The 282,707-nt window shown below is 41.3% G+C and overlaps 5 protein-coding genes across 7 annotated transcripts; 2 read left to right on the top strand and 3 right to left on the bottom strand.

Moving 5' to 3' along the window:
- The first annotated feature begins 7,329 nt into the window (after positions 1-7,329).
- On the top strand, positions 7,330-30,125 carry si:ch211-286o17.1 (hematopoietic progenitor cell antigen CD34). Its single transcript, XM_034139434.1, has 8 exons — positions 7,330-7,508; positions 18,488-18,595; positions 19,141-19,397; positions 24,876-24,968; positions 26,261-26,381; positions 26,502-26,554; positions 27,420-27,569; positions 28,540-30,125. The coding sequence occupies exons 1-8, from the start codon at positions 7,424-7,426 to the stop codon at positions 28,726-28,728; spliced, it is 1,056 nt and encodes a 351-aa protein (XP_033995325.1). The 5' UTR covers positions 7,330-7,423; the 3' UTR covers positions 28,729-30,125.
- A 20,273-nt stretch (positions 30,126-50,398) lies between these two features.
- im:7151449 (complement decay-accelerating factor) lies at positions 50,399-58,676 on the bottom strand. 2 transcript variants are annotated; one of them, XM_034139142.1, is made up of 13 exons: positions 58,462-58,676; positions 57,041-57,226; positions 56,823-56,922; positions 56,250-56,320; positions 55,796-55,978; positions 54,542-54,607; positions 54,365-54,445; positions 54,093-54,167; positions 51,938-51,976; positions 51,816-51,857; positions 51,674-51,725; positions 50,913-50,988; positions 50,399-50,707 (listed from the first exon to the last, which is right to left on the bottom strand). In XM_034139142.1, exons 1-12 carry the CDS (start codon positions 58,541-58,543, stop codon positions 50,931-50,933), a joined length of 1,035 nt encoding a protein of 344 aa, XP_033995033.1. In that variant the 5' UTR covers positions 58,544-58,676; the 3' UTR covers positions 50,399-50,707; positions 50,913-50,930. The 2 variants fall into 2 exon arrangements, with proteins under 2 accessions (XP_033995033.1, XP_033995034.1); XM_034139143.1 differs by lacking the exon at positions 50,913-50,988.
- A 4,045-nt stretch (positions 58,677-62,721) lies between these two features.
- Positions 62,722-214,330, bottom strand: LOC117489604 (membrane-associated guanylate kinase, WW and PDZ domain-containing protein 3). Its single transcript, XM_034139057.1, has 21 exons — positions 213,428-214,330; positions 115,516-115,632; positions 105,195-105,314; positions 98,227-98,433; positions 94,204-94,372; positions 92,350-92,429; positions 90,559-90,616; positions 89,345-89,451; positions 80,173-80,364; positions 78,839-79,477; positions 76,775-76,806; positions 75,936-76,101; positions 75,763-75,857; positions 74,667-74,874; positions 73,970-74,152; positions 72,807-72,992; positions 72,229-72,325; positions 71,156-71,261; positions 69,723-69,860; positions 67,039-67,177; positions 62,722-65,959 (listed from the first exon to the last, which is right to left on the bottom strand). The coding sequence occupies exons 1-21, from the start codon at positions 213,732-213,734 to the stop codon at positions 64,872-64,874; spliced, it is 4,434 nt and encodes a 1,477-aa protein (XP_033994948.1). The 5' UTR covers positions 213,735-214,330; the 3' UTR covers positions 62,722-64,871.
- A 9,191-nt stretch (positions 214,331-223,521) lies between these two features.
- Positions 223,522-242,598, bottom strand: lrig2 (leucine-rich repeats and immunoglobulin-like domains 2). 2 transcript variants are annotated; one of them, XM_034138824.1, is made up of 18 exons: positions 241,938-242,598; positions 241,370-241,444; positions 240,804-240,938; positions 238,631-238,774; positions 238,315-238,458; positions 237,502-237,645; positions 237,047-237,190; positions 235,493-235,573; positions 232,721-232,792; positions 232,463-232,531; positions 230,653-230,816; positions 229,922-230,233; positions 228,865-229,146; positions 227,400-227,840; positions 227,068-227,220; positions 226,180-226,320; positions 225,258-225,527; positions 223,522-224,162 (listed from the first exon to the last, which is right to left on the bottom strand). In XM_034138824.1, exons 1-18 carry the CDS (start codon positions 242,123-242,125, stop codon positions 223,936-223,938), a joined length of 3,186 nt encoding a protein of 1,061 aa, XP_033994715.1. In that variant the 5' UTR covers positions 242,126-242,598; the 3' UTR covers positions 223,522-223,935. The 2 variants fall into 2 exon arrangements, with proteins under 2 accessions (XP_033994715.1, XP_033994716.1); XM_034138825.1 differs by having other exon boundaries at positions 225,384-225,527.
- Positions 242,599-245,628: 3,030 nt separating this feature from the next.
- LOC117489910 (protein-arginine deiminase type-2-like) lies at positions 245,629-282,332 on the top strand. The gene is made up of 16 exons (XM_034139491.1): positions 245,629-245,943; positions 247,767-247,938; positions 248,410-248,479; positions 248,670-248,731; positions 249,133-249,250; positions 250,216-250,368; positions 258,712-258,899; positions 265,439-265,542; positions 265,777-265,888; positions 277,058-277,165; positions 277,315-277,466; positions 277,550-277,697; positions 278,079-278,172; positions 278,269-278,348; positions 281,094-281,252; positions 281,347-282,332. Exons 1-16 carry the CDS (start codon positions 245,852-245,854, stop codon positions 281,578-281,580), a joined length of 2,046 nt encoding a protein of 681 aa, XP_033995382.1. The 5' UTR covers positions 245,629-245,851; the 3' UTR covers positions 281,581-282,332.
- Positions 282,333-282,707: the final 375 nt, after the last annotated feature.

Here is a 282,707-nt window from a genome sequence, read left to right as displayed (position 1 = left end):
TGTATTTTTATAGAAAATTACACACTTTTCATTTGGCAGAAATTGGGCGATGTGCTTCCAGGTTGGGATAACAGGTATGGTACACAACATGTACCAATGGAACAGTCAATTCATACCTTGTTTATAATAAAGTACAGATATTGGTATAATTAATTCCAGAAGTAACATTGTTTGTGGAAAATGTTTTTTGCAATCATACAAAGGAAAGCTGGTGTTTACAAATGCAGGAAAGGGTATATTTAAACATGCCTAGTCTGGCCAGAGTAGCACATTTGATATCAAAGAAGAGTTGAGCTTGTGAAACAACAAAGAAATATCCTGAAGGACATAAGCTTCCCTTTGAATTTTATGAAAGACAACAGCATGTGATGAGCAGCCCATGGATTGAAGACCGGTTTACACTGGCGTCATACTGTGACAGTATTTGGTGTGGCATGTGAGCAGCATATAGGGGCTCATGAGCACTTGCCATAAGGAGCGCGGGATTTATTATTCATGTTTAACCCTCGGGGCTGTGGGCAAGCAGAGCAGAGGGGGGAGGAGGGGAAGGACTGCATCTCTCCCAACATCCAACCCAAGCTTTACCTGTCAGATCCACGTGGGGGTGGTATCAATGTATCGGAGGGTCCTCTGTACACCTGCCAGGCTATAACCCCTCGTCTTTCCTCTATTCTCTCTTTGCTTGTCAGAGTGCCAATCAGCAGCCAGACATTCCCCCTCACTTGCTTCACACACGCAGAGGAGGATCATCAGGACTGAAACAGCGGAGCGAGCCGCGGGATATCGTCTTGATGGACACCGTGGTTGGATGGTGCCTCACAGGTTTATGGAGCTACTACAGCCATTAGAAAGCCATTATTCTCCTATCAACCCCTGACAGGTGTCACAATATCTCAATCACGCCTTCGCCAATGATTGATGTCACTACATTGTAACGTACAGTAAAATAACAGCGCAACACCCTTTTCTAATTTCTGTGAGATCGCTTGTAGAACTCATCCTCAGCTTCTCCTGCTGTACAGGATATTTCATTCAGTGGAAAATTGACCTTACACACAGACTGTAGATCTTGAAGAATAATTCAAACTGTGGCTCTTACTGTGGAGTGAATACTGAATGGAAAAAAGGCCTTGGATTTTCTATACACCTTCAAGAAGCCAACAGAGGCGCCTTTCAATTTCCTTCAGCTCACGGTAGCGAGTGGTTAAAGGAATATATGTAAATAGAAAAAGGGATGGACACAATAACAGGAATGCTCACGATATGTCTGTCACAAGGCGAGTGTTTAACAAGACAATTAACTATTAGTCAACTATTACTTGTTTAAGATTTCCAAAACTGAGCATTTGTTTGTATTTTTGTATTTTGGACAAAACTATCAGTTGAAGGCATCACAATAATTTGTAAGCCAAATTCTAAGTATTCCCTGGTTTCATACCCTACATTTTAGGACTGTATCCCTTCCTTTGTTATATATGTCCGTAAATGTAATGTCTGTGGGTTTAAGACTACTGGATTAGGGTGGCCGACAAGTGCAAACGCGCTACAAAAAAACGTCCATTGCGAGAATCCCGCTGCACTTTCAAAACAGATTTGCAAATAAAAAAACACTACTTTGACAAAGCACATAGAAATATCTTCAGCAACTTGACAACACATGCGCAGCATTTAGAAAACATGCACCAACTTCACAAACATGCGTCGCTTTTACTAAAATCACTGCCAACACAAAACCCTGTGAATAAAAAAGAAACACTGCAAGAAGCTCAAAACACGAGGGAAACGGGGACACTGAAACGTGAAGCCCACAGCTGGGACCGGAACGCTTGTTGACATTCTGGGATTATAATGTTGGCATACTGTCACTGTTGGCAGAGTGAGATTGTTTCATTATTGTAAGTGTTTTGTCAGTATATTTGAAATGAGGAGGTTAGCTAGCTATCGAGCTTATAGTAGACCTGCAATGAAATAGGAAGGAATACTGCGATCACATTGTAAAAATAAGCCAATAAAACGTACATTTTAGGTAGGTTATTGTGCTAGATTGCATTTTAACTGAACATACACATCTTTTTGTAAACAGTGGATGCTTTTCCTTGGTGGCTTTAAGCTGGGAAGAAATCCAGCATCCACTATCAGTAGGTCCAAATACAAATGTGTGGTACCTTTGTTTTTTTCTTTCCATAATGGACACTCCCATTACCGGACAATCAGGCTTCAAATTCCCTGAAGCACCTCTGGAACGCAGCCTCCAGGCGATGGAGGTCTGCAAGCATCAGTCTCCTGCTGCTTTAATTAAGTGCAGACTGCCTTATCAGAGCGCACACAATCAAGCAGGCTCCGATATGTTTGTTCTTGCCAAGGACAAAAGACAGCTGTCTAAACCAGGAAAGAAATCCCAGATGACTGTATAGAATACATCTCAAGGGACCACAGCTCAGCCTCTATCAGTAACAACTTGTTTCAGGATTTATTGGATGAGCTAAACCATGACGGCATTTTATTTCCCCAATTTGCTGTAGTAATTTCTCTTTTGTCCACTAGCAACGACACTTGCAGACTCTGGTCATAACTGCCTTCATTATTTACCACCCAAGTATAAAAGCTGAATTCTTTATATACACTCCGGTTGAAATGCTTCCAGTTCCACACAAATATACAGCATGAACAATAAATTAAGGATTTAATGATGTGCTGGTGAAGCTAATGTCCAGAAGGTTGATCCGCAACACTCCAGTCTAGTGGTGCCATCTACTGGCCAGAGTTATTATCACAGGCATGAAAGAGAGTTTTTATTTCTTTCACTGTTAATTCATCTGTTTGAGCACACACTGGGAGAGGGAGAAGGATCATGTGACAGGCCTTGAAAATGTGGTGCATGAAGAGGACAAAAAGTGTCTGTTTCCGCCTGAGGGTGGGTGTGGGTGTGTGTGTGTGTGTGTGTGTGTGTGCGTGTGTGTGTAACATCTGCAGAGCCATGTGGTCGTTGAGGTCATGACCTTTGTATACACAGGCTTTAGTCAAGACACAGACCTATTCTGAACCCACACTCTGCCCTTAGAATGTGAAGGACTAACACCGGGGTAGACCTTGACACCAATTTAGTTTTGAGAAGAAGTGACTTCATCTTCCTTTCTTTCCAATTTCTTTTGTCCTCTTCCCGCTCACTGGAGGGCAGAGACCTCGCTGCTCAGCCCACGGACGTAACGGTCAACATTGGCTAGTGTTTGAAATTAAATCCCCTCCCACTACTCCCCCTCCTCCGCCCCTCACTTACCCTCCTTCTCCAGCACTCCTGAAATCACTTCAAGACGGGCTCCCTCCTTTGTAGCCAATCGGTGAGCTTGGTGGGATTTATGGCACCCATTTTCAAAGCGCATTTAAAAGTGTATTCCAACTTGTATGTGTTTTATGAGATTGTGTAGGCTTGCGTATGTGTTTGTACACATAAATAAACCAACATTTAATTAAAAACACCCTCTCAGTAAGAGCTTTCATTAATTAATCTAGCAGTGCATGCCAATTTCTCTCCTCGTTTATTCACTAAATCAAAGCAGAACCATGAATCTCAATAGATATATATTTGTAATTATGAATGGGGGCAAAGAAATGGTCTTCACACAAAAGATCGTCACATTAGACAAGATGCCGTTTTACAACTTCCTGTCCTATGTCCTGCCTGGGGCTCGAATGGTCCGCTGCTGGTGAACTCTTGCTCTCAGACAGAATAAAAGCTAACACTGCGAAACGTATTGAACTATAAACAAAAGTCACTGTCTCTTATACTTACATGTATCAGTAAGGCTATACATTCTGTGAAAACTATCTAAAAGAAGTCCTTTGAGAATATGATCTATGGCATATTCTTCTAATTAGCTCTCTAGGTAGTGAGGAGGATCTGACTTTTAAAGCAGATTCGTCAGCCAAGCCTCAGCGATCATTGGGTGTCCAATTAGCTTAAACTTCCATGACCGCAAAAGAAGTCTTCATAGATAAAACACTTCTGACCTTTTGTCTAAAAGACATCCCAGAAGTAAAATATTACAGTAAGATTCAAGCTATGCTGTTACTTTCATCGGCAGAGTTTGGCTATCTTTACCTCATTATCAGAATCAGAACTGCTTTAGTCGTCCCACAGAGGGGACATTACGTTACAGCAATATATATATATATAGAGATTAAATGAAACACTTAAATAAAAGGCATGCATAATATTAAAATAAGAAAAGTTGTTTTCTGTTCATATTCACAGAAAACACAAGGTGTGCGTGCGTTTTTAAATACACTTTGACAGAAAGAAGAAGACAGCGAGTAATGGAGTTATAACAATTGTTTGGCAAGTGCTCAGGATTTTTGTGGTCTTAAAAGTATAGGGTGGTTCTAAAGGGGACTCCTTGTGAGAAAGTACAAGCACAACACTTTTTTAAATATGGAATGAGGTTTCCTTTATTCTCCTGAGACACTACTCCATACATTTTAGAAATCATTAAAAACACAATACGGTGAGCCTGCACGGAAATGTAAAGCACAATCCTCAAATCTGGTTGAAACGCATTTGCAAGCTAAACGAAAACACACACTGCTGTCAGAGATAATCTACAGCACCGGCAGATATATGATGATTGCAATGTACTGTTACTGAAGAAACACGGCTGCAGCTGAAAGAAAGAAAGAAATGGGGGCTATGTTTTTAAACTGCATAATCTTTAACAGATGTGCAGAACAGTCAATATACTATAAACAAATAAAGCCATATGAAGCAAAGGCCTATAGGCTTTGAATCACAGGATGCCAATAGTAGAAATTAATTCCAGATTTGCTTTCTGTAAGGTTGTTGGAGGAATGCTCGTGCTGTCTGTGTTGGTTTCCTGCTCTGTTACAAGCTATTCAGTGACACCTTATTTGAAACACGTCGTCACAGAGAAGACAGATTACCTTACCTCCGTCTTTTGTTTTCTGTGTATGATATGCGGTAAAGGGAATCTTACTGTACTTGTACACAACTATTCCCAGAGGTGGGTCTGAGTCATTGCAACAACAAGGTTCAATACCTTGTACTCAAGTCCAAAGTCATAGTTGACAAGTCCTTAACTTCGAGTTTCGAGTCCTAAACAAGTCATAATATGCTCTTTACCAATTTGACTGCCCGTTTTGAAGGTTTTTTGTTGTTCATGTAATCAAAATTATCTTTTTTCCGACTGTCATTCAGTAACTTTAGTTTGCCCTGTTTCTCTCCTGCAACGATATTGGATGCCATTGGATTGGTTTAAACGGCATGAATCGTGGAAATCAAGTGTCGATTTGCTGGGACTTGATGACGTGACTTTTGACCAGGATATTAATTGATTTTTGGGATCCTTTTTTATCTTTGAGCTTTGAAGAAGGTTTAAGTAAAGACACAATCCAAGTTGAGACCAAGTCTTTTTCATTTGGTCAAGATGAGTTTAAGGTAATTTAATTAATTAAAGGTGGGGTAGGTAATTTTGGAGAAACCAGCTCGAGTGCGCTAGAATTAGAAAATACTCAACCGGAAAAAATCTGCCACTTCTTTACAGAGCCCCTCCTCCAACACACACGAACGCGCACATGACCAATGAGGGCACGAGATAAGTTTGTGCACAGATGGAAGGCTGACAGGCAGGTAGGCCATCCAGTTATTTTAGCCGGGCCGGCTAAAATGATTGGTCGTGCTTTTTACAGTATTACGGCTTCCACAGATGACATTTTTTTATGGATTTTTTGTCAAAGCACTTAAGATATTCATTGCTATCGGGATGTTAAGAGCTTTCCATGGAATATAACAAAAAGTGTTTCTGAAATAAATGACATACCCCACCTTTAAGTCATGTGACCGGAATAAAAGTGTCTCTTTATTATTTTCTTCAACCACAATGACTGAAATATTCTAGAATGAAAATGCACAATGCCTTGAAATAAGTTATAAAATGTAAAGCAAATGAAAGCACTAGGGACCTTTCTAGAGTGAATTAACGAGAGGTACAAGGTGTTAGAAAGTAAAAATAAACTGCCAGGGTTTGTGTAAAAAATGTGCCTTACTGCCATTAGAGAGGAAGCTGTGAGTCACGAGGACTCAACTAGCCGAAATACTTAACCAGCCAACAGTCTAATGAATGTTTTACTGGGGTGACAAGAATACTGGTGTCCAGCTGTGGCTGCTGTAATGGGCCCGGCGCTGATCATTGAAGTTGGAGTTTTAGCGAAGCTCATCTCGAGTCACAGTGAGGGAGCAATTGCCCACCTCAACGCCCTGCTGTTTGAGCTGAATATTTGGTAGTTGTCTGGAAAGAAGGAAGGGGTCTTACAGGGAGGAAATGGGGTGATGTGGGGGAAGGATGGGGCCAAAACAGGGACAGGAGGAGTATGGGCATTGGGACTGGTATCAAATTACAAGAGCATTTCTAACAAGCATGTACGAAGTGGTCCAGTTTGCTTTTCTCGACTTGCTGTCGTTTCTACACTTTTTCTTTGTCTCGGAGGGTGTGGTGCTTCTTTTTTTTAACAAGTCATTTAGCATACCTTCGCCAGTGGTTCCAGATGTGTGATTTACAGAGAGTATGGGAACAGCTAGCAAAAAGAGCTAACAAAAGTGAAGCAAAGGTCCCCAAATTGCAGGGGGAGGAAGGGGGGCTCTCAGGACTCTGTTGACGTGTGAAAGGTTTAAACGGATCCTGTGGTGTCTTCACTACTGAGATGGCTGGTGTTGATTGATGGCCTGGCTGAGTGGTGGGGGCTTCGGAGCCAGTGAAATGGATTAGTACCATTAGCATAACAGTGGATCACACTTTTGTTTCCAGTATGAAATTCAGCTCCACAGTCTATCTCCATAAGCCTATTAGGGACCAGGGTGTCACCCTTTTGTCAGCGATCACCTTTCATTGTGTGGTGGATTACTGCTCCCATACAAATAGAGTGCACTGCTCAGGCAGACAATGTAACTCAGTGCTAAAAGATGGAGTAATCAGCAATCACCAAAACATATTCTCTACTTACATGTACTCTTAAAATGTTGGACTCAAGCCCTCGAGCCGCTTATTTAAGATATATATATGTATATAAGTGTAAACATTGATAGGTATTCAAAGAATGCTGGGCATAGTTTTTTTAAATACTCAACATCCCAACAGGACCCAGTTCTCCTCCCTCCCTCCATCCGCCTTCAGGGGTGGGGGCACAGAGGAAGGGTTAAAGTAACCAGTGGAAGACGGGGTGTAGGGCTGGGCCTCGGTAAGAGAGGAGAAGGGGGGGGCTATATAAAAACTGACAGAACACAAGTGGTGCTTTATTCACACTGTCCCGCTCTGGGTAAGAGGAAACCCCTAACTGCTCCAGCTCAACCAACTCAACCTTTTTCTCCCTCCCTTTTCGCTCACACCCTTCGGACGTGTGCACGCTTGGGACAAGAATGGCAGCATCATCCGTACAGAAAACAAACAGGCCACTCAAAATGTTGCCGTTTGCATTGCTTCTCATCGCCTCCTTCTTAAATGGTGAGTAGTAAAAACATGCTTCATGAATGAGGGTATACTTCTCTTGCCATCCTTAGGGAGGGGGGGGGGGGCCAGGAGGGGTGGGGTCGGGGGTGGAGGAGTGTTTGAATTGTCTTTGAGTTGAAACCAGGTTTTAACCCTACAACTCTTTTACTCTCTGGAATCTTTTTATGTGCTTAAAACAGATCTATAACTGGTATTCCTTTTTGAAACAGTTTTAAATATACCTCCTCCTTCAAGATGCAGTCAGAAAACATTACTTTGGAGAACCTTAGCAAACAAAGGGAATATTTTAGAGAGGTTTGAAATGTGTGGAGGCATTAAGTATGAAATTATGATAATAGATTTCCAGATCTCTATTCTGAAATTATACATTCACAAAATAGAGCCGTTTATCTCATGAATTTACTTTTTTTAATCTTTTATTATTCCGATTCAAACTATTTTTGAACCTATGGCGCTATGTTTGCTATTTCATTGAGCGGATTCCCACGATCTTGAAGGACTTTGAAAAATGTTTGTATATATATTTAGCTGTGGAACGCGAGATCAGTTGAAGTGTGCGTGAGAAAAGGGTGTGGAGTATGGTCGTTAATGTGCGTTTCGAATGTGGCCGTGCTGATATAGTGGGAGCTTTATTGAGGCATCAGGGACGACTGTGGCTGTTCAACTATGTATAGAGACATGCGGCTCACATGGCTGAGCTCTATATACAGCAAGAAGGGCTCATCTGGAATGGAACAACTCCATCCATCAGCTGTATTAAAACTATCAACAACTTCCTACTATCTCATCTTTCTTAACCAATCAGAAGGGTGGGACAACAATCTAATTCAGGTTTTGTTTCTGATATTGTAATTGTAAGATTTGCTTTTTTTTTCAAAGTGTAGGATATTTAGCCTTACTTGAGTTTTTTTTCAGTAGTTCAACGCAAGAACATTTCAAAAAACGTATACGAGAGTAAACCAAGACCATAAAACAAAGAGCACATTCTTTTTCAAATGTAAAACGTATTGCCTGTACTTGCTTAAGCATTACGATGTAGATATATACAGACTCCTGGCAGGCAAATAACTAGGAGATGTATCATGTGGTGAATACAAATATCTGTGAAACTTTTTAGACGGATGATTGTTCCATCCTTCAATAGCCATTGGACTTGGCTCGGGCCAAGTCCAATCAAAATAGACACAGAGAAAGACCAAGATGTCAAAAGAATTGCGCTGAGAACAAACTAAAGCTTTACTATCATCTGGAGTGCTCTGTGTTGTGGCTGGGAATGAACCCCGCGCTGAATAGCTTAATTCAAACCTCCTGTCTTGTTCATGGGATATAGTTTATGGGAATGAGATAATCAGCAATGAAAGACATCTGCATCGAAAAATTGCCTGGCCATAATTGTAACTTATAGTTTCTGAACCAGAGAAGAAAAAAGCTCTTTACAAACACTACAATGTTTAGCTTTTGAAAATAACCCCGGGTTGCTAAAACATAGCAATGTGTTACAGACCGCAGTTGGACCTTGTGCCTTTCATCAAGACAAATATACAGCAGATATTGGAGAGCAAAAACAAAAGGAGAACAGTAATGTTTAACTCTGTTTCAACTACAGGATAAACCACCTGTCTCCTCTCTGACAGAAATCCCTCTTGCAGTATTATTTTGTAAACCCAGGGGAGGGGAGCGGGGCCGAGTTACGCAAGTAGAGGAAAGATGGGCTTACTGTACAACTTTGCTGTGATGAAGTCAGAGCGGATTCACAGATGTTAGTGAGTGTAACCGTTACCCAGACAACGTGGAGGTGGGTTATTGTAACAGAGGCTAGATGATCAAAGACTCTGGGGGAAACCCTTTGTGAGAATGTTAGGGAGATTTCTTTTAGGAAAGCAGTAAAATGGTTAGGTGAAGCACTGAAGAGGGAGTTAAAGACTCCTTTGTTTTTGATCAGTTTGCAAAAATTACATTTCTAAAACTGCACTTAAACACAATTGTCATAATACAGTTTCAGCTCAGTCTGTGAAGTGGTTTTTAGGAGGCTCTGTAGTTAACAAACCCTGCCCAATTCCTCTGCCAACCCAAGAGCATGTAATTATGTAAATCATTGTTTGTGCTGTACCCATTGAATGGATGCACCAAAGAATCACAGAAACAATGTCAACAACAGACTGTTCTGTCCTCTCATGAAGAAAGTGGCACAGAGCGGGCCAAGTCAAATCCAAATGTCAAGTGAGTCAGTGGTGGCAAGTAGACGCCTGGACACACACCACACACACACATAAGATCCTAGTGTACTTGGGATAGTGTTTTTGATCCACGCCTAATAGGAGGAAAGCTGCTTTTCCACTTAACAGCTCTGTCTTTGATCTTGTTCCAGACTATTTACAATGTGTGTATTCTTATACAATAAGCGTTGACATGCAAAACAAGCTTCTTCATCAAACAACTAGGTGCCGTTATGTGCCAAGGGAACGCATACGGCAAAACGCATAGGATTAATGCAAACGCAATCGTCAAAAAGCTTCCGTCCACACGCAATATACACCGGATAGTGTCTGTTCACAAGAGACAGCTCCGTTTAGATCCAACCGCTGGAAAAGCTGCAGTACATATGCCGAACCTGTACGTGGCACTGTAACTTCCTCCACAAAAGCAGCAACTTCCTCCACAAAAGCAGCGAAGAAGAATGGTTGTCATGGCTGCACTTCTGTTTATTCTCCGCGGTGGGGGCCGAGGGAACCGGGCAGAGTTTTTCGCCGGTCAACGTGTGTTAAAGTTTAAATCTTCCGGACAAAATTATAAAAGTACCGGTCAAAGGTCTTCTCTTTGTTATTTATTGAGCTTTAAAACAAATGAATAACGACGATATAATGATATATAATCATAAAATACACGGAGCCTGTCTCTTTTTCCTCTCTTCTGACAGTGTCTGTCTCATGCAGCAGCTGATCCAGTAATGAGTGACCCGACAGTAAAAATAAACATTTATAACTAGTTTAGGTAGTTTGAGAGGTAATTAAAATAGCTAAGGGTGATGATCTGACTTGAAGTGTGTGTTTTGCTCCTCCCGCTGCATCACAGCGGGAGGAGCTGCGTGTCTCCATCCTGTCAGATTAGACTTCACTCGCGTTTATGTCCATATCGAGATAAAGATAAATAATCTGAATTCAGTGTGCAGTGCACTTTTGCGGGGGTGAGGCAGGTTTGTGGGGGGAGGCAGGGCTATTGCGTCATCATTATCACAAAATGATCGTATAGAGGCGATCACACGGAGCCGTTGGACCCCCCAGAGCGCTCCGTTCCCAGATCTATCCACCTTTGGACCCGTTGTCGTTTGCGGGGTCCGTTTCTATCGTTTCGGTACGGCGTCGTGTGGCAAAAAGGGCTATACGCAAGAGAAATATGCGGATACAACCCGTTTTCGTTCCCGTGGGGCTTGGGCCTTAATCAGGGAATCAGATACATGGAAGGGAAGTCAGAGCCTGAGTATCAGATGGCAACACGTCCTGTAAAAAAACTAAATGAAACTTGTGAGCGAACAAATGTGCACTCCAGTTTGGCGCCTTTCACTACCACCCCTAAATGTGTGTGCAAGTAAGTAAGGTATATTTCTTTGTAAGATATAGTATGCCTGAAAATCTCTCTGGACAAAATCAATGTTGAGCCTCTGAGCTATTGACGCCCAGATCTGCAACAGGATCCCTAACAGTCTACCTGCACACACTCAAACCAGACAGGCTCATTCAAGGTAATGCACGAGGCAGTGAAACTTTGTGGGGCAAATGTGACACGGTGTGTGTGTGTGTGTGTGTGTGTGTGTGTGTGTGTGTGTGTGTGTGTGTGTGTGTGTGTGTGTGTGTGTGTGTGTGTGTGTGTGTGTGTGTGTGTGTGTGTGTGTGTGTGTGTGTGTGTGTGTGTGTGTGTGTGTGTGTGTGTGTGTGTTAGGAGGAGGAGGGGGGGGTGATATAATGCTCCCAATTGAAAGCAGATGTCATGTTTCCTGATTGTGGTCCCTCAGAAACAGGCATCATGCTTTCGATAAGGGGGCTGCCGTGGCCTCAGGGTGGGGTGGGCTGAAAGCTGCAGCTGGGCAGCGTTGGCTGAAGTAAGTGCTGCTTCAACAGGCCTGATTGAAACCATGAGATCCAGTTGCTTTTCAGCCAAGAGGGAAGAATGGGCAGGGTTCTGCTATTAATCGCTGTGACAGGAACGACAGGGGAGGGGGGGGGTGCGCTGTGGGGGGGGTCAAAATAGTGGGGTCAGCGGTCTGTTGTTTCAAAGAGGATAGAGTTGCAGAGCATGTTTAACCCTGAGGGATGTAGCTCCAATGTCACATTCTTCAGCACGCTCTTACCTCGCAAATTTAGATTCTTCAAGATATGACTTCAGATATTTAAATCAGGAAAGTAATTTTATAAGGGAACAATCTAAATGGATGATGCTTTGAGGGAACCCCTTATTGGAAAAAAAATAGTTTTGTTATTTTATTTTTCAAAATATAAACATCTGATTAACTGCTGGAGCTTCGATTGAAAGAAAGTGAACCATATTAAGCTTTTTCTGTCCTTTCTTAGAGTAAGTTTTAACATTAAGAAGATAACATAGGACTATATTGCAGGATAATTATAAGAGGCCAGACAATCTCTAAATAAAACGGGTATTAAAGACTGATTATTTCACTTACTGTTTTGTCGCCACCCTCAGTTCTACTTTGAAAATCCATGTGGAGAGTGCTGGAGGGCTGGGGTGGGGGGGGGGGGGGGGGGGGGTGTGAGCTCTTGGATCAAATGTCTATCCAATAGATGCCAGAGTGACGTCAGGGAACCTCTGCAGAGGTGCTCTGACATTACAAAGTTGAGCCAGGTCCAGAGGCAGCAGCAGAAAGAAAATTACACTTAATGGCCGTTAAATTAGGAACCTTTCGCAATTTCTGAACATTCAATTCCCAGATAAGGTCCAATAAAAGGATTCAAATTATGTGCTGTTCATGCTGCCCCTTCCCACAGACCCCACTCAATCAATACTCTGGAAGAAACTCGTACATAAAGTACACAAAAGGAACATTTGCAGGACATGAAACGCCGAGAGAGGAAAAGAGGAGGCGAAGTGTTCTAAGAGTGTTTATAGAAGATGTCTGGCTAGAGACACACTCAGTCAAAATATTTAGGGAACCTACATTTAGCCTAAAAAGCTGAAAAATAGGTGTTGTCACTAGTCAGAGCTGCAAACTTTATTTATGAATAGAAAAACCATTGATAAATGATATGATATTCGGGTTGGATCGTCATTTTTCAACAGTGATAACTATTGCATACAACATATGGCAGCAACTTTGACAGGGTGGTCCACTAACGTGCGCTGACCATTATATCCTCACCATGCCCCATTACACAGCACAGGATTCTCCCCAACAGAAGCAGAGAGAGCCTGGGGGCCCAAAGGTGGAAGGCCATATTTTTGGGGTTTAACTGGGACTGTGGGCCAAAGCCATGGGAGGGTCTACCCATTCAAAACATCCAACAGCTTGTGCATGTCTCAGATAGAAGACACACGAGAGAGGTTGCACAGTTACAGATGTACAGTGGTTGCAGATGTATGCGCACATTGGGAAGATGGCGTGCAAAGTTGCGCAACATGGGGAAATTACTGTACATATTCATGAAAATCTGTGGTTAATTAAACAATCCCCCTCTTTGAGATTATACTACAATGTTTTAAAACATGTGCCTTTAACTTTTCTCTGGAAACAAACTCAGAACGTTGGTTGAAATAGTTGTATATTTTGGTATCACATAAAAACGTTTAGTTTTAGAAGCATTAAACTTAATGTGAAATACTTTCTGTCCATAAAAGAAGCAAGAAGAAATTCATGTAAAAAGCGGTTTAAGAGGTTATGCTAATAAGACATTTGACATGTGAAAAATGTGTTGTAGCCATGAGAAGCAAGCTGCATAGACTAAACACAGGTGAAGCTTTCGGGGTTCATTGTAGGGAAGTAGTTGTTGCCATATGTCTCTAGGCATGTTGCTTTACATTAAACATTTTGGAGGTGCGAGGACTGAAGCCTACGCCTCACCTCGATGGATGCCTGGGATTAGCTGTGCGTGACTAGGAGAGGGCGCGCAGACTGAGGGAGAGTCGGGAGGGTGGAGGGCGTTGAGCTGCAGGCTTGTCTTCTTCCAAGCCTGCCACATTTTTCCATCCGGAGTCCCAAGAGATGGGGGGGGGCTGTGGGGTGAAGCATTTCAAGACCGCAGCCGTCATTCACAGCAATCTAGTGGGAAAATCTCCAAGAGAGCAATGAAGTCAGGGCCGGGCTGTATGACATATGGAGTCAGGGCCGATTAGGTTTGCCGTGTTTGTGCGCTGATAGCAAGACTCACGAATGATGACTGATTTCTTGGACGCTTTCTGACATTACACACAAAGAAGGAATAGAAGTCAAGTCTGTTTGTTGTGCAAGGGTCAGGGGGGTGTGAGCTGATATGGTACAGTATGTTTCAGTGGAATGGTTTCAGTAGAATCAGTGATTCATCACCTTTAGCTGTGGCTATTGTTGAGTGTGCAAGAGGATGGTAGTGGGGAAGTGAGATGGTGATGGGTTACACTGACAGGAAGTGTGCTGAGCTGGGCAGCAAAAAACACCAAGACACCTCTGTGTTAATAACAACAAAGTTAGAGGTCAAGGCTTCAATTTCATTCAAAAGAAACCAGTAAACTGATTGCAGTTCCCCTTGTCTTCATAAACACTAAAACATCATTAGAAAAGTAGCAGAACGTCATGGTTGTTGTGCAACAAGCCATGAAAAACAAATCTAGAGTTGGACTGAAATTGCCTGAATAAAAGCAAGACTGGAAGCTTTCAAGTCTAGAAGAAAAACAAAACAATAAAAGGGCGGTGACTCAGATCTTACCGCTTCTGCACATGTTGGTCATAAGTGGCAATTATATGCAGCGGTTTCATTCCATCTGAGCTCTGGTGTGTCAGGCAAGTGTCTGTCTGTAATGAGTGATGAATGCTGAGAATGTTTACTGGCTGTGTAGCAACAAAAAGACAAATGGTGTTATTGTGTCTGAAGACAAATAAGGATGTTTTGCTTCATGAAAATGAAGCAGCCCAGTTTTACAAGAGTGCTTGAGATGCCATGACATAATAAGCTAAATACTTGGGAAACGGTGATCTTTTACAGTTTGGATTAGAAAAATCCTATTCTTTCTAAAAATCCTATTCTAACAGGTTATACAAACAGGGAAATTGTGTTCAATAATGCCAGTTTGATTTTGGTTCTCTCCATTTTTAAAGGAAATGTGAATTCATTTCCTCTCACTCACCACAGCATCTCCCCAAAATCCCATCAGAGACTCCCTAAAACCCTAAACTGTAACTGAAAACTAAACATAGCCATCAGCATCGATCTTGAGGCTTTATTATTTTACAACAACACTGACATAGCTTTACTCCCCATGCTGCTACAAATCACCTGATGACAGAAAGTGATCACAGAGCTGAAACAACACATTTCAGCCTCTGCACTCTAACACTCCTGTGTGTCACATTTGTATGGAAAACCCTGATTTATGCAAGACCATGTCACCCATTCTGAACCCCATCCTTTCCGGTAACATAAACAGATAGACCACACAGGGACGGTGAGGGATGGCAGCTGTAGGCTACAGGCTGCAGACTCCAGGTCTAATGGACAGACTTAACAAGGTTAGGGAGTCCTTGACCTGTCGCTGGTCCACACCCACGCTAATGCTCCTAATGGTAAACTGGAGTCGGGGAGGATTGTGGGACGAGGCAACATTCAGACTCCATAGTGAAACCTGACCATGTGTACCACAAAGCTTTCTGGGCCTTTTATTGTGGGCTTGACAAGGGCAAGAAAGTAAAAACTGCCTTAAAGGTCAGTGGCTCTGATGCATTTTCTCATTTATTTGAACCAGTTACAAATTGTAGACTTACTTCCCCTGTTAGACACAGTATGACAGACAGCTGCAGTGGACAGTTGCCGGCACTAAAGCATGCCAAAAGACCTCCTGGGAGATTATACTGCCCCATGTGCTAGCACGGCACACACACTGTTTACTATGTGCTGGTGGCACCTGCCTGTCACAATGATTTATCTGAGGAAGTCAGTGGACTTGTGTCACAGTGCCACCACTGTGTGAATGTGTGTGCCTCAAGTGTGAACATCTCAAGTACTGACTAGAGACAAGCGTAAGGAGACTATAGGGTGTATCAGAGGTATAAAAAAAAAGAAGCTATATTGTACAAGGAAGGCGCAAGAGGATGAAAAACATGCTTTGTTATGGTGTAAAATTGTTTAAATAAGTTGTAATTTAACACAAGAGGCAAGCAGTCAAGGAAATATAATTTGGAAAACACTAAAAATGCTAATCTGTTCTACATTTCAAACTATTAAAATCTGTGTTTCAGTTTACCTCTAATGTACAGTACATGGTGGAAATATCTTACACGGAATGATTATAAATAAACATATTTTAATCCATTTTTTTAAAGTCACTACACAAAGATCTTGATCAGATCAGCTATATTTGCTAGGAAAGTGTGTGCACATAAAAGGAATTTGAAGTGTGCTCTTTTGTTAACATAAAAATACTTGCACAGAAAAAGACACAACGGCTAAAAACCAGGACAGTATTGTAAACAAAGTATGAATGGCAGTAAGATTTATTACAACAGGGGGCAGCAAACTTGGATTAATAACATGAAATCAATCACAAACTCAATCTGGCAGCCAGTGCAGGAAACATGGTAATGAGATCTGCAGAGGTAAGGCATTATGGGAATGTTTTGAGAGTGAGGTAATGTTGTTGTTCATAGACAGAGAGAGGGAAATCTGGGTAAAAGAAAAGCATGCTGGGTATTCTGGTTTGACTCTTGGATCCTACACTTGCAATTTGACCTGTGGAAATCAGAGCGATAAAGACTCAGCTCATTAGCTCAGCGGCTGCAGGGTGTGGTGGCACATTTTAATAATTTGCACAGAGAATGAAAATGTGCCCTGGAAGTTATCCAGCGTATTAAAAACTTTGCAAGTTGAAGTAATTTACAGCTGAGAGAACCTGACTAGAAATACCCTATCACGACTTTGATTTAGTGTTGCAATTTATCAAGGACTCTCACCAGAGTCATACGGATCCCTGACAAATGGAAAATATATATGTATATAAAGGCATATTACATCATTCAAAAAAATTGGAAAAAGTTACGTTTTCAATGGAATCATTACCTGGCACCTTCCAGCGGCACATTCAACTGGAAAACAAGAATACTCAAATTAATATATTTCAGCAACTTATTTAGTTTATCTCATTCTTGCCTACCGTAAATTAAGGCCCCGCTCACACGGGACCGTTTGCGTTTATGCACAGTATGCGTATTCAAAAAAGTCTTCCGTTCACATGCATTTGTTTCATTTAACGTGTCTGTTTAAACGAGGCCGCTGGAAACGCTGTAGTACATATGCTGGGACTGTAAGTGGCGCTGTAACTTCCGCCAAAATACACCAAAAGCCGCGAAGAAGAGCAGCCTGGAGCAGCCCCGCAGCAATGTTGCCATGGCTACCCTTCTGTTTAAGCCCTGAAACTGAAACTGAAAGAAACTGAAAGAAACCGAATCTGTTGTTGCTGATGGTTGTGGTAGAGGAGCTGTATATTTTTGCACTAATATCTGTAGCATGGTCAGTAGCAGTAGCACTAGCAGTAGCTACTGACAGGAGGAAGTCAGTGTGTGTGGCGATTGCTGGTATTCAGCGGGATATAGTCATTTCCTCAGCATATGGATAAATGCAACGGGGAAGTTAACTGAAAGAAACCAAGAAGCACGTCTCTGTGGATATTGCATCGAGAGGACGGCTCAGAAAGAGAGATATTCTCTACAAACACCGGGTGAGATGCACCTTTGTCAATATAATGGATCAATGCATGAAATCTGACTCTGTTTATTTTGTTTAAGGAGTATATTGGGCGTTAACAATTCTGGTTTGCCTTTTATAATATTATTTCATTCAAGAACCCCTTGTGCGTTTAATTAACACAGCTATTTTTGATGGTTGCTACAGCAGTGAGCAGGAGAGGTGCTATTTTTTTTTTTTTTTCGCTATTTTTTCAGGAAATATTCATATAGAGGTGATTACACGGACTCGGTTGACCCCCCAGAGCGTTTCGTTTGCAAATCTATCCACCTTGGGACCCGTTATCGTTTGTGGGGTCAGTTTCTATCGGCCTCGTGTAAATAATAGGGCTATACGCACGCGAAACTATGCAGATACAAGCAGTTTTCTCCTCGTGTAAACGGCGCCTAAGTCACTGTTACCACAGGATCTTTTAAAAAACCTCAGGGTGAGAACGATTCAATTTCAAAGTGACTTCATGATGTGATCCGTGGTTCTGAGCAGATCTGTTATCTACTGCAATAAGATCTTTGACCTAATCTACATCATTACATCATTGTAGAGCCTCGAGGGACTGAAATCTTGATGGGAGCACACCAAAGAGCATGAGCTCATGCATTAGAAGATAATTGATGTTACAATAGCACACTGGTGAAAACTACCAACCACCTAAGCTCTGAGCTAGTACCTCACATAACAACTTTATCATATTATGGCAGCAGAACGTTGAAGTGGAATTACACCTTCTGAGAAGCTGGACTTGAGTAGCTGGTAATACAAAATGGAAAAGTACGCTCACCAGCAGCAGCAAGTGCTCCAAGCGGAGAAATTAGAGCTCACCATTAGACTTGCACCAGTGATAATGAGATCTCACTCTGGAACATGTGAGCTAGCTGTCTGCAAATTACTCACATCCTTTTCCAAGATGTCTGGACTCTGAATTGAAAAAGTCTTGCCACGATTTAAAAGACCAATATGCTACTTGATGTTAAATACAATTGTAAATATGCTACTGTGTTTTTTCAAACAATGTGACATCAAGCTTTCTTTTTGATTTGACAGGAGGAGTCACAGCACAGGATCCAGACGTTGTAACAGGGACGGCGGCGCCTGTGTTATCAATGGAGTTCGTACGAGGAGACAGGGATCCAATGACATCAGAAGCTACTGGTAAGAAACACTGACCATAATTATTCATAGAAATACTGTGTATGTTTTCTCTATAGATTGATTTGTCAGCTCGAAAGAAGAACATTGGAAGAACATCAACCTATTTCGCTTGCACACTATAGAAAAAAATTAAGTCAATAAAAATATAGTTTGACAGTCAATCCATGTGTGTGCTGCTATAAAATCGATTCATTATATCCTTAGACCTTCCTCTGTAAACACAGCCATCAGTCTCTGCCAATAGGCAAACGCTTACCAACACTACAGTTTATGCTTTGATGATGTGTAAAATAAATAAAAAGATAAGAAAGAAATTCTAAAAACATGTTCTAGAACTGTTTTGTCAAAGCCTGATCGATTTAAACCCTTCAAGTTGCGGTCTGGAATATATCAACGTGTACGTTTATTGCAGGCCCCAGGTTGCATGAGTAGTTGGTTGCTTATTAGTTTATTATCATGTTTCACTTATTGTACATCACCTGTACAAAAACCTCTGAAATGCCACGAATCATTAATTAACATCTTAAGTGGATTTATTTTTTCAGAGTCAGGGGATCCACAGGTCCAGGTTTTCCCTAGTCTATCTCCAGTGAGTGAAGCGACTACGCCAGCAGCAGCAACACCGGCAGCTACACCAGAAGCCATCGACAGTAACGACAGCAGCCATGTAGATACAGATAAGTCAACAGACGATACACCGGAGTTTACGGTTGAGGAACATACTGAGACGCCCAAAACTGAGGAACCAGAGACCCCAGCACATGTGCCTGCCAGAGGGGACGGCCCCGACAATGTACCACAGGTAAGACAAAGAAGTCCTTTCAAATCCCTCAGTCTGTCATAAAGTTATTTAGATATTAAGTCCCTGGTTTGTAATATTCACTCTGGATATACAGTATGTACACAGAAACATGTCCTATGATAGTAACCAGTACAATCAAATACTAGTGCTATGTTGTCTATTTAGTCTTCACTATTATTACTTTGACATGATAGGGACACACTTTTTATGTATCACATTTTCAAATGTTTAAATGGCATTAGGGTTTTGGTTTCAATGGTCTGCAAAGGTTAAAATCCCAAAGTTCACGCCAGAGGGAGTTTCTCTCCCACACACTTCCCCCCCTGCCTAAAACGTCTTGATTAGGCGCATTCACACCGCAGTACTTTTCCCACTTTAGTTCCCATATAGTTCCGAAATGTTGCGTTCACACCAAAAAAATCCGGAACTAAAATTAGTTCATGAGAACCTTTTTACCCCCTTTTCCATCCCTGCTAGAGAGCAGGGACTTTCGTGGGAGAAAAAGGTTCCTATTTCTGATTGGCTGGGCGGATTGCAAACTACGCCCCGTAAAACTCCCAAAAAGTTTTTTGAAGCCGCCATTTTATTATCCTCGCATTAGCATTATTAGCATTATTAGCATTAGCATTAGCCCAGCGCACAAACGCAGAGAGACTGTCACTACCCGATAGGGCTGTGCGATTATGGCAAAAATCATAATCACGATTATTTTGGTCAATAATTGATATCACGATTATTAAAAACGATTATCCATTTACTTTGAAAACATCCATTTATTGAAAAATAAAATTGGAACAGTATGTTAACAGTTGATTACCCTGAACTTAAAGTATAATTCAACTGAAAAACCAATAAAAAAAAATATTAAAAAAAATAATAATTACATTTTTTTTTTTTTTTTTATAAAAAATAATAATCGTTTTATTTCGATTACGTTGTTTTCGTAATCGTTGCAAGCCAAAATCGTAATCGAGATTAAAATACGATTAATTGCACAGCCCTACTACCCGATCTGCACCCCTGCCCGATCTGCACTGCGCATGTGCGAGATGGTCCGCCATATTTGACAACTACATACGGCAACTCTAATAGGACACTTATTAGTGTGTGCTGATGTAGAAACTGCATGGTCTTATTTTTATCTTGGTTTTATGGAGATCATTAATAGACATGCACCCCTGCGTACATTTAGAGTAACAATCCTTGGTTTTCTGCTGAACTGTCCGGTCTCCTGCATGAGAGAAACAAGGCCTGGGCAAAGGCTAGGAAATCAGGCTCAGAGGTAGAATGGCTGTGTTTTAGGCAGCTAAGGAATAGCTTCACTTCACATGTCAAAAGTGCTAAGTCGAAGTACTATTTGTCAGTTACCACAGAAAACCTAAATAATCCTAGGAAATTTTGGAAAGCCATAAAATCGATATCCACCGGTGATATCCGTAATGAGCTACCTCCGTGCCTTACCACAGCATCTGGCTCTATATCGGACAGGGCCACCATGTTAAATTGCTTTAATAAGCATGTTGTGTCCTGTGGCTCTCTGTTTGATTCTGTGACTAACTCTGCTTCTGTGAACACCCCAATCCGTGACTCTGAACAATGTGGTCTGGAAAACCCTTTCAATTTTACTCCTTTTACTGTTAATGTTGTTCATGAAGCATTATCTAAGTTAGATCCTAAGAAACCGGCTGGCCCGGACAACGTAGAACCTTTCTTTTTAAAGATAGCTGCAGATTTTATTGCTCTCCACCTCTCACTTCTCTTTTTAACCTCTCCCTCAGCACAAATGCAATTCCAAAAGTATGGAAGTCAGCTTATGTCTTGCCTTTACTAAAAGGAGGGGAGGCAACTATTCTAAATAACTATAGGCCAATCTCGAAATTGTCAGTTCTGGCGAAGATGCTCGAACGCCTAGTGAGTGAACAGGTAAAGGAATTTCTATGTAAAAATGATATCCTGTCTAAACATCAGTCAGGCTTCAGAAAGCAACATAGCACCATCACTGCCACAATGAAAGTGGTGAATGACATTACGAGTATTTTAGTGCATTTGTGCAGCTCTGTTTATTGACCTTTCCAAAGCGTTTGATACCGTCGATCATCGCATCTTAAAGCAGAGGCTACTCAGTATTGGCATATCCAGCCATGCAGTGGGGTGGTTTGTGAACTACCTCTCTGAAAGGTCCCAATGTGTTCACTTTGATGGGCTGTCTTCTGAGTGGTTAAACATTGCTAATGGTGTTCCTCAAGGTTCTGTTTTAGGTCCACTATTATTCTCCATATATATCAACAGTTTAGGTGAAAATGTGGATGAAGCTACTTTACATTTTTATGCGGATGATACCGTGATGTACTGTGCAGGTCCCTCGATTAAGGAGGCTGGCGTTAAATTACAGGTTGTTTTTAACATTATTCAGACTCAGCTCTCTGAACTTAAGCTTCTTTTAAATGTTGATAAAACCAAGGTAATGCTTTTTTCAAAAGCTAAAAAGACACCAGAGCCTGTTTTAGATATTGTTACTATGCAAGGACAAGTACTAGAAGTGGTTACCTGTTATAAATACCTAGGTATCTGGCTTGATGATTGTCTTACTTTTAAACTTCATGTAAATAACCCGCTTAAAAAGCTGAGGGTTAGGCTAGGTTTCTTTTTCAGAAACAAGTCCTGTTTCTCACTTGAGGCCAGGAAAAGGCTAGTCACTGTGACCTTTTTACCTGTGGTGGACTATGGTGACTTGTTGTATATGAATGCACCTGCCCATTGCCTGAACAAGTTAGATGCCGCCTATCACAGCGCACTGATATTAGTCACAAATTGTAAAGCACTTACACATCACTGTACCCTGTATGCCAAGGCAGGTTTGCCATCACTTACTGTACGGAGGCTCAGTCATTGGTACACGTTTATTTATAAAGCTTTGTTGGGTAAACTCCCGTATTATATCTGCTCTCTGATAACACAGAGAGTTGCAAGCAGCTATTGTCTGAGATCGCATGATGTAGTATTGTTAGATGTGCCAAGAGCAAGGACTGTCTTAGGTAAGACAGCTTTTATGTGCGCAGCTCCACTTGCTTGGAACAATCTTCAGCAAGAATTGAAACTGAGCAATCTCATTCCTCTGCATGTTTTTAAAGCTAGGCTAAATGAAATGCTCGTTGATACAATGGGTACTTGTAAATGTCTATAACTATGTAAATGTATCCTGTAAATATAATGTATGATGTCCTTTATTGTTTTATGTTTCATGTGGAACCTATATGCTGCAGGCCTCCCTTGAAAAAGAGATCTATGATCTCAATGGGACCATCTGGTTAAATAAAGGTTTGAAATTAAATTAAATGAAACACTTGACACAGTGGCGTTTGGCAAAGCAGAAAAAGAACACTCAAAAAACCCGACAATATTAATCTGAACGAGAGAGATGAGTTATTGTTATTACAACGTGACTTCACTATTATTTAACAACTCCTTTTATTGGGTTCTTTTATTTTTATTTATTCTTTTATTGTACATTGTCAGAATAAGTGAGAAATGGATTTAACTTCTGTTAGACAGCTATCATACATACTGAAGAAATATTGACTGTGAATGTATGCAATATGTATGGCATTCATAATTTATATCTAATTACATTAATTGTGAATGTCCTTAATTTTATTGCAAATAAAATAAAATAACAAAAAAATGTTGTATAGATATTTGAGACGTTTATGACTCGCGCATGCATGATGCAAATCGGGCAGCCGTCTAGACGTCAAATGTCCTATTTGAGTTGCCATATGGAGTTGTCCAATATGGCGGACCATCTCGCAGCTGGGAGTTCCAGCAGCTTCTACTGAAGCCAGTCCCCAACTCCGGGGACTTCCGGCCGGGAACTTCGGGTGGCAGTATACGCCGTGAAGTTGTTTGCGGCCTGCCAGTAAACCCAAAGCAGAAGAAGAAGAAGTGACGTCAGCGGCTTCATTTGCCTAATCCTCCCCCAGGGACTTATTCCGGTGTGAACGCGATCTGTACTTAGTTCATGAGAACTCTTTAGTTCTCATGAACTAAGTTCTGATTAACCTTAGTGGGAAAAGTACTGCGGCGTGAAAGCGCCTAATGTAGTCCTTTGCGCTTCTATTGGCTAGTGTATGTGATAGGTTAAAGGGGACCTATCATGCAAAATGCACTTTTGTACGTCTTTTATACATGAATATGTGTCCCCGGTGTGTCAGGGAACTCACCAAGTGTCAGAAAACACAACCCTCTCTATTTTCCTCCATACCCAAATCTCTAAAAAAGGGGCTGCAACGGATCTGATAAAAACTGATCCAGATTTGAACACTTCACTGACGTCACAGAAGTGGCGCTACGGCTATTGGGCCAACTCTCCACCTATCAGGGGAATGTGGGGTTGGGCCACGGCCGGCCATTGCCGCTCGAAAGCGCTGGAGACGCTGTAGTACATATGCCAGGCCTGTAAGTGGCGCTGTAGTCTGCCACAAAAGCAGCGAAGAAGACTTCCCGCCCATAGTTACCATGGTTACCCTTCTGTTTATTCTCCGCTGTGGCTTTTCTTTCTCCCTCCCCGAGGCAAGCGTTTGCTCCCGCTGCTTTAATTCAATGCAATCCCTCCCCGTCGAGGCAAGCACTGTAATTCTCTCCGGTTAGTCCACCAGCAGATGACAAACACCCACCTCTCCGCCTCTTCCAAGGAACGAGGGGACCGTGCAGCAGAGTTTCAGTTTCAGTTTCTTTCGCCGGTCAAGATGTCCGTTAAAGTTTAAATCTTCCGGACAAAATTAGAAAAGTGCCGGTCAAAGGTCTTCTTTGTTATTTATTGAGCTTTAAAACAAATGAATAACGACTCTATAGGCCTATAATAATATAATAAAACCATAGACTGTATATATAAATTAAACACGGAGATCTTTTTTTCTCCCCCTCTTGACTTGATCAGAGTACGGCTCCCCTCTCCTGCAGGGGGGCGTGGTCAGCTGCAGCTCACAGAATCAGCCCCGTAGACAGCAAACAGCACATAGAGCGAAATGAGGCATGGCTAAAATGCATGATCTGTTTGGTATTTTGAAAACAGAAACGTATAAATATACCTTATATAGGTATGGCCCTACAATATATCATTTAAATATAGCATGATCGGTCCACTTTAAGGGCCAGGATCTCTAAGGGGTTGACCAATCACAACAGAGCCGGCCAGCGAACCAATCAGAGCAGTCTGGGCTCTGGTTTCCGACAGAGGGTGAAAAGAGGTGCTGCAGTATGAGAAAAATAAAGACCTTTTGAACATTAAAGCTTGTAGACATGTCACAGTAGAGGCACAAAATACAAATATGAACCTGAAAATGTGCAAAGGGCCCCTTTAAGGACTTATGGAAGTCATTTTGGTTGTGTCTCTGTCTGTTTGTATGAAATGTTTTTTTTCTCTTTCAATACTTAGAACAATGCTACATAAATACCATGTATTATTATTTCTATCTGCAGCCGGTGCCCAAGGAAGATGTTGTCTGTGTCAGCAAAGAGGCGGTCGAGGACAAAAACTCTGTCAGTCTAAAACTCAAGGCCGCCTCCAACTGTGTAAGTTCAGAAAGCACCTCCTTCTGTCTGTTTATGTATATATTTATACCTGCTCTTTACAGTAAAGGTGGTCTGTGCAGCAGAAATCTTACAGGGCCGTATGATCTTGGCGGGGTGCAAAATGTTCTTGCACATGCATGCTTCCACACATACCAATAAAGTACACAGAAGAAAGGAAAATAGTCTCTAGCTTGGTTTTGATGCCATTCTGAGTTGGCCATGAGCTTACTGAACATAAGCTCAGTAGGAATCTATTCCTTATTTATGACTGTTTCATCTCCATTTCCCATAAATCAGTGAAGCTGGAGAAAATCCAACATTTTTAACATAGTCTTCTTCTTTTGTCGGGTGGAAAGTCCAAGAGATTTCTTTTGCATGTTAGGCAGGGTATGGATTGAGCTGTGAGGGCAGAGGGAGGGGAGCACCATGGGTGGGCTCAGTGCTGCCGTAGAATATGTGATGTACAGAGGCCTGGCATCGCAGCGTGGAGGTGTTTATGTTCAGAAACACACATTCCTCAATTTCTCAGGATAACAGCCTTGAGTTGTACAGGAATCATGGCACTCATGTCGATGTCTGCAACCACTAGATGTGATTTCAGCTCATGGAGAAAATACATTATTTATCATTTAAACAATGTGTAAACAGCTGAAAACAGAATACACAATAGAGCGGCCCTTGGGTTCTTGGTCATAAACATCAAATATAAGCAGAGAAGTCATATTTGTTTTTAAGATATTGAAAGGACTGAAACGTTGAGTTATCCAATTTGGTATTTCTGATCCGAGACTGAGAAAGGATGATGGGGTTGTAAATAAAGCAGGTGTTGGTGATAACTCAAATCCAGCTGTTTCCTTAAGAAATCCAGCCGTTTCTGAGCTCTCTTTGCACAGAGATCAAATACAGAGCTTCCTATGATAAAGATTTCCAGGAAGAGGTCACTGTGTCCTACCCATAGCTGTGCATCTAACAATCTGATCTTGGATCAATGGCTCCTACAGTGCAGCAGATCCTGATGTTTGGATTGCAGATTATTATCAGGGAAAAGGTTGTGCACAGGGTCGTGATAGCCCTTATCGGATTAAAGACAAAAAAAGATGAGGAAACAGACAAAGAGGGATAAGAGGCGGAGTGGAGGATTCAAGGTGTTATTGTAGGCAGCTATTGAGATTTGGAGAGAGCTTATTATTTGGGATAACTGTTGAATTGTGCAATCTAGAAATTAATCATTTCAAATGTTGAAACGAAAAATGTTTCAATACTAATCAAATTTTATTTTGGTCTCCTCGCAGGAAGACACAAAAAAGAAGATTGAAAGTGTTCTGCAGGAGCTGTGTGGTGAAGACTGTAAGCTAGAGATCTACCAGGAGGACAACACAGACGAAATCATTGTATCTGGGAAATATGTTGAAGGTGAGTGACGTCCTGTGGTAGTGAATATGATACAAAAAGATAAACAAAGTACTCATCATAGAAAAAAAATGTAGTGACAGGAAAACACTAACAAACATATTTTCTTTGTATTATTTGCAGATGACGTTGCAGGCATGGCTGAGAAGTTCAACAATGACAACATCAAAGACATGGTACAGTACCATGTATATTTTGCTATAGAAATCCTATTTATCATGTCCTGATAGTACACTAGTATAGTAGTGGTGTGGCATTGTGAATTATTCAGATCATTCTGGAACTGCAGCGTCATGTATAAGCTGGTATTCAATGTCACATATCCAGCTAACATCACACCATGCAATATAAAGGGCCTTCAAAAAACACAATAACAAAGACATATCCACACGACTCAGCCACCGCAGATTTTCTGGTTGCCTAATAATCAAACTAGACAGGGGAATATACTGGGGAGAAGCAAAAACACTGGCTGAGTGTGAAGACTTAAATCCTCAAGCTGCCAGGCTGTCAGTTTGAGTGACAAACAAAAAGCCCACAAACAGACCATTTGTCAGCTGCAAAGCATTTTCTCTACTACCCTGGGAGCAATCTTGGGTTATGGGTGTGCCCGTCACACCCCTCTGCCTCTTTGCATTCCACATGCACTACATTTCAGTTTTTACTACACTTTAGACAGAATAAACCGTTGGTAATTTAGCAGTGTTTCAGCCAGTCTATAATGCCGTCCGCTCACCGGCATCTTTTTGTTTTGACACTTCTTTGAAGTAAGAGGAAATACTGCCAACTCTCTAGATACATCTTCGTAAACAAAGGCATGGAGTGGGGTTGTTTCCTTTATAGCTTTAAGACACGATAGATAACATTAACCGGATAATAAAAAGATTTCCTCTTGCTGGTATAACAATTACACAATGTACACCGCAACACCTTTTTGTGTATGTCATGTGTTCATGCGTGTCGGATACAGTTTGTACCTAGATAGGTTTCAAGGACTTGTTTGCAGACACAAACACATGACGTTCTTGTTTTTGTCCTCAGACGGATGTGGAGGAGGCTAGTCCTCGTTGGGGGAAGAGCTCTAAGCTGGTTCTGGTTTCCTTGCTGCTGGCTGGCCTGTTGCTGGCTGCTCTGCTGGTAGCCGGTTACTACCTCAAGACCCATCGCAAGAACTCTAAAGGAGTCAGACTGGTGAGTGGATTAATGGAGGTGTCACTGTTAATGCTTTCTGAGCCACAAATCTGTAGTTGTTTATACTTCGGGAATCATTAAAGTTGTCCAAGACATCATTGTTCATCATCTGGTTTAAGTTATTATACCAACCCGACTACCTTTAAAATAAATCCCACGTAGACATGTTCTTTCTATCCTGTATTGCCTTTGGTGCTTAAACTGTGTGGAGAATAACATCATGTGTGGCAATGACGCAATTACCTTTACCGACCTAAGCTTAAATAATTTGGCCACAAGATCCAGTTCACTTAGGAAATTGAACACCGTGACTGTGTACATATGGATTTTAGGTCAAACGTATGGTTATCCTCCGGTCAATTCCTCAAGGGAGGACATGCTTGACTCACATGTCACGTTAACTCAAAGCAGCATTGGTGCTTTATGCTTTTTTCTAATCCAAATCCCATTCCAGGGGGCAACAGATGGTTTTAGTTTTTACTAAAGCTCATGACATCACTTCTCAAAGCGTTTACATATGGGGACACACCCATACAGTATGACTGTTAGGATGAAAGAGATTGCTGAATTTCCTACGCTTGTTGTCTTATTTATTGAATAAGTGTCTGGCAATGGAATTAAATGTTATCCCCAATTTTCTTGCAGAAAGACAAAGCATATCCCCAAACTTTAAAAGGTTCAAGGGTTTGTTTCAGCTAGAACCAAAATGAAACAACAAACATGCATGCACATTGTTAACCACCCAGTAGTAAAACAAATTACCAAAATGCTTCTGAGTGCTCACAGATGAAACCATTAAACTTCATTAACAAAGAATGCATTTGTTAAACGCCCAAAACAACACATTTTCAACAACACCCTTTCTTGCTTTTTTTGGCATGTCTAAGTTGACAGTAAAACTAAACTTGTTGGTTTTAATGTGCATCTTTAACGTGTATAAGCTCTGATGGTCGTGTTTCTCTTTTCCTAGGCTGATACCTTCCAAGTGGATGAGGAGAACCAGGCTAACACCCTGGTGTCAGTGGCCCCTCTACCCCAGGAGCCTGTCGACAAGCCCACCACCAATGGGGAGTCTCCACCAGAAAATGGGACCAACCCCGGACCCACCACTAACGGACACTCTGCCACCCAGACCCCGGTGGCTGACACGGAGATGTGAATCTCGACACCCATGACATCCTGTTCTACCCATCACCCACCAGGACACACTACCCACAAGCCCCTCTGCTGCCTCAGAGACTGTCAACACTGACACAATTCAACAAGAATCCACCAATTACATTCACCTCCCCTCTTCCGCACTGCAAATCTCAAGACAATGATGACAACAATGATGAAGCTCATGACTATGATGACGATATTGACAATGCCTGTAATGTGAAAAGTTAGGGATCACTGGCCTTTGCTGGTGTCAAGAGGAGCCTACATACGCTGTGTTTGGGACTGAGGCTGCTCAGCAGGGAGCTGACTGGGATTTGTTAACTGCCCTGACTTCCATCTAGTTGTACAATCATTGTAGAAAACCCAAATAATGCCAAATATGTGCTGTTGATTCCCAACAAAGAAGGAGCCAATGCTCTATTGTGTTAATGCTCAAATGTGGTGCAATGAAACCAATGAAGCCAGGCAGTTGAATGAAGACCAGCTTTTGTACAGTTTTTAAAAAGGACTGATGCTCACTGCTGGATTGTTGTTTTTTGGATTTGTTCTTTTTCAGGAAATGATGTTTTCTTTTCCTTTCTATTTGCCTCGACCTTGTTAAGACCTTTAAAGTGTGACATGGGCAAAAAAGTGAAAGAAAAAACATAAATGTTCTATTTACTGAAAGTTTTCTATATTTTCTCACAGATTGTCAAACTGAAAAAGTGTTACAAATACAACTGCTATTTTTGTAAAAGGAATTTCTTGTTACCGTTCTTAACCATTCTTTAAGTATTAGCAATGTACAAAATAGATAAATGAGACGGCAAGCATATTCTTTGGTTTTAGTGATGATTAAATAATGCTACAAAGTTATTCATAACATGGAATTGTCAGCAGAAGGCTATTAGTATTTGCTTCAATGCTTTAACTGATAAGCATAATTAACAACATGACGTTTAATTGGTCCAAATTTAATTGGGAACGTTCGGAAAGTACATTTCTATTTTTGTGATATTGTGGTGATTTCATGATGACATTAGTGTACAGTTTTAGTTTTTCTATGACACATCGAAAGTTTACTCTCACTATTGTCTTTCTGAATGAGAAGGAGCAGCAGCATTTTGAAATTCAGAGAAAAAGGGAAAAACACAGAAAAACTAACTTTTAAAGAGTTTTAAAGTTGTGAAACTGATATATGAAACTGCCATTACATTGTGACACAACATAAAGCAGGTTCAGCATTCCCGAGTTAGACTTTATCTCCTTGTTGATATTAAACATCTGTGGTACACATTTTTTAGCTTCTCTATGGAACAACTGGCTGCTTTCGTAATGTACTGCATGTGTAAATAAGCCTGCTTTCTATGTTAGTATTACTTGTGCCTGACTCATAAACTGTGATTGTTGACAATATCTTTGTGGGTCGTCTTAAGTTTGATTCTGTGGAGCTTACTTGATTTTTGAACAGAAACATTTAAATGCATAAAACGATACATACATCAAAATTCCTCAACGCCAGGTCCAGTAAAATACATGTATATAAAATACATTTGTTCACATTATGAAATGTATAGCTCAGGAATGTACAGCATGAACAGTACTTCTGTATATCCAAGATATGTGGTGTCCTATGGTGCAGATACTTGGTATCTGTTGTCTACCATCTAAACATAGACGTATAGAAGAACTACATACTCATTATCCTTAACGACCAGTCAAACAGAATAAGTCCCTGGCTAATTTAATCTATTTACTATTCTAAAAACAATAGACAAACATCCCATCATGCAAAGCAGTAGGCTCCTGGTTGATTTGATAACTAAATTATGATTTATTACGAGCTAACACATTTTTATTTAATCTCCAAAGGAAATGGGCTTGGATTAAAATAGACATTTGAACTTGTCATTCCTAAAATGTAATTGATATGAAGCACAGATCAAAGACTATTATAGAAACACTGGAACAAGAAACCTTTATTTTCTCCCACGAACCAAAGGTTTAATTACGCATGGTTTTACAGTCATAGTTTCCATTGATATGAAAATCAGTCATTTGACTAATGCAGAGAAGTGAATAGCCCGAAGAACTGATGAGTGTAGTTTGAATGTTTATTATGAAAAAACAAACTTGGTATTCAAAACATACCATTAGCCAAATATGTGTCAGTCTAAAGAGCTCAATGTTCATACAACACTCTTTAAGGATTGGCAAATGGTAGTTATATTGTATATATAACGCATATATGGGTTTGCGCTTATGTAATGCTACAAAGTCAGTGACAAAGGAAGCTTTTAATAATACAAATATCAATATCAGAAACATTTAATAAGATCAGTATTAATCTATTTATTATGGGGCTACGTTTTGTCTAGTAGAGTGGCATAAAATATGCAACTTAACATGTAATGTTGTCTTTATTCCATTATCTAGCCTTAATGGGTATGACAGCTGTTTTGGAATGACATGACATTGTTCGCAAACAAATTCAAGGCAATCAAGACTTTCCATTAAGCCTATTGTATTCATTTGAATGCCCTTCATTTGTATCAGTACCTGTATCACCTGGGTATTTTCATAACAGCCTAGAATGCACTGTGATTGGGTGCTTGTTGCTCCTTCCAGTGTACTTAAGACCCTTGACAAGAGATAACTTCACAGACTGGAACATCAACTCAATATGGAGCAAAGTGCACTCAGGCTTCTCATCCTTGCAAGTCTTTTCAAGTTGGACCTCTGTGGGTGGAAGTATGTCGATGTAAAGATGACATGGTCAGAGGCCACACAATACTGCAAAGATCATTATATCTATCCGTCTTCAATCTGCAACCAGGTGCAACATGATCAACTTATGGCGAAACATCAAACTTACATGCGTAAATATGCGTGGATCGTATCCTACCAAGATGTGGACGGAACGTGTACAAAATCGGACCATTCGTATGCAGTTCGAGATAGAACCAATTGTGTGGTACTAACTGAAGAAGGCTGGCTCAAAACGAAATGTGACCGGAAATACCCTTTCTACTGCTATAATGAAGAACTGGTCTTGGTGAAAGAAAACAAGACGTGGGAGGAGGCGATGGAGCACTGTCGCTACCAATACACCGACCTGGTGAGCCTCAACACAGGAGATGATCTGGTTCAAATCCTGCAGACCAGCGCGGAAGCCCAGACAAACCACGTGTGGACCGGAATGCGCTACCTGGCGGGCAGCTGGCTGTGGGTGAACGGGGACAACATGACAAGCCAGGCATGGGGCCAAGAGGGGCCGCCCCAGTGCCCCGCCTGGACTCACCACTGTGGGGCCCTCGCACAAGAGGAACAGCACCTGGACAGCTGGGACTGTGCAGCCAAACTCAACTTTGTCTGCTTTTAAAATACTTGGATATATCTTGATTAGCATGGAAATATAGAAGTTATAGAGATATGTTGGTGCATTATAAGGATATCCTAGTATGTCCCACTCAATTAGAAAAATATAAAGGTAGTCTAATGTAAATGTCAGAAAAAGGCAGCATATTATTATATACCATACTTTTCTTAACCTTTATAAAATGGATTGCTCAAGTTGTCCTTCATATATATATCAGTGCCAGGGAAACTCATTAAGAGATGAAATTGTTGTGATTTGGAAATGTAAACATAATTATATCCATGTTTATTGGTAAACTATTTAACATAAATGATCAAATGGTTTAATTGTGACTCATTACCTGCCTATGACATTTGTTACGTACATTTTTTTCCGAAGACATACTCATTCAATCAATGTCCTTATGATTGGTGCAAATAGATACTAAATATTCATGAAGGCCACCTAGTGTTTTCATGGATAAAAATAGAAATAGTAAAACATCTGCTAATTGGTTCACTGACATGACAACTAATGTTACTTTGGTATACTATCACCAACTAAATATTATCTACATCATACAGTATGCCTTTTCAGCATTGTCATGTAACAATTGAATATCCTTATATAAAACCTGTTTGTGTTCAATCTGTATCTTAACAACATGTTCTAATGCAAGAGTGTTTTGTGACAAAAAGGCAATGACCTATGCACTCCCGATGGCCGTGAAGCAGATTCAGTCACACAACAAAATGTCAAAAAGCCACACGTCCTTCTGGGTGTTGATACTCTGGAGAGGGAATGTGTGTGTGTGAAAGGCCTGACTGTATGTGTAGGTGTGTGTGCACAGCTGATGTAGCAGCAGTAAATTAACCGCTGCTGTCATTCTAGCTGATGTGACCTTTTTCAACCCTTGTTGTTACACCCTGACAGCACATACATGTCTGCTGTTACGGTTCACTTACCGAGCCCACTGGGCTAGAGGCTTCTGCCCAGCTGAGTGGGTGCAAAGGTCAGCGCCTTGTTTGCTGATAGCCGCTCTGCAATGACTCTGAACATGGCTGCATCACTCCATCGCTGAAATCCTGCAACAACAAATAATATCCAAACATATGAAAATGTCAGTGCTTAAAACATCAAATATCACATTTGCCACACAATCAAGGACAATTTATTAGCACTGTTTTACTATAGGCTACCTGCGCACATTTTTTTCCATTAATTTGGTGTGCATATCTTGCTTAATAAAACTTTAACATGTGGACATCATACCACTCTACTAAAACCCCAAACTTGTCACAACATAACAAAATATCAGGTACATCTGTCATACAATCCTAAAAAAAAATGTAAAGCAATGCAATGCAATGTATAACCAGTTGTGAAAAAAGTAATTCAATCTTTAATTTGCAGTTAAAAATGTGCCATGGTAAAAGTACAGACATACTTGATGTACTCAGGCGCTAAAATGAATAGTACTCTTTATCCAGAATAACCCCTTTCAGATTAATAAGAGATCATACAGTATGCTATGCTACACATATTATTGGTTTAATATACCACAACAAATGAGCATTTAAGTCAAGTTGAGTTAACCACTTTATATGGAGAGGATAGTACACAACAACAGTGCACATTTCATAAATGTATCTTTAAAAATGAACCTCCTATAAAACAATTTTCAAATATAGTTGTTGGTTAAAAAGGAGGCTACAATATTCTCATTAAGTAAAAAGTATCTCAATTAGCCTACGAATACAAATTACTTTTCACTGCAGCAGACATGAAAAATAAATAGTCACTACTCACTAACACTTTGACAGCAACCTGGAGAGAATGAGATTTGGGTAGAGCTAAACTTAGTATTAATTGTGTTCCCAGTCAAGAACACCCCAAACTAAACACTGTATCTCCACCTACTGGGAGTCATTCGTAATTTCAACTCATGGTCGCTGTTAAAAAATATCTGATTAATACCAGAGAGGTCTGAATACTCGAAACTGAGCTCACGTGGTGTTGTTTTCGGCCTGGGAAGTTTACAGTATGTGCTTGGTGTTTACCTGCTAAAACAGTGTTGCTAGGCGACTAATGGAACAACATGTTCTCTTGTCAAATACTTTTAAGGTTGTATGCGTTTTAAGCCAAACCAAAGACCAAAAACTTGTACTAAACTAAAATAACACCAGTTTAATCATGTACTTACTTGAGAAGAAGTGTGTGTGTCAAGGTAAGACGGGCACACCTGTCATTAAGGTTCTCTGATCTGAACTCATGAATGATGTATAATTTGACTGGGGGCTCGGTTGATATCCCGCCAAAACGTGACTGACGTAACGTGCCAATTACCGTAAGGGGAAACAGTGAGTTACGTCACTGACCGTAAATTACACTGACACATGCATAGATATATATAAACACACACACACATGTTTATATATATCTATGGACACATGGGTTCTTATTATACATCCGTGGCACTGCGTACGACAAAGCAACAACTCGATGTATGGCTTTGTCGTTGCTACAGCTCCGGAAAAATTAAGAAACCACTCAAAATGTTTCTTAAATCTCAATCTCTACATGTATGGCAGCCATTCCAGTGTCTGTTGAATTCCAACACTGAGAAATGTTGTCAGTAGTTTATGGAATAAAAAAAGCATGTTAATTTTACTTGAAGACATAGCCTACATAAATAGTAAAACCAGAGAAACTGATAATGCTGCAGTGGTCTCTTAATTTGTTCCATAGCTGCATAATTATGCTCTATATGCCATGCAATAATCTATTATGGATCAGAATCAGAAATCAGAATCAGAAACGGGTTTATTGCCAGGTAGGTTCACACATACGAGGAATTTGACTTGATGTCATGATGCATACATTAAATATAAAACAAAAAATCTTTAAGGACACTGTAATAAAATATAGTTAAATAGCAATAAAATAAAGCAGTAATTTACAGTGAAATAGAGTGCAGTGAATTATAGAATATAGAATATGAAATATGAAATAATATATGGCGTCAAAGAAAAATAGAGAAACTAAAATAGCACAATTCCCCCCGAAAACCTGTAGCCATTTATCTCTTCTCACAAGTTGCATTCAGTACAAGTAGGCTAGTAGTAGCATAAATAGGAGTATAATTATTGTAGAAGCCTAGTATGGGACTATATTTAGGCTAAAGTAGGCCTACAACATTATGTAGATATGCTATAAACCACTTCTTCAAATATTTATATAATGTCAATTCAGACAATTTCCCTACCAAATTAAGAACATGGTCATGCAAAAGAGCAGTCAAAAAGCATAAAACTAAACACACACTTATATTACATCCACTTTTCCAATCCAACTGTTTGTGTTACACTGTAAGGTTACACTGCCATCTGCTGCAACAAAAACGAAACTACAATTTAGACGTTTTTTATTTTTTGTCTTGTCACCTCACAAATTGATGCAGGTTCTACGGATTACAAAACACTTGTTATACAATAAAAGTAATCACATTGCCATAATGAATATACAATACAAATATGGCTATGACAATGTCAAGAAGACACCTAACAATCACCAGGGGATATAGTGAGATCAGAAGTAAGAATTGACAACAGTAGATTTATAGAATATACATAGCATAAAATGAACCTTTTGGGCAATGACCGAGCCTATTTAAAATAAAGCAATTACTTCTGGCCTAATATGGGTTGTAAACAGTTCAGAAAAATGGTTCTATCCATGAAGAAGAAGAAGAAGAAGAAGAAGAAGAAGAAGAAGAAGAAGAAGAAGAAAGAAGAAGGACTTCAGTTTCCACTCTACACGCACATGCTTTTATACAGGTACATACAAGTAGGCTACACACAGTTATATTTACAACATGCACATATACAAATACACACAGCTATTATGCACACATGCACATGCATTGAGATAAGGTATAGGCCTACGGATATATTTTATGGGGGGAAATGTAAACAAGTTATCAAAAATGTACACATTTTCCGTAGGCCTATCGGATTTTTTCATTTCTTAATAGACCTTTTTATTCCTCGGGTTGGAACAGGTTCCTATAGGTTGCTTTAGATAGAATATCCTAATGTATTACACTATGTGACTGTCGACAGGCTGTGGCCCTTATACATAGAAATGTTTAGGCTATCTTGTATAAAAAAAAGAATAACAGACTCTCGGCACGACATGTGGAAGCTGCGTCAAATGGAGGTAGTTTACGGTAAAAACGGCGCCCTTTTACCATGTGATTTCAGCGATGTTTGTAAACATGCGTCAACCACATGTGATTTTGACGATGAGGAAATAGTGTCCGGCCAACCAGCGGCCGGGGGTGTATCAGGGGCGGGGTTCCCGTGTTGCGCTATGGAAAATCGTACAAGAGATACACAGTGATAAACGTGCCCTCCGAGATTGATAATAGAGACAATAAGGCTGAAACGGGAACGTAGCAACCTGAGGACCGGGTCTGAGAGGAACCAGCCGGGAAATGGACCTGACCGCCGAGGAACAGAAGGGGAACATGAATGGGATAAAACACGTAAGTCTTTATGTTATTATAGGACGAGAGGAACATAATGCTGCGTATGGTGCGTAGAGAATACCACTATGCTTTTCATAACCACTCAACAACTGGGTGAATAGGTAATAAAACGAGCCTAGAGCAGCTGTCGTAATGGTGTAAAGAATATTGAAAGAAATAAAATAAAAGTCAAGTGTTTGCAGGGAAACAGGACGCGGGGAGTTGTTTATGAAAAAGCCTGATGATACTTTTTTTAATCAAAAGTGTGTTCATCATCGACATGACAACAGGTAAATTCAACTGCGTCAGTGAGAGGGACCGACACATGCAATCCAGAGGGAGCTTCCTCTGCGATGGTGGAACATGCTGCGACGGCGTGACAGCGATGTTGTTTCTGGATCTAAACCTTGCTTCGGGGCTGATTTTAATGATAAAACAAAGGTGTAAACAAAGCGTAAAGTCGGTGGGGATGGCGTGTGAAGGGAGAGCTCGGAATAGGATGCTGCGCAAGAGATGGATAGTGCGTAGCAAGAGATGGATAGTGCGTAATCCTGTTGTGGAAGGAGACGATGTTACGCAGTTCATATTGGCACGATCATTCAACACCTCATTTATAATATGTTATTAGAATGAACGTGTCCTCTTTCTCTTTAATTTTTTTAGAAAGCTGAATAAAGAGACTTTCCAAACATAGTCACATATTGACGCACGGAGGGTTGTGCTGTTGCTTGCGTAATTCCAGAGGAAAACTTAGAGCAACACAATGGTGACGCAGCTTGCTTTATCTTTGAGATGTCAAACAACATTTGCTGCGTCACCGAGATCCCAGGAGGTCCTTTATAGTAATTCAGGCTTTTTATTGCGCACTTGATATGATGAAAACAAGCTCATTTCTCGAACATAGGGGGGGCTATTGAGTAACAAAAACTTTAGGATGTATCATCAGCTGTGAAGGGATGTTGACTTACAGGTATTCGTCATCTATAACCTGAATACTTGCTGTTTTATTTTATTTGTCTATCTAGGGTCTATTTTATGTCATTTTACACAGATGACGAATTATGTAACTACAATAGATGACACAAAGCCTTGAGCTTTCTCTGTTTTGTGAGCTGTTGTTGTTGTGAGAGAACCATTTAGCGGATTTGTCTCCCTTTACTAGATCTTGTAATGCACACCCGCCAAGGCACAATAGGACACTGAAACGCCTGATGGGATGTTGCTGTTGACACCAAAGTAGCTGGCCTCTGGCTCTCGTACATTTCCAGTGACCCCAGTGAGGGAAAGGCCTCCTGCTGCTTACCTGCCAAAAGGGTGCGGGAGATAAAGTGATTCGTCACATCTTAGAGCGGTGAGGTGAAAATGAGGCGCACAGGAGGAGCAAACTCCCTACTGCCAAGCGGATTTGTTTGGTCAATGGGTGAATCAGCAGTCGCTTCTCGCGTTGCTAAACCACTGGCAAGAAAATGGAAAGAGAGAGAAAGCCTGAGAGAGAAGGGGAGGGGAGCTTTATTAAGTGTAGTAAATAGAAACTTGACTCCTGAGGGAATGTCACTATGGTAGTTTTAAAACAACAGGTAAAGATCATGGGAGGAAGTACAAGCTGATCTCTTAAAGAGTGTCAGGGGTGGCCTTACTGCAGCAACAACATCCCTTTTGCTTATTAGCATTATATGAAAACCAAAACTCCTGAATATTTTTTTACTGACTACCATATCCTCTGCAGTTGTGATGTTATCATGCCTTTGGAGGCTGACCAGTAGAACAAGTGACCCACTTTCACAGAGAAGAAAACGTGACCTCAATAGTTATTTTGCCATTCTTTCAGGGAGGGGCGCTGCCTCTAAAGTCAAACAAACAGAGGAGCCCAGTACAAGTGGGCTAAATGTTATGCACTCTACTACTTTATTCAAAGTTCTTGGACACATTTCACAATAAAAACAATCCCTGCTTTATCAGCTGAAGCTATTGCAATTCAGCAGATGTTGTTGAAGCCAAAACTAGATGCAGCAAAAAAGCAAAAGAGGAGGGGCCGCATAAATATACTGACCCATATGTTTACAGCAGGGGGCCAGCATCACCTGTGGCCCACATACAACTTCAGAGGAAATGGTTAGTGACCCACTGCCTTTTAAAAACAAATCCGTCCTTCACACAGATTATAGAATAGGAGGTGGCGCAGAGCCAAGAGATGACGGAGCTAAATTTAAACTCGGAGCGCTGCCGGCCTTGCTCGATGACGATGTATTAATAGACAAGTGTGTGGCAACACTCATTTGCATGTATCGTTAGCAGCTCCCCACCTAACAAGCTGCATAAGTTTATACAAAACGTCTGTAGACTCCTGAAAGGTATTTACTACGTTCTGTAAATATGTCTTAAAGATCTACAGTACATAGGAGATTGGAATAGTGACAATATTATTGGAAACCTGCCTCACCAGACACCTTGATGTGACATTTAACATCTTTATGTACACATTTATCTCTAGTTATTTAACTAATAAAGCTGCACATGTTATCAGCCACACATCTAATATTTCCCAACAGGCAGAGTGGGAGCCAGAAGAGGGTGACAAAATGTAAATCAACCCTTCCATCTGTGGCCTTCCAGTCTATTTCCATCCATCGCGTGGAAGATCGAACAAACAAAGCATCCGGCTCATCTGAACATGTTAAGGCTCCCTCGCCTTCGAAACATTTCGCAATGTGTTGCTCCGAAGAGAAGATGATGCAACGTAGAAGGAGATATATGAGTTATTACAAGATCAAAACACAATTGGTACTTTTAGGACCTTGTGTTTGTAGGCAAAATCAGCAGGATGTGAAGTATGTGCAACCTTTGGCTTTGATTGGTCCAGTCAATTACCGTTTTAAATATATATTGTATAGTACTCTTTCTTTGTGAAAATGTTGAGTGGCGTTATAAAAACACATTACCTCAGGGAGTTTGCCCCCCCGACTCCTGATAAATTAGGACCTGTAATCTGTAAGAGGATTAACCACCTACCCTGTGAAGTAGATAGTCAGGTGACTTGGCGGAAAAAATGCTACGATGCAGAAAGAAGTTTCTGCCCACTCAGTAGTCGGAGGAAAGCGCTTGCAGTTAAAGAGCAAGAAAGCTGTAGACACCTTCTCAAATAGCAGTGTTACACAGGGGGAGTCAGAAAAGCAAAAACAAGGAGAGGACAGACAATGCTGTTATTTCTAGATACTGTCTGTAAGAAGTTATTCTGTAAACTTGCACTGCATTCTTTTGTAATACTGAATAATCTTTATTTAGTGCACGTTGTTAAAACAATGATGAATCATACATGCCCAAATGTGATCATCAGTGGCGGATATATAACCAATCAGTACAGCTGCTGTTGTTTTGTAAGCCAAAACATTAAAGTAGCGGTGAAGAGGATTAGGTCGTGACAGACAGGGAAATTGTCCCCGGAAGACACATGAATGTTCTGGATTAGTTGCTGCGTCACCTTTCCCCATCAACAGGACAACAGTGTCTGAGACGCTGACAAGGCAGATAACAGCAGTCCTTTAATACCAGACCTGCAAATAGAATCCAGTGAGTTTACCACATTAGTTGTCTGTGTGTGTTGTCATTTCAATAAAACATAGGAACAGTAATAGTGACAGCGGTAGTCTTAAATGAGCTCTCTATAGACATTCTGCACTGCATGTCTCAGCAGAGACAACAGGGGTTCATGCTAATGGTCCTTACCTTGGAGCTGCTTTTTTCTGCTTCTTGCACCACAGTCAACCCCGCTAGGACCAGGAACAGGACTGGAGGCCTGGAGGCGGAGCCAGGAGAGGACACTTTATCCTATTGTGCATGACAAAGAAGTCTACAGGGAGCTGCATGGATCTATTTTTCCACAGTATGATTCACAGACAGTTTTTGTTGGAGTTCATCTCTGGTGCCAGTCTGCTGCCGCGTCCTTTCTTACTCTGAGATCTTGATCATCTGATGCACTTATGCAAGGCACTGAGCTGCTGTGTCACTCTGCAGGATCTGACCATGACTCAGTGGTTATCCGGCCAGCAAAGTGTCTGCATTGACGTCTCTGTTTACGCCTGTCTCTCTCTTTGGAAATGACTGTCATCGTTTTCAAAGGATAATATGATCAGCGCAAATAAGCGCCTATATAAATATACTTAAATGTATCAATCTACAGACTTAAACATGATTTATATATTAAAATGTGGTTTCTGCAAATGCCTACAAAAGAGGGTGACGTCACAAACCAACTGCAGATGTTTACATAGGAAAAACAAGTATTAGAGTGTGTGTCTAAGGAATCTGTTTTCTTAATCACATAGCCATGAGGAAAACACATCTGTGCCCGGAAGAGCTGAATTTGTATTGCCTGTGTAAATACAGCCAGAAAAACAAACACAGTTGAGTTTTCTGACTACCTGCCTGTGTTGCATCGTTTGTTATGTTTACATGCTATTACCATACCTTGTCTCATGTACATGTTCCTTTATCTTCATTGGTATATGTTGTTGCAGATGATGGCTCTATATTAAGGATGGTATTGCTTTAAAGCATATTCATCTCTACGAAGCAAAGAAGTGAGAATATTAAGCAGTAAAAGTATAGTAGTATAAATTGAATGACATTCCTTCACACATGGATTTACCATATTGTAACCTACCCAGTAATAGGGTCAGTCACTATTATTGATAGAATAAGATTATTTTTGTTGGTAAAATGCTTCAACATATTGATTGAATTAACTGTAGTAACATTGAAGAGTCTCATGTTTCTTAACCCACCATAATGCAAGTCAAGCAATGAAAGCAATATGTTCAAAAGTTATTATTTAGTAATGTTTTTTCTTCTTTCTAATTGCAGGAAAGGACATGGCCTCAGAATGCAGTTTTTCTTCATCCTCTCCAGGGAACTGGTTTCGGATGGTGTTTTAGAGTGTAAAATATGATCTAGCACCATTTGAAATCGGTGTTCTTGAGAGGGAACCGACTCCAGGGGTGTTTCTCAATCGCGAGTACGCTTGCTTGGTAGCACATGTCTGCCGAGCATCTTGCTTCAGAAGCGAGGCAAGAATACTTCCTGCCATTCGGAAAACACAGGGTGTTTCTCAATCGCGAGTAAAGCTGCTTCAGAGCCACTATTTCAAGCATACTACGTCATCGAGTGCCGCCGAAGTACTGTTCCAATCTCCAGCATACTTGGAAATCTACCGAGCCCGGCGTACTCCGTTTGGAGAAATATCGAGTGTGCACATGAGTAGACTTCGCGGTCTTAAAATCCCCACAATGCTTTGCGCACGGACCAATTTCCCCAAATCTGTGGCGGAAGATGTAAGGCGGGGCCTCTCATATGACGCACACCTGCACACTTGCTAGCGTGTTCCACTCTTTGTTTTCCGAATGTCAGGAAGTATTCTTGACTCGCTTCTGAAGCAAGATGCTCGGCAGACATGTGCTACCAAGCAAGCGTACTCGCAATTGAGAAACACCCAAAGAGTGGAACAGGCTAGTAGCAAGTGTGCAGGTGTGCGTCATATGAGAGGCCCCGCCTTACATCTTCCGCCACAGATTTGGGGAAAAATTGGTCCGTGCGCAAAGCATTGTGGGGATTTTAAGACCGCGGAGTCTACTCATGTGCAGCCTCGATATTTCTCCAAACGGAGTACGCCGGGCTCGGTAGATTTCCAAGTATGCTGGAGATTGGAACAGTACTTCGGCGGCACTCGATGACGTAGTATGCTTGAAATAGTGGCTCTGAAGCAGCTTTACTCGCGATTGAGAAACACCCCAGGAATGACGACAGTGACCACTTCATTCACAAGTTGCATCACTAGGATTTCATTATGGTGGCATTGTTTTCACTCAATATTTTACAAACCATTTTCAGATGTGTTATGCCATCAGTCACGACAATCCGTTTATATGATTATGTGGCCACTGGATAAGTCCTTTATTAGCTTTCGCTCCAATAACCAGAAGAAAAAAGGGTGTTAAATCTCCTGAGCAGCTGTCCGCCCCTCTTACCAAGGCTGACCGTTTTCGTCTGGTGTTCAGAGTTTCCATCATGTCTAGCACCATTTGAAATCGGTTACAATGTAGAAGGACTATCAACAAAGCTTGGCTCCAGCAGTTGCATGATGAATTCCCTAAAAGTACCAGAAGATGGCAGCAATGAGCTACGATCCAAGGCTAGCGTGTGTTTGTTTTTTTTTATTACAGAAGCAGTGAAGGCTTTACCAGATAACTCTGATCCCTGTTCCATTGAGTTCCTTTTTGTTAGTCTGTTGCACTTTTAAATAATTCAGTTTCTTCTATAATCATGTTGCTGTCACTCAGCCGTGCTGCGTGCGAGTTCCAGATACAGTTATCTTGTCCTGTAAGTTTCCTCCAGGAACAGATGGAAGCTGGTAACAAAGAAAAGATATGGTTAATGCTTCAGTAGTTCAGAAGTTGTGAGCCCTTTTCACAGCTGTCAAGTTCTGATATTCCCTTCATACATTTAAATCTAGAAATAGTGCACATTATTTGTTGAATTAACATTTGTTGGCCAAATTTGGTCAAATAAAGAAGTGGTCAAAGTTGTACAGTGTTTTATTTACCTCATTAAATGAGGCCGTTTTGGCTGACTATGTAAATACAAATGTAGCTAATAAACTATTTATGTTTTATATGATTCATGTTTAAGTTTGAGTTTATTTTTGTATTATTTTAATGTCAGCACCTTGTCATCTTTTCTTCGACAGCAACTACTTTAGGTTTTTATTAAACAATTTCCAATTATAACCCATAGAACCCTAGGTCACAGAGGCAATTCTTTTGAGTTTTGGCACTTTATTAGTTATGTAATCTTTTAATACATGCCTGCTTTTACCCATATGGTTAAGGTTAAAAGGCAGGTTGATTGACAAATCAATTATGAATGTACATTTAGTTGCAAGTTTATTTGGTGAATTTAGCTTAAACTAATGCATTCCTGAAATGTATTTTCCCTTCATGTATATTCTAATTTATTTTTAGTGTACATTTTTTAGATAGTTATTGATTCAACCCTCATTTTGGAGTGTGTGGTGCTGTTGAATTGTAAAGCAATGGAATTGCTCTGCCCATTCATATCAACAATGGTAGGTCAAATAACAGAAAACCAGCCAAAATACTATTTCAGTTGATATTCACAGCATTTTGCAGCTCTGTTGTAATAAATATCAGATATGCCATCATGTTTAGCATAATGTGATACTATGTACAAGTAGTAAGGAATTCTTAATGTCTACATAAAATGAGTATCCATAAAATATAACCTACTGTATGCAACCACAGAATCACACAATTTCAGATGAGGAACATTTTCTATTTATCGGCTGATATGGACTTCATTTCTGTAGAGTATCAAAAGAAACTGCAAAGTCTCCTCACACTTTCTCTTCTGACATTTTCTCTAACTAGAGAGTAACAGTGCCCCAAAAAAAGGGTTAACTGCAATTAGCCGTCCACTACAGCTCGAATGACTCCCCACTACCTACTGACCTTCTCAAAAAGAGTGACAAGTGTTGGGGAGCTAAATAGAAAAGTCTTAAAATAAAAAAATTCTAGACTTCACCAGGGTAAAAACCTTCACCCCCATCATGTCTTTATTTTTATCTCTGGTGTCTGCAAGAAGCCAACCTGGCGAATGGGTAAGGATTTATTCTTAGGAGAGTCAGTTGCTATATCAACAATAAACAAGAACATCCATGTCCATTTCCTTGTAACAAATGTGAGTCATACGGCGTGTCTCAAGTTAGCATGACATCAGCAGCGGCATCCATTCGTGATCCACCCAGCTCTGCTTCCACACGCCCTGTCTGCTTCACTGTAATGTGGTAAGTGTGACTGTGTCCATGGTTGCGTAAAGCACGTTCTGTACTATTTTCCCTTGACCTCAGCTGATGTGGGAGGAGGAACAACGATTAAAATGATAGATTGGTTATAGTAGAAACAATAACTGAAGATTTAAAGTGAGATTGTGTGAGTTATGAAAGAAAAAATAGCATGCTTATGAGTTGTATTCATAAGTGTGAATTCAAATGTGTGCAGATACAGCCCTAATCCACCCAAACCAGTGCTTACGGTGGCTAATGTCAGCTAACTTTACATGGATATTAGAGTCAGATCACTGACCTAACTGCTATAAAGGTTGGGGTAGAGTTGATTAAAACCAGATTGTGTCAGTAAATTAAAAAAGGGAGGTGTTCACTGTTATTGTATATGGGCATTCCTGGAAGATAATGTTGCACACGTTTGTAGTTACATAGAGTGACAGAAATGGTTGGATACATTATTAAGTGGGTGTGAATATCAGATTTTCCAAAGTAAAGGAAAATGTTAGAAACAGCTTTTCATAATTCCCAAATGATGGGGTTTCAGATGCTGTGCAACCATCTGGCAAGTAGTTCTATTGAAGTCTACAGTATTAGCCCTTTTATGTTAGGGAGGACATCTTCCTTTTCATATTTGTATTTTTGTGCCTCTACTGTGACATGTTTCCATGCTTTAATGTTCAAAAAGCTCTCTATTTTTCTCACTACCTGGGCTGCAGCACCTCTTTCCACCCTCTGTCTGAAACCAGAGGCCAGTCTGCTCTGATTGGTTATCTGACCAGATCAGTTGTAATTGGTCAACCACCTAGTACCTAGCCCCTTATCTTATCACGTTCAATGTGTAGGAGCGCTAACCAATAGAAGCCCAAGTGTTACATCGTGATGTCATTGTGTAACAGCATTAAACAAAGGAGTCCAATCGAGGGGTTTCAGTCAGGGGTGGTAGAGAAACTCCTTTAAATGTGCTGTCATTTGTTTTTATAGTTGAAGAGGTCACTGTTCAGCAAAGGTTACACCCACTAGTATTACATTTGGACTGCGAAATTCAGAACCGCCCTACTTCACCTCAACACTTACATTTTTGTTGCTGCATGCAGTTATTGTAAGCAACATGTCTACATATTAAGCGTTAGTAAAGGTTCTGTGAAGGGACCGCATAGTTGTTTACTACAGCTGATGTTCATAGACATGTTTACATGTATTTACTAGTGTGGAAGCAGGCTGCTCATGACAATACTTATAATCCATATTGTTGAAGATGCTTACAGTAAGAACAGCTGTATTGAAAGCATGTAAACATTTACATTAACATGACTGCCACACTGATGGTACGTTTAACATCTGTTTCTGGTCTAACCCTGAGGCTTCAGTGGGAACCATTTATGTCTTGTTGGTCTTAATTTTAAAGATCTCCATCTGCCCTACTCATGAGGACAAGGTTAAAGAGGAGCTTCAAGTATTTTACCAACAAGTGTTTTTTTCCTGTTTCATTCTCTTCCCGCCACTGTTAAGTCTGTTGTGCTATGACCACTCTCCCCATACTCACCAAAGTATGACCATTCACTAAATATAGATAAACACTGAAAAAACCGACATACGCCACATTATTTAGGCTGCCAGGCTTATTTTGCAATGCCACAGAGAAGACGAGTTGGCCTGCGTGTGGGTGAGGTGTTATTTCGTTTTCTTGTTTACCACATGTGTAAACTTGAATCACTTCCTGTGTGGTGAGATTCCCCTCTAGCCATAGGGACTCACGCAGGGCTAACAGGGCAGATGTGCCCTAACACTATTAAGCCTCATCATAGTATCCTGATCTTGAAAAGTTAATGTAATGGGAGCCAGTTTAATGTCCAGCTGTAATGGATCATATTTGATTGAAGAATTCCTGAAAGAGCATGATAGATTATTGAAATTGTATTGACTTGATACTCAAAGTGAGCCCTCAATAAGAATCTATGCATGGGTATATACTCACAATATATGTTTCTTTTTCTTTTTTGGTCTAGCTTAAAATATGTTTTAGGAGTTTGGCCGGAGTTCTGCATTTTTTCACAATAAGCTTCCAACTCCCCTCCAGTCTCATCTGGTCTTCATATCCCCTAATACATCCCAGCTTAGCCTATTTTCATGCTCCGAAAAGTATTCCTTCATTAAACCACTTGGAATATTTACGTGTGTGTTTAAGAGTCAAATGGAAAGGCTTACCATGTTGTACAGATGTTTGAACAACTAACAAAAATATGTGTATCTCTGTGTAAACATGCTAAAATAAATGATTCAAAATAGGAGCCAAAAACTCTTGCTAGATATATGCAAATATGTTCTAGCCTGATAAGCTTTTACAACCCTAGAATGGTGCGTTTGATTACTATTTTACTGTACAGCACACAAGTGCTATGGTTAAGATTAAGCTCAGTTAAACGCTTATGCCCTCATCATTTTTGAACAGTGTTATATAATGTTATACTGTATTATTTTATATTTATAAGTACAAAAGGGAACTTCTGTAATATGATCCCCACATAGAGGAAGGACAGAGATCATCCTGTCCTTCAAAAACAGGATAGGGACTCATGGAAACCCAATTAAAGCATAAAAGTGACATATTGCTGTTTAGATTTGAAAGCCTCATAACTCCATTGAAAGGGATTTTCAAAAGTTTTATTCAAGTTCTGAATAGAAAGATTACATAAAAGAAAATGTTACGAAACCCCTTTCAAAGACAGTTGAATACTTTTTTAAATTCCCAAATGTCATTCTAAACAAGGTTCTGTGAACCCAACATTTGGGAGATGTTTTTCAAGTTTTTCTGATAGTGAAGGTACTTTATGTGCCAGGATGGGTGTGGCACTGTGCTTGTGCAGACTTAGCAGAGTTTGAGAGAGAAGGAGGAATTAATGCTTTTGATTTGAGGGAGTGGAAAACTTGCTGAGGCAGGGAGGACACCGGGCATGTTTCCTGATGTCACTCAGGTCTCTTCACATCCTGTGGTAGAGTTCTCATCTAACAAAGGCCTGCTGAAGCTACAGAAGAGGACCAGTAAAGCAGGTTTTGCATGATACTATATGTAAGAACCGTGCACTAACTGGATTAAACACACAATGTTGTTTACTTGTACAACATCACTATAGTTGCAAAGCTGGATCACTGGGCAGAGCCTGTGTGTGTAATGGAAGGGAAACTCCCTTGTGATAGGGTGATTAAGCACTTGGAGAAATTTCACATGTTTGATTCGTAAACAGTTAAGCCATGTGTATCACTAACCCATCTGTGTTGAAAGGATAGAGCTATTAGTATTGTTAATCTTTAGCAGTGACACATCCCTGGCTCTATGTGTGGGGCTGCAGTAGCTCAGTCATAGGGAGTTTGCTTGGGAACCGAAGGGTGCCGGTTCACGTTCTGCTCGGACCAAAAACACGGTGTGTGGACTTGTAGCTGGAGAGGTGACAGTTCACATCCTTACACTGCTGAGTTGTCCTTGAGCAAGGCACCAACACTTCTAACTGCTTTGGAAAAACTAACTCTGACACCTCTCCATAACAGAAATGCATGTTTTTGTATGTACAGTATATGTATGTATTCAGACCTAATATGTATTGTACTGTGTATAATAACAGATACACAGTTTTTGTTAATTGTCCCTTATATAAAGATAAATAAAGGGTCTTCTTATATGGCAATGATGGTCTGGTGGGCCACCACTTTGGTCTAGACTCTAGACTGATGTATATTCTTATATACACATATTGATAAATTGTGATTCATATCAATTCCGACTTCCTGGACCTCCTGAATTTAAGGCTGAAATCTTTGAGTTTATGTGAAAATGCCTCAACTATCTATGAAATTAACTTTTTACCTAGCGCCATCATTTTTTAATTTGTCTCATATTTTTGTGTTTGAACAAATACCGCAAAAACAAATTCAGCAGCATTAGCGTAGTGCTTATCAGTAAATGATTAGCATGGTAACAGGCTAAACTAAGATCAGTTAGCATTTAGTGCAAACCACGACTGTGAAAAACAAAGCCTCACATAGCCAAAGCATTGTTGCAACAAGCCTGTCTGTTGTTTTCAACCTCAAGCCATTTCATTGCAAAAAGTTCATAAAACAGATGGGCACTGTGGTTTGAAGCAAATGTTTGTTCAACTGGAGTAAATTGTGTTTTTTTTTGTGGGGAACTATTTCAGTTGCGGATGTGTCACATTTTGGAGTGTTTACTGAAGCAAGAAAAAAATACCTAGAGTGTCCGTGGTTATATTGATGAAGAAACATGTCATCCAATGCAATACCGTGGTTAACTGGTGTTTTTTTAATAGTTTCAGGCAAAAATGGTTTCACAGAAAAGACATAGAAATACTTGGTTCTGGTTTTCATCCCCCCATGGGATTTGTTGAAAATAGAAATTGTAGAATATCCACACTTATCTCTTAAATCAGAAGACCGATCCAGAGAACATACAAACAGTCAGTAACATCATAATACTTTGTTTCCCCCTTTGTTTGGGGACTGGGTTTGGAGGCTAGTTCATGACTTCCACAAAGACTACCACTGTTGTCGGGGTTTCTCTGAGAAACACTACAAACCCTTCCTGTCTGATAATACACTGTCTGTCCACCCAACGAAGATGAATAACTACCAAGAGGAGGCCATGTCCTGTTTATGATCCCGCTCTTCTTTTTTCCAGAGGATTTCACAAGCTAAAGCTCAATCATATACACTGAAGCACACTGTAAAACAGGACTTAAATAATGTAGTTCTTTTGAAGTAGATACAAGAAAACCTCTCGTTTGATCCCGAAAAGGCCCACTTCAAAGCTCTGGCACTTCAACAGACCAGGGTACAATGAGGCAGTGTAACCACATTTCATAATGGGGACTTTTCTCTGTACTACACCCCCCCCCCCCCCCCCTGCCAGGATATGGTGAAAGACGTGAGCAATGCTCTAACATGCTTGGGAATGTGTTTTTTTAATAGCTTTTCCACTTTACTCCTTCTGGCTTTATATGAGTGATATAATGAACCTCCAAACACTCACACCTGAATACAGGAATATTAGGCTTAGTTGTGAAAATACAAAAATAAAAATAGAAGGAAGGTCATGTTCTCAACACTAAATGACTATCCTTCGATTAAAAAAAACATTAAAAATAGAGATATAATTAAGCTTTCCCGTTTTTCTAAACTTGTAATTTTTTTATATTGTGCCTTGCAATGCAAAAATGACTTCCAAATATTCTATAAGATCTAAGTAACAGGTTCAAGACATATATTTGCCATTTGCTAAGTGTACAAGGGATTTTGAAAATAGAAATCTCTCTGTCAGGTTTGTTTAATATAAAAAAGAGTTGTCATCAATTGCTGCGTTACAATCCCAGCCTTGTCAAATATGAAAGGTTGACAAGCTCTTGAAGGCTTCTGCTCCTTTGGCACAATGAGCCCTTTCACACGCTCAAGGTCAGACATATTTTCATCACTTTCCTGAGAATTTCCCCGTCACACTTAATACGGTAGTTAGTGAAATAGCATTCATTGATGGGAGTTACTCTGTGGGATTCTTCTCTCAAGAAAGAAGGTTTCTGATTATGTTTGCACATGAAGCTTACAAAAAGACCCCAAAACAATGTCAAAGAGAAAGTCAGAGGGCGAAGAATGCAGCTGATTGTATCTTTAACAGTCGCCGTTTCAGTCTGCAATCTGAAGAAACCACATTGTAAGCCTCTTGAATCAACTTTTCTGTCTGTCCTAACAAAAAAGCACATAAATGAATGAATTAAGATTTGCATACACTGCAAACACACACACACACACACACACACACACACACACACACACACACACACACACACACACACACACACACACACACACACACACACACACACACACACACACACACACACACAAAAAGGAAAAATACATTCCCAAGACTTCATTAGACATGGAAGCAATGTTAAGGATTTTATTCCAGTCTATAACATAAATAACATACAAAATAGCAATTTTATAGTGGCATAAAGTATTTACAACTGTTAAAATAAAGCGGCAATACAAAAATCATAAAAAAAGTGCTTTTCAGTGGATTTTGTTTTAAATTATGATACTTTTACAGATTTGAGTATCTGCCATTTGAAGTGCAATATCTTAGTTATCTTTTTTCCCCATTGCCTCTGAGAGGCACTACTACTGTTTTTTTGGCCCATCCCTCCTGGGTAACAGATGCTCTTTAGTAGATAGGCGCGGTTCCATTTGCAGAGCTGAAAAAAAATAAGCAGAAAATTGTTTAGTTTGAGCTACATTCATAGTGGTGCAGAAAATGAAAAGAACACGACATTCAGGCTTGATTTTTCTTCATATGCCCCAATTTAAGAACAATATTTTTAACATTTAAATACGTTTTAAGAGGTATTTTGGTTGGCAATTGCTCTTATAACAGTTAACACACAGGGATACAGGACATACCTTTGTCAGGCTGGCAATCTAAAGATTTTGGAACTGTAATAACTCCGGCTTCAGGTCTTCTCTGGTGTCATATGAGCTATGGTGTCATAAGGAATTTATGTCAGAATTGTTGGATTATGTCATTTTTATGTTAAGATTTTAGTAGTTCACCAAAGGGTGTTTTATTAGGTATTAACTTAGTATTCTGAAATGTTAGTGTTAGTCGTTACAACTTTGAGAGAACAATGATTTATTTGTCAAATAAGCTTTAACCTTGGCTGTTAAGCATGCATGTGTTTATATGAATTGGTCATGTTTAAGGAATGTTAATCTGGCTGTAATCAGGTATTCGCTTTATCTTGATTTTAATTGAATTCATAAGATGTTACAAATCTTTCAGTGCCTTCATCTCTGCATGTTTTTGTTTGTCAAATCAGGCTACATGCATTCCTAACAACTTTGTCACAGAGTCAAAAACTGTTCTTTTTATTGAATTTGATTATTAAAGACATCCTGATTCATAAATCCGGCCTGAAGGGAATCTACTTCCTGATGCTGTGTCCATGTCACAGCCGGTTTTATTAAAGGATTTCCTGTTGACTTCCCTCATTCCTCAGCAGAGGATGCATGCTGTTTGCAGACATATTTGCTAACATTGACCTTTACATTATGTTCTGAGAGTACAACAAGTATATTTAAAGTTAAAAGGAGCAGAAAGTGAAAAGAATAAAAAGCATAATCAAGTAGGAGTCATGCATTATGAGTAAAGCAGTGGATCTCACCCTTTTCTCTTCAGAAGAAACTTGTGTAAAAAGAGCGCCATTATACACACAGCTGTAAAGAAAGAAAACATTAGAATATGCTTTGTATTTCAACTGAAAAATGTAGGTAAATGTTCTCCCGAGGACAAAATATTTACATTACCTAATGAAACGCATATCACACTGATTATAACAGGCATGTGTCCTGAAAAACAAATGCAAAGTTAAATGCAAAGCATACATAAAGTTCAAACATCTTGATTGTAACGAGGCTCAAAAACTCACCAACGTCCTGGTTAGTATCTACAGCCCCATCATGCTTATCTGCAAGTTTACAACAGTTTTATTAGTATGTTAACTATTTCAACTGGCATGAACAACAGCACTCACTCAGGCTGCATCAGATATAAACACACACAAAAAGGTCTGTTGTGTTGCTGCCAGCTCATTCCTCTCAGTGTCTCCATGTTGGATTATTAAAGCAGAGAAAGACCAACACATTAATATAATAGCTGACACAGGGACTGAGGGAGGGATACATGTCTGAATATTAGATGACAGTTATCGTCAGTTAGTAAATTACATTTTGTATTACCCGCCTTACAAACAATAATAATTAGAAGGCGAACTCAGAACCATGAATTAAATTGAGGAATTGCTTTCTGCTGGAGATTTAATTGAGAAGATTAATACCACTATTGTTCGCTGTTGAATATGAGGCTATATCCAACAGATGGTTAGCTTAGTTTAGCATAAAGACGGGAAACATGGGTAAACAGCTAGCATTACAATTCCCTCAAACATCAGAAATGCACTTATTATTATCTCATTAGTTTAATATGTGCAAAGTTTAAAAACACATTTTACAAGGGATTAACTGCTGGATTATATATATTATGTCCGCTGTGAGCAGTCTTCGCTTGTTGCCAGGCAACTGCCCAATACCCAATAAATAGCCTGTTCCATTACCCCCCAATTAAATATCACATTGTTGTTGTGTTTACACTTTGGTTCTTCTGAGTCTTTATTTATTCCCTTAAATTTAACTTGTTAGTTCAAGTTTTTCAGGAAATGTCTAAATGAGTAACTTAAAGTGGACCTATCATGCTATATATGAATAATATATTGTAGGGCCATACCTATATAAAACATGTTTGTGAAGTTTTTTTTTCAAAATACCAAACAGATCATGCATTTTAGCCATGCCTCATTTCGCTCTATTAGCTGTATTCCAGCCCTGTTTTTGCAAGGGCTGATTCTGTGGCAAATGAGCTGCAGCTGACCACGCCCCCCTGCAAAGGAGGGGGGTGAGGCACGAGCGTCATGTTACCATGCTGTTACCATGCTGTTACCATGCCACGGCAACCTCTCATTCCCCTGATAGGTGGAGAGTTGCGGAGCTCCTTGTTTCTGACGTCAGAGATATTTCAAATCTGTATCAGTCTGTATCAGATCCGTTGCAGCCCCGTTTTTAGAGATTTGGGTATGGAGGAAAAGAGAGAGGGTTGTGTTTTCTGACACTTGGTGAGTTCCCTGACACACCAGGGACATATATTCATGTATAAAAGACGTACAAAAGTGCATTTTGCATGATAGGTCCCCTTTAATAGTCAGGGAGATCTTTTTGTGTATGAGAGCAGCACAGAAGTCATTTTATTTTGTATTATGCTGACAAAAATTCAACTGCTTTTAATTTATGACTCATCTAAACAATTTCAGCTTAAAAAATATTTGCAGCATTTCTTTGTTTAAATCCCACAGTACGGTGGCCGACAGGTGCAAACAAATTCCAACGGCCCAAAACACGTCCATCAGGAGAAACGCACTGCAGCTTCAAAAACTATATACAATATAACTATCACGGTCACTGGATATGTACCTAAATAGTTAGTTTTATTGGATTATTTTAACAATGTGATCGCAGGATTCCTTCTGATATTATTTCAAATATTTTGTAAGCTAGCTAGGTAACCTAGCTAACCTAGTCATTCAAAATATACGAGCTACACTAACAGCTGGTTAACTTTATAATCACTTTTTAGTATCCCTGAGCTGAGCTTTTTTTGTTGTTGCTGTGTTTCGTTTATGGCGCGCAATTAGTAAGCTTTGCACATGTTTCGTCAAGTTGATGAATGTTTTTCTAAATCCTGCGCATCTGTCAAGTTGGTGAAGATGTTTCTTTATTTGCATGTTTTGTCACATTTGTGTCTTAACATTTGCATCATTTCTGAAGCTGCAGCCAGTTTCTCTTAATGGAAGTGTTTTCTGCCGTTGTAGCGCGTTTGCACCTGTGGGCCACCATACCACCGTGATGATAAACAAACTAAAAAGACGCACAGTTTATAAGGCTACAAGGAGGGCTCCGGAAGCATCTGCTGCTGGGAGGCACAGTAAAAGCCCAAGCTACAACTTGACAGCTTTTAAAAAAATGGTTCAATACCTTGAGATGAAGACGACGTCATTGATGGTACACTGGTTGTAGCTCTACCTTCAGCTGTCAAATTGTCTCTGCCACCTTTGAACAGAGCGATCACAGCAATTCTTAGTTCTTCTAAAGCTTGGACAGAATACATGTGATTTGTGAAGCTGAGAAGCAATTTCTGAGATGCATGCAGCATGCACATAATCCAATCATGCTGCCAAGTGCTGTGCCTAAAAGGTTTTTAACTTAATTACACGCCCATCGGTTTGTTGGGAGACATATTTCTTTACCTCCTACTGAAGGTGAGACAGCTGCTGTTGTGCTGGTTCTGACAGTTTTATCTCTAAGAGCTGTGGGTGTGGCAGAGGAATCTGTAGAAGTGGAAAATAATAAGTCAAAATGTCTTAACAAATGATAAAATATTGTGAAACTGGATTTCTTGTATGGAGGCGATATTATTTATATACCTTGTGCTGGAGGTTTAGGTGTTGGTGTTACCATTTCTGTTGTAGATATAGCTTTGGCCGTCACTCCTATGAATAGAAAACTGGTGAATTTATCTTGGGTTTTAATCAAATAAAATAAATCAGCAGTTTGGTGGAGGAGCATTTCAGTTGACATGCAGAATGTGAAAAATCTTCCCCTGATCCTCCTAAATCAAAAGGTTGCTCTTTAGTCAATACCTTGTTAAGTTGTTAAGGAGAGTATGAGTGTGACAGTTAGTATTAAAGCAACTGTGAGTGAGCACAGCCATGAATGGTGAATAGAGAGATGTTGTGAAGCTTGAGTACTGCTTCATCAAAGAGCTGGGATCAGAGTGTCTGGAGAGGAGTTGAAGTGATGATGTGTGAACTTGAAAGTGTTCAATACAGAGTGTCGTCAGTGACACCATGGCAACACCTACAGCATGTGCACTGTATTTAATTGAATACAGTATATTACAGATAAACACTCTGTTCATGTTCATTAAAGATTGGAACGTTTTGACCACGCAATACAAGACAACATGTCAAAGCATGCCAGTGGTTTTCCTGAGGAATATTACATTGCAGGCAGAATTTCATTAAGGGGATGTACTACTCGTGAACTGGGTACATATTTCAACTCATAGATATGAAATATGAAACTTCACTTTATTATTTTTTACCTTAGTGTCTCCCCTTAAAAGGGCCATATTTTGCTTTTGGGGGTTCCACCTTTCCTGTAGTGTGTTATATAGGTTTAAGTACATGTAAATGTCTGCAAAGGCTTAAATCCCAAAGTTCCCTCTAGAGGGAGTTTCTCTCACACACACCCTGCCTTAAACGCCTCCATTGGACTCCTTTGTTTTCTATCCAACATAGTGACATCACTATGTAACACTTGCGCTTGTAATGGCTATCGTGCTCCAAATAGGAAACCTGAGATTAAATGACCGTAATAGGGCCCCTTTAAAATAATTATACTATTCTGTTGTACGAAAATGAATAAAACGTTGTCATTGTACAGATGTCCATTACACTCTTTCATGCAAGACTTTGAGTAGGAAAGCATCAATGTTTTAACAGCAGAAATGTCTAAATTCATTCATTACACCATACAAAGACTGGAAATCTATCTACAAATATATTGTATGGTTTGAAAATGGGGGGACCTAATGTAAATAGATTTGTTTAAACAATGGGTTAATACATGCAAAACCACCTGTGTGGTCCACATCCACATGAATGGATTGTCCTTACCTTCACAAGCCGGCGGTGGAGAATCGTATTCACCAGTTTCGCTGCACTGAGTGCTATTTTTCCCAATCAGGGTGTATCCATCTTCACACATGTACTGTATGATTTTTCCATACATTGGTTCATCTCGAGAATCCCATGAGCTTTTGCCATTGGTCAATTTAACAGGTATTTCACATGTTACAACTGAGGAACAAGACAAACAAATGTTTTTCACACATTCTTATTATAAAAATCAAGAGTAAATTCAAATAATGCATATTGTTGTGTATAAACTGTTGTATAAACTGACAAACAATGAGAATTGAGAAAAAGAACAAAGAAGTCAACAACAGGAAGAAGAACTTCATAAAAAAACAACACACTGCTGTCTTTTGTTTTTTGTTGTGGGAAGGACAAAACAATAGTTTATGTTTCTGGTTGCAGCTTCATAAAATACAAAAACAGAGAGACTTACTTTCGCACTTGGCTTTTCCAACCCAACCTATAGCATAGCACTGTTTGTAGCTTGATCCACTGACTTGGAAGCTGTTGAAAGATTAAGGAAATTAAAGCAGGGGCGGTTTATTTAAGGAGGATTTGATAATGTAGAGTTATCATTTTGTATTGCAACAGAAGGGCAATTTCAACTTTGATAGCAAATTCTTACAGAGTTCAGTCAAGAACTAAAAATGAACAAATATCTCAACGTACGCAAATGGAGAGCCAAGTTTCTAATCAGCAAAACCACAACGTAGCACTTCTGGCAACAGCTTTATTTGTCTTTCAAAACTTTCTGGTTATCTTTAGAGACTGTTTCCATTAGCGAATCCACCTTGACTTCAGTCATCTAAGGCTAATTGCCAGCAGCACTTTCTGTACGGCAACTGTACAGCAAAAACACATACTTCGTGGGAAAATGATCAACTACTGATGGCATCCTTTGTGTTGTCACTGTGTTGCAGACACTTGTTTCTCTACCTTTAAATTAATGTATAACTCAGCTAGATAGCAATTACATGGGAAAAATACCTTTCACATTAATACTCACCCTTTGTCACAAATGACTTTTATTACAGCACCAAACAGGGTACCGGCGCTGGTATTAAAGCTCATATTCGGTAGAGAAGTAGGGAGACCACAGTCCTTCTCTGTAATATAAAACAAAACATTAATACTGAACTTTAAGGTCAGGGTATTCACTTCAAAAGGACTAAATAAAGGTTTGATAAGAGTCTCTGTAATTGAATTAAAGAGGACAGGACTTACTCTTGCAGGTGAGATCTGGTTTAGTCCAATTATCATCAACGCAGGTTATAACCCCAGAGCCACTGTCTTTGACAAATCCAAACGCACATTCTAAGGTGACATGAACATCCTTTGGAAAAGTATTCATGAGAAGTGTGTCGTCGGTTAGGACAACATCTCCCCTTGTCTGAGGTTTGGGGCAGTCGGCTAGGGGGGAAAAAGAGACAGAAATTGAACATGAACAGCGACTTCTTTTTGTTTTAAAATCTGGCATGATAATGATCCAGTTCTAGACAATAAAACAGTAGATCTGAAAGCCTTTTATCCAAAAATGTAAATAAATAAAGCTAATATCAGACTTGTCATATAGTCATTTATATTAATGGTAATATGCGGGTGAGAAAATCCCCTATGTGTAAGTTATAAATGATGGTAAATATTATTTTAGTTGCTCACTTTTTATTAGGTCATAAATTCAGCAGTTTAAAGTTAGTCATTAACTAAGAGTCCTTTAGTCTACATGTCAATACTTAAGCTGTTAATTCATGGATTTTTCGTCCAAGAGTATCTCCAAAACCGTGCAATTTCACAGTGCTTTTATGACTGATGTATAAACATTATAAAAAAAGAAAAAGATACAATAATTCAATAACTATTAAAGCCTATGTGAAGGATGTCGTTATAAACGGGTCACTGATACATTTTCGTTTAAGCATCTTCATACTTGATGGAGTTGTGTTATCTTTAACTAAACCACAGAACACATCTAAAATATTCAGGGGAGTGCTCCTAACGGTAGAAGATTTATTTTGTATGATCATTGCCTTTTTCCCCATTTTCTATTTAGAAGCATTGCCTGCTGTATAAAATGTGAATGCGCTATATAAATGACAGAAAACTTTACAGAGAAAAGAAAGTCGTAGAGAAATCATTGCTGAAGTTACAGTTGTACTCACTGAGTGGCCACTTTAGGTGAACATACTCTCCATATTATTTACATTTAGGAAGATCATTACATTCAGTTTTTTTCCAGAAGTTTCTAAATGATGTCCTTCCCATTCCATAACAAAACATGTTGACTCAAATACTAAATCATATATTAAAATGAATTAAAACACTTAAATGGCAGTGTTGACATCCATGGAGAAAATACAAGTTTTAATATTTGTTATTATCTACTGTTAGTTTTTTTTTTTTTACGAATATCAGACATATTTAATGTTACTGGGTACCAGGATATACAGTATACAGTATTTATACATATTTAAAAAAAAGTTGGAATCTATGATTATTATTGGCATAATTATAAAAGAAAATTAGAGTAAGCAATTATCTGTTTTATGTAGAGTTGACCAAAGATCTAGTTTAGCGTATCTTGCTTGAACAAATGACTAATAAATATGATCTCATTAACCAGACTGCAAAGTTGATGTAAAACTAACCTGTTGCCTTCGCGAAGAAGAGGTGGAGTAACAGCAGAACTTTGACTGTTCTCCGTCCACAGGTGTCCAGGAGAACCTCCATGCCGGGCAGCAGAAGCTGACTGAAGATCTGATCCAGGTTCCGTCCCTTGTTGATCCAAATCCCCCTGAGAGGCGATGCAGAGCAGCGAGTCGCTCCGCTGCCAGTTAACTGTGGTCCTCCCCTGAACGCACCACTGGATTACTATCTATTTTTGGCCAAATTAGCAGAATTATAGGAAGTTAGAAAAGAATGGCCTTCACAATAAAAGCACAAAGAAACATTAGGTAAATACATAATAATAAACACATTGATAATTTAAATCAGCCTACCCTTGAATTACAGATATTTGATACACATCATTAACCAATCATAACATTGATGTGTCTATTGTGACAACATTCATACCATTATAAGTAGCTATGTGTATATTTGCACTTAAATATTCAGTGACTAGTTTTTATTTTAGTTTTATATATGTTTTCATAGTTTTTTCTTCTTATCTACATCTTTTGTTGTTTGTATAGCGATTCATCTATCTATCCAGCGTTAACAAGTGTCTTATTTTGAAAGGCAAAAAGGAAGTTTCGCTTTTAAAATAGTAGCTTGTATTCCAGAGGCAGGATAGACAACATTCACAGACAGGTTTCAGGCAGAGTTTTCGGAAAGACATGTCAACAATTTCAATGATATAATCTGAACTACTTTGCTGAGTTTCTTTGTTAATGTGTGTGTTCTTTAACTACGCCGTAAATTACACAACACACATTTCCAGTATGACCACCGGTAAGAGAAACCCTGTAGTCCAACCTCCTGTAAGAAGTGGAAACGTCTCCCAATGTTTTGCAAAGCCAAACAGTGGAACATTGTGGGTGTGTCCTGGAAAAAACGGGGGTAATCCCTCTTCGGGTTCTTTAACAGGGGACGCCCACTAGCCTGTTATATTTTACCCTACTTTTTGATTCAAAATATTACTCAAGTAAAAGTACAAAAGTATTAGCATCAAAATATACTTAAATATCCAAAAGTAAGAGTACTCATGCAGATTGGCCCATTTCAGAATAATTGTATATGATATGTTCTGATTATAATTATTGATGCATTAAAGTGTTATCAAAGCTGGTAAAGGAGAAGTTAGTTTTAATGACTTTGTATACTGCAGGGTAGCTTGTGAATTTACTCCAGGTGTAACTAAAGTCTGATTTAAGGGTCGATTATATTTCACATCATTAATCCAAATCTGCAAAGTAACTAAATAAATGCAGTAGAGTAAAATTCCACGATTTACCTCTGTTTGTTTGGAGTAGAAGTACAATGTAGCAAAAAATGGAAATACTCAAGTAAAGTACAAGTATCTCAAAAGTGTACTTAATTACAGTACTTGAGTATACGTACTTAGTTACTTCCCACCTCTGAAGACAACTATTACAAGAACATGATGACAAATATCATAATAAAATAAATCTGAATATATATGGCCTTGGTAAATAATAATAACAATAACAGTGCTTTAAATTGTATTGGCAATAATAATAATCAAACAAATACACAATAAAAAACAATGAATGTGAAGATTGTGGTTGCTTTCTGCAGTAGTTCATACAGTAGATACAGAGTCACTTTTCTAGCTTTCAGTGTTTGCCATGGTTACATTCCACAATTTCCCCTCAACAACGCGGCTGTGCCTCATCGCCTCATTGCCTCACACACACTCACACTCTGGGTTGAATTCCAAGGAGTTCACTCCACCACCCATTTCCAACCACATACGTTTGTTGATAGGGGCCCTCTTCTTACTCCACCCAGAGTTGCCTAAGAAACACAGACATTACAAAGAAACCTGGCAGCAAAGAGCTAATGAAGTTAAGCAGCCTGCATCTGTTCTCTTCAGTGAGCCAGATTAAACACCAGGATATCTTTGATTATGAGATTACATCACTGAAAAACACGATAATAAAGAAGCTTGTGGTCTCTGGTTGGTTGGGATGGGTATTGCCAGCACAATGCTGCAAAACAAAAACAATATGGCCTTTTCAAACTGTGTGGGGCACCTCACTTCCTTTTAAGGTGCTCAAAAAAACTAGCATTAGTAGATAACGGATGACACCTCCCTTCTTAACAACCAACCCAGAAGAATGCATCTGCTTCTCTTCACATCTGATAATGAGGTTCCCACCCAAACCTGGACATCTGTCAAATGCTGCATAATTCACCTGCCATGTCATCCATTTCAGACTTAATTTGATGTAATAAGTATCAGTAACTTAAGTTTTTGCTCCACTAATACTTCTATTTTCTTCATATACTTCTCTATGATATAACAGATGTTACAAAAATAAGGGCTACCTTACTTTTTGGGAAATAAATACTTCTTTCCCATATTATTCACCTCTCACAAATCTTCATGAACAACAACATAGCTGTGACGTTTAAGTACTTGTTTCCTGCTGCAATAAATGTCATTTTTCACAAGAAAGAGCTCAAATGCTGCATATTCTTACGATATATTTGTTACAATATGCAAAACTCTCTTTAGAAAACATCTTCTTAGAAAAAATCTAACTGCAAGGAAAATGATAAACTGAGTCAATATATTGTATTCACATTTAAATTGAAGTGTTCCTCCTCTCACCATGTACACTCAACACTTCACTGTAAGTTGGTGACATCTAGTGGTGTGTTAGAGGGAAGGCACTGACTAATGAAAGTAGCAGTGGGATAATCATGGTGTAGCAAAACAACCTTTTCTATGCAACCAGAATTTTGTACAAGGCTATCTTTAGCCATAGACATTAGTAATACTACTACGTACTGCTTGAAACATACTAAAAATCTAGTTTGTTGTTTATTAAACAAAAAAACAGGTGAAAAAGTGCGGGTTGTTCAGGATGAAAGCAAATATGAATGTGTGCCTATTCCCACCTTTAATTGATACTAAATCTATATCAACAAATACTTACCCATTTTAGATAAAGGTTGCATAAAACACAAATACATCTCATATTTGTTCGACATTATGCAGCAGAAGGTCATTTTTTCACACATTAACACATTAGGGTTAGTGAAACGTAATGTTTAGATATTCTTCCTAGGGTGCACATCTGAAAAAACTTAGAATCAAATGTCTATGTTTTCTTTTTGGTTCTTTGCAGACAATTGACCACATCCTCTATGCAATAGTATGAATAGAAATCCAGTTCTGCACAGTTCCAGGCATTTTAAAGCAATTTAAGTCAATTAACAACACATGCAATTCAGACCATTCCGTCTACAGCCATTAAGGCTACTCTACTACGGCTGTATAGAGTTCTGAATGATTCAGTGGCTTTCGTTCACACCAGGGTCAAAGTCAAGGACTTGATGGCAGGGTTCTTGGCAGTTATTCACGGATCAAGTGTTTTTTCTATATTGACGAAAATGTTCAAACAAATTACTGCTGTAGATGCCTGAGGCGGAGACGTGCAATTGCAGCATGAATTAGATGGAATACACTGCAGAAGATATGTTAAACTTTAAGGTAAAAAGGTAAAAAATCTATCATACCTATCATAAATCTATCTTTGATGTTAAGGTTTATAGTTTCAAAGTAAATGAGTCAGTCTTAATTTAAATTAATCAAATTATGAGCTAACCTTAGCAAGCTCATTATGTAGAGTCTTTGATTAACTACTTTTAAATGAAAGAGGCCCTTTACGTTTTTTTTGGTTTTCTATTTCCTGTAGTGTGTTACATAGGTTTGTGTGCATGTAAATGGTCTGCACTTACATCGCAAAAAGAGGTGCTGCAGCAGAGGCACTATGAGAGAAATACAATTGAAACCTTACACCAGTTGTTTCTAATTCAGTATGTGTCTTTCATTCATGTGTTCTGCCTTCTTTGCTCTTCTCATTTCAAATAGGGCCCTATTATTCCAGTGTGCTTTTGAAATACTGATATTTAATGGACACGACGCATACGTGGCATATGATGAGTCTTAGCTTTCTCTTGTAATGGAAAAAGCATCTTCGTGCAGTGGAGCTTTCTCTGTCGAGAAGAGCAGTCGGCTACCATGACAACTGGAAATCTGCCATAGAAACAGGAGCTCTGGCCACTTTTTCATATAAAAGGCGGTGTTGTAGGAAGTGCATAAGAAGCAATTTAATCTAAATGTGTGTACAATTATGACAGAAATAGAATAAAATGGTTTTAATTTCAAATGTTTTATAATGAATTGATTAATTTCAGTACAAGAGGTCCAGAAGGTGTTTTCAGTAAAACTTTATTTTTCAGTGCATGAACGGAACACCATGTCAAGGTCATAGTCTATCCTTTTCAATTATTTTTTAAATATGTTCTCTTTTTTTTTTATACATAAAAAAATAATGGAGCGATTTAATATACCTCTATTTTTTTCCCCCTTGAAAGAGCACTCAGCAAGTATTTATAAAGGTGCTGTACAATGTACAAACATTTACATCTACTGTTCCTACAGAATGTAGAAGATACCACAAGGATTGTTTTTCTAATGAAGCGATGCAAGGCCACAGTATGATACAGAGATGAAATAAAGAAAATCAAAGCAGGTATAGGAGAACAACAGACATACAATAAAAAGGGCATTATCTGACTAACCAGTGACCTGCCTGTACCTGACCCTTAGTTGGATTTCAACCAACCACTATTACTATTGCACAAAACTTACCACTGATTGGCTCATATGTGTCCTCAAGCCATTTTAAACCTGACAGCTAACTCTCTTATACAATCATAGGCTCTTATCACAGTCACGCACAAACCGTAACCACCATTTCACCAACATTGACTTTATCACACGTTTGCTACTTTTCTGTGTTCCCTGAGCTCGTCCTCATATGTCTTTATCTTATAAGCAGTTGTGCTGAGAGTATATTTCCTTTCCTCTGACTGACTTTACAGTGTAATCCGACTATTTCTCATTTTCATTGACCCCATGTTGGAACCAATTGTTTATCTCTTCAGCTCAACAACCATTCAAAAACATAGGAAGTTGTGGTCGTTGTATGCCAGTTTTACATCAGCAGCATCTCAGTAAGCCAACACATTACCCTCTAGGCTCCATTTTCCTTCAAGCTTCCCTGTCAGATCATTATACAGCAGGATTGACAAATACATACATTAAAAACCAAAGGTTAAACCATTAGGGACATGACTCTTGCACATTATAATATAAATTGACATGTTGGCCTTAAAGAGAGAATCTTTAAAAAGAATGAAATAGCTTTATAAAATAATAAACATATTACCGATAAGAATAAAATGGCATTGGTCGCAAGTCAACATCACAAATGAGATACAACTCATGGTCATTCTGATATGCTACAAGGGCAGATGCAGTGCAATGGAATTCAATATATATTTAAGTTAGAATCTGCAAAACATGACACATTCAAATATATATGTAGATATAATATTTCACAATGAGACACGTTTGAGCGATTGCGAACATTTGGTACAGCGGTTTGCGCGTTACCTATACATTTCATGAACTACGAGATCCATGGTAATTCCTAGCACTGAAATATATCGGAGGGATGGTGAAAGCTCAAATAACATGGGACAAATCTCTGGATTCTATATCAAAAATGTGGAATGGCTTGGTTACAGCTACATATACACATATTATTCTATCATCTCAATAAATTACACACTGGTTGGTTATCATACACATGGTAAACAAGATCTCAAACCACAAGTTTATGGTCTTTTTAATGATACTGTTCGTAAGGAGGAGAGTCACGTCTGCAATCGTAGAACAGTCTTGAGTCCCCGGTAAAGTGTATGCTTGCTGGATTGTATTCGAAATGTGCCTGGCGTGGTAAATGAGAACTATAAACAAGAAAATCATCCTCAGTGATGTGCAGAACACGTGCAGTAAAACAAACAGAAGGACCGACTGCATGCAATTGAGCAAACGTTTAAGAAAAAGACAGTCAAAATATTCCCGCTATGAGGCCGAGAGCTAAATGAAACCCGAGGTGACAGTCACACTTGGTGTATACTACAGGCGAGAGGCTAGGGCCTATCTCCTTTTCTTTGCATATGGGTCATTGCATTGTAATGGGTAGTCATGGTTCCACAGGAGGCTCCCAGGATTGGCACATATTCACATTTCAAAATGTCGTGTCTGGTGAGGCCCCGAGCATGCCGCACATGCTTAAGTCTCACATCAAAGATGCTGAAGCAGCGGACAAGGCAGAGGGGGAGTTGCTACATGCCAACACGTTATGTCACAGAGTCCAAAGAGAAAATCTGGAACATGGACCAGCAGGTAATAAAAGTGGCACCATGTTGCCCTGTTTTATGGAAGAACTCAGAAAAACAACCTGCTGAGGGTACTGTTAAATATTCTCAAGTCTGGGTGATTCAATATTTATCACAAAGGGTCTTGAAGGACCTCTGCTTCGGTGAGGATTCTGGCTGAGCTGGGCACTTTCCAAGGGCCGGGGATAATGGGTCCCTTTGGGCTCTGCGGGGTCCCTGGAGAACTGTTTATAGAGGCCACAACGTCTTCCCTACTGCTGACTTCTTTGGAGCAAGCGAATGTGTCTTCTCTTCCTTTTGCCTCTCTTGGTGAAACCACGGACCCTTTTCTACTCCACAAATCTTTAAAATGCAACAGTGATTCTCTTTTGTTGACGGTTCCTTTACTTGAATTCTTGTCTTCCATGGATTTTCCATTAGCATCTCTCTGCCCTGAGTCTTTAGATGTACCTTTCTCGCCTTCTCTGACTTTATGAGATGTCCTGCGGTGCTGAAACTCTCCCCCCACTCTTCTTATGAAACTTTCTTGCTCATGGCCAGGCTCGATCCTTTCTCCTCTCCCTTCCATCTCTCGTCTTTGTGAGTATTTTCTGGTCTCAATGGTCCCCCCTTTGCCATTTTTCTTTTCATGATCCAAGCTCTCTCTGCTAGAGGAGCCTTTTAATCTTCTCTGGGCGCATTGTGGATGTTCCGCACGCTGCACTGTTGAAGCCGCTTGCTGTGCAGCTGGAGGAGACTTTCTAGGGCTTGTGGATCGTGTTTTTGTCTGAGACATCCTTTTCCTAGTCAGCGTTTCTTCCTTCGGCTGACTCTCAGTCTTTTTGGGACCGTGATGCTGCTCTTTGGCTTTAGGAAATGTCTCCCCTGTGTTCTTTGGGCTGCTTAGCTCTCTGGGGTCCTTAGGGGGCCTGGTCCTTCTGTAGAAGTTCATATGCTCAGGGGAGGCGGGAGAGAGCCTGTCTGCCTCTTTCTCTGACCTCTCACCACTCTCCTTCACTGAGTCCAAACCCCTGCTGCGGGGCTTGTGGCCTTGGGGGGAGATGCTGCTCCAGCTGTGCGAATGTTTCAGATTGCTGGAGAAGGGAGGGGAAACAAAGTTGGAAGCCCCGGTGGGATATGGAGAGGAGAGGGGTGATGTGTCTGATAAAAACACCTCTCCGGGAGAGCTTACAGGTGAAATGACTTTTTGATCATGTTGACCTGAGAAAAAAAGCACACATTTTACATTAAGACTCATTAAGGGCATACAATAATTTGAATACACACACAAAAAAAGAAATTTAGCAAGAAAGGTTAACAGAAGGAAAAGAGACAAGAATTACCAAGGTAAAAGAGAAGCAGCAAGTAAAAGCAGTGAAGATGTTAGTGTTGATGCTCAGTGTAGTAGCACAGAGTAGAAGAAGCTGTACTACCTGCATCAGGGGCAAGAGAAGAAGAGCCAAAATAAATCAAATGGTTAGAGATTCAATGCATAAATAAAAAAGTCAATAAAGAAAGTACATTTAAGTCGATACGGGCAGTGTTCCAAAATAGGCTCGGGAAACAAACAAAAGGATGGAGTCATTATCATTAGCTAAACGTTAGGAGTATTTATGTATTCAGCATGTATTTAACTACTGTGTCCTTCCCCGTAAACACATTTACAGTAGTAGATACATCCAATCTAGTTGTTAACATACTTTAATTGCGTTAATCTAACGTGCAACATTCTACATTTGGACGGAACCAGGCAAGGTAGTTTTTATGCTAATAGGCAACTTGCTCTCGTCTTAAAGGGGCCCTATTATGCTCATTTTTTGTTTCATTTTTGTATTTTGTGCCTTAACTGTGTGGGAGAAAAACTCCCTCTGGAGCATTTACATGGAAAAAAACATATATTACACTACAGGAAAGGGAAAACCCAAAAAAGCATAATATGGCCCCTTTAACTTTGACAGACAGACAGGACAATGATATCAAGGTCCTTTATAGCTCTCTGTAAAAAGTAAATAAACGTATTTCCCAAGCTATGCCTTTAAGGAGTTTGTAAAGAAAAAACGACAATACCTCTTGGAGAAAATAAAGGATTTTATGCCAGATATAAATTAAATATGTAAATGTAATTAGGTCAACTAAGTACTAAAGTTCCCCTACTATCCTTCACTCTGCCAAAAAAGACAAACTAGCAACAGCTTTCTAGGCCCGAGAGCAGTCTGTATTGACTTGTAAACTAAAAGTTAATTGGTCTCTGTTCTGTATGCTATAACCATCATTGATTTAATGGTGTGTGTAGTACTTACTGCCGTCCTGGGCCAGGCCCGCCCCTGGTCTCAGCAGCAGCACCACTTTGCTTCCTCCAGCCTGGATCAGCTCGATAGCCCGGGTGTGAGAGATGCCGCGTGCCGGCTCCCCGTTAATCTCCACTATCTCATCTCCAACCTGTCAGTAAAAACAGAACAGACAATTACCAAACAGAAACAAATCTGATCGAAACCTAGTTTACTCCGCTGTGCATACATTCCCACTTTCACTCAAACAAACAGAAGAGGTATGCCTTCACAAACACGCTACATATCTAAGTATCTAAATTGCACACACAGCCTTGTAATACCCCGGAGGTATCGCCTATTATTGGAGACAAAATACCTCGTGATAAACAGTGTAAACATGTCATCCTGTTAGGATCTAATCAGTGTTGACATTTGTCTCCACCCTTGGCTAGGCAAAGTTATGCACAGATCACAGCTTGGCAAGCCTGAGATGGATTTCAGCCAGCAGCTTCTCATCTGTTCCCTCACTGCACCGTCTCCCCTCTCATCCTGACAATAACAGAGGGATTACTTCATGGCCATGGGGGGATTTTAATTTAGCCGAACCTCTTTCAGACAGAAAAAAGTACAGGGTCCCTCACAGTGTGAACTTTCCTGGAAATGGACAGCGTCATACATCAGGCTCTCTCATACACTGTTCATAGATACACCATGAGAAACTAATGCACTGTGTATATCCCAGAAAATATATCTTGAATGTATTGTAGTATTTATGACCGAGGAAGTACAATAGTAGTAAGTAGGTTGAAGTGGATGAATGGGTCCAAAAACACTCAGCCTTTCGTCCAGGAGACCACTGGCACTTGTTCACGTAACTTCTGTACTTCAGTGACGCATCTTCTGTAGTTTATTTAAACCTAACATGACTTATTTGTGACTTCAGGGTTGGGAGGGTTCCTATAAAAGTTAATTCAGTTACAATTACTAGTTAAAAAAATAAATGAAATGTTACCTGATTACTTTCTGTTACTTTCAGATGACCTCAATATCAAATACAACACAAATAAATGCAAGAGAAAAAAATGTGTCATCTTAAATTATAGGGTAGGCCTACAGAGTAAAACAGTTTACAAATGCTGTTTAAGTTTAACACATGAATTAAAAGCAAACACAGTATCTTTGTTCAATAAATCAGGTGTCCACTTACTGCATTAAAATATATTTAAAATAAAAAAAGAGTGAAAGTAGTCTAAATGAAAACCTAAAGAACATTTTAGGCATTACATCTACCAGTAATATATTGATCGGTATTTTAAAATGCATTGTGACATTGTAATCCTGTTAGTTATCCCAATGTTTTTTAAATGTAACAGTAATCAGATTTATTTTTGTGTGATTTAGCCGCAAGCCACATTCTTAACCTAAACATAGCCAGCATTTTTGTTTTCCCTTATTGTAACCACCAGAGCGCAGATTGACATGTTTCTAGACATTCGTAGGTAAACACACACAAAATGTGGAATAACTTCCCGTGAGGTATCACATTACCCATATGATCATACGTTGCCTCAGTGAGAAAGACAGACAGACACACACTCAAGGAAACACTAGCTTGAAAAAAATACAAGATAGACATCTATTATAATAAGCAAGAAAAGAATCCAATCAAATCTTAAAATAGAGGCCTAAGACCATCTCTCCACTCTCTCTCTTATTGTGCAGCTTGGAGATCTTGAATTACTTGCTAAATGAAAGCGAAAACAAGTGTAAACACATTTTAGCTGAAAGCACCACAACATTAGACCCTGAACACTGTAACTGGCAGTTGTTGTAACTCTATTCATTAGTTTTATCCATTACATTACATTGCATTTAGCTGACACTTTTATCCAAAGCGACTTACAATCCCTGGTGCATTCAGCACACTGCAACAGAACTAATATTTGTTTTACTGCTCTCCTTCATAAACGAGTAAATGTGCAACATTTTTAATGTAATTCTCAGTATAATAGCTTAGCAAACTGTATAACAATATGAAATGTAGCAAAATGAGCTCCCAAGGAACGCATTAACTTTGATTTAGTCAGTTTCTTTTGCTTCTTGTTGATAAAGTCTCTGTGGATGGTGATACCTGTCTGTCGATCATTCAGTCTGCCTGCCATACACTTTGTCCCACAGCAAGACATCTTAACATTAATATTCATTGTCCAGAAAGAATGAATCTTAATAGTTTTATGACCGTCTGACCTTTACATTTAAATGTTAGAACATTTTATGTGCTTTCCCGTTGTGCAACTATGCACACAAGATATCTCATAATCTGATATGTGAATTTCAATGAAATACTCCAAGCAGATTCATTAACTCTCAGAGATAATGAGCGAGAAAATAATGACCCCATGGCCTTTCTTGTAGCTCATCCCTGAGGGGACTCCGTATGCTGTCAGCCCCTCCACTGTGAAGAGTCTAAGAATAGCGTAATTAGCAATATGTTGTTTTTTCCATCCAACACTGAGTATATGTAGAGTCATTGGTTAACTGGAAAAAATGATATCCAGATAAAGAAATAAAACATTCATAGATATCGTAAAGCATGTTTATTTTTCCAGGTTGTTCCAGCAGTACGAACCAATTCCAGTCCTCATAGGTCAGAGTTGATATAAGGAATTATTATAAAGGAAATATATTTATTATATTATATAGGAAGCACTCACATGGATCCTTCCATCCAGCTGAGCGGCTCCGTCCTCAGCCAGTCTCAGGATGTACAGGCCCATGTTGTACTCTGTTCCCCCCCGCAGGCTAAAGCCAAAGCCCCTGGGACCCCTCTCCAACTCCACTGTCAGGCAACCCTGCACCATTAAACACAACACAAGTCATCAATACACTCAGACAGATAAAGACATGCAATAACATGTACACACTCATGCACATAACATTTCCATGAAACCACATATACTTGCTGGGCTTAATGAATACTTCCTGTGATAAAACAAGTTCAGGGTGCAGTTTCTTTAGATGGAAAACGTCATTGTAAAACATTCTTGTTTAATTATTGCCCTTTTTTTGTTCTTTTGTATCTTTTCAGGCCAAATGGTCCTTCAGATCGGTGATGTCTCATCAGTCTCAGTGAATGTTCTATTGATTTGAGATGTCATTAATGATTCCCTCTTCTCTGAATGGCTTTATTCTTTGTTTATATTGATCGGAAAGTAACGTCATTTGAAACTATAACAAGAGAAGGCAATATAAAGAAATACAAATGTTTAATAGTGCCCCTTAACACTAGAACCGCCAGGGGTCGCTGTATACCTAAAACCGCCAACGGGTAAAATGTACCCGCTATTAGAATGCATTGATTTTCAAGGTACAATGTTTTTTATTCATCATACTAGAACACAGGGTTAACAGTGAGTTTTGATCACACAATGATGAAACTTCTACCAATAGAATCTGTGGACTCTCAGCTTTCATATTATATATTTGCGCAGATAGCATGAAGCATGAAATATCGCTAACGTGAGTTATGTGCATAGTGTCTCTCTATCTATAACTATCTATCTATCTATCTCCAAGAGAGTCAAAGTGCCAACTTCTGGGCAACCCTGACACTTCTTCTCGCTACATTGTGAGCATACACTTTGGGAGCTAACATTATGTATCAAGAGTTACAATTCTGGGTATAAGACACAATTCAATATCATTTACAGAGAATATATGAAAGATGTTCTGGCCTTGTAGCCTGAATGAATAGATAAGGGCTCAAAAATACAAAAAATAGTGTGAGATTCATTGAATGGGAACACAGGAATAGAAAGTATGAAAGTTATAAATGATAAAAGCAAGAGAAATAGTGTCCTTGGCGGAAAAAATATTAAAACCTTTAGAAGAACATAGACGCTTCTAGCATTCACACCTAATGAATGCAGAATCCATGAAGTCAATGTAAGTCAATGTAATGTATCTGGGCAATGTGTCGAAACAAAAAGGAGGTCAAAGCTTTACAGTAGGTGTTGGGAACATTATGTTTTATTGTAAGAAAAAGATAAACATTCATAAATGTTCGAGCTTGCATGCCTATTATTTACAACCTTCAGATATTTGAAAAGAAAACGTATAGTAGAAGAAATAGGAGAGATACTCTTACCTGATTGGGTCCCGTCACACACATCGTTCCCTGCTCACTCAGTGGAAGAGTTTTGTGGTCAGACCAGTTGACAGCCTCCCTTTTCTCTTCCAGGTCCAGGTTATAACTAAAAAAAAACAACAGATATTTCTTCAGTAACACATGTTGTACAAATCTTGCTAAAGGCCACAAACACAAAAAGCCATTATGCAAATCTAAAATGTATTAAATGCTGGATTTTTAAGAGGCACTATTATGCAGATTTTCAGGTTCACATTGTATCTTGTGCCTCTACTGTGACATGTTTACTTGCTTTAATGCTCTTTATATTTCTCATACTGCCTGTGTTGCAGCACCTCTTTTCACCCTCTGTCTGAAACCAGAGCCTTGTCACTATGTAATAAACAACCTACTGTATAGAACACACTACAGGAAAGGGAAAACCCCCAAAAGCATAATAGGGCCTCTTTAAGTAGCAGAGGGCAGTTTTTTCAAATACTGAATATATTGTATTCCACACGTTTGTGTTTATTCAGCTGTTTTCTTTTTTAGAGGAATATTCTCTAGTTGTTTGCTCTGAGGGCACCCCTCCCTCTTCCACATATTATTTCATGTTGAGTGTAAATACAGAGGGTGTTTTATGGTTTATAAGGGCAGCTAGCTATATCATTGTATTAATATTACCAAAACCATAACCATAAACATAAAGGGATTTACTTTTAATCGTATGGGGGGTTCTTGTTGTGTTTATTGTTGTGCTCTTTTGCATAACATCCTCAGGAAAAAAGTGGGGGTTAGAGCAGAAAGTGAGAGGAAAGAGGAGTTGGCCATTACAATGTGGAGAGAAATACATGAATGTGAATTTTAAAGCAGAGATGGTGGGAGTAAAAAAAAACAGCTGACGAAAAACAAGACAAGCTTCATTCCTGGGAGAGCTATGCACAAGGGGGTTATTCTAGTTTGACCGTAATTATTTAGGGTTGGGTCAATATGCAAGAGATGTTTTGAAAGTTTCAAAGGCCCTTTACTCCCGGGGACTGAAAGCTTTGTATTTCCCTTTTCTTGTATGCCTTTATTTTGAGTGAGATTGTTACCGTTCATCCTGTAGTGCTGACCTTTGACCCAGGGTTCTGTGCTGAAGAGCTGGACTCTGCTTAGCTGAACTCGCTCCAGATGGAGGGCCCTTGTATTCTAAAAAAAAACATTTTCAAGTTAAAGAAATCGGTGTGAAAGAGAATATATAATAAAAATGTCTATAACCTTTTTTTAATTGTAATTTTAAGATGAAGAAACAATACTTTCGAATATGGTCAACAACAAGAAGATGCAGCATTCCAAAAAAGAATTATCATCAGACTTAGCTGTCTTACTAAATGTGTTAGTATTACATTAACATGTTTGATTGAATGACCAAGGTTTCTTTTTCATTAATCTAACATTTTCAGATGAATAGGGTTTATTTTTATAAATGTTTGAATACCTCCATTAGAACTAAATCTGTAATACTGACAGTAAACTATTAATATTCTCTAACTAGTTTGATAGCTTTGATTAAATGCCTTCAAAAACGAATTTCCCTGTTGCTGACAATAAAGTAAAAACATTTGAATTGAACCAAATTGATGACAATACCAACATAGTCCTGCAGACATGTGCACCCAGAGATACCCACCGTCCTCAGGAACCACAGTGAGGGTGACCACGTTGCCGGCCTCCTTGATGAGCAGCACGATGTCGTTGTGAGAGAGCTCGATGATGGAGCGCCCGTTGACCGCTGAGATACGATCTCCGACGTGCAGCAGGCCGCAGCGATCCGTGGGACTGCCATCAATGATTCGCCCGATTTTGTGTGGAATGACTGAAATGGTAAATATGAAGAGAAATGACACATTACCACGTAGATGTAGCAGATATTGTGAACAAAGAAAATGTGTCTAGAAAATCAATATAATGGGAGTTTTTATTGTCAAAGCAAAACTGCTTTAGGCTTGTTTAAATCTGGTTGAGGTCTTGAATTGTTCAATGAGTGAGAGTGTTAGTTGTGGAAATGTTTTTATCAGACATGAATATGTTTATTTTTTGTTCATTGTCACATATTTGGTATTTTCAAAGTCCTTCACACTTGGCTTTTTGAGGAAGCTAAATATTCCTGACTCCAACCAAGAATTGACTCGCTTCTGGGCTAAGGGTAACACATAGAAAATTGTTTTTCCTACTGCAGATATATGTGGTTATATATATGATTCTGTATGATGTGGGATACACTCTATAAAGTGAATAACTGGTTACTTTATGTAATATGGCATAGCAATGTCTATGTGAGCTGGAACAAGATCTAATCTGAATTATATATTAAAGTAAAGACAATCAAGATCATTTAGTTTGTTCTATTATTCATTTAAGTCCCAATTGACTTGGTGTACACGTTTTTTACATCAGTATGTATCACCTATGGAAGATGAGCGAATCATGGTTTGTTCTATGCGTTAGGCACTACTATTAAATATACAGCAGCTTATATAAATCCTAGAGATCCTCCTTCTCTGCTACAAATAAAAATACATTATATTTTGCAATGACATCAGCAAACCAGGCATCAATATGTTTTTCTCCTATTGTCTTTGATACCACTGGACTATATAAGGATTATATGATGATACAAATATTGTGGGATCATCCATTTTGCAGTAGTAGCAATTTCCAGAGGGATAAAAAACCTTTTAACTGCTTTTTTTTTTTTTTTTTTACATCTAGACATCTACATTTCCACCAAATATAAGCCTAAAACGTATATTGTAAATGATTGTTGCAGGATTTGAGAATCTAAACACTCACCTCCATGCGGCGGTTTGCTCTTGGAGGTGAGGATGACGAAGCCAAAGCCCTCAGATTCTTTGCGGTGGAGTGTGATGTCAAAAGACTCGTGGTCCAGATCGCAGGGCATTGGCAGGTGAGGTAGTTTCGGAGAACCGTTCACCAGCACTGGAGCCATTTCCAGAGCCTCTTCATCGTTCACATCTGAAATAAAAGGATACAGATGTTATTTGTGTTTTGTGCAACTTTGTATTTGCCTGCATTCCTGAGGGTTTTTATAGAACCGACTGGAGTTTATTGTGTGCTCATGTACAATAAATATGCAGATAAAAGTGGTGTCTTGAAAGTGCGGCGGTGTCATTTACAGAGTGTGGATGTTGAAGCTGGTTGCCAATAACTACCAAAGACAATATCTAAAATTAAAGCTGTGATATTACTTTAGATAAAACAAACAGCATGCCCAGTGCTCAAACAGCTTCATCTTGGACCAGCTATACCCATTTATTAGAAGACAACTTCTGATTAATTATCTTTTTTTAAAACACACATCTTTATTTTAACCACTAAGCAATGCTGTCACTGTCAAAATATAAAGTGAGCCAGAGGATTTTTTTTCCGGATGTCCAACGTGGTGTTAAGAGCAACACATTTATCATGATCTAAATATAACAGTGTCAGGTTTTTAAGTGTATCAGGTGTTGTTCTACTTGTTACCCACCTCTGTATATGACCTTCCTGCGGATAGTCAACATAACTTGACCGTTGCGGGCAGCGTTGGTCATCAGATCCAGCACCTGCTTGTGCGAACGACCTTTCACCATCACACCATCGATGCCAATGAGCTCGTCTCCCGCTCTCAGGCGACCATCCTTCTCTGCTGCTCCGTTGGGCACAATGGCCCCGATGTACACCTGGGGAAACACATTCTGATGGAGGGTTAGTATGAGGGAGAACTGGCCTTTGAGGAAAAATATGATTTATTAATCATTAAGGTGCAGAAGTTGTGAAAATGTAGAGACAAACAAGTGCAATCTTTGACTACACAACGTGTTATTTACACATCTAAAACCTCCACAAGAAAAATAGTTACTCTCAGTATTCTATGTTTCAGTACCACACTGACACTGTCAACTGTTACTGTGTGTGTTAGTGTGAAAGTATTACATCACAGAAAAGGCACATAAGTTGATTTCAAGGGTTTACCAAAGCCAATGGTGAACTATGTCATTATAGTCTGATACTAAGGTGTCCTGTTCCTGCTGCTATTTTGTTTCCTGTTTTTTTTAAATATATGTTTTACTTTTGTCTTGTTTTAGTTCCTGTCTCTGTGTTTTCCCGCCTGTTGGATTGTCAATTTATTTTCACATGCAACCTCTTGAGTTTACCATGCCTTCCCCAGCTGTGTTGTGTCTTTGTGCTTCGTGCTGTGTGTATATGTGCCCATCTTCCCTAGTATCTTCATTGTCAGTTGGTCATCTATTTTTCCCTGGTGTTGTTCGGTCAGTCGCACTTCCTGGTTTTCTGTCTCCATATTATTCTGGATTTCCTCATCTGTCCTAGTGTTCTCATAGTCTTCCCAGTTTGTTCCTTATTTTTTGTATCAGCTTTCATTTAATAAAGCTTGCTTTTTGTTTTATACTTTTATACCTTCTTCCTCTCTTTCATACTGCCTTTGGGTCCTGATTTTCTACCCCCATGACAAAAGGCACTTCAAATCAAATAAATTGGGATGTCCCTTTCCTTATAAAGTAATCTTTCCATAATATAAATCAAAATAGTTAAAACAAACATATGTATTTGTCATATATACTTACTGGCTGTTGTGGACCTTCTCCTCCCAGAACACGGAAGCCAAAGCCGGTTTCAATGTCTCTCTTGAGAAAAACGTCTATGTCTTTGGTGTAAGGCTCTGTGGACAGAGGTATCACAGTTTCAGGTTCAAAAACAACTTCTGAGAACAATTCAAGCTGTGTTTGTCTTCACTTACGTCTGCTCTCCAGCAGGGCTTTGGACTTCAGGTACATCTCCGTGGCCTCTCGTTTGGGGGAGTCGATGGAGCGCAGGGTGCTCGTGTTGGAGTGGTAAGGCAGTGCCTGGGGGGCTGAGTCTGTGAGGCAGTCCAGAGTCTCTGTACTGGCTGTCATTTCCTGCCTCTGAAAATACACACCATCAATACTACATGTTGCTTTCAGCATTGTTATTTTTGGACACATTCATTTTAGAAGTTCATTAGATCACACACCCTTTGTATCCACCAATAAAGGACATCACACTTTGTATTGATAGTCTCAACAGCTCATTATCCCAGACAAGGGGCTGAGCATCTGATAGTGATAGATTACCGAGAGAAATAAAGGTCAATTGACTTCCACTAATTTTTCCTTTCACTTTGTATTCCTACAATTGTGATGAAGGCTTAGCAATGAGATTTTAATGCAATTAAAAATCCATGGGAAAACTAAAGATTTTCCTTGTGGACCCCATTCAGGGGGAAAGGGCAATTTCTTTATCTGAAACTGTTGTATTAATAATACCGCCATATCTAAAGAGGCTCATCCATGCTTCATTACCATTGCAATCCCCTGACAATAGCCCTAAGAATACGAATACTGAAAGGAAGTAATTAAGAGCGTTTTTCAGAGCAAACAAAAGGAGTCGCCCAGAAACATAATCAATATTCAAATTTATTGCTATCATTTAATTCGATGCAACAGAGGCTTACTGGTTAAGCTGAAGGACAAAACGCTTTGAAATTAAATTGGGGGGGATAAGTCCCCAAAGGGGGAAACAATAGTGAGGAAATAGGAAAAGATATATTTTACTCACAGGCTTGAGACTCTTCACAGGGGATGTTTGACCTATGAAGAGACACAGATAGGAATATGGTCAGGAATACAGATATGATTTGGAAAAAACAACAATCACTGAACCACCAGATGGCACTGCCTCTTTGGCTGAGAAACAGCAGCAATGAGCATATAAATAAACCAGTACAAAACTCAAGAGGTGTACTGACTTAAGAATGCTCCATTAAGAAATATGCATCCATGTGCGATTAAACATACATAGGGAATATAAATGTGCTGGAGTGCGGACTTCATAGTGGAAGCCCACTGCAGGGCTGAGAAAGCGGGTGAGCGCATTAGAGATTCATGCATATAATTCAATGACTGATAATTCTCTCCTCTCTCTCTCTGTTCGCTGTACAGTACACCCACACGCTCCATCTCCAGCGCTCAGATTCTTCCCTACAGATCATCTCGTACAGCCCCCCTCCCATCGACTCCCCGCATTAACTGGATTAACAAACACTCCTCTGGAGCCCACAGCCCTGTGGGGGCTCCAGAGGAGGGGACCAACACTTGGCTTGATGAGGGGTTAATGGAGCCTGATGTAAAAGGGGGGAGACACAGCAGCATTTTTCTGCTCCAATGCGAAATTCCCAATCCAGCATCAGATCCATCGAAGGCACATAAAGGACGATATGGCTATGCACACACCTGAAACACACTTTTCTCCTTCCATCCTTCCTATAGGCTTGGACTTTTCTGTGTGTATTGATGCCCACTACACACACACACACACAAGGATCCTAAGCCAAATGCCATTGTCTAATGAGGGTTAAAGCCAGCATTAGCTCTGCAATTGGGCAAGCTAAATACATCTGAGCCCTGTTTGCTTTGACTGTGGGATCATGCAGTGCATTAGGGGAGTAGGCCATGGTGATGGTGGCACAGCAGTGAGGTTGAGAAGTGGGAGAGGAGAGACGAGAGTTGGGGCGTGGCTGCAGGGAGGAGGCCCCTGTCTCTCCAGACATTTAGCCATGGCTCTTTAAGGGGCCATGGATGTAGAGGCATCCAAAAGTCCTCTACGCCCCGCTGATGATCAAAGCCAATCCAGGGTTCATCGATTTAAGCAGTGATTCCCCGGGGCGGCTGAAGATGATGTAGGAGACATCTGAAGGGTGCCTTTACTCCTCCCTCTCTGCTTTAGATTCAGGCACAACCCCACGCTTATGTAATTCCTGCTCTCAGACTTGTAACAGACTGCATTACGCCTGGATGGGTGTCGTCATAAACAGAGCAGAGTTGCGAGGAGACACACAGGAGGAGTGCTCGAGATTTTCCCCAGATGTACATGTACAGTTTGCAAATGCGAAGAGGCTGCATGTGACGGCGATAAATGGGGCTCAGTCAGTCGGATCGAGTCGGATCACGTCTACTCTATTGTGGTGACCTTCTACAGGTTGCAGACGCAGTGGCATCACACAGGTTTCTACAAAGCAGTGTGTTCAGTCAATGCCCCCCCGACCAGCCACTACAACACCTCACCTCCTGTCAGTATCAGCACTCTGAGCTCACCCCACATGGGCCCTGTTGAATTGACAGCAGTAGTATTGACAAGTATTTAAGTACGATTAGGAAAATGTAATTAAAGTATTAGGAGTAAAAGTAAATATTGCAGAAAAAACTCAAAAAATTGTATTTTAAAGCAAAACCAGCACATTTTCACATTAGGAATCTGGAACTGTGAAACATTTTGAACAACAAACGTATTAATTCCAATACAAATTCAGTTAACCCAACACATAGTTTTAGTTATACTTAAATATAAGGTTGGATGGTTTAATATAAACCAAATAATCATATTTTAAAACGTTTTTCTAAGTATTGGGTGTCAAAATCTGAATTTATAAAATAACTAGTAAAATAGATGTTTTGGAGTAAAAAGTACATAATATGCTTCCTAAGTGTTGTAGATGGAGTAAAAGAATAAAGTAGTATAAAATGAAAATACTCCACTTTCTAGAACTGATTGAAAACCATGGCAAATCGCATTCAAAAGCGCATTAAAGCACGAGAATTCATAATTTTTCTTCCAGTGTCTCACCTCCTCGCAGCACTAGCACGTTGACCTCGCTGCCCACCGGTAAGTCTTTGAGGATGTCCACCACTTGGGCGTGGCTCAGCGTTTGGACGTTTTGCCTGTTGATCTCCTTAATCACGTCTCCTTTCTGCAGGCCGCGACACCACTGGGCGTCCAGGATCATCTTCACCTTCTGGCCCAGCGGGCAGTCGGCAATGGCAAACCCGAACCCCCCGGGCCCCTTAATCAGCGGCACGCTCACCAGCTCCGGCTGCAGCAGCCCTGCCACCACCTCCCCGTGCCTCCCGTTGGGCAAGGCCGCCACCACGGGCCGGCCGCTAGCATCCGTGGTGACGTAGTGGAGCTCCTGAGAGGAGCCGTGGAGGACGTCGCCCTTCACGAGCAGCGGCTGCCCGTTGATCAGGGGCACGGCCGTCACCACCTCCCCGCCATGCAGGGCCTGCTGAGGCTGGGTTGCCGGTGGGAGAGGGGGAGGTGGAAGAGGGTCGTCGCTGCTTAGATCCACATCTGGAGGAAGCGGGTAGCCACGGCAAAGAACCATGTCTACATACTGGTTGATGGGAATGGATTGGAACATCTGCACAACCTCTGGATGGGTTTTTCCAAGCACTGACATCCCGTTAATCTCAACAATCACATCACCTAAAAGAGGGGGAGAAAAAGTGATTCACTTTTGGTATTTAATCCAGACATCACGTCTCTACATTTTGATTGGAAAGCACTTATTCTTTCCTTTGTCAGTTGGATCTTTCTTCTAAAATGTCCCTTTCCTCTTCACTGCTCTCTCAGATATGTCATTTTGACAGCTCCCTGTACCTCTTCCCCTTCCTTTTATCTTCAGTCTACCATTCAGTGCTTCTTTATTCCTGTCCCGCCTTCATACACTCTATTGTTGAGCAGACCAGAACAGCACTCTCTGCCACAACTGCGCGGAAGGGAGACGGGTGTAGATTTCCGTCACATCGCACCATTGTACCCATCACACACACACAGAGCTGACAGCTGTTTATGTAGACAGTCGCAAGGCAATGGCAAGATCAGAAACAAAACAACAAAGGCGGCACATGGCTTCCCACCCACCATAATCAGACTGTCTGCTATAAACCTAAACCCTTGACAGAGCTAGAGTTGCTGTTATTGCTTCTTTGTTGAACACATGGGACAGTGTTAGGTTAAGTGAACACTGCAGAGGTAACACCTCCAGGTGCATCATGGTAGCGGTTGGCTGTAAAATCAATTTTTTTCTAATATCACAGAAATTAGAAGCTTTAAACTCATCCATCTTCCGGCCAGCTAAATGAGATTTAAGTGTTTAGGTGTACATCTGCTTTGCTCACCAGAGGCCATCTTGTTGTCGTGGGCAGCAGGGCCGTCGCTAAGCACGTTTTTCACCTGCAGAAACTCATCAGTGCGGTCTCCTCCGATGATGGTGAATCCAAACCCTTGGGGGCTCTTCTTCAGTGCTGTGTGGTACATCTCCCCCTTTAGTTCGCTGGGGTCTGAAGTGAAGCTGAACCCACCTCCCTTACCTGCAAACAAAGAGCACATGTGTGTGTACAATGGCTGTTTGTAAAGAGCGTATGGAGAGGGAGGTGTTAGAAGTGAAACGACAAGCTATATTAAACTATTTAAATCTCCAAACAGCGTTGACATAAAAATGGAGCAACACAGATTAATACATTCATATCCCCCTTGAAAGACAACACAATTCTTCCATGTCTGCATTGAATGTCAATGATGACACACATTATGTGCTGAGGAACAACATAGTAATTAGTCACTTCTAATTAACAGGCATGATGTACATGTCTAAACTAGATAAACCCATCAACAGGGACCTTGTTGTGTATCCCTTGATATGAGCACAGACACACAGATACAATCATATAAATGTGAGCTTAAGATGGTAATTCACTTGCTACCGGTTTTGTGCTTCCACTTTTTACAGAACCATGGAGCAGAACAGTAATTGAATACCTCTGACAGTGTTCTCCTACTGCAGTCAATGATGCAGAAAAAAAGAGGTTTGTCATTGTAGACTTTTTATAACTTGAGTAAGGAACAACTTAAGGTCAGTAGCAACATCAATACGGACCAGCAGCTCGGCTGTGGCATACGCTATACTCTAGATAACCAACTGTCAGGGTCACACTGAATTAAACGGAGCAGCTTCCCTATCTGGCATTACTGCGGTATCAGCACTTTAGATCATGGACACTCCATTTTTCCCTTGCTGCTTGATGGACTCTGGCCTTTACTGCGTTATAGCTTTGAATCAAACACACTAAAACTGAAGCCAGAGGGTGATATATGATGCACATTCTAGCAACTTTGCGTTATTTGAGAGCTTTGGATGTAGCTGGATGTGGCAATTGAATGCAAGAAATATCCTTAAGGTTTTAGAAATGGTGCATATCTTTTTAAAGACGCTACCAGTTTATTTATGTACAACATTGTTTGATTGCAGCAAAACAACCTCAAAGCTCACAGGACAAAATACCATTACTAGTAATACAATAGTTACAGAAAAGCTGGCATTATACTTTAAATTCCTTATTGGCAACAAATCCCATCAAAAGACCAAAACCAATAACGTTTTTATCTGTATACGCACTCACGCTCATATACTGCTATAGAAGCAGAAGATTGCCATTGTTTTTTATATTAAAAGAGAAAGAAAAAATATATCTTTAAACAGCCTGGAAATGTACTTTTTGAAAATATTCCTGAGGAGTAAATAGTGCATTTGTTGTGGACTTTTAGAGTGTGTGTTCATGGAAAGGAAGAACAATGCCAACCAGTGTATTTATGTGGTTTTTTAACAGCTGTTGGACAAGAGTGGAGGAATACAAAAATATAAGCCTTAAACTACATAGACAATGATTGTAATTAAGATCAATTTGTCAATTAAGTCTTGTGAAATGCTCCGGTGAAAGATGGCCGCCTTGTCTTTTGGCTCCTCTCCAACTTTGCCCTTTTTCGTATTCTGTTTGTGTTTATTTACTTTTTGCCGTTTGCTTTTAACATGGTTCGCAACATGCAAGCCGACCGCACTAACTCTGCTATACAATATAGCAGAGAGGAACTTCTTCACATCCGAAACTTCGTGGACAATAACCCACCGACAGACAATGGAGATTCGTCATGGCTACCTGTTGCTGTCCTACCTGAGAGACGCAGGAGGAAGACCAAGCGAGGGTCCCGTGCCGGGCTGCTGGTCAGACTGAGGAAACGAGAAAACCGACCCCCTCTTCCGAGTATTCTTCTGGCTAATGTTCAATCCATTGAAAATAAGCTAGATGAACTCAGAAGTCGGATTGCTTTTCAACGGGACATTAAGAACTGTAACGTGTTAGTTCTCACTGAGACTTGGCTCAACCCCGCTATCCCGGACTCCGCCATTGTTCCTGACGGATTCACTATTTTTCGCGAGGACAGGACAGTTAACTCGGGGAAAAGTAAAGGTGGCGGTGTGTGTGTAATGACTAATAACTGGTGCACAGATGTGAGGATTATTTCTTCGGACTGTTCATTTAGAGCACCTCATGATCACATGCCGGGCTTTTCACCTGCAGAGAGAATTCACATCTGTTGTGATAACAGCAGTGTATATTCCCCCGCTAGCCGACAACAACATGGCACTCGATCAGCTGTTTGGGATTATCGACAAGACCGAGACTTCACGGCCAGAGGCGGCGTTCGTTGTGGCCGGGGATTTTAACACCGCTAACATGAAGAAGGTCCTGCCGAAGTACTACTAACACATCAGCTGCCCGACGCGCGGGGGAAACATACTGGACCATGTTTATTCCCCTTTTCGACATGGATATAAGGCTCTCCCTCGCCCTCCCTTGGGCAAATCAGACCACATCTCACTGCTGCTGCTGCTGCCTGCTTACAAGCAGAAACTTAAACGGGACAGACCGGTAACAAGGACAGTACAGCGATGGAGTGAGGAGTCAGATTCAGCACTGCAGAATTGCTTTGCATCTACGGATTGGAGTGTGTTTGAGGACAATAACATCAACACAAACACGGATACGGTCATCTGCTACATTGGGAAATGCATCGATGACGTGGTACCGAAGGTTTCTGTACAAACATTCCCAAATCAAAAGCCCTGGATAAACGGCGAGGTGCGTGGCAAACTGAAAGCGCGCACTATCGCGCACAGAGCTGGAGATTTGGAGGAGTTCAGGAATTCTAGGTATGAACTCCGGAGAGCTATCAGCAGTGCAAAGAGACAATACAAAGACAAGGTGGAATCTGACTTCAAAGGCTGTAACACCCGGAACATGTGGGCGGGACTAAGAACAATGACAGACTACGAAGGAGCAACGGGGGGTGCTGCGTGCGCATCTCTCCCAGATGAGCTGAACAGTGTTTTTGCTCGCTTCGAGAGCAGCCAGGCGGGGGTGCAGAGAAGGATCAGGAGCCCTGCCCTTTTGTTTTAAATAGGGCAGATGTGTGTAAATCATTTAAAAGGGTTAACCCACACAAGGCTCCTGGACCTGATGGCATCCCTGGCCGTGTTCTCAGGGTGAGTGCAGTTCAGCTGGCAGAGGTGTTCACAGACATCTTCAACAGGTCCCTGCTGCAGTCTGTAGTCTCAACATGTTTTAAACACTCCACCATCGTTCCTGTCCCCAAAAAGACAAAAATCACCAGCCTCAACGACTACCGCCCAGTAGCACTCGCCTCCATCATAATGAAGTGCTTTGAGCGGTTAGTCAAATCATTCATCACCTCCTCCCTCCCTGACTCTCTGGACCCCCTGCAGTTTGCCTACAGAGCAAACAGGTCCACAGACGACGCCATAGCCCTCACCCTCCACACTGCCCTCTCACACCTGGACCAGAGGAACACATATGTGAGAATGCTGTTCATTGATTACAGTTCAGCCTTCAATACCATTGTGCCCTCCAAGCTGGTCATCAAGCTCAGAGACCTCGGGCTCAACAGCGCCCTCTGTGACTGGATCCTGAACTTCCTGACGGGCAGACCCCAGGCAGTGCGGGTGGGAAACATCACATCCTCCACCCTGATCCTCGATTCCTCAACACCGGAGCCCCTCAAGGCTGCATGCTCAGCCCTCTCCTCTACTCCCTGTTCACTCACGACTGCGTGGCCACTCACAGCTCCAACACCATCGTGAAGTTTGCTGACGACACGACCGCCATCGGCCAGATCACAGTCGGCGACGAGACGCCGTACAGAGAGGAGGTGAAAAACCTGACATCTTGGTGCCCGGATAACAACCTCCATCTCAACGTCAGCAGGACAAAGGAGCTGATTGTGGATTACAGGAAGCAGCAGAGAGAGGGTCACGCCCCCATCGCCATCAATGGGACTACGGTGGAGAGAGTCAGCAGCTTCAGGTTCCTCGGTGTCCACATCACTGAGGACCTGACATGGACTCTTCACACTATCACCATCACCAAAAAAGCCACAAACTGTTCTGTCTGCTGCCGTCTGGCAGGTGGTACCGCAGCATCCGGACTAAAACCACCAGATTCAGAGACAGTTTCATACCACAGGCAATAAGACTGCTAAACAATTGAACTGCTGAAACAACATCTGTTAACATTCATCCATAACATTCATCTGCTACTTAGTAATTATTTATCTAATATATCATTCCAATAACTTGCATATAGACTCTTATTGCACTATTTCACTTTTTTAAACTACTTTTCTTTTTGTATTTACTATTTACTGTTTACTTGCACTATATTTTTCTGTTTATCTGTGTTATTGTGTTGCTCTGTTGGAGAAGCCTGTGACACAAGATTTTCATCGGCATAGAGTGGCGAAGTCCCTCCCCTTCCGGTTGAGCCCCATGGGACCTTATTTCGGAAAAGTTATGCATTGAAGTCAATGGAGAGAGAAAGATTATCTTTCGATCCCGTTTGAATTGTGCCACGAATTACACATATGATGTTTGTCAATTTAAAAGATAATTTTGCAAGTCAAAAAAATTAAAATGTGTCGTAAAACTGTGAAGTAACACATTTGTTTGTGTGAAAGGCTCAATGAACTACATCTCTGGTCAACCACACACGTCACCAAGATGGCCGTCACTACTGTCTTGTCAACAAACGATTGACTATCACCACAATGAAACACGTCCTGAAGAATTTCATGCAAAGCCTGCCTTCCTTTGATTCTCTCTGAACTGCCTGGTCGTTTTAATGTTTAATGTCAACCATTTGTGCAGATAGCATGAAGTAGAAAAGATCGCCGATGCTAACGTTAGCGTTAGCATTTCTCCCCCGGAATTAAATGGTGTATTATAGAATGATCACACCGGTGACAGTACTATTCAAAGGGTTCACGAAATATGACTACTACTCTTACTGTTTAACATTTTGGGTTACTTAATGTTACTTCATGTTAAGGCTAATAAAAATGACAAGGCTGTAATGCTAACTAACGTGCTAGCTACTAGCTAGGTAGCTAACTTGATCAAGCCACTCCTGGTCGTTTCATCAGACGGGAAGCAAAAGAACGAGCAAGACCCATTGCTGGTATAATAACAACCTGGTACTAAGCACACAGGCATCTTGTTAAAGTTATCTTATCTTAGCCAGCGCCATATAGATAGATTATATCTATATTGCGCTGATCTTAGGTATCTGAATGGTGGAGGTAAACAATTGTGACATCACTTACGCGACTCTGGGATTTGTAGTCTTTCTAGTTACGTATTTTTCATAGTCTTATATTTCAACAGTTTTACGACAAACTGTGACTTTTTTGACATGGAAATGATTTTTTAAGATTGACAAACATCATATGTGTAATTCATGGCACAATTCAAACGGGATCGAAAGATAAGTTTTCTCTCCCCATTGACTTCAATGCATAACTTTTCCGGAATAAGGTCCCATACCCCGGAAGTAAGTGGGAGGGACTTCGCCACTCTATTGCTACACTGTAGCTATGTTCGTATGACAAAATAAAGAACCTTGAACCTTGAATTCATTGTTGTTGTTTGTAATAAAATTAAGTTTGTTGACAATAAGAAAATGATGGAATATGACCAGTGGTTCTGGTTATGAATCATGCCTGAAAAGGAGCCTAATCAGATGGTCTGTGGTTCGATTCCAACTCCCCACAGTCAACATTGTTGTATTCTTGTGCAAGATACTTTCCCAAAGTAGCTCCCGACTGCAGGTCCAAAAGTGTGTGAGTGTGTATAGCAGCCTCTGCCTCTGTATAAATGTGTGAATGGGTAAATGCTGACTTGTGTTGTAAAAGCGCTAGGAGGGGTCGTAAAGACTGGAAAAGCACTCAATAAACGCAGTACATTTACCTTTGGCTAAATGTATATGTGCCAATTGTATGTGTCTTTTGAGATCTGCAGCTAAAATTGGATCTGAGAAAACGGCATCACTGCATATCTACGGCTCACCTGAGAATAACTGCCCTGTGTCTGTGAATTTAAAGCTGCATATCTTCTTCCAATTCCAACTTTTTATCTCTCTCTGTTGCACAAGGTGATTGGACAGTGCCTATTTCCATATCAAATTTTTGCATTTCTGGAACGAAAGTACTTCACATTTCCCCTCTCATTTCCTTCAGTTGTGGCGTGGGTGAGGAATTTAAACGCAGGCACTCTCATACTATCAAATGGTTCAGCAGTCATAAACATCCAGCGCAGACATGAACGGCTCTGAGTGAGTGTAACTTATCACAGTTGTGTGCACTCCAGATGTCCACACTGTAGCATGGATCAAACAAAGCTCATTTGCATAATCTGCTAGAAAAAACACTAAAAATGGTTTGTTGTTTCTTCTTGCCGCCAGTGAGTGCTAAAATAACCATTCTACTGCGCGTTTGTGTGTGAATAAACAGACAGAGGTAATGGAGGGCGAATGAACTGCGGGAGGAAGTGAGTGTGGCATGTGTGAGTCTGTACTTGTGTGGGAGAGTCCAAGGAAGGTCTCTGTGCCAATGTTTGTGGGCAGACTTTGAAAGCCAGAGGCAGATAAAAACCATCAGATCCACCGCATCAAACAGCCATGCTCTTTGATTAGTGTGACTCAATTGCGTTGTAAATCTCAAGCGACATTATTCAGCATAATTGGGAAGACATCTCTCTTACTACATCAATGGAGCAATAGCTTTAGCTGTATCCAAAAAATGCACCTTGAACATCGGAATTTGAAAACAACTGTCAATGCAAGGCCATCTAACAGGGAAATATCCTGTAAACAAACTATCAGAACAAAGCAACATGTGGGCACAAAGCTTGGTATGCTATCGAGCTAAAACATCACATTGTTGCCATCTTTCAGGCTAGCTTCAGCAACACCTCAAATTATGTAGACCAGAACATTGCTCATTTTCAATGACTAAATAATACTAGTGATGAAAGTGTGAAAAACGGCTTTTTGTTACATGTACAACTAGATAGACCCATCAACAAATACCTGTTTGTGTATCCCTGCTGAGAGGAGCACGAAAACACAGATACAATTAAATACATTTTAGCTTAAAGGTCCCCTATTATACTGTTTTTCATCAATATATTATAGGTGACAGATATAGACAAACATGTCTCTGAAGTGTTTGGCTCTAAATACCAAACAGATCATTGCAGCATCCCATAATCCCCTCTGTTTCAGCCCTGTTTCAAAAGTGCTGATTCTCTGTGTGTTACTTTAGATGAAACTTTAGAGCCACTCCCCACGCCTCTCTGCGAGATATTTGGTTAAAAAGAACACAATGGTGCTCTAGGAGGAGATTCAGGTGATAAGGTGGGCGGGTGTTACCTTGGTTGGTTATTGGCTAATGGTTACACAAGCCAAAAAATCGTTATGACATCATAAAGTGGCCAAAATCTGATCAGCTCATTTTCAGACAGGTTTTTATATAAATGGATCAGGACAAAAAGTGGGAGAATCTTTGTTCCTGAATCTCTTTACACAGAGGGGACACATGTTTATGTATAAAAGACATGAAGAAGTGGATTTTGCATAATAGGTGACCTTTAAGATGCTAGTTCACTTTCTAATGTTTTTGTGGAGCATAAACACAGATACAAGTACATTAGCATTTAAAGCTAACATCTAACAAGCACATCAACCTTATCTTTAGATGCTCATTCACTTGTTAATGTTTCGTGCTTCCACCTTTTACAAAACTATGGAGCTGAACAGTCATATAATTCCTCTATAATCATACTATAATGTCATGTCAAGCTGGTGAAAATAAGGAGTGAATTATTTCGCAACATTTACTGTATGTGTTTCACTCCTTGGGAACCTATCTTGGAGAACTGTAAAAATCTTTATTCTGGCCCGAGGTGTAACCGTCGCCTCATGCCTTGGTTTCATAATGGCAGCCCACTGACAGCTCACTAGGTTGTGTAATCGGTAATCAGGGGCGAGATGGCGGTTTCCTGAGTCCCTACACACCTGAGCAGAGAGATGTCTGATTACGCTTGGCCTCTCTGACGTGCTGTTCCACCAGCTGTTGCCACATGCACCGCTAAAAGCCGGCCTCCTCCCCTGCATTCCCTCTCGCACTCCCTGGAACCCTTCCAGCGCTACACGCCTGTCTGTCTCCACTGCTGCAGCACACTAATCTATTATACATCCATTGTAATGAAAACATACTTAATTCATAATGTTTATTGCAGCAGAAAAATGGCTTGTCAACGTAAAGAACAGACCATTATCGCAGCACTGAGGGAAAAACACGAGTGAACCAGAGTAGAACATGTTCATTTTGATAATCTATTACTGTTTGAGGCTACCCGAAGGTTGACACGTTCAGCTGACCTTGCATGAAATGATGACATTCCGACTGCTTTCTATTCCCGGAAAACAAATTCATCACAGCGCAGCACAGCGACTGAGGTGAAAATGTTGGACTCAAACGCGAAAGTAATTATAGTAGAACTTAATTTTAGATAATTGCCTTATGCTCATGTCCAGAGTGATTAAAAATGAGTATGGAAATAAAATAAAAAGTTACACAGCTGCAATGAAGCCAAAAATACAGCTGTTGTTCTAGAACATCACACATACTAGTGAAGTGAAAACAAGGTTTAAAAATATTAACACAAAAAGGTAAGATGTTTTACATATGCACAGGAACAGAGGGATTTGTCATTTTCATTTGAGATGACTTGAGCTTTACTGGAATTTCCTGCTGCGTTGTTTCTACCCAGAAAGACAATGACAAGTGTGAAAGTCGGAAAGCTGGTGGATTAATTATAGTTATACATGTGCATGCATGTCTGATAAACCTGAGGGAGGTGTCCAAACCCACAACGCAGGGTACAATATGATATCTCGTGATGTTTTTTTAAAAGTCTCTGTTCCATTTATTGGAGCAGATATGTCGCAATTGCAGCAGTTGCAGTTTTTTTATGTGTGTAAAATCAAATTCTGTGTGTCCTTACCTAAACTCCTCTGCAGTAATACAAGTTTTTCATTCTGTCTTTACACTCCAAAGGGAGAGCAAAGGAGAGGGGGACAGCTTTTGTAGAGTTGTTACCTTGGGTAGGTGTTGCTGCAGCTTGTTGGATTGCAGCCGTCTCCTGGCTCAGCTTCTTTTTTGCCTCCAGGACCGGGTTCTCAAACTGGGTTTTCTGGTTGATGTGGCTGCAACAAAAACAGGCTCAGATTTAAGAGACCTGCAAACACACACACTAAATATCTACACACACACCTCTGACCTTTTGAGGTTAGTACACCACTTTTTCACAATTAATTATGCATGCACCTTCCATATAAAGGAATCATGATTTTCCAACACATGGATGCTAACGTTGCACCGTTATAAATACATAGACACAGCACACGTAAAAAAAAAAGGCTGGCTTGCCTCCCTTTTATGTGGGGAAGGTAGTATAGCTTTTAGCGATTGTGTATTGTCGGAAATGAACCCCTAACTGCCAGCAACATCCTGTTCCTCTACTAAAAAGGTAAACAGCCTGTTGTCCCCCTGGCATACAAGGCACAGCATCACAGGGAGCTCATTTCAAGCTAAAACACTGGCAGCCATAAGCCCCATCTTCACGGCATTGACTCTCCTTGTCCAAACAGTAAGAGCTTCTCTCCCATGTCACTCTTTCTACCGAGGAGGGATCCTAGTGCAGTCTGAGCACTAACACAATGCGAGTCCCCATTTTATTTTCATCACAACAGATTGCTACCTCACCTCCCAGCCCCCCTCCCTTCTCCTCCCTTCATGCGTTCTAGTTGCCCCCCACTTCTCTCTATTCCTGGTACAATGACTGTGTTTCACTGATTCTGCTGGGGTGGTGAGGAGGAAAAACACATTTTGCACTCAGACAAATGTACAAACAATATGCACATAGAAGTATACACAGACTCGGCATTCTGCACACACGCTCATTACGCTAACACTGGCAGAGCACAATCAGACTAGTGTTCTCATACAGGTCACTGGGATGTTACCCGCAGAGATTCATTTTGCCACCCACTGCTAAACAATGGGAAAATCTTGATCAGAAACTTCAATCGTTCTCCTCGGCCGAGATGAACAAAACAAGCTGTATGCTTCATACATTTGTTTATTTATTTTTTTAAAGTATTGATTCATGCTGGTCCACTGCTAATGTACACTTAGCAGTGTAATAGGCACTCTGATCCTTCTGGTGAAATGCATTTGTGTGTTATGTGCATCTACGAGGAACAGATGGAGTGCTTGGATATTGCATATATCAATAAGTCGATAAAACTTACTCAACGTAGTATGTGCCATACTGTGGATCGTCAATTTCCTCCCAGCCGTAAGGAAGCTCTGCAGAGAGAAGACAGGGTGTTCAGGCAAAGATGCAAATGGAGTTCACATAAAGATAACAGAAGGAAAGAAAGAAGAAGAGCTGGCACAATGTTTCCAGTCAATCATCTGGGAGTTAACACATTCAACATCGAGGTGATGAACAGCAGTAGTTACCAGTGTATTTCTTTCCCCCTGAATGGGACATTTAGCATAAGGCAGTAGCCATGGAAATCGCGTACAATTATAAAGTAAACATTTCCGTGGTTTTAAGAAGCAGGCTGGCTGGAATGGCTGATGTACGCTATGCCCTGATGAACATATCAGGGCGGCGGGAGAGAAAAAGAGCTCTTCACGCAAGAGCGAGCTTTGGAGTAGCTTTTCAGAAGCAACACACCAACTAGCGTTCTGTCCGCCTGTAAAAAATCCATTAAAACCCGGCTGGAAGGATCCCACTCTTTCAACCGTGGCCACTCTCTGTCTCTGCCTGCACTTAGGCCAACATTAGCATCCTGGGGATACAGGAATTCCTCAAAGTAGACCCCAGCTTTAGGTAAATTAGGTCATAAGGCTGAGGGTTACTGTTGGATGACATGTGGATTCAAAGACAAGTCTTATTTTAGCCCAGTTGGTTGTCTGATTAAAAGTGTAAAGTGATGGATCATGTAATGTGGAGCACATACAATAGAGCAGGGGTCGGAAACCCCTGGCACGCGTGCCAGCATTGGCACGCGGCACCGTAACCAGTGGCACACTAGGAATAAGTGGAATAAGTGTGCAAAATATTTAAATTGTATTTTCGGATCCTGAACGAGACCGCCGCCAGAGCGCGTCTCCCCGTTACCTGCAGAAGGAAGCCATGCACGCAACGCAGCCCCGCTCTCTTTAACTCCAGGTGGCTTTCTGCCGCTTTCCTCCGTGGTGCAGAGCTGATCGCTTCACCATGGAGGAAAGCACAAATTGCAGTACCCATAAGGAGCTGTACAAATGCAGCAGTTTTTGCGTGGCTGTGTCTTTAGTTGAAAGCCCAGTGGCGATCTGCTCATCTCTCATTGAAATAATATGCTACAAAGGGGCGGACTGGAGGGCAAAAGCAACAAGCTTCAGGTTCAATAACCCACTTTAGCTTAAATGACTGGAGAGAGGCGAGCTCTTCTTGGGAGGCCATTGAATTTATTTAGCTGTTCTTCTGTTTCACAAAATACATCACAGACCTCTGTTTTTCTGCTGCCTCGTTTCACTTCAAGAAACATACACACGCTCGCTCACTGTCGCTCTACCATCCACACACACACGCCACACCCCCCTCTCTCTCTCTTAAAGGGACAGCGATCTCATCTCACTCTGCCTGACTCTAATATCATAACATGTGTGTTCTGGAGAATCACAGAACGGACGATCGTCCTTATTATTATGCCGTTTAAACCAATTATTAAAATGTGTTTGTTAAATTCGGCATCATGTAAGTTGTGCTGACAGGTACACACACACACTGCTTCGTGCTTCCCCGCAGCGAGGCTCCCCCCGCCCTCCTGTTGATAGTTCACCAGCGTCAAGCTCCTCAACTCCCCCCCCCCGTTGATAATTCTCGATCGTTGGCACGCCGATAACAATACAAATTTTTAATGGCACTTCATATCAAAAAGGTTGCCGACCCCTGCAATAGAGGTATGCCCTTGTTTAAATACATGTGCAGTGGTTAATGGGATGACTGTATGCTTGAGAACCCCAGCTGAGTAGTGCAGCCTACATACCTCCATCCTCACACTTCTCAGGGGGCTTCGCCTTCTTCGCCAAGCGGGGGTCCAACCACGTGGTCGTCTTTGTATTGTGACTGCGGAGCACAAAAGCAGATAGTAAATATCAGCTATAAAGACCTGTGCCAGCAGAGAAACCGCTGCTGAGGCACAAGAAGCCAATAAAAGAATAGTTAATGACTGAAGAACGACAACCGAGTCCCCTATATGAAATATGCCTTTGTACACAAGAGCCACTGGATTCCTTCTAGAAACATCTGATCCATCGGTTTATGTTCAGCTGTCACATTACCGTGTTTATGGTTACGTGGCCTTTTAAAGAGGGTTAAAAAAACACTTTGAATGAGACACCAGACAAAGTGGTTTATCCTCAAATGTGTTAACACCTGGGGTGTGTAATCAGGAGGAAAATCACAATGGTCTTCTGGTATCTTTACAGACGTGTGGCTTAGAGCCAAATATGAATAAAACACAGGAGCTTGCATGCACACACATGTTCTGTACTGTACTGTAAATACACCTACACATAAAGACTTCTGAGAGAGGCTTGTTTATTGATTGTTCTTAAATCAAAGTATTGATTGGTTTAGAGAAGAGCTTCACACGTATTTATGTTTGGCAAAGTTAACACTTGAAACGATTGCAGCCAATAAATCAGACTATTTACACTGAAGCTCTGAGCTTTACTTACACAATAAGTGAGGGGCCTGGAATATCATTGCAGTTATAAAGGAACATCACTTTATGTACATTTTAGGCTGCTGGATAGATACTGGTTTGATACAAACAGACTCATTATCTGTGTTTCATTATGCTATAACAGGGCTTCTCAAACTCCGGACCAAGGTCCGGATCCGGACCGAACTGCAAATCAATCCGGACCGAACCCTGTGTCCCATTATTAAAAAAAAAAATTATACAAAATAAAAAAATAAAAACTTTCTGATTCTGATGTAAATGAAGGTATATTTTCTTGTGTCTGACGCGTTGTGAGAATGAACGTGCATATATATTTACTTGTGTGCGCGAGCGTGACACGCATTGCAGACCGCAAGTTAACCGCAAGTTTACCTTGACTTTCTAATGCTTCTAATGCCTTTTTTTGCAGAGGTTCAAGGCATTGACTACAGACAAACAGTGCCATTTCTCCCACTAGTTCAAGCCATGTATGTATTGAATGTGTGTGTGTGTATAATTTCTAACATTACAACTTGCACCCAGTAAAATGGCTCACTGATGTGTTTTTAATAGTTTTTTGGCCTTAGAACTGCTGGAAATTCTTGTTTGTATAATCACTTCATTGTTGCATATTGCATAAGTATGAAATATTACCAGATGCATCATTTCACCTAGTTGCATGTTATTAGGTTAAACTACTTTAGGTAAAACTATTGCAGTTTTTTTTAACTGTAACTACAATACATTCAACATTATTGAAAGTAATAATCAATTTTGGTTGATACTTATTTTAATAGATTAACTAAATCATTTGGAGATTGCATTTCTTTTTTATCAGTGACAGGTGTTTCTTCTATTTTGTCAAGCGTTTACATAAAGGAAGGTGCATAATGGCACAAACCTTTCTCTGTATACACTATTGCAGTATATACTGTATTGTAATATCGCATTTCCAGAAACACAACTGGCTTATAATAATAAAAGATACAGAAGTGCTGTGAACCCTCATTATGAAAGAGAATGGAACCGTTAAATGTCTGGCATTATATTATTTATTAAACTTATTGAAATGAATCATTGCTCATTAAATATATCTATGCATTAGAATGGATGTTCATAATTAGTCAGTTCCCTAATTGACCTCTTGACCCGCGTGATGTGTCTTGCACTTACTCTATGAAGTAGACCATGCCGGTCTCGGTGTAAGCCATCTCCCAGTTTAGGGGCAAGGGCTCCAGGCTGTCATCGCGAGGAAGAGAGCTCCATGTACGGAAGTCCATGCTGCTGCTTGACTGGGTGTAGCTGGGCACTGCTTTCCTCCAGTCTGCCCCCTCTTTGAGCTCTGGAGAAAGGAAGAAAAAACAGGCATGAAACAGAGCAGGCAGAGTGGATGGTTAGCCTGCGGGAACACCTCTGCCCCTCTGTGTTCCTGCGAGCTGCAGGGGAGTGGAGGAAGAGCTGCTGTCGCTCACAGGATTTGCATGTGAGAGATAGTGTGTGTGTGTCCGCCAAAGGGCTGTTTTACATTTGCATGTGCACACTGTTAATGCGTATGTGTTTATGTACATTCCCTGTGGGTTGCAATGATAGTGGCAGGGATTCACATTGGAAAGGGCCATTTGAGCCTGAGGCAGTTTCTGTATGATAATACTTAACTGCTGCTCTTCACCTATATATACCACTGCATTAGTGAAACACCATTATTGAGAATCTGCTCTACACTGAACCGGAAACATACAACAAAGGCCGCCCTAATTCATTTAGCATTTCACACCTTCCCTCAGAAGATGGTTATAAAGGGATGAAACACAAGTTCTTTTCATCCCTTTCTTTTATGTGGAGCTAACCTCCTCGCAACAGAGGATGATGCCTAAAGATGTTAGGCACACCACATTTACGGATGTTGCGTTTTGAATGAGATCATTTCACCTGAATTTTAGATTAAATACATAATTTGTACAAAAAAAGCAAACACAGAGCCCCTTCAGCAGGATCTAAAACACGTTCTTCTTTTTCCGCTCTGATCAAAAACACAAAGTTGTGTTTTTATATTTAAAGGGGCACAAGCACACAGTAGATGCACATCTGTTCAAAGAGCCATGTAAACACTTGAAGCAGCCTGAGGGCACAGGCCTGAAGGAGAGCCGGGGACATGAGGTTCACAGCAGGGTGAGGGCCCACTCAACAGGGGGGAGGGGGAGGGGGAGGGAGAGGGGGGAGGGTGATAAGGACAGACAGAGCAAAGATGGGGGGAAAGCTGCAGTCAAGACTTTAGAGCTCACATTTCCCATTAACCTCTTTTTTTATTCACCCATAACTCTGCCCATCTATGGCCGGTCTGAGACTCCTCTGCCACAGCTGTAGCAGAGCAGCCATTTGTGACGGCTTTCTTTCCATAAAAAGAGCTCCTGGATGTCTGGGCATCATTTCCTGTTTGATTTCAATATGACAGAGCAGTTGGGTAAACAGACTTTGGATTTCTGTGAATCCTTTGTACAGCTGAGCAAGCAGTGTTTGAGCCGTGACTGTCAAAACAATGTTTCATTGTGGAAAGAAAAATAAAACGTTCAGTTTGGACGTGCATCGGTGTTAACCTCAATTCTCTCACTATAAAAACCCAGGTATGGCGCACAGTATGTAACCCATTTCTGTTGTGGGGGATGTTCTTGAGCATTAAGGACAGATTTGTTCCTCAGAGAGCTGAGGAGTTGTCCTGATTGATCACACACACACTGTCCGGCTATCTGGATGAGACTTTCTCAAGGTGACCTGTGGTACAGCGTATAAGAGGGGGGGGGGGGAGGCTAGGACAGCATTGGCAGCGAAAGATTTCCCAACATTGTAGCCAGCAGTACATTTGAATATGTGTGTCAATATTGTCACTGTCATTGGAGACCAGCGACGTGCAGTCAGTGGAGGCAGGGGAGGCAGAGCCTCACCTGTCATACTCCAATGTAACGGAAATACAATTAAAGAAAAACTAAATAATAATAATAATAAAATGTCTCCACTGATCTTGTGTAAATGTGATTTCTGTATGATTCCAATCGCATTTTATAGTCAAAATCAGCAAATTTGCCGAGCTCCGCTACGGGAGCGATGAGAAGTGAGGCAGGGACGAGCACTGCCTCACATAAGCCCACAGTAACTTGCTGGAGCGCGGGCACTAATTTAGCGCGGCCACTTATTTTGTGAGCGCGCTCAAGCCATTTACTGTGGGGTGAGGTGAGGCACAGATGAGATCTGCCTCACCTCAGAATGCGTCACCCCACAGAAACTGGCTGGAAAGCGGGCCCAAAGCGCATGCCTGTTCCCATCTCACTGTAGGTCACCAATGTAATGTTTGTAGATCCCTTTATTACATTTATCCTCGCCATCCATAGTCTCTAAATAACTTATTTCACATATATATGATATTTAGGCTTGCTGGTCTCATCGTACAACGGCAATGAAAAAAGCACCAGGAGAGGCAGCCATAACCTCTGCCGCACTGAAGGGGGCGCACGTGAGCCCACAGGTTCTTGTTGCTACTGTTATTCTACCGCAAACAACAAACTAGACTTTTGAAACTACAGGAAGATAAGGAGGACTTTTACAAAACAGTAATAGAGATTGTTGTCCAGAAGGATAGCATGGACTTCTATTCATCTTCAAGTCAAGGTAAGACCACAACTGTAATGAAAATGGGATCTTACTTAGAAAGAACAATCCAATATTTAGATTTTGGGTATCCTTTTGTTGATCGGTCTGTTTAAAATTAATCATAGCATCAGACTAAAAAAGCTTTTGAAAATAACAGAATATTTCGATTAAGGTCAAAATAGGCTATAATATTTGTAAATCTGACTCTTTCTAACCATCTCCCTCGACATTGGAAGTAGGGGAGTTGTGCCACTATATATTTACCTTTTAATATGACTAACAGTCTAAATCCCATAAGAATAGTAGAGTTTACACTAACATCTAATTGTGAAACCACCACAATATTTGCCCTTTCCTTGAGAAAAAATAGTTTGCCAGTAATTTGCTGTTGGTCAACTAATCCGTTAATCGAGTTATCGTTTTGCCTCTATTCCAGAATAATGGAAGGCACCGTTTCTGTAACAAAGAGGGAACTAGGGACACCTACCCCCAGAGCCTAACTTGACTCACAAGTTGCTCAGAGGGGGTCCAGTTATGTTGCTGCAGGTGTGGGCTAATATTTCAAAAATATAAATGGCTCAAATTTCCAAATGGAGAAGAGAGTCAGAGCCTATGTTTTATCTGGGTCAAATAAAATTGCATTTGGATTGGATCTAATTACCTCTGCCTAGAAGGTTACAGTATGATTACCGCTTGTTTTTTTATTGGTCTGTTTGTTAGCAGGATTAGGCCAGGTCTTTATTAAATCTTTTGAAAGGGTGTAGTAGGGGCCAAGGAAGAACCCATTACATTTGGGAGCGGATCCAAAACATGGGGCAGATATACACATCATTTTTGAAAAAGGCCTTGATGGAGGTCTTCTGAGTGCTAGGCATGTTTCTGACTTTCCATTGGCTTCATGTAGATGTTTTTATTTTTCCAGATTAGATCCAAAATGATGGATCTTCTCCACTGATGGCCCTAATATAAAAAAACGATAGGCCTCTGTTGCATTGTTGTGGTGACATAAATGTCTAGTAAAGATATTTATGCATTGCTTGATATCAGTGTTAATTAACCTGTTTTGTTATTTGGTTAAATAGTTCTTACAGGTAAAAAATTTCTGTTGCATGTAAGTTATTTTCAAAGGTTTAAAGAGTTTGCAACAGCCATTACATGTTACTGTGCAACAACTCTCTAACCTGGTCTTTTAAAAGACTAAAGGAATAAAAAAGTAGGTATATAAATAAAATATGATCTGAGTTTGCACATTACTACCACCTTAAGTTACACAAGAATGAGAAGAGGGTGGGAGGAGAGCTTAGGAGAGATGATGAAGCTGCTCCGTAGGGTGTAGCTAGACAAGCTTTTAAAGTCATTTCATGTGACAGATTGAGATGTGCACAGTGCCCATCAAACGGTATACAATCTGTAACAATCCAGTCTTTTTGTTTTACAAGAGACAGTGACAATGACTCTAATGTTTTGTGGCAATTCCACATCCAAATGACAAACAGAGTACAGCGGAATCTCTCAGATTTCAACATGACATTCTATGCTTTGACATTTACTGACCGGGCAATCCGTTGACCAGTGGGGGCCTCTCGTCATCATCTTCCTCCTCGGGTACCGCGCTGTCCTTCCTGTCCATCTTGCTGACAGAGGTGGTTCGTTTCCTCGGGAGATCACCGCCGTAGTCTTCATCAAACAGCACTTGATCCACCAGGTCAGGCTGCACCAGGTTAGGCTCCGCCGGAGGCTTCGGGGTTCCATAATAATTACCTTAAAGAGTGAAGGATGGGAGAGGCAGAGGGAGAATAATTATATAAAAAAATTAATGCAACCAAACAGATAAGGAGCAAAAGGAAAGGCAGCTAGAGTGCAGATTGGCAACATTACTCTCTACAGGTTTATATTTGTATTTTGTGCCTCTACTGTGACATGATTTCATGTTCAAAAAGGTATTTATTTTTCTCATACTGCCTGTGCTGCATCACCTCTTTTCACCCTCTGTCTGAAGGCAAAGCCCAGTCTGCTCTGATTGGTTAGCTGGCTGGATGTGTTGTGATTGGTCAACCGCTTATGGCGCATTTCCACTACAGCGCGGAGCCCCGTTTAAGAGAGCTGTGACGTCAGCGGCCCGTCTTTGGTTGCGTTTCCACTTGGCCTAGTACCGGCTAGCGGGTCATAATTCACAGTTTTTCTGGCCCCATAAAATCGTGGTTCTAGGGCCAGGAACAACCAGGCTGAGTCGGGCTGAGTATGCTAAACTAGAGAGAGAATTGCTGGCAAGGGGGCTACAACTACAACAAGATGAACATATTTGACCGTGATTTAATTGTAATACACGTTTCAAAATGATGCCGAAGTAACAACATACTGATACCGGTTAGTAAAAACCATGAATTAATGCTTTGACAAGTCTGCAGACAGACGGCAGGCGAAAAACCTTTTAAAATGCGTGTTTTCTAAATGGAGATTGGCTAAGCTAACGCAGTATATGCTCCGACCGTCCACACTCACAACAACGGCCTATACAGACATAAATAAAGCAGCGACTGTATTCACCATGACACAGGCAGTCTGTGGTTTATACTTGTTTAACTTTTGTCTAGTTTCTGAACATATATGAGGAGCTGTGAGCTCTGAGTGCTAACAGCTAACGGCTGTGTTGTTTTTCTGGGGTTCTCATTGAAGATGACATCACGGCTCCGCCTACACTGCGTTACTATAGATACTACCCCAGTTCCTAAACTGTAATGGAAATGCGCCATAAACGAGGCCTAGCCATACCGAGCGGGGCCGAGCGAGGCCGTGTAGTGGAAATGCGCCATTAGAGAGTTCCGAAAATCTCCCACTCCTTAGCCTATCATGGACAATGTGTTGGAGCGCTAGCCAATAGAAGCACCAGTGTTACACAGTGATTTCACTACCTTACAGAAACAAACAAAGGAGTCCAATCCAGCCTTTTCAGGCGGGGAGCAATGTGTGGGAGAGAAACTCCCTATGGCAGGAACTTTGAGATGTTAGCCTTTGCAGACCATTTGCATGCACAAAAACCTATACAACACACTACAGGAGAGGGAATACTCCAAAAAAGCATAATACGGAGGGAAAGTGAAGGATGGAAGGAGCAGAGAGAGGAAGAGAAGAAGGAAATATATTAATAATGTTACTATATAGATAAGGAGCCACAGAAAAGGCAACTAGAGTGCAGACCAACATAATGGCTGCAAAGTTGACTTCTCAATTAAATAATCGACAGAAAGATAATAAGCAACTATTTTGAAAACGATTAATCATCATTTTGTAATGTAAAGAAGGCAAATAAACAAATATTTGTGGCCCCTCAAAAATCGAAATGTTCTACTATCTTGCACAGTAGTGCTATTAACTGTACACTCCATCTATGTTTGTTAAGTAAGAGAATGAGACTCACACAGAGAGATCTTGTACCATGCCTAACATTACTCCAATTTACCCGATTTAAATCTGGTTCAATTCTCTAAATGTCACACAACAGCGCTGAAGGTCGAATATTCACAAGTTCCAGAGGTCTGCTCGCTCTGCATGATTTTCACGTCTCTTAACCCCCTGCATTGTTTTCCCTCGATAACTGCACCGCAGGGCGGTCATGACCCATGTAACATTAACATCAGTTCACTTGGAATTTGCAAGCAACTAATTACACTGATCATTGAATACAGCAATTATCTATCTCTCAGCTTGCTTTTTTTAAATGAAGAGAAACCTTGTGTTACAGATTATGAATATTCAGTGGGATAGCAGGGCTCCGTGAAGAGAGGGGATAGAGAGCAAAACTTAGTTAAATGATTTGCTAATTTAGCTCATGGGGCGATCCATCTATGTATGGCTGGTGAGCAGTATGTGGAACTCAATTCAGGCGTAGAAGAAGTAATTATTCAACCTCCATTAGGATTATAAATAATGTGCATACTCATTTATATCCTAACCATTTATAATGGTTATTTGTTTGCTAAATGCTGCTCTGTCAGATGTGTTTACGCAGTAATATCACATACGTTTTCTGCATATCCATTTGTCATGTCAAATATTTATTCGGTTCTTACAATAAGTGATCACCAGATTGAGTCTGCGATTTATAATCAGATTAATTAAAGAATAGGGGGGCATACCGCTGGGACATTTTCTGCAATTTAATTAGCCTCCATAAACTCTATCTTATTTTCATTTGGACGTGGTATTATGAACCTTTTGATGCATGAACATGCTGACATCACAAATACTGTGCTGTAGGAGCAACATTTATCAACTGCAGATCTTTTTATAGCTCGGTACAAAGAGGGGAAGCTGACAACAGTGTGCATGCCAAGAAGAACAGAGGGCTCTGAGGAGCACATCACAGTCATTTTAGCAGCTTTACAGCACGACACAGTAACGCCACAACAGCCTTTTTGATAAGTGAGCCCATCTCCAGCATAGGGCCTCATCTCCTCGGGCGTGCCAGATACAATACCCAGCAACTGGGTTAATGCAGCCATGCTCATCTCCCTGAAAGCAGTGGGAAGGTTGAGGAGGAGAAGGAGGCTGGATGAAAGCCCGCTCCTCCCACCTCGTCGCTCGACTTTCTGTGTTTACTAAGCGACACTCATCCACATTTGTCAAAGATGGCTTCATTAACAGGGGTGGCGCCACGATAGCGGGGAGAGATTGGGTCTGCTGGCTAATCCCCGCCTGTCTCCTGCCGCACGCTGACATTCATCTGCCAGACGCTACGTGCATGATTAATTACTTACAAACATGTCTCTTGGACTCTGATAAATGTGTGTTGCTGATAGAGAGGTGTGTGAAAGCAGCGTGTCGGCGAAGATTTGTGGCACCATTTGCCTTTATAAATGGAGGGAAGCCTCATAAGCTGATGAGCAGGGGAGCTTGTCCGACGTTACTTGTGATCCTCGTGTCACCGGGGTTGATGAGCCAGGAAGAGCGAGCCTCCTCTGTCAAAGTACGTGAGAGAGATTTCATGGTGGTGGAATCAGCAGCCGGTAATGAAAAGGCTCCTGTTGTCAAGGGCAATATGCATAAGCTACACAAGGTCATGAGCACACGTTAATCTTAGCGAGATCACTAACAGACAGCCACACACACACACACTCCTAATGCATGAGTGCTGCACTCCCATCTCACATCCAATTGTATCTGCAAGTCTGTTTCCCTTCCTCGTTCAAATCCCACCCATTATCACAATGGGGATCCTAAAACAACAGATTTGACATGGATCTCAATTTGGCAGAATCTTGCCTTCCCTGATAGCAGATAAGAGATGTCCTTTTCCAGAGAAGAAAACCCTCTATGGGTAGAATTTCATTTTTCTTGGCAGCTGTGCCTCCAGTCTTGCACTTCACTGCACTGGACCATTTAGTTCATGTCTGGCTGAGAGAGTGACCCAACCTGAACCTTATAGAGACTAAGCGGGGACCAAAGGCCCAGAAAAGACTCGCTCTCAGCGCCTGGCGCAGATGGCGGATGTGTCTGCTTGGCAGGCAACCTGAGACCCTCCGGACCAACATGGAGCAGCCAGCATGTACCCTACCAATCATAGAGCAGTCAGGACCCTCATAAATAGACTAACCCTGAGTAGTGTGCTGTGTCCTGACCCCTCATCTGCCTTGTTGTGAGGATGCGGGGCATTAACATGGTCATGGATGGCAGGCTGATTGAGTCAGGAGAGGGTGTTTAAGTTAAACATTAGGTATAAATGCGTTTAATGCCTCCTATGAAATATTTTCTAGGTGGAGAAAAAGCGGTATACATGAACCATTAACGTAATGAGCATCCCGGCAAGTCATTTGGGACTATTAGCGAGAACATTATGATTAGCTGAAGAATCCCATTAGCTCGGTACTTTGAGTACAGCTCACTCACTGTTGGTTAAACTAAAGGTAATTCAACCACCCTCACGACCTATACAAGAGGATGTTTGACCTTGTTTATTTTCCTCTATTCAACGAAAGAGCAAGGCTGCGCTTCAACCGCAAACAAATGGAGTAAATGCCATTCCTCGATCCAATTACTTTCAGCTCCTCTTTGAGTCTACTGTGCTGCTGGGAGATCAGCGCTCTCTGCCACAGAGGCCATGCTTTTGATGACTGGGTTTTAGAGAAAGAGAAGAAGAAGAGGAGGGGGGAAGGTGGCAGTCACTATCAGAGTGTTCAGTGCTTTCTCAGGGATAGTATGCTCAAACTGTCCAACTTTTGAGAAGCTAATCCTCACATCTGAACGCAGCCGAGGCAGCTCAGCTTCCACTGCAGAAGGGGGGTTTTCCTGGAAGCTGAGGGGCTAAGCATGCTTCTATGTCCACTCTCTCCCTCTCACGTTTGCACTCTTCTTCAGTTTGCTCTCCATTTCTCCCTCTCTACCCACGGTCAACCTCAATATGGAGGTGTAAATCCCTCCTGGCCTTGGCTCACAGATGACGGACAGCTCGCGGGTGATTGGCAGCTCCTGAAACATGATCTTAGATGATCTATCTCGACACAAGGACGGGATTTGAGTGTGTGTGCATGTGTGTTGTATGTATTTTCTGCCACTGTGCTACAAGGACAAGAGGTGGGAGGAGGGACTGAGACCTTATCACAGGGATCAGAGCCCGTTGGAAGGCGCATCACAGGAAGGCACTTAACCAATCGTAAGAGCACACTCACAAACTTCACTTGCACAGCTTAGAAGAAGCAACTCTCAGACTTAAGGCGCTTTCTCACCGAATGAGGATTTTACTTTATCTTTTAAATTCTTCATCCTACAGGAAGCACGAGATGCAGCTGAATGGGAGCGAGTGAATGGCGCAGAGAAGGTCCATTCACACGGCCAGAGGTTGCCTCTAAAGTAAAAAAAATCCCTTCCACTTAACAGCAGCCCGGATTTACAGTAAGAAAGAATGAGCTTAAAGAGAAGGGAAGATTACCATGTTATTGCTATAATCATTGCGCAATGTGAGAGAAATCCCCCCTTCCCAATCCCCTCATGACATAAATACACTGCAACAGTCTGACTTTCCAAGACCTTTCAATGCAAGTGCTTATGCTCCATTGTGGTATGAGGTGTTAGAAATGGTAAATACTTTGCTATTCGGCAGTTCGCTAAGCTGAAATATCCCTCCTTGTGTAAACTTCTTACTGCAAGGAACATGACTGGGCTTGTCTTGCTGTAAAATATCCGTTGCCACAGACATGTTTACTGCAGCCAGGTGCAGGGGAACTCAAAAAAGCTCTAACAAAATCAAATGCAATAGTTTTCTTGAAATCAGCCAAAGCTTACTGAATGTGTCTGTGAGAGGAGATGAGGAAGAAGAAGAAGAAGGAGGAGGTTGGTTTTATTGGACTGGAATATAATAAGGTCATGATGAGGTGCTAAAGCTGATCACATGTTCAGACTCTATTATGTGAATATATACTGTATATTGTCAAGAACAGACAAAGACATGCTGACACAAGAAACACAGAGAAGCAAGTCATCTATCAGACACATGCTGATTTTCAGGTATTATATTTGTATATTGTGCCTCTATTATGACATGTTCCCATGCTTTAATGTGCAAATAGTGCAACATGTTTTGAAGGAAGCACGTCTTTCCACCCTCTGTCTGAAACCAGAGCTAATTCTTCCGGTTGGTTAGCAGGCTGGCTCTGTTGATATTGGTCAAATGCTTAAAGATGTCCTGCCCCTTGGCCTACCACGTACAATGTGTTGGAGCGCTAACCAGTATAATTGGGAATGTTACATAGTGATGTCATTATGTTATGGTTGTAAACAAAAAAGGGAAAGGTTGAGGGAGATAAACTTCCTCTGGATTTTTTGGGGATTTTATCCTTTGCAGACCATGTCCATTCACAAACAACTATATAACACACTACAGGAAAGGGAAAATAACAAAAAGCACAATAGGTCCCCTTGACAAAAATATTCACATGTATATTATTATTATAAAATGTAATAAATGTAACTGGCATTAATGAGAATAGGCAGAGCTTGAAAAGTAATACAACAAGTGGAGTCCGTTTTTCGTTTCAATTAGATGTTTTTTAATTACATTAAGAAATCTTCATATGCATACCATATCTGTCATTACCCTCTGGTTATATCTGGTTCCAAAAGGCCGTCTGACAAAACCTTTTCTCTTCTAAGATTTATTTTAATCCTGACAAAAAAAGTTACACCCTTGTCCTGATTTCTACAGTTTTCCCATTTATATTTAAATACAAAGTCTGCATACTACAGTGGCCCCATTGTATTCAAAGTGTTGAGTTACAGAACACAGTTCACCTGAAGGGCTGTGAATATCGCCGCTAATCTGACTGTCACCTCTAACAAGTCTTTAATCATGTTTCACTGATCAATACATTTCGTCCCGCTTGTCACATCTCACTAAGGCAGCCTGTAAGTCATAATGACCGTGAATATCGAGCGTACACTCACTCCATTATAGGGATCCGTCACTGTGAATCGTGTTCACGGGTGCATGCAGGTTTCTCATATTCTCATGACACTGTGGCGATACCTACCATCATAGGTCCCACTCTCCAGTAAAAGTCCACTTTCCTCCAGGATCCTGAAGTCTCCGCAGCTGATAAAGTTGTAGTCCACTCCTGGCACCTCCCCATCTCGAGGAAGCCGCGTGGTGCCTGGGAAAAAAGAGAAATCCATCAAACTAACATGTTTTAGGTAATAGACCTAAGTGCTTCGAGCTGATGACGTTACCTCATGCAATAACCTGAAAGGACAATGGTTTTGTATTTTTGCTTCAGTTGTGCAACACCCTTGAAAGTGAGCTGAGAAAATTGTCATCCAGCTCCAAGTCTTTTGAAAGAAATTATTCCTGTCTTCCAGCATAGCAACAAGATGTGTCTCAAGTGCTGGTTAACCTTTAACATAAAAAGTTTTACTTACTACACAGAACATCTTCCACTGACAGCATCTCACGATTCATGAGATACAAAGGATACAGACTTTAGCATTTTATTTTGTGATGTGTACAAGGCTGCAGCACATTTCAAAAACAAAAAACCCGAAAAGACCTTGGGGTCTTCCTGTGAAAGATGGATAATTGATGAGGGCCTGTGGTATTCACTTAATCCTCTATGAGTAGTAGAGAGGTTATCATTAGGAGGTTATTGATGTAGGCATTAGCTACCGCTGAAATGAAGAAGGATGCATATCCATAATGTTTGGCTTCAACTTTAGCAAAAAAAGTTTTTATTTATTCACCACAAATCTGAGAGAAGCTTCAACTGACAGCATTTCACGACTCATGAGGTACAGAGGATGTACACTTTAGTAGTTGTTTAGGTACCCATATCTGTACAAGGCTGCAGCACATTTGTATTTTTTTGAGCAAAAAACACAAGAAGACCTCGGTGCCATCTTGTGAAATATAGATCATTGATGAGGGCCGTGGGTTTCCATTTAAAGGGGCCCTATTATTCTTTTGGGGGTTTTCCCTTTCCTGTAGTGTGTAGGTTTTGGTGCATGTCTGCAAAGGCTAAAATCCCAACGTTTATCTCGAGAGGGAGTTTTCTCCCCTACCTGCAACTCCTTTGTTTACTTCCTTAACATAGTGGCGGCTGGTGGAAGATATTTTAGGTGGGGCTGTGGAAATGGTGATCAAACAATACTAGGGGGCATTTTTTTGAGAAAAGACCCCCTAAATTACAGTACTTATCCAAGACCAAGACCCAACTCCTATTATATTGTTCTTTCTTGTTTTTTTATTTCTGTGAGGCTTACTCTCGTACTGTATCATTGTCTTTCTTGTTATGTCGGTTTTTGAAAATGTACAAAATGGTTACAAGTATATATATATATTGCCAAAACAATTTTGAACGTATACATGGTTCAGAACATTATTAACATTGAGAAATGATTGCAAACATTACAAATGTAAAGTTTAAATTGACAGTTATATTAAAAATATGAGAAGACTGATCAATACCTCCATAACTTCAGTGTGGTTAGCTACAGTATGAATCTTCCAAAACTTCCAAACACCTTGTCCTGGACATAGTTTCTACAGCATAAACTGTGCTAACAAGCTGAGATTCCACAGATTCTAGAAATATAAGTATCATCACTGAGCGATCAGAACTCGCGACAGGGGAAGCAAATACAGACATCACACGACGTAGCTTTAGGTAGCAAAACACGGAGATATGCTCACCTTTTGCAGAATAACAATTCTGATCAAAAACGAGAAAAACGCAGCTGAAGGTTAATCCATAGGTTAATCCAATGTGTCTGTCACTTTGAAAAATGATTGATGATCCATAATTCCATTTTTATGTCAAAAACTGAGTTTTCATTAGCTGCTAATGGTAGCTTCCAGAGTGTATGACAGCTTCCTGTTTTGTCTCCTTGTATACGAGTCCAAACAACTCACAGACTGCACCGGGCGCTCACGTAGGAGCCCTGTGACCATCAGATTTTACGACGCTGATTGGCTGAAATTATGTTTCGGCGGCATAGTTTAAAGATAGCAACAGTTGGCTTCTGCTGCACTTGCTGCACTCTCGTTTGGGCGCTGTGCATAGCGCCCAGACGAGAGGGAGTAATGATACACGGGCAAGGCCAGGCAGGAAACATGTGACTTATCAGTAACTTTAGACATCGTAACACAATTTTAAACGAGATTTTATTGTAGATTATACATTTTACTGGTACCAATTATATAATATTTACCTTGTTTATTAAAAATAAAAATAAAAATAAAAAATATATTTTTTAAATATATATATTTTTTATTTTATTTTATTTTTAATGTGGGAAGAGGGGGGGCGGCGCCCCTAGCGCCCCTATGGGCCGGCCGCCACTGGTGACATCACTATGTAACACTCGTGCTTCTTTTGGACTCCAACATACATTGTACATAATAGGATAAGGGGCGGGACATCTCTAAACAATCAGAGCAGACTGGGCTCTGGTTTCAGACAGAGGGTGAAAAGTGGTGCTGCAGCACAGGCAGTATGAGAAAAATAAAGAGCTTTTTTTGTTTGTTTGTTTATTTATTTAAAGGACAGTGCACATTAATCCACATTGCTGTAAATGAGCCAGTACAAAAATGGACACCAAATGAATGCATTAGCATGTGGATTACGTAAGTCATATTCCATGAATATATAAGTAGGACTGTGTTACTATTGGACTCAAGGGTAATTAGGTGGCATGTCACCAAATTTGTAGAGTCTATAGAAAAAGCCCCAGCTGAACGGGAGGCAGGACAGCAGTTATTTATTGCATGGGAGGCTGAACAAAGCATTCAGCATGAACCAATCATCAGTGCTACATTCCATGGCAATCTCTGTCACCCTAAATTTACTGTTGCCCATGGTTATGGAACAGATTTGTTCATTGCCTCGGCCTGGTGAATCATTTTCAGGGTCACGGAGAGGACAATGGGGTGAGGGTATGGAAAGCTGAGAAACAGCCGTGCGGGCCACCAGTCGATTTTGAAACAACAGGCGATTTAAAAATTCAAATCAACCTGACTCCGTTGTCAGAGGAAATCAGAGCAGGCTGAGGAGCCCTGCAGCGGCGCAGCGAAGAGAGAAGATACAGACTCCACACAGAGAAGATTATCAACTGAAGCTAGAAATATATTTCTGGGAAAAGAGATGTTTCAGGATCGTAGTTTAATTACTGAACATTCTTTCACAGTATGTATTGTGACCTTCAGTCCAACACGGCAACAAACAGCAGCTGTGATTTATGACAGTGCTACATTGAACCTTTAAACAGCGTATTCTTTTACATCCATAATGGGATCTCATTGAAACATGTTGTTGCATCTCCTAAGTAGATTCCTTGACACTTGTAGGGTCTGCAGCAATTAACAGTGGAGCCTCTGTGCAGATTATGTAACTTTATACTGCCCTCTTTTGTTTTACCGCTCTTGCGTGTTCTTGTTAATTGGACTGTGACAGCTCCTCTGAAACCGTGCAGAGGAGCAAAAGCACAGCTTGGAAAAGAAAATATCAGAGAAGCTTCCTTCAACAGTGCACCTTGATGCCACCCTTTGTGTTACCAAAGGCAGATGACATTGCATCGCATGTAAGAATGCCGGCCTCTGCTGCTTCTCATTACCAATTTATTTGCCAGCCCGCACTGGCTTTGGTCACTCAAAAGGGTCCCCTGTAGCCCAATTACTTGAGCCTCAGTTATGTACCTGCCAAGCAGATCCCCGAGCCATCACCCCGGATGTCATACCGATATAGACCATACATCTCCTATCGGGGATCAGTCGATGACAATATAATGAGGGCTGCCGGAGCTTTGAGGTTACATCCGACAAAGTCTTTCTCGCAGAACTTTGTAACTTCCTGTCATACTTTTCCTTCTCAACGCAGGCGTCGACACTTTGGATATGCCTTCAATTATCTGTCGGAGGCTGGTTGTTCAAACAAAATGCTCGTTGAACACTGGAAATGGTGCAGTTGAAACGCCGCAGTTAATTAAACCCGACAAGAGAAGGGTGCAGAAATAGAGAGGCTCTATCAGAGAAAACAAAGACTTTCTGTCAGAATATAAAGTTAGACTGTGTTGTGTTGTGCTGGGAGAGGAGGCCATTTAGAGAATTAGGAGTATTAAACATTTTGGGAAACACACCTAATCATGGGCATAGGAAGCATCCTCAATGTGGGTGGGACAATTTGACAGGGGGTGTGGGCGTTTTATGGTAGGTTTACAAGTTTAATGTCGAGCGTGTCTAGTAAAACCTGCGTCACCTGCTAGCTTTAATGGACTACTGTCACTAAATAGTGAGTTGTGTGTGTGTGTGTGCTGAATAGTTTCAGTTAATGTGTTTAGCGGGTTCATGAGTAGACTTATAGTATTTGATGTGTAATGTAAGTTTGCAGACTAGTGCAGTGTTATGCTTGTGCTAATAAGGATTATAAGTGTGCAACACCAGGTTTTATGCTAAGCTAAGCTAACTTGCTCCTAGGTATTGCTTTGAATGAACCAAACAGATATAGGAGTGGTATTGATCCCCTCATGTAACTCTTGGAAAGAAAACATATATTTCCCAAAAGGAATAAACTATTCCTTTAATTTCATGTCCATGAACAGTGGTCACAGCCATGTGTTTACACGTGTCAGTGTGTGTGTGTGTCTGTTTATCCGAGAGTGAAACAGATTGTCACTTAAGTCGTGCAAGGTCTCGCGGCTGTGAGCTGCCTGAGACCTATTTTTCAAACCGTCTGGACTGAGAGGATGTCAAGACTTAAACATCAGAGGAAGTCAGTCAGAAATGGCAGGCCATACATTTAACATGGTGATCTCATGCATAGTTTTATGTTGGTTCTTCAACAAAAAAAAGAGGGCTTAGGGCTTTGCTGCTGAAAGAGCGAGAAAGAGAGAGGAAGGAGGGGAAGAAAGCGGATCATTACAAAGCCTAGGCCTTTTGTGAAGTGTTCAGTTTTAAGATACTGAGGCAAGCCCTGCCATATGGCTTACTCTACTATTGTCACGTTATAACAGAGCTAGCTATTACCTTTTAACAAGAAATACAAAACTACTTACACATCAACCTGCTACCATTATTCTTTAATCCTAAAATAAAATTGAAGAGAGAAGAAGGAGCATTCTCTCCTAAAATGGTTACAACGCAGCATGCAGAAGGGTGAGTTAAAAGTAAGGTTTGTGTGAGATCAAACTCTTTCTGCCAATCTTTAATATCAGTGGGGAGTCAAGGTAATGTGTGTGACCCTGAGCTTTCTGTTCTTATAGAAAATCCTCCCACTTTTGTCCTCTCCACAGCTCTTGAGAGCCTCCCCCAGCTTTTCCGTAAGAGTCCAAATGAGACCCAAGACCCAGTGAAGGAGACTGGGGGATTTAGCACACACTTACTCTCTTTGTCCCTCTGCTCCTCACTTTTCTCTCCTAACCCTCCGTCACAGACCACACTCAATGCCTGTAGTTTCATTTTAATTTCTACATACATTTTCAAAACCTGCCAAAAATAGAATATGAGTGTGGATTGGACACACAAACAAGACAGCACAGATGAGCTGCAGTTGTATGAGAGTACAGCAGTGTGGTTGGTAGTTAAGTGAAGTGATCCATTGGCACAGTGACACAAACCGCCTCTGCTAATCCTCATGCTGTCTGCCTGACTGTCACACACATTTTAGCTATAAATCCACCCTTGAATATGCTCATTATTTTCAATTTGTGATGTTCGACACATTGAAACAATTGTTTTGTGTGTTAAATTGCAATTTTATGGTGCGCCACTACTCCCTCAACCTGCCTTATATTATTCTACCCAGAGTATTGATTTCCCACAAAGGAAAAATTATTTCTCAAGCTTCAGTGCCAAAAAGATGAGGAGCCAAACATGTAAAGCACGTTTAGAGGTTGAAGCTCTGAAAGCAAAAATAGATGCAGTGAGAGCAGGAGAGTGCGTTTTGGGAGTTGAGCAAAAACAGCACACAAGCTTCAACATGCAGCTTGTCTTGTGGCTGCATTGCGCTGTGGTTCGTTTTTGTTTGGACAGTTATCTGCAGGAATAGAAAAAAATACCTAAAAATGCATGAAGAGATTAGTATTGTCTGATAATTACATTGCACTTTGTTAGTATAATACATATTTTAGAGGAAATGTGCATACTGTGTTAATGGCATAAGATTAGATACACTTTAAAATCCCACCTTGGGGTTTTATTTGTCACAGCATTAACTGGCATTACACAAACAAAAACAAATACAAAACATTTGAATGCAATTACATTTTCATTTACTATCAACAAAATCACATATTGAGAATACCAATTATAAAGAATGAGTTAAAATACTCCATAAAACAATAACAGAACAATCTACCAATACAAAAAAAATATATAGAGAGAAGAGATAGAATTAGAATTTAGATAAAATGATTGGAAGGGCCTAAACTGCTTTAAATGAAGTGAAATCTATATATGAACCTTTCTGATGAACCCGATAACATGATTTAATAAGTAGTAACCTTTTAGCGTAGATTTTTTCTTATTATTTTCTTTGCATTTTTCCTTTTCTAAATGTTATTTTTGTGTCTATTCTTGACATGTAACCTGGATCAACCTTGAAAATATGAAGAAAGCCTAAATAAAGTAAAATAAAAAACAAGCATAGCAATTAAAAAAATAAGCAGGCAATAGTAATTGGTACAGAGGAAGAGTGCAAGTGAAACAGAGCGGGTGAATGATGGGAGGCTGAGAGCGAGAGGGTGAATGATGGAGGTGCCGTCTCTGTGCGAGTCCTGCTCTCTTGCTCATTAAGACAGTAATTCAACCCCGGGATTAGAGAGTCACACTCATGCAGCGAACCCAACGGCTGCGGATGATGAATGGTGTTTGCGGGCCGTAAAACCTCAACGACCGCCACTATTCTACATGAAAACTAGAGTTAAAGTTTTGCGTTGTATGCAAGCCCAAAGTTGTAGTTTACATCCATGTCGGTCCTAACTCGTATAATATTTCTACTGAAGACTTTTAGGGAATACAATAAAGGTTATCTAGTGTGTTTTTTGGCCAGAGTTATCACCATATTGACATGATGTATGCACAATCTCTCTTCACCTATAAACTTGTTATTTTAAAGAGGACATATTCTGCTCATTTTCAGGTTCACATTTTTCTTTTGTGCCTCTACTGTGAGATGTTTAAATGCTTAAGTATTCATAAAGGTCTTTATTTTTCAACTCTTTTCACCCTCTGTCTGAAACCAGAGCCCAGTCTGCTCTTATTGGTTAGCTGGCCGGCTCTGTTGCGATTGTTCAACCAGAGTGCAATTTGAGCGCTAACCAATAAAAGCGCAAATCCTACATAGTGATGTCATTACGATAAGGAAGTAAACAAAGGAGGCCAATGGAGGCGTTTCAGGCAGGGGGGGGGAGTGTGTGGGAGGGGAACTCCCTCTGGAGGGAACTTTAGGATTTTAGCCTTTGGAGACCATTTACATGCACTAAAACCTGTATAACACAGTACAGGAAAGGGAAAACCCCAAAAAGCATAATGGGGCCCCTTTAACAGAGGACTGAGATTCGTCACAAAGTGCAATCACCTGAAGCTCAATATATTCAAAAACCATTAACCTCCTCGTATGTGTTCACATTGGCAAATAAAGATGATTGTGATAGACAACCAAGCTGTCACCGCAACAGTTGAAAAGGCTTCACATGTTGCTGAAAAGAAGCTACACGTTCTAAGTGTGGGTGCTTAACACCCAATGTCAACAGGCTGCTCAGAAGATACACAATCCCCACTTTAAAAAGGTGTGCACTCAAGAGTGTCATCAATTCAATATCTAACCAAAGTGTGTAATAAAGTAACAATCATCCATTCTTTTACAGAGGTATGCCTTTGACTTATGGTCAGAAAATAGCTTTTGCGGAATATTATGTTGTCACATTGAATTTCACCTTTGTATATATTATGTCAGCACTTCATCCTTCTTTTCACAGAAGACATTTGTACGAAATGTTGTATTATTAGCATATGAACTTTAGAGTTATGGCCAAAAACGTGTTTTGTGAGGTTACAGTGACCTTGACGACCTAATTGTTATAATTCCTATGAGTCGAGGTGAACGTTTGTGCCACATTTAAAACAAATCCTTCAATGCGCTCCTGAGACATACTGTTTACAGGAGTGGGCTGGAAGGATAAAGGGACCACCTGAAAACATAACTCCCCCTTTAAAAGAGAAAGCCATGTTTGTGGTCAAGATCGCGGAGTGTGTTTAGGTGAATGTATGTGATCATTCCTGCACTTAACTTGCACTATTGTGTCACAATTTGATTTCACTATTATACTTCCTTAAGGATTTCCATTGCAAACAACTAGAGTGTAGCTATTGTGCATCGCAAATCTTTAGCAAAAAGCATCACAAGAAGGTGTGTGTGTGTGTGTGTGTGTGTGTGTGTGTGTGTGTGTGTGTGTGTGTGTGTGTGTGTGTGTGTGGTGTGTGTGTGTGTGTGTGTGTGTGTGTGTGTGTGTGTGTGTGCGTGTGTGTGTGTGCGTGTGTGTGAGGAGAAAAGAAGCCTGCAAGACGGACTTAGTTGTCCTTGGGAGAGAAATCACTAATGAGTTCTGTAAAGCTCTATAATCATCTTTTGTCCATCCACTATAACTGACCTGAGGTACTCCCGGTGCAACAGAGCTTGAAAAGAACATTTCCATTACAAATCACGTTGAACTCAAGGGCCAAGGAAACAACTATAGCTCAGAACAGGCTGACATGTATGTGAAAGAAAGACAGAGAGTGAAGGAAACAGTAGTGGGGCTGGAGGGTAAGAAGGATATTCCTCCTCTTCTAAAAATAAATGAAATATACATGAAAGGTAAGCAGCTGACTTCCTTAAAAAATGTCTCACTTGTGAATCCAAGACCTTTCTGAACAAGACAAACAACAACTTCCAGCCTTTGGGGAGTTGAGAGCAGAGATGCTGCTTGTTTGTGACAGGTCTGTGCCTGAGAGTCTGTCATCGCCTGAGGAGCAGTCGCTCTGCATGTGACTAAAACCTTGAATACAATTATGGTGCTCCTCTGAGCAGAGTCACTCCTCAACAGGACGTGGGAAATATTGAGGCCAAAAACTATCTGTGTGAACATCATCCCAGGATTACAGATACTGCGTCATACTCTAGTCTCCTGTTAATGCAATTGTACTTCCAAACGTCATCTGATGCTTTACAAAAGCTGCGTAATGTCTCTTTAAACATCAGAAGAAACATGAGAGGAGACGTCTTAATTCAGTTAGTCGTTCAGCCCCTTATGATAAATGGAATATGAATTACCTAGCCTTTTTTAGAGATGATAATCATCTTTGCTGCTACTGTAATTTACACTCCATTCATACACAGACAGATGCTGATTACTTGGGGGGGGGAGAGTCTCTCCAAGGAAATGTAATTGCAAACGGCAAATAACCTGAATTCCTGCAACCCACACAAACCTAAATCAGGATATTAATTTACCACTTATAGCCGTGTCACTCTAATTTTGGTAATTTTCATGCTTTCCTTTAAAAGATTACAATACTCAAGCTCATGAAAGCCAGAAAATACTGGCGTGAAATGTGTTTTTTTTTCGAAAGCGAAGGAAAGATATTAAACGGATAAAGGTGTAAAAGCACCACTTATCAGCTCCAAATATATTTTTTGCAGCAATTATACAGACTCTTAGATCAACAGCTGCTTTGCAAAATAACATCAAATACCACATTTTTTTATATTTCAATCAGTTTAAAGTTTCCCTTGGGTTTCGAATTATTCAGAAAACGCATACAGCTGCTGTTCCTTGCAGTTGTTCTTGGCAGTCCGCAGTACCAACCTCTTTATTCAACAGTCCATTAGTGATTACAGCACATGTAATAGTTGGTGATGGCCCCACTGAGCAGAAAGTCAGCGAGGGGAAGCAGAGCACCGCGGGGGAAAGAGTTATTTATGGAAATAATGTGGCTTTGATCACTCGTGGTGATACGGCTCAGAAGTAAATAAGTTACATTGGGGTTAAAGAAATGTCCTTGGTGGGGTTGCTATGGTGACGTTGAAATGTGTGTGTGACAGAGAGCTGTTAGAGGATGATGCGTGAGAGCCGTAAGAATGTGTGTGTGTCTATATACAGTCCTGTGTAGTGTAACAGAAAAGAGAAAACGCTGCATCTAGTGGGTTGGATCGGCAGCTGTGTGACGCGTGCTGAACATCCTCATTGTTCCCATAAGATGCTTGAGATAAAAACACATATGCACTGAAAGTAGGTTATACTGCGCACTCTTGGCTTGCTTTGTGCTCGAGGATCTTTTGAGAGCAGTCAATGGGAGCTATGCATTACAGGCCTATATGGAGTACTTACAGGGGATGGTGCGTAGGTAGAGGTTGTCCCGTATGATCTGCTGGAGCTTGTGGTCCATTGAGCCCTTCTGAAACTGCAGACTGAGGTAGTGGCGCAGGTCTGTGTTCAATACTTTACCTGCAGAAACAGAAGCAGAGGAAGAGAGGGTCAATAACAACATGGCGGTGATCTCTCTGAAGTGTTTACGCCTAAAAGGAAATCTATCCAAGTGACATGTACCCACACAAAGGGGTCGATGCCACAGAACCGAACTGTTTTTCTACAAAACAGATACGCTTTCATAGATGTTAATTGTCGGGTGTTTTCCTCAGATATTGAGTGCTTATTATAATAACTATCATTATCAGTAAAGTGGCAATCTCAAAGATTGAAGGTAACAATGGTGATTGAGTTTATGATCCACTGATTTAATAATTGCAATAATTATGTGTTTGCAGCACTATACATTTTGCACACAATTCTGACAAATAGAAGCTTATGTGTTAACAACAAGACCCAGATTTTAAAGTCTGCCAGGAGTAAAAACATACTTAAAATCTCAGGGATTTAAAGTACTCTTTTATGTTTTTGGGGGATTCCCTTTCCTGTAGTTTGCTATATAGATTTCTGTTCATGTAAATGGTCTGCCAAGACTAAGAGGCGGAACATTTCTAAGCAGCTGACTAATCACAACAAAGCCGTCCAGCTAACCAATCAGAGCAGACTGGGCTCTGGTTTCAGACAGAGGGTAAAAAAAAGAGATGCCGCAGCACAGGCAGTGTGAGAATGATAAAGAACATTTTAAGCATTAAACCAGGTAAACATGTCACAGTTGAGACACAAAATACAAATATGAACCTGAAAATGTGCATCATAGGGCCCCTTTAAGTGCATTTTTACATAATTACCTAATACATATATATTGAGGCGATATTAAAGGCAGTGCCAGCAACATTAATATTAAAACATAGAATATAGGCGAATGTTAAGTAAATTAAATGGACATTAACAAATGAATGGTTTCATTGGTTTTCATTTCAATAAAGTATCTATCTATCTATGTCACGTCATGTTCTATGACAGTGCAGAGGTCAGTTTAACTGGGTCACAGTTATCCAGTAAAACCATATTAATCTCCATTCTAATGAAAAATGTGATGCTCCGGATGCAGGTGTGTTTTCTCAGATGATGTGACACTCTTAAGCAGGTCAAATAAATGAAACCACCTCAAAGCTCTTCAGATCAAATCAAAATGTACAGTGACACAAACATTTTTGGGCAAACAAGGTCTTCACTGATAGTCACAATATTATCCACAGCATTAAACATAAAGTATACTCCTGTATGCACAGTATGTATGACCACCTGCTCTGTCTAGCTGAGGGCTCAAATCCTTGTTGATTCACCTTTTCACTCTAGTTTGATCAATGTGAGGAGATTGTAGTTGAGGGCGAAGGTTAAACAGATTATAAAAATCTGATCTCCTCGGTTAAATCCACTTTATCATTAAGGATATATTAACTTTTGGGATATGAAGGAGGATATTTGGCCTAGAAACAGTTTCAATGTGTTAAGAAAAGGGAGCACGTGCTGTACAAGAATCCTGCTAAAAAGCAAACTGGTTAAAAATACCAAGAACAAACTGGACTGGGCTGAATTCATGTCATTACTGCCTCCTTTCTTCTGAACAAACAAATGTGAAATCCAAAGTGACGGATGATGGATTTAAACCGCTCCACTCTCTTAACAGTTCCAACAATCTCACACAAGCCTCAAAAACTTTCCACCAAAGATGCTCAATGCCACAACCTCAAAAGTGAGACGGCACAGATTTTCATAAGAAAATATCGCCTTTGCTCTCAACTCCCAGAAGCCTTTGTAAAAACAAAGCAAGTTCACACAAAGTTTGAGGCAGCTGAAGACTTCAGAGTCGTCATACACAAGCAGGGAAAAAAAGTTTCTCTCTGAAAGAACATGAGGAGTTTTGAAAACAGGAAAGAGATCTTCTGTGTTTGCCTGCCCTCAGTTTCAGTGTCCGCCTCATTTTGACAGACGGGGGGAGAGTAGGCTTTGAAACAGTTTGACTACAGAGAAGTAATCATCTTTTCCCCTTTTCTCTCCCATAGTCTCTCTCTTTCCCTCTCGGTTGCACACACAGACCAAACCCTGCTCAGCTCCATTCCTCTCTGCATCGCTATGAATACAAATAAGCTGGACTAGAGATGAGATCGCACTACTGTAGCCATACTGTATGAGCTAATAGAGAGGGGAGTGTACTTCACTACGGAGGGATGATTCAATAATGATGAGCTCTGGGAATATTTCAGCTAGTTTCCTCAACCTCTTAAATCCTCTTTTCCTGCTCAACTCTTGACAGAAACCAACACGCGCCATTATTGTGACAGCACATACTTTTATTGTGTTTGGTACACTTCATATCGCTCTATGTTTTGGAGGATGCTGTTCTATCACATCAAAATGCACCTCACGTCCACAGGCCTCGCCATCTGACACTGTTTTAGGGACACGCATCCCGACGGGCCTGGCTTTTCAGAATAAAAGGTTGCTCCATGTTCCGTCCGCCTCTCCAAAGAGGGCTGCATCACAGCTGCTCTAGCAGACAAACAGACTGAGACTAGGGAACCAAAGCCCGAATCTGACAAAAACATCACAAAACTGTCCAAGAATATCATTTTCTGTTCGAATTCAGCTTGCACACAAGGGAATAAATAGGGGAACATGGCCATCTCACCAAACTACATGTGCTCCATATGCTTTCAGCTAATGACGAATCCTTCAGCGGAGGATTAAAAAATGAATTGAGGCATATATTCGCTGTCAATACAGTTTGTCAACAGCAAGAGTACGGGAGATAAGTGTACCGTGGATAAAATCTGTCAACTACATGACTTAAAGCTGCCTTTTTCCATTTCTTATTCTTGCATGGACGCAAATGTATAACTGCCCTGCTATATAACGATATCCTTTGAATATCTTTTTCTGTGCCGATGACTTTTTTCTCCTCTCTTTCCTGCTCCTTCTTCTTTGATTTCCTTCTCGAAGGGTCTTCAAATGATTTTTTTCTCTCGCCAAAGTGCAAGGATTTTATTTTTTGCAGTTTTTCTTGTCTTCTCCTTCAGGCTAGGTCAGGAAATCATTGGTGTTGTGGGCCTGTAAAGCCGACTGAGACCATGAAGTACTGGGGTTTACAAATAAACCTAACTTTAGAAGTTTGTGATCTTCTCCCGTTGATCTTTTCCCACCAATCAAATCCTATATTCCTCCACACATTGAACCCTTAATTGTAGGCTAAAACTTTGCATTTGTGATGATGAAACTCCCGTTGTGATGATGAAAGAGTTGTAACATCTTCTTGCAGCAGTCAAGAACTCTTTGTAACCCACTACCATTCGTGCGTCACGCTTCAAGCAGAACCAACACTCCTCAACAGTTTGTGGCTGTACAGTTGAGCAGGTGTGGATGTGCCTGCCTGTATAAGACAGTAGAGCAAGCATGCTCAGCCACACTTCACTGGATAAATGAAATACTGTACACACACACATTGGTCCGATCTGCTCATTGTGCTAACAGTAGAGTGCTACAGTGTGGCCTTTGTGGCTCCCTGGTCCTGTCAGAGTCTGTTAGGCTGTCACATCAGAGTCCCTCATTCCCCCTCCCCACAGATAACACAGCTATTGTAGCAGCCCTCATTTTTCTCTAACAGGGACTCAATGGGCTTTATTGTGCCCCATCGGCAATCCACTCTCTACACTACAGCCCGCCAGGAAGAGGGACATTGAGAAGAGAAGACCAAAAGGCAGGGTTTTGATCAAATTCATCACACATTTAAATAATCTTTTCTTTCTTAACTTTTTTTGTCCTTATTCATTTAATTCCACTAAGACTGTACTCAAAGTGATGGCAGAAAATGATTCCTAGTCACGAGCTATATTCCCACACAAATTGGATGAGATAAGTCCAATCAAAAGACCAGTTCCCTTGAAATGAAACTGTTGCTTTACACCGACCTCAGCCAAAGATCACCAACCCTCCTCTGTTTCCTTGTCATTTTTGCATTAAGTGACGGCAGGGAATGTGACAAAGGGCAAGGTCACCCACGGGAATCCTTCAACACCATGCTGCCATTTCACCTGGCATCAGCAGTGCTCCTCTTCTAAAAAACATGGAGGCTTAGAGAAAATATCTGCAGCAACAGAAGCAGTGGCTGGCACCCCCGCTGAAGTGACATCCTCACTTCGACCAACACCTCACTCAGAAGCCGCAGAATTAGATTAACACTCCGAGCCCAAGACATAACTCTCTCTCACACACAAGCACATGTCAAGCAGCCGTTTGAAGAGATTTATTCAGGGAATGTTATTTTTAAAATGCATTCAATCATTCTGTGAAAATGATTACATAAGATCAACACACTGAAAACACATTATGCCATTTTTAAACTGAGGTATCAAGATCGCTGCAAGCTAGGAAAAGATGGAAAAAAACTATCTATTATAAGTGGTATCAGTGATATCTGTTGATCTGCATGTTGTGGTGTCATGAGATATTTTCTTGTATGGAAGAGTGACTTCAACTAATTCCAGTCTTAATGCTAAGCTACATATGCTTGCTGTAGCTTTATATATATTGTACATAAATGAAATCAATCTCCCAATCTAACACTCTGAATAAAAAGCAAATATACCTTAAGGGGTCTATTATGTTTTTTGGGGTTTTCCATTTCATGTAGTGTGTTATACATGTAGGTTGATTTATATGAATGCACCTGCCAATTGCCTGGTCAAGTTAGATGCTGCGTATCACAGTGCACTGAGATTTGTGACAAACTGTAAAGCATTAACCCATCACTGTACCCTGTATGCAAGGGCTGGTCTGCCTTCACTAACTGTACGGAGGCTCAGTCACTGGTACATTTTTATATACAAAGCCATGTTAGGGAAACTTCCATCCTATATCTGCTCCCTGATCTCACGGCGAATTGTAAGTGGCTACTGCCTGAGATCGCACGCTGTGGTTTTATTAAATGTGCCAACTGCTAGGACTGTCTTAGGGAAGATAGCATTTAGATGCGCAGCTCCACTATCCTGGAATAGTCTGCAATTGAAATGGAAACTGAGCAATCTGGTGCCACTAAATGTTTTTAAAGCTCGGTTGGATGCTACTCAATCAGAAGCTGTTGGTACCTGTTCATGTGGATAGTTATGTAAATTGTAATCCCTGTAATGATGCTGTATGATGTCCTTTTTTGTTGTTCTGTTTATGTTTTTATGTTTCATGTGGAACCTACTTGAGCAGGTCTCCCTTGAAAAAGAGATCAATGATCTCAATGGGATACACCTGGATAAATAAAGGTTTGAAATGAAATGAAATGTGCATGTAAAGGGTCTGCAAAGGCTAAAATCTCAAACTTTCCTCCAGAGGGAGTTTCTCTCCCAGACCCCCCCTCACCTGACTGAAACTCCTCCATTGGACTCCTTTATTTACTTCCTTAACATACTGACATCACTTTGTAATACTCACGCTTCTATTGGCTAGCATTTCAACACATTGTACGTGATAGGCTAGGAAGCAGGACATCTCTAAGCTGTTGACCAATCATAACAGAGCCAACCAGCTAACCAATCAGAGCAGACTGGGCTCTGGTTTCAGACAGAGGGTGAAAAGAGGTGCTGCAGTACAGACAGTATGAGAAAGAATTCTAATAAAAACCTTTTTGAAGCATGTAAACATGTCACAGTAGAGGCACATATTACAAAAATGAAACCTGGAAATTAGCATAATAGGGCCCCTTTAACTTTTCCTTTAAGGCGTAAGGTTGTGCAAGGGTCTTTTTCCAAACATGGTGACATGTGAGCCAACGCCTTGTGTGTATTGCGACATTTCATTCTGAGGCAGTCTCCCTGAGGCATGAAGGACGTCCACAGGGAGGTCATTATCTCTGTTATCTGACAGTCACTTAATTAACAGCCTTCTGAATGGGAGTATGTCGTCAGGTCTGGAGCTGCTCACTGACACCTTTCTCAGTAGATTCGGTCCATTTAAAGAAAAACTAAAAGGTCAGAAATTCTACACATGTTGCTCAAAGACATTTGGACATTCACTGGGTATGCGTGCTTGGAATGTGTATATGGAAAGATTGCAATCTCTGTCACTCAAATTCATTAGACTGAACACGTTCCTTTCTTTTCTATTCTAATAGATACCCCACGGACTTCCAGACACATAGCTGAAACGCAACCTGACTTTAATCTAACAATATTTATAGTGTCAGTTTTAGGTAGATCTGTCACAATATCTTTTTTAAAAGCAACGTAACTCATTATTTTTAAACCCTACCTGACCTATTTGTCTGTTGGAAATGACAAATGTACTACTGTGCAGCCATATGTCAACAAGTCCTCCGAACAACCAAGAACATCCTTTATGTAAATATGACATAACAAATATTGTGGTCACGGGTAAAAGAAACCAATGTTTGCTGTGAGTAATGAACAAGACCAGTACAGTAGTGTTGATTACTTGTTTACTTGTCAAACCACACTACCTGCTGCCTGTGCAGACTTAGTGGCTCCATGTCAAATTGACAATACTCCTTCCATTGCTTCTGATGGAGAAGAATCATGAATGATATGGCCACTCGAGGGCTTTGTCTCTAAAATGAAAATACATGTACATTTTTGGCTGATGCTTTCATTGTTCATGATGGGACAGGTTTCAAATATTGTTTACAATTATGGAACTTAATTTAAGAAATACACTGGTAATCTTAGGAGATTTCAAATATTACACATAGCTTCAAACCGGTGTGCAATGCGACCCAATAAACAGTTATTCAATATAAATTCATAAACAATCAGAGATATTTCCAAAGTGCTGAAACAGTGGTATACGTTCCTTTATTATCTCTGGTTGAATATACCATTGTGTACAAAGTTGTGAGCTTGATTGATTTACCCTGATATTGGATCTGTATACCATCTGTAACTTGATTTGTCTGGATGAGAAATTGCTGGATGAGCCAAAATCTGATTTTTTTTCTAGAAACGCATAATCTTACATAGTGTAATTGAAATAAGTACAGTTGTCACGATAAAAGGATGCAAAAACACACAATTTGTAACAATAGCTATATTTTATATATATATATATATATATATATATATATATATATATATATATATATATATATAAAATATAGCTATTCATTGTTACAAATTGTGTGTTTTTTGCATATATATATATATATATATATATATATATATATATATATAAATATATATAAATAAAAGAGAAAACAACTAAATTGGAAGCTCTACTGCCACTATCTTACGTAAAGTAGCCAGTCAAGGTCAACGACGCAACTCTCATGAATGAATTTCCAGAGGATTGTCACAACATTGAAAAATACAAAATATACATACTTCAATTAGGTGATAGGGAATGTATCCCTATCACCCAACCATGGCTTCAATAATAGATTGGAAGAAGCTGATATTTATTATTCAAGATTGTCAGATACTGTTTATTTGTTCATAAAGCTTAAGTAGCTTTATGCAAAAAGGGAAAAAGGGTGAATAAGAATGATATGTGTTTGTTGCATTTTATTCATCAACTAATACAAATGCCTAGTGCATGTATCAATCACTGCTGTAAGACCAACAGCTATTGCTCTTTTGTGTGTATATATTAGTTTCGGTCAAACTATTAAAGGATGTGAGCAACATAAACAAAAGTATTCATTGGATTAAAATTATAATTCTAATTTAAAAAGAGAAGTGAATGCCTCATGTGAATAATTAACTTTACATGTAACCCGAGTGCTACAGAGCATTAACCCATATAACAGGAGAGCTACACTTTTAGTAGCTTTTAGTTTTTTGGTCTATTCTGCCCCTTTTTAAGTTTAACATCATTTTGAGATTTTACCCCGAGGGGTTTCTTACTGTACACTCTGTGCTTTAAAACCCCTCTCTCTAATGCTCTGCTTCGCCTATACTGGCAGGCATGGCAGATGCTACAGTCTCTCTCTCCATCCATCATGGTGTGTATGAGCGGTCACCACATCCTCTTCATCAGGCTCTCCTCTTCCCCATGTGGCACTCAGTCAAACCCTGTGACTAAGGCAGCAACACCTGCAAGACTTCTGGTTGGTCTGCACTCATCACTCTTCTGAAGGCAACAACACCACACTTCCCCCCAACCCTCACACCCCGACCTCTTCTATATCCTGCTCTAACCTTGCACAGTCCCATTATTTTTGGAGTTAGAATTGCCTCAGGGCACCTTCACAGCAAAACCTCCGCTCGATTTTTCAGACGTGTCACTGGGATCACGGGGCATCCCGCTGACTCTGCTGAGAGAAGCAAAGACTGAGTGGTGGGCCATAAGCCTGGGTTATAATCTCACACCTCATCCAGTACCGTCTGTTGAAATCTCTTCACTTATATAACTGGCATGAGGATGTGTTTTAACGGCTGGAGGATGTGCATTAGAGGAGAGGAGCAGCTTGCCTGATGGGTAACTGTGTGTGTTCCCAGTCCGTCGGCTTGGCTTGCTACAGAGCTATGCAAAGTTAAACAGGCCGTGGTCTCACGCGCCCAAAACTCTCTGTCATTTCACATAATTTTAGCAGTGGGGCAGAGGTCTTGCATAAGTGGCTTAAAATAGAAAAAAGGTGATTATGTTGGTTTTGGTAGACTAGTTGATGTCGGCATGACTTGCAGCAAATGAAGGGACATTATTCCAACGCAATGTTCAATTAATTCTGGCTGTGCGCCTTTATGAAACACACAAACACAAACGATGGCAGTGTGTATATAGTTTGTAGAAAGGAAAGTGTTACACCTTTAATTACAGTGTTCCTCCAGACTGCAAAGAACGTCCAAACAACCTTAAATGTAATACCGTTTTGCTAATTCATTGGATGATGTGAATACTTAAGTTCTCTTTCATCATAACAAAAGCAACAGTGGAAAAAGCTGAAATCCCTTCGCAAGCCACGTAGGTCCCCGGCTCCCCTGTCAATAAAGACTACAAATATCCCTTCGTATGATCATAGCATGACACATTTCCAGTCCACTGATCTCACGTACACAGACAGTACACAGAGAGACATCTGCCTCCGCATTAAAGTTAACTAACCATATGCTCTCCTCTCTCTCTCTCTCTCTCTCACCCCCCCCCCCCTCTTCTCTGTCCATCACCACTCAGGAGATGGAGGGATGACCTTCCGCTGTGAGGTAAAAGCGACATCGGCCTAACTCAGCAGAACTGCAGAGGTAGAGGTGTGCGAATTAAGAGCTTCAACAGCAGGAGTACCAGAGCCGCTGTGATAATGTGAGGCAAAAGAAGAAGTCCCAAAGAGACGAAAGTGTGTGTGTGTGGGGGGGGGGATAGAGAAAGGAAGGAGGAAGAAAGTGCGAGAAGATGTGGTGAGAGGAAGGAGCAGTGTTGCCCTGCAGGTGCTGAGTCATGTCCTTGCTCAATTGTGCGTATCTTCACTTTTAAGTTTCTTCAATGTTCATTTTTCTCTTTTTGCTGCCTCACCGTCTGCATCCTCTCCACTTCACATTTCTTCCTCTAGCCTTCTCTCTCTTTAATGAGCAGTCTATGGCCCATGCCTCTGTTCTATCATTAATGTGGTCTGTGCAGAAGGAGACAGCTGCAGAATGAAGTCGCAGACACAGGCACACAAACACTTTACATCCCATGTGGGTCCTCACTTAGAATCTGCCTAAGACAACATTACATTACATGTTAGACGCTTTTATCCAAAGCGACTAACATACTCAATACTGTGGACAATCCCCACAACATGTCTGCAAAACCTCATTAGACAACAGCTTTTATCAATCCAACCAAAGTTTGCAACACATGGAGCAAAAACTGAAGTTTGCTCATCACCGAGTTTGTGGACGCACTTTCGACATGCAAATCAGCTGAGATTCTATTAATTGGTGGCAATATTGGGAAAACTAGTCTAGAGCCAAAATGTCCATAGGGCTGCAACTAACAATACATTTAATTTAGTCTAAACATAAGGAAAATAGTGAAACCAATATAATATAATAATAACATTATTGATAAGATATGAAAAATTATGAAAACTCAAAATGTGAGTGTTTAAATGATGAGTCATCAATTATGAAAACAATTGCCGTCAATAAACGATTAGTATAATGGTGTTTTGCTGATGTGTAGTAGATGTTATATGTTTACCTTGTTTGCCACCATAGATTAGCTAAATTTGTCGATTAATACTAAACACTAAAGTTATGCTGAAATTCATATATATGGCAAGTAAAGGATGGTCATAAACCGTATTGTGATCAGGTACTGTAACAATAAACCCTGAATATCAATACCAAATGTTACAACAATCCATACAATACTTACATTTCACTCAATACACAATGTTCATCTCATAATGGCTCTAGAGGAAAAGTCAGGGAATCAGCAAAGTCAGTAGGATTTATCCTGCAGGTACCATGAATGTTTTTACATATTTTAACGGCAATCCATCTGATAGTTGTTTGAATATTTCATTCGATAGCATGGTATTGGTCAATTTATAAAAATGCGTATAAACTGCACTGTCAGAGGTTTTAAGCAACTCACAGGGTTATCTAGGATTTGACAGCAGGCGAGATGTTTTTATATTTTGAATTTCACCAACATTTGATCAAAAATCATCACCATATTTGTTTTCTTTAGTCAGAAAATCTGACCATATATCATCTTTCCCTTGTTATAATTGATGCATAATCTCTGTTTACTGGATTCTTGACCGACTCTCTGGAATCTCAGCACTATTGTTTGTTAATTGTTTGATTCAATCATCTTTCATTCAAATCCAAGCTCTTTCCTTTTGTACCATCCTCTCCACTCAGTTTAGAAGCCATCGGTGTAAATGCGTGCACTTCATATTCACTCCCTCTCACCACTCCTACCTGTTTCACATGCAAAACTACATCTGGCACAAATGCATGCAAACACTGTTCCTGCTAGAGAGAAACGAGGTCTCAAGTAATATCCAGGAAACAAGTGTGATTTAAGTGAGCTGTGTTGTTCTCCGCTAGTGGGAAGGTCGGTCTAAGCCAAACTTGTTGTTGAATCATGTCTGCATAAAAGTGAAGTCATGTTTTTCGTGGAGCAAGAACTCGGCTAGACGTATTTAATTATTGAGAGCTGGAGAAAAACGTAAGAAAGAGATCGTATTTGTTGCTGAAATGAGGTGGAAGGCACCAAACATGCTCAGCCAGTCAGGAACAGAAAAAGAAAAAGAGTAAAGCCTGGATCCTAATCTTGCTTAAATCTGCCTCAGACCTGATGGCAGTCTGCTTTTCTTTTTTAAATGTCAAACCGGGGAATGGTAAGCACATGTATCTCGTGCAGGGAAACCTGTTGCAGACACTGAGCAGTGAGACCTTAAAAAGGCTCCACTAAGGACCACTTCAAATGCTGTTTATTCAACAAATTCTGTGCATTGTCGCATTCTCCGAGCATCAGGCATTCCTTTTGATGCTTAATGAGTCTACAATGGCCAAAAAGGGCTGAGTCATTCACAGCCAAAGATGGCTGTCGAGTGCGGTATTCAGCAGCTTTGCCAGGCGTCAGAGAATGATGAGAGAAATATGAGCTGGTATCTTCCTCGTGGCAGCAGATAGGAATCAGACTACAAAGTACTTCATGCAAGCCATTGCAGAGAAGAGGACGGGAATCAGGGAAATATCTAGATCTGTTTCACTGTTTCTCTATCTCTCTGTGAGTTGTTTAAGTGACTGACAGATTGACAAAAGAGGATCATATTATTAATTCAACGACACGCACACCCAAGAAAAGATAAGCTTGAAATAGAAGCGTAATTGTTGCTGTGGTGATGAGATGTGCTCGTTGTTTTCAGACAGCAGCCGCCTTGCCAGATTTTGCAGAGGAAGAAAGTGAACAAGACGGTGTGTGTGTGTGTGTGTGTGTGTGTGTGTGTGTGTGTGTGTGTGTGTGTGTGTGTGTGTGTGTGTGTGTGTGTGTGTGTGTGTGTGTGTGTGTGTGTGTGTGTGTGTCAGAGCAGAGAGTGTCAGAGGATGTGTGTGTCATTCTCTACTCTATTCTGTTAATCATTGCAGTGTGCTATCTCTAAAAGTAACTTTCCAAGGTCTGGACCGAAGGACAAGTCATTCTCTGCGTGTTTGTCGTGATGCAAAGACTCAGCGGTGAACAAAAGGTGCAGCTCACCGCCTAATTCTCCTCTCCGGGCTAAAGCTCCTCTACGACTCTCTCTTTTATCATCGCAGCTTCTTGTGGAAGGCAAAGTTTCCGTGCCGCCTGAAATGCCAGTCCATCGCCTCCAATACCATGCGTTTTATTGTTGAGTGAGCAAAGAGCATCCTGAGGGCAACAGGGCATCTTATTAAAGTGCATTGTGCTAAGAGAGCACGACACACACACACACTTTGGAACTTCTACGCACACACTCTCAGCGTCCAGCGTTACTCAACCGTCCTTGATAGTGACTGTATATAGACCATTTTCATCACATATATAAAAAGTTTTTTGGCATTGCTCAAAGAGTAGTATTGAGAAAAGTTCAGGACAATCCCTTTTTAGAATGATGAATGTAGAAATGTTATAGCTTTGCATTCGAAGATGGAATAACTAACAATAACCTTTTGTCCCATTTACTGGAACTGTAACTAAACAACCAATCAGAGCTTTGGATTCTCTGATAGTGTCAAACCCTACTGGATTGTGGTTGCTTTCAAATGTTTTAAGGAGCACTTGGGAAATACATTTTGTATTAAATAAATGATCTGTCTAATACAATATGTGTCAGGATTTTGTAAAAAAAGGAAACAAATATATACTTTTAACTGTAGATTTAAGGAAAATACTTAATCATCATCATATATTTACTATAAATCTATTTCCCATACGAAGTTAACGGTTGAGAAACACAACTTAAAAGCACCACGGTGCAAACCCTCTAATAGGTAATACACTATACGTGCAGTATATTGCTCAGTTGATTTGATTGCAATTTTGTATCCATTTATATTTCTCTCTGTAATTAAATGTCATCATCCTGTGGATAACTGCAAGTTTATTTTGCTTCAGAGGAAACTTTAGATAATTTACAGAAAGGAGTAAGAAAAACAATACTTCAGCAAACATCTGTACATTTAATGTTCGGCAGCTGTGTGCATGCAGCAAATGCAGCGTAATGTAGCGCAGAAGGAGCACTGAGGTGAGAAGTTCATGATGAGATATCCAGAGGATAATGATGGCAATTCCAATAACTCTCCTGGCTGGCTGCACACCCACTCACTCTCGGTGCAGAATCTTAATCCTGGGCTCTAATCCTGCTGACTGAGAGGGCCCAGAGAGCCGTTTATAACAAAGTAAGTAATAAAGGAGACAGTGCAGAATACATCCCCATGATGTTTATGACAGGACACACAGATTACATCAGCTTTGACACAGGGGAAAGCAACTAAAGTGCAACACAGCTATATGACAGGCCTTGTGGCTTTACGTGATAAACTGCCATTAATATCGGTTTCATGTATATTAATGTTCAACGCTAACTATTATGAAATCTGATTTCATCCTTAGTCTTCAACACAAATTATGATGATGCATTTGTCGAGAGCATGACCTTGTGTCTTTGTATGAACGACGTGTGGGCCAAATGCCAGGATGTTACACACACAGAGGAGCAAAATGAGAGTGAGACCCCGTCAATGCAGGTGAAAACAGCTCCTGCAGATTAAACTGTGGAGGGGTGTTTGTGTGTCTGCAGACAGGGATTAACTGCCCACCCTCATAATGAGGCCATATTGGCTATAACTACCGTTTGCAGCTTGGGAGTCTGCAGGGAAACCGTTGGAAACAGGATGAATGCCTAATTGGCACAAGGCTGAGCGAGTTTCAGGGATTGCAGGATTTTGGGTGCTAAGGTATGGAGGCTCTGTTGGCGTCTCTCTGAAAAATTGTTTCTATGAACCAAAAAGCAGCCAGAAAGCAGGGAACGCTTGAGTGTGTCTGACAGAAATGTTGCTTGTATAATATATGTATATATTCAGGTAGGGACACAGTGAACCTGTATTTCTTAGCAACTGTGAGGACAGAGTATGAGAGAGAGACATCTAAGGGGCGGTTTATGTATCAAACCGCAAAAACTTGTTGATAATGATCAAATATTTCCGTGGCACGAAACAAAATGTGAAAGTTTTTAGGCAAAGTTCTTCCATGGTTTCTTCAGTTTGAACATTTAACTTTTGAGAACTTCTTCCCCTCTTCTTCATTAAATGAAAATAGGGTTTTCTTTAAAAAAACATCATAATACTTCACAAGATAAATTAAAACTCAGGGATCATACCGGCACAGAAAGGTTGAAATGATACTCAGCCCTAAGTAGGAGTTCACCTTTTTTTTAGGGTTCATGGCAGTTCCTTTTATTTTTGACAATTCAATTAGTTTTCTTTTTTTTACATTTCAGTCATACAGACAGCGTTGCAGTCACTCTGGGGGATCAAAAGATCTCGCTGAGGGCCGTTTTCAGAACTACTTTCTGCATAATAAAATGTCCCTTATTAAATAGTTGATGTGAGGCTTTTACCCTGAGCAAAATACATGTTCTATAAAATTATAATCAACTTCGTTGAATTGTATCTGGCAGCAGATAATAATTTCACTATCTATTCATTTGCCAAAAATATTTAATGGATTAATAGATTAATTATTCTTGCTAATACAATACATGTGTCAATCACAATTGAAAATAATGCTGTCAGATTGCTTTTTTAAACCAAATATATTAACTTCACTACTATATGTACAGGGTATGGTGTCCAACAGGTGCAAACGCGCTTCAACGGCCTAAATAATTTCCATTAAGAGAATAGTGCTGCAGCTTCAGAAACAAAGCAAATATAAGACACAAATGTGCCAAAACACAAGCAAAAATAAATACATATAAATATATAAAATAAATGAATACACCACATGCGAAACATGCGCATCTTTTACTAAAAGCAAAACAATGCAAATCATTTTTTTCCCAAGAAGCTCATGACACAACACAAACCAGGGGACACTAAAACGTGATGCACACAGTTGGGACCGGAGTGCTTGTTGATGTTGGGGGATTATAAAGTTGGCCAGCTGTCACTGTTTCCAGTAGCACAGTTAGACTGTTTTATATTTGTGTTTTGTCAGTATATTTGTAAAGACTAGGTTAGCTAGCAAGCTTTCAGCTGATCTGGAATAATATCGGTGGAAGCATGGGATCACATTGTTAAAATAAGCCAATAAAATGTATACTTAAATTTGCTGTGACAGTGACAGTTAGCTAACTATTGAATTTCCTAACATCAACAACAAGGGCTGTGGTCCCAGCTGTGTGCATCACCTTTTTCGTTTATGTAGCGCTTTTCTAAGTGCTGCACATGTGTTGTGAAGTTGGTGAAGATGTTTCTTCATTGCAAGTGTTTTGGCATATTTGTGTTTTTATATTTGCATAGGTTTTTTTATATAGTGTATTTCTCCTGATTGAAAGGTTTGTGGCGGTTGTAATGTTTTTGCACCTGACGGCCAAAACAACAACTAACAAAATCAGCAAATAATTACATTTGAGAAGCTGAAACCATAATTTTTGCTTTAAAAATGACAAATATCAATCCATTTGAATCAGATCACATATTAATACAACCAAAACTATCTGCATAGGAAAGATGGCAAATATGTGTTCTTTTTTTTTTAACTAATCTGGGTGAAGAAACCCTTGAGACTTGCTTTAATCAACTACCCTTAGCATGGATATTGTAATAAGCAAAGAAGAGAACAATAGAGAAGAAAAGCGGAGAGCCAAAGTGAGAAAGGAGAGATAGGTAACAAAAAGGCAAGGAAAGCAGGATGAGGATCTCAGAAATCCAGGTAACATGCAGCATACAAACAAGGTGTTGTGAGGCCTGCACCAGCGGCTTTAAGGGGTGACAAGAGGGGAGAAGGGAGACAGGCCAGAGTAGGAGAGAGTCTGCTTCAGGGGCCGAGGGATTTCTGCCAGATGTGTTGACACTTCCTGGGCGAGAAGTCAATGGAGGTAAGCTTTGACATGCCTGTGGCTTCGGGGGAAGGTTAGCTTTCAGACTCACACTCAGGACAGTCGGCCAAGACTGGAGATCATAGGCAGAGGAGGAAACACGTGAGGAGGACACCAGAGGAGAAGCTGTTAGTGTCCCCGTGACGACCCCATGACAACCTGGCTCAGGTGTGTTCTGTGACCTGTTAGTAATCTCGCAGGTTCGTAATTATAAAGGTCTCATGAGGAGCATGAGCAGCTTCGATGCAAACAACCGTATAAAGTCCCAACAAGCTCAGACTATAAACCTAATATAACCGTGATAAATCATATTTTTGGCAAGAACTTCGAGCAAACTCCTAAAGAGCTGCGTTAAATATGTGGTGCAGTGTTTTAACACCGCATCACAAAACTTTATTATCGAAAATGACAGAAACTGCACATTTCTTGTGTATGATAAATATTAAATAGTAGACTTGGAAAAGGTAAATATCCAACTTGTTCGTCTAATAAATTATGTATTGTTGCATTTCACTACACTGCAATTTATTTCTGCAAATCTGCAGATCATGTCAAGACAGCAAACAAGAATATTTGCATTAGTGCTTATCAGTGCACTTTTTTCTGAGACGCATCAATTAGTCAATGAATTTATACATTGTCAGTGAAAAATGAAAAATGACTGAGTCTGTTTTCAAATAGCTTTTTTGGCTCAACCAACAGTCCAAAATGTATTTACAGCGATAGAAGTGACAACAAAAGCAGCTGGAGCCAATGACTGAATAATTATTTTAGTAATAATTCATTGTCAGATTGTTAATCATTTTCTGTTAATCAACTATTTAACGAATCATTTAAATATAATATGCCCAGTGTTGAGATATATCTTGGGCTATGTACAGTATTTATGTTTATTTATATTTTCAAGCATCTGCTCATACAGATTTGCAGAATTCCTACACAAACCAAAAATGTGGCAGCAAGCAACAGCGGTCTGTGAAAAAGAAACAATGTGTTTTCATAACCTCTCCAAACCAGTGGCTGTGCACAAGACACGGGAATCTATTTTTTTCTCCCCTATTTGCACATGGCCCAGTTCAAAAAAGCATGTAAATCCATTGCAGTCTGAATCCCTTCTCTGCAGCGTGAGTAAAATCTGCAACTCATACATTGATTCTTGAAGACAGACAACCTCAGGTATGTGCGCGGGGTTGAAAGAAGCATGGGGGGAGGGGGGGCGAGGGGTGATGGAGCGAGACCACATAATTCTTGCAGACAAATTACATAACAGACACACTATGGTGTTCAGACCGGACGAGTCGAACCTGAAATGTGTTTCAGGCGGGATGTCTGCTGAGCAAGTGCATCATGATGTAACGTAATGAATCTCTGGGGAGACGCAGAGTAAGGATGTTAGGGGCTGCCATTTTCAGACAGCAGCCTGTACTGCGGAAGGGATGCATAACAAACATCACACACTCACGCACTCACGCACGCACTCACTCACACACATACATACAAAACAGCCAGGTTTACATTTTAATGCACAAATATTCTTTATGGAGATAGATATAATAATAATAATAATTTCGATTTTTTTTTTATTGCGCATTTCAAGAAACCCAAGGACGCTTTACAATGGGAGATAAAATAACAAAACAACAAAAAAATTAAATAATAATAATCACAGAGACACAGGTTGAAAAACAGGTTGCTGGGTACTGCATTTTAGCTGGGGCCGAAGGCCTGAGTGAACAGATGGTGTTTGAGTTTTTGTTTGAAAGTGTCCAGAGAACCGGCATTCCTGATAGCAGAGGGGAGAGAATTCCAGAGGGTGGGGGCTGCGTTATTTCAGAAAAGCGTCGTTATTTCAGAAAACTTTTATGATAATTATAGCATAATTAGCATTTTCTATATATCTCTCTTTGTGTTCCAATGAATTTGTATCTAGTTTATTTCCATTTGGTTGCACCAACTTTAGAAATATTCTACAGTATATTTTTTACCAACACATATTTACAATTAGGATATACATAGATTAAACAATACTCTTACAGTACAGGAATATTCTAAAACCTTATAAATCACTTCAAACTAAATAAAAGAATACCAATATTACATATTTCATAGAGCTAAACAAACAATAAATGGAAACTATTAAGTTACAGATTCTCAGCCTTAACATCCAATACTGGAATCATGTTCATATTCAAAATGATACTTATTAATATGTTGTAGACTACTTGCTGACCATTTCTTCATTAGCAATATTTGTTGTATTGTTTCTTAAATTCCTTACATTGCTTAGATCATTTTTCTATTTAAAATAAGTACACTGCAACACAGGCAAACACAGGCAATGCAGACAATAACAGTGTCAATGTTGATTTGAGTTCAGATTTTATTTTGTCTGATGTTATTAGTATACCATTGTTGTATGTTATCTTATATATGCAATAAAACAACAATAAGTATTAATTGGCTGCCTTGCTTTTTCAATTGTTGGTCTGTACGTCCATCATAACAACACCAATAGTTATATATTTTAGAACTTATACCTGCAGATATCTTCAGCAACAGTCAATCTATAGAGCCATCTTTCTGTAGAGTGCAAACACACATAAACATGAACACACCTTTCTGGTATTATAACTGAGATACACAGAGGGCAGACCTGAAAGCCTCACCTCTGACTCCCTCCAAACCTTTAGACCTTTCCAATAATCACATCCAGATGAGTGCTCCACACCCGGGATGATCACAGCTCTAATCCCCATACTCATGTGGGGTAAAGCTACCAATTGTTTCTGTAGAGTCATTGCTACGCATAGTAATTATCCTCCATAAACACTGTTGCTACATGCCCCCCTGAAGAACCAGCTGTAATTGTTTCCTTTGAAAAGGAATTTTTCATTGCCTTAAATGAAACCACTTAGCGCATGGTAACTTTTAAGGTTTTTTGCAGTGGTGTAATGAGGGGATATTCATGTTAAATAGAGCCTCGGCAGACTTCCCTTTCGAAGCATGGTGTCGGTTTGAAAGAGAGAAAGAGAAAGAGGGAGAGATAATGGGAGGGTGGGAGGGATGGCTGTAGGCAAGGAAGTGGAAAGTTTATCGGCATTTCAAGGTTGTGATGAATCCTATCCACCTGTGAAGCATCATTGACCACATTGCTCTTCATGGGCTATAAACAACAAACTAACAATTGCCTGCTGGCCACACACACACACACACCTGTATTTATACCCTAATTCTTCCTCTAATGTGTTCTGCTGCAAATCTCCACGGTGGCAGCGTGATGCATGCTGACACCTTTATATAAATTATGAAAGCATAGACCAAATCGGGCATTAGTCTCTGTCTGGCTCCAACAAAAGCACACTGGGACCACCTTCAAGCTTTCCAACGGTGAATAAAAAAGTGAGGATAAATCAAGCTGTCAAATATTTTGCATCGACCTGCAAACTGCCGGATTAAAAATAGTCCCTGTGCTTACAAAAACTCTGCCACCCACTCTCTACGGTTCAACTTACTGCATCCACCACGCCCCTCCACCTAGAGAGAAAGAGAAACTCACTCCAAATCAATTAGAGTTGATTTATGCTGTTTTACGACAGTTATTTATCTCTCCCAATATCCACATGGAAGGACCATAAGGGGTTTTGGAGGACAATGATTAATTTAATCAAGTGTGAGTGAACTTTCTCCAAAAATCATGCCGCTCCAACAGATAATCCGCTTTCCCTGAAACGTTTCCAACAGGATTAGCCCCCGAGGGAAGCCTGGATGCGTTATACAGGGAAGAAAGAAAGAGAGGCAGAGAAAGCAGGAGAGAGAAAGGAGATACATTGAGAAAAACAGACAGAGAGGGTGAGACACAGAGGGACAGAGATGCAGGAATAGAAGAGCAGGTTTGAGAATGACATTCAGAAGGGGGACATGCCTGGAAAAAGGAAAAACTAAACATATTGAATTTAAGTATCAATAAAGATTAGTTTCGGTTTGGAAAACGTCAGAGTAGATATAAGTGATGGAAAACTGAATGGATGGACTTTGACATAAAATTGTTACTTTTGCATTTACATTTTTTGGAAGAAATTAGGTCTTATGATGGTGACGAAATTAAACCGTTTCCTCCTTAAGTTCACCTCAAACTGGAAGAGTTGAGCTGCTCACTTGCCCGCAGCTGTTTAAATGTGTGGCATTTTCTGCCTGTGAGCTTTCTACGTATGCCTTTTAGATATTAAAGGTCACCTATCATGCTATTTTTAGCCAATAGCATAGGTCTGAGATATATAGAAAAACATGTCTATGAAGTGTTTTGGTCAAAAAACCAAACAGATCACCCATTCTAGCCATGCCTCATATCCCTCTAGCTCTCTTCCTGTTCCAAAAGTGCTGATTCTGGGTATAAACAGGTCTCTCTTGAGAATGAGACCCTGTGTCTCAATGAGATTTTCACCTGTATAAATAAAGGCTAAAAAGAAATAAAGAAAATAAAGCTTTTTTTTTTTTTTTATCTGAAAAATAAAGAAATAAGAGGGGGCGGAGCTTATGCCGGCTCATGCGGGACCTGGCAGATACTGTCTAAAATGCTGCGGTGATGAAACGCAAGGATTATTAGATCAAGAATTATTTCTGAAACAGTATGGAGCTCAAAGGCTTTCTCTCTTGCCGGTTATACCACAAGGTGAGTTCCTTTTTATTTCCTGCTTCTTCACACACGTGCTCTCCAGTACATGTTAGCGATGTAATGTAAACACCGACCATAGAGTGCCACAGTGACGCGTCCTAAAACCCGGAAGTAAACTGCGCATGGGTTCCTATAAATAAATCTATTGATCATAAATCTATCGATTAGATTTATGATTCGAAAATTATAAAAGTAGGTTAGACATGTGGTGATTATCCGACTGAAAAAACGTGATCCGTCTCTTAAATGTGTGTCAACCACAGACCTTATTTCGAGCTATTTTCCAAAATCCTATGGAGAAATTGCATTGCTTTTTTGTCGAAGGAACCCATGCGCAGCTTACCACAACTCACTGTGGCACTCGATTACGTCCAAAACAGTCGGGCATTGTTTCTGATAGCAACGTTTCTGATAGTGCTGTGGGTCCGCCGCCGATATTACGTCATATCGGCCGCAAATCTGGAGCAGCTCCGTTGTACCCAGGTTTTAGAGATTTGGGTACGCAGGAAAAGAGAGAGGGTTTTATTTTCTGATGTTGCGCGAGTTCCCTGACACACCGGGGACACATATTTATGTATAAAAGACATCAGAAAGTGCATTTTGCATGATAGTTCCCCTTTAATATAAATCAGTGGTGAGGGTCAAATTGGGTCTGGCACATGACAGACAGGAAAGGGTTTATACGTCAGCTGTTGTGGGATAATGCGTCTTGAAAGCAGTTTTGTGTTTTGACTTGATCCGAAAGCTTTTCCATCTAGGTGGGCGGATTTTCTTGTCTCGAGAGCTTATAACATTTGTGAAAACCTTTGTTGAATTAAAAGGAATGCTTTACAACATAAAACTACAGGCAATCCCTGAAAGCTGACCTGTTGTTCTCATCTTACATTATCAAGATAGTCAGGTGTACACTGTCTACATGGACTCTTCTATTAATATCACGATTGTCACTTTAACATGTCATTAAGTATTTAACATGCATGTAGAGTTTATATTGTTATTCTATTTTATTTTTGTAAATGCACTTTTATTATCTATTTCTTTATCTGTATTTATCTTTGTCTTTGTACTGCTGGAATAGCCATACTTCCCTGCTAGGGATCAATAAAGGTTAATCTTGTTTTATTTGTTGATAAAAGATTAAATTAATCCATATTAGATAATATTCAAGAATCCACAATAGTGGGCAAATATCCCCAAAGAGGGCTTATCTTTAAAAAAATGCAACATAAATCAGAATTTTGGATTAAAGTCAAAAGAAAGGGGCGGGGCTTCAGCAGAAGCTCCTATAGTACAAGGTGTAGTGACCGCTCACAATACAAGCTAAGAAGGTTTGCTGAAAGTAAGATTTCTGAATCTCAAGGCTCACACAGCCCACCAAAGTCCACCTCTGGCCTGAGAATTCAACTTCCTATTTAAAATGTTGCTGCAAGCTGGTTGTAACAACTGCCAAAGGGGCGGTGCTGAGCCACTCTGAAAGCTGTAGCCTTTGATTAAGCTCCTCTCTTCCACGCTTAATGCCGTGGCCCTGAATTATTCACCGACTTGGTGGAGAAGGCTTGTGCATGCTACAAGCTTGCTAAGTGTGTTAGCCTAAAAAAAATATAATGCAATAAAGCTCATCCATGCATAATGGATGGTAGACTGGGCCTGGGCGCTCTGTCGTGGGAAGACAGATTTAAACAGAGGGGATCAGAGGGACCGCGCTCAACGCAGACTTTGCCAAATTGCTGTCCTCCCATGCCACGGCACTCTCTGGCCACAACCCCCCCCCCCCCCCCCCTTGCTTTCCCTTTTTATCCATCCAGCTTTAGCTTTATTCGATTTCCAAGAAGTTGAGGACATCACTACACTAAGAAAGTCAACACGGATCACTGAGGAGTGAATAAACAGATTATATTCTGGATTTTGGGGGGGTTTATTTAAGCAGGACTGTAATTATTTTGCTGGCTCTAATTAAATATAATAAGCTAAGATAGTGATCTCTGTGTCACATGATTGCATGCAGCATAATGTGCAATCAACACCACTCTGGTGTTAGCATGCCAGCACAGCTCTGCCTCTCCGCAATTAGGGAGCTGATTGTCCCCGGGGTGTTGCATGTCATACCGGCTCATTTATCACTTCGCCTGTAGCATCGCTTAAGAAGTCCAATTCACACCTTCAGAATCCATCATGCTCATACATGGGAAGATTTCCTAGTCCTAAAATATTCAAGGTTACACTGGCATGAAGAAAATATTTGATGTCTGCTCACATTCAGCCTTCATATTGGTATTTTTGGTGAGTGGGATGCAGGAACGCATTTTTATGACTGCTATGACTAATCAGACTTTAATTTCCGTTGGTCAATTTGACCAAACATTAGACTTTTCTGGTTTGATCTTGCGATGTGTTTTGGCAACCAAGTTGGAGTAGTGTGATCTGCTACCGAGGTGGCAGCAGCTTGTGTTAATAAGTCTGAAGAGGCAGAATGCTACTCAGTATGCTCTGCACATACTTTATACTGAAGAAATATGCTTGGCTCTTTTACACCATTAGTGAAGTCGTATCTGCAGTTCAGAAGCATTCAGCAGGGACCAGCTCATAAAAATAGGAACCTTTTTATTTCTTCTATAGACAATTATGTTTGATACATGTGTCCTTGAGGTCCTGCTTGACTCAATATAACCAGCTCATTCATTGCTCTGGATAAAGAACGATTCAAAATGTACACATTTCAAATGTCATGGTCCTTTTCCAACCAATTTCGTATAAAATTAATGTTTTGAAAAGATAAAATACGTTTTTTAAATACTTATTTATTCAAAAAAAGTACCCACTTCCCCCCTGAAGGTCGGCGCTCAAAAAGGAAAAAGAGAGATTTATGCGCCACAGATACAGTGTGTAAATAAACTGCTAAAAACCAAGCAGAGTGCTGTTAAGCATGCATAAGCCCTTTGAATTAGTCTTCCTGATCTGCCTTGGATGACAGCCGTTCGCGCCGGCAGAATGCGATATGAGCGCATATCACCACAACACAGACTGCTCCCTTATGTCAACTCTTCCTCTCCACACAAAAACCTAACTTTGGCATTATTCAGTCATTATTCAACGCTGCCGCTAACACGGCAAAGCCCTCAACGACTTAAAGTGGCTGAGCTGCGGCTGAATGATTTCCAAGCATTGTTTAGGGTCGAGCGGTGATCTGCTGTTATCAAGACATCCTGCCCCTTTGGTGTTTTGTCTTCCATGTTATAACAGTACATTTCCTCTGAGGCACATCAGACCTCTTATACTCTGCCCATTCTGCTCACCAGCCGACAGCATGTAAATGGCTCCGGGATTCATTACTCATCGTGTCTCATAAACAGCATCTCTTTGTTTAACATCCAGTAAATCCTCTTATAAATATAAAAGAGGAAAGTGGTAGTATATACATCGGAGTAAGGTTTAAAACCAATATTCAGACTTTCATCCTGTGTGTTCGTCAGACTTATTATAAAGCAGATAATTGGCACTTGATCTTATGTTACTCTGAAGTGCTTCCTACAACAAACACTGACGAACAATATACCAAATTAGTCCAGAGTGGTTTGAAGCATCTCCCGGCACTCAGCAAGGACAAGAGGGGAATAGAAGGAAGAAGTGACCAGTGGAGACTAAAAGCAAAAGACCACCCTTGTTTTGCCCACTTTGGTCCTGATGCTGCAAGACAGATGTGGTTGCGACTGTTGCCAATGTGTGTCACCGACACTTGCGGGTGTGTGGTATTGGGAGCTGGTATGTGATGCTTGTCTACAGCTTGGAGGCTGAAGAGTCACACCCTCCAATATTTAGGTCAGTCGTTGTGTGTGGGTTTATCTGTGTGTATGTGCAAATGTGTTTATGCTTCTATGTATTGCTCATTTTTAACATGTGGCCTATGCATGTTGGTTCCCTCAGTGTGTGTGTGTTAGTACATCATGGCCTGCTATAGGGCCATGACACAGCTTGTCATCTTGTCAAAGCAAGAGCCCGGCCGCTCTGAGAAAATAGCTGCGGGAGAAGAAACAAGATGTCATGGTTTAGCGAACTCCCCGTGCTATCGGTCAGATGCAGATTTAAAGAGCAAAAAAAGCAAGAGCACATGGTGGCTTCTTTTCAACTTCCTGCTTATCTTGCATTTAACCATTTGAAAAGACTGACCTTCCGTGCAATGTGTCAGGAGTGAGGTGTAATTAAAGTGCATCTAGAGTGGCGATCCATTAAAATGATAGTGGGCAATCTTGCAGCCAGCAGGTGCCGTGGTCAAAGCAATTGACCTGAGATTATTGAGGTGTGATACAGCAGGGGGGTTGACAGCCTGCTGGAAACAGAAAAGGTCCCTAGAAGAGACAGATTGTCGTCCTGGTAGTGTTTACTGTGTTCATGTAAAAAAAAGAGGTCTCTCTTCATGGTCCATTGGTGATAAAGCAGCATGGGCGAAGTGTGTGTGTGTGTGTGTGTGTGTGTGTGTGTGTGTGTGTGTGTGTGTGTGTGTGTGTGTGTGTGGTCGTGTGTGGTCGTGTGTGGTCGTGTGTGGTCGTGTGTGTGTGGTCGTGTGTGTGTGTGGTCGCGTGCTAGGAGAGGCATGACTAGGAAGAGAAAGAGTGAAAACAGCTGAGAGAAGAAGACGTGTTTATCCTCACATGGTGTCATCATCTGTGAAAGTGTGGTTGTGAAAGAGACAAAAAGAGGCTTTGAACATGAGCATACGAAATTGGTTTGAATTGCTTGATCATAAGGTATTGGAGTAGAATATCATGTTTTTCTCAGGGAATTGCATTTGTAAAAACTGTTGATCATATTGGACTTAAGTGATTGCACCACCGCAGATGTTCTCTATTGAATGGTGTGGCACTATATTGAGTATGTGCTAAAAATGCATTTGTAAAGTTAATTTTCAAGCCAGTGTGTTTAAAGGAGTACCAAATGTAATCGGCTGGTGCATGAGATGTCTTTTTCTAATGAATTGATAGCTCCTCTCAACTTCTATTCCACAGGAATTGACCATTACAGAGTCGTATTTCCCGCAGCTGGAAATGTATGTTATTCACTTAATGTTGTTGACAGGAAGGCATTGAATCAAACACAGGATGTGTCAAAATCGCGACTTTCTCAGCAATACATTGGTCCAGATCTAGAGGTAAAAAAACAATAGGGTAATTTAAATGTACATGCGGAGTAAGGTCACATGTAACATTTCTTTTTGAGATCTGGCCAGTCAAATTAGGATTGAATCTTTTTTTTCAAAATGTTGACTTTATCTCAGAATTTAAAGCCATACCTAAAATCACTCTCATTTTTGTTTAACATGTGGCACTTATCCTCTTCCGCACATAAATACATCTTTCGTCCATTAAAACGTTTCTTCTTCTGAAAATATCCAACCACGCAGGAGTTGCAAAAAGGAGGGATTCTGCTTTTTAAGAATATTCCCAATAGCTAATATCATGATAATGTTCAACCATCGAAACATAATAACAACAAATTAACAAAGGTTAGTAGCGGTGAGGTTTTCTCAACACTAGAGCAACAATTCAAATGTTTGGACAGATGTGCAAGGATTGTGCCGATCTGCACCATGAGGTTGAACACACACACACACACACACACACACACACACACACACACACACACACACACACACACACACACACACACACACACACACACACACACACACACACACACACCCACACACACACACACACACACACACACAACACACACACACAACACACACACACACACACACACACACAACACACACACACACACACACACACACACACACACACACACACACACACACACACACACACACACACACACACACACACACACACACACACACACACACACACACACACACACACACACACACACACACACACACACACACACACACACACACCACACACACACACACCACACACACACACACACACACACACACACACACACACACACACACACACACACACACACACACACACACACACACACCAGCTGCCAGAGTAAAGGAGTAAAGGACGATATGACTCCCCGTGTTTACCCGCACTGCAATAGCAAACAAACCTTTCCTAAAGCTCCTGCTCCTCTTCTTCATCATCACGACCTCCTCTCCCAAGCCACCCTTTCCAATGCGAGACAGATGTGTAGTTTTACAGCAGCTGATCAGCTTCTCTGTGGGATTCTGTAAATATTGCACATTTATCTATATATTTGCAAAAAACAAATATATGCTACCTATTTTAAAATGGTACTGCTATTCCACTTTCAATTTGGATATATTGCACATACTTGTAATATTCCTAGTGTACTTACTTTTTTGTATCTTTACATTTATTCAGATTGTTTTACTGATCTAGAAACATTTTAAATATAGAAATGTGCTTCTTTCTTCCAACTGAATTCCTCTTATTGGGTTTCTGTATGCACCATTATACCAAAGCAAGTTCTTGGTATGTGTAAACCCACTTCTCAATAAATCTGATTCTGATTCTGAAGGAGCAGCTTCCTCGCTGTAACCAAAGTGCTTTAATGGAATTCACTAAGACAGGCTACTCTGGCTGGATTGCCAGTGTAATGCATGGCAGTAAATCACAGTCATTGGCTACGTAGTTGTGCAGTGAATGATGGGAAAGTCATAGGGAAGGAGTGGTCAGGCTTGTCATGGCCCTGAGGAAATGCTACGGTTCAGTGTGGGGTTGAAAGAGAAAAGCATTCCGAGTCGCTTTTCTGATATAGTTTGCCCTAAACAGGCAGTTAGCAGCTTATCTCCATGAAACATTCAGCACGTAACAATGTAGAGTACATGGCATGCTGACCTTTATTCCTCTTTACATGCCTTAGCAATGCAAATGTTACACTGATGTCACCACAGGTCCACTAACAAACCTCCCCATGGTGTTCTGCTGTCGTTCTGACCTATCGCCTCATATTAAAGGATGTGTGCTGTAGCACGCTGCTCTCAAAAGCCCCAGCTGAGCGCTTAGCCAAATCCCACTGTGCTCCAGTGATTATCATAGCTTTGAGCATACATGTGGCCAAATTCCTCTGTCCCCTCCTTGAAAGTCAAAACTGTTTCTGCATTCTACAGTAGCAGTCACCCTATGAGACGGACGATAAATCACGGCAGTGAAGCATGCAGTGTAACAAAGGACTGCAGTGCTGCACTTTAACCCAGCCCAGCCACTGCAGCTGGCCCCCTCCCTTCCTCTCCCTCGCGTTGATTACAGGCAGAGAAACTTATGGGCTAGAGCTTGATCATCATCTGCATTGGCCAAACATCCTTCCTTGCCTCTTTGCCTCCCCCTCCGCTCTCTCCTCCATCCTTTCCACCTCTAAAGCCCTTTACTCCCCTCCATTACACTAATAAGGCTAATCACCCCTCTGGCTGCTGCAGCCATGGGCCCGGAGAACATGTCAGCAAGGGGAGATCAATGGACTACATCAAAGGGCTGGAGCAGCACACAAACCACCCCAGCACAGGGCCCGAGAGATAAGGCTGCTGCTCCCCTACATTTTTCATGAGATGATCTACCACGGTTCTGTTCTTGCCTGTGGTTTAAGTGCAGGGTGCTTTTAATGAGCTGGGCAGCACCAGATGCTGATGGCAACATCCAACACCTTGGAACCACATGCATGCAGACATGATAGCGCACACGTGCACGGGTTGCGGTAAACATGTAGCCGTGCAACCACCGGTGCATGCAAGGTTGATACAGCATGTGTGAGTACCTGCACAGAAACCCACAAACACCCACGCAGGCACGGCCGTGTTATTTCTACAGATGCATTAGAGGTTCATCCATAATAGATTAGTTGCTAATTAGGGGATATTTTGCCGGTGCTAAAGTGATGTTGAGGGCAGAGAGAGGAAGAGTAGTTCGCTTTGCCAGCCAACTCAGCAGCCCACTTTCAGCTCCGTCTTCCTCACTTTTCGCTCTTCCTGAAGGCTGCTTTACAATCCAAGAGTGCTAACTCAGACTCCTCGGAGGAACAGGCTGGCTGAGGAGCCCAGAAGAATGAGGATGTGAAGTAGAGGCTGGTTAAGAGGGAGGAATGAGGGGATACAAGAAACCCTTAAGCTCACCATCAGCAAAGTCTCGAAGAGCAGGGATGAATATGAGGAGATTTGTTGAGGAGGTGACCTTTAAGTCTTCCTAAGGTGTCAACTGGCTGAAATTGGCTTCCTGAGGCCTTGTCGTTTCAAATGAAAGTGCTCAAAATAACAGGCATAATAGTTTTCTTTGGCTTGTGGCAAGTTGCACAGACACAAAGTATTCCCTACAAGTTGTATCTCCTGATCATAGGACTAGAAAGATAGACAGTAGGTCTGCTTGATTATGGCAAAAATCATAATCTCGATTATTTGGGTCAATAATTGATATCACGATTATTAAAAAAAACGATTATCCATTTACTTTGAAAACATACATTTATTGGAGAATTTTTTTTTTAACAGTGTGTTTTGAACAGTTGATTACCCTGAACTTTAAAGGTAGGGTATGTAAGTTTGAGAAACCGGCTCGAGATACACTTTTTGTTATATTCCATGGAATGCTCTTAACATCCCGATAGCAATGAATATCTTAAGTGCTTTGACAAAAAACCCATAAAAATCCATTTCATCTGTGGAAGCCGTGGCGCTGTAAAAAGCATGACCAATCATTTTAGCCGGCCCGGCTAAAATAACTGGATGGCCTACCTGCCTGTCAGCCTTACATCTGTGCACAAACTTATCTCGTGCCCTCATTGGTCATGTGCGCGTTCGTGTTGGAGGAGGGGCTCTATAAGGAAGTGGCAGATTTTCTCCGGTTGCGTATTTTCAAATTCTAGCGATCTCGAGCCGGTTTCTCAAACTTACCTACCCTACCTTTAAGTATAATTCAACTGAAAAACCAATAATAAAAAAAAAAAAAAAAAAAAAAAATAGTAATAATAATAATAAAAAAATAATCGTTTTATTTCGATTACGTTGTTTTTGTAATCGTTGCCAGCCATAATCGTAATTGCGATTAAAATACGATTAATTGAGCAGCCCTACTAGACGGGGCAATGGCATCTCAGCGTCGACCAACTAAAACGTTTAAAGTGGTCTTCAGAGATCTGTACATGCCGTTTCCGTCCAGCACACTGAGCTCTCAATCAATTACATCTGTCCCCCTAACAACACAGAGGACAGTATAGATAAAAGCTGAGAGAAAATCTTTCCCCCCCAATACACCTCTACTAGAACAATCTGATCTGGCTCACAGCAGCGGTATTGACTCACTCAAAACAACATTTATCACAACTCAGAGAAAATCAAAGTTTAAACAAAGGGAAGCTGTGTGATTTTATTTGTAATTAAATGGACTGGGAGAGACATAAAGAGCTGCATGTAATGTACTCTCAACAAGGCACCACACTAAATACATCTCTTTCCAGTGTTTAGAGCCGATGAAAACTCAGAGTGGAGACCACATCTTTGTACTTCTGCGTAGAAAACACTGTAATTGTTTAACTAAATATCAAACCTTTTGTATTATTCTTTCCAGGATAAGAATTTGCCACAATCAGACAACATGACATTTATTTAATTTAGGAATATGCAATCTTAGAACATGTTTAATATATACTGAATGAGATACTGTAGCCGCAGCTTAAAAGTAAAACAAGTAAACCTATCTCTAATCAAATGAAAAAACAATAATAAAAAGTATGAAACATAAACCTGAGTTTTCTGTAACATCTCAATTTCATATTTTTTAAATCCCGGAGCATCACTACAGGAACCAAGCTTTTAAACTCCACTGGAGGATTTCTTTTAGCAGTGTCCCGCACACTTTTTTTTTCTTTCTGTCCTTTGACTTCTGCTATGCACACCAATTAGTGAATGCATTTTAATTAAAACCTAATGTGCGAAAAAAAAAACATGAATTGTTATTTGTGTAACTTTTCTGCACCTTAATAAAAAGGTGAGAATGTATTGCCGCAACACGATCAGTGTCAACACACGTCCTTGTTCTAGTTCATTTGAAATAGCATCACTATAAACTTGACTAAACAACTCCAGAAAAAGCATTTCCGAACAATACCACAAACTTCGGTGACTTTTTTTAATGGTGCATTCAGCAGTCTTTCACTTTGTCTCTCCATCACTTCACATGAGGGACTCTTCTCCATTTAAGAATGCATTTATATATGGACAAGGACAACCTCCTCAGTATTTGAATATGAAAATCTTTACCATGGCCATAAATCTAAAGTGAGGAGTTCAGCTGAGTGGGGCCTGTCTTTAGTAGTTGCTCAGTCACTTTATAGAATATTTAATCCTTCATCTGGATGAAAAGATCAGGGGCCTCATTTATAAAGGGATACGCTCAAAAAATGGCGTACGCCAGTTTCTACGCAATGTTTGCGATTTATAAAATACTAACTTGACGGGAAAATGTGCGGTCCTCCACGCAAACTTTAACCCATGCGTGCGCACTAAGCACAACAACGGGAGAGACGAGAAACTGCGACACCGTTGGCAGAAGGAAGAATGGAGAGAAATATGTGGAAATAAATAAAATGTTACCTCTCATTTATCATATGAAGAATTTATTTTCAAACATTGATTAAAGCCAATCTTAAAATGATTAAACAAACGCCTGTTTGAGACTCCTCAGTGCACACAAAAACATAACTTGGAGAAATAAATAAATACGGATATGTTATTTAAAACCACCTCGAATATGTTGTGTTCATGTTATGAAATGTTTTCTCATAAATGATGCGGTAAGCAGGAGGACAGAATTACGTCTAAACTGACGCCGTTTTGCATTTCTATAGGTTATAGATACGAGCATGGTTTTATATACTATCACGTTTAATCGTGTTTTATGCCGTTTGCCAAGACTTGATAAGTCGCTCGTAAAACACAGGAGGTATGGAAACTAAGAACACCATATGTGGTAAATTGTACAGCTAATATAACACAACACATTAGTTGTATTTCCTTTAACTGGTGGATTATGGATATATAGTTGCTGATCGACAGCTGGAACACAAACCACCAAATACAACAAAATAATTCAGATCCAGTCGTCATGACTCCACTCCGGAGGGATTCCCCGATCATTTCTTACAGTTTCTCATCAAGGGGGTGTCTCCTGTCCCCGGGACAAACACACTGCCTGAGGAAGGCTATGTGTATTTTTTTTGTCATTAACTTTTTTCGGACCACTTATTTGTTTATTTTGGTGACGATCCGACCTCCATGCTGCTACTCTGGTTCAAACTGCATCCACCAAACAATATGATTTATCTCGACCTCCCCAAAATAACCAAAATCTGACACGGTGTGAGATGTCTTTTTTAGCTGTTCTGTCGTCATTTCCTGCGATCTTCTTCATGCAGTCAGTCAAAATGAATGAATGAATGGGCGTTTCTTTGACTATTTATAGGCAAATATGGGCGTTACGTGAAGCCTGCAAAAGCTGCGCCGCATTTCGAGTCGATTGTGATTTATAGGGAAACAGGCATATGAAGTGCCGGTACGCACTTCCCTCGCCGGTACGCAATGTTTTGTGAATCGGAAAATGTCGGAACATTTTTGTACCTATTTTTTTGCTTTGTACTACGTAAGCAACCTTCTCACGTCAATCCTACGCAAGGCGTTATAAATGAGGCCCCAGGTCTGTCAGGCTGCTCTGCTGTTTCAAACTTTAAAGAGCTTTCCAGTCCCTATTATGCTTGTTGGAGGTTTCCCTTTCCTCTAGTGTGTTATATAGGTTTGTGTGCATGTAAATGGTCTGCAAAGGCTAACATCCCTAAGTTCTCTCCAGAGGGAGTTCCTCTCCCACGCACTCCCCCGTCTGAAACGCTTCAGTTGCTCATTTGTTTACTTCAGTAACAGAGTGACATCATTATGTAACACTCTAATTTCAACACTTTGTACGTGATGGACGGGACAGCTTTAAGCGGTTGACCAATCACAACTTAGCAGGCCAGCTAACCAATCAGAGCAGACTGGGCTCTGGTTTGAGACAGAGGGTGAAAAGAGGTGCTGCAGCACAGGCAGTATGAGAAAAATAAAGAGCTTTTTGAACATTAAAGCATGGAGACATGTGGAGCAGAGAAGTGTCCTTGAGGAGTAGCAATCAATATATTATCACAATATATGATTTCTAAATGTAAATCCCTCATTGGGCTGGTTTCTCCTTACATATGATGCTCAAAAATGAGAAGCTTGTCCTATTACATTTAAAAAAAAAAATGGTTAAGATGAAGTTGTCAGCAAAATGTATTTCATCCAACGAAAATAAAGGCTCACCAAAGAAAAGGTCAATATCAGTCGAACAGTTCGCTTGATTTAGAATGTTTTTACAGCTTCCTCTAGCCGGTAGACAAGTAAAACCCTCCAGTTGGAGCAGCAGTAGACCAATATCTGCCGAGGTTTGTCAGGTAACATGACTGTTTTCCAATGGTGTCTGGTGACTTTGAAAAGAGAATAGATAAAGGCTTCCCTTTCCTGTAAGAAAGGGCTGATCTTAAGGCGTGAAAACATTCATAAAATCAATATTCATTTTTCTGGTTGGCCTTTTTTAATAGATGGCTAAAATAAGTTTCCCTGCTTCTTTCTTCCATGAGATAACTTCTTTCTCTGGTTTGCTGACCTTCATCTACTGTATATAAGTATCTCATACAATTCCACTTCAAAACATCCAAACTATCTTGTTACTTTTTAAGGTTAATAAACTCAATCATGCCTCAGGCCTTGGTGGTTGTTTTTGTTTCTAACCTATCCAGACACTGGTTACAAATGTATAAACATGTATTTGCAACATTACTGAATATTATCTTGCACTTATTTGTGCAGTGTCTGGCATTTTAATTAAAATAATGTTTGTAATACTCAGTTTTATGGTGCCTTCTCAATCAAATCTCTACACTGGGAACACTAGCTGGTGTCAAAGGCGTCTTTCAAGCATTAACGTGTATGTCATAATTCAAACAGTTTAACAGTTCTGCCTCTATATCATAGGAGAACGGATTAAAGTGTTTTGAGCAATACATAAATTATACATTACAAGAGGGTCATATGATAGCATGCTGCAATATTGATCATTTCTAGAAGCACATATGTGATAGTATTATCATACTATTCGTCCCTAGTCTGACTTCCTTTCCTTTATCTCTCCTGTTCTCTTTCTCACACCATCACATAGCTTTGGTCCTCATCATCACCACAGTGCCTTAAAAGGTAATGCCCGCTTTAAGATGTCTCTTCTACTCAGCCCGATATTTCTATGATTTCTAGCAACTCGTTTTGTGTGAAAATGGAGTCTGTCATAGCTTCATACACTGTGCTACCGCCACACAAACAACCCTGAAAACCAAAAACAAGCACCAAACACTAGTGAGGATATATACCCATATAGCGAACATATAAGAAAACAATATTACTATGATGTGGATGGAGGATACACACAAACAGCTGCATGCCTCTGGGTACAAACACAACCTCAAAGCTGTCCCACTGAGTGAACCAAGCTCGCTTTTTGTGGTAATTGAAAACCATTTCTCGTTGTGCGGATAGATTCCCAACTCATTTTCTGTGACTTAAGTTGAATGTGAATCTATTATTTTCTCACTCTGGATGTATGACCTACTTTCACAAACGCACACACACACACACACACACTCACAAACAACCATAAATGCAACTACAGCAGGTGAGCTGTTGCTGTGTGTGCGTCATTTGTAAAGGGATGTTTTCCCATCTGTGAAAATAGGAACAGGTACGTGCATGTCGCTACCGTTTCTGTGCTGCCTGGGAGGCATGTAGCTGCTGCAAGGCCTCTCCTGGGACTAATACACATGCACACACACATAAACCCACGCAACACACACACACACACACAGATATAAGGGTGCGAACGAGCAGCGGATATTGCCATCAAAGCTTTCCGGCTTGCCTTGCACCCACATATTTCTTCACTCTGTAAAATGATGAATTCATGGTCTCCTTATGACTGACAAAGAATTGAAGTTAGAAGTGAGAAGTGAGAGAAGTTCAAAGTGAACAATTTTCTTTGACCTCGGAATCCAAAATAAGCCGACGAGCAGTATATGTCAAGTGTGATATGAAACATAATTAACCGTGACAGCTGCTTAATTAAAGGAAAGTCTGCAATTGAAAAAAAAAGAATTATTCAATCTGCACGTAAAAACCCTTTGTCGCTGATTTAACCGAAAAGGATTTGGATAGGGCGATTGATCCTCATTAAGGTTAATAAGAACATTTAGTGAATGTTAAACTGACAGTTCTGCTTAATTTAATGCTCCCCACCTTAGCACTTGGGTATAACACAAGGAAAGAAGACAGAGGGAGTGTGTGTGTGTGTGTGTGTGTGTGTGTGTGCGTGTGTGTGGATACATAGTATGGCACTCTCCTTTTTTGTGATTACTACCTGCAGTCGCACACTCCTGCACCCTCTCATTTCCTCCCATCTCTTTCTCCTTTTCACTGTCAAACCCACACAGCCCCTGGTAACCCCCCACTCCCCCCCTCCCTCTCTCTCTAAGCAGTGGTCCGTGACATTATCCATCCAGTACAACTCAGCCCACAGGAGAACCATATCGGTTGCCTGTCTCCACAGGGACTCCATTACTTTTTTGCTGAATGTCTTCTAGAAATGGAGAAATGACAATAACAAAATGTGTGGCGTCTATTTGTACAAAATATGAGAGTACTGTCATGGCTCACTAAACTGAAACGGCTCCTCTCGCAGTTACCTTATAACTAACAAGCAATGAAGCCTGCAAAATTCACAAATTTGCCACTTTGAGGTCTCTGTGCATTTTTATTGTTTTGGCAGGATAGCCAGAGGTAATGACAATTGCTGCATAAAGATGGTTAGGTCAACTGACATGTGGCCGGTGGTCATTCCTGTTGGTTAGGCCCAACAACTTCCAAACTGAAACCTTCACAGCAGTGGAATAATGTTGACTCCTGGCTGTGCGGATGACTAAAGCACATATGATGTATGCTGAGCTAAAGCACACCAGGAAATAGTGATGGTCAATATGAGTTTCAAACAGACAGCAGCAGCTATACTGAATAATGTCAATGTGGACCACTGACCACCAATACATTTCTTAAGGTGCCCTATTATGCTAATTTCCAGGTTTTATATCTGTGTTTTGTATACCTCTACTTTGACATGTTTACATGCTTTAATGTTAAAAAAAATGTAAAAAGCTCTTTATTTTTCTCATACTGTCTGTGCTGCGGCACCTCTTTTTACTCTCCGTCTCAAACCAGAGCCCAGTCTGCTCCGATTGGTTAGCATGCCGGCTCTGTTGTGATTGGTCAACCACTTCGAAATGTCCCGCCCCTTAGCTTATCATGTACAATTTGGTGGAGTGCTAGCCAAGCGCAAGTGTAACGTGATGAGGTCAGTTGTTGCTACTGAAATAAGCAAATGAGTCCAATCAAAGTGTTTCAGGCAGGGGGGGGGGGGGGGGGGGGGAGAGACTCCCTCCTGAGGGAACTTGTCATTTTAGGCTTTGCATACCATTTACATGAACAAAACTACTGCAAAGGGAAAACCTCAAAAAGCATAATAAGTCCCGTTTAAGACATCATTTGAATATTGCCATAGCCAGGAAAGATGCTTGCAAAACGTATCATAAACCTAATGGTGGGCTCATGACTACAAATGAAATCTGCACAATGAAAACCCAGAGAATATATTACGCTCTATTCAGATCAAGCTGCAAGGGTTTTAAATAATAAGAAAATATAATATCTTATTGCGTTTTAGAATGATGCATGTTTCATATTTCTTTTTCATTGGGTAAATGGTCCTGTGAAAAAGAATTTAAGGATTTGTAAGTGTTTTGGATTAAAGGAGCATCACATTAAGGGGTAACTAGAACTACAAATGTTCAAGAAAGTATTAACTTGCATTAGCCAAAACAGCTCTGTTGCCCCAAAACAGATAAGGGTGCCACTACAAACATCCTGACATTATAGTGACGGTTGTTTGCAACAATAAATCACCTTATTAGCTTAATAATAATCAGCTTCGAACATGTAATGTTTATGACATCCTTACACTGCAGCAAGCTGTGCTGGTATGACAATGTAGAGAGTATTTCAAGCAGCATTACAGTATCACAGAGGAAATGTAATGTCAAAGTGTTTGGCAGCATATTCACATTTTGCCTCTCTCCCAGAGATAATTGGTTTCCGGACAAGCCGGGACTGAGTGAAGAGATAATTATTTATCATCACAACTGCTTTTTTGTTTCAATTAACCTGATCCTGTTGCACTGCTCACAACAGTGCGTGTACACATGTAGTGCTGGTTGTTGTGATTGAGCCTTAAAATAGAGCCATTACTTGATTTTGCCCCTGCCAGTTTGACTTTTAAAATTGTAAATGATACTTGCTGTAATTAATTATTTGGCAGGAATGTATTGTATTATTAAAAGATGCCATATTATGCTTTTTGGGGTTTTCCCTTTCGTGTAAATGTGTTACATTTCCCAGGATGTTAACCCTTAGATTATTTTACCTGAACCAGATTTTCAACATTTTCTCCAAGCCACAGATTCTGAAAGGACCTTACAACAATAGTATTTTTTCTGATCTTTGAGGGACCTGCAGCTTCAGGCTTTCCACGCCGGCTTCAGCACTCAGCTATAGAGGTTGCATTATAATGTAGATGGATGGCTCACTGTCCCTGTGGTGGTTGTAAAGCAGGGCAGGGTTAAAACCTGTTGTCTCTGCATTGACCAACACATTCTTCATCGTCTGATTCATCACAGCCAGAGGGTGCGTTGGATTTCACACAGTGCACTCAGTTCCTCCCTGTAGCAGATGTCTACAGAGATAGTGAGACTCACTCCATCTGTCATAATAAATGGGCGTAACTTTAGTGATGAATGTCTGTGTGTTTATGGACATGTTAACAGGCCTACTTTATTTAAAAGAACCTGATGTATTGAATGTTTACACGTCTGGTTGCGCAATCTTAAAACCAAACATCAATTGGAACTTCACCATTATGGTGGATGAAGCATAAACCCTGCATCAAAAGGCTGTATGACATTTTGTTGTGCAAAAGCTTCAATATTATGACATGATGTTGCTCCCAGATGACAGTACCGTCCCTCATGTCATGGAGTGTTGGCAGTGGAGGACGATCGGGGACTAATGGGTGCTCCGGTCACCTGCCTGCTGCTGTGTCTATCCTGCCCATCTGGCGCTTGTGATGAAACAATGACGGCACAGAGCAAAACAAAGTTGGCTCCAGTTAACCACAAAGAGAATCCACTCTGGTTCTCCCGTTCTGAGGGAGAAACAACTTCTCCTGGCACATTTTCAAAGTGAGTGTGGTCAAAGAGGAACATCGTGTGAAGAAAATAAGCTGATTTCTTCCTACTTTAAGTAAGAAGGTGCAGTGCGAGGGTAAAAAGAACCATCTGGTTTAAATGTGATTCATTTTCCTTTGGAGGCGTGCACACATCACAGAGTGTGCACATAAAAAAAAGTGTGCCAGTTACAAGTTTCAGACTGCATTTGAAAACACAAATGCATGGGAGATGAGCTCTGCAGTTTCCCACCCCCAGATTCCCCCTCTTCCTCGCAGAGAGAATACAGAGTCAACTTTATGTAGGTCAGTGTTTTTTCTTAAGAATTAAGAAGAGATGAACTTACAAGAGCTATGTTGTGCCATTGTTGGGAGGGGGACCACACAGACATATTGATCATCCCTCTGTGTCACTTTAAATGTAATCCCCAGTGATTTACATGGAAAGCCTGGCTTACAGCATGTGTTGTCATGTGACTCTGAGGCAGAGGGAAGACGATAGCGTTTTCAATAACACAGGTTTTGGAGTCCTCAACAGAGAAAAGCCCCGCGGCAGAGAAGGAGCATTCCTCACAGCACCCGAGGGACAGAGTCCTTATTGGCTGCTGTATGAAAGAAATCCTAGAATCCTCTTTATGACTTTTCCCTTTAACCAGGTTAATACTGCCTTGACCGATGTCAGCAATTAAAAAGCCATATCTAACATTTATTATTACATAGCGGCGACCTCACCCTGGCCCTCTCCACGTAGCATCTGTGATTCAGTATTCCTGTAACAGATGTAAGAGATGTAGAATGACTGTTATCTGTCTGGACAACTAGCACATTAAGGGCAGAGAGGTCACTGGCATCTACAGAAGCATTATGTGCACGCTGTAGCCTGAAGGAAGGCTGCAACAGAGCTTTGGTACGATCAACTTGTGCTGAGGTTTCATTCAATTCATTTGATCTAGCTAAGGTAAGATTGTAGTACATATGAATTGGTCATAAAGTAACGTATTTAAGTTATAAATGAAGGGCTTGAGAAATGAAGAAAGAGTCAAAGAACACTTAAAATATGGGTTTTGAAGGCAAATCAATTATGTATAGTTTACATTTGTTCAGAATATTATCAAAAGCATATTATGTGCAGATTTACTGTAACAGCTGTAACAATGGTTTTCAATATCAATGAATCTAAGATTATTGTTTTCAGTCTAATAATATCAGAAACTACTGAAAAATGACCCACACAATTGTGTATTTGTATCTTACAACGACAAGGGGTCCTCAACCTTTTTTTTGCATGTAACTGAAAATAGAACAGGTGTGGTCATACTAATAACCTGTTAAGTTGAACATCTCCATACTGTTGTTGGGTCATGACCTCAAGTAATAAAAAAGGGCCTATAAAACGGCCTACAATAATCAGTAAATAAATATGCAGCTTAAGTTTTGAATCAGATAGTTTTCCTTTGTAAGGCAATAGCAAATGATTGGTGTCCTTGAGTAAGCTATGTGCTTTTAGATAATGTAGAAAATATACGTTTCACCAAACCAGAATAATGTAACATTGGATTTTAAGCAGACTTGATGATTTATGTGATGGAGGATGCAGCTCAAGCCAGTTTCAGTGAGCTATTATGCAATGTTCATGTCTGTATGAAAATGAATGGAAACCAGTATCTGTGAGACATGTTATGGGGGGGGCGTGGGGAGTCAAACAAATCCAAAACATGGTGGCATAATGTTTGCTGTTATGTAGTAAATGGGCTGAAACATGAAAACGCACTGGTGGTGTGGTCCTTTCAATTATTTGCTTTCAAATTCAAGGTTTTCCTTGTGTTCATGCATCCAGTCTTTTTCACAGAGCACATAAACACCAACATAATCCCTGTGTTGTGAATGCAGAGAATAGTTCACCATTCAGTCAGTGATGCTGTTGGTGAGTGACAGAGTGGGAGTGAATGAATGAACGGACAAGTGCAAGCACCAGCATTGGATAGAGAGGAGGAATGAGAAGAGCAGGGAGGAGGAAGTGAGGGAGAGCGCTAACAGGGAGCGACAGAACACACGCCTGCTGCTCAGAGCCCGGCCCATTGAAGGAGATTTATCTTTCCTTCAGAGGGAAGCTGCAGGATGCCAGGCTTGTTAGCCAGACAGGCAGCAGGCTGCATCCCAGCAGCCCCTGTTGCATATTCATTCAGTCTGATTAATGGATCCAAATTCTGTGGGTGTGATGTGTTCGGAGAATTTCTTACCGTTGTACCGGGATGCAAGGAAGTGCATCTGGTTTATTCAATGAGCCGGCAGAGGGAAGCTAAACACACACTCTGCACTCACAGCTAATCACTAAATCAATGTGGTTTTCCGTACACACGCTTGGAGAACTTTCCGTTACTCCAATTGAGATTACTTATAATTCTTATAACATTACAGCCTGCAGTGATTTCACCTCAAAGAAAATGTGTTAGGCTCATTACACTAAATCTTACAAAGCTTCCTGCGAGAACTTTTTAAGCATGTTGAGGCACAATTTAAGGCCTCAGACACAATATTTATTTTTTGATTGTTTGGATTATTGTACATGACACAAAAAAATACTTTTAACTAAGGTTATGAAAATGGCTTTAAACTGATTAAAGGATTAGAACATGTTATGCCCCAAACACATTATGTCTTTTTGGGTTTCTAGGATTAATATTTATGATTGGGTTGTGAAAAAAAATCATTTTGACTAAGGTTCTGAAAATGGCTTTAAAATGATTAAAGGATTATAAAACTGTTACACTGTGAACTGATGTTTGACAGCCTCCCTATCACATTGTGAAAACTATATCCCGAATGTACCTGCGAGAAAACTGATTAATTAAAGAGTGTGATTTGTTTTCATTATTCTCAGCACTCCTGCAGGAATCAAACTGATTAAACAGCTAGTATATCCCAACCGTGCTACAGTTTGATCAGATATCCCAAATCACAAACGACATAAGTAAGACACAGATGATTGAGCCATGGAAGAAAATACTTTTAAACACGTTAATAAATACATTCTTTATTCTGGCCCAGCACAAGTCTAAGTTACATCAAGAGCTGTCTCAGCATCATAGCAAATTAGTTTAAAGAGGCCCTATTATGCTTTCATGTAGTGTGTTATATAGGTTGTTGTGCATGTATAAGGTCTGTTAAGGCTAAAATAGCTTCCTCCAGAGGAAGTTTCTCTCCCACATACTCACCCCTGCCTGAATCGCCTCCATTGGACTCCTTTGTTGTCTCTTGTAACTTTAAGACATCACTATGTTACACTCACTGGGATATCTCTAAGCCAGGGGTGTCAAACTCAATTCCATCGCGGGCCACATCAGCATTATGGTTGCACTCAAAGGGCCGGTTGTAACTTTAAGACTATATAAATATACATATATAAATATATAATAAATATAAAATAATGTATTACATTACATTATTGGCTATGCATTGGATTATTATCAGTTCTGGTAATAACTCCATAAATAACTACGTCTGAAAGCAGGAGTATAGGGCACATAATTGAAAGCAAATATTCAACAATTACGCCAATCGTAGTGTATATTATATTCTTTGGAAGCTCTTGCGGGCCACATAAAACGAGGTCGCGGGCCGGATTTGGCCCGCGGGCCTTGAGTTTGACACCCCTGCTCTAAGCGGTTGTTCAATCACAACAGAGCCGGCCAGCTAACAAATCAGAGAAGCCTGGGCTCTGGTTTCAGACAGAGGGTGAAAAGAGGTGCTCCAGCACAGGCAGTATGAGAAAAATAAAGACCTTTTTGAACATTAGAGCATGGAGACATGTCACAGGAGAGGCACCAAATACAAATGTGAACCTGAATATGAGCAGAATATGGCCCCTTTAATGAAATCTCTGCAGGGGGAGGACGTAAGCCAGCCAGACTTCTGCATGTGGGTTTAGTGGATGTTGATGAAAGGTACAACAACCTATTCGCAGGTCACCTTACCCCAGCTCCACTCTCTCAAGCATTATCATCATCTAATCAGGTCAAAAAGCAGTTCAATCACAGAGGGGCTCAGATTTTGCACACTGACACTCTACTTCCTTATTTTGTTTGTGTCAAAAAAGTGTTGCGCAAGTGACCCTGTGACCGTCTTCTGGGCATGGACCCAGCTCTCCTTGTTGTTGAGTTTCCCTGGTTCCTCGGCAGGTTTGCTCCTGCTCCTTGAGTCCATGCCAAGGTTGTGCCAAGATGTAGTGTCGCTGTTAGTGCAGCTACACATTTAGAGCCAGCAGCCGTCTTTGTACCCTGTACCCAGCATCGCGAGGTGCATCAACATCCTGCGAGCGTCTCGTAGTTTGCCAGGCTTCACAGAGAGAACCCGGGCACGGCAGACGTGTCAGGAAGGCTTCTGACGGATGTGCTGTTGTTTCAGGCATGTGGTGTCTGGCAGACCTTATCCTGCTACTCTGTCACTCTGTTTGGCTTTGCGCTGCACAAACATTGGCGCATTCCAAAACGCAGCAAAATGCTAAGCAGTAAGACTCTTTCCAAGCCCACCCGAGGTGGCACAGTGGCAGAGGGTTGCATTTGTTTATTAAACCTCTGAAAAGGTAAACACTGCTGCTTCACTAGGGAGTGGCAAAGAGTGTATAAAAAGGAGTAGATATAAAGAGAGGGAACAAGAGAGATTGAGAAACCAAAAGATAGAGAGAAAAGAGGATGCAGAGGATGTCACTAAAGGACACACAGAGTGACAAAACCTTATTGGATTTATTTGTCTTGCTCGGCTTCTCAGATGAATCTCATTTATCGTGGCTGACAGCGAGGGAAGTGCACATCAAAGAGGAGCCCGGCTCAGACAAATGTATTTTCTTTATTATGATGAACGGGAGCAGGTCCTCTTGTGGAAAAGCTGAAGCCAAACAGATATATGGCAAAGACCACAAGTCCATAAAACAGCAGATCCAAAAGGTATCACTATGAAAGGCTTGGATTACGTTTATATTTTCTCAAGAGCTGGATAAAGAAACATGATGCTTCTGCACCTTGGCTGTGCGCGTCATTGTTTGTGAGACTTTCTGTCCATCAAAATTCACCCCATCTGCTCGTTGCATTCATATTTCCCAGACATCCACACCACATAATATACTGTGAGAAACTCTGGTAAAGATCAGGTTGTGTTTCCTGTATCAAATGTTCAATTTCCTACAGGCTCAGGGGCGAAGCTGAACACATTTTCTGGATGGTTCATGTAGGGATGACATGCACTTAACACCAAACCAATGTACATGAATTGTATATGCGTACTACCTACTCGACCAGGATACAGGACAATAATTATCTGTCAGAAACTGGCTGACAGAAGAATCTTATAAGTGTCTGAAAAGCACTTGGAAGAGAAAAGACAAGAGATGCTTACAATCAGAGGACTGTGTGTTGCACCCTCTCTGAAAGGGGGGAGGGAGCAAAAGAAAAACAAGACAAGATGAAAAATTGAATATTTAGTCAGTATTTGGCAGATATGATCCCCCAACAGCTGGCAATGAACGAGCGTTTGTTTTGTGTCCTGCTCCGTGGAAGAAGAAGAAGATTGTCCTTGAGGACTCCACATAAATCAAAAATCGGCAGCAGAAGCATGCAGCCAGCCCCTGGGTCTGCCAGGGAAAGCATAAACTTAATTAAGTCCCATCTTACAAGGTGTGCGTGCACTGGGAGGCCTGTAATGAAAGCCTAATGCTGGCCACAAATTGGTCCAACAAGCAGCTAAAACGGATGCCTGACAAGGCGCTGCTCGGCCCCAGAGGGGGAGCAGAGGATCTGGCGGCTAATATAGAGAGATAGGAAATTAAGGAACCAAGATGTCCTCTGAAATCCAAAGCTGTGTTATGGTATGAAGCTATTGCTGGAAGAGGAATGCTTTAACTTAAACTAATTCATATATTGACTTGCAATTGGCAATTTACAAAGCGTAAAATGCGTGTTGACTTATGATACTAACAAGGACATTTTCTTATTTATGTCACAATCATTTAAAATGTGCAAAACACATAAAGTAATCAGATGTATGTTTGGTGGAATACACTATGATCCACTATCAGGAACAAAACTTGTTTCATCTGAAATGAAAACCAACACTCATTATATGATCATGACTAGGGCTGCCACAAACTATATATATATATATGTAACCCTAACCCTATGTATATATATATATACACATACTGTATGTATAGTTTATTAATCCATAAATCTGATATATTTGTTAGTTATTTTAATAATATTATATCAAACATATACATTTTCCCATCTGATAAGCTTGAAACAGAGAATATATTTGTTTCTATTTTTTGCTTAATAAATGACTTAAATGATTATCAAAATGAGTTTTCTGTCAACTGACACATCACAAATGTGGTACTTAATGACATAATCATGATAAAAATCCATTAATTAAAACTGACAAATGGTTAATCGCCTAAAAACCCTAAAATATCTACTGTCTTCATGCCGTACATGACAGAGAATAATCCCTTACTGAAATAGACCCTTTAAGATTAGACAGCAAGCTGTGTATTTAAATCGATTTTAACAGAAGAACAAACATTTTATATTTATCCTGCATGGATTAATTTATTTTCTGCATGTATTCAGTCATTTTGCTTTACGCTAGAAAAGATCACAGATTTAGACAGTAGGAAGAAATCTTGATGACAGTAAGAAGATGTCTTTGCTATACAGGCTGAATCCAGATGTAGACCTGTAGTGATCAACATCAGCTAAACAACCACAGAGAGGGTCTGGTCGTCAGGCAATAACCAGTGTCAAGATATAAACCCTTCTCGTCTCCTTGGGGACCACGCAGAGCCATCTTTGACAGGCAGACCTCCTCCAGAGATCAGCCAGGCGCCTTAAACAATTCAATCCAGCTCACACTGGGAGCTGCTCAGCCTGCTGTAACCTGGTAAACAGCTGCTCAACATTTGCTCTCACTGGCACCTCAGAAAAAGTCAGCCGCTGCCAATATTTAAGCATTAGGAGAATGTTGCTTGAGTGGAAGCAACACAGGCATAAACAAGTCTGTACCCAGCCGCACAATGCAGCCTTCCAACAATTAGTCAAAGAAAAACAGCATCCAAGTATATGCCCCAATGACACACAACAACAACAACAATTTTCAGGGAAATCAGATAAACATGTGCTTTGGCCAAAACGCACGCAAACCAAGAAAACCAATTCATCACTCTGCTATGAAAATCCAAATCTAGTGATTTCTTGCCAGACTTATGCTCCATTAGATGACAGAGGGGAGGGTGATTTAACCCTGAGAACATTACAGTCCTCTTGATTGGCTGGACCACATTACCTGGTGCAGTCAACACCAGTCAGGGGTTTGAGGGATCTCTGGGTTTATAACCTTTGCAGACCATTGACATACAGTCATGGACTCTGACCTGAGTTTCAACAGTCACATTAAAACAATTACTAAATCAGCCTACTATCACCTAAAGAATATATCTAGGATTACAAGACTAATGTCACAGCAGGATTTGGAAAAACTTCAGTAGACTCGACTACTGTAATGGTGTCTTCGCAGGTCTCACTAAAATCCATTAGAAAGCTGCAGCTGATTCAGAACTGCTCGAGTCCTCACTAACACTAAGAAAGTGGATCACATCAGTCCAGTTCTGAAGTCCTTACACTGGCTTCCTGTGTGTCAAAGAATTGATTTAAAAAATATTGCTGCTGGTTTATAAAGCTTTGAATGGTTTAGGCCCAAAATACATGTCTGAGCTACTGCTACATTATGAACCATCCAGATCTCTCAGGTCATCAGGGACTGGTCTGCTTTCTGTCCCCAGAGTCAGAACTAAACATGGAGAAGCAGCGTTCAGTTATTATGCTCCAAATATCTGGAGCAAACTCCCAGAAACCTGCAGGTCCGCTGCAACTCTTACTACTTTTAAATCCAGGCTGAAGACTTTTCTTTTTGCCGCTGCTTTTAATTGATATATTCATATCTTACATACATATGTATTTCGTCTTTTAATGTTTATTTGATTATCTTTGCTTTTTAATGACTGTTTTTTTAAATGCCATTTTCTTAATGTCTTTCATTTTTGTAAAGCACTTTGAATTGCCTTGTGTTGAAAGGTGCTATAAACTTGCCTTGCCTTACACCAAAAACGATATAGCACACTACAGAAAATAACCCAAAAAGCATAGTAGGGCCCCGTTAATCACTAAACGGGGAAAATACCTGCTCCTATTCATTACAATAAAGATTATTATTTTTAACAATAACAGAAGAAAATAACCATCTGGTCTGGTCTCGCTAGCAAGAAGGGCCATCTTTTTGTTATCTCAGAGGATAATTACCTTACTGGATGAATAATTTCATGTTTTTGTTGTATTATAGTTATAAATAATTCCCTTTCAAATAATGTTACAATTTAAATTACAGAATGTTCTTAAGAAGGAACCAGAAAGACTGCTGAGACATCGTCGCTGTAATACAAAATAGTTGCTTTTATGGATGTATTTTCTCCACAGGGCTAATCTGGGCAAAGAAAAACACTGTAATAATCATTTTAGTGTAATTCTTCACATACTGTAGGCACATTTGCTCAGTGAGAGTCTTGCAATAATGCCGGTGAACAATTACATCATTTTCAAATCAATAGCAGTGCGTGTGCTCAGAGAAACTGCCTCTGTGCCGATTACACAAATAAAGAATGAATATAAAGAAGAAATAGCAAATGGAGTGTAGGAGTCAAGGAGAGGCCTTTGTTGGGTTTGGCAGAGAATGTAATGAGTCTAGTAAACCGAGAGCTTTCGGTATATTTGCAAATAACAGTAGAAAATCACTGACACTGTGACTGAGCGAGTTAGGAGACAAGGATGTTACCAATCGACAAACACCTGGGATTCAAAAAACGGAAGGAAGCAATGCGGCTCAGGTCTTACAACATTTACAGCTTTATATGTGACCAATTTGCTGCTCAGTTGTGGAGAAGCTGGAGAAGCAGCGCCAGGACCGAGGCAGCCGGCAGATACATAAACTAGTGGGAATGAATACAATATATCATGTGGTCTGGTCTGGAGGCAGTAACAGAGATGATGGGAGGAACTAACTATGTCCTGAACAACACAATTTACCGGCTCCACAGGCTCCTTCACAAAAAAAAATGTAAGAGCACTTTGAGCTGGGCAAACACTTGCAAAGAGCAAAAACACTGTGTTAGGTCAACTGTAAAATATTGTACCATTTGAGTAAATCTATAGCATATGTCAAAACATTTATATTAAGATAATTTGTAAGAATTATCATAGTGACGGTCAGCAGTGAGGTGTGCAAAAGAACACAGTTGAACTAAATATGTATATCTTTAAGAAGTCACACACACTTTTACTATTGGACATTTGTGTATTCTGTACCCGCAAAATGAATTATGTTGCAGAAAGACTTAAAACACACTCAACAACCCCTCCTGTAACGCCTAAAGAGGACTTCTTTGTTTACCTCAGTATCATAGTGACATCACTATCTAACATTGCGCTTCTATAGCTAGAGGTCCAACACATACGTGATAGGCTAAGGGGTGGGACATCGCTAAGCAGTTGACCAATCAGAGTAAATGGAGTCTGCTTTCAGACAGAAGGTGATAAGAGGTGCTGCAGCACTTTTTGAACATTAAAGCATGTAAACATGTCACAGTAAAAGCAGAAAATACAAATATGAAACCTAAAAATGAGCTAAATAAGTCCTCTTCGATATATTTTTGAATTCACCTGGCAACAAAACTGACTATTTTCCCTTTCCGTGATATTTGTTTCCTTTTAATATTTGTCTTTTCTGTTTGTCAATGTGTTTTTATTTTGGCTGCCGTCTTTCTTGGCAGGGCTCTCTTGAAAAAGAGATTCTTAATCTCAACGGGACTCTCCTTGTTGAAAAAAGATTTAATACAAAATAAATATTCTCTACTGTTTAGCATCTCTATCAAAGTTTGTTTTTTATCATTTATAGATATCCAAATATACATTGCATATTATTTTAAATATATTTATATTTTACAGTACATTCCTGGGTATAATGTATGCAGAGAATATCCTCCTCCATATGTTATTATTCAATATTACCTCCTTTTGCATGTGTTGAGGGGTTCAGATAGAGTTCTTCACATATTCCATATCTTAAAAATGAAAACGCATTATGCATACCACATTTAATTCTTCCTCACTTATATTTTTCCCGCTATCGTCTTATAATTAGCATGCACCCATAATTATGCGGACAAGTAATTACCTGTTAAGAAATATATAAGTGCCTCAACAAGTTTCCCCTGATTTACAATTGCACTTTTAAACTCTACATTTTTCCAATAAATGTTGGCAGCCTAAATTATACTCATGTAAGTGTGATAAGGCTGTGGTTACCATGGTAACAACACACTTCTTCAGATGTGGAACGAAAGGAAAAAGCACATCCCAGTGTATGAGAGTAGCCTCCTATAGTGAAACAAGTATAACTAATGTAGGAGTTTAATAATACTGACACATTAAGACAAATGAAGCCGGCACATTAATCATAACTGTGACTCAATGTTCCTTTGAATGATGGTTTTAGTTATGGGAAAAATAATTGCTGCAAAAAAAGCACAGCTGTATTAAATCAATGCCCATGCAATGCAAATATTGTGAGTTGTTTATTCTAAGGTTAATATGCATATAATCATTTATGTCATTAAGTGTCAATGTTATGCACACCATCAAGCATCAGAATCATTTTATGCAAGTATGATTTTGTAAATGAGTGTCTTAAATGTGTAAAGAGTATATATTGTTGTTACATAAGACTGATTAACTCATCTGCAAGTCTTATACAAGCCTTATTCAAACATTCAAAGGTTGTTTATACTTGCTGCTGAATAAAAGACACAAGACACTCAAGTAGGAGAGAGAGAGAAAAAAGTAATTTTCTGATATTATAATCACTGGATTTTTGTTAAAAACAAAACAAAAATAAACATTAGATTTTTAGTGTACCTTCTCTAATTAGCTGAGTTTTCTCTGCCAGTCACCGTTGGCCACAAAGTCTTGCACTCTTCTGTTTCTTGAAAATTACCCACAAGTGTTGTATCTTTTTATCCGTCAAAAGTGCATTCATCCATGACCATCGACTGAATTATAATGCTAGATAAAGTCAATAAATTCTTGTATTTCACAAATTGGCTCAAACATGTTGATTTGTGTTAGGTAGAGAAATAACACAGTGAAACAAATACGACATGAATAACTTGGGAAAGCATTCTTACTTCTCCCACTCCGAATCAAAGTTTACCACTGGAATTCCTGAGGTTTCATAAATGTTTCACAGCTATCTATTTTTCCTCAAGTCAGTACGATTGTTGAATGTATTATTATGCAAAGCTTCAAGGATAAATAGATAGCCAGGGAGTTATGGAAGTCACAATAGTGCAGAAGAACTCAACCATCTTTTGTTTTGAGACTGATAAGAGGCATTAAGGTGCCATCACTTTGGCAGGAGCCCTGAGCGAAGGACAAGAAAGAAGGACTGCAGTTTGAAACCTGACACTAGTAGCCTTTACCACTCAGCGGAAAAAGAACAAAGCAACTTGTCCATCCTTGTTGTCAGATGGATAGAAGTCTAATGAGGTGGATAACTCACTGGCGGAGTCCTTCACTTTCTGTAATGAAGCAAAAGATCTGGAGCTCTTCAGAGTGAGTGTGAGCTACACAGGTAGCCGGGAATTAACACTGCCTCCTGTAAGAGTCCAATCAATTAAAAATGAGATGAAAAAGAAAACTGGAGTCATGCCTAATCATGCGGGTAGGTGATGATAAACAGACATTTAATGCCCTCACATGATGAGCTGGAGCTGAAGAGGAGAGATCCTGCGTGATGTCAGCAGGCTCTTATCAAGACTGATTAGATTGAAAGCCAAAGGCAGCACACTGTGGAAAGTGCTGTTGACAAGTACCTTAATAGCTTCAACCGTGTACTTTGTCAGACCTGCCGGCAGAGGGATTGATTAGTGATGATGACGGTTTGCTTTCCTTGACATTGCAATAACATAAGATGTAAAGGTGGAGGATGCAGAGGAGCTCTATTAGAAGAAATAATGGGAGATCACATTCCCGCTCTAAGTGATTGGTGGCAATGGGACTCGGGGCTGAAATTGAGGAGTTTGCTCTTTGCAAAACACATTTATTAATAATTGATGGAAAAACCAAGAGCTTGTTTGTAGAGGAAGAGCCAACAGTGAATACACCCTTACATTTTAGAGGAAATAAAGTATTTAGGAAAGGGACTTGTGCAAAGCAGATCCTAGGTTCAGTAAAACAGCTTCACTGTGTATTGAAAAACTGCTACAGTCACATTTTTCAATTCTCAGTGATGTCACAATGGGAGAGGCATTTGCCACTCAAGTTTATTTCTGCTCCATCTGCTGCCCATCCACTTAGAAGAAATAGACAAGATGACACCTCTGTAATTTCTATGGACATAATGCAAGTCAATAATGACAGTAAAACACATGAGGAATTAGTGGTGTTAACTTTAGTTGTCATTCTACATGCTTCTATCGTCAGTGCAGTATTGTGGCATTTCATTACTTGGCTTTATACTTGATTAACACGTTTGCAAATGGACCTTTACCATAGATTCAACATGTCTTTTTAATTATTGCTGTAATCAAACTTCCTGACCAAATGTTTCATTATAATAAAATGTTCAGGCGAGAATGCCGCCAAGTGGATGAGCCTTAAAACAGGTTGTTATTCAAGTACAATTATGGTAAGAAGAATTCTGGCTAAGCTGTGAAGCCAGCCTTTGGATGACCTTTTCCAATATAATTTTGCAGGCATGTTGAGCATTACTCAGCCGCCTGGCTCCTGCAGTTTCAGAGAAGAGGGCAATACTTATAGTTAATAGCAAATCTAGAGTCACTGTGGCGACAGCAGACCTCAGCTGCACCGGTATTCATCATAAGGAGATGTTTTTGTCCAAAAAGGATAACAACATCAATTCTCACATTCACATGAATGCATCACACACACACAGAGCTGTCAGCCTGACAATTCCTAGCTGACAAGGTTTTCAAATGCCTAACAGTCTCCATAGGAGGATTTATGCCTGCTGGCCAGCTCAACACGGACAAGGGGACTTCTTCTCCCCACACAGCTGGCGGTTGCTGCTCGGCTCTGCCTAATGAGATTGTGCCCGTCTCCTGGAACATCTACTCAAGAGGAGATGGGACCAATTAGTCTGCTGTCTACCCCAAAGAGAGACAATCACCATAGCTCTGATGTTATTACTTCAGTGTCTCAGCTTCCAAAGTAATAACAAACATGCCTAAACAAAAAGGGAGAGAGCTTGTTTAGACTGTGATTGGTCACTGTGGTCAGGGTGATAGGAAAGAGGGCTCACTCCTATTTCTGTTGATCAAAATAATTGTAATGAAATGTTGTATATAGAGAGTCCAATTGTGTAGAGTGAAAAGCAATAAACAGTAACAGACCCCGTTTGATCTACAGGTAGGGGGGCGGTCAATCTGTCATGACGAATGAGCCAAAATACAGGAAATAGCTCCTGTTGAGCATTCACATTCAAAGTATGAGGTACAGTCATCACTTGACTGTACCTCATACTTTGAATGTGAATGCTCAACAGGAGCTAGCTCCATGGCATAATGCTGAAACCCGCAAAATAAAGCAAAAGTCGAGACAACTTGAAAGGATATGGCGTTGGCATATTACTCTCAATGAGAAAGCACTGCGTAAAGCGAGAGCAGCTTACTACTCTTCATTAATAGATAAGAATAAGAATAATGCAAGATTTATTTTCAGCACTGTAGCCAGGCTGACAGAGAGCCACAGCTCGATTGAGCCTTCTATTCCCATAGCACTCAGTAGTAATGATTGTATGTGCTTTTTTAATGATACAATTGTTACTCTTAGAAACAAAATTAATGACCTCTTGCCTTTGACCAGTATAGTGTTATCAACAGCTCCTGGAAACGTAAGTTCTAATATTACACTAGATAGTAAATTAGAATGCTTTTCAGCCATAAACCTTGAACAATTAAATTCAATGATTCTTTCCAGTCTAAACCATCAACGTGTATCTTAGACCCGATTCCAACTAAGCTGTTAAAGGAAGTTTTTCCATTAATTAGCACTTCTTTATTAAATATTATGAATATGTCTTTATTATCAGGCTATGTTCCACAATCATTCAAAGTAGCAGTGATAAAACCTCTAAAAAGCACAACCTCGATCCAGATGTTTTAGCCAACTATAGACCTATTTCTAATCGTCCGTTCCTCTCAAAGATTCTTGAGAAAGCGGTCGCAAAACAGTTGTGTGATTACTTAAAAAACAATGATTTATTTGAAGATTTTCAGTCTGGCTATAGAACACATCATAGCACAGAGACAGCTCTGGTTAAAGTCACAAATTACCTTCTAATAGCCTCAGACAAAGGACTTGTCTCTATTCTTGTCTTGCTCGATCTCAGTGCTGCATTTGATTCTATCGACCATGACATCCTATTGCAAAGACTAGAGCACTTAGTTGGCATAAAGGGAACTGCTTTAGGCTGGTTTAGGTCCTATCTATCTGAACGCTCTCAGTTTGTGTGTGTCAACGATGAATCTTCCATGCAAACCAAAGTGAGCCATGGAGTGCCACAGGGCTCAGTGCTTGGACCTATTTTGTTCACATTATATATGCTTCCGTTAGGCAATATTATAAGGAATCACTCTGTACATTTTCATTGTTATGCGGATGATACTCAACTATATTTATCCATCAAGCCTGATGAAACCAATCATCTAAATTAAATTCAAGACTGCCTCAAGGACTTAAAAACGTGGATGACCTTACATTTTTTTATGTTAAACACGGCCAAAACTGAAGTTATTGTACTCGGCCCAAAGACTCTACGAAACAAATTATCTAAAGTAGGGCTGTGCAATTAATCGTATTTTAATCGCAATCACGATTTTGGCCTGCCACAATTACGAAAACAACATAATCGAAAAAAACAATTATTTTGCTTTGCTAGGTTGTGACTGCACTGCAACATATTTGATCTAATTTATTTTGGTCTCATTTATTTGTATTTATCATATTTATATATGTTTAGTAGCTTGTGGAAGTGCGCTCCAAAATATTTGTTGATCTTGTTTATTGGTATTTATTATTTTGATATTATTTATTTAAATGTATCATTTATTTTATTTATTTTTGTATTGGTTTTTCAGTTGAATTATACGTTCAGGGTAATCAACAGTTAAAGAGATACTGTTCAAATTATTATTTGTATTTGTTTTAAAGTTCAATAAATTGATTTTTTCAAAGTCAATGAATAACCGTATTTAATAATAGTGATATCAATTATTGACCCAAATAATCGTGATTATGATTTTTGCCATAATCGCACAGCCCTAATCTAAAGATATACTAACTATGGATGGCATTAATTTGGACTCCAGTGAGACGGTAAGGAATCTTGGTGTAATATTTGATCAGGATTTATCTTTTAACGCCTACATAAAATCAATCTCAAGGACCGCCTTCTTTCATCTACGTAACATTGCAAAAATCAGGCATATCTTGCCTCAAAACGATGCAGAGAAACTAGTCCATGCTTATGTTACTTCAAGGCTGCATTATTGTAACTCTTTATTATCAGGGTGTACCAAGATGTCAGTTAAGTCGCTTCAGCTGATTCAAAATGCTGCAGCACGTGTAGTAACCAGAGTTCGGAAAAGGGACCACATTACTCCTGTTCTGGCTGCCTTACACTGGCTCCCTATAGAACACAGGATAGAATTTTAAATTCTTCTTCTCGCCTACAAAGCCCTTAATGGGCAGGCGCCATCTTACCTTAAATAACTCATTATACCCTACTGTCCTACTAGGGCATTGCGTTCCAAGAATGCAGGGTTGTTGGTTGTTCCTAGAGTTTTTAAAAGTACAATGGGAGCCAGAGCCTTTTCTTATAAAGCTCCACTTTTGTGGAATCAGCTTCCAGTTTGTGTTCGGGCGGCAGACAGCCTATCCGTTTTTAAGAGTGCGCTTAAGAACTTCCTTTTTGATAAAGCTTATAGTATAGCAACCGACATGAAAGGAATTGAAAATAGCATGTTATAAATGTTCATGAGACTACTGTCGCACGGAGAACGAAAGTTTTCGTTTAATGTAGATCATTGGTTTCTGAATGTGCTTGCACAGAGCCTTTTTAAAGATATAATTTAATAGTTTAGTGAATACTTTAGTTTGCTGTCTTTTAGATAATTGTGTGAAGATTGACACTCTTAGTATTGAAATTTCAAATATTTCAAAATTTCAAATATGAAATTAGCTTAGCATGAAGGCAGGCAACCAGTGTAAACGCTACACAAGACTGTTGGGTGGACAGATAAACTGTTTGTCTAGAAAAGTCAAAAGAGACACCTTTTCCCCTGTTTTCAGTCCTTATGCTAAGCTAGGCTAACTATGACCTGTCCTGACTCTACACTCTACACACGGGTGTGGTATTGTTATTTCAACTAACTGTCAGAAAGGATATCAATAAGCCTTTACAAAACGTCCAAGTATTTATTTTGAGTATGAATCCTTTTTTATGAGAGAGCCAAAAACAACTGGCCAGCTAACCATGGGCGTGGCCACACACAGCTCCAACACCATCGTGAAGTTTGCTGATGACACGACCGTCATCGGCCAGATCACAGACGATGACGAGACGGCATACAGAGAGGAGGTCGAAAACCTGACATCTTGGTGCCAGGAAAACAACCTCCATCTCAACATCAGCAAAACAAAGGAGCTGATTGTGGACTACAGGAAGCAGCAGGGAGAGGGACACACCCCCATCGCCATCAATGGGACTACGGTGGAGAGAGTCAAAAGCTTCAGGTTCCTTGGGGTCCACATCACTGAGGACCTGACATGGTCTCTTCACACCACCACCATCACCAAGAAAGCTCGACAGCGGCTCTTCTTCCTCCGCAGGTTGAGGAGGTTCAAAATGGATTCCAGGATACTCTGCAACTTCTACAGGTGCACGATAGAGAGTATCCTCACTGGCAGCATGACGGCCTGGTACGGCAGCTGCACCGACCTCGATCGTAAGGCTTTACAGAGGGTGGTGAAAACTGCACAGCACATCACCAGGACGGAGCTGCCATCCATGGAGGACCTTTACTCCCAGCGGCTCAGGAAGAAATCACTACGGATTATCAAAGACCCCCATCACCCCAGCCACAAACTGTTCTTTCTGTTGCCGTCTGGCAGACGTTACCGCAGCATCCTGGCAAGGACAAGAAGATTCGGAGACAGTTTCTTCCTGCGGGCAGTGAGACTGTTAAAAAAATTGAACTGTTGAAACAACTTCAAACATTCAACTGCTACTCAGTAGTATGTATCTAATACCTAATATATATATATCATTCCAATAACTTGTATATAGACTCATACTGCACTATTCCACATCATAACTTTATTTCATTTTTATAACTATTATTATTTTTGTATTGCTCTTGCTCTTATTGTTATTATGTTATGTTATTATGTTGCATTGTTGGAGAAGCCTGTGACATAAGATTTTCAACTGCATAATTACTCTGTAGCTATGTCAGATTGACAATAAAGAACCTTGAACCTTGAACCTTGAACCAATCAGAGCAGACTGGGCTCTGGTTTCAGACAGAGGGTGAAAAGAGGTGCTGCAGCACAGGCAGTATTAGAAAGACCTTTATACTTTTAATGGGGTTTAATGATCTTGCAGCCATAAATGTTGCCTTACAAGTTGAAAAGGTAAACACATTACCACAGAAAACCGAAAAAGGTGGTGTGCAAGACACCTTAGTATTGGATTCAGCAATGGGTGAGAAATAGTGCATCAGGTTCATCAATATATTTGACCAGCTTCCATCTGAGTTCTAATTTGTTTGCAACCTCTCTTGCATAACTATTGAACAAATGCTGCACAAACAGATCATTCATTTGCCTGCAGAAGCTTTTTCTAATACACATTCCACCGCGTTTGACTTCTGTCCAGAACAGCGCCTCATACATAAAGATGGGACAAACAAAGCCACCGTCAGTTTCAATGCAATTAGTGAATCACTGAGCATTTTGAAACAATCAATTCTGTAATTGGAAAAGTTTTTAAAGTCAACCGTCCCTTCTTTTCTGTGACAGATGTGGATGGCTTTTTCTCACAGAAAAGTTTCTATTTGAGGTATTTAAATGCTTTTGGTGAAAACAATGCAAAGCTTTTTTTTTATCCAGTAATGTTGAGTAGCCACATTGAAACAAAGACATGATTTTAAACAGAAATAGATGTGACAGGTAAGGAAGAGAAAAAGTGCAAAGGTCATCAGGATGTGTGGAGGAGAGAAGTGAGGAGAATACAAATTCATCAGATCAGAGAGAGCTGCTGCAGCCTCCTCCATTCACCTCCACTCCATCATAACTCATCTTCACTTTAATATATGTCTGACTGAATTACAGCCCATTGATCAATATCCTCAGTTCTTCCACATGTTATTTTGGATAAAGAACTGGCTTTTAAAAGATTTCCAGAACATGGTTTTGTGGCTCCTCAAATAATCAGCCAATAATCCCTTCTAAGTATTGGTAGCGTGTGGAGAATCAATCATGCAGTGAACAAGCTGGGATGGAGTTTGTAGAGGATTATGTCTTCGCCTAATTGATCGATCAGGCTGAGCGGTTGTCAGGACTCTTGTAGCCTCGCAGTGTGGTGAGCATGTCCAGACTCCAGCAGAGATTCAAACCCAAACCAATGCCTCCAGAAAGACACACTGCATGGATGCTGAATCTAAGATATGCAATGGTTGTAGAATTACTCTGAACATCCAAAGCAAAAGAAGACTGGGTATTATTGTTAAAGTGGCCAGCATGATCATTGGTGAACAGCACATATCTTCTATAGGCAGGTCTAAAGGAATGCAGGAGTGACTTTAGAGAGCTTAAAACATCCTTTCTTCAAGGCATTGGATCCTCCCACTTTAGGTCAAAGGGACCGGGTTCCCAGGGCAGAGTGCAATATATTAAAATGTTCCTTTGCAATGAACATGCTTCATTTGCACAAAAGGTCAATTTTAACTTGCATCTATGCACTTTCTGCTAACACTTATGACTATAGCACTTTTCCAACCTTAAAAAAAACTGATTATATGGCTTAGTTAGATACTCGATTCCGATTGGTCAATCTGGGCATTCAGACGTTGTTAATTCTCACTAACAGACCGTTGCTGAGGAGGATCCAGGGACTTTGTGCAGTCATATCAATCCGCAGAAAGAAGCACGGTCAATGTAACGTCATACGTGGACAACAAACATTCGTTTTTATCCATCAATGAAAATGACAATGAAAAACACCATGGAATACTTATTGAATAATCTGTTTTATATTTGTGGAGAGCACGAAACTATGGATTCATGATGGCTACATTTTCCCAATTAAAGATTCCCTCAATCCCTTGTCAACTGCCTACAGGACATAAACAACTGGATGTCATCAAACCTGCTCAAAATCAACAACAATAAAACGGAGCTCATGATTGTGGCTCCCAAGGCGCAGCTCCAGAAGGTTGGAGACCTGCTTCTCTCCATTGACGGCTGCTCCATCTCCCCATCCACTGAAGTCCGCAACCTGGGAGTCATCCTGGACACCACCCTCTATTTCCAGGCGCAGATCAAATATGTTACCAAATCCGCCTTCTACCATCTCAAAAACATTGCCAGACTCAGGCCTTCACTCTCTGACTCTGTGGCAGAAACACTCGTACACGCCTTCATCACATCCCGTCTGGACTACTGCAATGGAGTCCTGTCCGGGGTGCCCAGCAAAACCCTGGACAGGCTCCAATACGTCCAGAACTCTGCCGCCAGGCTTCTCACCCGCACCAAGCCATGGCAACATATCACCCCCACCCTCATCCACCTACACTGGCTGCCGGTCAAGTCCCGGATTTAGTACAAAACACTCCTCCTCACGTACAATTCCCTCCATACCCTCGCCCCCCAGTACTTATCGGACCTCCTTCATCCCTACACCCCTTCTCGGAGTCTGCGGTCCTCAGACACGGGCCTGCTCTCCATCCCCCGCTCTCGCCTCTGAACTGTTGGTGACAGGGCGTTCAGTGTTGCGGCCCCCACCCTCTGGAATGCACTTCCTGCCGAGATCCGTAATGCTGCCTCCCTGGATATCTTCAAATCATCATTAAAAACACACCTGTTCACCCTGGCCTTCGGGCCCTTGCCCTTTCTTGGTCCCCCGGCTTCCATTATTTTTTGTTTGCCCTTTGATTGTCTGTTTGTTTTGTTTGTCCACCATGTACAGCGAACTTGGGTCCATTGAAAGGCGCTATATAAATATCATTTATTATTATTATTATTAAAGAAAAGAAAGAGATGGAAAGAGATGGAAAGAGATGGAGAGAGGATAAAAGAGCGCTGGACGTCAGAGAAATCCACAGAAGAAGACAGACAGGAAGTAAACACTAACGGGAACCTGGTATGGGCTCTGGCATTGTTCAAAGACTTGTTAATTGAAAAGAAAATGTGAGCAGACGTGGACAGTTTAAGCATGTGGTGAGGGGGTGTGTAAGCATTTTTGTGTGTGTTTCTTTGAACGCCTCTTGTTTTTATGTAATTATACGACTACTAGAGTCGCCAGTCCTGTTCTCCATCCAGTCTGTCAATCTGGTGGTGTCTCTGTCTGCCATTACTCCTCTCCAGCGCTGAATGGCTGATACTGGCTCTCAGCAGGGCCGTGTCTGGGAGCTTAACAGGGCATATATCTGCCTGCTCTTCTTTGACCACAGGCAGCACTCTGCCCCAGTCTGAGGCCGCCCAGCTGCTCTATTCTGAGCCGCATGCATGGCTAGTCTGTCTGGAGGAGACAGATAGCGTGACACAACACCGCCACTGCCGCTGCCTCTGTGGCGTCCTGAGGAGAGAGCTTCCATTATGAATAAAGTCAGTCTGCTGAATTCATCCCAGAGTCTGTGACAAAGTGAAACCGACAGGAATAAAGGCAATGAATTCTGATAAATCATTCATGTACCAAAATAAATGTCTTGTTTATGTACACTGCAGTATGGTCTGGATTTGACATGTCCTGCATACCTGTTTTTATACATATTCTAACTTATAATTGCACGATTGCCTAATTTAAAAAGAACCTGTTTAAAAAAGGGTGACTTTTATTTATTAAATATGGATTTTTTTAACAGTTACTTTCTAATTTTTATTTTAATGTATTTTTCTGTCTATTTGTATGGTTCTTGTATATGCACCAGTACACCGAAGCAGATTCCCTGTACTTGGAGGCTGACTCTGATATTTCTTGGCTTTAATAAGATGCTCCCTGCCTATGCATGAGTCAGAACGCCATTATTTCTCTGTGTAAAAAATGTCAAATCCTTTCATTTGAACTGTATTTGCATTAAGCAGTAACATCACTGCTTTTTTCCAGAATGCCAGTGATGTGGCACATAGCCAGACAACATATAACACAATTCTAATGTCTCTTTCTTATCTACAAGCATGCCTCGTCCTGCACATTGGCTAAAGCCTATCAGCAGGCAGTTAGCTGTAGCACAAAATGTCAATATGGAAAGATTTAGACTCTAATGGTGTCATTCCTCTAATCTTAAACATAACTGCCAACAAAAGGCTTTTTGAATGGGGGCCTTGCTTCAACAACGAGTAACGCAAGGGCCAATATCAATACTGATACCAGCACGTGTTGCTTTGAAGAGAAATAACTTCACTATCATCAGAGCAATGTATTCAGATCAAAGAGGGGAATATTTGTATTAATAGGCCACCTCAGAATTACTATGAAAAGATTTATCAAACAAAAAGCATTTATTTTGACAGTAATTTAAGCACTTGCAACACAACAACTTTGAACAGATAGATAACATACATGTGTGAACTCTCTGAACTAATGAGGTACAGTAATCACTGCACACACAAAACTGCAAGATACTGTTTATATCAACAATTTAAACTACATTTAGTATCAGTTATTACAATTCTTTATTCATTCACCCACTGCTGTAACATAACAGTGTCTTCCCTCTGCTTATACACTACAGTTAAAAGCATAAAGTCCCTTTTGAAGACCAGCTTTCCAACTGAGAGTCTGGGAAGTTAAAGGGCCATTTCTGATGCATCTCCAAATACCGTTTTCCTTGCCTTAAATAGTCAAATAAATCAAAAACCTTTATTAAAAAAATGCTGTTTTATTTTAAAAAGGTGATTGCTTTTGTGATTTCAGTTCAACTTGTGTTGCACTTGATGAATCTTACTCCTTCATACAGTTTGCCCATAGCCACATTGTTTTGGAGCATCCTGCCTGAGGAGATACAAACTCTGACTGGTCCCTTTGATAAAAATGCTTTCATGTGATTCTATTAATGTTTTATTGTTTTCTGTTTGTTTTACTCTCCGGGTTTTAGTTGCTGTTTTTGTTGTGGTTCATTGCATTCTATGTGTATAAAATGTGTTTTTATGTGAAAGCCCTTTTTAATTCTGTTTGAAAAGTGCTATAAAAATGAAGTTATTATTATTATTAATTCAGGCTTGCCAACACATTTAGTTTCTTTGGATAACAGAAATGTCTAAAATATGATGTCATAAATGTTTAAGATCCTTTCAGTTCAGAGGTTGCTATTTCTGCTCCTTCATTGCTCCTTTGCTGTTCTTTTAATGGAGCTTTAATCCTGCTCTTATGGAACCAGCCTGGTCTTTGCATATTTCTGCGAGTGCTGTCTCCGTCCTATAGGGCATATTGGGTATCTATGGCAACCACAGAAAGGACCAGAACAATGCATTTTTAGCTCAATTTAAGGACATCATTAAAGGAGCCCTGAAACCAAAGAGACAATTTCATTTTTCTGTACCACCACTTGCTCTGTGTGACAACATGTGTTTTGGTATCATGAGGAGATTATGGGATGTTTTCCAGTCTTGCGTACATTATGTTTGCTTTTGTGCTCTTTGTTAGATGTAAACAAGCTATTGTTCTTGAATAATAATACATTGGGCTTGCATGATTTACAATTCCCAGCATGCTTCTGTCCTTTCAAAATTTCCCAAAGTAGAATATTCTGGCTGCAAGCTCTGGGTTTTCTGCAAGTCAAATACTAGGGAGACGTGCAGTAAGCACAAACAAAAATGCTTTTTCACTTTTAAGATATTACAGCTAAAGTTAAGAGGTTTTGAAGCTAAAAGCTGGTCAGTGTAACCAAGCCGAGCAAATCTCCTCTTATGGTATTAAGACGTTAACTTAGTAGCCAGCTCAGGGATGTTATCATGGAATAAGCAGATTATAGACCCAAATATCCTCAAATACATTAAAGCATGCACCGTACAAGGTGGATATTTTTCAGGAGGCAAATGTGTTACAGCTGAAACTGTCATCAGACAAATCACTGCAGCACAGCTGTCGAGCTCTCAGCTGTCTGATGATGGGAACTTGCTTCTGCTGTATAATTTATTTAAAGGGCCCATGTCATGGCCATTTCCACTGATCATAATTACATTGTTGAGGTATACTAAAATAGATTTATACTGTGCAATTTTCCAAACTCACATTGGTTTCGCATACAGCATCTCTGTCAAGCATGTGTATTCAGCAGTATTCACTTTCTCCACTAAACGACTCGTTGGAGCTCTTGCCCCCCCCTCCCTGTGAGCCTAGTGTGCTCCGATTGGTCAGCTCGGCCACTCGTTCTGATTAGTCAACCACCAGAGAGGCTGCGCCCATGTCAGTGCTTTTCCCGGCTGCTCTCAGCGTAACATCAGTCTTATCATGGCGTCGGTACAGCGGTATATTTTATATACATATATATTTTTAACTGTTGTTATAGAAGAGTGTGACGGCCCCAGGGCCTTTGTCTTACGATGGGGTGGAGCTGAAGAGGGTAATCAGCGCGATCACGGACACCTCCGGACACTACGGCCCCAGTCTCTCTCCAAAGCGGCTGCAGGAAGACTAATGGCGCATTTCCACTACACGGTCGGCCTCGGCCACACTCGGTACGGCTCGGTACGGCTTGGCCGCGTTGGGCCTTAACAGGGCCGACTCACTTCATGCTGCGCTTCCATTACAGTTTAGGAACTGGGGTAGTTACTATAGTAACGCAGTGTAGGCGGAGCCGTGACGTCATCTTCAATGAGAAATCCAGAAACACAACACAGCCGTTAGCTGTGAGCACTCAGAGCTCACAGCTCCTTATATATGTTCAGAAACTCGACAAAAGTTAAACAAGTACACACCACAGACTGCCTGTGTCATGGTGAATACAGTCGCTGCTGTATTTATGTCTGTATAGGCCGTTGTTGTGAGTGTGGACGGTCGGGGCATATACTGCGTTAGCTTAGCCAATCTCCATCTAGAAAAACACGAATTTTAAAAGGTTTTTCGCCTGCCGTCTGTCTGCAGACTTGACAAAGCATTAATTCATGGTTTTTACTAACCGGTATCAGTATGTTGTTACTTCGGCATCATTTTGAAACGTGTATTACAATTAAATCACGGTCAAATATGTCCATCTTGTTGTAGTTCTAGCCCTCTTGCCAGCGCTCCTCTCTCTAGTTTAGCATACTCAGCCCGACTCAGCCCTGTTTGTTGGCCCCGATAGAACCACAATTTTCTAGGGCCAGAAAAGAGGGGAAAAAGTGGCCCCGCGCCGTGCCGCGCCGGAACGAGGCCTAGTGGAAGCACAACCAAAAAAGGGGACGGCACGACACGGCACGCTTAAAGCGAGCTACGCGCTGCAATGGAAATGCGCCATAACTCTGCGATCCTCTCAACCACCTATCTTTGCATTTACCACAATAAATGTGCCGTGGTTTTGTAAACTCGTGTATGTCTCCTTGTCTTTCCGTTGTGGCCTACGAGCTACTCTCATAACAAAGAGTAAGTTATTTTTACCCGTTATAAACTACTACTGTTTGATGAGAAATCAAATCATGGTTTGCTATATATGAATTCAGGGAAGAAAGGATAGGCCTACTAAGTATTTCCATTAAACTTTATTTTTAGAAATGTACAAAATGAACATAAATATACATATATACACGGTATATCATCCATTCCTCCTCCTCTTGCCTGCGCACAGCCGGTGCGGTGCGGTGCCTTTTAGCACGACGCCTCAGTAGTAGTAGAATCCCTTCCCCGTCATGGATTGTCCGCCAGGATCTGGCTGGACGAAATCAAATGCAAATCACAAAATATTAGAGAAACTTAGTTGTTTTAGATTCGTTAGTAGTAGTTGTGTAATGAACAGCTTGCCTGCTAATATGCTAACCTAGCTTTGTTTACCTTGGTAGCTAACACGATATGAACGTTAGCTTGGAGGAAAGGCAACTATAATGCAGTGTAATAAAACTACTATGAACAAAAGCTAGTGGTTCATATTAGGCTAGCAATAACGTGTTTATAATTGCAATCGTATACGGGTATTCTGCTACCATACAATGTAACTTGCATGAATACATTGTTTTGCGCTAGCATACAGCTAGCCTCGTTAGCTACATGCAGTATATGTACGGTCACAATGTACGGTAAACCGGAGTATACTGTATGAGTATTCCGTGTGTGTGACTGCAGACATTCTCCTGCCATGACAAACATGTAAGGCCATCTGCTGACATTGTAGTTGATATATTTAAACGCTAGCAACGTAGCATCACAAAAATGTTTTTCTGACCAAAACTAGCTCAAGCTCCGTGTGTTAGATCGCTACGCCAGCTATAATGTAATTACGTTTCGCGACTGACCGGCAAATCACCCGCAGTATACTGTCAATAGGTATTTTGTGTGTGAATGCAGACATTCTCCTGCTATGAGATACATGTATGCAAGGCCATCTGCTGATATTAGAGTTGATATATGGAAACTCTAGCAACTTAGTTAGCACAGTTAGCACTGTGTCAATGGCTTAGCAGTCCAACACAGTTTACACATTTAAACAGTCTTGTTTGATAAATACACAAATAACAATGCAAACTTACAGGTTGTATACCCAGATCTTCCCCTGCTCCAAACGGTCCAAACAAGCTGTGCATATCCGGCCTCAAACTGGGCAATGTTTTGGAAGCTTTCGTCTGTGAAATGCCGGTTCTTCGAACCTCTGGAGGAGGAACACGCCGCTGCTGGTGTGGCCATAGCTCTTCGGGATTGGTCCATTTCGTTCCGGGTACCGCATGACATCAGGCGGTACCCGGAACTAAATGGAAGACTCAAATGGGCAGTGACGTATCTCCAACGAGGCGTTTTGGGGAGGTATTTTCTGTGTTAGAGTTTTACTCGCTACAGGGTGTACTTTGAGGGTTTTGACTCTGCACACCGTTTACATGCATAAAAACCTTCATAACACACAAGGGGACGGGTAATAACCGGAAAAGCATGACATGGGAGCTTTAAGATGATTGGTAAAGAGAGTGCTTTCTTGATTAACCCACTAAAAAGGAAATAAATACATCAGTTAGATATGCAAGTTATTCAAACTGAGCAGATTGAAGTGATTCAAGTCAACACATGAAAAATAACCTTTTCTTTTGTGTTATTGAATTAAAAAGGGAAAAGAAAGTCTTCATAAACTTTGACACTAAATAGCCAAGACACGGCCAATCAAAACCCCCGGTGCTGTGTGTGACAAAAGGACAGAAGTGTAGAAGTGACAGGTGTTTAGCTTTGACTCAGAAGTTACACAGAGCCCTCAGGACACACACGGCACTCTGCGACTACATCGCCAGAAGTGCTGACATAGAGATAATGAGGAAAAAGGCTGAACTCAGGGATATAGGATAAAAAAAAATAAAGGATCAAAGGAGTCCTATTGATAAAAATGGAACAGCAGCTTATGATTCTGTATTCTAGGAGCAGAGCAAACATGACAATGGCTGCACCTATTGATTCAGAGCAGCGTTCCCTGAAGGACTTCTGACCAATATGTGCTTCATCAGCCACCTCCAGACCTGAGCATCTTTTACTGAAGCAGATTTTACTCTCAGGGCTTTCTTATTTGGGGTTTTATGCACAATATGTCGTGTTTGTATTTGTAATATTTACAGTATGTCTGCCTTTGTACTATTATTGTATTACTGATTCATTATAATTAGCTGTAAAGTGTTTGAACTGGCACATGATGATTACTGTGAGAATAATTTAAATGAAAGCATTCTTCCTGTCAGCTGTTTAAAATAGTAAGATTATGTAGCATAAATGAAGGTTGTAATTTTTGTATTTTTACCAGTCCTTTTGAGTTGTTGTTAGTGCATAGAGTTTTTGACGAGGCTTACATAGTTAGTAATTATAAGGACATTTCTTATTTTTATAAACAGACCTAAAAGAGTGAAGAGGACAGATTTTGAAAAGACTTATCAAGGTGAAAAAAAACACATAAAGAATGTAACTTAAAGGACACCTATCATGCTATATTTAAATGATATATTGTAAGGCCATACCTATATAAGGTATATTTATACGTTTCTGTTTTCAAAATACCAAACAGATCATGCATTTTAGCCATGCCTCATTTTGCTCTATTTGCTGTTCTCCAGCCCTGTTTTTGCAGGGGGCTGATTCTGTGAGCTGCAGCTGACCACGCCCCCCTGCAGGAGAGGGGAGCGTGCTCTGATCAAGTCAGAAAAGGGGGAGAAAAATAGATCTCCGTCCTCCGTGTTTTATTATATTATTATATAGAGTCGTTATTCATTTGTTTTAAAGCTCAATAAATAACAAAGAAGACCTTTGACCGGCACTTTTCTAATTTTGTCCGGAAGATTTAAACTTTAACGGACATCTTGACCAGCGAAAGAAAACCTAACTGAAACTCTGCCGCACGGTCCCCTCGTTCCTTGGAAGAGGCGGAGAGGTGGGTGTTTGTCATCTGCTGGTGGACTAACCGGAGAGAATTACAGTGCTTGCCTCGACGGGGAGGGATTGCATTGAATTACAGCAGCAGGAGCAAACGCTTGCCTCGGGGAGGGAGAAAAAAAGCCACAGCGGAGAATAAACAGAAAGGTAACCATGGCAACCATGCGCGGGAAGTCTTCTTCGCTGCTTTTGTGGCAGACTACAGCGCCACTTACAGGCCTGGCATATGTACTACAGCGTCTCCAGCGCTTTCGAGCGGCAATGGCCGGCCGTGGCCCAACCCCACATTCCCCTGATAGGTGGAGAGTTGGCCCAATAGCCGTAGCGCCACCGTCCTGACGTCAGTAACGTGTTCAAATCTGGATCAGTTTTTATCAGATCCGTTGCAGCCCCTTTTTTAGAGATTTGGGTACGGAGGAAAATAGAGAGGGTTGTGTTTTCTGACACTTGGTGAGTTCCCTGGAACACATATTCATGTATAAAATACGTACAACAGTGCATTTTGCATGATAGGTCCCCTTTAATTCTCTCATTAGCCCAGAAAATGAAGATCAAGATTGTAAAAAAGCGTCAAAAAGATTGTCCCCCATCTCTTACATCTCCACAGGTACAGTATGAAGTACTGGGGAGACTAACCCTGCCTGACTGACCTCATTTGGTAACTAGGCGCCATAGCAACAGTGACAAATCCATACAACGCGTTTCTTTCAGAGGAAAACTGAGACAAAATATGATCACAGCCAACACAAGGGAAGTTGCTGTGATTGACAGTAGAGTGAGCAATCTTCATTCACACAGACACACACCTCCGGGCTTCCCACAGAGCCAGTGCAACAATCTCTGATCTTTCGTCTCCAACATTGACTAATGAGCTCATGAGGAGAGCTTTAACAAATCTCAGCTTGTCTTTTGTAGCTAAGAAATCAGTGTTGAACCCCCAACCAGTTTTTTCAAATGCATACACACCAAGCTAGTATAGAGGGAAGAGGAAAACATTCTCCTATTGATGTCATGTTTAAAAATGAAAATTAAAGATTTTTTATCATCTCAAAGTATATTTTTCACATTTTCATAATTAACCATACATTGGTGGTGATGTAGCCATTGGAGTATAGATGGTGACACTATTGTTATCTGTGGTATATTTTAACGAGTGCCATGCTGCTTGTGTAATCATCCCTTAAAATCTGCCCCATAGCATTTGTATGGAGTGGATTTTAAGACATTTTGTGAAGAAGCTTAGCCGAGTTCCTCCTCTAAGGGACAAGTGTACACAGGGACAAGTGTACACACACACACACACACACACACACACACACACACACACACACACACACACACACACACACACACACACACACACACACACACACACACACACACACACACACACACACACACACACACACACACACACACACACACACACACACACACCACACACACACACACACACACACACACACACACACACACCACACACACACACACACACACACACACACACACACACACACACACACACACACACACACACCCACACACACACACACACACACACACACACACACACACACACACACACACACACACACACACACACACACACACACACACACACACACACACACACACACACACACACACACACACACATCTTCCATCCATTCTTCCTTAATCATCCCTCTTCATGGATCTTCGCTCGCCATGCCCACAGCTTCTTTATAATCTGATCCTCCATCACTCTGTGGCTGGTCCGTGTGCGAGGGGGTGGATCAGCTTGATTGATTGGAATTACTTGACTTTTTATTTAAAAATAGCTCTGCTGATTCAGAAAAAACGACATGTCGGGGTGAAAAACACTCAGTAAATAACTGCTTATCTCTTCCAGGGCTGTTTAAAAGAGGCGTATGAGGGAAGCCAAGGGTGAAAGAACACATTTAAAATGGTATTAATGGTGCAATAACACAATACAGATGGCATGCTTCAGTTTGATAACTAAAGGATGCAGCCGAGGGTTATTTTCACTTTCCACCATGGTCCTCTGTTCTTGAATTAACTAAATAATTGTTTAGTGTATAAAATGTATATGTATATTTATCAACAAAAGACCATCATAATTTCCAATAGCCCAATGACTTTTTTTGTTCAAATATAGTTAAAGCAGTATATTAATATTAAACATTTACAAGGACATCACAGCATTGAGAATCCACAAATCCTAATATTTAGCAGAGATGGAAGAAATACTCAATGTATTAACTTCAAGTATAACTAGCCACATCACAGTGTAAAAATACTCAGTAACAAGTCAAAGTAAAAGAGTATTGGCCGAATTTGAAAGTATGCGTTATGGAAACATTTTAAGCACCAGGTATTTAAAAAAAAAATGGTATTAAGATTATTGGTAAATGTTTGTGTTGTTGTGAAGGTGGGGTTTATTTGAATTACTTTATACACTTATGGGTAGATTAACCTATAATAATATATGTCGATTTATATTGTCTATTCATAACCTTAATCTGCAAAGTAACTGTAAAACTTATAAAGTAGCATTATGTGAAAATTAAAGTTCCTATATTTTAAACTTACAATAAAGTAAATTAACTTAGTTACATTACACCACTGATACTTATGGAGATGGAGTCAGCCAAAGTTCAGCATCATTGTTGGTTGAATGACTTAACCGTTAATCAGTTATTGAAACAGTTGATTCACTTATTATTCATCTATTAATTTGAAATCAAAGTAACAAAATTCAAAATGATCTCAGAGATCAGAGTCATTGTATATCTTCTGTACAGATAAATGGGATTTAAAAAATATATATTTTGTGTTCCGGCTCGAAAAGTCTCTAAAAAATAGATGCGTGAAACGACTTTACCTATTAAAACTACATTTAGAGAAGGGATTTTTGAAATGGCCTAATTTTAAATGGAATTGCCCAAATTGCCCAATTAAAAAAATTGCCAAAGTATTAGAAATAAACCTGTCACCTCAAAGAGCCGTTATAGTGCATCGGATCTTCTGCCGTCCGCAGTGACAGCCGGTGTCAGGCAGCAGGTTGCTCTGGTGAAGGTGGAGAGTGGAGACGCCTTCCTACTTACCCTCCTTCTCAAGGCGCGTACAAGCAGAACAGGTGAGCACAGAGGAAAAGGGGAAGGTTTGGCAGCTGAGGTCCTAGCAGTCTTTTCAGGCATTCATTATTTAGCCTGTCTAAAAATACATCAGAGGCTGCCTCCCTTCCAGCACATGGTGCATCTGAATTTCACAGCCTCCTGCTCTCAGCCGCTCAATCTGATCTGAGGAGCTGCTTGATCTACTGTACATCAAGGTAACGCCTCAGTACACACACACACAGGCACACACATGTGAAATGTCACAGATGAGCCACGCGTACATTTGATCAAAACAACAAAGACCATTGACATTATTACAATAAATGACAGGCTTGAGTTTTATGATATTCACTTATACTCCAAGTAAAATCTGGTCAACACATTAACAAGCACAATCTATTGCCTGCCAATTTACACCAACAGCACAGCAACTTGACTCATTTGCACCCAAGCAAGCAGAGGTCACGACACCTCAAGAAAAAAAAAGTAAACTAAACCTCGCCTCACAGGCAGCACCCTCTTAACACCATGCATCCCTGAAGAGTTTCACGTGCCGCCTCCGGTTAGGAAGGGCTCTGCGTCTTGGGTGTAATGTAAGACGCAGTCCATGAAATCAAACATCCATCAGGTCACAGATTGGACAGTGCTCATTGTTAATTGCATTGGGGAGAGAATGTCAACTTAATTATTTCAGCCGGAGCTGGAAATGATTCCTTGCAAATCTATTAGACACGTATGCTATGCAAGTCATGCACTGAGTCTCACAAGTCAATAAGCAGAGTGTCCACCAGGATAGATGAGCACTTCTAACAGGCCTGCTGTGATTTAGATGGCAAGATTAAAATGGTAAAACATTAAATCTGGTCTGATTAAGGCTGGGAATTTGCGTGTTAACTGAGTCGATGGTCACTCACATATTTGATGAAGATTCATTTCCACTGCTGTTTTAATCAATAGACTATGGGCATTTTAATTAACTTTCACATAAAAACGTTATAGCAGCAACAAGGACAAGTTTATTGTTTGTGATTAACTGAATTATCAATGTGTACAGTAAATGTATTATATACAGATAGTCAAACATTATATATTATTTTAAACACTAGGTGCAAATGTTAACATTTTCAAAATGCTATGCTACGACAAACAAAAACTGAACAAAAAATTGATTTACATTGATTCTTGCTTTTCAGAGGTTTAATTAAATCAGTGTTTGGCATGTCTGCTTAAATGGGCCCATTTATGCTATTTTGGGTTTCCCCTTACCTGTAGTGTGTTATATAAGTTTTAATGGATGTAAATGGTCTGCAGAGTGTAAAATCCCAAAGTTCCCTCCAGAGTTTCTCTCCCACACACTCCCCCCCTTCCTGCATGAAACGCCTTCATTGGAGTCCTTTGTTAACTTCTGCAACATAGTGACATCAATCTGTAACACTCACGCTTCTATTGGCTAGCGCTCCAACACATTGAACATGATAGGCTGAGGGCCGGGACATCTTTAAGTGGTCAAACAACAGAGCCGGTCAACTAGAGCAGACTGGGCCCTGGTTTCCGACAGAGGGTGAAAATAGGTGCTGAACCTTTTTGGACATTAAAGCATGTAAACATATCACAGTAAAGGCACAAAATACAAATATGAACCTGAAAATTAGGATAATAGGAACATTTTAATTAACTTTTTTTTTTTTTAAATACATAAATACCGTAACTGAATAATCTGTAATGGAAATGATTCAACATAAACACGTTTTCGACTAAGGTAATCCAATCATCCACAAAGAGTGAAACATAACCGATAAGTGATTTTCAGTTTGGTGCAATTGACTCCAAGATCTCCCATCAGCTCAAGCTCCACTTGAACCAGTGCTGTGTTTGAGGGCGAAGTAAACAGATCGATTCTGCGTCCAAGCACCCAACGGGAGAAGTCCCTCTCAGGAGCCAAACGAAAAAATCTCATGCACACTGCCAACACAGAGAGTCTGTCAAGCACAGCCCCACGCTATGCAAATTCACATGTTTCTGTGCAGAAAGAGTGTGTATCAGTGTGTGTAAAAATATCTCTCTTTTGGCCTGAATGCACACACAGAAATCATGGTACGATTCGAAAACTGCATACATAAAAGAACGCCTGATGTATGCATTTGTTACCAAACTCAGCATTATTCAGTATAAAACGCTGCACAACAACTGCAGTCATGCCCCAGTTATGAGCAGGAACTGATGGGAACACAGCTTTGAGGGAGGTAAAGCATCGGCTTGGGAAAAGGGACCAGGGAAGGGAAAAGCAGACTACTTCAAAGAGTGAATGTGAGCCGGTGGCTTAAAGCATGCTGATTGTACGTGACAGGGAAATCTGCAGCCGGATCTTAGCAGCCTGACAGAGCAGATGGAAATGAGATTTTTCATCACTGAAGGATATATCTGATAACTGACAAACTTTGAGAGAAATATCTTCACTGGAAAAAAACTTTGAGGCTCAGGCTGACATGAAAGATAGCACTCTTGATGTGTGCATCAAAATGAGTCATATTTTCTAAATGTTTCTTAGCAGTTTTATAATGAATACAAGACGTATGCAGTTTAATGTAGTAAATCAGACTGTATTGGGTGAAAATATTAATACAAAATGTAATAAACAATTCAAAGGGGCATGTTGTTTATGACTTCTATCTGCAGGCAGATTGAAGAATTTTAGTATCTGGCGAATAAATGAGGACAGTTTGTGCTGAAAAGCAAAAATATCTCCAGGGTTACCTTTAAAACCTTGGTTTAATTTTGGATCAATTTTGGTAAAATTCCCGGATTCATTAAGCTCTAAAAATGCATATATTGTATCTCTCCTCTCTTTAGAGTTCTCTGAATGTCAATCTGAGTTTTAAAATGTGTTATTGTATAACTCGCCGTGAGACATTTTAACAGCTTAATCTGAAAATAACTGATATAAGGATATTAAAAGGATTAAAATAATCAGATTTTATTCGTGATAAGATGCTATCAAATCCCAATAATTGTATAAAGATAATTTTCTGCTATGCTTCATGCATTCTACATTTCCTGGAATACATTTAATTCTCTAATAACGGGAAACCCTCAATGCAGCAATGAAGTGGTCTAAAAATAAACTATATATATATATATATATATATATATATAATCAAATACAATTCCATTCAGGTCTCGTTACTAATGTGGACCCTGAACAAAAGGTAATGTATTTATTTTGTATATATAAGCTCAGAAAAACGCAGTTACAGTCCTGTGACTATTGACCTGAACGTGCATGTGATGGAGTTATCTCCATCTCTGTCATCCATCAGGGGAACGTAAAGCTTTCAGATCTCACTCTGCCTGCAGCAATATCTAAATATGAATACATTCACACAGCATTACATAACTGACTCTATTCATCATTGACTATTCACTCAGACCTGACTGTAACCTGATTCTAATTCTGACCTTAAACCTGAATACTACTTAAATCAATTACGTTTCTTGACCACTGCGATGACATTTGATAAAGAGGAGTGGAAAGAATGTAAACACATTAAATGAATTACAACTTTAAAGGTGGGGTAGGTAAGTTTGAGAAACCGGCTCGAGATACACTTTTTGTTATATTCCATGGGATGCTCTTAACATCCCGATAGCAATGAATATCTTAAGTGCTTTGACAAAAAATCCATAAAAAAATGTCATCTGTGGAAGCCGTAATACTGTAAAAAGCACGACCAATCATCTGAGCCGGCCCGGCTAAAATAACTGGATGGCCTACCTGCCTGTCAGCCTTCCATCTGTGCACAAACTTATCTCGTGCCCTCATTGGTCATGTGCGCGTTCGTGTGTGTTGGAGGAGGGGCTCTGTAAGGAAGTGGCAGATTTTCTCCGGTTGTGTATTTTCAAATTCTAGCGATCTCGAGCCGGTTTCTCAAACTTACCTACCCTACCTTTAAGGTACTTGTACTCTACTGAAGTTATTCCATTTTATGCTATACCTTGAACCTTTTCTACACAACATTTCAAAAGGAACTACCACTTTTACTACAGTGAAATTGTAGTGCAGATTCAAATTGTACCTACAAATCATTTAATCAGCCTCTCAAATATGTATAACTATAATAATGCATTTAATGTATATATTGCCTTTCAGATTTTAAAATGCTAATTGTATCTGAATGTATATGTAGTGTTTACATGTCGAATGCTTGGTTGGTTAATCAATTAAGTGAGTTAAAGACAATTATTCTGATAATCAATTATCTTTAAATAATATTTCTTGTTATAGCCTTAAAAAACAAAGGGAATGATAACACGTTTTCTCTCTCTAGGTTTTTAGTAATGTCTGCCTTTTTGATAGTTCAAATCAATTGTGAAAACAACAAACAAATAATATAACATTTTGAACAGATTTTATAAAAATTAAGTATATTTTGCTGAGAATTCTTCACTTTTTAGTTTCACATGTATTAGTGAATGAGTAGTTTAAACTGTGGAATTACTACTTTCACTTAAGTAAGTCAAAGATCACACCACTGTACACAAACACAGGATGGGTCCTCACATGTTCTGGGAGAGGACACGCCTTGGATCTGGAAATACAGGCTGGGAGAGAGAGGAGCAGAAGGCAGGCAGAGGTGGCTCACTGCCTGCCTCTAAACCAACACAGAGCAGTGCACTCCCATTTAGCTCTGCAGCAGACAATGGACTATTTATCTCCAACCTCTCCTGCTGTCTGCTCCCGGGACACATATGGGCATGTTCATTCACCCTCATACACACACTCACATCCATACGCACAGCTCTTGATTCTATCTCTGTAAGCACAATGTAAGCATGCTTACAGTAGGAGCTACAAGTAAAAAAAGATATAGCGTTTTCCTTTTCACAGGCAACACTTGAGTGATCTACTCCGTGACTCCAGGGCAAGTGGTTGGACACAAACACATACCTTAGCACAGCTTCCAATGGCAATGCAAGTGTGTGTGTGAGAGACTGAGTGTACAATGCATTTGTGTACAGAGTGTCTGCATGCACTTGTGTGTGGAAAGGGCCTGATGGGCAAAAGAGAAGAATGGGGACAAACATAAAAGGATGAGAGCGGAGAAAAGAGAAGACGAGGTGAAACGGGGAGAGAGGGCTCTCGGAGCGGAAATGCTTCAGTGCCTCTGCGGCCTGCCACCTCGTATCAAGGAGCATCCGCTGACAGATGAATGCAGGAGAGCCCAATAATAGAAATACTCGAGCATAAACGCCCCGATGAAGGGGAGGGGCTTCCTTTGTGAGCTGATGCGTGAGGCAGCAGAGGGAAGCCAGAGGGAAGCCAGAGGTCAGCCGTCGCGACGACAGCTACCCATCTCACTCTGCTGCTGTAAGCCTGCTTCAAGTCTGATTTATTTTATAGCAAGACTGGGAAACCTTTTGCTTTCAGAGAGCATGCTTACGTACTGTTACCATGGACACTTTTAGCCTGGACTTATCATCCAATATTTTAGCCATTACCCACTTTCTTTCAAAGTGCCTCTGCATTGTTTTCAAATGTGTTGCTGATGATGAAACAGAACGTTTTTCTGATGTAAAAGCAGTTCAAAAACAGTTTACCAAAATGCCTTTGACCTGACAACAGCTCTCCATGGACATGCTACTGTTTCTATTGACTCATAATAACAATAATACCTTGTGATGTTGATTTATATCCAGATGTCTGTTTAGGTAAAAGATGGATTATCAGGCATAGGGCCCGGGGGAGATGTGGTTTGGAGTTTCCTAAGCCACTCTTTTAAATGACTGTTATTTATAACAACGATTGATTTACAGTCAAAGAGCTCAGTCAAATGACCTACTGACCCTCTCATAAACCCGATCCAAGTCCTTCAACCGAGACCTGACAATACCATGTGCAATCCATTCTGTATTTTCAATATATTATTTACTGTATTATTCCCATAGCCTGCCCACATGGGCTTTTACAGCCAGGCACTAACAACTGCAGTGATGAAATATTATGAAGTTATTATGAAGACGATTAGTCAAGCATGCAACTTCTTACACTACATTGCAAACAGAGAACTTGGTGTTTTGTCCCAGTCTCTACAAATAAAATCTGACACAAAAGGGTTCCAACCAGAGTGAAATTATACAGCTACACAGTGCCTAAAACAATCAGTTTACCTACATTCAAATTAATAATATCATTTGATAGAAGCTCCACTTTTTGGAAGGATTTGTATGTTGTGCCCTTACTATACTGTAACATGTTTCCATGCTTTAATGTTCAAAAAGCTCTTTATTTTTCTCATACTGCCTGTGATGCAGCACCTCTTTTCACCCTCTGTCTGAAACCAGAGCCCAGTCTGCTCTGATTGGTTAGCTGGCCGGCTCTGTTCAACCGCTAAGAGATGTCCCACCGCTTAGCCTATCACGTAAAATGTGTTGGAGCGGTAGCGCAAGTGTTACATATTGATGTCACTATGTTACTAAAATAAACAAAGGAGACCAATGGTGGCGTTCCAGGCGGCGGGAGGTTAGTGGGAGAGAGACTCCTTCTGGAGCAATCTTTAGGATTTTAGCGTTTGTTGACCATTTACATGCACCAAAACCTATATGACACACTACAGGAAAGCGAAAACCCAAAAGAGCAGAATAGGCCCTCTATAAAATGTGCCATTTGGAGTCCCAATATTTGTTCAAAGCCAGTGGTACGTAACAAATGTATTGTGTGTCTTTGAGGTCAAACCCACATGTATAGAGTGCATTATATATTCATTGCTTATAAAGCCAAAGCCAATTTCTTTAACATTTTAGAACCTGCATGTTATGCTACTTGCTTGCTTCTTATCTCTTCTCTTGTTGGCACACTGCTGCCACAAAAGGAAATCCTTTGAAAATGTTCCTCTAAAGCAAGACTGCATCTTTGAAAGAAATAACACAATCTTCCTCTTACAAATTGTTTTATCCATGATCAATTCAAAACACTCAGTGGGCTTTTTGTTACAGCCAAACTTGGTTTGGTATGAATAGTAGCTTATGGTTGTATTTAATAATCTAAACTTCAGATATTTAACAGACTTCAGAGCAATTTTGCTGTTTTTATAATTATTTGATGAAATATAACTCCTATAATATTTAGTATTATCTGTCAAAAGAATGTTGTGCAGGCAGGTTTTCGAATGCCTCTGTCTATCTTTCATCTCCAGTATGAACAAAATACTGAAGCTGGGGTACATTTTTCAACCAACAACAGCAGTTAACGGATGAGGGTTAACCTGAAAATGTCAAAATATAAGTACTGCAAGCATTGTGTCTCTTCCCACGGCGGATCTTTAAACTTGTTTGTGCCCAGGCGTTCATTGCGTCATGCTGTGCTCTCTCCAAGGTTTTGGTATTGTGAATGTTCAACATTTATATTCCAAGAAATGCAATGTGCAGCATTTATATGTGTTATCTAAGCTATCACAATATAGTCTAACTATAAATTAAACATTTACACTCCATTCTCCCCTATTGTGCTTGATAAACTGATAAAATAGGTTAAAAAAGTAAGAATGATAGAGTGGCACAAGGTGATGTTAGCGTTTCAGGCAGAGATGACGTAAATTGAATGCAGGGATGGGTAATAGGCTGCTGAGATTCTTCCCAGGTCTGTGTAACGCTATTAGAATAGGCGTCAAAGTGAAAGGAGTGATACAAGGGCATTGACTGCTGATAGGAAATGAAATCCAGCTACAATTGCTTTTCAGACATAAACTGGAAGCCTCACAGTATGAAATCCTCTACCACAATATGACTGTAGAATAAGCATTACAGCACATATTCACATCCTGAATGGCTCCCCCACATATATCAGAAATATGTTGTTTTTGGTTGAAAGGAAGCTTTCAGTATGTTTATATTAGAGGGGAAGATGCTTCTGGAAGGTGTAAACCTGTCGTACGGTGAATGTGCAGTCCAAATATGAAGCAGGGGAACATCCATGGTGTGGCTGGGTGGATCTGAATACCAATGCCTTGATCACTGGCTTTACAAATCACGATGATTCAACCCAAAGGCAGGCAGGGCCTTGTAAAAACATCTCTCTTCCTTCCCCACACCTGTAGTTCAGACACGTTGTAGAATTTAATTACCTGAATATAAATGGTCCACAAACAAATTAGCACACACCTGCGTCTCTGTCTTGCCCATTTAAAAAGGTGTTTCCTCAAGAATTAAATATATAAAGACGTAAATCCTCTGAAATCACAGAAGGCGCAGACATCAGCTGATGTTTCTGTGGAAAGGCCACATACTGTGCAGAAGTGTCCTCGCACATTTGAAGCATTAGGATTGACAAATAACCCAGGGCTACCTCTGTCCTCAATGTTGCAAGTCATTTAGAGTCAGGTTGGAGCTCATGTCCTCGAGGGGAGATGAAAAGTGATCTGACCACTCATCCATGTTCTGGTCAACATCATGCAAACAGCTTCTGACCCCTTGAAGGTATATGTTTGTCAAATAAGAGATACAAGAGTGCATAAATCAGTCAAATCTACTTAGCAAAAAAAAGATTGTATGATGAATAGAACATGTTATGTGCATATTCATATTTTCTATTTATTTATATGATTAGAATTGCAACACAAGTTCAGTTTGAGTAAGATTCAGATAAGCTGTTAGCTCATTCTCAGATCATAATTGTATTTTGTGTTTCTGCTGTGACATGTCTCCATGCTGTAATGCTCAACAAGTTATTTATTCTTCTCATACTGCCTGTGCTGCCGCATCTCTTTTTACCCTCTGTCTGAAACCAGAGCCCAGTCTGCTCTGATTGGTTAACTGGCCGGCTGTGTTGTGATTGGTCAGCTGCTTAGAGAAGTCCCGCCCCTTAGCCTATCACGTACAATTTGGAGCACTAGCCAATAGAAGCGCAGGTGTTACATAGTGAAGTCATTATTTTACGGAAGTAGACAAAGGAATCCAATGGAGGCTCTTCGGGTAGGGGGGGGGGGGGGAGAAGAATCACTCTGGAGGGGGATCTTGGGTATTTTAGTAGACCATTTACATGCACGAAAACGTATATTACACACTACAGGAAAAGCATAAAAGGGCCTCTTTAAACTATTAAAGTGATCAAAGATAAGGATCCGAGCTACTAATGGGGGACAATCAAATATTAAGTCATGTCAACCAGAACAACAAAACAAAACCACACCTTGGTTTTAAATACTTTGTTTGAGATTAAAAAAAGGATGGTGTAATGTATCTTTACCCCAAGTTGAAGAACATTCACTGCGACAACTAAGGTTATCCCTCTGCATTTATCCCTTAAAAAGAAAGAAAAAGTACTGAACTACTTTTAAACTTCACTTTTACAATTTACACTGACATGAAAACAAATAGCTTTCCCCCCCTTTGCACTAAAAAAACTCTTAATAGAGAACTAGCCGCTTGGGCTTTCCGGACAAAGCTTTGTAGATGCATTAACAGCAGATACTTTATGTACAGAGGACTTTTTTTCCTCAGTGGCTTACCGGCTGGACCATGAAATGAATTAATTTAACAGCATTTGTCTTTCCCTTTTAAAAGGTCAGCGGCGCAATTAAAATCAACTCACTTACAGCTATCCTTGTCCCGAGCGAGACTGAAAAATAAAGCAGCGACTGCGCATGTCTACAGGTGCTAGTGGTTGGACTGGTTTTCAAGATAGAGCTTTTTTTCTCCGTATAGGTGCAGCCACATGGATTCCATGCATGCCACAGAGGTGCGTTCAGCCTGTTGACGGCGAGTAAGCCTCTCCACATCTGCCTGACAAGAATTTGTGTCCTCCTATAATCCCTAGCTCCTCTCTGGCCCGTCAGTAGGCCTGTCACCGTGAGCAACACCCCGTCAGAGAGCGGTGTCGGGCTGGATGGGCGAATGGACAGATAGACAGATGGGCGGATGGATGGATAAGTGGATATTTTGTCTGTATTCCCCCGTAAGGCCCCTCGAGTGAAACAGCAATCCAGTCTTTTCACACAGATCCATTTTTTTTTATATGTGCAAGAGTAACACAATTGGTTTGGTTTGCGGCTGTAAGCCTGGGACATTGTGTCGAGAGCGGCTGACAAACTATTTTGTTTTCCTTGGGCTGATTTGTTCTTTCAATCTGGCATCCTTTTACTTTTAATACATTAAAAAAATCTCAAACGCAAGAGGTCTTTCCAGGGCAAATGACTCACACAAATAGAAATAGAAATCTGCAATGCTGGACAGAATATTATTTTTTTTGCAACAACAAATAATTTGTTCCCCCTTCACAAACCTCTCCACAAGTAAAATGCCTAGTTTTATGGATACGTTTCGGTGTTTCAAAAGTTCAAAGTGAAAGAAATGTGCTTGGAAATCAGAACACATTTACTCAGCCTTGTAGTGGACATCCTCTGAGACATTCAACTCACAAATTGCATTTCTTAAGTGAGTATGGGACTTCATTATTAATTTCCCTGCTGGGACACAAACAATGAGGCAATTTTAAGTACATTTATGAGAACAACACTGTCAGACAATAGAGAGTGGGACTCCTCAAGCAAGGCTGCTGCTGTGTTTTGAGGAGCGGGGGAAACAATATGAGCTCTCCAACGCATTCTTTTTTTCTTAATTGGATATCATGTGAAGTGTAAAGTACAATAGAGAGGGGAGTTGGTAATTTGTGATTCACTAGCATGCAAGATTCAATTTCTCTTAATTTAATAATGTGCAAGAATGTAACCTCACAAGTGATTCTTTGCATTATTTATCATGACAGCACCAAACAAGGAGACGATAAACATTTATTACACAATACTGGTGGGAGCTAAAAATGTCATTTTCGTCCTCTTTTTCTTTTCATATTTAAAATGAACGTTCAGAAGCGCCGTCTCTGCTGGCTTAGTCCACCCAGAGTAAGCCTTTACTGTTTTATTAACTGTTTGAAAGTCAAACTGCAAACAGCCACAGTGACGTCCTCAAGAAACATATTAATATTGCTAATGTCAGGCTTTATTTCAAAGTAAAATAAATGTCGTCCTGGATACATTACCTTGAAATAAACCTCAGCTTCCCGGGTGGCTTTTTACCGACTTCCACCTTCACCTGGTCCAACCCGACAGCTACGTGTGTGTCTCTATACAAATGTGTGTGTGATTGCCGGGTGATGTTTTTGGACTTGTTTGTATGTAATTTCATGTGTGGGTGAATGCCAATGGCAGGGCTGCTCAGCCAGGTATAAAAACATCCAGACAGATCACTGTCGGCCAAGTCAAAACACAAACTGGCTGAGAATAATGAAGCAGAGGAGAGATCATGGTGCACTCTGCATCATCTGGCCTGAGGCGCCAAAGCTCAGCTCTTACAAATCTGTTGAGATGGTGGATTACAGTGTTTTTTTTAAGTTTGTCTTTCAAAAGAAAATCATGATTTTCTTTTTGATTTCATGCCTTTTAAAATTTTTAATAGACCTTTCTCAAAAAACGTAACGGAAAAATACTTGTGGCACATTGGTTTATTTTGTGATTTATTATAAAAACTATGGACTTTAAAGTAATTGAGTTTTGCCATTAAGAGTCTTTTTTAAAGCAGAATGTCAAAGTATATGTCCTCCAGCTTTTTAAACGGGGGCAGAAGTAGCTCAGTCTGTAGGGACTGAGCTTGGGATCGAAGGGTTGCTGGTTCAAGTCCCGATTGGAACAACAAATGATTGATTGTGGACTGGTAGCCAAATCCCCTTCTGCACTGCCGATGTGTCCTTAAGCAAGGCACTGCCCTTCGCTTGGCACCTCTATGAAAAATGCATGTGTTTGTGCAAGTGTGTGCATGTCTGTGTATTTGTAGGGTGTACTGTAAAGTGGGAATTCAACAAACAGAGTGAAAAACTGAATTTCCCCTCAGGGATTAATAAATGGTAATTTTCTTCTTCTAAATTTGAAAGCAAACTTTTTTAGTAAATTCAATTCCTTTTAAGTTGTTGACTCTTGGTTGGACAAAACAAGCAACTTTAGGATCTCACCTTAAACTGACAAAAGAAATCGGATAATTGATCAAGAAGACAATGGTTAACTGAAGCACTAAAAAACGTTCCGGTCACAGATAATGTATATCAATACACAATAAGGTCCTAAGTTCCGTTAAATATTCAGCATTCCAAATAAAGACAATAGTTATGTGAGCCAACTTGATGCCTGACTAAATTCCTTCTGCAGCACAACAGGCCTCCACTTCAGACTACAGACAACTTGAGGTCAGACACAAGAAAAGAAACAGACGGAGTCGCCGGATCTGTATCAAAATTTCAGAGGTAAAACCGCACTTTGTGAACGCATCACTGGCGATGCGTATGCAATTGCAGACACTCGGACCAAAGCGCAACAGAGCAAAGGAAAGCAAGTCCTTGTACAATGGAAGAAAAGTTGGTGGAGAAGAGAGCGTTTCGATTGAAGAGTATTACTGGCCCCTTTGCAGCTCAGACAGGATAAAAGCCTGTCAGCAGCACCTGTTTGTTTGAGCACAACGACACGTTTTAATTCAGTGATGCTGACATGGAGTGTCCGCGCACACACTGAATGCATACACGCAACTGACATTTAATATTAAATGAATTGCCGTGATCTAAAGATTATTCGAAATGCAGATGAATCAAAGAAGTTGTATTCCTGAGATAAACAAACCTTCAAAGCTCGCACAGATTGTGAACACACAACAGGGAAGCAGACGCAGTGGGATGTCAAACTGGTGATGGCCGTCTCTTTAAATCCACACTATAAAAACACTTTCTCAAACACTTATGTTGCTTATTACCCAAGAAACAAACTTTTTATGTTGCTTGCTTTCATGTTGGGACTTGAAACATTTTGAAACCTGCTTTACTTGATTATAGGAATTTGTTTGCATCAGCGCAGATCTTTTTGATGTCAACAGTTGTTTATCTTGATGCATTAAAAGAAAAAGTGAAATACCTGACTCATCATGGTAGCCTGAATGCCTAGGCCGGTCTGCTTATCCGGACATGCAAAGGCTTAGTCACTGCTCTATCATTATTCATAGCGGCCACTTTGGGGAAAGCTTCCTTCATATTTATGAGTCTGAATTAGTCAGATACGCTCAGCTCTGAGTACCAAGACTCATTGTTACCGGCTGTCTTTAAAGCTTAAACACAGTTAGACAGCTTCCCCAGAGAAATAGTCATGACTTTAATGAAAGTTGTATTCGAGATTGCTTTTAAATAAGTTCTATAACATCTGTTTCTCCATACCATACTTGTGCTGAAATGCACTTTATGCTTTTTATATTTGTTTTTTAAGATTTCTTATTCATTAAAAGACATAAATGTTCAGAATTATCACAAACAAATTCACAGTAATTGTCACTATACAGAGCAACCATTTGAATAAAGAAAGCTTATTATTATATTGAATATAATAAAGAATAAATACATAAGAAATGAATTGCAGTTTAACACTTTTTTCTGCACTTTTAAAGACTGCCAGGAATGGACTTCAACCCTAAAAACTTCCATCAGTTTGATCAAAGCAGGGTTGTTAAAAATCTGTTTTTCAACGAGTAGAACTGGGGGAGATTTTAGGAAAAGAACAAGAAAATAATAAGTGAAGAAATGTGTCTTAAACATTAAATCTGCTCCTTCATACTCTATCCCATCACTACCTAAATTAATATGAACTCATCATAATGCACATCACATAAGATAATCCACTAGAAGAAATCAATTCATTCATTAATATAAATGTGAATTAATTGCACAGCAGCAGCATAACATCAGAAATTAGCAGACATGTCCCAAATGATCATAGAGAGAACAGTCAGACAGCCATCCACCAACCTTGTAACGTTAGAGAACACATTTTTCCAAGCACACAAACACTGACTTAACAAATCCAAGACATCATCTCACATTATGTATATTAATGCGTGCAACGAATGTTTTTAATTTGATAAAGTGAAGCAGTAATTCCCGGCATCTGCACCCTCAGGGGAACGAGCCCTTTGGGAAAAGACACTATAGTTGCTCACTGCCAGCAGCAGGACAGGAGACTCCTGCTGCCACACCGAGTGCAAGTAGAGGCCAGAACACATTCACTTGCTCAAAAGAAATATATACTGAAGACGTGATCGGACTGCTGGCAGGTGAGTTTGCTCATAAAATGTGTAATGAGCAGCAGCAGTGGCAGCTGGTGTTGCAAAAAAGCAAGTAGCACATCAGAGGAGGCGGAGCATTGTGAGCTTTTAAATAAACTGCTTTATAGCAGAGGTTGTGTTGGATACGTTTTGCAGCCATATGTCCCTTTATGAGTATGTTTGTGTGACGAGGGGAAGATTTATTCATGAATCAGTCTGCAGGGCTCATCTACTAGTTATTTCAGATCTGAGTGAGCTCCTCCAGCAGCTGCGTCCACTCTGGTTGCTATGCTTACAAACTGCAGTGAATTCATATTTTTGTGGCCCGCGAGGCTAAAAGCAGGATGGATGTGATGTTAATCAACACGAGCCACTCTGCTTCTCCATTTTGTTTAGTATAATGCATTAAATGTGAAACATTTGCTTCATGTAATCTGATATTTTCCCACTAATTCACTCTCTATGGATCGTATCGCTCATTGCCAATCTCACATCGGATATTTAAACAACTGCCAAACACTGCATGGGCGAATTATGGGAGAAATGTTTCTGTAATGCCAAGTTTGATGCCAAGTTTTTAATAAAATACAAACATATATTACAAAACACTGCAGTGGAAAATAGAGGTGAAAAAGTGGACTTTTTGAACAGTCGAAATATAATTCCCCACATAAAGCATAATAGGGCCTCTTTAAGACCTTGACCTTAAGAAACTTGGAAAGACATCTTCCCCTATTACCTGACATTCCATGGATGAAATTAATAATCAAGTAAAATGTGCAGATTAATCGATAATGAATGTGTTAGTTACACCCCTAGCTGTGACCATCACATGCCTTCCTCTTCCTGAACAACACAACTGTATATTACACAACAGAGTTAACCACAGCTGTTAACAACCATGGCTCGTCCATCTGTCCTTTCCCTGATGCCCCCCCCCCCCCCCTCTGCCCGGGAGACTGTGTGAAGCCGTCTGTAATCAGATTACGCAGTGGCTGGGGCCTCTGCATCCATCCCACTGTTAGCAACATCTGCGTCATGTGGAGAACCATGTGCATGCTGCGGGAGAGATGGATTAATGCGCTGATGTGTGTGTGTATGTTTACAGGAGACCGAAGCATTACAGCTCTCCATTTATAGTACACTAACAGGTCCTGTGCGGTTGTGAACAGCCTGTGTTACCTTCATAATTAGGACACACACACACACACACACACACACACACACACACACACACACACACACACACACACACACACACACACACACACACACACACACACACACACACACACACACACACACACACACACACACACACACACACACACCACACACACACACACACACTACACACACACACACACACACACACACACACACACTACACACACACACACACACACACACACACACAACACACACACACCCACACACACACACCCACACACACACACACACACACACATCACCACACACACACCACACACACACACACCACACACACACACACAGCTAGGCAATATACAATATGAAAAAAGTTATTAGGTTATGCAATACCATCCTCAGTGATGTATTGTTTATTCAGTCATCATAAAATTGTATACACACACAGGCAATAAATATGTTTTGGTAATGACCAAATGAGAGGAGATTATCTTTGAATAAAAGCTGCTGCTTCAAACAGGGTCATTACAATGCAGGCTTAAATAACATCACATGCAAACACAGAAAAAGGCAAATATCATTAGATGCCATTGCAGCCTGGAAATTATGAGAAATATCCTCAAATTTACCACCAAGCCTGACCCAAACAGGAGAGTGCAATTACATAATCAAAAAGAGAAGAGAAGTATATGGTAATTAAGAATAAGGCAAATATATGGATATTGTGATATGAGTCTAGATATTGTCTTAATCTTTAATATTGTAATATTGCCCAAGTGTTGTCTATTCCTCGTTTTGTCTGAAAGCCATCACATGCCATCACAATATTAAATAACACCACAGGCAAACACAGAAAAAGGCAAATATCATTAGATGCCATTATACTCTGGAAATTAGGAAATATGTCCTTATATTTGATCACCAAGCCTGACCCACGGGAAAGGGCAATTTACATAATCATGGAGAAGAGAAGATAAGAGAATAATTGTTTCATTTCGAATCAAGGCTTATTAGGCAAATATATGAATATTGTGATATGAGTCTATATATTATCTAAAATGTGTATATTCTAATATAATATGGTTTTAAATTGGATAAATGTAGGGTTAGGATTAGGGTTAGAGCATTAGGAAAAGTGCTATAAAAATTCAATGTATTACACCAATACGACCATCATTTGTCTAGAAAGGATTTGTATGTCTTTTTATTTTTAGTATTTTGTTCTATGCCCCCCTTGTTTGAATAAGTTGCATGTACACCCCCTTAACCCTGGTCGTGTTTATCTTCTTGCTCTATGTTATAGCATGTTTGAAGGTCAGTGAGGCCTGCCTCAGTTTGATTTGTGATTTCACTGTTAACTACAGAAGGCTTACAGAGAATATTGTATTGTCTATGACTGTACATGTGAAAAGCTGAATACAACAACAAAAAAATCCAATATATTATTATTATTAAATATGTTTTGAAAGCACCAATGCTCAACCATGAAATATTGTTGCAATACTGATATTTGTTCAAAAATACTGTCATGTTTGATTTTCTCGACATCGCACAGCCCGATCCAAGATACCTCTGTTTGGCAGCACCCATTGTACCCCATGCTCCAGTGTCATTCATCATTGTGTCATTACTAAATCAGGATCTAACAGGTCTTATCTAGCACTTGCACGTTCTGAGGGCAGTGTGTTACAGGTGAAGCAGCGGCAAACAGAATGCACTTAGATTATCTCCCTGTTGACAGAAAAGCACAAGAGAGGGCGCATCCTGGCGATTAGGTGCGCTGAGATAACCATGAGACCCCGAACGCATCTCGCTGTGCAGCCTCTGGGAGCAGCAGATGTTTGTGCTCCTCACCTGGCAAAGGGGCTCTGCAGTCACTCAGATCCCGCCTGCCACCGCCCGGCCTGATCCATCCTGCGACGAACCTAATGTCTCATTGGCATTCAGTTACACGCCTGCAGCAAGCGGCGAGTGGAAAGCTTGGCGCTAGCTCACCGCTATTAAGATTCTACAAAGCCAGCCGTTCCCCTGCCGCCGCAAGCACAGAGAGAATCACACGCCCCAGGAATATTAAAAGATCTGGGGAAGGGATGAGCGAAACAGCTGGGTTAGCCAGCCACACTGACAGGAAAAAATAAATGTTGGTGTCATATTTGAAAGCTGTGATACTCAGAATGTTTATGAGTGCTAAATCAGCCTATGAAAATCATTTACTTCAAGTGGCTAAATCACCAGTGCAAACACATAATCGCACTGGCCTCAGTTACCCCCTCCATCCCACCCTCGGTCATCTGCAAAACCACACCGTGACGACTTCATGATGAGCTGTATTACTGGCAGGCCTCCCATCCTGAAGCTCAGAGAGGCAGCAACCCCGCCGGCCCCCCCTCACCCCTGCATGTGTATGTCTGCCTATCAACATCCCCCCAGAATCCTAAGCCGCTTCCTAATCATCCTTTGAAAGAGCAGACTAATTCAGATGTCAAGGCCCATTACCTGTGAGCTTTCTGGAGGTGACCTGAGCCCCAATCTTGCAGTGATAAACAGCAGTCGGAGGATAATGCACATCTGGATAATAGAAGAGTGGGGAGTGACAAGCTGGCCAAGTGTGCAATCACTGAACGCATAGTATTCATGGGGGGGGACTATGGCGTGTAGCAGTCATCGTTGCATAAAGATAACGTCCTTCATGACAGTGCTGGGTCAGTCAGCCGCCGTATGGCTGCTGTGCCTGTGGTTAAATAAACAAGGCGCTCAGACAGAGGAGTGACTGCTCACCAACTGTCCCCTTCAATCTTCTCTCAGACACTGACAGACACAATGTTCAACCAAGAGACAACCTACAAAACATACACACACACACACACACCAGAATTCAGATTATACAGGATGTGACTGGTGCACTTCGGAGCAAGAAAAGTGTAAAAAAAAAAAATAATAATCACATTCAAGATAAACACTAAGATTGTAGCTATATCCCATACGGACATATTTTGGGGATTTCTTAGCTTCTGTTATGATCCTATTTTGACGATTACATATTTAAGGGGTTGCGGTTTCCAGGGGGATAGCGTGATAAGACTTAATCCCTTTTTATTATAGTATCAGCTACAGGGATTTTAGGACCAATAATCTGGACAACTTCTGTATGGTACACAACTCTATTGTAGATGTATGATACATTTCGAAAACATTTATGAATGACATTGACATTTCTATCACAGATATAAAAAACGACAGATGTCTCAAAGATATAACCATGGGCAGATGAACAGAAACTAGCTCTCTACACAGCAGGCAGAAGGAACAGTGGGTAATGAGGGCAGATAGGATGCAGGTCAAAGCAAAAAATAACCACTTTCTATATTCATTACTCCTCGTCTATTCAGTCGGCAGTGAAACCCCCCCCCCCCAACTACACATTTGCACCCACTGTCCTATATATAACTAAAATGCAATAAATGATTTTACGACCCTCCTTATAAATACATATTTACTGGGCCATGTTTAGAATTAGTCATTATATTATAATGTGAGCGCTAACAGGCATTTCAGACGACAATGCAGTCTTTAATTGGAGTTGGACTGAAGCCACAGAGGAAAAAAAATTCCACGGAACATCCCACTGAAAAAAATAAAAGCACTATCCCAGAGGTAATTCAACATACTGTCAACACTAGGGATGGGTATCGCGGACCGGTACTAAGTCAGTACCGGTAGCCGATTGGACGGTATCGGTATACCGTTAAGCTGCTGGACAAACGGTGCTGCTATCGGTATATGAATTACGCTACTTCCTTAGTTTAAACAATTCTGGTTGGTTGGGAACCCTCATCCCGTGTGACGTATCCGGTTTGAGTACCACTCTGATTGGCCACTGTGAATGCCACTCGTCATCTCTACTAACAGTGCTCTTATTATTGTGAGACTCCCGGGGGCAGACGCAACATCTTGCAAGAAACAGAGTCTCAAGGCTTCTTAACATTTAACAACCTATTAATGATGCCTACCCACTTAACGGGAAGAACCTCAGCTAACAGACGATATTAACCATTTTACCTACACGGAACAGAAGTCCAACACCAAGAGTCTAAACCAACACTTAGCAAAACGGGCTAACGGGGCTAAAGGCTACTTTAGCACATAACTGGCAAAAGCGATCTTTTCTACGTCATGTTATCTGCACATATCACATGAAAGCTGAGATTCCACAGATTCCATTGGTATAAGTCTCATCACTGTACGACCAAAACTCACTGAACTAGCAGCAAGGAAAGAGCAAGAAAACAACTTCACTTTACGTAGCCATGATGATAATTATGTTTTACCTTTGCTGTTTTGTGATCAGAAGTTGTGTTCAAGGGCATAAAAACGGTTAATCCAATGTCTCTGTGTAATTTTAAAATGATTACTGATAATCCATCATTACAATTATAAATAATAAAAGCAATAAACGGATTATAATGGTTAGCCGACCATCGACCGGAGCTTCCGGTTTAGGAGGTGCGCACGCAGCGTCTCGTTTTAACTGAATAATGGTCATGTTTACATGGATTTATGAACTGCCCCTAATTACCGCCCCCTTCCAGAGACACACTCATACCTGCGCTGCTTGGTATGACATTGAAAAAGTTATATTAAATAATAAATAAAATAAATTACAATAAAATGACTGTTGTTTCATCTTCACATCTTGTAATCATGTCTATAATTTTGAGCACCAAATTATTGAAAAGTATCGATAAGAGTATCGAAAAATACCGGTATCGATAAGAGTATCGAAAAAAACTATACCCATCCCTAGTCAACACCATAATTATATTTATATGCTCAACAGCTTTATGGCCAATGAAGCTACTATAGACGATACAATTACAACATGTTGAAGAAGCACATTTTCATAATAGGCCATGTAGCCTAGATTTCAGTTGGGAGATTATGTTGTTTGCTTGCGTTAGTAGTGTATATTGACTTACATTCATTTCCTAGAGACTTCCCCGATCTCTAGCCATAATCGTTTCTTTCCTAAAAGTTATAATTGTTAGATTTCTCTTACTTCAACATGACCCTTTCCTACCCATATCCTGCTTGGAAATGGCAAAAGTAAGCAACTATTTATTTCCCAAATTTCCAATATCTAATAATATTTTATGTATTTTTTCCTGTTACTTATGGTCTGAAATATGTATGGGAGATGTTCTTAGCTTAAAAGCTAAAAGTAGCTATCATCTACACCAGGATGTGTGCAAGTGCAGTTTCATGTAAGAGTAATGATAATTTTCCCCATAATGAGGACATATTATCCATATTAATAGGTCCATATTTGTATGTTGTGCCTCTACTGTGACAGGTCTCCATGCTTTAATGTTCAAAGGTTCCTTATTGCTCTCATACTGCCTGTGCTGACCCACCTCTTTTCACCCTCTGTCTGAAACCAGAGCCCAGTCTGCTCTGATTTGGTAGCTGGCTGGCTCTGTTGCAATTAGTCAACCGCTTAGAAATGTACCGCCCCTTGGCCTATCACCTACAATGTGTTGGAGCGATAGCCAATACAAGCGTGAGTGTTACATAAATGATGTCACTATGTTATGGAAGTAAAAAAGACGTCCAATGACGTCCCTCTGGAGTGAACTTTGGGATTTGAGCTTTTGCAGACCATTTACATGCACATAATAGGGCCTCCTTAACTAACCCTGAAAATATTCTTCTTCCATAAAATGTAATGACTTGTGATGTGATATAGTGAAATTTTTCCTCAAAATTAAGTTGAGTCCCCATAATGTGAATGTGTAAAAAGCTTGTGTCCCCACAAAAACATAAATACAAGTCCACCCACACACATACAAACACACAAATGTATCTCATTAAACACTGCAACTATGACCTGTCTACCAGCCACTTGGTATGTTATCACTGTAATATGTCCTGACTATACACCTCACAACTTCCAGTACTCACACTGTTACAAAAGATCGTAATGTATTTTTTCTTTTGTATGCTTAAAACATTTATTTCTATAGGTGGCCTGAGGACAAACAATATAAGGGATTGCCTTCCAGTTCAGTGAATTTTAAGAGAGGTATGGATGATTAACCCATTAACGTAAGTTTTACAGCCTTAGCAGAATTCAGCAGTGACAAACTGACTTGATTATAAACAGTTAAGGCTTACCAGAAGATGCAATTCATAGTGTCTTAAGATGGTTGTTTGGAATGGGATGAAATTAAATATAAATTGTGATTTGCATGCTGTTCTACACACTATTATCGAACTGAATATAAATCAAAATGAAAAGGTTTTAAAACTGCACACCGATTTCACATCTACAAGGCAATCATAGTGAAAAACACTTACAATCAGTTTCAAAAATAGAGTTCCAACTCCAAACCAACATATCAAGCAGGCTGTTTACGTTGCGATCAATGCAGGTGCTGCTGGAGAGTGCCAGAAGAGCAGCGCCAATTGGATTAAAGTGGGAATAATGAGAGTGTGCTGGGGACCGGGAGCCATGCATTGCTACCACTCTAATCTAATAAATCACCATTCATCACGCACACACACAGTCACATGCACATCAGTGAAATAGCCAGCTGTAGTATGGATGAATTATTGAGGACTTCGAGTAGGGTTGGGAGCAACTTTACGCTCGTTTGTTTGTTTTGTAGTTGTATTCTGCCTTCTCCCACCGACTCCCCCCCACACACAAACACGCTGCAAGGCATGCGAGAGTGGGCTCTCAGCTAGGTTGCTCTGGGAGGTCGGCAGCTCTGCTTTGTAACAGCGTCATGGGATTATTGCAAAACAAAAAGTAATTAATGCTGGTATGGAGTCTCAATTTTGTTGCCAATAACAAAAGTAAGTCTTGTTTTTGGTGCAGTATGACATGTTTAAAAGCACTACACAAATACTAATATGCAATAATTGTTTCAGTCTTTATGTTCTCCAAAGACTAAATTCAGGTTTTTCCCTTTAGATTCAATTACCAGTCAGACAGGTCATAACAAATATGATTTTGTCTCACAGTTTTAATTTAAATTATGTATCAAGATGGAGATTTTGCTATATGTACTTTGTGAAATATACGCATCTCTCTCTCTGTGTCTGTGTCTGTGTGTGTGTGTGTGTGTGTGTGTGTGTGTGTGTGTGTGTGTGTGTGTGTGTGTGTGTGTGTGTGTGTGTGTGTGAAGGCAGCAGCACTTCACTACAAGTCTGCTGACAGCTGCCTCAGGCACACATGGGAGATGCTTGATGGAAGTCACAGAGGACAAACAAGCTATATACCAACAAAATGCCTTGTAGGATGATATAGCGAAAGGCCAAAGAATTTAAAAGAAATCATGTATTGGTTCCAAATAAATACTTAAAAAGGACAGACAAATAAGCATACTCTTATTTCCACCTATTACAATTTATTACAAGGGCTTTTGGTTAAGGGATTTACACATTTGCACAATAATTATGTAATCAAAACCTAGCGTAGTCACCACAAGAAAGACGATATTCAATAGCATTCTATCCTTCTTATTGGAAGTAACCGGGGGAGGGAGCGTGCAGAGAGACAGCTATGAAAGTCAGAAAGACATTAATGAGACGAGTTAAGTAGGCTGAGGAGATCCAGCATTGGAACGACACTTCTGCTAATTGTCATGCCCTGGCACTGTGGCAACCGCCTTGGATTTTACAGTTTGACAGTTTTTGCTCAAGTGTGCAGCACAAACAAACCCACGCTGGCTGATGAGTGTGGTGACATGCCAGTGACACGGTGCTGTTAACAAAAAAGGGGGGCTTGTGATCAAGTAATTCTGCTGCGCTTCTCATCTCAAACACTGGGAGAGGTTAAGTATCCCCACGGTGAAGTCTCCAGCGCCTGCTTGAAATAAGCTTTATGGTAATTATTTTCCAATCTCTTTTTGGTGTTTCCAGGTATAAAAGTCTTGCAGAGACATACAACTTGCTTGTGGTAAATAATCCATCACATTGAACACTATGCCAATGTGGCAAAATTAAGTTGTCATTGTGCGAAACTGCAGTTGTGATTGGCAAATCTATGCTTTATTGCCACACATAACTAACTATGGGAACAATAAAATAATTAAAAAGGAGCCCTATTATGCTCATTTTCAGGTATCATATTTGTATTTTGTGCCTCAACTGTGACATGTTTACATGCTTTAATATTCAAAAAGAGACTTTAATTTTCTCATACTACCTGTGCTGCAACACCTCTTTTCACCCTCTGATTGAAACCAGAGCCCAGTCTGCTCTGATTGGTTACTTTGCTGCCTCTTTTGTGATTGGTCAACCGCTAAGAGATGTCCCGCCCCTTAGCCTACAAGGTCACATACAAGGTGTTGGAGCGCTAGCCACGTAAGTGTTACGTAGTGATGTCATTATGTTACGGAACTAAACAAAGGCGTCCAATGGAGGTGTTTCAAGCAGGGAGGGTGAGTGTGTGAGAGAGAAACTCCCTCTCTGAGGAACTTTGGGATTTTAGCCTTTGCAGACTATTAACATGTACAAAAAACATAAATAAAAACACACCACAGGAAAGAGAAAATCCCCCCAAAAGCACAATATGGCCTCTTTAATGGTATATATTAGTGCTAAAAAATATACGTTTGTTTATTGTCATTGCAATATGAAGTTACAGCAATAAACACAATGAGAAAGACCGCCATACTGCAATTAGGGATAATTTGATTTGGTTGAAAGAGAAAATCGATAGGACATGGCACTTTAATCTAATGTAACTAATGCTTTTTTTTGGTGCCTTTTGTGTTCAGAACAATCAATGTCTCAAATAAAACATGTTGGAAATAACTATCTTTCAGTCTTTTTAATTCAGCAAGCATTTTTTTCTATATATATATTTTATTCTGGCAAGTCATATCGTTATCTCTATATTCAACAAAGCAATCGCATATTTTTCTCCTATCTTGCAGCTGTAATATTTACCTAAATGAAGGTTACTATTGAGTGATTTTCAGGACTGTAGTAAACTGAAAAAGGTAATGGCCTGAAAGGTAGGAAAAACACATTGAGCCTTCAGGAAAGTGATCAGCTGTAATATACATTATTGCAATTAATGGGCTGAAACATGCAAACACACCGGTATGGTCCTTTAGGCTCCTCCATACACAGAAGGTGCACATTAGAGCTGTGGAGTTTCAATAAATACAGCAGCAGAGGACTGCCTGATGCAATATTTTGCTTATATTTCATAAAAGTCTTTGCCAAGTTTCCTTTTATATTCCACACTGTAAATTATGAATGAGGCACCTGAGAATATACTACCACCCACAATTCATTGCGTGTACGGTAATAACTTTAACTACTTTTTTACGCCTGGCCTAGAAAGCACAGCTTTAGAGAACATACAGTAACATGCAGACTGGGCAGCGGTGCAATTAAAATCACAAAAGAGGCACAAACTATAAGAACCAAGCCGTCTATAATCCAATAGCAAAACAGCAGGATCAGTGCCCAAACATAAACCAATCTTAGCAAAAACCAAACCTACCCGGCATCTTATTGAGTCTGCATGAAAAACAGTCATAATCACTTCAAATGTACTTGAAAAAAGGCTTAAATTATTATGAGTTATGTGCCATGATATGAGCAGCGTACGTGAACGCTCCCCTCTCCATCCAGCTGAAACATCTCGAAGGCGCGAACAGAACAGATGTCTTCAGTCATTCGACCACTCTCCCGGCTGCTGGGTTCTAACTCTCACCATCAATCCTCATTCTTTTGCAGCCGACTACAAATCTTTTTACAGTGACAAAAGCATCGCCTGTCAAGAGGATGATTTCACTGAGAGGCACTTCCTGATATGAGAGGTGCATTAATGAGATTAACCCACACACTATTGCAGTTTCATTCAAGGTCTTTGGGACTCATGTCGATCTGCTTTCTTCTTTATTGGCGTGATCAGCAGGTAATAGAAAATATGGTGATGTGTGAGCAGAAGCTGACAACCCAAATTATAAACTAGAGCAACATGTTGTTTTCAATTTCTCTTTTACTACAGCATTCAAGGTAATTAAGAATCTGCCTCTTTAACTATAGCTTACGGAAACAGATGAATGATGCCATCCTGCTGACTGAATACACTCATTATCACATTAACAATTATCAAAAATTACTATTAACTCCAAATAAAATGCTGTTATCTCAACAACCCCGAAGGTGTTTGAGTTTATTAATTATTTACAATTGTAATTAAATATACCTGCAATCTGGTGACTGGTTAGATTTCATGATCATATTAAAAAAGAAAAACCCAGCTGTCTGACTGAGACAAATACAGCTATGACTCTGCAGAACAACGCATTTAAAAAGAGGGCTTGTATACATGCGCTTCCACATTCACATAGCAAATTTAAATCATCAAATGAAAGCATGCTTCACTAGCTGTACTGTGTTACTGCACTGAGGAATTATTCATTTGATGTCAGAGACATCATCCATTCAGCTGCAGATAAATGGCTACAGGTTGTATGTATGTTTTGTTTGCACCGTGATTGAAGCTGCAAACATATAGGAGGCACAGCAGAAAATAACCGAGCAGCAGAAAAAAAGGAATTCTGGGATGCCATTCATGAAGCTTTTCATCACGCATCTTTTTTTCCTCCGATTCTTAGCTGGGGGTACGGGCACAAATAGATTCCTGTACCGAGCACAGAGCCGGGCTTTTAATAGAGGCATCTCTCAGCTTAATCAAAGATAACATGGAAATGAGCACCTCACGGTACATTGTGAAGTCTTGGTGTAGGTGTGAACCTCCTCCTTTCCAACAGTTAAAAGGTATCTACGTGAGGATGTATGCATGTGAGAGAAGCCTCTTGGCGGCCCTTGGGGAGTATATGATGCGCCAGAAGCAGAAAGTGAGTGCTGTGTTCAACTCTTTCAGTTTCGATCAATGGCTCAGATAGATAATGGCCTCCATAGAGACTTGTATCTTGCATCCTGTCTCCCTATCGACGCCTCAAATCCCCATTTCTGGTTTTTGCACCCTCTCTATACAGAAACAACTGAGATGTTGACTTTGATTAAATGTATTGTGTCAACAGATTTCGCATAACTGTAATAATAATATTAAGTTTAAATAACGGTTCAACTTAATATTATTGCTTTTAACTAACCTTATACAGTTATGTGAAATGTGGTGCCATAATACATTTAATTAAAGTCAACGTTTCAGTCTTTTTAGTACAACCTCTTCCCTGCTAGCTCCTCCCAGATGTCAGCAGCAGGAGCAAAGCGCACCAGCACCAGAGGGCAAGGCAGGCGGAGCATAAGAGGATCTTGGGATGAGTGCGGGGGGGGGGGGGGGTTCGGAACATCTGGTAGACCCAGAGAGGCTGTCCGTCGCTGCCGGGGCGCCGTCATGTCAATCGCAGATTCCCGGGCTTCCTGGTAACAGCTGATCCTCCAGGCCAACTGCCTCCATCAGGCTGTAGCAAATCCACTCGCTAACTCAATTATGCAAGAGGTGTGAATTAAACATGAGGCTTCCACACAGGGATGTATACACACACACAGCACAGACGTACACACATGCACAATATAACAACCCCATCTGTATGCTAGCGCCAGGGGGGAGTTGTGAGGCAAACGGACCCATGCAAAGCTGATCCACGTTGGTTGTAACATTACATACAGCAGGAAATAGGCCAAACAGGTAAGAGTGACAGAGAAGGGAAAAGGTGATGAGGATTTTTGCCATCTCTGCCACCTATGAGTTTCCTGTGAGATTTAAAGAGGGAAAAAAAGAGCCTTGTGTGGGCGTTAAGCCTGGAGCCAAAGGCAGAGCCGATTTTTCTCCCCATCTCTTTTCGTCTCTCCCTCTGTTTCTTGTGGTTTGCTCTTGCCCTGCCCGTTATTAATCAGCCTGGGTATTGGGGCAGAGAGCGTGGTGTTAGGGCCGCTGGGGAGAGCCACACACACATCAACACACACACACACACACACACACACACACACACACACACACACACACACACACACACACACACACATCACACACACACACACACACACACACACACACACACACACACACACCACACACACACACACACACACACACACACACACACACACACACACACACACACACACACACACACACACACACACACACACACACACACACACACACACACACACACACACACACACACCACACACACACACACACACACACACACACACACACACACACACACACACACACACACACACACACACACACACACACCCACACACACACACACACACACACACACACACACACACACACACACACACACACACACACACACACACACACACACACACACACACACACACACACACACACACACACACACACACACACACACACACACACACGGCTCATAAATCTTGGCAAACATCCCCTTTCATCTCTTGTTTGCGTATAAAATGTCAAAATCAACACAATATTTATTAAGAAAATACAGGAAACTCCTAGAAAAAGACCACAAACACAATAAGTAGGCGTGTGCACATCTGATCTCCAGGGATCCTGGCCTGAGGTGGGACTCAGCTGCGGCTGATGTAACCTTTTGCACTCAGATATAGCATGCATACAAGCAATGTAAGGCCTTCTCCATCACCAGTAAACAGAACCAGCTGCTTCAGACCTTCGCAGCTATTGGACATTATTATCAGAGTGTTTGGATGTTGCAGCCAGCATCTTTGGAGAGCTAGATGCAGAAGGACAAGGGGCTGCAATTCTGGCTGGTGTGGCCAACGGGCAGCGGAATAACAGAGGAAGTAATTAGGCCTTCTTTTTATGCATGTAAGTGCACTTAGCCTGGAAGGCTCCAACTGGGCTACATGCCATTATTACCATTATCACTACTCGATCTCCCTGAGAAGGCGGTGAGAGAATGGACCAATTAGATGGCATGGGACCGAAGGAGGTTTACAGTAGCAGTCTTTGATATCATCTATGGGAAGTGTGCGGGAATTTGTATTTTGTTTCAATGCACATTAAAGAGCACTTAAGACCATCATGTAAATGTGCCAGATTTAGCCAGAGGCACATTTTTCTCTGCAGTACCTGGCAGGTGGAAAACAGATCACATGGATGGAGCTTAACTCACTTTATTTACCTTTTGATCAGATTTGGAAATGGTTTAGTGAACTTAATCTGGCATGTATGGGTTGATATACCATAAGGAGACAAATACACCTAAGTTATAGAGGAAGGAGCATGTAAGAGTGGATTTGAATACTAATAAAGGATGTTTTTCCTCAGGTGATCACAGATTGGATATACGGGCCTATGTTTTTGAGTATGATTATGAGGATTGTAGTGTTTGGTGGGTGCCACCGCCACATATCACAACGTTCATTTTACAAACAGGTGGGGCTCAGGTGACACAGCAGCAGGAGGAAGCGTTTGTAAAAAAGAAAGCAGGAGACGCACCTGGTTTGACCGTCTTCAGGCGGATCGGCTCCCGAAAGTGGCGGATGACAGCCAGGGTGTCGCGGTTTGTAAGTCCACTGACGGGCGTCCCGTTCACCTCCAGCAAAACGTCCCCGTAGTAGGGCAGCTTCCCGACGTGACACACCAGCACGTCCAGCTTCATCTGGCCCAGGTATGGGAACTGGCCCAGCTCTGCTCCACCCAGAACCTCCACCACGGTGCCAAAGTCCCCCAGGTTCCCCCATGACACCGCGCACTCCACCACTTTACCGGACCAGTGTTTCTTCTTCTTCAGTGTTCTGGACATGGTTACTCCCTTTCACGAACAACTAAACGGTCTAACAGTGTCCTTGGTTCGCTGCTGTTAAATTAAGGCGAAGTGACGCGGCCTAATAAACCTTCCTGAGATATTCTCCAGAGCTTCTGATGAGGGGGATTTCATCTCCCTGACATTTAGGACGCTGCTTTTCAACCCGCGAATCTGCCGCTGAGTGTTGTCATCCCACGGTGTGCGTACAGATGTCTGGGAAGCAATAATTCCAAGCGCTCCTTGTGCGTAAAACTGCAGAGTTGATGGCGTCTAGATGCTTTTTAAAAGGGAATAATTCATGCCATGCTCTCCGTCGCTACTCTGGAAGCATATCCGCGTCTCCAGATGAGCCTCCAGACGCTAAGTCGTCAAAACTAAATGTAAACAGAGAGGATTTTACTCACTCGGCGGTGGATTGTGTCGCTGAAATGTAGTGCGTCAACGAGAAATCCCTCGTACCTGTTGGCAGGCTGAAAATAGACGGGCGGCAGCGATCACCGGTTGGCGGTTTATGCTGTGGAGATCCAGCCCACGGTGACTGAGCCGTGAGACATCTGCGAGGAGCGTTTGTCTGCTACAGGTTTGAACACACCTGGCACCGCCAGCAGAGAGGCTGCCAAGCTCCGAAACGCCCCTTTTACGCTCAGCAGCAGTGGTGTGGAGGAGACGCTCGTGCTGGCTGGCTCCATCCTCTGGTGTGTTGTGGTACTATTTCTAGATTTCTACTTTGAAAATTGAAAAAAGTAAAATGTTGTCTTTAAAATATGATGTGCATGCCCTATAATAGTGCTTTATTTCTTTGTCTCTATCTTTACTTTTGCTGTAACATTGTACATGTCCCCTCTGTGGGACGAATAAAAGGATTCTGATACTGATTCTGAAATCCAGGCAGATTTACATGAAAGACTAAGTAAAAACACGCAGAGCATGACATCCCTAACATTAAGCGTGCAGAACTAATGGCACCTAATTAAGACATAATTTGTACAAAGTGAGGTAACTATATTTGGAGATGTTGATTATAATAAGTGTCTCCCCAGCGCCACCTAGTGACACAGTAAGAAATCAAATCATGTAGTGCTCTGATTCACCCCTCCTCAGCTCTTTGATTTCCCCTTGAATACATGACATCACACTTGGTTGCATTCAGCTGCGTTTATCCATGCATGGCCTATAGGAAGAGTCTTTAATTGATTTACTCTGTAATTATCAGTAGACTGTTACCCAAGGCTTTGTTTTCCAAATGTTTGAACAGAACATGCTTAGCCTGTTCATTAATGGATATTCAGCATACATGTAGGTACAGTGCAGTGAATCTGACCTTTTACATGAGGCAACATTCCACCTACATATATTCATGGCCTGGGAGCACAGGGTTCACATACATTTACATGAATGTGTGTGTGTTGGTTTCAAACTGTTACATTACCAGTGGTGGAAATTACATTTACTATTTTTACATATTTTTACTTTACTTGAGTATTTTAATTTAATGCGACTTCATACTTATACTCGGCTAAATTTCAGAGACAAATATTGTACTTTTTACTCCACTACATTTATATAACACTCATAGTTACTAGCTACTTTGTACATAAACAAACATACATGGTATAATGCAGTACTGTACCACTAATCTATAAAGTATTTCACATATCTAAATTGCTCCATTGACAAACTACAATACTGAAATGCTCTTACATGTACAAAAACAGGATAATATAATACAAATAATAATATAATACGAGAATTAAGTACTACTTTTGATACTTGAAGTACAATGACCTGATAATACTTATGTACTTGCTATTATTCTGAAACAGGTAATTGTGCAGAACGAGTACTTTTACATGTTGTACTTTAAGTATATTTGTGATGCTCATACTTTTGTAGTTTTACTTAAGTCAAATTTAGAAATCAGGACTTTTACTTGCAATTAAATACTCTAAGACCGTAGTATTTGTACTTAAGTAAAGGATCTGAGTACTTCTTCCTACACTGTTATATAACAGCTCCTTTGTCTGATGCTGGTTTCATGATAAATGTAACTGGAGCTTGATGATGCAAAACTGAAGGCGTATGGAAGTTGAGTTTTGGAAGTTAATTAATCTTTGTAAATGTCACTTCATCTCTGGAGATTACCAGCCGTGTTTCACAGCTATTATTCAATAATGCTCAGTTTGCTTTTTGAAATGACACGCCCAATACAGCATGATATATTTGGACAGTTTTAGGCTAGTTGATTCACATGACAGCAGGCACGTGCACACATATACATCAAAGTGGGCTTGAGCCCCTGCCCTTTTTCTTCCTCCAGAGAAAGTGCCCTTTTTAATTTTTGTATAAATGAATATATATCTACTGCTGTTTGCGCACAGTTTCCCTTTCCAAAAAGATATTGATTGAATACAACATTAAAATATCAGGTCGGGAGATTAGGCTGTGAAGTTCCGATGCTCTCTCTACCCTCCCTCCCTCCCTCCACGTCTCCTGCACAGCGGTGCGGACAGTCATCGGCAGTCACTTCAGACAGACAGGTAGCAGCACCTCCCACTTTACTGTCCCATGTTATGCCGGCTTTTCTTGGCTTATTTGAACGTGAGTGGTGATGAACAAATTACTAAACTGCCAGTGCCTCGAGTTTACAGCTAATTAGCTAAAAGACAATAACAAATATAGTTAACTAAGGTAGGCTACTATAGCTAATGGATAAGTTAGCTCAAGGTTTAGCTAAGACAATTTATCATGGACATACAAGCTAATGTACTGTACTTAAGGGGAGACACTTAAAGTGAATACAGTAAAATGTGTATCTAATAACGTCATCACAATCGCCACATTGATATGCAAAGTAGGCGTTAACTAGGCTTAATTAAAATGCGCTAATTTGCATGCAGTTACCAAGGCATTGCAGGTGAAAAGAATAAAACAAAACAAAAAAATCACCTCGCAACTTCCCCAGATAGTTACTTACGTCAAGTCAGTATTTTCCCCTGAAATGTTATGTTTAAATATGCAGATTAGCTTTAAATCTATAGATGAATTCAGACATGGTAGTAAAACGGACACCATTTATATGTGTTTCTTGGAAGTTTTATTTCCATTACGGCCCGTCCACACGGCGGCGTGCGTTGAAGCTTCAACGCTTCTGCCCATTCACTTTGAATGGGGTGACGTCACGCTTTGCCGAACTGCATTGTGGTTCCGTCGCTTTGCTCGCATCGCTTTGCTCGCATCGCTTTGCTCGCATCGCTTTGCTCGCATCGCTTTGCTCGCATCGCTCGCTTCAAAAGTTGAGCAATGTTCAACTTTTGAAGCTTTGACGGAAGCGTCAGCCAATCAAATCATATGCCAGTACAAGCTCTAGCCAATCAAACTGCGTGCTTGTGTGTCCGGGGCGGTAGATTCATTTGATTGGTTGTTGGTCGAGTTTCAGACACACCCGCCGGCAAGCTTCAACGCACGCCGCCGTGTGGACGCTGCGTACCAAAATAACAAGTACATGAAAAAACGATATTTTTGTATGTAATGTCCTTAAACAGTAACTTCATAATTTTGATTGTTGGCTGCTCATTTAATAACTATTAATTATACTAGTTTGTTGTCTGCTCTTGTGCGTAGTGAATACTAAAGAAGACCATTGTGTCTGTGTTAGCTGATTATTTTGTAGAAGTCTGTTGAGTATTAAACAATTGCGTGAGTGCGAGGGTATTAAAATTAATTGGTCAGTAAGTCAGAGATGTGCAACTATATTTAACTTTTTGTTTTAACATTTTTTTTTATAAATGATTATGGGAAGTGCCCTTTTTCTCACTTGAGCACCCGCCCCCCAAAATGTCTGTGCACGTCCCTGCATGACAGTCTTATGTCAACACCATATAGTCTAGTTAATTGACTATATAGCTTTCAAAAAGGAGGCAGTGAACACACCATCTGTAGTATTTATGAAGCTGTTTCTGTTCTCTGGATGTGATGCATTAGAAGTCTGTGTTTAAATACAGACTTGCCACCCTGGACGCCATGCTGAATAATTCATGGCAGTGTAGAAGGATGATTAACAATGCTATCGTGTCTTTGATGGGGAGTGGAGCAGGGATCCAAACAAACTGCACACTTTAAAACGCTGACGCACAGTCAGATCCAACTCTAATGTTTCCCAGGATTCTGCTGGATTTATGTAGGAGGGACTTTGAAAATGAGGCCTTTTTTATGGAAGCCTGTTTGCGCCACAGGAAAAAATAAATCCTGTAAAAATCCTGTAAGTCAATATATTGACTTAGCTATCTCAATATATTGACTTACTATCTCAATATATTGACTTAGCTATCTCAATATATTGACTTAGCTATCTCAATATATTGACTTACTATCTCAATATATTGACTTACTATCTCAATATATTGACTTAACTATCTCAATATATTGACTTAGCTATCTCAATATATTGACTTAGCTATCTCAATATATTGACTTAGCTATCTCAATATATTGACTTACTATCTCAATATATTGACTTACTATCTCAATATATTGACTTAACTATCTCAATATATTGACTTAACTATCTCAATATATTGACTTACTATCTCAATATATTGACTTACTATCTCAATATATTGACTTACTATCTCAATATATTGACTTACTATCTCAATATATTGACTTAACTATCTCAATATATTGACTTAGCTATCTCAATATATTGACTTAGCTATCTCAATATATTGACTTACTATCTCAATATATTGACTTACTATCTCAATATATTGACTTAACTATCTCAATATATTGACTTACTATCTCAATATATTGACTTAACTATCTCAATATATTGACTTAACTATCTCAATATATTGACTTAGCTATCTCAATATATTGACTTAGCTATCTCAATATATTGACTTTACTATCTCAATATATTGACTTAGCTATCTCAATATATTGACTTAACTATCTCAATATATTGACTTAACTATCTCAATATATTGACTTACTATCTCAATATATTGAGTTATATATATTTTTTTTTATTGAAACAATTATGTCAAATACAGAATAAGGCACATAGACATCAATGTTCATCATATAAGCGGTACAACTTCATATTAAGGTACACAAATTCACCATCAACTAGTTGTTAATTAACATGCATATTAGCAGTATATTGGCTCTATTAGTCATTATAAAACACTTATTAATGCCTTATTCTACATGACCATATTCTACAAGTAATCTGTGTATGTTACACTTGCATGTATGAGATCATTAAGTGCCTTGTAACTTCTTTTTTTATAGTTTCACTCCGTTTGAATGTCAGTGTACTGCAAATAAGGAGCATGGCTGCTCATTCCCTGGCTCTCAAAAGAGTTTGGCTGGCTGTTTAATCTGTTCACACTGAGACAGTACAACACATAGAGAGAACAGTACACCTATTGTGTAAGTACATACAAGCAGGTCACACAGTATGATCACAAATACATAAACTCTGTTAAAAATCTGTTTTATTACAAAAGTACAGGCTGCATTATGTGTTCTCAGCCTTGGAGAAACTTGAAATGTTTTGGTATGTGTCTGAACCTTTCTTTAGTGGTTCATTAATAAAACAGATATTTGAACGTGTGCCTACTTTGTTCATGTACTGTTGAGGTTAATTTCAGTAGTTGTGTCCTATAATGTATGTACAAAGTGTGAAGAGGAGGCAACTTTAGAATAGGGAACCTGTTCAGGTCAATTAGAGTCAAACTACTAGCTTATTGGTTATGAACAAGACTTCACTTTAAAATAGGGAACATATTCTTAGATAGAAATACCTAATTTTGAGTTATTTAGACATATTGAGGAGAGCATATTAAGACCAAAGCTCATGTACAACAACTTCCTTACTTGCAATAAATAAGCACTAATTAGAGGGTTATTGAGGAAAAACTTAAGTGTTTTATAATGACTAATAAAGAGCCAATATACTGCTAATATGCATGTTAATTAACAACTAGTTGATGGTTAATTTGTGTACCTTAATATAAAGTTGTACCGCTTATATGATGTACATTGATGTCTATGTGCCTTATTCTGTTTGACATAATTGTTTAAAAATATATATATATATATATAACTCAATATAATGAGATAGCTAAGTCAATATATTGAGATAGCTAAGTCAATATATTGAGATAGTAAGTCAATATATTGAGATAGTAAGTCAATATATTGAGATAGCTAAGTCAATATATTGAGATAGCTAAGTCAATATATTGAGATAGTTAAGTCAATATATTGAGATAGCTAAGTCAATATATTGAGATAGTAAGTCAATATAATGAGATAGCTAAGTCAATATATTGAGATAGCTAAGTCAATATATTGAGATAGTTAAGTCAATATATTGAGATAGCTAAGTCAATATATTGAGATAGTAAGTCAATATATTGAGATAGCTAAGTCAATATATTGAGATAGTAAGTCAATATATTGAGATAGCTAAGTCAATATATTGAGATAGCTAAGTCAATATATTGAGATAGCTAAGTCAATATATTGAGATAGTAAGTCAAGACTGGTGATGGACTAACGTTTTTTTAAGGCCCATATTCGCTGGCTTTGTGTTGGATTGACGTGACTAAATCCAGATTACTGATGGCTTGGCCTTTTAAATCGTTCCATGGTGTGCCCAGAAAATCATGCTGTGGTTAAGACCCCTGTGCCTGCAATTACATGTAACCTTAATGAAATCCTGCAAGAAGATTTTCTCTGTTCTTTTTTAAAAAACCCTACTCAGTAATAACACAAACCATGCCAGAAATCTGAAACAAATGACTGGATTCATTTTGGACAGAAAGATAACTTGATAACAATCCCACATTTTGTTATTGTTTTATGAGCAATACATGAGAAATACTGTATAAACTTGTTACATCTTATGCGAACATTTCCTGCCTTTTATGATGCTATATATCCAGGCTTGGGGTGTAATGGATTACATATATAACGATTTTACATAAAAGCCCCCAACAAAGAGGTAGCTGTGTTACATTACATTTAGAAAAAATATGTAATCAGATTACTGATACATTTAAAAAATGTGGGAATCACTAGCAGGATAAGAATGTTACTAAACCAACTAAAAAACAGCAGATTAAAACAAATATATTGTATACAAGGCAGTTTTTCCTGTTGATTAAATCACTTTGCAGAGGACACATTAAATAGTAAAAAACATCTCGTCATTTATTTTCTCTATACTTCCATTGCATTTTATTGAGGTAATCCAAAAGTAACGGAAAGTAATCAGGTTATATTAGTTCTATAGTTTCAGATTAAGTTACTGATTACATTTAAATACAGGTAAGTAGTAATTGTAACTTAATACGTTTTTAAATGTACCCTCCCAAGCCTGTATATATCATTGTAAAATCAATATCTTTGAGCTTTGGACAAACACTTCAAATGTGTCTCCATGGACTCTGGGTAATTGTGATGAGCTTTTTCCTCTCAAGTGGAAAGCAACCAAGAAAATAATCAACAGCATATTGGATAAAGGAAGTGACTGTAGGAACCGAGAGGAGTGTTGAGGCAGACATTCACGATCCAAACCAAATCATCAGAATTCATGTTTAATGTCAGAGTAATGGCTACGTAACAAAAAGGCTCTTTAGACATGCTTTACAGAATGTACAAGTTAACAAAGGTCCAAAAATACTATTACAAACAAAATGCAAAACTTCAACAATTTAAAAAAACAAAAAGCAGCATTGGATATCGCCAGAGCAGGTACTACTTAACTTTGGTATAAAGTAATAAAGGTCGACCAGAGAATAAAAGCAATACATATGCACGTTATGTTGTGCTGTGTTGGCAGAAAATATTGAACGGAAAATCGCTAAACGCCCCAGCGACATGTAGCTCCATTCGGATGACTTATCACTGCGAGTTTTCATTTGAATTTCTCAATCTTTCTAAAAGGGGGCACGAGGTTGACCTTGGCCAACAGTCAGAAAACATCAAGACGACAAAAAGCATTGAAGCAGGGAGTGTGTCAAAATAAGAGTGCAAGAGTGAATCATTCATATCTGCACGTACCACTCGGATGTACCGACACATAACGTAATCAATATGAACAGTAACAATAAGAAGATTACATTTTCAGCATCTTTGATTTAGTACCCTTGAAGTGTGCGTCTACAAAAGAGGGAGAAGAGGAGATGACAAATATTTTCTTGGTCACAAATTTCAAGAGCAGTATGTTGCAGTACTGATTATTAACATGGCAGAGATAACAAAAACAAATGGGTTTGTCAGACATTATATTCACAGAGAATGACTACAATATACACTCAGTTGGCAGTTTTAAGGTACGCTTAGCTAAAACAAATGTAGTCTTACAGCCAGGCAATAATTCCTGTATTGATAATACAATTACGTTTTTCTTCTTTTCACAGACAAAAAAGCCCTGTCAGTATAACTCAATAGAGTTCCACAAGCTACATCCACTGTAATGAAAAGAATCAAAACCTTTAGATCACTAACAAAAAGAAAAAAACGTTATAAAAGGTTGGATTTATTGCAGGACTGCTGTATCAGACAGCATTGATTTTAGTTGGATTTTCCTAGTAAACTGTCAACAGAGTATAATTGGCAAATTAAATTGACCAAATATGAGTTTTAGAGTCACATACAAGGCCAAAGTCAATCCCATCGGAGCAATACTGAAGTGCAATAATCTAGAGGATTTAAAGGAAAACTCATGACCTCATGACAACAAACGTGATTAAGCAAAGCCACGCTCTTCTACTGTAATGAAAGGCATTGTCAAAGCAATTTAATATCTGACATCTGAAACAGTACAGTCTTCTGAAGCTGGCTGTTTGATTACTCTCAGCTGGGAGGAAAATAACATCCATTTCCAGAGAACATGTGTTCATTGTGTTACCTGCACACAGGGTCAATAAAAGGCATACAATGAATAAGCTTAAAGATACTGCAGCTTATGTCTCCAACCTCCTTGCAAATGAACTAGTAGGACATGGAATTTAATAGATAACTAGCCTTATGTAGACATACAGACATACATGTAGAAAATAACAGAATACATTCTCATTTTTCACAGTCCAGAGTGAAAACCTAGGCTAAATAAATCTACGGAAGGATCACTTTGTGGCGATGAATCCTCACAATGTAAAACAGCATGCAGACTGCATAATGACGTCTACCTCCATTCAATTAAGTGCCTGTAAGGTATGATAAAGGGAAATCAGTGCATACTGTGTGTAGAAGCCGTCGTGTCACCTGATCGAGGTCACTGAGAATGCTTGTTGAAGGCCATCAGAGAGACAAACATGAGGAAATAGCCAGGATTGTCACATGTGCAAAGGAAATTGTACGCTTTCTCCCCAAACAGCTTATTATTACAAAGACATCAAATGAAGGAATCATCATAGGACGAAAACAAGATCAGATAAAGATGATATAGGATATATTCATATATATTTATAATATACACCACATTTTGGTGTCACTGTCTCTGGGTTTTGCATAAGAAGATACCAGATAGCATAGTTTTGAGTCAGTTGGGATGACTGCGGGAATGTGGGACGCATCTTTAATGTTCTTTCAACAACCACAAACTGCTGGTCAGGGAACTACACTCGTCCCCTTTTTACCCACTTGGGAATCGGTGGTTTTGTCATTTTTCACAAAGTCGTAAAGGCTGCTCCAACTGCTTTCTGTACCGGGAATGATGAGAGAACACTGCCAGTGTGACGGGCACAACACTTCAGCCCCCCCCCCCCCCCCCCCCCCAGCAGCATGGCCCAAGGAGCGAGAGCTTGTTAAGACTGAACCATGTCTTGGCGTTCTGTCATGGCAGCGCCCGACATGGCTCTTTGAAGCATACATTCATCGCCTTCTCTAGAAAGAGAACAAAGAAGAGTGGAAGATGTGTGAGGAAAGGTTCCTGCAGAGGTGGAGGTGTCGAGGAGACGGTCAATTTAAATCACTGGTCCATTTCTCCAGCATGACACATCAGTCTCTCCACGCTGGAGAACGTTAATATGTCCTCTCGAGTGGAAAAAAAGGGAATGTAAACATACAAGAGAGCATCTTTGGCAGAATGTGAGGAGTCTCTTTGGAGGTAGAGGGTGAAGGGGGGGGGGGGTTGCATCAACGAGGAGTCAGAGGCAGAGCGTGGGCGGAGTGTAAGGACCTATGAGGGAGCAGCGTGCTCCTGAGGGTTAGTCCTATTAGAGGCACTTCTGTGGTCCTGTGTAGATTGGCTGGGAAAACAGTCCGATTCTGCCTCCCTCTGTTCCTCCGGCCCGTCGGCAGCCAGGGGGGGGGTCCGGTGCACCGTCACCGGATGAGGGGACGTGCCTGGTGGGGCTCTCAAAGACGGATCTTCCCCTTCTCCCCAGAAGGACCTGCTGAGAGAATCTGCAAAACGAGTAAACCGACGTTAGATGCCAACATATTATCTCCCTCTAGCTGATTTGTTAACTATCACTGATTAAGTAATGATTCATGCAATATTTCCAAATATAATCTGGTTTTAGCTTCTTAAGTGTGAGGATTTGTAGGTTTAGATTATTTATATTCATGATATTCGAAAGGCTTGAGATTTGGAAGTGTTGGTTAGACAAAACAAGCAATTTGGAGAGGTTCCTTAACACTTAAAAAAACATATACTTTTCCCTTTTTGCATTATTGGTAAACTCCATTTAAGAAGCTTGTTTTGAGTTTGGTCACGTGAAGTTAGCCAAGCTGACTTAACACCGTTTTTTTTTACAACTAACCTCCATAGGGAATATAAAGTTAGCTCTAGCCTGCGAGCTGCTCCATAAATCTAAATAGATCATATCTGGAAGATCCATATCCCTAATAAACACAATCTTACTTAAAGGTGGGGTAAGTCATTTTGGAGAAACCAGCTCGAGATCGCTAGAATTTGAAAATACACAACCGGAAAAAATCTGCCACTTCCTTACAGAGCCCCTCCTCCAACACGAACGCGCACATGACCAATGAGGGCACGAGATAAGTTTGTGCACAGATGGAAGGCTGACAGGCAGGTAGGCCATCCAGTTACTTTAGCCGGGCCGGCTAAAATGATTGGTCGTGCTTTTTACAGTACTACGGCTTCCACAGATGACATTTTTTGTATGTATTTATTGTCAAAGCATTTAATATATTCATTGCTATCGGGATGTTAAGAGCATTCCATGGAATATAACAAGTGTTTTTGAAATAAATGACATACCCCACCTTTAAGTGTGACATCTCTCATATATAAAATAATGGCTTCAGTAAACTGTATATGAAAGCAAGCCAAGAGCCAACTCTCCCGAGTGCCTGCAATCTGTATAACAGCCCCAGAAAAGAGAGAACATGTTCTTTCTTCAGTAGCTGCAGGAGGGTGGAAATTCACCGTGTTATCAAAAAACACTTCAGCAGGTAGGACATGATAGTTGTCAGCTAGATTAAGGATGGTTTCACCACCTCGCTCTAATAGGTAACATTTCCAACTCTCACCATTAGCGTAGTGCTCCGGGGGAGTGTGGCTGCTCAGCCTTTTGTCGTGTGGGGTGAGAAAGATGGAGGAGTCGTGGTTGCTAATGAGGCTCTCCAGTGGCGTGGCGTCGTGCTGAGCATGCTCACCGAAGCTTTCCTTCAGGCCCGGTATGGATTTGTCCAGCGGGTCGTCCTCCCCCAGGTAGGCGTAGGGACAGTACTCCCGTGTGCGAGAGTAGATGTTGGCGTTGTCGTAGCAGTCGGAGCAGATGACAAGCGGACCTGCGCCACCTGGTGAGAAATAATTAGCAAGTGTTACTTTCCATGTGGTCGTTTTTAAAGTCTGTACATGACTTTTGCGTCATTTTGAGATTCTTCCTTTGAGATTGCATGCTAGCTGTGGCAGTGAAAAGGCATTTCAAGTACACTTCTTGTTAATCACTTCATTAACTATGTTAATTGCACAGAAAACATACTTAAACATGATGTAACTGTTTTGTAAGTAATTTACAAATGAATTATTGTCTAATTGTCTGCTTTTCCCTTTTTGTGTTTTGTAAAAGCTATTCAAGCCGTTTCTTTTGTATAAGAGATGCCACATAATTTAGTTTATAATTATAAAATCCACTTTTCTCGTGGCTTAGTTGTGTCGATCATCAAATGCATCTCAGCTCATACCGCTATTAGCATCTTGTCCTGATTATTTATAGTACTTTGCATTTTGCTTTGTATTTAAATCAGTTCAAATATGGTATCTAAATTAAAATATATCAATGTATATGAAAAGACCTTATTACACCTTAATATGAATGCATCTACATAAATACCAGTTTAAAGGCATAGTTTGTAATTTGTGAACACTTGGCATGCAGGACAAAATTAAAAAATGAATCTGTTAATAATAAATACAAACAGAAGCTGCATGCGGGCGGACGCCCCTCACCTGCTGGGTGTCCGGCCAGGCCCTCGCGGGGCTCTCCGGGGTGGAAGCTGCTGCGGCCGGTGAACAGAGAGCCGACCCTGCAGTGCAGCATGCCGCTCCCCTCTGTCTCCACCTCACTGCCTGTGTCCCCATAACACACACCTGGGACACACATGATAATTAGTCAGTGTCTCATTTCAGCAGGGATCTGATCTGGAACACTAAAGCAAAAACCTAATGGCTGCAAGAAGAAAACCTTTGTATCCTGAAGAGACAATCCAAGAAGCCGGCCAAAGACATTATATATATATGAAGAAATTAGATCAATTAGTTTTTCACGTCATTTCATGACTCTCACAGACAGCAGGAGGCGGTGGTGCATCCTAATGTGTTTGATTTCAGATAAACTATTTTGTTAGCTTTGTGATGTTGAAATAACATTTGTTTTCACAATCATATTTTAACCATACAACATAGATAAAAGAAACTATCTTGTGCGTACAGTTCAATGATGATTACTATTTATTTATATAAAATAGACAAAAACACTCAAATCCAATACAAAATAAAGTGTGTCTTATTTGTCTGAAGTATTCCTAAAACTCTGCATTTATTTGGAGTAATTAGTTCACATCATCACAATATTTTCACAATATGAATTTATTTATTCAATTAATAAACACTAGATTTTTGTAATTTTGTGTGCAGCAAGAAAAACAAACATGTTACGCCAAGGGAATGCCATAATTATCTTATGCAGACAAACACAGCTTGTTAAAGATTTCACAAAATGAATATTTCTAAACGTGAGAAAACAAAAAGGGGCCTCAACCATGTTTCTGAGACTAAATATTTTTGTTACAGAGTCCAATATCTTCAAAACCCCATATCTAAAGGCAGATTTCTCACCATCTGTGCCCTTATGGACGTATCCGTTGGAGAGCGGAGGCATGAGCTGCTGGTGGCTGCCGGCCTCAGAGTTACTGTAGCCTTCCTGCGGCTCTGACAGAGTTCCCTGGGAAGACAGGTAGCTGGGGATGTCTGCTGGCAAATTCATCTCATCTGGAACAGACGGAGACACATTTTGTTACACGGTATTGAGTTCTGTGAAACAGTCTTATCCCCACAACAAAGATGCGTCCCCAAAGACACATTTCATGGTTTTCAAACCGCCACCATTATTCTGTAACTCTCCAAATAAGGCTCATTTATTTGATACCACAAATGTCTAAACTGCTCACCTGTGTTGCTGATACTGTAGTCCTCGCTTTTCCTGCGCATGTGATAGATGACAATGACCCAGACCAGCGAGGTGCCCACCACACAGCACACCACCACGATCACCACGATGCCCACGGTGGTCCAGCCGTCCTGGTCGTACCCGGTGCCGGTGTCACAGTTTGGTGACGGGGACACGCCGAGGTAGATGTGTCCACGTTCCGTTCCCAGAGTATTCGACATGATGCAGGTGTATTTCCCAGCATCAGCAGGACCAGCGTCCACTATGATGAGGAGCTGGTTGGCTGCAGCAAAGAAGTGGCGCTCGGTGAGCACCAGGGGCCCGTCGTCTTTGGTCCAGTTGAGACGAGGGGCCGGGCTGCCTCCGGCGATACACTGGAGAACGGCCGTTTCACCGCGGGCCACGGTTCTGTCTTCCAGAGGCCGCATGAAGGATGGAGTTTCTGGAAGAGAAGAGAATTAATAGATGTTTTTATTATCCCAGTGGCATTTATGACAAATGGTTTTGTTGGATGTCTATGGGCTCAAGTTTATTATAATGAGAAAATGTTTCTTAGTACTAGCCTTGATGGCAAAACTGCTCGTTGACTCAGCATAAGGCTAAATAAAGTCTCAGAAGCAGTTATTATATCATCTAGACACATTTCAGTTCTCTGTGGACATGGTAGGGAAGTTGCAAGCTCATAGAGTCCTGTTGTGAACCCGGAAATGGTAAGTACCCCAACGTTTTATATTACAAATGTATAGTATGGGTCCCAAGCACATAGAAACAGCCTGGTGCAATTTGCACATATAGCATAATTTGTGTTAATCAGCATTCATTAAGATTGGTTGTGGGGATTATTGAGGAGGCTGAACCCATTTCTGACCTTTTCTGGATCATTTGGATTGAACCGATTGCTTATTTATTTGAAAACAAGTGTCCACAGTAGAGATAATCATTTTCCTCTGGTGCTCTCTATATCCAATGGTCGCAAAACTACTCATGGTAGTCAAAATCAGCCAACCGAGAGTACAAATTATGACCACTTAAAATTGCCATTGTTGATCCTGAAAATGACAGAAATACATTTGGAATCCTCATTACCCCCAAAACCAATTCAAAATTGTCCAATTCGGCCAAACAATCTTTTAACTATTGTCTGCATAAGCTATAATGCTAATTAATTTATGCTAATCGAGTGAAATTGCCCAGTCTATGCGAGTTAACTTCCGGCAGTTTGTAATCATATAAAACGTTGGGGTACCCAAAACATTTCCGAGTTCACAGTGCTGGCAAGTAGACGATTGTATAATAACGTTTGCATTTAGATCAACATTAGTTCAAATGGCAGAAGACACAAAAACAGAACATGTGTTATGATTTCACAGACACAAATGAGCAGCCAATTTGAGCGCAGTGACTCAGCTGAAATGACCCAGTAGAAAAAAACATCAGTAATTTGCACTGTTGATCATGTGACTCACCCAGGACGGTGAGAGTTGCGTTTGCAGACAGACTGCCGGCTGCATTTTGAGCCGTGCAGCTGTACACTCCCATGTCTTCAGTCTTCACGTTAGCGATGAAGAAGATGTCGTCATCGGGCATCACGTGCATCCTGCGCTCCCGGGCGGCGGGGAAGTCCGTGCCTCCGTCCTTCTTCCAGGCAATCTGGGGTGATGGATGGCCTTCAGCAGCACACTCCAGCCTGGCCATAGTCCCTGTGCGTATTGTCAGATCCATGGGAGTCTTCAGGAAGGATGGCAGCTCTGAAAGATAAGAGGATATAAAGTCAGGGGATGCACAGATGACCAGTACTAGAACCAGCCAGTTATAGCTTAAAGATCTCCTATCATGCTATTTTTAGGCATATATTATGGGTCTCAGATATATAAAAAACATGTCTATGATGTGTTTTGCTCAAAATACCAAACAGATCTTGCCTTTTAGACATCCCTCATATCCCTCTATTTCAGCCCTCTTAGACAATGGCTGATTCTGTGACTGATGCTGCTGGCCCCGCCCCCTTTTGAGCACATAGGCAAGCAGTGAGTTCAACGATTATTTCTGAAACAGTATGGAGCTCAAATGCTTTTTTTCCTTGCGGGTTTACAACAAGGCGAGTTCCTTTTTCTATTTCCTGCTTTTTTACACATACTCTCTCCAGTACAGCTTAGCTCTGAGTGTTAGCGATGCTTCCTAATGTAAACAAAGACCATATTACATCCAAAACGCATTGTTTCTGATAGCGACTTTTCTGATAGGACCGTGGGTGTAAAGCCAGCCCACATTTCCGATATTACGTCGGACGCAAATCTGGATCAGCTCCGTTGTATCCCCGTTTTTAGAGATTTGGGTATGGAGGAAAAGAGAGGGTTTTATTTTCTGACACTTTGTGAGTTCCCTGACACACCGGGGACACATATTTATGTATAAAAGACATCAAAAAGTGCATTTTGCATGATAGGACACCTTTAACCTTTTACTGCAGAGCAAGATAAGAAAACGCAAAACATGACATTCTGAAAGGGCAAACGTCCTCACCATTGACAGTAAGCTTGGCCCTGTTGGAGTAGTTGGAGCCGAAGTGATTGGAGACCACACACTGGTAGCGGCCCTCGTCAGTGAAGTTGGCATTGAGCAGGTGGAGCACGGTGGTGTAGATCAGCTCTCCCTGCTGGTACCGGGCGTAGTTTTGCACCTCTGCGTCATACAGCACCTCCCCATCCTTCCGCCAAGCCGTGGTCATCGGTGAATCGCTGCTGCTGGACGCCACGCAGCTCAGAGTCACGTTGTTCCCCCGCAGCGCCTCATACGTCTCGGGATGAGTTGTGATCCGGGGCTTTGGGAAATCATCTGTGGAGGAGCGAGGAGCAAGGATAGCAAGTGTGAAACTCTGCTTTTTTTAAATAGAAAATCCTTCTTTTTTTTACAGAACACTGCTTAAATAAAATGTAAGATTGTAGTTGGTGTTCAAATTAAATGTTCCAATACAGAACAGGGAAAATGGTTGTCAGACGTTGTGTCATTTAGGACCAAAAAACGTTTGCCATAGCTTTACGGACCGATTACAGAGGAAATTAAGATTATGAACACAACTTCTACAGTGAAATAATTGTAAAATATATATTGTATCTATCCAAAGAGATACTCAATATCCTTTCCTAGCTTACAACGACAAATATTTTCCACTGTGTCGATTGAAGAGTAATCAAATTGTATCAAACTAGGTTCAGTTTAGAAAAAAAAAGAAAGAAAAGAGAAGAGGAACTGACCACAAACAAACTCTTGCGGGCCGATAGACAGGACGTTGTGAGCGAGTAGGCTGGCAGGATGAGCGCAGACGGCAGACACAGACTGGAGGAAGCTGTTCTCAGTCAGCCACGGCCCCAGCCACTGCATGTGGCAGTCACACAGCAGGCTGCTGGTGTTCAGGACACTGAGGACAGAAACAAATAGAGGAAGCGTAAGAGGAGGCATTGTAAAATTTGTTTGAATCACCAAACTTCAGTAGAGAAAATTATAAAATGGATTGAATCATTTGAGTGTATGAGTTTGACGGCTACTGGGGCTAAGATAAACTCCTAAAATGGGCTTATAAAAACATCAAAAAAAGGCAAAAGACAAAACATTTACACAGCCCAGCTGTCATTATGGAGCAGATGATGATGCTGCATCATAAAAGCTGGATCAAATATCTTTGCGTGTCCAATCGAGTCTGAAATTGTAGGGTTTTACTCAAAAAAATAATTAATAAATGACATTCTGTTAAATGAAAAATGGCATCACATGTATTTAAAGCCAAAAATGTGGTGAAAAGCTCAAAGGTAAAGTAGCTCCAATATATTTATTACTTAAAGTGGACCTATCATGCTATATTTGAATAATATAGTGTAGGACCATACCTATATAAGGCATATTTATACTTTTTTTTTTTCAAAATACCAAACAGATCATGCATTTTAGCCATGCCTCATTTCGCTCAACTTGAAAAATGTTAGCTCTGTTTTAGCAAGGGCTGATTCTGTGAGAACAGCACCATCTACTGGCCTGGCATATGTACTACAGCGTCTCCAGCGCTTTCGAACAGCAATGGCCGTGGCTGTCTCCTCCTGATTGGTGGAGTTGGCCCAATAGCCGTAGTGCCACCGTCCTGACGTCAGGACAGTGTTCAGATCTGGATCAGTTTTTATCAGATCCGTTGCAGCCCCTTTTTTAGAGATTTGGGTATGGAGGAAAATAGAGAGGGTTGTGTTTTCTGACACTTGGTGAGTTCCCTGGAACACCGGGGACACATATTCATGTAGAAAAGACGTACAAAAGTGCATTTTGCATGATAGGTCCCCTTTAAGTTACGAGGTCCACACTTTTTCACACAATTAAATAATGGCAATTAAAATGCTTTATTATGTCTTTTAATTGCAGTACAACTAAATCATTATAATCAGGGGTGCACATAACTTTTTTGCCCTGGTTCTCAAAGGAGCACCTGGAGATGTTGCTTGGTGCGCATCCTTAACATGAAATAAACCGGACCTTTTGAGGGGTACTTGACATTATGAACAGGGGGGGGGGGGGGGGAGGTGCGCTAGTGAGCACGCTCATTAAGCCTCGCAGCAGGGTTACTGTGCGGAGCGCATAAAGCAGACCCTTCACGCGATAGCGAGGGATCGCAGATGCCGTGGTGCTCACGGACGGATTAAAAAAATGGAACCTAAATGGCTTGCAAATTATACTTTGGTGGCCGTTAATATACCTGGGCGGCCCGCCCAAGTAAAGTCTATGTGTGGGAAACCCTGCTATCTTACCAGTTCTTATGCAACTCGCAAATATCTCTCTCTCTCTCTCTTCTCTATCTCTCCTTTCTCTCTCGGTGCGCAAATGCGCCTTTTTTCAAATGATCCGGTGCTCTTTTTTGGCGGGGGGTGCGCATGCGCACCTGCGCACCAGTTATGTGCAGCCCTGATTATAATTCCCTTTTAATGAAAGCAATATTTCTAAATCAGTCCAAGAACAAATAACACAAGGAAGCTGGCCTCCAAATGGGTTTATGAGAGTTGTTGGATAAATTTAGAGTCTACTCACAACTCTTTGAGCTTCATATGGGACATCGCCTCGGGGTGTATCGACATGATGCCGTTCTTGCTCAGGTCCCTGCAGAGCGGACAGAAATATGGATTAGACACAAGTACGATGTGTTTCTATCAAAATGGCATCCCATTTCACAAGCAAAAGTAAGCAACGACAGAATAGTGTGGGAAAATAAAGCATTGTGCGCTCTGTTATCATTCAACAATAACTGAGATTATAACAGTGATGAGAAACAGGTGTGGCGTTACTTACAGATGTTCCAGCTCATCCAGGCCCTCAAACGCTTTCTTGGTGATTGATTTGATTTTGTTCCGCTGTATTATTCTGAAAAAAGCAAAAATATTTAATGTGATGCTCCTGGGTAATATTTATTGCATACTGGAACTCCTGTGTAAGCAGCTTTCTTTACGGCTAAATTCAGAAATCAGAAAAGCTTTTCAATGAAAGTTAGATTAAGCTTGAGGAACTATTTCACAGCACAATAAAACCTGACAAGCACAAACAGATGTTTTTGTGAATGAAGCTTCTCATTATCATCAGGGAACATTTACAAAATGACTAAAATCTCTGCAACACTGCCAAATGAAGCTCAGCGCAAGTTCTTTCAGGAAGACTGGTATACATTCACTCCGCAGCTGCTTATAATCAGCTCATCACGGGCTTCCTGCTAACCTATTACATTCACCTCAATCTCAGCAGCCAATCATCGTGCTGCAGCCAAACTTTAAAACGGTTCTCCTCTCTCCTGCAGTCAGCTGTGATTTCAGGTGTTCACACCCGTTTCAGATCCTCGTAGCAGATATCAAGCAAGAGCGAGAGGAGAAGACCTCCATCAGCAGAAACACGGGTACGTCCGGCCGTCTCGGCATAAGCGAACAAGCCGATCCGGTATCAGAACGGAGTCGAGGCCCCTTGATCAGCTGATCCGCGAACACCGAAGTGGCATTACGCACAAGCCGACCGCGAGCAGGCCCTCTACGCCGCATTCAATCCCTCCCAGGAAATTCAACCAGCAGATAAGTGACGTTTATCCGTGTTCACAGCACGTTTAGGCATGATCGCCTCCGTGTCTCATCAGATTCGTATCTCGGCCCCCCCTTTATGGGTTGGGGCAGTCCGGATAAAATAATTATATTTAAAAAATGAATAAATATAAAAGAAAGAAAGAATGCACAGGTTGTCCTTCATACTTTCATGCATATAACTGGTGGTGGTGCAAACCGTGCTTGCTTTTATGATCATACGATCCCCTCTATCTGGTAGTTCAATAGCAGACCTCATTGTCTCAGTGCACACTTTTCCGTCAAGCATAAGGAATGCATGCAATATAAACAACTCCTGCTCAATGTAGTCTTGCAGCGTATGTCTCTCACAGCAATGAGTCACTCACTCAGCTCACATTTTAATCATCTGCAGAATACCTTCATTGCATTACATTATTCATTAATCAGCACTTCGCCAGAACAGTTTCATCTAATTGTATCCCTGTCCTGTTCATTCTCTGTTTTATAATGATTGCTTATTCTGCCCTTATGCGTGTAACCACACGCATGCCCTATCCGACCCGATATCCGCACCGTACTGGCTAATCAAAAACTCTTAAAACTCCTACGGTAAGCTATGCATATAACTGGTGGTGGTGTATCACATCCTTCTAAGATAATGTTTTACCACATGCTATGCCTCTCTCACTTATCCCAGCAGACAGAGCGATCAGAAGTCCTGCTCCATGCAATAGTCAGCAGACTGCGTGAGCGATCAGAAGTCCTGCTCCATGCAATAGTCAGCAGACTGCGTGAGCGATCAGAAGTCTTGCAATAGCCAGCAGACTGTCTGAGCCATCAGAAGTCTTGCTCCATGCAATAGTCAGTATCACAGGGAGCACAGCTCACCCCATTCTATTTTCCTTCTCTCTCCGCTCACCCTATCCTATTTTCCTTCTCTCTCCCCGCACATTCCTGTCTAACTCTTGCTTGCTTCCCAGTTTAGACCCGTTGCATCACGTAAGGTAAGTACATGCCCACATTCAGAGCAGCACTACTATCATATCACTCACGGATATTATCGTAATGATTCATTGCATTGCATCATTCATCATCATTCGTTAGTTGGGGGTTCCTCTTTTCCTAGTTCATCCCCGGCCGCAGTCAGGCTCCTTATCTATATCATTCATATACATTTCTGCCTCACTGCATAAATCTCGGTCTAAATCCTCAATCATGTCTCAGCAGAATCCATGCCACCTGGTAAGGTAAAATCCTTCGTCAAGTGGTCCGATCTTAATCTTTCATCCACTTTCCTCCTTTTTGGGGGTTCCCTATGCTCACGGCTGCATCAGATATACGTTTTCAGGATCGGGGTCTAATCGCCAAAGACTTAACATTTATCATATGGCATGTGTCAATAAATGTTCTTTAAATAAAATGAAGTCCCTCCTGATTGAAATGAAGCTCAGCGCAAGTTCTGTCAGGAAGACTGGTATACATTCAATCCGCAGCTGCTTATAATCAGCTCATCACAGCTTCCTGCTAACCTATTACATTCAACTCAATCTCAGCAGCCAATCATCGTGCTGCAGCCAAACTTTAAAATGGTTCTCCTCTCTCCTGCAGTCAGCTGTGATTTCAGGTGTTCATGCTGCCGCCCGCCTCCTCCCCATCCACCTCCTTTCATCACATCCAGTTCCAGGAGAGCTAATCCAAAGACCTCATCACACCTCCTCTTCATCCCATCTCCTCTTCAAATCCAGATCTTCAGCATCATCACCAGTGTCTAGACACCGGGGGGTTCCCTATGCTCACGGCTGCATCCCCCCTTTAGATATATACGATTTCAGGATCGGGGTCTAATCGCCAAAGACTTAACATTTATCATATGGCATGTGTCAATAAATGTTCTTTAAACAAAATGAAGTCTTTCCTGATTGAAATAATTTAAGATGCACATGCTTTATTTGTCTAAATGCAATAAAATGTGTTTTAAATAAAAATTGCTTTGATACGTGTATAATCTGAGCATCCTTACAGTGTGTTCAGCTTCTTCATCCCAACAAACACACCAATGGAGTCTTCTATGGCCCAGGAGATTTCATTATTGCGGATATCACTGAAAGAAAAAGAGTCATTTTAGATGTTAAAACACTTTAGATGCGAGGGCTCCTCCTGGAACACCACAGAGAGTTTAAAGTCTCCACTGTGGTTGTCAGTGGCAATGACTCAGCTAGAGGACTAACAATCTGAGACTCCATGCTTCCACAGTGTGTCACAGCTCACTGCCGTTCTGATGTGGGGAAATTAATTGGCTCTGTTTAGCGCTGGGACAGTTCATGGGTCCGCTGGAAACACAGAGAGACGTTGTGTTTACAGGATGGGTCATGGGCTCTTTTGTTTCTATTTCCTCATGCCTGGCCACCTCTGAAAGAACTTCAGTACTCTGTGATGCCCCTCTCCCATGAAAGCTCCCCGGATGGTAAAGATCCAAAGCGGATAAAGGAAGCAGATTTATACCACTGTCGAATAGAGCTGCACAATTAATCAAAACTGTAATGAATATTGCACTATGGACTAGTGCAATATTCCAATAAATATGTGTAAAAATACTATTTTGAATGAAGTATTGTGGAGCTTCAGAGATATACCAACCTAGAAATCATTTACTACAGACAGATCCAATTAATATATGTTTTAATGATAATGAGAATAATAATGTAAAATAAATATATTTTCAATATCAGTCAAATAATCGCAAGAGTTATTTTTTCCAAATTGTGCAGCCGTACATTCAACCCAATATTGGAACTGATATTTGCTGCATTAATATAAGAGGGCCTTTTCTAACAGATAACTCCAATGTTATTTATAAACGGAGCAGTGCAGTAGGATTAATGGTAGTCATCAGTCAAGAAAGAAGATTTCAAAACCAGGCTGCAGAGATATTTGTTGATATGCTCAGTAGACACTGAAATATTGAGCATATAATGTGTTGATATTATTCATCTCTACTGTATGAAATATTTAAAAGCAAACCAACTTAAATCCTGGACCAGGCAATATCTCTCTACATATACTGACAAAATATTATATTACCCTTCATCTATCGGCCTCTGGTTAAGCTGCAATGTGGAGAAAAGTCTACTCTCACTTCTGCTACAGTATATGGTTCACATGGACTCAGCACTAACATTATGTTACCTCAAATATTTGTCAGTTTGTTGTGTTTGCATACAAGTTACCCACAGTGAATGGCAGCACAGATGCCATAAAACCAAGAGAAAAGGACACATTTATAAGACTAAACATATGACTAATGACAAGCAGGACCAGAATGCAAGAACTCAAAATACTGTTCTACTTTTGTGTCTCTAAACTACTAAGGATAACTAGGGAAATGTATTTAATACAGGACTAGAGCTACACATGGAGAGTGAAACAAACGCAGACCTACTGTAGTCAGCGGCCTTCATGAGAATGCAAAGAGCCAAGAACATGTCAGGAGGGTTAGATTTTACACAATGCGCCTAATAACACTTGTTAGATCAGCTTTAAAAAGACACAGATTTATTTGAGGCGTAGAACTTACAGGGTGCGCAGACTCGTCAGGCCGCTGAACACTCCCTCTCCCAAATGGCTGATGGAGTTTTCCCCGAGATTCAGGCTGTCCAGGAGACCTAATCCCACGAAAGCTGTCTCCTCAAGTCGAGTCAGATGATTGAAGGACAGGTCTCTGTGCAAAACAACCATAAATATGAGAAATATTATTTAAAGCAACAATTTAAACAACAGTTTTTACCCCTTATATCATCTATATTTAATAATAATGTTACTTCAAATTCGAGAATGATGCGACACAATTTCACGATTGAGTACATCCACCGGAGGCAAGACGGCACTAAATCAGCTTCAGACAGCAACTGGCAGCAAGATAACAGTAAGTCCTCTGAGCACACAGAATTAATTTCAGAGCCCAGGGCTGATGAAAGAAAGTGGGGACTCTTAGCTGCGTGGGGATTTTAGCTCTGAAGCAAACACACTCACAGTTCCTCCAGCTTTTGGCAGAACTCCCAGGCGTCTGGTCGGATGATGCCGACAGTATTCTGGCTGACCCGCAGGATACGCAGCATGCGCAGTCCATACAGCCAGCCTTTGTTGACCTCCGTGAGGTTGTTGTGCTCCAGCTCTCTGAGACGCAGATGGGAAAAACAAAATGGCATTAGCACAAAGAACTGTATTTACATAAATCCTTTTTATTTATGGGCAAATATGCCAGATTTATCATGGCTAACAAAAATGTGTTTCTGCTTTGTGATGAGGTTTTGACAGTGCCTGACAAACCTCAATCAATCAAATGAAGTGGCACATTTATAGCAGAGGACAAGAGAAAACTCCCATAGTAACTCCACAATTAATGGGTATAAAATGTAAGAAACATCTGGGAGATCCACAGTGGGATCCGTCTCCCAGGTTGGACAGAAGAGCAATAAATGTTGTGTGAAAATGTAAAAGGTAAACAAATGTATAACACAGATAATCCAAATGATAAAAATGATAATGTGATCAAATATAAAAAAAGAAAGAAAAGATGGATCCATGTGGATGTTAATGATGCTCACGGTGCGGCAAATCTCTGTTATCTCAAAACATTGCACATTCCCAATTTGATACATCTTATGTAAAATTGGCGGAAGCTTTTAATACAGTGTGCGATCTTTTGTAAATTGTGAGGTTTTCTCCTTAAATGTGTTTTCCCCGACAAAATTCACCTTTTGCATTTACAGACCAATATATCTATTTTAAGTTTTACATTTGATTCTTCCACAATTGAAGATGTACACTGTTTATTGTACTCACAGTTCTTCAATGTTGTTAAGTCCAAAAAAGGCTCCATCCATGAGCTTGGTGATGCTGTTCCTCTGCATCTTCAGTGACTTCAGTGAGTCCATCCCTTTGAAAGTCAGACTGTCCACTATCTTGATCTTGTTACGCTTCAGTTCACTACAATGAGAGGAAGAAGCAGATTCCTTTAGCCAAGTAGAGTTTTACGAAACAAACAAGAGCCAATGGATTATTGTTGTTTGGATTTGCAGTAATTTCAGCAAGCTACTATCAACTATCAGATTGACAAATCATTTGAATGTTGCACCAAAACACATTGTGCGATACTTACAGGAACTGAAGCAGTGGAAGTTTGAAGACTTTGGATGGCAGCATAGCCAATCGGTTCCTGTTCAGCTTCAGCACCAGCAGGGAGCTGGAGATGTTTTCAAAGCAACCAGGCTCGAGGACGCTGATCCTGTTATTACTCAAATTCCTTTGAGATAAAAGTGCAAACACATTAGATCCAGAATCAGCAAGGAGAGGACTGTTTGCTCTGTATATACATCTGTTGTATGTCAACATCCAGATACAAAAGGATGCTTCCTTACTAACTAGCAACCGATCAAAACAAAGTGTATGCGTGTTCTGTTTTCACCAGCGTTTTTGTATATAATATGTGCTCTCTAATTCTCTGTAAAGCCTTAAATGAAATCATCTCACTGTTGTTTCTGTGAAGCCTGATCTCCCTCGTTATACCACTCTACAATTGTAAACTGGTTTAGAGTTACAACAACAGTTTTTGTCATAACAACAGTTTGGATCCAATATGTTTATGTTTATATATATATATATATATATATATATATTATATTATTAAAATAAAATATGTGTGCAATATTAATCAGCCTTGGCAGGTGTATGAAATCTCTGCTTTCTAGGTTTTTCTAACTTTACTTTACACTTTTATTGTACAGCCATCCAGGTAGACAATGGGCCTTTCTTATTTCTCTAATTTTCCCTCCTCGACTCCTCGGTCCTCCGGTAGTGACCCGGAAATGGATTTCAGCGCGCCATGTTGAAGGACATCTAATTTCTCTAAATGCACTTCGAGGACCGAGGATCGAGCAGGCTCTCTGGAGGAGCTATAATCGAGGATACACTGACGGGTCCTCCGCGGATTTTCCGCGGATGTATTTCCGGCAACAGAGATGTTTAAAAGAGTCGTGACGCACGGCCGGACTTATCTCAGCCAATGACAGCTCTGCATGCATCCCCTGGATATTATTTTATTAACTGCTTGAATCGCGACGTGATGTTTACAGTGAGAACAGCTGTGAGGTCAGTGCAGAAAGCAGAGCAGTGTGTATAATATATATCACTCAGTATAACAGGCCTAAATTACTCTCTTTATTTGTATGCTAATAAAATACACAACGGCTGTATCCTGATATATTATATGCTTTAGGAGCTGTAGATGTGTGTGTGGTACAGTGTGTAGGTGCGTGTGGTACAGTGAGTGTGTGTGTGCGTAGATGCGGCAGAGAGACAGGTCTCAGTTGGTTTGTTGTCCTATGCTTACTTTTAATACTTGTAAATAAAACTTTTGGCCCAGAATTATATTTCCCCATTGTAGCGACCAGAGAGAGGGGGGGGGGGGATATATCCAGTCTCTGATAGTGTTACGTTATTATGAGAGTGCTCTCATAATTGTTTGAATCTGAAATTATATAAATATATATGTGTGTGTGTGTGTATTTATGTCCGCATCTGTAGCCTGTTATTGTCTCATTATACCGCACTATGAATGAATTCAAAGTAAATATATAAGTAAATATATAAGTCATCATCACTGTCCATCTCAATGTGTTTCTCAATGTCGAGGAAGGCTGCTCCAGAGCCACTATTTCAAGCATACTACGTCATCAAGTGCCGCCGAAGGACTGTTCCAATGTCCAGCATACTTGGAATTCTACCGAGGCCGGCGTACTTCGTAGCGAGAAATTTCGAGGCTGCACATGTGTAGACTCCGCGGTCTTAAAATCCCACAATGCTTTGCGCACGGACCAATTTCCAAATATTTGGCGGAAATCGCGCTCCATTTAAGGCGGGGCCTCGCATATGACGCACACCTGCTAGCCTGTTCCACAATTCTTCGTTTTCCGAGGCTAGGAAGGATTCTTGCCTCGCTTCTGAAGCAAGTGACTCGGAAGACATGTGCTACCAAGCAAGCGTCCTCGACATTGAGAAACACCCAGCGTGCTGTGCCTCTTGTCATCATTAACGGACGTCTCTTTAAAATGACCGCTCAGAGGAGAGGAGTTCTCATTTCTCTAACCGCCTGCTGCTTCCCCTCCTCTCTCCTCGGTTCCCCTCCTCGACTCCTCCACTCGCATCTCCTGAGGGCGGGACTAAGACACGAGGATAGGAGTCGAGGAGGGGAATTAGAGAAATGAGAAAGGCCCAATGTATCCTTCCTGCCCAACTTGATCAACAACAATGTTTTAATGAAGAGGATTACTTACAGATATTTCAGCTGCATGGAGGGGAAGGATCCAACGTTGAGCTCTGTGATGGAGTTGGATGTCAGGTCCAGAGTCTCCAAGGAAACGTACGGCTGCAGCTGATGCATCGACAGCTCCGAGATACGATTGTGGACTCTGAATATAAAAACAATATGACAGGTATTCGTTTTTTTGAAAGCCACAATACCACTGATTATTGTGACAAATTATGTAAGATATACCAAAGTTATACTAACAAGAGAAATTATTCATATCAGTTGCCGAGCAAAGTAAAGACAATATCTAATGGTGCTTTACAAATGTTTTAATTTCTGTATATTTGTCTACATAACATTATATATCATAAAAAGATTACATCAAAAAATATGCAGGTCTTCCAAAATGGTCAAACTTTTACACAAAACAGAGGTCTGTGTTTTTAAATGTTTTGCTAAAACTGCCAATAGTTATCTTTTCATGTAAAGTATGACATAAAAGGAGGCAAAGCTTTACATAATGAAATGCAAGCTTTGTTTAGAACATTTGTTTTAACAGGAGAGATAACATAAAGTGGGTTTTATACTTACAAGGACAGCGATGTGATATTTGAGGAAACATCTCCAAGAAAAGGAAGAACGGTCAGCTCATTGTGATTCATGGTGCTGAAATGAGAGTCAATACAACATTAGAATTGTATTTAAAAAAAATACTGCTGCAGGATAATTGAATCATAAAGAGTAAAGTCTTGTGCATCAGTCACATCATTAGTTATACAACTTCTTCATAAATGGTCAAGAAAAGAGTAATAAAAAAGTGCAGATAAGCTTTGTCATTTATGAGATTCTTTTGAAGAGATTGCAATAAAAGTTAATTAAATATTGACCTCAAAAGTTATAACATAATCTAACACCTCCTAGTTTCAACAAAAACTCAAAACCTTCATGAATAGAAGATATATTTTTAATAAGACAGCATTGCTTTAAACTCAGACCTAAAACTAGAAAAATCTCAGAGAAACTTGTATATCGATGGTCAAGTGCCTAAAATACTTCTGAACAGGTTTCCTTGGTATGTTATGTTTCGCCTCCTGGATCAGCAACAAACCAGTGCTGTGGGTAACTTCAACACACTTCTTCTTACTCCTTGTGTACTCACACTTGTGTTATCCCCTCTGGTGGGTCCACGGGAGCCTCCGAAAGTCTTTTCCTATTGCAGTCCAGAATATAGACCTCATCTTGTCCTTTTAAACACGAGCAGGGAGCGGGACAAGACTCCAGAGCCCAGGCACTCAAACTCAGCAGCATGAAGACAAGGGCCGAAGGAATGGGCCAACCCTCCGCCATTTTAAATGTCTTCCTCCGGAGGGCTACGTAGCTACGTGGCTAACTCGCTAAACTGGCACGTTAACTGTTACAAAACCACCATCAAGTCGTTCCAGTGAGTGGATATCAGTCAAACGAACACATAGTCCAGGTTTACAGTGCTATAATCCCGGGAGGAACTGTGAAATACATGTTTTTTTCAATTTGCGTGAGGCATCCCAGCAGTGATTTCTCCCCCCTTCTTCCCAGTGCCTGGAATTCCTTCCGCTCCAATCTGGATAGTGGACTCCCTCTCGGAGAAGCTAATGCTAGCTCATTTGGTCCCACAAATACTCCACTTTTTACCGGACGACTTCGGTATAACTCCACGCTTGGTTGGCGTTTAGGTATACTGAACCATGTGAGATGGTATCTTTGCTTAACCCGGGTTGTTTACAACGAATTGAAATAATTGTCTTCGTCTTCTGTCCTGCAAGAACAACAAAGCGCCTTGAGTTGATGACATAGAATATCCTTGGTACCGCCCCTTCCCAGCTTGTTTAGAGTTGTTCTATTGGTCCGTACTCAAGCCTGTCAAATATATCAGACAATTTGATTGGATTTCAGTCCAATATATTTTTGTGGTAGCCTGTACATTTTTCAGAACTACCCTAGTAGGAATTATTATATCCGATCCTTGTGGGTTATTGGTGGCAACTTCCGCTTTATGCCTTTCAAGAATTTCAAACACAAGTTTTAGTTTTAGCACTATCATCCCAAATGTACATATCATATTCCTCTTTGAAATTAAGAAACAAAGTTATGCAACATGTTCCTATAAGTTATCATTTTAATCAGAATTATTATGATTATTATAAGTTGTAAAAATGTAAACGTTTTTCACCTATTTGGCTACCTTCAAAAGCAAAGGGACATAGTGCTTACATTTTGAGGGAAAATAAAACATGTCATGCTTGGTCACGTTATAATGAAAAATGCATCAATACTTAACTTTAGTTGTTTTATTTCATATATCTTATTTATGCTTGCCTGCAGCTGCATGTGTCAAATGTCGCTAAAATCAGTATGTCTTGAATTGGCTTGAATTGTTATTTAGTTGTAATTTTGAATCTAAAATTCTCTCATGGTCTTATTGAAATAACTGTTTATTGACTACAAGGGTAAGAATTTAACTTTTCCCCCTTAAAAAAGCAAAACAAACATTGGTGTGTCAAAACTGTTTTTTCCTTTCTGTCCTCTCCCCATATCACCTTGTAGTTGTAAACCCCTAGATGTATTCAGTATTACAAATGCTTTACTTTTTGCATGTAATGTCAGTAACAGGCAGAGGTGAGAGAAGTACTCAGATCTTGTACTCGAGTAAAAAGTATAAAGTACTCATTATGCAGATTGCTCCATTACAGAATAATATATATTATATGTTTTGATTATTGTTATTGAAGCATTAAAGTGTTATCCAAGATGGTAAAGATGCAGCTAGATTTAATGAAGTCTTATACTGCAGGGTAGCTTGTGAACAGGTGTAACTAAAGTCTGATTTAAGTGTTGATTATATTTCACATCATTAATGCAAATTTGCAAAGTAACTCAAGGTATTAAATGCATGTAGTGGATTAAAAGTACACAATGTCCCTCTGAATTGTAGTGGAGTAGAAGTACAAAGTAGGCTAGCATAAAATGGAAATACTCAAGTAAAGTACAAGTATCTCAAAATTGTACTTAAGTAGGCTACAGCAGGGGTTCCCAACCTTTATTGTGCCAAGGACCGGTAGATACATTAAAAAAAAATCGCGGACCGGTTGTCAATTTTAACTGATTTTAATATTTACTCACCACCAGCAGGTAGCAACATACTCAGAGGCTAATTGTATGTAACAGCCTGAACAAATACTAGAACAATATGCATCCAAAACATATTAACAAAGTTTAAAAAATAACCAGTGTTGTTTTTTGGTTTTTCGGAAAACCAAAAAACCGACGTTATTCCGTTTTTAAACCAAAACGGGAAAACAGATAAATCAACGTTTTGGTTTTGTTTGTATGATTTACGGATAATCCATTGAATGCTGGGAAAACGAGGAGAAGGCGCATTATGAAGGAGATGTCCGGTCGCCAGGGTGTGTGTGTGTGTGTGTGTGTGTGTGTGTGTGTGTGTGTGTGTGTGTGTGTGTGTGTGTGTGTGTGTGTGTGTGTGTGTGTGTGTGTGTGTGTGTGTGTGTGTGACACAGGCATTTGTTTTCAGAAGATATTATGATAGTGTCGTTCGTTCCGGTGCACTCCCGACAGCATAGCACTACATCGAGATTAAGATTAAACTAATTTATTTTGGGAACAGCCGAGCAGAGCACATACACACACACATCATGCGCCTTGGTGACTGACTGGACATCTCCTTCATAAAACTAATAAAAGGGGGAGTAATCGGGCAGTTCGATGTGTGTAGATGTGTGTGTGGTTAACACGTAGCAGCCTGCAGTCACTCTTAAACTGTTCTGATTAAGTTAAACACAGCGAAGGCGGTGCGTAAAAAGGCACAGCTCTTTATCGAGTACGTCCCGCTGCCTCCTGATGCTGCAGCCATTTCATGAAGTGAAGGAGGGTTTCCTTCTATAAAACAGCTGCGGGCAGCAGATACCGTGAGAGTCCCGGACATTAATTCATAGATCAAGGCAGACTGGTTTACTCTCCTGTTTTGCCAATCCGGTGCTTAAACAAATAGCTCCCTCTACACCCCTGGCCGACATGTCCTTAAAATGAAGTCCGAGTTTGAAATATATCTCAAATAATGTATGCACCACCATTTCCCCACATAAACATAACAGTCTGCAATCAAACGGTTGTCTCCTGTGCGCTCCTCTTCCTACTTGGCGCACCGGTAACATGCTCGTGCGCACAAGAGGCTGAGACCTGGCTGAGCCGCTGAATCCCTCGGAACATCATAAAAGCCAATTTCAACGGTTTTCTGGTGAAAGATTAACTATAGCTACTGGATGAAATAATATGACTGGTGGCATAGGTGCGAAAATTAAACACTTTTTGAAAAAAATATTATGATAAAATATTTTGATATATTTATAATTCTGCAAATATTACGATAAACTCACAGCTATTTCGCGGACCGGGGGTTGGGAACCCCTGGGCTACAGTACTTGAGTACATCTACTTAGTTACTTCCCACCTACAGGGACGAAAATATAAAAGCCCACTCACATACATTTTCAACATTCAAGTTCTTTATAATCATGTACAGCACATTACAGAAAGGCTCACTCCAATAAAGCTCCTTAAATATGTATTACAATGATTTTTACATTACAGGGCTTTCGTTTGTTGAAACATTGCGTATAAGCGACTCCATATATCTTCCCAATGGTGAAACTAGCATATCATGTATATCACTGCGGCGCATGCGTGCGTTTGTGAACCTTTACTCTAAGTAAATATATATTAAAAGACCTGAGTCACATGCAGAGTGGACGCACACAGTTAGGAACGGAACCATAGACGGGACGGAACACAAAGAGAGATAGGTGACAGGGGGTTGGCCGATTTTCGACCAATCAGCGACCACAGAGAGACTTAAAGCTCGGTTACCTGCAGCCTGCACAACATCTTGTTGTTCTTCTCAGCCCAGGCGTGCCAGACACTGTGCAAAACCAGTCTGCGTCCTCGCTTGTGATAACGGAACAACCGTACAGCATTTAGTGTCGGTGTGAGTGTCTCGTACACTGCAGCAGGACTTCAGCCATGATGCTCCCCCGGACTTTCAGAGTAGATTATGACCACGTTACAAGCGTCGTATGCGTGGTGGGCGCGGGACTTAAGGTGAACCTGAACAGGTAGGCTATTGTTCAACCCATTGTCTTCTACAGAGCCCACGTAACACAGATACAACAGGCTGTGTGTGGCTAATTGTTGATTTGGGGGAATTATATGTATTCCTTTATTAAAGTATTTTATTCTATTGTGAAAATAGTAACGTCTTCCTCTGGCAATATTGTTTTGTAAGATACTGTATTGTGTTACCTTGGTTACAGTAGGTATTAGCGACCTATGTTTCAATCCTTATTTTCTTTTTAATAAGTGGTCAACATGATACCAGTCCACAATTTTGCATTCAGCGCTATTTTTTTTAATGTAATTTAAAGATTCCCATTTTCCTCAAATAAAAACAGTAGCCAGTTTATCAGGTGCTTTCTAAAACTATACAGTATTACATCAGTTATATAATAAGCTTAGGTTTATAATAGGTTGAAGTAGCCTACAGTTAGAGACGTGGAATTCATTGAATGGTAATTTTGGCAGCTACAGTTTTGTTGGTGTACTCCACCCTATTTATATCAATAAGGGTGTACTAAACAATGACACTTAGTCATTGTAATGTAATTACACCCTGAAACCGGTCTTAACGTTGAGTCAACCCATCTTTAAAACACTTTCATTCAAACTGAACATTATAACATTTATGAAGGTAGAATTGATGGCAGGATTGTTTGTGTAGACCACATTAAACGTGTGTATACCAAATAAAAGGGCAACAGAGGGTAGCAGAATGCCATTGTTTGCCCACATTAAACAGAGCTGTGAGGAGGATGTCATTTCAATGCAGATCCTGGTGATGGCGGCCACAACGATTTGTTTTGTACAGTATAAGGCAGTCAACCACAGTCCTCTTTTGTTGCTATCCAACAGGAGAGACTTTGTTGTACCAAAGCAATGTAAGTAAGACGTTCTCCCGAATGCCAGCCTCCACAGCACCACAGAGCTAGGCTTGATCCCAGACTGGGTAGAGTGGGAAGAACGGCACACAGATCCCCTCTGGGTTTTTTTGGAATATCCAAAATTAAAAGTCTGATATCATTCGAGACTGAAAGGGCATCTATTTTAAAGGTGTTGTCAAGTATAGAAGTCCTATTCTTAAATCTTAAAGAATAGCAATTCTCAGTAATTAGAGAGTTATTGGTGGCTGTAAAGATTCCTCCTCTCTAAACTGGCTGTGAACAGATCCTGTCCTAACGTGATAGGAATGTAAGTCAAATGGTACAACATGCACAGCCCAAAGCCCAAGCCATGTGTTTATCAGATTTAAACATTTCTAACGTTGTTAAACCAAGTGGATAACTTGTTAGTCTTTTTTGCACAGAAAAAGTTTTGTTGTTATTCTGTGGACACTGTTTTCATGCTATGTTACAGGATACTCACTTTTTTGACAATCTCATGAGTTGGAATCACATTAGAAGTAGGTCTCTTCACTGCCAGCGTGGACAGGGGGAATAATTGCACAAAATACTTTTAGTGTACACATGTCTATGACGTGGACCTATCATTCATTTGATGATTAGTTCATTTCATGATTAGTTGTGACTGTATGTGGCCTATTTTGAAACAATTATGTGGTAATGGCGCTACCGCAAAACAGCTGACACATGGAAAACCAGGGACCTGGTGGTATGGTATATTGTGGGACTATCAGATGTCTACGTCGTAGGCGCTGAACTTATACCCACCTGTTGCGAAATTGGAACTGTGGCTGCAGGCGTACTGCTCTTCTTCACTTAAATACCATTTCCCTGTAACACACAATCTCTTTGTTTAATAAGCCAGGTCTTTCTTGTGTATTTATACATCATGTGTTAAAACCTGCTGTTTGTCTTGTTCTCAGGAGTGCACCTCCAGGCTCTGAGTTCTTCTCTGTGAAGAGCACTGCCACTGTTCAGTACAGCATCAGCCCCCGACCTCAGGAGACCTACCACCTGTCTCCCATCCCTCTTAAGGGAAACTCAGCCCTTCTCATCCGCATGAGCCGTGCCAGTGATTATGAAAATGATGGCAAGGTGAAGTAGTTGTGCTTGAAACTGATATCCCAAAGCAGCAAGTCATATTTCTTAATTTCAGTATGTGCTGATGTAATGACAGTTTCAGGAAATGGGAGGTTTATTATTTAGAAAAAACAATTATTCAAGTTCATGTTAAAGCAGTCATGGTTAGGCAATTTTTCAGAAACAGTTTGCTCATCGTTTTGTATTTTAGGAATCGTTTCATTTCAGAGAATTGCCTTTTGTCATTGGATGAACTTTCTGATTAAGAGTAGAATTTAACGAGAAATCAAACTCACCCTCCTTTTGAGTATTTGTAGCTTTTGCTTCTTTTGATTTATGATTAACTACGTTCCAAATAACCAGAGGAGATATTTCACATTGATCATGAGCTTTTTGCTACAATGTACATTGATCATGTGTCTTTTAGATTTTGAATCGTCAAATGTCATGATGTGCAACTAAATGCCTTTTCCGTTGTATTTTAAGTTGTCTATCCGATACTATGGGGAGAAGAAAGATGTCTTGGGGAGGGCCCTCATGCACCTGACAGCGGTTGGTAAGCAAAATAAGCAAATTGAAAAAAACATATTTATACTACTTATTATTTGTTTGACTTGAAAGAAATGTGTATAAAATAGTATACCAGTACAACATTAGCAATACTCTGATATCAACCATTATCTGGAACATGTGTGCCATGCAGAGGAACTGTGATAAACGAACTGTGTGTGTTTGTGTGTGCACAGAGATCTCTCTGGATGTGGACGCAGACAGAGACGGTGTTGTGGAGAAAAACAACGCTAATAAGGTGAGCTCAAAGGTGTCAGATAACTTTACAGACACCTAATGAAGGAGATATTTGATCTACGTTTGACTTTCTCATGAACAATAACATGCCAAGTGTGACAAACTGAATTCTGTTTATGTAGATAACTCAGCGTTGCATATTAATCATTTAAAGGGTTTCTGACTACTGTGGATTTGATTTTTACTCTCCAACAGAGGGGAGATCTTTCTATGATTGTGCTATTTAAACATAATTTTGTTTCTTATTCTTGTGTCTTTTTATAAGTTTGATATATATGCAGTACAATATTTGCCGTCAATCTGTGGTGCAAAACATTTCTACCTTTTAGATTTCCATTAAATTACTTTTAGATTTCCATTAAATTACATTCAATCACGTCTGTTTTTTTGAAAACTTGTTAGGGATCATGGAAATGGGGTTCAAATGGTCACGGAGCCATCCTATTGGTCAACTGTGACTCGGAGCGGATGTTCTTGAAGAAACCAGATAGCGAGCAGGACCAGGTCTCCAAAGTGTCAGGTAAAAAACAGCTTCTCTTTGTTCACTCTGCACATTTTTCATTACTGTTGCCAGCATTAAAAGGTCACTCATCTTTGCTTTTGCACAGTTGGCAGATTAAAGTGTTGAAAGGGCAAACCTGTGTGATGAAACTACAAATCTAAAGACCTCTGCGTGAGTGTAGAGGGCAGTTTGATAAAGCAGGCCTCTCAAATGACTTTGCTGCGGATAAACCAGTAGAGCTGAAATCTGATAGTACAAGCAGGTGTTGTTCATTATGTGTGAGTGTGGGTGCCCCGTATTTATCACAGATATGACCAGACATTCACTGTACTATATACTTTTAGTGTTAAAAGCATAAAAAAGTCACTCAAGCACATTCATGTCATGTATCTGTTACATGTTGAGTAAAATCTAAAGTATATAGGTGTAAGAGCCATTTAGGCACATTATTTTTTGGTAATGAATTATGGTTTTGTGAGCCAATTGAATATTCTTTAATTTAACTTAAATGAGCCGAATAACTATGAATTATTATTATACTGTTTTTGTACGTGTTATCTTGCTTATGGACAGCTCTAGTTTATGTTTTGTTATTATTCATAAAAAGCAATCGTAGGAGCGTGCTCGGGTATAAATGACGCTGCCAGCATGACACAGCAGGAAGTCTAGAGAGGAAGTTGGAAAAAGTTTTTGACCGCACACATCCGTTTGACCGAGGGATCTTGTTTGTTTATTTGTTTAAATACCGTGAAAATGTTGCACGTCGGCAGTGGGCCGCCAGCTGATCCATTGAACCTCTCAATAAAGCGCCTGAATGGAACGAGCAAGGTATCTGATTTCTTGAATATACGCGAGTCAATACTCGAACTCGCCTCCTAGACTAAGTGGCCTTTGAACATTAATTTTCTTTTGGACAATTGGCCACTACAATAGGATTGAATGACATTTGCAGGACACTAACATGATGTTTTGTGGGTGTGCAGATCTGAAGGACATGTCTCTCATGGTGCTGCGGACCAAAGGCCCGGCCAAACTCCCAGAGGGCTACAAGCTCACCATGCACATCTCTCAGGGCGACGCAGAGAGCGTCAGAGTCTTCAGGGCCAGATCCTCTGGAGTGGAGAGCAATTCAATGCGTTAGTAAAGAGTGTGGGTGAATAACCCAGAACAGATGATGTTGTGTGCATGCAATTCAGAATATGTTTGTGTTAATGTATGAGTGTATGATTACAACGGTAAATCAGACATTTTTGAAAAACCTATTTTATAAAGTCTCATTGACTGCTGACCAGTGGTTGCGTTAGACTTTTTCATTGTCCGTCATTTTTGACGGACAGGATCGTAACATTTCCGTCATAATCCATTATTACCCGTCATTTTATTTTTTTATTTATTAATTTAATAATATTAGCTGCTAATTGTAGCCACCAGAGTATCGCAGCTTCAGGTTTTGGCTATGCGTCACTCTCACTCCTTATTTGGTACCGTGTGTGTGTATGTGTGAAAAAAAAAGATGAACAGACACCGACCGTGCGGTCACTTTTCATGTCAACACGAATATGAATGATTTATTTGTTCCTGCACTGACAGCACAGCAGAGGGGGGCAGAGGCCACTAAAACACCGCGACCATTGTGCCTAAACAGGCAAATATGAACAATGCCATTGTTTGAAATGAGACAATTACAATTAAAATATGAACAAAACATTTACAAGAACAACTCAATTGACCTGCTGTAGCCTAGCCTGAACTCAGACCTTCCTCCTGGGCCGCATGGATTTAAACTGGGTGCTCGCTTGTGCGTAGTCAAATGCATCAAGGGAGATTGCTGCAGAGGCGATGGTCATTAAGCGTTGGGTCTTTGCCTCGGACAGACGACTTCTCATGGCCGTTTTTATGTTGTTCTGAAGGCTGAACCCGCGCTCTGCTGCTACGCTGGAGACTGGAATTACCAGCGCCACTTCAGCCAACGTTTTGTAGTCGGGAAACATTTCTCCCAGGGAAGTGATCAGAAGTCGGCAAGACTCTCTGAACGAGGGATTTCCCGATCCTGCAAGCACTCGCTTCACCGGGAGGAAATCCCGCAGCATGCGCTCCTTCTGCACCAGTGGCGCAGCTGCATCCCTTTGTGACCCGTAGTGGTCACAGACGCGCTCCAAGGCCTCCAGTCCGTAGCTCTTTAACGCGCTGTCAGCACCCGGATAGCGAGATGCATTGATCACGGTGTCGAGATCAGCGATGATGCCTACATGCTCCGAAGGAAATCTTTTTTTGATGGATTTAGTAACCTCCGCGATGTAGTCTGTGCGCACACGTGAAAAGGTCTGAGCGTCTGCCTGGGTGAGCGTGATGCCACAGAACTTGCCGTCTTGTAAAGCCTCGTTAAATGTGGTCTCCGCCTCACCTGGCCCATTCATCAAGTCCTCGAGGCTGGCAAGGGTCATGTTCACGACGGGCTGGATGGAGGAGATGTTGACATCTTCTTTTTGGAAGGTGAGGTTCATGCGGTTCACCACGGCCAAGACGTCAGTCAGCAGGTGAGTCAAGGCAGGGAACATTTGGAGGCGCTTTCTAATCCCCTTAGCGACCGGACAGTCTTTGTCAGCTTCCTCCTCCTGCAACTCCAACACCACACTGAATGCGCGTGCAGGCCCACAGTATATAAGGCGGCTACACCCGCCGTCCCACTATCCTTTTTCTCTTCAGACGAGCTGACAACCGAAGAGTTAAACGTACGAAGATTAGAAGATTAGAAGAAACGAAAAATGGACAATGGACTCACCATTACTGGAATCTCGGCCATGCCCCACCTGCCCTGGTTTGATCACGGGCACCGATCTCCACCACCTCTGTTAGAGTGTTTGGGGGACCAGGATATGGCCGAGGCGGTGCCATTCGCGTTCGCCATTCCAGCGGGGCGGATGGCTCCGTTTGCCATTGTCGGGCACTTCCGGGTTCAGTCCATGGAGGTCCACCGCCCTAGGTGATGACCATGGCGGCGGAGCGCAGCTGCTCCCAGCGGGCAGCAGGCTGGGCAGGGAGCTGAAAAGAGCTCTGCCACGCTATCGCGTGACAGGGCGACTGCAAATAAACACGGGTGTGTGGGCATCTCGCTCATTGCTGGAGATGCCCCCACCTCACCAGATCAGAGCGATTATTTGTAGCTTGATCGTGGCCGCCGCCGTTGTCTGCCGTGTGATATCCCGGTGAGGGATCACGCCGCATGGCACTTTCCAAAAAGGACCGTGTTGATCTCCTGGGAGCCCCCGTGGTTACGGAAGGGCTCTTTGGATCGATCTCCTTGGTCACGTGGGTGAGGAGTAGGCTGCTTCTTGCTCATCCCCAGAGGAAAGAACACTGTCCCACACTCCCCGCCCCCTCTGTAAACTCCAGTATAGGAGCCAGCAGGTGGGCGCGTGCACGTGAGTGGAATAAACCGTAGTGCTGTCAAAGCACTGTGCGGGTTCAAGAGAGTGATGTGTGTGTGAGAAATGCATTCAGTGAAAACGATTGCATTTATCCCAGAGTAAGAGTCATCTCTCTCCACATTTCCACTTTTCACCATAATGTCCGTTTCAAAGAGACGGCATTTGACAGAGCCGCGGCCCCACGGGAGCTGCCGCGGTGCGTTCAAGAACCTCAGTAGAAAATCTGCCCTTTTTCTGTGTCAGCCCCCATGCCAAAACTCCCTTTTATGGAAGGTTTGGCAGCGGAGTAGGCCACCAGAGAATACTACAGCTTCTTAGCTGTGGCTCCACAGCTGCTGGCATGTCCCCTGAACACAGTTTTGTGGGGAATGGAAGCCCAGCTGTGTACTGACAGAGTAGAGGGGCAGGACACTGAGACAGGGTTACTCACTCCAGCTTTGCGGCTTCCCTCCTCCATTCAGGGGCAATAGAGAGGCAAATCTATCATCCTGGGAGGAGATAGGTTTCCTTTCAACAGAAAGTCGAAAAGAGGCCCTGTTGCAAGAACGGTGGGTTACGTATATAGTAACCCTAGTTCTAGAGTGATGTATGTGTGAAAAATGCATTTAGTAAAAACGATTGCATTTATCCCAGAGTAAGAGTCATATCTCTCCACAATTCCACATTTTCCCATAATGTCTCGTTGAGATCGGCAAGGCCGTTTTCATACGATGTTAATTGGACACCCATTATGAGGCGCGGCCCCCGTGAGAGTGGCCGCGGTGCGTTCAGGGACCTCCGCAGAAGAACAGTGGGTTACGTAGTGTAACTCTAGTTCTAGAGCAGGGGTAGCCAACACGGTGCCCGCGGGCACTTGGTCGCCCGCAGGGGCAACGTGAGTCGCCCGCGGGGCACGTTCTAAAAATAGCTCGCCAAGCAAATCCAAAATGTATAAAATACACAAAACAAAAAAGGAAATGTAATTAAAAGAATCTACCCTATGCATAAACGAAACCTAAATCATAGCGAACTCTATCTACTTACTACAACTCTATATCTATCTAACACCCCTCCTCCCCCCACCCCCACAATGAATATCGACCAATCACGTTCTTGCTTGATTTGCGGGACCAGCGTTGCAGTCGGGAAGAAAAGCAATGTGGCACCTCCCCGCTGATTTTCCTTCTGGCAGAATCTACAGAACACATCAGCCCCATTGAACAGCCTATCATGCCAGCCCATACAACACATGAGGGGCAGAGTTTTACTGTGTGTGTTGCAACTTGCATATATATTTATTGCACTTGACGCACACACGCATGGCGTAATTTCCACCTGGGACAGGGGGGAAATGTCCCCCGCTCTTTTCGAAATCCCGTTTGTGTCCCCCCACTTTACAAATATGTTTATTATTATTTTTTAACGCAAGCCGTCGATCGCCACGGAGGAGCTCATAGCCTCTGTGAGCGAGCGAGACAGAGAGAGAGAGAGCGAGAGAGCTAGGGAGGGAGGGAGAGAGAGAGAGAGAGAGAGAGCGATCGAGAGAGCTAGGGAGGGAGGGAGAGAGAGAGAGAGAGCTAGGGAGAGCATAGTCAGCATACCTTTATCTATTTAATATAGATAAAGTAAGAAATCATTCCAATGTGTATAGGACAGTAAAAAAAACAAAAAACAATTTGAAAGGGGAGTGATTAGTAAAATAAGCATACATAAAAAGAAAGAATACTAACTAGGTAACATAAGATAAGAATGAACAAGTTTAAATGATTTGTTATTGGTTGTGATCATATTCTAAAGATGTTTGGATTATTGAAAAGTATACAGCTCCCTTTCATCTGAGTGTTGAGAGCTGTATCCATCAATTCATGTTGTGCTCAAAGTGCTCCAGATTGATGCATTTCACTTTAAAAATAATCTTCCCGGGGGTGCATGCCCCCCGACCCCCCTAGAGGAGATGAGGACCCCCCTAGAGGAGGTGAGGACCCCCCTAGAGGAGGTGAGGACCCCCCTAGAGGAGGTGAGGACGACCCCCCTAGAGGAGGTGAGGCCCGTCCACCCCCAAATAAAGCAGGTTAAAATAATTAAATTGCATACATGTTCTTTTAGTAAACACTGCAAACGGGTCCCACAGACCCAAACAGCACACAAAGGTTAAAGGTCAGCATATCATAATGTTAAAATGTGCTAAATATATACACTGCAAAAAACAAAAAAAGAGGAGTAAAAGTAGCCCCCGACTTGTTTTATTTTTTAAAAGTAGCCCTCACCCTAAAAAAGGTTGGTGACCCCTGTTCTAGAGTGATATGTGTGTGTAAAATGCATTCAGTAAAAACGATTGCATTTATCCCAGAGTAAGAGTCATCTCTCTCCACATTCCACATTTCCCCATAATGTCCGTTTCAAAGAGACGGCATTATGACGACGCGCGCCCCCCCCCCCCCGAGAGCGGGCCGCGGTGCGTTCATGGACAGAAGAAGCTCCGATTAATGCCTCTTTCTAAGAGAAAACAGCATTATGGCGGAGCGCGCGCTCTCACGGGAGCGTGCCGTGGTGCGTTCAGGGACCTCAGTGAAAAATCTGCCGTTTTTTTCTCTGAGTGGAAACTGCATTATAGAAAAACTGCCCTTTCTGTGTCAGCCCCCCATGGGTCAAACTTCCTTTTATGGAGGGTTTGACGGCGGAGTGGGCCACCAGAGAGTACCACAGCTTCATAGCTGCGACTCCGCAGCTGATTGCACATCCCCTAACACAATGTTATGGGGAATGGAAAAGCAGTGGCGTATTAACAGAGCGGATGGACAGGACACTGAGACTGGGTTATTCACTCCAGTTTTGCAGCATCCCTCCTCCGTTCAGAGGCATGAGAGAGGCAAATCTGTCATCCCAGGAGGAGATAGGTTTCCTCTCGGCATGTGCACTCTCAAGTCAGAGAGAAGGGGCACTATTCCCTGTACTTCCTGGTTCCCAAGAAGACTTCAGGCCCATTCTGGATCTTCAACGCCTGAACCAGCACATTGCATGCAAGAAGTTCCATATGTTAACTATGAAACAGTTACTGGGACTGGTGCAGCCAGGAGATTGGTTCACAACCATCGACCTGAAGAACGCTTACTTTCATGGCGAAATTGCTCCAAGACACAGAAAGTATTTGCGTTTTGCCTTCCAGGGGGTAGCCTACGAGTACAACAGACTGCCGTTCGGCTACTCCCTATCCCTACAGACATTCAGCCACGACGCTGCAACCGCTGCAGGACCATGGCATGAGGGTGTTCTTTTATCTGGATGACCTCATAGTCATGGCCAGGTCCAGGGAATGGGCAATGTTTCACACAGCCCAATTGATCCTACGCCTAACCAAGTTGGGTTGAAAAAGAAGTTGCGGTCAATTGGAAGAAGAGCTCCCCCATACCTCACCAGCAGGTAGAATATCTGGGGGTGATGCTCGATGCAGGCAGACTACGTGCCACCCTGACAGAAAGCAGACAGGCATCCCTGCTGCGGGCAGTCTGCAGGCTGTGTCAGGGGGCGACGGTGACAGCTTTGATCATCATGCAGACTTTGGGTCTCATGACGGCTGCTCACTCCGTAGTGCCACTTGGACTGCTGCATGCACGTCGCATGCAGAGGTGGTTTTCCGGCCTTCGTTTAGATCTTAAGACACAAACGACGTCTGGTGACCATCCCCCCCTCAGTAGAGAGAAACCTCAGATTCTGGGGGTCCCCAGAGAATCTGCGGAGGGGAGCTCCACTGGGGCAGGTAACCTCCTATATCACAGTCTTCACAGACGCTTCAATGACAGGATGGGGGGGGGGACGTGCCTAGAGAGAGCTGTGGGTGGTTGCTGGCCTCTGGCAGAGGCGCGGCACAGCAACCTCCTGGAGCTGCAAGCAGTGATGTTAGTCCTACAGCACTTCAAACCCTTAATACAGGGCAAACATGTGCTAGTAAGGAGCGACAACCGCACCTCAGTGGCGTACATCAACAGGCAGGGCGGAGTCCGCTCAATAGCCTTGTTGACCGCAACAGAGAACCTGTGGCTGTGGGTTTCACAGATTGTGTTGTCTCTAAGGGCCCTGCACATCACGGGACGGGAGAACGGGGGGGGCCGACCTCATGTCAAGAGGCGGACCCCTGCCAGACGAGTGGAGGCTTCACCCGGAGGTAGTGAAGCAGGTCTGGACTCAGTTCGGTAGAGCAGAGGTGGACCTGTTCGCCAATCGGCGCAACAGCCACTGTGCCCTGTGGTTCTCCCTGGCTCGGAGGGACAACCCGCCCTTGGGGGTCGACACATTTGCACACGAGCCATGGCCAAGAAAGCTGCCTTACGCCTTTCCACCGCTGCACCTTATCCCCCCCCTCCTGGAGAGGGTGAGGCGGGAACAGCTGTCAATCATCCTGGTGGCCCCAGATCGCCACCTGGCGCCGTGGTACGCGGGGGTAACACAGATGATGGTGGGCCAGCCCTGGGCGATTCCTCAGGTCTGGGGAGTGCTGTCTCAGGAAGCAGGTGCAATAGGGGCGTTACCCACTCTAGGCCAACCTCTCCAGGCTTGGCTCCTGAGAGGGACAGGCTGAGACAGGTGGGGCTGTCTGATAACGTTATTCAGACTATCCAAGCAGCAAGAGCAGAATCCATCACAGCTTGTTACAGGCCAAAGTGGGCGGGATTCCGGCGATGGTGTGAAGGAAGGAGTCTAGAGCCTCTGTCGTGCACGCTGGGCTCTATTCTTACCTACTTACAGATACTGGTGGACAGGGGGCTGGCTCATTCCACAATTAAGGTGTATACAGCAGCCATTTCGTCCTGCCATGAGGGATTTGGAGGCAGGACAGCCTTCAGTCAGCCGCTTATGACGCGGTTTTTGCAGGGGGTCAGCAGGCAGCGCCCAGTAGTGCACGCCTCCGCCCCGCAGTGGGACCTGCCGTTGGTGCTCGAGGCTCTGGTCACAGAACCATTTGAGCCTCTGGAGCTCTCCTCCCTGAAAGCACTGTCATGGAAGACAGCATTGCTACTTGCCTTGACTTCGGCTAAAAGAGTGTCCGAGCTGACCACTCTGTCGGTACACCCAAGTTGTCTTTTGATCCAGGGTGACCGTAGCGGGGCGACACTCAGGCCGAACCCCTCCTTTACTCCTAAGAGTATCAGAAGTTCATTCAGATCAAGGGCTATTCAGTTAGGTGGCTTTAATCTTCCACCCCATATTGGGGCCAGGGAGGCTGAATTGCACCTCCTCTGCCCAGTGCGTGCGCTAGCATGCTATGTAGAGCGCACGGCTGCCATTAGGCGCACTGAACAACTGTTTGCGTGCTTTGGGGATGGTGTGGCTGGAAAAGCCCTCTCAAAGAAGCGCCTAACAGGATGGCTATGCGGGTGCATTACACATGCCTATGGACGGGCGGGGAGAGCCCTCCCCACTGGGGTCCGTGCACATTCTACACGGGCTGTGGCTGTGTCAACAGCCTTATTCAGCGGCGTGAGTGTAGAAGATATATGCACGGCGGCGTCTTGGTCTACGCTAGGCCCCTTCATAAAATGTTATCTCCTGGACATGTCTGGCTCCTTCTCGTCGTCTGTGCTTGCCGAGGCAACGCATGACTGGTGAGAGGGGGGTGGCTGTGGGTCAGCAGGTATCTGACCCCCCCCCCCGGACATAAAGCACTTGTGTTTTCCCATGCTCCTGAGGGACTCGGGAGACATGGTCCGCTCGCTGAAGAGTGTATAGGATAGTGGGGCGGCGGGTGCCTGCGCGCGCATTCAGGTAGGCTCGCCCCTATTGGCCGGCTACGTTTACGTAAATTCAGTAGGTGAAAGCACGCACAGCATGATAGAGAGTAGTACCCATAGAGTCCAGTAGAGGGCTCCGCCTGTGCTTATATAACTAGGGTTACAATACGTAACCCCCCCGTTTTTGCTAGCTATGCTCCATATTGACTATAAGGTAGCTGAAAGTGAAACTGTAGTGAGATTCAACCATTCTTTGTTTGGTAGGGGAGAGGGAGCACTTGATTGAAGCACATGCAATGAAGCACCTTATAATTCAAGCATTGTTTGTGTTGTTATTGCTTCCCAGAGAAAATCTTCCACCTTTTTGTGAAGGAATATCCTCTGGTGCTGAGCAATGAGGTCCTGTCCCAGGAGGTGCCTTACCTCGGAGGCGTCTCGGAGATGAAGTTTTACGTGGAGGGCCTCAGGTTTCCTGACAAAGACTTCGATGGGCTCATCAGCATCAACCTCAGTCTGCTAGAGCCCATCTCTGAGGTAAGACCTGCAACATGACATTTATAATGTAACGCCAACTAATCATTTTACGTACTTTATATACCTGTTTAAAATGAAATTGTAAAAAAAGTCCAGAACAAATACGTTTAAAATCAGATGAACTCATGGTCCACCTAGTTGTTTTTTCATAGCTTAACCACAACTCAGTCTCTTTCTGTTGATCTGGCTGAAAGCAAGTTAGTGGATGGACCTTCAGATAAACAAGTGTTTGTGTGAAACCACTATTTCCAAAATCAAACTTTCAAACAACATAATTAAACTTTGAACACAACCATTTCTTATAACGTCGGGTTACGTATTGTAACCCTTGTTATATGAACACAGGCGGAGCCCTCTACTGGACTCTATGGGTACTACCTTATCATGCAAGCATTCACCTACTGAGATTTCTATAGACGTAGCCGGCCCCGGGGCGGGCTTACCTGAATGCGTGCGCATCTCACTTCCGTATAAAAGGAGGCCTCGCCTCCTGACCACTATCCTACACCACTCTTCAGCGAGCGGTATAGGACAGACAGTGCCCCCAAGGTAGAGGGCTCCGCCTGTGTTTATATAACAAGGGTTACAATACGTAACCCAACGTTATATCTCTCACAGGCTCCGCCCTCTACTGGACTCTATGGGTACAGTGGGCGGAGCCCCGATGTATGCACGCACTGTCGTCCAGCACACCGTTCCACCTCACTGTCCCTGACCGGCTTTAGCAGCCACTGCGCCTCACTCACCTCTCCCTCGGTTGTAACCGTGGAGAAGTCCGGGCTGCGGCCGATAGAGCACACCCTGACGCGCTTGCCTCGCAAAAAAGTGTGCTCAAAAATAGTGCTGAGGACTCCCCTACGTCTGCCCATAGGCAGACAGGGAAAGTCTGCAGCCCTGTAGGGGTTCACTATGCACTCTCCCTCCTGAGTCCCTAAAGAGCACGGGGAGAACGCAAGTGCCCCCTATGTCCCCCCACTCCGCCACTGACCCTGTGCAGAGTGTGTAGGGACAATAGTATGGAGGGCTCTCCCCCTCCTGCCCCCAGGCAGGCGAGGGGAGCCCTTCAGCCCTGTAAGGGCCCAGAGCGCATTACATCACCCCGCGACCCTCCAGGGGTCCGGAGAAATGTAAGCGCATTTACGTCCGGGGAGGGGGTCAGATGCCCACTGACCCACAGCCCCCCCCCCCTCCTCACCAGTCCTGTGTTGCCACAGCAAGTACAGACGATGAGAAAGAGCCAGACATATCCAAGAGATAAAACTTTATGAAGGGGCCTGGCGTTGACCAAGACGCCGCCGTGCATATATCCTCCACACTCACACCGCTGAATAAGGCTGTTGATGCAGCCACAGCTCGTGTGGAGTGCGCACGGACCCCCATGGGACAGGCTCTCCCTGCCTGCTTGTAGGCGTGTGCAATGGTTTCACAAAGCCAGCCTGCCAGGCGTTTCTTGGACAGAGCTTTTCCAGTCACCCCGCCCCCGAAGCACACAAACAGCTGTTCAGTGCGTCTCAGGGTAGCTGTGCGCTCTACATAATATGCTAATGCGCGCACCGGGCAGAGGAGGTGTAATTTAGCTTCTCTAGCCCCCCCATGGGGTGGAAGACTAAAACCCCCCAACTGAATAGCCCTCGACCTGAACTCACTCCTTAGGCTCTTGGGCACAAAGGAGGGGTTCGGTCTGAGTGTCGCCCCACTCTGGTCACCCAGAATCAATAAACAGCTCGGGTGCACCGACAGAGCGGTTAACTCGGACACTCTTCTGGCTGACGTTAAGGCAAGTAGCAACGCTGTCTTCCACGACAGTGCTTTCAGGGAGGAGAGCTCAAGAGGCTCAAATGGCCCCGTGACCAAGGCCTCGAGCACCAGCGGCAGGTCCCACTGTGGGGCGGAGGCGTGCACCACCGGGCGCAGCCTCCTGACCCCCTGTAAAAACCGCAACATCAGTGGATGAGAGAAGGCTGACCTGCCGTTGAACCCCTCATGACAGGACGAGATGGCTGCTGCATACACCTTCACTGTGGAATGAGCAAGCCCTCTGTCCACCAGTAACTGTAAGAAGGATAAAATAGAGCCCAACTCACAAGATAGGGGCTCTATTCCCCGCTCCTCACACCAATGCTGGAATCTCAACCACTTCGGCCTGTAACAGGCTGTGGTGGATTCTGCTCTAGCTGCCTGGATAGACTGAATAACGCTGTCAGACAATCCACCCTGTCTCAGCCTGTCCCTCTCAGGAGCCAAGCCTGAAGAGGACGGCCCAGAGTGGGTAACGCCCCGATTGCACCTGCCTCTTGAGACATCGCCCCCCAGAACTGGGGGATCGCCCAGGGCTGGCCCACCTTCATCTGTGTCATTTCTGAGTACCACGGAGCCCCGACGCGATCCGGTGCCACCAGAATGACTGCCAGACGTTCTCGCCTCACTCTCCCCAGGAGAGGGAGAATGAGAGGTGGAAAGGCGTATAGCAGCTTTTTTGGCCATGGCTCGTGTGCAAACGCGTCCACCCCCAAAGGCGGGTCGTCGCTCAGGGCCATGGAAAACCACAGGGCACAGTGGCTGTTGGCGAACAGGTCCACTTCCGCTCTCCCGAACTGGGCCCAGATCTGCTTCACCACCTCCGGGTGAAGCGTCCATTCGCCTGGCAGGGGGCCGCCCCTCGACATGAGGTCGGCCCCCCTGTTCTCCAGTCCCGGGATATGGAGGGCTCTCAGAGATAATACCACCTCTGATGCCCATAACCACAGCCTCTCCGCTGTGGCCAACAAGGCGGCGGAGCGGACTCCGCCCTGCCTGTTGATATAAGCCACTGTGGTGCTGTTGTCGCTCCTGACCAATACATGTCTCCCTTGAATTAGGGGCATGAAATGCTGGAGGACTAACACTACCGCCCGTAGCTCTAGGAGGTTGCTGTGTCGTGTTTCTGTTAGAGACCAGCGCCCACCTATAGCCCTCTTCAGGCAGGTCCCTCCCCATCCTGTTCTGGATGCGTCCGTGAACACTGTGATGTAGGAGGTTACCCGCCCCAGTGGAGACCCCCTCCGGAGGCGCCCGGGAGACCCCCAGAACCGGAGGTTGCCCTCCACTGAGGGGGGGATGGTCACCAGCCGCCGTTTGTGCCTCTTGGGATCCAAACGTAGACTGGAAAACCACCTCTGCAGGCGCATATGCAATAACCCCAACGTGAGCAGCCGCCATGAGACCCAGAGTCTGCATGACAGCTAAAGCTGTCACTGTTGCCCCCTGTTGCAGCCTGTGCACCGCCCTGAGAAGGGACGCACGCCTGTTCTCTGACAGGGTGGCACGCAGCGCGCCTGCATCGAGCCCCACTCCCAAATACAACGCCTGTTGGTGAGGTATGGGGGTGCTCTTTCTCCAATTGATCGCAAAGCCTAATTTGGTTAGGTGTGTGATCAATTGTGCTGTGCAACACATTGCCTGTTCCCGGGACCCAGCCATGACTATGAGGTCGTCTATGTAAAAGAAAACTCTCATGCCCTGGGCACGCAGCGGTTGAAGCGCTGTGGCCACACATTTGCTGAATGTGCGTGGGGATAGGGAGTAGCCGAACGGGAGTCTGTTGTACTCGTAGGCTATCCCTTGAAAGGCAAAACGCAGATATTTCCTGTGCTCTGGCACAATCTCCACATGAAAATATGCGTCTTTCAGGTCGATGGTGGTGAACCAATCGCCCGGCTGCACTAGCCCCATTAACTGTTTGATAGTTAACATGCGAAATTTCCTGCGGCAAATGTGAAGATTCAGGCTGCGCAAATCTAGAATAGGTCTGAATTCCCCTGTCTTCTTGGAAACCAGGAAGTACATGGAATAAAAACCCCTTTCTTTTTGCTGAGGATGCACCACAGACACTGCCTGTTTCTGCACCAAAGCCTGAATCTCTGTTGAGAGGAAACCCATCTCCTCTTGGGATGATAAAATTACCTCTCGCATGCCTCTGAATGGAGGTGGGACGCTGCAAAACTGGAGTGAATAACCCCGTCTCAGCGTCCTGTCCATCCACTCTGACAGTACACAGCTGAGTTTCCATTCCCCATAATATTGAGTTAATGGACAAGCCCTTAGCTGTGGGGCCGCAGCTATAAAGCTGTGATACTCTCTGGTGACCCGTTCCGCCGCAAAATCCCCCGTGAAAGGAAGATTTGCCCATGGAGGGTCGACACAGAAAGGGCCGATTTTTTATTGAGGTCCCTGAACACACCGTCGCGCGCTCTTGTGTGAGCGCGCGCTCCACCCTAACGCTGTTCTCATTACCATGGTAACCAGCATTAACCGGAGTTTTTGTTGACGTATTGTGTTCACCTGAGGTCCCTGAACACACCATGGGCTCTTGAGAGAGCGCGAGCTCCGCCATAATGCAGCTCTTACCACTACGGTAAACTGTATTATTAGGAGCCTTTATTCTAGGCGTAGTGTGTTCCCTAACCATAATGCGCCGACTAGCAAGTCCCTGCACCCGCATAGCGCTACTATAGCACTTCCTGCGGTTTATCTCTCTCATCTGCGCATGCCCACTAGCTATCTCCTTTACAGGAGAAATAACCGGGGTAGCGAGTGGGGAATATGTACAGTCAACAATGTGTGTGAGTGCAGGATTGTGAAAACAAATGACACTCAGACTTGGATACAGATCACCTTTTTCTTTATTAGTTTTCCTAATAAAAGGGACCTGGGCATTGAACAGGGAGGAGGTGGGATTCACCCTAGCGTCCTGGGTGGAGAGACCCGTTGAGACGCTTCCTCCCTCCGCCAGTCAGCTGCGTTTTGGCGGAGCTCCCGACCCGGCGGTTCTCTGCTGCTGCTGAGACTGCCGTGGCCGGGCAGCCCGCCCCCGTGAGTGCCGGTACGCTGGCCCCACGGGGCTGGTTGAAGAAGCGGAGGGTGCTACCGGCACGGGACCTTCGTACCGGCGTCTCTCCCTCCGTCTCACCGTTGCACTGCGCTCCGCCGCCCGCGGAGGACGCTGTGACACCTGGGGAGAAGCTAGCGGCAACATGCGGCTAAGCTGCAGCCTCTCTTCCTCCAGACGGCTGAAACGCTGAGTGACCGAGGCTATAGACCCAAAGAGCCCTTCCGTGGAAACGGGGGCTCCAAGGAGATCTGCTCGGTCCTTTTTGGGCAGCGCGGTGAGTCCCAGCCACACATGACGAGACGCCACTGTGGCTAAGGACATCACTCGCCCGGCTGCGGTGGCCACTCCATGGATCAGATTATTCATCTGACCTATGCAGCGGTCCGGATAATCCTCCCCGTCCTGAGACGGGAGAGCGGGGGCGTCTGCTCGAGGAGTAATCAAGGAGACGCCCAACACACCCAGATTATTAGCCGCAGCCGCCCTCTGTGAACCGAGCCTGAACATTTTATCCAAATATTCTAAGGCTTCCCGGTCCCGCGGCAGCGGGGGCAGAGGTTTCTTCCCCTCCGCCCAACCAGCTGATCGTGGCAATAGAAGGGCCGCCAGGCTCTCGTCGAGGGGGGGCACGCCAGAACACACCGTGTCTGATCGGCCCTGCACCCTGATAATGCCCGACATGGATGCTATGGCGGCCTTCGTCCTCAATGGACGCCGCCATGTCGCCTCCACATACTGCCAGATGTCTGGCAACGGGGGCGAGACGAAAGCCGGCTGCGCCGGAAGCACCGGGCCGTAAAACCCCTGCCTAAGGCGGCTTACAGGCCTCGGTGGCAGCGGTGGGGGGAGCGGTAAGCCTACACGCTCCGCTGCCTGGGTCATCACCGCTGGGAAGTCCAGTCGCGCAGACCTGAGTGCTGGGCCCTCCTGGCTGTCGGACCCGGGGGTGTCGGACAAGGAGATGTCGTCATCCTCCTCCGCGAAGTCGACCACTCGGTCCCTCGGAAGGACGAATTCAAACGGCACGTCCTCCAGGTCGTCCATGTCCACCACCTCGAGGTCCACATCCTCTTCCTCTCCGCGCACCTGTGGGCCGAACTTCCTCGAGAAGTGCTCCGCACGATGCCGGCGGTTTAGCATCGGGATCGAACAGCAGGAAGCACAGGCCGGTGTCTGGCCCGCTCCCTGCTCAGCATGATCCTGTCCCAGGCACTGGAAACACTGACGATGCGGGTCTGCTCCCGCAATCAGTCCAGGACACGACGGGCAACTACGATGCTCCAGGAGTGGCTCCATTTTCACAATATCTCTCTCTTTCTCTACTTCCTTTCTCCCACTTGTATGTCTCGGACTCAGTGCTAGGTTACCACCTCCGCTCGCTGAAGAGTAAAGGATAGTGGTCAGGAGGCGAGGCCTCCTTTTATACGGAAGTGAGATGCGCACGCATTCAGGTAAGCCCGCCCCGGGGCCGGCTACGTCTATAGAAATCTCAGTAGGTGAATGCTTGCATGATAAGGTAGTACCCATAGAGTCCAGTAGAGGGCGGAGCCTGTGAGAGATATAACCTAATACAGCAAAGGTTATATCCGTTTTGAGTATGTTTTTGTTGGCTTAGAAAGATTTTTAGTTAACATACTTGTACTCAGCTGCCTCTCTCGTGCTCTGACAGGGTCTCCCTGAGACGCCAATTTTCACAGACACAGCCGTGTTCAGAGTGGCACCTTGGATCATGACACCCAACACCCTGCAGCCTGTGGAGGTGTTTGTCTGCTGGTAAGAGCAGACTGATGAATAATAGAGATGATTGTGACAAAATAAGTTTCAACACTATCTTCACTATCTCTTAATCCCCCTCATTGTTACTCATACTACCAAATTCACACTTAGTCTTCATGGTTTCACTTCCCATTCTTGAGTATTCAGTTTTACCCATAATCACTCAGATAATTTTCGATTTCGACACATTATTGCATAAGGAACTTACTTCTTCTGTGGTTACCTTTTCAGCACATCTGATAACTACCAGTTCCTTAAAGGAATGAGGAACCTTGTCACAAAGAGCGGTTACAAGCTTAAGATCTGCCATGAGTATATGAACAGAGGAGATCGCTGGATGCAGGTAAGAAAGTCGAATGTGTTATATGAAAAAATACGTATTGCTGCCAAAAGTCACGTGAGTGAGTCACGTGACTTTTGGCAGTAATATTCCGCCGTGAGAAGAAAAAGTTTTGTACTTGTAAAAAGAAGTGTTGTAGTTGTAAAAAAAATGTGTGTACTTGTAAAACCTATGCTGAATTTGTCTCTGAAACATGATTTATTAGAAAAATGGTATGTGTTTATTTGATAGACACGTTTTTTCTTTGCAAAACTAAATGCATTAGTTTGTAGATGGTGTTTTGTATTTGCAAACCACATTGTGTTTGTTAGTGAATCATGAGGCATTTGTAAAACCTGTTTAGTTTGTTTGTGGAGTTATGGCAGGAAATTAGCTCCATAGTTTTTCCTCAATAACCCTCTAATTAGTGCTTATTTATTGCAAGTAAGGAAGTTGTTGTACACGAGTTTTGGTCTTAATATGCTCCGCTCAATATGGGCCTAATAAGGCAGTAGTACCACAAGAATAGTAGAGAGACCAGGGACAGTTGCAACACTTTTTGGGTTTTTCCCCAATAAGTAAAAAAACATTTACAATAGGATAGCCATTTTGCTATATTATACATTATCAATATGTCAGCTACTGAAACAATGTATTTAAGATGTTTTCATGAAATAAGTACAGGTTGGAAAATGTATTTAAAAAAAAAAAACTCAACTGTTACAACTGTCCTTGTGTACAGGGACAGTTGTAGCACATGCCAGGCACGGTTGTAACATGTTAATAACGGTTACCTTTTTTCACACTACATGACAAAAAATAGGGAAAGCAGTCAAATTCTAAGGCAACAAGATTTTAATGGGGTTTCACACATCCTCCAACAAACAATGAACAATTAACAGAACTTGAACAGAACTTAAAACAGAACACCAGAATTAATCAGATTCACAGTTGTGGCAGGTGTAAAAGGCACTTCCATCTGTGCAGTCCTTGTGTGCCCAGGCTTTACAGGAGCAACACTGCAGCCAGATCTCCTTGGACCTGGAGTAGCTCTCCAGGCACACAATGCAGTATTGGGCCTCATCTTCATCAGATGAGTCCTGTATCTTCTGCTTCTTGTTGTTTTTTTTTTTGTTGCAGAAATTGATTTTTGTCTTCGCTTTACCCTTCTTTGCGTTTGATCTTTTTTTCTCAGCCTCGAGTAGATTTTTCATAGGAGTGTCTGTGAGGACAGCGGTTTCTCTTCTTTTTCTCCCCTTTTACCCCTTTCACACCAAGGCTTTTCCCCTTCTAGCTCCGTGCTAGAACTTTTCTGGTTCAGAACCGGTTCTTCGGTTTAGCGCCGGCTCTTTTCACACCGCTCAGAGCCCGACTGGTGCTGCCGCTGCTGCGTCATGACGTCACAGTTTACGTCGCTGAGTTTCTCCCCAACGGAGCTCACCTCACAACAACAACGGGCCGGGGACTGCGTCGGGTCGATGATCGTGTTGCTTTTAATCATACGAAGCCAGATTAAATTAAATAACGACTTCTCCAACCTTATACTTTTCTCCAGAGTGCCGTGGTTCATTGTTTATTAATGTGTTTCAGCGGCATTTACCGACCGCTGCAGTGCTGACTGCTCTTCAACGGGAGTGTATTCTCCCGTTAGCTCCGGGTTAGCTCACACGGCTCTAAAGTATTGTCACACAAGCAGCTGTTACATATCCCCAGTTCCCCTTAAGTGAATGTGTGTCAGTCTGAATTGACGCTGTTTGGCATCACAACGCTGTTATGAAAGTTTCTCTGGTATAACATGGGTGATGTTAGCATAGCAACCGAAGCTAAACTGACTACTTGCTAAGCCGTTTTCTACAGGCACTTTTTACCGGCGTATTTTTCATTATGATTCTACTTGTGATAGTCGGACATGACAACCTGTGCAGCCCATGTATTGATTCCATCCGATAGCTGCTATAATAACAAACAAAACGTCTGCCTGCTCTCCACAATGATCAATAACAGCGAACGGATGGTCAAAGTAAGGTACAAATAAACAGAATCACACGAAGCCTGGTTAGTGTTGCCTGACTTTATAAAGCGTGTTTTTTTTTTACAAGTGTGTGGTTGCGTTCTAGTCACTTTGCTCAGCACTACTGCTGGTTACAACTTTTATTTGCCGTACTCGCCTTAACTGTTATCTCAGGTTAATCTCGCCCCCCTCCGACGTAAGCGGTTCTTGCTTTTACACGGACAACTTTTTGGTGCTCGAAACGAACCGGATTCCGGAGCTTAGAGGCTGCTCCGCTGCGGTGTGAACAGGAAAACCCGGTGCTTTTCAAGCACCAGCACCGAACCGGCCCCGAAACACCGTTGGTGTGAATGGGGTAATAGTGGTCTGCTTCCTTGGTCCAGCTTTTGGATGTGGACGGATGGACATGGGTGAGAAAGGCGTTGCAGAGGATGATGTCCCAGGCTCCACACATGGCCTGACAGGGGAGGAGGCTGCGAGTAGAGGAGAGGAGGCTGCGAGTGGAGGAGAGGAGGCTGCGAGTGGAGGAGAGGAGGCTGCGAGTGGAGGAGAGGATGCCACAGTTGGTGTTGGAGCTGCACTGGTAGAAGGCTCTGGTGGTGGGCGGTCTGTGACTTGGGATGGCGCAAAGTCGATGTCACTGAAAATATCTCTATTAAAAGGCCAAATTCCAGTGCACGCGAACCCTGCCTGGATATTTGATGGCGTTGCAGCATGAGGAAGGGCACTCTTCATAATGCCCGGCAGATCGTAAATGCTCATTGTGGATCCTGGATGAGACTTCATCCAGTTGTCACAGCGGCTGTTGATGTGCTTCTTCAGTGGCCCACATACAGTGCGATCTAAGGGCTGTAGTTTGTGAGAACAGTGGGGAGGAAAAGAGAGGAGGATGATCCCATGGCTCCTGCAAAAATCAATCCCCTCCACAGAAAGGTGGGATGAAAGATTGTCCAGAACCAGCAGCACTTTTGACTCCTGTGAGCTCTTGGTATGGCTCTGGAAGTGCTTGAGGAAGACCACAAAGTCTTCCTCTTGCATCCACCCAGACCCATTTGCTGTGCCAATACAGCCAGGAGGGCCATTGCTGGTGAAGAAGGGCTGAAACTTCTTCCGGGGGAATATCATCATTGGAGGGATGGAATTCCCCAATGCATTTACAGCACATGCAAGTGTGATGAGAGTGCCCCGCTCTGCAGATGTCACACTGCCGACTTGTTTGGTCCCTTTTCTGGCCACAATCTTCCCAGGGTTTTGGACAGTTGTGACTCCGGTTTCGTCCATATTCCAAATGTCCTGTGTGACAAAACCATGCTTCGTCAGGACAGCAGACAGGTTGTCAAAAAACTTGTTGACATTTGTTCGGTTGAAGCTTGTAGCCCGTGAGAGACTGGTAGCCTGAGGTCTGCGTATGGAGAGGGTAGGGTGCCGCTTCAAAAACGTTGTGAGCCAGTCAGCTTCGGCCATCTCTTTCTCTGCCCAGGTTTGAGGGAAGTTGCATTCGTAGTTCTTTGCCAATTCATAGGCAAACTTCCGCACCTAAAATGAATATACATTGGAAAATATTTCACTTGTCTGTTCACTATAGGCCTCAATATATTTGATCACTTACTTTTCTTTTGTTCAGTATAGATAGCCTATTCTACCTTAATTATGTAGACCTACCTCCTTTGAGCTGAGACCATAATATAAATCAGCTGCCTCCATCAGGTAGTCTCTCAAAAGTATCTCCTGCTCTGTTGAGAACACCTTCTTGGGTGTCCAGTAGCCTACTCTTGGGGGTGTTTGTGATCCCTGACTCTCCAACCTCAGCCTCTTCTTATGGAACCGGTACAGGGTGACATGGCATATATCCAGGGACTTTGCCACTTCCCTGAATGATTTGCCCTCCTGAACTTCATTTGAGCCCATCTGCAGCAGAGCAAGTGGCACTCCCCTGTCTGTCTTCCTCTTTCTGACATTTGGCATACTGTAAACACACACACACACACTTTAGGCCTACTGTACAGTATTTTATTCTGTTTATTTTTACAGGGACAATGCACACCAATCAACAATACAACTGTATGCTTGAATGAACAATTGATAATTCAAGCAAATGAGCCATCATTGTAAATGTGCCATGTAAACTGTCCCGTTACATCCGTCCCAGGACCACCAGTCTTGCTTTCACCCCCTGTGAACCTGCCTGATTGCTAGCTTGACCCATATTTAGCTAGTTATATTTGTAGCTTACAAAACAGTGATTCTAATAATACTAGTTTGGATTCCTAGACATTTGAACTCAAGACAGTATCCAAAAAATACATCATATCATTTTAGTTAATATTTTACCTCAGAAACACACTTTTGCCGATATCTTACGCGAGAAATTCAAACGTGGCTCCGTTTTTTCTCAGCGATCTCACCATCTAACTGCGCATGTGCAGAGTGAGTGTCATCACTCTAGCTTGTTTGTGATTGGAGATATTGAAGGTGTTACAACCAACCCGTGTTCCAACTGTCCCTGGTCTCCCTAATTCTCCCATAATAACACTTAACAAATATGATCTATTCTTATGTAACAAGACATGAAACTGTAAGTGTTAATTAAGTCTAAATAACTCAAAATTAGGTTTTTCTGTCTAAGAATATGTTCCCTATTTTAAAGTGAAGTCTTGTTGATAACCAATAAGCTAGTAATTTTACTCTAATTGACCTGAACAGGTTCCCTATTCTGAAGTTGCCACCTCTTCACACTTTGTAAATACATTATAGCAGGCTGTGGCTCAGTGGAGTAGTGCTCTGAACTTAGTGCGCTGAACTTTGATTCAGGGGGATAACAAGTTCGAGCCCCACTGCAGTCAGCATGTCGTTGTGTCCCTGGGCAAGACACTTCACCCCAAATTGCTCCTGTGAGGATTGTCCACAGTATTGAGTATGTACAGTAAGTCGCTTTGGATAAAAGCGTCTAACAAGTAACATGTAATGTAATAGCACACAACTACTGAAATTAACCTCAACAGTACATGAACAAAGTAGGCACATGTTGAAATATCAGTTTTATTAATGAACCAGGAAACATGTCAAGTTTCTCCAAGGCTGAGAACACATATGCAGCCTGTACTTTTTAATAAAAACTGATTTTTAACAGAGTTTATGTATTTGTGATCATACACTGTGTGACCTGCTTGAATGTACTTACACAATAGGTGTACTGTTCTCTCTATGTGTTGTACTGTCTCAGTGTGAACATAGATTAAACAGCCAGCCAAACTCTTTTGAGAGCCAGGGAATGAGCAGCCATGCTCCTTTATTGACTTATTTGCAGTCCACTGACATTCAAACGGAGTGAAACTTTAAACAAATAAGTTACAAGGCACTTAATGATCTCATACATACAAGTGTAACATACACAGATTAAAGGTGGGGTAGGTCATTTTGGAGAAACCAGCTTGAGTGAGCTGGAATTTGAAAATATACAGCCGGAAGAAATCTGCTACTTCCTTACAGAGCCCCTCCTCCAACACACACGAACGCGCACATGACCAATGAGGGCACGAGATAAGTTTGTGCACAGATGGAAGGCTGACAGGCAGGTAGGCCATCCAGTTATTTTAGCCGGGCCAGCTAAAATGATTGGTTGTACTTTTTACAGTACTACAGCTTCCACAGATGACATTTTTGTATGGATTTTTTGTCAAAGCACTTAAGATATTCATTGCTATCGGGATGTTAAGAGCATTCCATGGAATATAACAAAAAGTGTATCTCGAGCCGGTTTCTCAAACTTACCTACCCCACCTTTAGGTGTAAAAAAGGTAAATATAGCTAATGCTAGCTGTGCAATAAGCATGTAGGCTATACAGGCTAGTATGGCTAACGCTAGCATGTATGCTAACGCTAGCGCGAATGCTAACGCATTTTCTCATTGAGTTTAAACATCTCCAAATGTCACACATAAACACAATACATGTTACTAATCCCTACAGTGTAAGTGTAAGGCTTACACTTACAGTCATTGCTTTCTGACAGACTTGACCCTTTTACTCTTCAGGTTGCATAGGGAAAATTAGTTGTAGTCTACTATAGAGATGGGTGAGTCCTGATTCATCCGGATCATTAACCCGGATCCTAGTAATGAGGTGGTCGTGACGAGTCTCCCCTCTCCATTAACCCGAGTCCTTTGAGTCCTACACCTGGTGACGTACAAATTAAAACTATACATTGCGTCACTCGCTACTCTCCTTATAACATGTAAAATCACATTACAACGTACCCCAGTCCATCTGCCTAGCCTTTAGCAAGTAGGATAGCTGCCAGAAGTTATCGTTTGGCTCAGGGGAGTGGACGCGGATCAGTGAAACTTCCTGCTGACTCGTGCGGACTCAGAGCCGTAACCGTAGCAGATCCAGAGATCCAGACTCATCATGCACGAGTCAGCAGCAGACTCAGATTCGCAAATCCTGACTCACTGAATCAAGGGAACTTCCTTCACTTCCTGCAGACTCGTGGGGACTCAGAGCCGTAACCGTATAGCAGATACAGAGATCCAGACTCGTCATGCACGAGCATAGCCGCGGGAACTGTGAAGTCATTTTACTTAGGGGGTGTGGACAAAAGTGGGGAGAGATTTCAACAACAGTAACATGAAGTTTTTCAAATGTACACCATTTGCAGCCCCGCCTCCAGCACCCCTACTTCCCGCGGCTATTGTGCACGAGTCAACAGCAGACTCAGAGATTCGCAAATCCTGACTCACTGTGCAAAACATAGCAGACTCGTGCGGACTCAGAGCCGTAACCGCATAGCAGCAGATCCAGAGATCCAGCAGACTCGCCGATGCTAATGTGGCGTTAGCGTTAGCATTTCTCCCCCGGGCTTAAATGGTGTATTATAGAATGATCACACCGGTGTGACAGTACTCTTCAAAGGGTTCACGAAATATGACTACTACTCTTACTGTTTAACATTTTGGGTTACTTAATGTTACTTCATGTTAAGGCTAATAAAAATGACAAGGCTAAGGCTGTAATGCTAACTAACGTGCTTGCTACTAGCTAGGTAGCTAACTTGATCCAGCCACTCCTGGTCCTTTCATCAGACGGGAAGCGAAAGAACGAGCAAGACCCATTGCTGGTATGATAACAACCTGGAACTAAGCACACAGGCATCTTGTTAAAGTTATCTTATCTTAGCTATCTCTTATTTAGTGGAGGAAAACAATTGTGACATCAGTTATGACATCACTTACGCGACTCTGGGATTTGTAGTCTTTCTAGTTGCATATTTTTCATAGTCTTATATTTCAACAGTTTTACGACAAACTGTGACTTTTTGACACGGAAATGATTTTTTTAAGATTGACAAACATCATATGTGTAATTCATGGCACAATTCAAACGGGATCGAAAGATACATTTTCTCTCTCTATTGACTTCAATACATAACTTTTCCGAAATAAGGTCCCATGGACCGGAAGTAGATGGGCGTGACTTCGCCACTCTATAGCAGCAGATCCAGAGATCCAGCAGACTCGTCGTCATGCACGAGTCAACAGCAGACTCAGATTCGCCAAATCGCAAAATAACCCTTTTTTTTGTGATCAACATTTTCTATTAAAGCAAAAGACACTGTGTAGCGGAGGTTAATGTAACGTTAGTTGAATATGCTCGTGAAATTCAACAACTTTTTGATTTCACCGGTAGGATTTCTGCGCTCTTGGTGATGCTGACTCATATGACTCAAAGGACTCGTATGATCCGGATCTCTTCAATGACTGACTCAGAGTCCGTAAAAGGATCCGGATTTGCCATCTCTATAGTCTACTCTGCCATGCTATTCAGTTTACTTTCTCCTACTTCCTGTACCCGGTTTCCTGTCTAACCTTCAGTAAAAATGTTACAAAAATATAAATGTGCAAATATGAAACATACAGGTCAATATCACCTTGCTATTGGTAGCTGAACTGTCAATACCCCAAAACATATTCTTAGATAGAAATACCAAATTTTTTCAATTAACACTTATAGTTTCAGAGCCACGGCTTCCACAGATGAAATATTTGTATATATTTATTGTCAAAGCATTTCATTTATTCATTGCTATCGGGATGTTAAGAGCATTCCATTGAATATAACAAAAAGTGTTTCTGAAGTGAATTACCTACCCTACCTTTAAGTGAAGAAGAGCAGTACGCCTGCAGCCACAGTTCCAATTTTGCAACAGGTGGGTATAGCCTTATTAGGCCCATATTGAGCAGCGCATATTAAGACCAAAACTCATGTACAACAACTTCCTTACTTGCAATAAATAAGCACTAATTAGAGGGTTATTGAGGAAAAACTCTCAAGTAATGGCCTATTACTTGTAGAATATGGCAACACACTCTCACTCCCTAAGCGTCCAGGAGCGACACTTGGTCAGGGTACCGTGGCGTCCAGTTGTGACGCGCCGAGGCTCCTTCAGCTTCATAAACACTAATTCGGCTGACTTTTATATTTGATCCAATTGGTAGATAGGCTGTATTTACGCCATAACGGTGCACAGCTGATAGAAAGGGACACCTACTGGTTAAAGCACGTTATTGCATTTTATAATTTTATTATTAGATATTAATAGGAGGATGTGCAAAACAGACAAACAAATAAGGCTTTATTTAAACATTAAAGAATACTTTAGGTTAAGGTCTTCTTTTGAATAAGAAAAAAGCTTTGGGGGTAGAGAAGATGAATATGGAGGGATGAAACCCTCTTTGATGGTCACACATGCAGAGCACACAGCACACACAGTGAAATTTGTATCTACAGATAAATATTAAGCCTGACAAAGTACTTAACGTCTAATATATTGCTTTCCTGCCATGTTAACTATGTGTAAGCACTTATTTTAACTGATATTATACATATGTATTATACTCTTAAGATGTATGTAGATAGTATAAGAAATGTGCAGAATATGACAATGTAATGGTGGAGGTACACACATATTGATAGATGTCTTGTAATGCACTGTTGAGGAACCTGTGACCCAAGTTTTTCATTCATTGCATAACTACACCGTAGTTGTGTATAATATGATATGTCAATAAACCTTAGAAAATCTTGAAATCTTGAAAGGGATGTGCAAAATAGCCATTATATACAGTCTTTAATTAACTATTAGTAGAGAATAACGACGAGTAAAGAATATACTTTATAGGGATCCTATTAATATCTAATAATACAATTATAAAATGCAATAACGTGCTTTAACCAGTAGGTGTCCCTTTCTATCAGCTGTGCACCGTTATGGCGTAAATACAGCCTATCTACCAATTGGATCAAATATAAAAGTCAGCCGAATTAGTGTTGATACTGCAAGGAGACGTATTGTGTGAAAAGAAATGTAAGATGTTGTTTAATTGCTTATATATTTAAGATCCACGTCAAGTTTTCAGTTTTGGCGGCAGTTCCTGTTTGTCTAGAAGTCTTGTCATCAGGGCAGAGTTAACTACGGCAGATATGTCATATTTAATGCAGCCGAAACGTGTATTACAATGCCGTTATGTGATGACTTTCAAAGAGAAAAGCAAGCACACTCGGAATAATGTATTATTTAATTGTTTTATACAGTCTATGTTTGCTACAGAGGATTGTGGGTAATGTAATGTCTTCAGCCATCCAAAACTCATAGAAAACGACTTGTTTCTCAGAATTGAAGGGGAAAACGTGACAAAAGCATTGTACACACACTAAAACCTATCAATGTTGTTTAATTAACAAGGATAATCTGGTGTTTTTGAGTTGATGAGTAGTGGAGATATCACTGTCAAATCAATCGACAGTAAGGGGAATACTTACTTCCGGGTGTACAATTCTCCGTTATCCAATGGGAATGGACGCTCACATTGCCTTTAACAACCTCCGACACAAACGAATGCCGTGCTTCCCTAAGCGTCAAATACCGACGCCGATGGGAATACATTGCAATCAGTTGAAAGCTCTTTGCGTCCGTTTATGAAGCTGAAGGAGCCTCGGCGCGTCACAACTGGACGCCATGGGACCCTGACCAAGCGTCGCTCCTGGACGCTTAGGGAGTGAGAGTGTGTTGAATATGGTCATGTAGAATAAGGCATTAATAAGTGTTTTATAATGACTAATAAATAGCCAATATACTGCTAACATGCATGTTAATTAACAACTAGTTGAGGGTGAATTTGTGTACCTTAAACGTGGGGTAGGTCATTTTGGAGAAACCAGCTCGAGTGCGCTAGAATTTGAAAATACACAGCCGGAAAAAATCTGCCACTTCCTTACAGAGCCCCTCCTCCAACACACACGAACGCGCACATGACCAATTTTTTTGTCAAAGCACTTAAGATATTCATTGCTATCGGGATGTTAAGAGCATTCCATGGAATATAACAAAAAGTGTATCTCGAGCCGGTTTCTCAAACTTACCTACCCCACCTTTAATATAAAGTGTTTCCACGTTTGTCTCAGTGGGCTTTACAGATTAAAAACAAACAACAACATTGTATATGATGGAGTTACAGCAAAATGAGAAAACTAAATAAAATAAGATACAAAAAAAGTCAATATAAATACATAAAACATTCAAATGAATTACCATAAAAATAAAATAAAAATGAATACCATAAAATACCAGCTCTAACTGAGGCCTTTGTTAAAAGTGTAGGTCTTCAACGCACTCTTAAAGGTTTGGACTCTCTCTGCCTCTCTGATTAAAACAGGAAGTTGGTTCCAGAGAAAGGGAGCTTGGTAGCTGAACACTGACTCCTGATCTTGTTTTGCGGACTCTGGGCACCATTAACAGACCTGCAACCTGGGAGCGTAATGTTCTAGGGGGGCAATAGTGGATTAAAATACATTTTAGCTACGAAGGTGCCTGACCATTTAGCGCTTTGTAAGTTCAAATAAGTATTTTAAAATCAATGATGTGCTTTACTGGTAGCCAGTGTAGAGCTGCTCAAATTGGAGTGATGTGGTCCATTTCCCTGGCTTTAGTTAGTATACGGGCTGCATCATTTTGTACTAGCTGAAGATTTGTAATGGATGTGGTGGGACAGCCTGATAGAAGGGAGTTGCAGTAATCCAGCCTAGAGGTTATAAAAGCATAAATTCGTTTTTCTGCATCATTTTGAGTCAGGATATTTCAGATTTTTGTTAAAAAAGTTTGATAAGATCTCTACGTCTAATTTTCAGGACGAGCTGGAGTTTGGATACATCGACTCACCTCATCACGGGTTTCCTGTTGTTCTGGATTCTCCTCGTGATCGTGGTCTCAAGGATTTTCCATACGATGAGCTGCTGGTGAGACTCCTTTTAAAAAAAAATAAAGTTTCAAGAATTTTAACCAGATATTTGTATATCCCTTTCGGGGACAACCTTCAACACAAATGTTGAAAGCAGAGTATTTCCTCAAGTCTGAGCAGGAGCCTTAACCACCTGCATGTCCTCAGGGCCCCGACTTTGGCTATGTGACAAGGGTGGCCCAAAGAGAAGACGTGAGCAGTTTGGACTCATTCGGTAATCTGGAGGTTAGTCCTCCCGTTACCGTCAATGGGAAAAACTACCCCCTGGGCAGAATCCTCATCGGAGTGGCTTTCCCTACGTACGTTTGTAACAGGGAAACACATGACACAGGGTGGCGAGGACTTGTCAACATTATTTAATTAATTTGTCTTTTTCTTCAAGGGCCACTAAAGGACGCAACATGACCAAAGTAGTCCAAGACTTCTTGTGGGCTCAGAAGGTTCAGGAGCCCGTTGCCTTATTCTCTGACTGGCTTTTAGTCGGCCACATAGATGAATTCATGAGTTTTGTTCCTGCACCTGACAGAAAGGTAAATGATCCCTTTTAAATAGAAACTTATTTTGAACCAAAAGTTGCCTTCTTTGCGCTTTATCTTTACCACATTAGTGGTCATTTTAACCCAAACTACAAAGTTCATTTCTGTGAAGAAGCAAGTTTACTTTGAAAAAGCTGTTGTGCAACACGTGTCAATTTGCATGTCATTCATTTGAGAATGCACGAAAAATACGGAATAACTTTGCTCAATATATGAAACACACTGTTTTATGAGGATACGTTGCATAGTTAGGAGACAGAAAGCTGCTAGCTGTTACCGGTGGATACCGACATGCTTTTATGTGATGGATTGAATGAGCTCCCAGAACAATGGGGCAGCTGCTGTTATCTTTGTCTCTTGTGTTTCTGTGCACAGGGATTCCGGCTGCTGCTGGCCAGCCCGGACGCAGGCTACAAACTATTCAGAGGCTTACAGAGGGATGGACACGGGCAAGCCAAACTGTTCGAGGGTAGGCCTGTCTCAAACTAAATTGGAAAAAACAACTACACAATGAGTTCTTAGCAATGCACACAGTCATCATGTTATCCTCCCCACTTCCAAAAAGGTCTGAAAGATGAAGAACAACAAACAGTGGATGAGATTCTGAATGACAAAGGGCTCGCAGCTGAAAATAACTACGTGCAGGTGAGTGGGATTGTATAGTAAGACCAACAGCTTGCTTTGTCTACTTTTTGGTGCAGGGAATACAATCCCCCGAAGATCTAATTGCAAAGTTATAGCAACATTCTCACAAACATTTAATCACCTCTGTACTTTTTCATTAAAAAATATTTCCCTTCTCAAGACAACCGCCAGCCAGAAATTACACTCATAACCTCATTCCACAACTGTAGGTGTTAATATAGCACTATAACAGCTTCTACTCTGTGTAAACTCGGCATGATTTTAGATACAGACTGCAGGATTTGCTCCCATTCAGACAAATGACTCGAGCATTAGTGAAGGAAAGCATTGATGTTAGGGGATAACGACTGTCTCACTGTCAGCGTTTCTGTTTATTTAAAAAGTGTTGGATGTGGGTAAAGTCAGGATGCTTTCACATCAATGTTTTCCCGTTATCGGAAATAAGGGTCTAAGCATAAATCAAGAAAAACTGAATTAACAGCCCCCGACCATAAATCTTTACAGTTGGCAGCATGCATTTAACATTGTTTCCCCTGCATCCTGTCAAAGTAAGATTCATCCAACAGAAAGCCAGATGAAGTGAAGGATTCATCCCTTTTGACAACAAGTTTCCACTGCTCTCAAGACTAACATTTTACATTGCTGTTGTTAGTCTGAATATGCCCCCGCTTGACCACTTGTATCAAAGCTCCTGATGAACACTTTTCATGATGAAGGCCATTTGTCTTTTCTCCCTACCAAGTTCCAACATATTTGATGTGTATTAGGAATCAGCAGCCCTGTTATATGAACTTGTTTGAGCTTGTATGGCCTTCTGCATCACTTTTTCTGCCTTTTGTTTGAATTCTACAATCCACCCTTGGGGGTGGGTGGACGCGTTTGCACACGAGTCATGGCCAAGAAAGCTGCTCTACGCCTTTCCACCGCTGCACCTCATTCTCCCCCTCCTGGGGAGGGTGAGACGAGAACGTCTGTCAGTCATCCTAGTGGCCCCAGATTGCCGCGGGGCGCCGTGGTTCGCAGAGGTGACACAGATGATGGTGGGCCAGCCCTGGGCGATTCCTCAGTTCTGGGGGGCGATGTCTCAGGAAGCAGGTGCAATAGGGGCGTTACCCTCTCTGGGCCAACCTCTCCAGGCTTGGCTCCTGAGGGACAGGCTGAGACAAGGGGGATTGTCTGATAAAGTTATCCAGACTATCCAGGCAGCAAGAGCAGGATCCACCACAGCCTGTTACAAGCCAAAGTGGTTGGGATTCCAGCGATGGTGTGAGGAGCGGAGTTTAGAGCCCCTATCTTGTACGTTGGGCTCTATTCTGTCGTACTTACAGTTACTGGTGGACAGGGGGCTTGCTCATTCCACAGTTAAAGTGTATGCAGCAGCCATTTCGTCCTGCCTTGAGGGATTTGGCGGCAGGTCAGCCTTTAGTCAGCTGCTTATGTCGCGGTTTTTGCAGGGGGTCAGGAGGCAGCGCCCAGTAGTGCACGCCGTTGGTGCTCGAGGCTCTGGTCACAGAACCATTTGAGCCTCTGGAGCTCTCCTCCCTGAAAGCACTGTCATGGAAGACAGCATTGCCACTTGCCTTGACTTCAGCCAAGAGAGTGTCCGAGCTGACCGCTCTGTCGGAGCACCCAAGTTGCTTGTTGATCCGGGGTGACCGTAGCGGGGCGACACTCAGACCGAACCCCTCCTTTGTTCCCAAGAGCCTAAGGAGTTCGTTCAGATCAAGGGCTATTCAGTTAGGTGGCTTTAATCTTCCACCCCATATTGGGGCCAGTGAGGCTAGATTGCACCTCCTCTGTCCGGTGCGTGCGCTAGCATGTTATGTGGAGCACACGGCTGCCTTTAGGCGCACTGAACTGCTGTTTGTGTGCTTTGGGGGTGGTGTAGCCGGTAAAGCTCTGTCCAAGAAACGCCTGGCAGGATGGCTCTGCGAGTGCATTTCACATGCCTACGGACAGGCGGGGAGAGCCTTCCCCACGGGGGTCCGTGCACACTCTACACGGGGTATGGCTGTGTCAACAGCCTTATTCAACGGCGTGAGTGTGGAGGACATGTGCACGGCGGTGTCTTGGTCCACGCCAGGCCCCTTCATAAGTGTGCTCTACCAGCCAAGTAGCTGCGGCCCCGACTTCTCCACGGTCACAACCAAGGGAGAAGTAGTTGCGGTGCAGTGGCTGTTAACCAAAAGCCGGTCAGGGGCAATGTGATGGGTCGATGTTGTTGGACGACAGGGCGTTTATGCATCAGGGCTCCACCCACTGTACCCATAGAGTCCAGTAGAGGGCCTGTGTAAGATATAACGAGGGGTTACGTATTGTAACCCTAGTTATATAAGCACAGGCGGAGCCCTCTACTTGGGGCCCTGTCTGTCCTATGCCGCTCGCTGAAGAGGGTGTAGGATGACAGTCAGGAGGCGTGGCCGCCTTATATACGGTGAGCTTGCGTGCGCATTCAGGTAGGCCCGCCCCGGGGGCCGGCTACGTTCATAGATATCTCAGTAGGTGAATGCTCGCATGGCATGATTGAGGGTAGTACCCATAGAGTCCAGTAGAGGGCTCCGCCTGTGCTTATATAACTAGGGTTACAATACGTAACCCCTCAATCTTGAGTACAGGAAAATGTATTTTTTCTTTTGCTTAAAGCACTCTGTTTTTTGAGAGACCCTGTAAGAGGTTACAGATACAAATTGGGTGTTGTATAGTTTGTGTAATGGATGATGTATTTTTTACTGCCTGCTCTCTCAGAGCTGCGTTGACTGGAACAGAGATGTGCTGATGCGAGAGCTGGGCCTGGACGACGAGGACATCATCGACCTGCCAATCCTCTTCAAGTTAGTGATGGAGGTGAACGACAACAACAAGGCTGAGACTGAGCTCAGAGCCGTGGCTTACTACCCCGACATGGTGTGTGCAGACATATTGCTTATACAGTATGTGATTGTTTGAAATAAATCGAGACGATACCGTGAGTCTTATGATCTATCTTGTCTCTTTCCAGGTGAACATGATCGTCTTGGGGAAAAACCTGGGCATTCCGAAGCCCTTTGGCCCCAAGGTGAATGGACGCTGTGCCCTGGAGGTGGAGATGTGCTCCCTGATGGAGGGCCTGGGTCTCAGCTGCACCTTCATCGACGACTTCGCCTCCTACCACAAACAACTGGGAGAGGTGCACTGCGGCTCCAACGTCCGTAGGGAACCGTTTTACTTCAAGTGGTGGAACCTGGAGATGTGAATAAAAACTGATCCGTGGGTGGAGAAGGGTTAGAGGACCAGATTCAGGTTCAAGAAAACAAACGCAGCCCCTCTCATTTTCTTGCCTTACATTTTCTTTAAAATCATGAAACGCTTTATTTTCTCATAGTCTTGCAATGCGTGCCAATCTCCCCCCCCCCCCCAAAGAAATTGCACAGTTATCACGTGTGTAGGAACAATTAACCAAGGGCTCGGTCTAATATGCATCTTCTTCTTTAATAAACATTTTTGGTGGCTTTATTTACAAAAAGATATGTAAAGCAATATTTACAAACAAGGGCTTAAGCAGACAAGAACAGAAATACAATAATTTGAATGGAGCACAAAAGGGTCCCTCCTTTTGTTGTGGTTTTGTAACAAGCACAGTTAGATGAACGGTACCACATAGTAATATGCTATAATATTACATCGCCACAAGAGGGTGCACATCATCTACTCAAGCATTTCCAAAGTAAAATCATTTGACATTTTTTCATGAATCAATTTCAGAGGCTGTAATACACATATGTGTCATTATTACCAAAAATGTGTCCTTATGTCTTTTCAATGCCTTTTTCAAGTAAAAAGCAAAAGATTGTAGCTTGATGAACCCACTTTGGGCTGTTTTGCATTTGGTCCAGTGTCTGAACCCTTTTGCACTTTCACAGACTGGAAATGCTGTTTTTAAATCACCAAAGACAATAAATCTCATGTCCGCTTCAGTCATATTACTAAAATAAACTCCATATGTCAGTTCTTTCCTTCATCATAAATGGAAAAACATGAATAAGCTTCTCTGCTCTGAAAAGGGGAGCTGTTTCAGACTTAAAGGTCCCATGTCATGGCCATTTCTACTGATCATAATTCCATTGTTGAGGTATACTAAAATAAATGTATATTGTGCAATTTTCCAAACTCACATTGGTTTCTCATACAGCATCTCTGTATAGTATGTGTTCCGCGGTGTCTCGCTGTCTCGCCGACCCAACACCAGTGAGCCAGCTTACAGTGTCCCGCTCCTCGCAGCAGCGAGCCTCGCAATGTCCCGCCAAGTGTGTGTGTGAGGAAGTCCGCGGATTGGTCCAAACGTAACGGCTCCGCGGACGTTACGTTACGTCACTATACCCA

Source organism: Trematomus bernacchii, unplaced genomic scaffold (genome assembly GCF_902827165.1).
Source record: "Trematomus bernacchii unplaced genomic scaffold, fTreBer1.1, whole genome shotgun sequence".
In the NCBI taxonomy this organism is placed as follows: Eukaryota; Metazoa; Chordata; class Actinopteri; order Perciformes; family Nototheniidae; genus Trematomus; species Trematomus bernacchii.
The sequence above is the reverse complement of the archived record's forward strand: the minus strand, read 5'-3'. Positions and strand labels throughout refer to the sequence as shown.

Excerpts from the sequence above, each read along its gene's own strand:
- si:ch211-286o17.1 (XM_034139434.1), top strand. The coding sequence starts at position 7,424 with ATGGCAGCATCATCCGTACAGAAAACAAACAGGCCACTCAAAATGTTG. Across the intron at positions 24,969-26,260 it reads TCAAGGCCGCCTCCAACTGT|GAAGACACAAAAAAGAAGAT; the intron begins GTAAGTTCAGAA and ends GTCTCCTCGCAG. Across the intron at positions 26,555-27,419 it reads ATGACAACATCAAAGACATG|ACGGATGTGGAGGAGGCTAG; the intron begins GTACAGTACCAT and ends TTTTGTCCTCAG.
- im:7151449 (XM_034139142.1), bottom strand. The coding sequence starts at position 58,543 with ATGGAGGTTCTCCTGGACACCTGTGGACGGAGAACAGTCAAAGTTCTG. Across the intron at positions 56,923-57,040 it reads ACCAGATCTCACCTGCAAGA|AGAAGGACTGTGGTCTCCCT; the intron begins GTAAGTCCTGTC and ends TTTATATTACAG. Across the intron at positions 54,608-55,795 it reads TCCACCGCCGGCTTGTGAAG|GAGTGACGGCCAAAGCTATA; the intron begins GTAAGGACAATC and ends TTCTATTCATAG.
- LOC117489604 (XM_034139057.1), bottom strand. The coding sequence starts at position 213,734 with ATGTCCAGAACACTGAAGAAGAAGAAACACTGGTCCGGTAAAGTGGTG. Across the intron at positions 94,373-98,226 it reads ACTGGTCAACGGATTGCCCG|AGCTCAAAGAGGGGGCAGAC; the intron begins GTCAGTAAATGT and ends TCCTTTCTCCAG. Across the intron at positions 89,452-90,558 it reads TATGGCACATACTACGTTGA|CCACATCAACCAGAAAACCC; the intron begins GTAAGTTTTATC and ends TTTTTGTTGCAG.
- lrig2 (XM_034138824.1), bottom strand. The coding sequence starts at position 242,125 with ATGGCGGAGGGTTGGCCCATTCCTTCGGCCCTTGTCTTCATGCTGCTG. Across the intron at positions 235,574-237,046 it reads CTGACGAGTCTGCGCACCCT|TGATATCCGCAATAATGAAA; the intron begins GTAAGTTCTACG and ends TTTTTCTTTCAG. Across the intron at positions 229,147-229,921 it reads GGCCAAGCTTACTGTCAATG|AGCTGCCATCCTTCCTGAAG; the intron begins GTGAGGACGTTT and ends CTTATCTTTCAG.
- LOC117489910 (XM_034139491.1), top strand. The coding sequence starts at position 245,852 with ATGATGCTCCCCCGGACTTTCAGAGTAGATTATGACCACGTTACAAGC. Across the intron at positions 250,369-258,711 it reads AGTGGAGAGCAATTCAATGC|AGAAAATCTTCCACCTTTTT; the intron begins GTTAGTAAAGAG and ends ATTGCTTCCCAG. Across the intron at positions 265,889-277,057 it reads GAGGAGATCGCTGGATGCAG|GACGAGCTGGAGTTTGGATA; the intron begins GTAAGAAAGTCG and ends TCTAATTTTCAG.